The sequence below is a fragment of the Sorex araneus genome, chromosome 5, assembly GCF_027595985.1.
Source record: "Sorex araneus isolate mSorAra2 chromosome 5, mSorAra2.pri, whole genome shotgun sequence".
NCBI lineage: Eukaryota > Metazoa > Chordata > Mammalia > Eulipotyphla > Soricidae > Sorex > Sorex araneus.
In genome coordinates this window covers 209,372,119-209,638,197 of record NC_073306.1, presented here as the reverse complement: position 1 = coordinate 209,638,197, position 266,079 = coordinate 209,372,119, and the positions used below count along the sequence as shown (strand labels likewise).

The 266,079-nt window shown below is 57.4% G+C and overlaps 4 protein-coding genes and 1 pseudogene across 7 annotated transcripts in view; 2 read left to right on the top strand and 3 right to left on the bottom strand.

Annotated features, from left to right (window-relative positions):
• Positions 1-38,135: 38,135 nt before the first annotated feature.
• PPM1K (protein phosphatase, Mg2+/Mn2+ dependent 1K) lies at positions 38,136-65,047 on the top strand. The gene is made up of 7 exons (XM_055138418.1): positions 38,136-38,303; positions 42,524-42,981; positions 47,229-47,329; positions 56,153-56,318; positions 57,701-57,845; positions 58,908-59,042; positions 61,449-65,047. The coding sequence occupies exons 2-7, from the start codon at positions 42,545-42,547 to the stop codon at positions 61,578-61,580; spliced, it is 1,116 nt and encodes a 371-aa protein (XP_054994393.1). The 5' UTR covers positions 38,136-38,303; positions 42,524-42,544; the 3' UTR covers positions 61,581-65,047.
• Positions 65,048-69,956: 4,909 nt separating this feature from the next.
• Positions 69,957-194,343, top strand: ABCG2 (ATP binding cassette subfamily G member 2 (Junior blood group)). Of its 3 annotated transcripts, none has more exons than XM_055140298.1 (16): positions 69,957-70,186; positions 159,013-159,237; positions 166,418-166,477; positions 167,202-167,316; positions 168,360-168,512; positions 169,732-169,889; positions 174,419-174,570; positions 177,183-177,287; positions 178,811-179,064; positions 184,512-184,594; positions 189,908-189,997; positions 190,075-190,199; positions 191,304-191,458; positions 192,364-192,453; positions 193,629-193,711; positions 194,140-194,343. In XM_055140298.1, exons 1-16 carry the CDS (start codon positions 69,963-69,965, stop codon positions 194,285-194,287), a joined length of 2,220 nt encoding a protein of 739 aa, XP_054996273.1. In that variant the 5' UTR covers positions 69,957-69,962; the 3' UTR covers positions 194,288-194,343. The 3 variants fall into 3 exon arrangements, with proteins under 3 accessions (XP_054996273.1, XP_054996271.1, XP_054996274.1); XM_055140296.1 differs by lacking the exon at positions 69,957-70,186 and adding an exon at positions 87,911-88,044; XM_055140299.1 differs by lacking the exon at positions 69,957-70,186 and adding an exon at positions 138,512-138,651.
• A 15,845-nt stretch (positions 194,344-210,188) lies between these two features.
• On the bottom strand, positions 210,189-243,337 carry PKD2 (polycystin 2, transient receptor potential cation channel). Its single transcript, XM_055138143.1, has 15 exons — positions 242,808-243,337; positions 235,386-235,496; positions 229,673-229,806; positions 227,963-228,213; positions 227,420-227,644; positions 226,658-226,886; positions 224,155-224,322; positions 221,741-221,922; positions 220,687-220,807; positions 218,532-218,630; positions 215,301-215,422; positions 214,918-215,029; positions 214,039-214,202; positions 212,599-212,746; positions 210,189-212,171 (listed from the first exon to the last, which is right to left on the bottom strand). The coding sequence occupies exons 1-15, from the start codon at positions 243,289-243,291 to the stop codon at positions 211,971-211,973; spliced, it is 2,751 nt and encodes a 916-aa protein (XP_054994118.1). The 5' UTR covers positions 243,292-243,337; the 3' UTR covers positions 210,189-211,970.
• A 9,932-nt stretch (positions 243,338-253,269) lies between these two features.
• Positions 253,270-253,372, bottom strand: LOC129405168 (U2 spliceosomal RNA; annotated as a pseudogene).
• A 12,643-nt stretch (positions 253,373-266,015) lies between these two features.
• The window catches only part of SPP1 (secreted phosphoprotein 1), an 8,918-nt gene continuing 8,854 nt past the window's right edge, over positions 266,016-266,079 (bottom strand). For both annotated transcript variants that reach the window (XM_055138144.1, XM_055138145.1), the window contains exon 6: positions 266,016-266,079. This exon is cut by the window's right edge and continues 576 nt beyond it. The gene's annotated coding sequence lies outside the window, so the exon portion shown is untranslated.

The following is a 266,079-nucleotide window of genomic DNA, read 5'->3' as shown; positions in this document are numbered from 1 at the left end:
GGGGTGTGGCCCTGAGAACAGAAGAAAAGGAAAGGGAGAGAAGAGAAGGAAGAAACGAAATAAAGTAAAAAAGAGAGGGAAGAAAAGAAAGAGAAAGAAAGAAAGAAAGAAAGAAAGAAAGAAAGAAAGAAAGAAAGAAAGAAAGAAAGAAAGAAAGAAAGGAGAGGGAGAAAGGAGAGGAAAAGAGGAGAGAAAAGAGGAAGAAAAAAGAAAGAGAAAGAAAGAAAGAAAGAAAGAAAGAAAGAAAAAGAAAGAAAGAAAGAGAGAGAGAGAAAGAAAGAGAGAGAGAAAGAAAGGAAGGAGGAAGGGAGAGGAGGAAAGGGGAGAAAAGAGAAAGAAAAGTGCGGGTTAAGGAGGGGTGTAGGATTGGGAGTGGGACACTGGATGCCTGGAACAATTTTGCACAGTTCCTTAAATCCTGCTGCCTTAATAAAGATAACATATATAGAGAGATAGTATAGTACTGGGGGGGGCTTGCTTTCCACAGGGATAACCCCAGTTTCACCCTGGCACCCCAGATGGTCCCGTAAGGCCTTAGGGATGATCTCTGAGCACAGCTGCGTGTGGCCCCAAAACAAAACAAAAACTGTGTGTGCCTGTGTGTGTGTATGCGTTTGCTTATGTGTACGTGTGTGTATTCCCAACACCCCATATGGTCCCCTGAGCCCCACCAAGAGTGACCCCTGACGCAGAGCCAGGAGTAAGCCCTGAGCATCACCAGGTGTGGCCCCATATTCCCCCCAGAATAAAAGTAAGAAACCAAAGCAGTTACTCAGAAGTAGTTCAGATCTCTCAAAACTTTTAAAACACGGATGTGGGGAGCAAGAAGAGGAAGTGTGGGAGTGACGCGGGGCCGGGCCTCATCTGGAGGTGGAGACGAGGCACCTGTCTGCCTCTACACCACCAGGGCCAGCACCACTGCCGGCACGGGACCCAGACCCGAGCCACTGAGCCCAGGGATGTATCTGTTCGGCCGGAAGGGTGCTTGTCTTGCGTGCGGCCGACCCAGGTTTGATCCCCGACCCCCCATGTGGTTGCCCGGAGCACCGCCAGGTGTGGCCCAAAAAACAAACAAACCAAATTTTGATGTGTCCATCAAGAGCTGGAGGGTTGGGGTCACAAGGGTGGTGGGATTGGAGGTGGGAATATTCTAGGCATGAAATCCTAATGTAAACAACTTCATAAATCATGGTGTCTGCGAAAGTCAGATCCAGATGGTTTAAAGACCTCAGTCCCGGACCTGAATCCGTAGGGTACATGGAGGAAAACATAGGCAGGACCCTCCGTGACATTGAAGCTGAAGGCATCTTCAAAGATGAGACGCCACTGACCAAGCAAGTGGAAGCAAAGATAAACAAATTGGGCTATACTGAAATTAGAAGCTTCTGCACCTCAAAAAGAAATGGTGACTAAAACAGAGAGTGAGAAATGAATCACTGTTACTCCTGGCTCTGCACTCAGGAATCAGCCCTGGCGGTGCTCAGGGGACCATATGGGATGTTGGGAATTGAACCCGGGTCAGCCCTGTGCAAGGCAAACGCCCTCCCCGCTGTGCTATCGCTCCAGCCCCCCAGTGAGATGACATCTTATTGTTGTTTCGATTTGCATCTCCCTGATGATGTAGAACATCTTTTCATGTGCCTTTTGGCCATTTGTATTTTGAAATTTGAGGAAGTTTTTGCTCATTTCTTCTCCCCCCCCCTTTTTTAATGGGGTTGGCTGTCACACAGGTGGGGCCTGGGTTTGCTCCCCAGTGAACGGAAGAGGCGGCCCAGCGTGGGGGAGCCTTAAGGCCCTACCGGGTGTGGTCTCCGGGGCTGAGTGACAGCGGCCACCCGGGAAGCCAGGCTGGAGGCCCCCAGGTGGCGCTGGCGGAGTCAGGTGGGCAGGAAGCAGGACTGTGTGTCTGCCCTTGTGCGAGTCTCCCTGTGCTGGTATGTGCTGAGGGGCCCGCAGTCCCTCTCTCTGCGGCACTCAAACCCGCCTGGCCTATGCCGCCACTCGCCGCCACTCCGGCTTCGTCCGAGCTAGTCCCTGGTTCCTCACCAGTGGACACGCTGACCCGGGAAGCCAGTTCAGGGGAGCAAAAGCGCCTTTCACGGCCCCCGCTGGGCACAAGCAAGGTGTCTTTGAATTCTTGGGGTTGGGTTTTGATTGGGGGGCCACACTCATTGATGCTCAGGGGTCCTCCTGGTTCTGCACGGACGTTACTCCTTATGTGCTCAGGGGATCATAGGGGATGCCGGGGACTGCGTGCAGGTGGCTGCGTGCAAGGCAAGAGCCCTCGCCCCTCCCACCTCACCCCTACCCCCACCAGCTGTCTCCGGCCCTGCGGTTTTGAATGCGACCACAAGGTGGCAGTAGGAGTCAACAGGATCGCCTTTCTGGATGGAAACCCCTGACCCGCGTTGCACGGTTGGTGGAGCAATGGCAAGTAGTGCTTTCCTGCAGGGAACTTTGTAAGTATCCACAGAGAAGTTACCTTGTTTCCCTGCCTGTTGCAAAACAATGGCGTTTAAATACAAAGCGTCACACACACACAATTTCATCCCATGAATTGGCGTTTGTTGTGTCGTAACCACGCGCGTTGCGTTGTGGCTGTTAAGACGATGGAAGTTTCTGCCTTCCTGAATGCTGAGTTGCCAAAGATGTAACTCGCCTCTCCTCTGGGTGCAGGGCAGGAGCTGTTTGCAAGGGGAGACTGCTCGTACATGCAGTGTCTCTCGGATGAAAGGAAATGCCTGCCAAATTTGCCGAGCCTTTTCTATTCATTCATTCATTCATTCATTTATTTTTTAATCAGGGTCAGTGAGACAATAGATAGGGTAGGGCACTTGCCTCATGCACAGATGCAACTCAGGTTTGACCCCCCGATAGCCCATCTGGTCCCCCTGGCACCACCAGGAGTGACGTCTGAGCATAGAGCCGGGAGGAAGCCCTGAGCATCGCTGGATGTGGCCCCCGAACAAACAAGCAAAACAAAATATACATCTATGGCAGGCAGGGATGTGACGGAGCCTCGAGTCCTGCCCTGCAGACTGGAGACCAGAGTCTGGCCCCCGGCGCGCGCACACACATACACACACACACACACACACACACACACACACACACACTATGCTAGTGGTGTGAGCCTGGTGGTGCCCCGTGTTTGATCTCTGGTACCCACAGCCAGCTGTATGATGCCTGGATATCAACAACAAAGGGAAGAGAGGAGAAAGACGAACTGTGTGTGTGTGTGTGTGTGTGTGTGTGTTCATGCATCTATATCAGCCTCAAATATGCCAAAGAGACATATTTTGGGGTAGCAAAATTTGCTCCCCTTCAGCCCTGAGGGGGAACAGAATGTCTCCACAGGTGCTTCCGTGGCTGGCAAGGCGGTGCCAGGAAGAGCTGTCAGCAGAGAACACTCTTCTCTGAGACTGTCCGTGCGGCCCCGCACCATTCATTAATTCACTCATGTGTTCAGTGATTGGCTCATTCCATCTCCACCTGCATCATTTTCCGCCCCCTCTGAGTCCAGGTCACTGCCTGATCTGATGGTAGGACACGCCTCGGTCCCTAGCCTTTGGTTTCAGATCTTTGGGCAAGTCCCCAACACCCACCCACCTCTATATGTACAAAATTAGGTTTGTCTTTATCAATCTGCCCTTTGTGACACAGGGTGTCTCAACCAAGAACCCAGAGTTGGGGGAAATGTTATTTCCTCCCGTAAATTCCCTTCTGCCCTTGACTTCTCCCGTTCCCCCTGGGTTATAGCCCCCCCAGACAGGGCTGTCGCCTTCATGCCCTTGTCCCACCCAAATATGCTGCTTTAACAGATTTCCAACCTTTCGCAGTTAGTAGATCCTGATTCTTTGGAGCTATTGGCAACTTGAAAAGCGACTGATGCCTATCAAGGCTTTCAGCTGTCATAGGTCATTCCTCCAGGAGTTTCGCCAGCCAGGGAGATTATCTTGCATCACGGGAGAGGCTGGAAGTTGGCCCTACTCCAGACCAACCAGCTCATTCTTAACTCTCCTAATTCTCCTCTGATCTCCTGAAAGCCTAGTCACAGGGTTTTGTGGGCGTGGTTGGGTTTTTCCTGCCACACCTGTAAAGGGCACTCTGGGATACAGCTGGGCCAGGTGCTCAGGAGTTGCTTGGGGACCCATTCTCTGCAGAGGATCAAGCCTGGCATCCTTCATGCGAAGTACATGTCTCAGCACTTTCTTCATCATCATCATCATCATCATCATCATCATTATCCTGTTGATTGTCGATTTTCTCCAGCGGTCTCAGTAACGTCTCCATTTGTCCTAGCCCTGAGATTTTAGAAGCCTCTCTTTACTCGTCCTTCCCAACAGTGCTGCATTGGAGGCTCTTTCAGGGTCAGAAGAATGAGACCCAGTATTGTTACTGGTTTTGGCATATGAATACACCACGGGGAGCTTGCCAGTCTCCCCCATGTGGGCAGGTTCTCTGAAAGGGAGAATTAGGCTATAAGATGTTGCTCGGCCAACTGGTTCAGCCCTTTTGGAAAACAGTATGAACGCTTCTTAAAAAATTAGAAATTGAGCTCCCATTTGACCCAGCGATACCACTTCTGGGAATATATCCCAGAAGTATAGTAAAAGTGACATCTGCACCTATATGTTCATTGCAGCACTGTTCACAATAGCCAGAATCTGGAAAAAACCTGGGTGCCTGAGAACAGATGACTGGTTAAAGAAACTTTGGTACATCTACACAATGGAATACTATGCAGCTGTTAGAAAAGATGAAGTCATGAAATTTGCATATAGGTGGATCAACATGGAAAGTATCATGTTAAGTGAAATGAGTCAGAAAGAGAGGGACAGACATAGAAAGATTGCACTCATCTGTGGAATATAAAGTAACAGAATGGGAGACTAACATCCAAGAATAGTAGAGACAAGTATCAAGAGGAGTACTCCACAGCTTGGAAGCTGACCTCACATGCTAGGTGAAGAAGCAGCTCTGATAGAGAGGGGATCACCAAGCAAAGGGTGCTAGGCGGGCCCACCAGGGATGGGAGATACGGGCTGAAAATAGACTCTAGACCGAACATGATGCCTACTTAATACCTCTGTAGCAAACCACAGCACCCGAAAAGAGAGAGCGAGCAAATGGGAATGCCCTGCCACAGAGGCAGGGTGGGGTGAAGGGGACAGGGTGGGGGTGGTGGGAGGGATGCTGGGACTATTGGTGGTGGAAAATGAGCACTGGTGGAGGGATGAGTACTCGATCATTGTAGGACTGAAACGTAAGCATGAAATCCTGTAAGTCTGCAACTTTGTCTCACGATGATTCACTAATTTAAAAAAAAAAAAAAAGATGTTGCTCGGCCACAAAGCAGCTGCACGATTCCGGGAGCTTGGTTTTATAGTCTCTGGACGTTGGCCATTGATGAGATTACACAGCGCCGGGGGCAGTTTCTGGGTGTGACTGCCTAGCTACTGGTTAATGGGGGATCTGGGCGGAAGAGGCCCAGTCCTGATCCGAGCAGGCTTGGAGATCGCAGCCCCGGGTCCCACACACCTGAGTTCCTCTGCTGGTTCCTTCATACTAGAGGCTCGTCTGAACGTGTGGAGAGGGGCTTTGGGCATGGCTATGGCTGGGGTCTGGAGGTCTTTGGCTGCCAGGGCTCTGTTCGGGGCAGGAAGGGAAACTCAACCCACTTTCTTAGGTCCCTTAAAGCTTATTCATTGTTTCCTTCCAAAATTAGTGCCTGTAAGACGCTTGCCTGCCCTCCCCGCTGTTCCTATGGACAGACTACTTAATCTGGGATTCTTTGCCCCTTGGGGAGTTGATAACCTTCGTAGGGTTTCTCCCATGCATACATGAAAACACATGTAAATGACCTGCTTGCTGTCTTTTGGCCAGAGAGATAGTATGGCCGGTAGGGCATCTGTCTTGCACACAGCCAACCTGCGTTCAATTTCTGACACCCCATAAGGTCCCCTGAGCATGGCCAGGATTGATACCAGAGCACAAATCCAGGAGTAAGCCCTGAGCACAGACAGCTGTGGCCCCAAAAACAAAACAAAACAAATCCGTCATTTATGATGGATAACTCAGCCGAGAACGCAGAGAAGTTACGTTTGGTTCTTTGCCACCAGAGTGAATATCATGGAACTTCAGGGCCCAGTGTCACAGCTCCAAAGTGTATATCTTCCACCAAAGATCCAGTCCCACCTCCCCACTCCATTCTCCTCCCCAAATCCCCTTCCCTCTCTACCTATTGGGGTTCGTTTTTTGATTTGGGTCCGAAGGTTTGCTTTAGTTACTCATTTCCCATGCCTGAAAGAACCATTCGGTGATTGTCTTGCTCTCTTCCTTATTTTAGTTCTCATAGTCACCTCAAGACCCATCTTACTCCATGGACAGGTGAGGCCTTGCACGCAGGCTACCAGGATTCCATCCCCTGAACTACATGTGGTCCCCGGGTCCCTCCAGGGGTGATCCCAGAGGTCAGAGCCAGGAGTAAGCCCTGAACACAGCCAGGTGGGACTCAAAGCAAAACAACAAAATTAATTTTATTCTGAAAGGTGTGACTGCATCTGTTTTAATGGCAGGACAGGGTCCAACTCAGTAAACACACCTCAGCTTCTTCATGCAGTCGCCTCTTGATACCTGGATAGGTTAATAACAATCCTTTGGAGCTTTACATGAGAAATTTTTTTTTGGCTTTTTGGGTCACACCTGGCAATGCACAGGGGTTACTCCTGGATTATGCACTCAAGAATTACTCCTGGTTGGGGCTGGAGCAATAGCACAGCGGGCAGGGCATTTGCCTTGCACACGGCCAGCCCGGGTTCGATTCCCAGCATCCCATATGGTCCCCTGAGGACAGCCAGGGGTGGTTCCTGAGTGCAGAGCCAGGAGTAACCCCTGTGCAACGCCAGGTGTGACCCAAAAAGAAAAAAAAAAAGAATTACTCCTGGCAGTGCTCAGGAGACCATATGGGATGCTGGGAATTAAACCTGGGTCGGCTGCATGCAAGGCAAACACCCTACCTGCTGTGCTATCACTCCAGTCCCTACATGAGAGATTTTTTTGAATCATTGTTTGGTTTCTTGCTGTTTATCAAAATTCTTTATTTTTTCTTTTTTCTTTTTTTTTAGTGAGTCCCAGTGAGGGTACAGTTACAGATTCACACCTTTTCGTGCTTGTTTTTTCCCTCATGCAATGTTCAAGAGCTTATCCCTCCACCAGTGTCCATTCTCCACCACCAATGAACCCAATATTCCTCCAAGGCCCCCATCCCCCCACCCCACCCTGCCTCTGTGGCAGGGCATTCCAATTTGTTCTCTACATTAGAGATATTTAAATGATACAATAGATATATTTTCATCATAAGTGAAAAGAACCATTAATTTTCCTCAAATTAAGAAGTTAGTGAAAAAAAAAAAAGAAGTTAGTGGAATCATTAGAGAGTGACTAGCATGGTATTGGGGCACAATAGAAATCCATACCATTCCTGGCCTGGGGGGGTTTGTTGGTGGGGGGCTTCACCCAGCAGTGTTCAGGGGACCAAACAGGGTACAGGGGATCAAACCTGGTGGGCTTAGGAACCAAACAGGGTACGGGGGATCAAACCTGGATGAGTGCCCTAGTCATCGTTCTATCTCTCCTGCCTCCACCGTTCTGGGTTTGGGTTTTTTGGGTTTTGTGTTGTTTTGTTTTTTGATAACTAAACATACACTCATTAGACAGACAAGAAAATAATTAGTGAAAATGTAAGAAGGAATTTATAGTAACGTGTGTGTCTCCCATGTACACGAGAGATCAGGAAGAAGGCGCGCCTGGCCCACGGGCCTCTTAACTTAGCTGAGACAGAGAGGGCCTTGGCAAGGAGCAGAAAGGGAAGCTGAGTCAGGGAGGCCAGCAGGGAGAGGCCTAGACGCGGGGCCCCGCAAGCAGTAGCTCACCTTCCCGTGGAGGACAGGAGAGCTGGGGTCTCCGGGAGAGGCCCAGAGGCCCACGATTCTAAGGAAATGTCTCTCTCAAGGCATTCTCCACTTGCTCTTCAGAGCCCCTGCCGGAAAATCAACCTTTCTGCCAGACCTAGTGGAGGGCTGGGGCAGAGTTCTGCTCCCCGGCACTGACGAGCACAGACACCAGCAGCGGAGGGCACTGTTTTAACCGAGTGCAGCATTCCCCGGGAGCAAGCGATGGGCCAGGCCCCCTGGCTGGAGGATGCGCTCTGCAGGCAGGAGGCCCAGGTCGAGCAGCTCCCTCACACGGCCTGGCCAACCTCCGAGCACTGGGCTGAGTAATCTCTGCACCTCGCCTGGTACACCCCAGAACAGACACAGGAGCAAGTTCACGCACGAACGCCAATGTGTACCACCAATGGCTCACACTTGAACCAGGCTGAATTAAAGTAGAGCTGCGATGAGGTCGGAGCAAGAGAGTAAACAGGTAAGGAGCTTGCCTCACACACGGCCGACCCGGGTTCAATTCCCAGCACCCCGTATGTCCCCCGAGCCCCGGTAGGAGGGACCCCTGAGCACAGAGCCAGGAGAAAAGCCTGAGCACCTCCAGGTGTGGTCCAAAAATGGAAACAAAAATAATAATAAAATGGAACTGTGGTAGGTATTATTAAAGAAAGGAAACATTGTTACGGAGCAGTCTCGTGATGAAGAGAATTGAGCCTGTCAGTGCGATCATGAAGATCCCTGAGGGGACTGAGCCATGACACCTTCAGGGGAACTTTAAACTGTCAGAGCAACTGAAGAGGACTAAGATAATACAGTGCAGGGACTAGGGCACTCGCCTTACACATGGCCTTCCCGAGTCTGATCCCTCTCACCATGTAGGGTCCCCACCAGGGAAACAGAGCCAGGAATAACCCCACATACCACTGGGCTGGCCCAAACTCCCTAAATGTAATGGTAAAATAAAAAGGGTTAAGATGCTTTCATTAGAAACAACATGTGTTGGGGGCTGGAGCGACAGCACAGCGGGTAGGGTGTTTGCCTTGCACTCGGCTGACCTGGGTTCAAATCCCAGCATCCCATATGGTCCCCTGAGCACCACCAGGAGTAATTCCTGAGTGCAGAGCCAGGAGTAACCCCTGTGCATCGCCCGGCGTGACGAAGAAAGAAAGAAAGAAAGAAAGAAAGAAAGAAAGAAAGAAAGAAAGAAAGAAAGAAAGAAAGAAAGAAAGAAAGAAAGAAAGAAAGAAAGAAAGAAAGAAAGAAAGAAAGAAAGAAAGAAAGAAAGAAAGAAAGAAAGAAAGAAAGAAGAATAAATAGACAATAAGAAAGAAAGAAAGAAAGAAAGAAAGAAAGAAAGAAAGAAAGAAAGAAAGAAAGAAAGAAAGAAAGAAAGAAAGAAAGAAAGAAAGAAAGAAAGAAAGAAAGAAAGAACATGTGTTAGTTACATAGGCGGGGTGGGGGGCTGGGGAGGTGGGGGGAGTGGGGAGCTATACTGTGATTCTTGGTGGTGGAATATGTGCACTGGTGAAGGGATGGGTGTTCGAGCACTGTATAACTGAGACTTAAGCCTGAAAGCTTTGTAACTTTCCACATGGTGATTCAATAAAAGAATAAATTAATTAAAAAAAGAAAATTAAAAACAAATAAATAATAACAATAAATAAATTTAAATTAAAAACAAAACCAGAAAAATAACATGTGTTAAGTTGTAGCACTTTATCTGAATCTTCTCAGCAACCCTTAGTCAAAGATATTACTCCCACACTAACTATGAAGAAACCGAAAACAAAAGAAGGTTAGTAACTTATCCAAGGTATTAGTATTAGGAAGTGATAGAGTAGAAATGACATTAATTTGTAGAAATAGGCAAAAAACACACTCATGTCAAAAAGTTTGCATTTGTAGGAGTAAAAGCAAGTCGCTGGAGAGTTAATGAAGGAGGAAAGACACGCGCGCGCGCGTGTGTGTGTGTGTGTGTGTGTGTGTGTGTGTGTGTGTGTGTGTGATGCTGTATTTGTATTTCAAAGCACTTGCTGGAGCTGCATCCTGAGGAGGTGAAGGGATGTGAAAGTCTGGTGCTAGGACTCTGGGTGGAGGCCACTGAGCTTTCTGGAAAGAGCTGGTAAGCGCAGCAGTGGGACTGGCCTGGAGCACGGCACGCAGGGGGCAGGTATGTGTGCGCTCTGCTTCGGAGAGAGGGCGTCTGAGGGAGGAGGTGCAGAGACCCACCCGAGGTCTGGGTGCCTGGGCTCAGAAGGTGATCAAGTGTGGGACAGGGAACCCGGTGTGAGCCCCAGGGCTTTGGGACTCGGGACTCAGCAACGTCGCCAAGACGGCTGTCTTTGTGGGTCCGGAGTTGGGGACAGCTGTACTGGAGATATGAGGTGACGCCTGTACCCTCGTCAGCGGGACGGTCTCTGGGGAAAGTGCCCCGCGAGATGGGACGGTCGCCTCACAGACTGAGGAGCGCAGGGTTGCAGTTTGGTTGTTGTTGCTTTGCTTCCAGCCCGTCTTCCCCATCTTCTTTGACTTTCTGACCCACGCCGACTCCTTTCTAGAAGAAAAACAAAATTTCCAACAGGAAATTAAGAGCCACGTTCTCCAAAGCGCTGTAATAGGGTTGAAGAAACCATGGAGGCACCTTGTTCTCTTGATCACATTTGAAGCGTTTCTTCTGAAAGGAATAAATTAACCTAATAATTTTGGCACATCTCAATCCATTTAGCATCTCCCTCAGACCCAAAAAAAAAAAAAAAGCTTTTTCCTATAAGATGAACACTTAGATTAAGCACACTTTGATACTTGCCAAGTAATGTTCCCTACCGCTTGGAAGGGTCGTGTCCCTCTCTGCATGGCTTGATTTATGAATGTGGAGTTACCTGCGAAGAGACCACCTCTAATCCACGCGGTGCTCAGTCACGGAACATTCTCCACGGAGAACTACCTGGCTCTGATAACACCGACCCCTGCCATCGGTAAAGGGGCTCTGACAGATAATGAGATTCAAAATGCCAGCCTTCAAGGAGAGCAACACACAACCCTTTTTAGCTCATCCACCGAGGATGAGCTTCATCCCCTGGGTGTGTTAATGGTGCTTCTTGCCCATGTGTGAGGGAGTTGAAAATAACTGAGCAATATATAAACACTTTTGCAGAAATCCCCCCAAAAAGCAGCGGAAAGCCAAGAAGCACGCCTCAGATTCCACTGGCGGACCCGACTGAGCTTGTGCCCCAGAACTAGGTCGGAACCAAGGAAGTGGCCCGAAGGGGGTGGGGCACCTGCAGCTGCTGGCAGGCGAGACAGAAGCAGGAAAACCAGAGCACGTTCCTTTGCAGCGCAGCGCCGGGCCCACGTCAGGAACACGGGCATGGCTGGCGTGCGTCCCCAGGTCACCAAGGCCACGCCGCGAGACTGACCGTCCCCAGCAGCCGGTGATCCCGTGGCTGTGTGGTGATCCCCTGGCTCCCGGCCGGGTGACCCTGGGCAGCGCCTGCCTGAGGCGTGAGCCTGCTTGAGGCGGCCTGTCTGAGTGTGGGCAGCCGCCTTGCCCATCAAGGCCAGACGCAAGGCCGGTGACGCACTGGCCTGACAGAAGGGAGGCCTGCCCCTGGCACTGCAAATAAAAGGGGTGTGTGTGTGTGTGTGTGTGTGTGTGTGTGTGTGTGTGTGTGTGCGCGCATGTGTGCGTGTGCACGCGTGTGTGTGCATATGCGTGCATGTGTGTGTCTGTGCACATATGTGCATATGTGTGGGTGGGTGTGTGCGTGTGCACAAGCATGTGTGCTTGTGTGTGCATATGCATGCAAGCATGTGTGTGTGCGTGTGTGCATGTGTGCGTGTGTGTGCATGTGTGTGTATGTATGTTCGTGTATGTGTGTGCGTGCGTGTGCATGTGTGTGTGCGTGCGTGTGTGTGTGTGTGTGTGTATGTGTACACTAGAGATAATAAGGAGACCCTGCAGGTGTTTTCTGGAGCATTTGACAATCAGCAACAGCAAGGCAAATCCTTTTGCCTGCAGCGTTGGGCCAGCCGGGCTCCGTTCACCGAGAGTGTCGGGGTGAGTCAGATGCAGCCTGGCAGGAGGCAGGAGACAGAGCACCAGAGGGACCAGAATAGAGTCATTAAAGGGTCACTACAGAAGGGGCCGGCGCAGAGGACGGCGGGCGCTGCAGAGCCTGAGCCATCCCCAGGCTGCGGGGCTCAGCAGCTCTGCCCGGGGAGGCCGGAGACCACCTCCAGCCCCCTTCCGGCGACCCCCTGAGCACTGAGCCCGAGGGACCACTGGGCACCCCCAAATAAACCAAACTTTGTTTTTTCAATTTAACGCCGGGATGAGGGGCTCGAGAAGTGTTGCGGCGGGGAGGAGTGGCCCGAGCCCCTGCTCTGCAGGGCCGCCCTGGGGCAGGCACAGGGCGCAGCGGCGACGCGGATGCGCGGAGGGACAGGGAGCGAGGTGCGGAGAATTCTCTTAGCAGCTCAGCGAAGACTCACCTGGACGGAGCCAAGTCACTGATAAGGACCCAGGGGGGTGCGAGGCACCGGGCTGGGGCCACAGGATGGTCGCCCCCAGCCCCGCCTCCTTCCCGGCCCGCATGCCTCGGAGCCAGCCTTCGGGGCAGACAGACAGACTCTGGCAGGCGGACAGACAGACGGAGGCGGGTGGAAGGAGTGGAGAGCGGCGCAGCAGCCAGCCGGTGGGCACCGCGGGCGGGACTGGCGGGGCCGGCCGGGGCGTCGCTGCTGTTCGGCCTGAGGAAGACGACGTCTCTCCAGCGAGCACCTCAGCAGGAGTCCAGACGCCCGCGGAAGAGAGGGGCTGGGTTGTTCTCTCTGTCTTGGTTTGGGGCTTGTTTCACATGGGTGATGCTCAAGGGCTAGTACCTGCTCTGCGCTCAGAAACTGTGCGGGCACTGTTGGGGGGGGCACGGGGATGCCAGGGCTGGGCTCGGCCTGCTGTGTGCCAGGCGAAGGTCCTGCCTGCTGTATTCTCTCCCCAGGCCCAGGGAGGGGCCTGAGGTGTGCAGGAAGACGAGGGGAGGGGCCACTTTTTAAGTGGGGTCTGGGAACCATGACGGGGACATGGCGTTGCCCGTCTCACGAGAGTCGGGCCAGAGACCTCCAGACGAGGCCCAGAGCACTGGCCTCCAGCCAGCCAACTGCTTGGGCAATCACCTGAGTCGAGGGAACTGAGAGTTTCGTACTTTATCCCAGCGGATATAATCGCTAACCAACAGTGGACCCAGCCAAGAATGCTCCGACCTTGTAAACACCGGCTACCTCTCGGCAGCAGTTTACTTCATCGTCCTCTTTTTCCCTTTAGAAAAATCTCCCCGCTTTTGAGCTCAAGAGAGAGAGTGACAGAGACAGAGACAGAGACAGAGACAGAGAGACAGAGACAGAGACAGAGAGACAGAGACAGAGAGACAGAGACAAAGAGACAGAGACAGAGAGACAGAGAGAGACACAGAGACAGAGACACAGAGAGAGAGAGAGAGAGACAGACAGAGAGAGAGCTCTACAGGCTCCAACACGTGCTCTGCACGGGGGAGGCTGAGTCCAAACCCCTGTGCCACACGGTCCCCCTGGACTTCCAGGAGCCACCCCGAAGCAGAGAGCAGCCCGTGAACAAGATGGCATACCTTTGGGTGGGGTCCGAAAAGGAATGAATGCATCAATCAATCAGTCAGTCAAAATCTCCAGTGTTCCTCCTTCCTCCATACATGAATTGGGTTTTCTTTCTTTTTTCAATTTTTTTTTCAATTTTATTTTCCCCTTACACTTTACGTAAACACTGCAGTTTATAAAGTCATCCATGACGGTTTGTTACAGACATTCAGTGCCCCAACCCCAATCCCACCACCACTGCACCTTCCCACCGCCTTATCTCCAGTTTCCCCAGCTCCCCTTAAGCCGGCCCCGGAGCAGGCCCTCAGTAACTTATTTTATATTGCTTGTTATAATCTGCTAAAAAATATTATCAAAAATGTTTGCTAATGATCTCATAGGTGATCTCATTGCTTGTTATAATTTGCTAAAAAATATTATCAAAAAATGTCTCCTCAGAAGAAAGTTAGTGAAGGCTGTTGAATCTCACCGTGGAGCCCTTAAGCCCTTGTGTAAGAGATTGCTAAGACGTTGTTACAGGTTAAGGCTTCTGTGTTGGTGTCTTGTTAGTGGAGATTGGATGCCTCCTACAGTACATCCCTTCCCATCCGTGTGCTACTCCTGGTTTATCAGTGTTGGAGAGTTTCAGGTGTCCAGAATTGTTAATGGAGTGAAACAGACAGAGATAAATTTTTAACTGGGTGGGCAGATTTGGGGCATGTGTTTGACTGCCAGGGCTTTGAAAGTGCAGGGAGGGGGCTGGAGCGACAGCACAGCGGGTAGGGCGTTTGCCTTGCTCTTGGCCCACCCAGGTTCGACTCCCAGCATCCCATATGGTCCCTTGAACACCTCCAGGAGTTAATTCCTGAGTGCAGAGTCAGGAGTAACCCCTGTGCATCACCAGGTGTGGCCCAAAAAGCCAAAAAAAAATTAAGAAAGAAAGAAAGAAAGAAAGAAAGAAAGAAAGAAAGAAAGAAAGAAAGAAAGAAAGAAAGAAAGAAAGAAAGAAAGAAAGAAAGAAAGAAAGAAAGAAAGAAAGAAAGAAAGAAAGAAAGTGCAGGGAGATGGGGGGAGGTAGCCCATCCCCAACTCCATGAAAATCTGGAGATTTCAGTCACAATACCCACCTACCTGAGTTTTTCAACAGATGAGGCTCATCCAGGTGGTCCGGCTGGGAGCTTGGTGGCAGTTGTGGAGTGTGGAAGTTTTCAGCTCCGGGGGCTCTGTCTGGGCGGGTGTTGGGCTCACATATCCTATTCCAGGGTGCACAGGCCGGCCCAGACTTTTGAAGGGTCCAGAATACTCTCTGCAACTTATTGAACACTTTGGAGATTTGTTTATGAGTCTCTAGATCAAGGCGGGTGGATTACTTGGTGCCAGAGGTGGTTCGTGGACTGATTTGGGTTTTCAACTTGGATATGTGTCCCCAAATTGAGTTTATTTTTATCTCAAAGGTTTTTTTTAGTCCCTTTTAATTGTTTCCTGAGTCTGGAGGCTGTTAGTTGGGTGACTAACTCTTGGAATTTGACAGAAATCCAGTAAAACTGAATTACTTCCAAGGTCCCTTTCAGACTTGAATGTTTGATTCTAATTTTGCTGGATAGAAAGTTAAATAGAAGTAATGTCTTCACAAAGACACTTAAAAGAAAGATATGTTTCTTTTGTCTGTTTGCTCTCGGTCAATGAATATTTGAAACTCCACTACAAAGCAGAGAGATCCCTACATACAAAGTCTTCATCACAACAGAAAGAAAAATGCTGTAACAAGAGTGATTTCTAACAGGGAATGGCTAGGAAAACTATAACTAAATCAGTGCAGTGTCATGAGGCTCAAACAACCAGAAACCCAAAGAGTTTGAGGCAGAGAGATAGGTCAAAGGTCAGGACACTTGCTTTGCATCCCTACAACTCTGGTTCAGTAACTGGAACCACGTACGGTCCCTCCACCACTGCCGAGGGTGACGCTTGGGCGCAGAACCAGGAGTAAGACCTGAGCACCGCCAGGTGTGACTCCAACTAACCCCCCAAATCCGGGGGATTATGGACCAACATATAGAACTGGCCTGATAAAATGTGAGGTGATGGGGGCTGGAGCGATAGCACAGCGGGGAGGGCGTTTGCCTTGTGCGCGGCCAACCTGGGTTCGATTCCCAGCACCCCATATGGTCTCCCGAGCACTGCCAGGAGTAATTCCTGAGTGCAAAGCCAGGAGAAACCCCTGAGCATCGCCGGGTGTGACCCAAAAACCAAAAAAAAAATCAAAATCAAAAAGACCAGAGTCATAATTCCGTTCCAATACTGTGGTGCTAGTCCCGTGGGCAGCCACTTGCCTGTGCACAGCTAACGTGGGTTCAATCCCCGGCACCCCTGGGCCTACCAGCAGTGGCCTCTGAGCTCAGGGCCAGGACTAAGCCCCAAGCACGGCCGAGTGTGGCCCCGAATCAAAACAAAATCAAAATCAACAAAGCCTGGCTCTGGCTGCGTGCGTCTCTGCGCCAGGCGGGAAGGTCGTGGGCGCCAAGCACGAGCCCCTGGCAGGAAGCCGGGAAGGCAGGGCTTGAGGAGGACCCGAAGCACGCTCGCTGCCGAGACAACGGTTGAATAAAAAAAAAAAAACTTAAAAAGTTTTAAAAGTACGTTTGCTCTCAGGAAATGGGGTTGTGGTAAGGTGCACCCCCTTTTCCTGGGGGGGAGGCATTTTGGGCCCCACCCATCGACGTGTGCAAAGGAAGTGCCCTCCCCCCACTGGCTCCGGCACCACCAAGAAGGAGTGTGGAAGCAAGACCCGGGCCTTGAGTTAGTGACGAACAATGGAATTAAAGCGCCTGTTCGTTTACGTTCTATTTTATGCTTGAGTTTCCTTTTTGTTCCGTCTTTCCCTTTGTGTGCTGCTGTTTCAAGGACTGGGGGTCCCCCGTGATGGCTCGTCACAGAGCTACTGGCGGTGCCGTCAGAGCTGCGAGGCTCCTGTGCAGTCTGGGGGCTACACTCCCGTGTTGACCCTTCCCTGTGGGCGGGGGGGCTGGCACTGAGCAGCCGGGCACAGGCTATGCACACAGCAGCTACTGCAGGGCTCGGAAGCCCAAAGGGCTGGGGAGGAGAGCAGCAGAAACCGAGAGAGAGAGCAGAAACGGGAGTGTAGGCTTAGCTTTCATTTTCGTTTCTCTGGTCATGACTCGGAGATTTATGAATGCCCTTTGGAGTTTGCTGATAGCGGCCCACTTCTCACGGGGTTTGCTGCGTTTTTTTTTCCTGATAAATGAGAGTTTTTATATTCGCTCCACAAATGCATTTAGAGCAGTTAAGTCTCCAGTTGCTGGAGAGAATCCAATTTATCTTATTCTTATTTTGTTTTGTTGCAGGGTCACACCGGGTGGTGCTCAGGGGACCCTCTGCAGCCGGGGACCAATCTGAGTACGCCACGTCAACGGAAACACAACAACCCCTACCCTGCCTCCCCACCCCCAGGGATAAGCCGATGAAAAGAATTGGTGGAGGGGTTTGGCGCAAGGGACGGAATCCATAGCTTCTTATCTGTGAAACTTCACGTAATCACTGAGATAATCCCTGACCGAGATATTATCATTTATAAAGCGAAAGTCAGTCTTCTGCAGCAGAGAGAACTCGAGGAGGAAGGCACCTGCCGGCACGCCAGCCCACCCCAGTTTTTTTAAATTTATTTTTAAAAATTGTTATTGAACCACCGTGAGACAGAGCATTACAAACTGTTCATGGTTGCTTTTCAGTCCCGCGGTGTTCCAGCACCCGTCCCTCCGCCGGTGTGATTCCCGGCACCGATGGCCCAGGTTCCCTCCCGCCCCTGCAAGCCACCCCCCGCCCCACCTGCCTCCATGGCAGGCACCTCACTTCTCTCTCTCCCTCTCCCTCTCTCTCCCTCTCCCTCTCTCTCCCTCTCTCTCCCTCTCCCTCTCTCCCTCTCCCTCTCTCTCTCCCCCCTCTCTCCCTCTCTCCCTCTCTCTCCCTCTCCCTCTCTCTCCCTCTCCCTCTCTCCCTCTCCCTCTCTCTCTCCCTCTCCCCCCTCTCTCTCCCTCTCTCTCTCCCCCCATCTCTCTCTCCCTCTCCCTCTCTCTCCCTCTCCCTCTCCCCCTCTCCCTCTCTCTCTCCCCCTCCCTCTCTCCTCTCCCTCTCTCTCTCTCCCTCTCTCTCTCCCTCTCCCTCTCTCTCTCTCCCCCTCCCCCCGTCTCTCTCCCTCTCCCCCTCTCTCTCCCCCCCCTCTCCCTCCCTCTCTTCCTCTCCCTCTCTCTTCCCCCTCTCCCTCCCCCTCTCTCTCCCCCCTCTCCCTCTCTCTCCCCCCTCTCCCCCTCTCCCTCTCTCCCTCTCTCCCTCTCCCTCTCCCCCTCTCCCTCTCCCCCTCTCCCTCTCTCCTTCTCCCTCTTTCCCTTTGCCTCTCCCTCTCTCTCCTCTCCCCCTCTCCCTCTCTCTCCGCCTCTCCCTCTCTCTCTCCCCCCTCTCTCTCCCCCTCTCCCTCTCTCCCTCTCCCTCTTTGCCCTCTCCCTCTTGTCTCTCTCCCTCCCTCTCTCCCTCTCTCTCTCTCCCTCCCTCTCTCCCTCTCTCTCTCTCTCTCTCCCTCTCCCCCCCCTCTCTCACTTTAGGCATTATGGTTCACGATACAGAGCCTGAAAGGTTATCACCTGTAGCCCTTCAGCTGCTTTCACGCTCAGCTCTTGTCCAGAGTGCTCATTTCCGACTAGGGTTGGCACAGTGAACCCTCCTCTACCTTAACTCCCTCCACCTCCCACACCATTGACAGCCATCGACCCAACTCTCCTGGCCCGTTTTCCTGGCCTTGGATATTAGTTTCATACTTTTTTTTTTTATATCCCACAAATGAATGCAGTCATTCTCTATCTCTCCCTCTTTTTCTGACTCATTTCACTCGCAGGATACTCCAAGTCTATCCACTGATAGGCAAATTTTATGACCTCATTTTCCCTAACAGCTGTGCAGTGTCTACTGTGTGCACGTATCGAAGTTTCCTTATCCATATCTGTTCTCGGGATCAGGTTGTTCCAGAGTCTAGCTATTGTGACTAATGCTGCAATGAACAGGGAGGTGCAGATGGTGTTCCTGCTGCATGTTTTTGGGCCCCCAGGGAATATGCCCAGAAGTGGTATGGCTGGCCATACGGAAACGCAAATTTCTAGTTTTTTGAGGAATGCCCATTTTGTGTTTTAAAGGCTGGCTCGGCCCACATTCCCACCAGCAGTGAAGGCGAGCCTCTTTCTCCCTGCGTCCCGGCCGGCACTGGCTGCTCTTGTTGTTTATGATGTGTGCCAGTCTCCGGGGTGGGAGATGATATCTCACTGTTGTTCTGAGTTGCACCTCCCTGATGCAAATCAAAACAATGGTGGTTAGTGGGGCAGAACATCTTTCCACGTGCCTGTTGGCCATTCTTCTGTGAGGGGAGTTTCTGCTCCCACTCCAGTTTGATCTGGGCTCCCCCGAGCACTGCCAGGGCTCACTCTGGGAGCGGCGGGGTCAGGAGTAGACCTGGACACCACCAGCTGTGGCCCCACATTACAGAAGAAAAAGCGAGAAGAAGTTAACAGGCACCTTTGGAGGTGCTGGTGGATATTCGGGAGACGGGACTGGGCAAGGCAGTACAGGGCAAGGGAGAGCTAGATTGGGGGGTCCCTGGGGATCTGCTAGACCCCCGCTGAGTGCTCAGAGACACAGAAGGGTCAGAGTGCACCCCGGGTGGGGCCCCCAAGGCCGAGGGGTGAGAGAGGGTGTCTGATGGAGGGGACAGTAGATGTGGGGGAGCCAGTGGAGAGGCCAGAGCGGACCCCCCGGTGGTCGGAGGAGCAGACTGAGTCCCTGGGGGAGGGGTACAGTGTGGACCCTCTGGTGGATGGAACCAGAGTGAATCTTGGGGGGGTCATAGAGGATCCTGTGAAGGGGTGAGGTAGACAGGGTTCGAGGGGATCCTGCGGTAGAGGGCCAGAGTGGATCCTGGAAGGGGGTCAAAGTAGGCCCTCTGGCAGAGGGCACAGGTGAAGCAGCGTCGGTCGGGGTAGGAGAGGGGAGCGCTTGCTCACGTCAGCTGGTGCCCAGTGCTCTCCTCCCCACCTTGCTTCACAGCCCAGATGCCACCTTGAGCTTTCCTGTCGTCTCGGGTCCCTCTGTCTCCTAAGAGCCACCGCGCGTTTCCTACCCAGCAGTCTTCCTCCACTCTCCCTCACAGGCCGAGACTGAAACAAATTGTTGGTGAGAGGAAGCGGTGTGGCGTCCGCCATGTTATGGGACTTTTAAGCAGGTATGAACTTGGTGGCACAGGAGGAGAATAAAAAAAGAAAATGTGTTTTGAACTTGAAACAGCGGGACGCTTGGGTAGCCTCGGGCCGGGGCCGGTACTGGCTCGTGCTCCGCCGGGACTCAACCCAGGTGGCCATGCCTTTGCACGGCCACTTTGCTGCTGAATGACCAAGATCCAGAGCCAGCTACACGACTTCTGGTCCCAGCAAGTGCTTGCAGCCATGTCTCCAGACTGTGAACTAAGCCTCTGCCCCATGCTGCCCCAGGAAGGGAAATGATGTAATTTCCAGCATAAATCTCCCTGGGCCTAATTACTAAAACACAGAAATCCTAAACTTCATATCTCTTCATTCTCATCAATGGAAAACTAATTATCAAATGCTTCCTTGTCAGTAGGGCTATATTTTTGGGGGGTAAAGTCCAACAACAATAGTGAGTTGTGTGTTGAAACTCCAACAGCAATAGTGAGTTTTGTGTTGAAATATGGAATATAATCAAGGTAAAGAGAAAATGAAGTGAAATTTATCAGTTATGCAGGCAGGGGGGTGGGGGGTGGGGGTGGGAGGTATACTGGGTTTTTTTTTGTGGTGGAATATGGGCACTGGTGAAGGGACGGGTTTTTGAGCGTTGTATAACGAGACATAAACCTGAGAACTTTGTAACTTTCCACATGGTGATTCAATAAAATAAATCAAAAAAAATTGTTTGGGAGTCAGAGACATAGACGACCACATGGCCAACCCCAGTTGGATCAACGGCACCCCATACGGTCCCCTGAAAGGGCAACCCAAGAGCACCGCTGGGTGTGGCCCAAACACCTAAAGCAAGTGATTCAATAACTAGTTTTAATGACAATTGAATAAAGGGGTGAGGGACTTGTCTTGCCCGTAGTTCAATCCCCTGCTCCACATACATGCCCCCCAGCCTTACCAGGGTGACCCCCTGAGCACAGAGCCCGGAGTCAGCCCTGAGCACAGCCCGGTGTAGCCCAAGAAGCAAAACTAAATTGAAAATACAAATAAAACGTGATAAAACATAGGTTTAAGGCAGTGGTGCCCGAAGCTTCCTACGTCTCCCTTTTCAGGAAAAAATACACATCCCTTGGCACCCTGGGAAATCTACCTTCCCTAGGTGCAATAACGTTTCCTCCCCCAGCCCCGTCTCACCCAGTGCTCCTCAGAGCACCCCTTTGGGGACGGCGGCTGGGAGAGCCCAGGGACAGCGGCAGGAGGACAGGCCTGGTCTTCCCAGAGCTGCGGCTCCCCGAGGGGCCAGACGGGGCTCGTCTCCGAGGACAGCCGCCTGCTCCCTGCGTTCTCCTGGCCAGGACAGAGCCCGCAAAGCCCGACTCGGGGTCACCCAGCACACACAGCCTCTGCTCAGGGCGACGCCACTCCCCGTCGGGGGAGAAACAGCCTCCGGATTAGCCCTCGACCCCCGAGAGAACAGACGAGAACGAAGAAATCAGATTTAACCAGAGTGACGGTGGGGTGGGTAAGTGTTTGCCTCGCACACGCTGGCTTGGGTTCGATTCCCGGCACCGGGGCTGGGGCGATAGCACAGCGGGGGGGGGGGCATTTGCCTTGCACGAGGCCAACCTGGGTTCGATTCCCAGCATCCCCTACGGCCTCCCGAGCACCGCCAGGAGTAATTCCTGAGCGCAGGACCAGGAGGAACCAACCCCTGAACATCGCCGGGTGTGACCAAAAAAAGAAAAAAATACATCAGTGCCCAGCACCACATATGGTCCCTTGAGCATCACCGGAAGTAACTCCTGAGCACAGAGTGAGGAGTAACCCCTGAGCACCACTGGATATTTTCCAAAATAAATAAATGAAAATAAAAAGTGAGAACCACTCACAGCTTGAGACCAGCCTGCCCTTGACGCGTGGCTGTTCTTATTCACACACTGATCGTCATCCTTCGGGGCTCGGGGCACAGCCGACAGTGCTCAGGAGCAGCTGGCCGAGCTGGGAGACCGGGTCCCACGCTCCCACGAGCAGAGCCGGTTCTCTGGGCTGGCTCCCAAGGCTGGCGGCACGGGAGTGAGTTCAGATCTGTGTACACTGGCAGACGGCCTGTGACCCTCCCCCTTCTCTGCAGGAAGCCCCGCGGCTGCATCCAGCCAGTATGTTCTCCTGAGCACTGGGCCAGGGGCACCTCAAAGCGCCAGAGAAGGGTGAGAAAGGCACACAAGCTGGCTTGTCTCTCCTTGTGCAGTGCCCCGGGTCTCAGCGGCCGTCACGCCCGCAAGCGTCCTGGGCACAGTCAGGAGGGCCTCGAGCTGCTTCCCAAGGCCCTCCCCAGGCCTTCACAATGGGCCAGACAAAACCCCTCTCTCTCCGTCGGACTGGACTGCCCCAGGGGCCTGCCTTCTCTCTCCCTCAGTGGGCTGGATCTGGCTGAGTTCTAGGTGAGAGTCCGCTGGCTTCCCTGCCAAGGCACCTGCCACAGGGCCTTGGTGCCTGCTCTGCCGGAGCTCAGCCCTCCCACTGCACGCACCAGCTGTTTCCTCTGTGCGCTGCGGTGTCTGCCCTGCTCACCCGAACCCAGACAGGGCTCTGAGAAGGAATGGTCTGTTTCTGGTTTTCAACTACAGCTGGTGATGCGCAGGGCTTACTCCCAGCTCTGCGCTCAGGACTCACTCCTGGTGGTGTTTGGGGGACCACATGGAATGTCAGGGATCGAACCCGGGTCAGCCGTGTGCAAAGCCAGTGCCCTCCCCGCTGTACTAACGCTCTGGCCGCTCAGAGAGACTGTCACTGTTGATTTGCAAGTACCTAGCCCAGCACTGTCCACCAACCATCAGTACTTCCTAGCCCGCTCGTGGTCACAGCCGCTAAGGAAATGTGTGTCTGGTTTATTTCCTACTGGGCCCTCAGCTCCTAGAGCAATTTCCTTTTTTTTTTTTTTTTTCTTTTTGGGTCACACCCAGCGATGCACAGGAGTTACTCCTGGCGGTGCTCGGGGGACCCTATGGGATGCTGGGAATCGAACCCGGGTTGGTCGCGAGCAAGGCTAAACGCCCTCCCCGCTGTGCTATGGCTCCAGCCCCATCCTAGAGCAGTCTCTGGCACGCAGGGGCCGGTGCGTTGTCCCTGTACCCTATGAGAGACTTGGGGAGAGGAGGAGCGGAGAGTGATGGCATGGCGACAGTGACCGGGAAAGCCAGCCCAGAGGAAGGTGGACGGGACAGAGAGTGACCACACGGACCAGGTCGTGGGGAGCCGGGGACGCGTGTGGACTCTGCACGGTGAGCTTAGTCAGCACCCCAGCGCCGGCTCTGGGGAGGGCTGGCCTCGCCGTCCGTGCAGGAGACGCGGGGGCACAGGGAGGCCACGGTCTGCCCCGGGGACGCAGGGCGGGACTGTGGGTCACACGCCGTCCTCCCCCCGCAGCGCCTGCTCGGCGAGGCCGCCCAGCACCCGCCCCCCAGCTCCCTGCAGGGGCCTGTCCCGGTGCCCGCTGCCCTCGCTGGGCCGCCTCCGGGCTCCTGAGGTCCGGTCGGGTCCGGCTCCCCGCGGTGGGTGGCCTGTGGGCCAGGGTCACTGCTGCCCAGTGTGGAGTGGACGCAGCCGCGGCCCCTGACCCCGGCCTTCAGCCTCTGCAGCAGGAAGGGGGGCGCGGACCGGAGTCAGTCCCAGGGTCGCGCGGCCCTGAAACAGCAGCGCCCCAGGGTCGCGCATGCGTCACGGGGGCTCTGGCCGAGCTGGGCCCCAGGGCCCCTGCCTGCTCCCGCAGAGTGGGGTGGGGTGAGCACATGAGCACGACCTAGACAGGCCGGCGGGCTTCGCACACAAGGGCCCGGGTGGGCTCTGGGAGTCCAGGGTCTTTGAAACTCCGCCAGGGAGGGACCCCCGCGCGCCCAGCCAGGGACAGCCCCTGCGCTGGCGAGTGTGACCGCTCACAAGCCATCAGCCAGAGCTCGAAGCTGTCCCCTCTGGGGGCTGAGGAGGACCACTGCACGGTTCACCAGGTGGGCTGGGAGGGGGAGGGAAGGAAAGACAGACAGACCGGGAAGACACAGGGACTGTGGCACTTCGGTGGGTGTGATACAATGACATTTGCAAACCTAAACAGGGAAAGGAAGGAAGGAAGGATGGAAGGGAGGGAGGAAGGAAGGAAGGAAGGAAGGAAGGAAGGAAGGAAGGAAGGAAGGAAGGAAGGAAGGAAGGAAGGAAGGAAGGAAGGAAGGAAGGAAGGAAGGAAGGAGGGAGGAAGGGAGGAAGGAAGGGAGGAAGGAAGGAAGGAGGGAGGGAGGGAGGGAGGGAGGGAGGGGGGAAGGAAGGAAGGGAGGGAGGGAGGAAAGAAGGAAGGGAGGGAGGACGGAGGGATAGAGGGAGGGAGGGAGTGAGGGAGGGAAGGAAGGGAGGGAGGGAGGGAGGTGGGAGGGAAGAGGAAGGGAGAGAAGGAAGGAGGGAAGGGGGAGGGGAGGGGAGAGGAGAGGAGGGGTAGGGAAAGGCGTGACATCTGTAAACGTCAGACTCCATAGTCCGCCTTCTTGCAGCCCTAGGAACCAGCTCCCTGGACTCAGGTGGTCTCCGTCCATCACGGAGAGGGGTGGGGGCCGGGCAGAGGTCAGCTGAGCCCAGGCGGGCGCAGGGAGCTCGGTGTTCCCGTCTCACTGCTCCAGCCTTGGGGGGTCTCAGGCAGACCCCTGCTCAGGTGGCACTGGGCACTGAGAGCCTCGGGAGAAAGGGCTGCTCTGGCCTGGCGACCTCCCTGGCCCGTCCCGCCTGGGCTGCCACAGCAGGGAGGGCTCTGCCCCCCCAGCCAAGAGGTAGTTAGTGACCACCATGAATTAAGGGCACAGGAGCCCACAGTCGGCCTCGGAGCACTTCCTACCGGCAGGCCGGGGCTCGCTCTCTCCTCTCTCTGTCTCTGTCTCTGTCTCCCTCCGTCTCGCTGTCTCTCTCTTTGTCTCTCCTCTCTCCCTCCCTCCTTCTCTCTCTCTCTCCATCTGCCTCTCTGTCTCTCTGTCTCTGTTTCACTGTCTCTTTCTCTCTATGTCTCTCTCTCCCTCTCCTCCTCTCTCTGTCTCTTTGTCTCTGTCTCTCTGTATCTGTTTTTCTGTCTCTGTTTCTCCCTCCCTCTTTCTCTCTCTCTGCATCTGCCTCTCTGTCTCTGTCTCTGTTTCACTGTCTCTTTCTCTCTGTCTCTCTCTCATTCTCCTCCTCTCTCTGTCTCTTTGTCTCTGTCTCTCTGTGTCCGTTTTTCTGTCTGTCTCTCTCTCCCTCCTTCTCTCTCCCCCTGTCTCTCCTCTCTCCCTCCTTCCATCTCTCTCTCTGTTTCTGTCTCTCTTTGTCTCTCTCTCCCTCCCTCCCTTTCTCTCCCCATCTCTCTGTCTCTGTCTCTCTCCCTCCCTGTCTCTCTCTGGCCCCTCCCCCCCGACACCTTCCTTCCTTTCCTTTGCTGGACTGGGCCGCCCACTCGCTCCCTCTAGCCGGTGTCCTACGCAGTGAGGGCTGAGGCTGGTCAACACTGTCTTTGTCCGTGACCGGGGAAGTATCCGCTGGCTTCAGACTATGCCGCAGTCCAGGCCGGACCCTTCTCCCCTCCTGGAGGGCGAGCAGGCAGCAGGCCTCTGCCTTGCTTCTCTCAGGGCAAAACCACGCCCGGCTCTGAGTTCACTTGGACTCTAAAAACCCTTTCTGAAGCCTTTTTGTAGAGGAAAGTCTGGGTCCCCCAGAGGCAAACCCACTTCTGAATGGTGAGTTCTAAGTTCCGTTCTAAGACCTATTATCAACACTTCCCAGGAAAGACAAACTTTTGGGCCTTTTCCCAGAGTGTGTTCTCGAAAATAAATACTTTCTCTTCCGTCACTGGAACAGAAACTGACCAATGGGAGAGCAGCTCAACACCTACACCCACTCCGTGTACAAAATAAGAAGCGTCTCTCCGTGCCAAAAAGTCGTGCTTTTGGTTGCCTGACAACCAGTGACAGACGTGCCTTTCCTCATGGCTTGGCCTCACCTTGACGCTCCGTGCTCTAGTCGGGACGGGCCCCGGCCAGGCGGAGGGGTGAGAAAGATCAGGTTATTTCGCAAGAGATTTGGAATTTAAGTGCCCTGGCACTACAGATTTTGAAGACAGTGACACTATTCCTGAATATTGCCAGCAAGTTCTTTGCAGGTTTTTTATTGTGTGTGGGGGGGTGGGGGGCGTTCATACCTGGAGCTGCTCAAGGCTTAGTGCTCATGAGTGCTGGAACCAAACCAGGGCTCCTACACGCAAAGTATGTGTGCAGCCGTTTGAGTTCTCTCTCCAGCCCCCACTGTAAGTGACCGTGTGTGTGTGTGTGTGTGTGTGTGTGTGTGTGTGTGTATGTGTGTGTGTGTGTGGTGTCAGGGATCAAACCCAGGGCCTCCCACGTGCAAGGCAAGTGCCCCACCAGTAAGCTGCATCCTCCACCCTGCATACATATTTTTTTTACCCACTAATAGAAAAGTAACTAGAGACGTCCTCACTCAGCTGGAGAGACAGCCCAGTGAGGCACTTGTTATGGTTGAGGCCGACCCTGGCTCAGTCCCCAGCACCCAGCACAGACGGTCCCTGCGCACCAGCAGGAGGGATCCCTGAGCACAGGGCCAGGAGTGGCCCCTGGGCCCTGCTGAAGACAGGTCCCCAAGCTGTAGAAAACAAATGCATGCATGTATGCACTTGATTCCTTGCATATATTCATACATATAATTGTGAAAATAAATATATTTTATGAAATATATATTTTATGAACACATGTTTTATGTATATGTGAATATATACCTAAATATATGAATATATCTTATGAATATATTTTTTCATAAAACATACATATGATGAAGATAAATGCATGCATATATTCACTTTTTTCAGCTCATCCCCGGCACTTAAAATTTTGCAGTGCTGGAGATGAACTCAGGGCCTCCCACTTAAAAAGCAGTACTGAAAAAAAAAACAAAACTAAGATCAAAGGAGTCCGTCCAGTGCTGAGCTATGGCCCGGCCTAAAGCATTGACTACTCTTCACAGAGTGTGATCAGAGGGTCTCTGTCGTCTGTGTCAGTCATATTCCAGCAGCATTAGTTCGCAGCGTGTTCTTTGACAGCACCCTCCGGGTACTCACTTCTTGGGTATAACCTCCACCCTCCGTTCTGCAGCTGTTTCCCACGGCGAGAAGGGCGCCCTGCTAATGTGCTTACATGTTGTTTTATGGGTACATCTATTAAAAGGTTTTTTTGAAAGATGGCTATTTATAGGGTGCTCCAGTGCACTATAAAATCTTCAAGGAAGAGTAGCGCTGCTTATTTTCAGGGGATGTTTACGTCCTCTGCCTAATTTAATTGCCACAGCAACTCTGGGAGCTGGGCAAGAGCAGCTCTGCTTGGTACAATAGTGTGCAGTAACACTCGTGCCTGGTTGAGGGCCGGAGCCCTATTACAGCGGGGAGGGCATTTGCCTTGCACATGGCTGACCCAGGTTCGATCCCCGGCGTCCCATGTGGTCCCCCACCAGGAGTGACGCCTGAGTGCAGAGTCAGGAGTAGCCCCTGAGCATCGCCGGGTGTGACCCAACACACCAAGATCAGTGACCGTCTGAAACCACGGCTTCGTCCAAACATGCTGGAGCCGGGCCCGGGCTCAGCAGGGCATTGCCAAGGGCATTGCCTGTGGTTCCAAGGGGCCGGAGGTGGCGGGGCAGTGCCCCCAGCAGTGCCCAGTCCGGGGAACGCTCCTCAGCATCGCCCACTGGCTGCGCTGTGCTGGTCACCCTGCAGGGCTCAGGGACGGGGCTGTGATCTGCCACAGGCACCCTGAGTCCCAGGCCCGGACCCCAACAACCTTGTGTCCCGTTCTGTTCTGTCTTGTTCCGGGGCGTGGGGACCCTACCCAGTGTTTGCTCGGGGCCCCTCCTGGCTGGTACAGAGGACAAACCGGGTTGGACCACACGTGAGGCAAGAGCCTCACGTGCTAGACTGTATCTCGGGACCGCCCGCCCCCCTTTAGTTTTCTAATTGGAGCCACATCCTGATTGCTCAGGGCTACTCCTGCCTCTGTGCTCGGGGTCACTCCTAACAGAGCTTAGGGAAGCTCATGACCCAGGGCGGGCCCTGGGAAAGCCGCTGTCAGCCCCCGTGCGCCACCCCCCAGCCGCCTAAGACTGTGCTTGAGGACAGGGCTATTCAGATCCCGCCTGACTGTCCAGGGCTCATTCTTGGCCTTGTGCTCAGGGATCACTGCGGAGAGCGTTTGCGGGACCATATTCAGTGCCGTGAACTGAATCACGCTCTGCCACATGCAAGGCAACACCTTAACCTCGGTACTATCTCACTGCCTGCTGTCACTGTCACTGTCACTGTCATCCCCGTTGATCATCGATTTGCTCGAGTGAGCACCAGTAATGTTTCCATTGTGAGATTTGTTGTTACTGGTTTTGGCATATCCAATACACACGGGTAGCTTGCCAGGCTCTGCCGTGCGGGCTAGATACTCTCGGTAGCTTGCCAGGCTCTCCGAGAGGGGCAGAGGAATGGAACCCGGGTCGGCGGCGTGCAAGGCAAGCGCCCTACCTGCTGTGCTAGGCTCCAGCCCCACTGCCCTGCTAAGACATGTATTAAAAATTAGAGGGCCGGAGCAATAATCCAGCGGGGAGGGCATTTGCCCTGCACACAGCTGACCAGGGTTTGATGCCCAGCATCCTGCATGGTCCCCTGAGCAAGGCCCGCTGTGGCCCCCAAAACAACAACCATAATAAAGTGTTGGAAACATTTTTTTTCTGTTATTTCTAGGCAATCTAGATATAATACTCTGCAACAAAATACTTCCTGAGTTCAGAGAGAGACAGGGGCGTCGGTGAGCTGGCACAGCTGGTAGGGCAAGTGCCTTGCATAAGGTTGACCAGGGTTTAATCCCCGACGCCACACATGGTTCCCTAGGCACCCTCGGGATCAAACCTGAGCACAGAGCCAGGAGTAAGTCCTGAGCATAGCCCAAACAAAACAAAGCAAGAGAAAATGTAGGACAACCAAGTCTTGAGTAAACCACTGGCTTTAGGCCGATGAAGCACCAACATCACACTTTCAAGGGATGAACAGAGACGCAAACCCTGTAAGAGTGAGCGGGAACGGGGGCGGGGCAGCTCTGGCAGGAGGTGAGGCACTTCTTTGGCAGCCGTGGGGGCTGTGACCCTTGTTTGAATCCCCGGTGCTAGCCATGGTCCCCTGAGCACTGCCAGGAATGACCCCTGACCACAGAGTCAGGAGTAAGCTCTGTGGTGTGGCCCTAAACAATCAGACAATGAAACAATGAGAAAATACTGTTTTGAATCAGGAATAACCAAACCAGGTGTGGTTAGAAACGCTACTGACCGTTGGGAATAAAACTTTAGCATGGCGAGGCCTATGCATGATCCCTGCTGGAACTCTACGTGTGATTCCTGATGGACACCGCCGGCTGTTTCGCAGGATTCGGACAGAATGGCGTCGGCGGTGTATGGAGAAACTGTGTTGGCGGCCACAGTGTCGCCGCTTGCCCCAGCCGGGTGAATCTCAGCACCATCGTACACAGAGCCGTGGTGGCACTGCGCGCAGTGGCTCATCCACTGAGGGGTGCTGTCAGCCAACTACCAGGCGACCTGGGACTCGGTGCGGGTGTCCGACCTGGGACAGACCCTCCGCGGTAGGGTCCTGCTCTGCCAGCTGCTCAGCAACCCCCTGGGTGCACTCCATCAGCCTCAAGGAGATCAACCTGAGGCCGCAGATGTCCCAGGTGCTGCCAGAGACAGACACTGCGTGTTTGTCAGTGTGCAGATCGGTACAACATGCCAGTCGACCAAAAGCTTACACTCGGTAGACTGGGAACACCTGTGAAGGCGATTAGAGGAAGCCCCAAAAGCCTCTGTCCCTCTCGGAGAGCCCAGCAAGCTACCAAGAGTATCCCGCCTGCACAGCAGAGCCTGGCAAGCTACCCGTGGTGTACTTGATATGCCAAAAGCAGTAACAACGACGGTCCTCATTCCCCTGACCCTGAAAGAGCCCCCAGTACACCATCGAGCATTACCAGCACATGACAGGGACGAATGGAGACGTTCCTGGCGCCTGCTCGAGCAAATCGATGAATAAGGGGATGACAGTGATACAGGGATAGTGAGGTCTGGAACGATAGCACAGTGGGTAGGGCCCTTGCCCTGCACACAGCTAACCGGTGTGATCCCGGCACTGCATTTTGTCTCCTCAGCCCCACCAGGAGTGAGGCCTGAGCACAGAGCCAGGAGGAAGCCCTGAAGTCGGTCGGTGTGGCCCCCAAACCAAAAACAACCTCAAACTTCCACACATCGGAAGAATGGGAGCTCTCCTGCCCCTTCCCCCACTCCTCCCCCATCTGTAAACAAACTAAGATCTTATTTTAGATGCAATCTTCTGAACTTAAGCAAAAAGAGAAGAATTGGGTGTGGCCCGAGGGATTACCTTACTGGGATCTCTGGGGCCCTGGGGCTCGCTCGTGGGGGCTTGACTTTCTGACGGGAAGGCAGCCATGCGTGGTGCAGGCCTGCCAGCGACAGCACCAGCTTATAGCCTCTTCCGTTTCTTCACTCCCATTAAGTCACTCAACAAGCATCATTTTCCTGACGGGTTACTCACACTCCTGGGAACCGACAGCAATTGAGTGAATGAAAAACTCTCCCTTTCCACTTTCCACTTTCACTGATGAGCAAAGTGTTCCCTGCTATGAAGTTAGCACCAGGCATTTTTGAATAATCAGTGACGCATACCACAAGGTCACCCCATATATGCCCCTTCGGTAAATGGATTGGAGGGCGGGGTACCTGGTGGGGATCAGGGGCTATTCTCAAGCTCAGTGCTCTGGCGTCACTTCTGGCTGTAGTCGGGGAACCATGTCATGCTGTGGATTACACCTGGGTCCCCACACACAGAGCACTGAGCTATTTCTCAGGCCTGGAGTATGGAGTTTTTATGCGGGAAAACTCTTTACTTCCCTGTGCTCAGAGGGGGCTATAAATTTTCCCCTTTGAAAATGAAAGAGGAAATTTATTTCATACGAGAAATTGCAATCACGTCTCCAGGTCCAGACTACAGAGAGCTGCTCCCAAACAGTGAACGAGAAAATGTGCACTGGTGAAGGGATGGGTGTTTGAGCATTGTATGACCGAAACTCAAACATGAAAGCTTTGTAACTATATCTCACGATGATTCAATCAAAAAACAAACAAACAGGGGCTGGAGCGATAGCACAGCGGGTAGGGCGTTTGCCTTGCACACGGCCGACCCAGATTCAAGTCCCAGCATCCCATAGGGTCCCCCGAGCCCCGCCAGGAGTAATTCCTGAGTGCATGAGCCAGGAGTAACCCCTGTGCATCGCCGGGTGTGACCCAAAAACCAAAAACCAAACAAACAAACAAAAAAACACTGAATGAGTATGGATCACACTCATTTGCCTGTTAGAGTGGAAGAATGTGGCTAAATCAGGATGTTTCCAGAGGCAGCTTACAAATGCTTACAAGGCAGGTCAAGGCAGCAAGCATGATTCACGACGTCACAGACATTCAAGCCAAAGTTCAGAACGTGAACCAAAATTTCCTGTTCGCTGTTCCTTGTTGTTGCCAATGTTTTCGTGTTTGTGAGAGCAGAAGTCGCCGAGATCTGTACCAAAGGTTGATGGCAGATGTGTGGGCCATTGGAGTGATGGGTCCTACACAATGAACAAATTCAAAAACAATTTGAGGGTACCAGGAACAGCTCAGGGCCAGGACACCCTCTGGGCTGGCCCAGGCCCCACGTCCACCTGCTACAATCTCAGTCCTGGTGTGCTGTCTGGGACTCCGCAACACACCTTGTGAGTGTGCAAGCACCATCGCCGAAACTCGGGCCGGTCCCCGGCCAGCCCAGTGACAGAGAGTGAGAATACCTAGACAAGTATGTGACTACGGAGCCAAGGGTGAACACTAGGAGCCAAGGGTGTGAGCAGTGGGAGCCAAAGTGTGAATAATGCAGCCAAGTGTGCAAATAGTGGAATAAAGTGTACAAGTACTGCGTCCAAGTGTGCAAATAGTGGAATAAAGTGTACAAGTACTGCGTCCAAGTGTGCAAATACTGGAATAAAGTGTACAAGTACTGCATCCAAGTGTGCAAATACTGGAACCGAATGTGTGAGTACTGGCTCGAGAATGTGAATCCTGGACCCGAGGTGGGATTACTGGGCCCAGAGTGTGAATACTAAGTCTGGAGCATGAATCCTGGGCCCGAGGTGGGAATCCTAGATCTGGAAAGTGTGTGATCCCCATTGGTTGCAATGGTAGCACCGACAATGGAAGAAAAGGGAGTGAATGAATACACAATAGAATTTTTTGTAAAATTATTTTGCTCTTTTGGTCACCCCTAGCAGTGGCTGTCACTGCCAGGGATGAAATCCCAAATCTCAGTGCTCAAGAGTCACCCCGAGTGGTGCTCGAGGAACCAGCCAGGACCTCCTGCAGGCAAGGCAGGTGCTCCGATACTTTGCGCTAACACAGCCACCACGATGCTCCACCAAAGAAACGTCCTCCAGGGGCCGGAGCGACACTCTAAGTGGGGAGGGCATTTGTCTTGCCCGTGGCCAACCCGGGCTCGATCCCCAGCATCCCAGATAGTCTCCACCAAGAGCTGGTACTAAAAGACCCTCTACAACTATCTTCGGGGGTGGGGTGGGAGGTGGCGACACCCGGCAATGCTCACAGGCTGTTCCCAACTTGGTGCTCAGGGTCACTCCCTGGGGGTGTTTAGAAGAACCTAAAGGCCTGGAACTGAATTTGGGCGTCCCACATGCCAGGCACAAGCCCCAGCCCTCAGCTCTCCCCCGGGCCCCGGGGGGCGCTGTCTGACTGCGATAGCTCCAAAGGGGCAACTCTGGTGTTCAAGAGTGAACTCATGGGTTTCGAACTCCCACACGCAATAACTAATGAGCGGCAGTTACGCGTGACAAAACGGAAGTCTCACGGGTGTAAGGTCGACGAAAGCAGCCAACCACAGAAGACGGCACCCTCCGTGTTCCACAGATTTATTAAATACAACCACACAAAACAGACCCATGTTGCTGAAAGCCAGGAGGGTAAAGCTGATGCACTCCCTGTGTCGTTAATGTTCCCTGGGCCTCGGCACGCGGCTGAGAGGCGGAGCACGTCTCTGCGTGTATGTTTTGAGCGGGCACTTTGGATCTGGGTGCTGGGGACACTGGCGAGCTTGGTTAGGAAGATTCACTGAGTTGCAGACTCTGTGTCCGTGCAGTTTTCTGTGCATATGTATGATGCTTCCATCAGAACTTTTTTTGACATGCTGAGACTACAATTTGTGCTCATGAAACCACATTCAAGTGTGGGACATGGGACGTCAATATGTTAAAAAAGAAAGTTTCCCCCCACCCTGGCGTCGGTGTAGGAAGCCACGGGAGGGTGGGACGGAGATCCCCGATCCAGTCACGGGGACACTGGCCACTCGGCCAGCCTGAGCCGGCCCCTGATGGTGCACCCACGGCAGGTGCCTGTGGGTGCCTAGGACTGGGAGAAGGGGTGTTGGGGGCCCTCCTGGGTCTCCCCTCATCTCTCCAGCTGTCCCAGTACTTCCCAGTGCTCAGGCCCAGCTTCCCTGCCTGCACGGCAGGTTTTTGGCCCTGGCTTTGGGGGTCCACCACCACTCTGGATCAAACTGGTTTCTTGACGGGGGCTGTTGGGGGATGTATTTTGCTCACCACGCTCAGCTCTGCGAGTGGATCTGCTTCGAGCAAGGCCTGGGTGACCCCGGGCCCACCCACTGCAGCCCGAAGTCATGCCGTCCCCTTGACCCAGGTGGGCCCTCCATTCTCACACCCCCCCACCTCAAAGGGGGCAGTGCTGAAGTAAAGGAGCTGAGTCCCCCAGAGAGAGAGGAGCTGCACCCTGGCACGCCCGCACGACTAGACCTTGGTTGCAGGGGAGCGTCCACCCGCACGCTCGGTCAGGAGCGCTGAGCGGAAGCGACCAGTCCCCACAGACATCAGCAGCTGGTGTCCCTCCCCGAGCACCATCAGGGGTCACTCCCGAGGACAGAGCCAGAATAGCCCCTGAGCACTGCCAGGGAGGCTCTGAGAGGGCCAATAGCGCCCCCCACCCACCCAGAGTGGTATGTGCACATAATGGAACATTACTCAGCTAGGAGAAAAGTTGAAATCTTGCAGTTTGCTGCGACTTGGAGGAATTAAAGGGGGTTGTGAAATGAGTTCAAGAAAAAAAAAGCACCAGATGGTCTTGCCCTTATGTAGAGTATGAAGAAACAAAGCCAGAGAGTAAATAATCAGCCACGGAAAGAAAGCTTGAGATAACATCAATCACTGTGACCGTGACTTAGGCCCCGGGGAGGGAATGTGAGGATGCACTTCATCTCTGCGGGCTGGTTGCTGGTGTGCTACAGTGACACTGAAATTCTGAAATTGTTAATACTGGTTTCATTGGAAAAAAATTAATGAAAAAGAATTTTTTCCTTTTTTTTTTTTTCCTTTTTGGGTCACCCAGCGATACACAGGGTCACTCCTGGCTCATGCACTCAGGAATTACTCCTGGCAGTGCTTGGGGACCATATGGGATGCTGGGAATCGAACCCGAGTCAGCTGTGTGCAAGGCAAATGCACTACCCGCTGTGCTATTGCTCCAGCCCCTGAAAAAAGAATTTTAAAACAGAAAAGAACTCCAAGAAGCCCACCCGTTAAAGTTAAATCCCAATCCAGCACTGAAATCCTGTGTCTTTCCCAGGATTCATGAGCTCGTGAGCCGTCGGTGGGGTAATTCCAGTCTATGAGAATATTTAATGAACTGGCTTCATAACAGCTATCCGAGGACCAGCCTCCCGAAGTGCTGGCTTGAGACAACATCCACCCTTTAAAATCTTCCATTTAGTGGTTTCCCTTTAAAATCTTCAACTCTCTTTCTTCATGAGGTCACCGGTGTCAGCCAGGCTCTCTCCCACTTTATCATCGGATAAAGTCTCCGCCCGGCCTTCCCATTGCCCAATACACCCGTCTCTGCACAGTAACCAAAGCGACAGAACCTCCGAGCCAGACCTTAGACCTTTCACTCGTCTGCTTGAAGTGCCTCCGCAGAATCCCCTTCCGTGTGTAAGACAAGGCAGGCACAGAGGAGGAGCAGTCACCCAGGTGCATGGTCGCATCCTTGGTGTCCACATGCAACACGCATGATCCCACAGCGGAGCTGCCTGGTCCAATCCCCTCTGCTGGTCAGTCCTGGGCAAAGCCCCCCCCACCAGAAAGGTGTGTCAGGACTCCAGTCAGCAAACGTCACCTCTGGTGAGCAACACAACCATAACTGTGCACCTCAAACAGAGTGCACGTGCACACACACACACACACACACGCACACACACACACACACACACAGAAAACTCATATGTAGCACAACTAAAGGGCAAACCTCAGGGAGTACTGTGGCTCAGTATGTGAGCACTTTGACTAATAATATATGAGAACCATAGCCAAATATGTGTGTGTGTGTGTGTGTGTGAGAGAGAGAAAGAGAGAGAGAGAGAGAGAGAGAGAGAGAGAGAGAGAGAGAGAGAGAGAGAGAGAGAGAGAGAGAGCTTCAGCCAAACTGATGGCTTCAGCAAAAGCAACAAGGAAGGAAGAGGGGAAGAATGTGAAAAACAAAAGTAAAAATGCTACCAGGTCTGTTTTCAATATCAGATAATACAAAGGCGACAGCATGGTCTGCTGTCTGCCCACCTGCCCATCTGAGCCGTGCGCTGTCCCCAGCTCTGTGCTGACAGGCTCTTGGGTCTCCCAGAATGCCATCTGGGACGGCTTTATCCCACCTCAGGTAACTGCCCGGCTTTTACCGCCACCCCGAATTGCCATCACTCCAGGGCATGGCTGGCGGACTCGTCTCCTTCACACTCTTCTACTCTCAACTTAAAAGTTCTCTTAAAAATTCCTAAAAAAAAAGGGGGGGGAGGTGGCGCTGGAGCGACAGCACAGCGGGTAGGGCGTTCTGCCTTGCATGTGGCCGACCCGGGTTCGATTCCCAGCATCCCATATGGTCCCCTGAGCACCGCCAGGAGTCATTCCTGAGTGCAAAGCCAGGAGGTAACTCCTGTGCATTGCCGGACGTGACCCAAAAAGAAAAAAAAAAACACCTAGAAATTGAGCTCCCATATGACCCAGCAATGCCATGGGAATATACCCTGGAGGCCCAAAACACACAACAAAAACGCCATCTGCACGTTCATGTTCATTGCAGCACTGTCCACAATAGCCAGAATCTGGAAACAACCCGAGAGCCAGGCACCTGGATAGAGAAACTGTGGCACAGCTACGTGATGGTATACTCCGTAGCCACCAGGAAAAATGAAACTTGCCTTAAAAAGACGGACAGTTTAACAACCTTCTCTACTACAATAAGGAAACAAAAATACGTCCCCCCAGATGTTTCTGGCAAAACATTCATTTCAGGGAGGTTACCTTGTGCTTTACTATATTTTTGTTTGGGTTTTGTGATTTTGGGGTCACACCCTGTGGTATCAAGAAGCATAAACTCAGCCCCTCTGTCTCCCTGAGCCCAGGGGACTGCCTGTAAAAAACACATTTACAGGGGCCTGGAGCAATAGCACAGCGGGTAGGGCGTTTGCCTTGCACGTGGCCGACCCGGGTTCGATTCCCAGCATCCCAGATGGTCCGCTGAGCACCGCCAGGAGTAATTCCTGAGTGCATGAGCCAGGAATAACCCCTGTGCATCGCCAGGGTTAAAAAAAAAAAAAAAAGAAGAAAAAAAAACATTTACATGTACACAAGGAGAGTTCCTTGCCGGAAGGAGGCTTAGCACCTGAGGGACTGCATGCAGTGTGTTTGCTTCTTCTTCTTCTCCACCAACCCTCCTCCTCCTCAGTACAGCACAGTGGCCCTTCCCCTTCTTATGGCAGTCTCTGTCCAGGTGGCATTCCTGGGCCAGGAGAGAGTGCAGGGGTGTGGAGGACAGTCCTTGCGCTGAGTTGGACCTCAGCCCGGGCACTACGTCCTGCCTACCCCCAAGCCAGTGGAGCGGAATCTCTAGTCCGAATTTCCCCGAGCCTCACAACGGGGGTAAAGCACACTCTGGGATATGTAATGGTTCTCTGGTGTGTACATAAGAAACAGTGGCCGCTGGCACCACTAGGGGCATTGCTCAGCTTCGCTGGCTTCCAAGTTTACAGGAGGTCATCAACAAACTCCTTTAAAGGAACTCCAAGGTTATCAGTAGATAACTTTTATTTTATTTGTTTGTTTTTTGGGTCACACCCGGCGATGCACAGGGGTTACTCCTGGCTCTGCACTCAGGAATTACTCCCGGCGGTGCTCAGGGGACCATATGGGATGCTTGGATTCGAACCCGGGTTGGACGCGTGCAAGGCAAACGCCCTCCCCGCTATGCCATCGCTCCAGCCCCAACCCCTGTTATTTTTCCTCTTGCCCATCCAGCTGATAATTATTTGTCCAAGCCCTGAAGAACCGAGAGGACCGCCAGCAATTTTCTCAAGTCTCCTCCGCCCTCTCCCCTCCCCCGTCCAGCGTCCGGGCATCGCACCCAGGGCCTCACACCTGCGTGGCCAGTGCCCAACCCGCCGCAGAGCGACACCCAGCCCAGGGCTCTGCATTTCGTGTCTCCGAAAATCACCCTGTGCGCTGTCAGCCTCCGATTCGCTTTCACGGTCACACCTTGTCTCTTTCCTTCCTTGATATGATTCATCCTTCTGCCTTCCCGGTCTTCTTCCTTCCTCCCTTCGTCCCCACCACCCCCACCCCACCCCCATCTCCCGCTCCCCGCCCCGGGATCCCAGCACGGGGCAGCTCGGTCTACACAGAGCGCGAGCCCTCGACCCAGCCCGGGTGAGAGCGGGTTTTCAAGGAACAGCGCCGGAACCCAGATGCCTTTCAAGCGCTTCGCCCGGGTCAGTTTGCGGGCGATGAGCTCTAGGTTGTCGCAACTACCGCCCCCTCGGCCCGAGTGACACACCCTTCCCCATCCCACTGGCCGGGTACCAAATCTCCTGACCCCGCCCCACCGCGGGCGCGCCCTCTCATTGGCCGGTGCGCCAAGGCCTTCTCGGGGGCGGGGTGTCAGGGCCGGCCGCCATTGGCCCACCGCGACGTCGCTCTGCCGCGCGCGGCTGGAAGTCAGCCCAGTCCGACAGCCGTCGCCGGGAGGCTCGTTCCAGGCGCAGGCGGCGATTGGCTCTCGGGGCGCCCGCGGCACCGCCCAGCCCAGCGCCGATTGGCTGGAGCCGGCGTCCGTCGGCGGGCGCTGACTTCCCCTCTCCATCTGGCCTACGGCGAGAGGCACATTCCCGAGCAGTGGCCGCGGCGGCGCGGGTGGCCGAGCCCGGTGCCCGCTCGGAGGCCAGGCGCTCCGGCGGGGGCAGTGTCGCCGACCGGCCGAGGGGCCCCTCCCCCGCCCTGCATGAGCTAGGGCAGAGCTTCCCCGGGGACGCCAGGAGGTAAGAGCCCGGAGGAGATGCGCTCCGCTGCCGCCTGCAGACCGCTCCCCGGGTCATTTCGAGGCGGGGGTCGCGGCGCGCAGACCTGGTCACCCCCGAGGGGGCCGTCTGCGCAGGAGGGCGCCCCGGGGCGGCGCCCGCAGCTGGGATCTTCTCCTCCTGCTGGCCCGGAGTCGGGATCTGGTCCGACCCGAGTCCGCGGCGCTTTGGATCCCCCCCTTGCGGTGGGGGCGGGTGGGGGCGCTGCCCATCGCGGTGGGGCTCGGGGGTCCGCGAGGTGCCGCCCCGCCGGCGGTGGGCGCCTGTCCCCGGAGGCTGAGCCCGGTGGGCCGCGGCCCGCGGCTCGGAGACGTGGCGACGGCGGAGCCCGGGAGCCGCCGGGGCGGAAGGTGCGGGGCGAGCCGCGCTCCTGCTGCGCCTCTGCGCGCGCCGCGGGGCCCCGGACCCGGGCCGGGCCGGGCGGGAGCTGCCCCCGGGGCTGGCCTGCGGCGCGGGGACGCGGGGTGTGGGGGCCACCGCCCTGCGATTGCAGCCGGGGAGCGCGGCGAGCGGGCGGGCTGCTCGCAGGAGGCGACAAAGAAGGGGCGCGACGCGCACGACGCCGGGCTAGTCAGCGGCGGGCGCTCCCTTCGCGCCTTCGCGCGGCCCCTCTGGGGCCCGGGGCGCCGGGGCACGGCCGGAGGCGATGCGCGAGCCGGGACGGAGCAGTGCGCACCTAGGGGGGCCTCGGGGGCCACCGCCGCCAGCCCCCCCGCCCCCCGCCAGGGCCCCGCACTCCAGCCGGCAGCACCCGGAGCGCGCGCGCCAAGCGGAGGTGGCCCGATGGTTTGGGGCAACAGCAGCGGTTCCTTCCTGGTGTCCCAGTTTCATTGCAACTGCAGGAAGGATGAAAACCAAACAGAAAAACAAGTGTCGAGGGCAGCGATGCCAACCGCGGTCAAGACCCAGAACCGGGCCCGCGAGCACCCAGCCAGGCCCCCGGGGTCCCGGGCGAGAAGAGACGGGCGCGGCGGGCCTCCCCGGGCGCGGCGGGGGCGCAGGGCGAGGCTGCCCCCGCGCTGGCGGTGCCAGCAGCCCGCTCGCTGTCCTTTCGACCCGCTTTCCGCCGGGCAGCGCGCGCGCCCCGCGAGCCGCCGCCCGCGCCTGCCAGCGGCCGCGCGCCTCCCTCTTTCCAAAAATAAAGTCGGACATCTCCGAGGTGCTGGAGGCACGGGGGGGGGGGGGGGGACTAGAAAATGGTCGTCACGGGGAGCAGGATGGACAGGCGGTGGTGGCGGCCACCCGTCAGCATCTCTCCTTTTATTTTGGAATCAGGCGTCTGGGGCCCAAGAGCCAGCGCGTCCCTTGCACGCTTGCTCCATCTCCGGCACCCCCACCTGGTCCCTGGAGCCCGGGCAGGAGTGATGATCGCTGAGCACCGCCGGGTGTGGCCACCCCCCCAGCCAAAATAAAACGAAATCAAGTGGGTGCTTTTGAAGGCTCCCAGCAAGCCCGGCGCGCTTCCTGCCTACTGCCGGCGCTCGAGACCGACGCTGGCCTGGGTTTCGCTTCCTTCCCTTGCACTGGCTCGAGGCCTACTCTTTCTTGGTCCTCACCTTCTGTCCGTTGTACCTCTGAAGGTTTTGCTCAGATCCCTTCCCCTGCTGGTCAGATTTGTTCATCTGGAGCGGCCAGAGTGCTAGGACCTTCCCGGGTTCAATCCAGGAGCAATTACTGAGTGCAGAGCCAGGAGGATCCCCCGAACAGCCCTGGGTGTGACCCGCAAAGCAAAAATGCACAAATAAAGAAAGAATTGTTAATCAGGGTCCAATTCTCTCCCCCACCCCACCAGCCCCAATATCTTTGTTTTACAGGTAGTTTCAGTGTCAGGTTAGTCAATTAAAATATTGAGGGAAAGGAACAGGAAACGAATAATGCACAAAAGCATTCAGACGTGATGAGAAAGGGAGTATTTTCAGGTGCTTATTTTCTTCACAATAAATACATCAGACATGTATGCATTTGCATTTGAATATCACGGGTTTTCCACTCAAGATTCCCTCTCACACTGAGAATGTCCTATTTTCCGATAAAAGCTTCTTGGGTTCAACCAAAAAAAAGTGGGGGGAGAAAACTATACGGGATTAAAGTAACTTTGTGAGCAACAGTGGGGCGGGGTTGCAGGTCCTGCCTGCACCAGGTGCTTGGGAATTAGGCTGCGCCCGGCTGGAACCTGGGCCTCAGCTGTGCAAGCCTGTGCCCCGGCCCTTTGAGTTCTCTTTCTCAACCCACCTTTTGTTTTGTTTTGAATTGGGAAATAGAAAAAAAAAACTGTTAACAATTGGGCCTCAGGAGACTTTATTCCCCCTTTTGATCAGTGGAGTTTAGATTGCTTATGTAAACTCACTGAGGATTCCAATACAGGTTCTATTATTTCTCTTTGTGGGGGGGTCCATACCCAGGGGTACTCAGGAGTCACTCCTGGCAGGGCTTGGGGGACCCTGTGGAGTGCTATGTCACTGTATGTGCTTTCTGTGGAAGAGGAGAGCCACAGGTGTTAGTGCACGTGTGTGGGGTGCAGGCTCAGGACTGCTGGTCACTGGTGCAGTTGCCCCTTAATTCTTTTTTTTTTCTTTTTGGGTTACACCCAGCAATGCACAGGGGTTTCTCCTTGCTCTGCCTCAGGAATTACTCCTGGCGGTGCTCAGGGGACCATATGGGATGCTGGGATTTGAACCCAGGTTGGCCACATGCAAGGCAAATGCCCTACCCTCTGTGCTTCCGCTCCAGCCCCGCCCCTTAATTCCTGAGGTCACACACATCAGAACTGGCTTACCCTTCTGCCTCCAGAAACATGTGCATGAACCTGGTCCCATCACCCACAGTAATGTAGTATGTCATACTGAGTAAGTTGGGAATTTTGTTTCATTTTTGTTTGGGGGGGTGGGGTCGGAGGAGGATGAGGTAGCCCTGAGCAGCACCGGGCAGTCCTCAGGGGCCAAATACAGTGCCCAGGGATCGAACCAGTCTGCTGCGTGCTGTATCTCTGGCCTGTAAATTAAGAAATCTTAGCAAGGGGCCGGAGCGATAGTACAGCAAGTAGGGCATTTGCCTTGCACACAGCCGACCCAGGTTCGATTCTTGGCATCCCATATAGTCCCCCAAGCACCGCCAGGAGTAATTCCGTAGTGCAGAGCCAGGAATAACCCCTGAGCATCGCTGGGTGTGACCCAAAAACAAAAACAAACCAAAACAAGAAATCTTAGCAAGTTATTTTTCTTCTTTCAGTCTCGCCTAAGAGATTTTATTATTGTTAAAGAACTTTTCTTCAGAGCAATGGTTTAGTGGAAGGAAGGAAATAAACTGGTGCTGGGGTCCGAGACAGTATAGTGCAGGGTTCAGATGCGTGTCTTGCACACAGTCCGCCCTGGTTCTGTCCCTGGCATCCCATTTGGTCTCCAAGCCGGCTGGGAATGATCCTTGAGCCCAGAGCCAGGAGGAAGCGCTAAGCACCGTGTTCTTTCCTATTGTTTGTTGTGTTGGCGCCTGCACCTGGCGGTGCTCAGGCCTTACTCAGGACTAAGCACTCAGGGATCATTCCTGGCAGTGCTAGGGGGACCATACCAGGGAGGGGGTTTTACACTAGCTTTGCTACACTAATAGTTTAGGCTACACTAATAGTTTAGGCCTCTCCAGAAGCAGGTTAAAAAAAAATAATCTAGAGGGCTGGAGAGATAGCACAGCGGGGAGGGCGTTTGCCTTGCACGCGGTCGACCCGGGTTCAAATTCCAGCATCCCATATGGTTCCCCGAGCACGGCCAGGGGTAATACCTGAGTGCAGAGCCAGGAGTAACCCCTGTGCATTGCCAGGTGTGACCCAAAAAGCAAAAAAAAAAAAAAAAAAAAAAAATCTAGAATCTGGGGCCGGAGTGATAGTCCAGTAGGTGGGGTGTTTGCCCTGCTGGAGTAACCCCTGAGCATTGATAGGTGTGATCCCACCCAGCCCCCACAAAAGAGAAAAACAATGCAGAGTCTGAGGGTCCACCCCAGCATGCCGACCCCGCGGGGTTATAGGTAGGTGGGGATCGCTGACCCCATCTTCACCTTCGCTGTCACAGAATCGAATCAGGTGGTGAGACTTTCCCTGTCGGCCCCAGTGCGCCGCTGGGCTACTGGGAAAAGGTGGCCGAGGGTCCCTGTCCTTGCAGTGACTGACGCCCCTGCCCTCTCTCCTCCCCCAGCTGCACCACCCGCCCCGAGGGATGTCCACGGCGGCCTTGCTGACCTTGGTCAGGGGTGGCGGGCCGCGGGTGCGCCCGAGGGCGCTGCTGAGCCGCCGCCTGCTGCGGCCCGCCGGGCACGCGCCCCGCGCCGGGCTCCGCGCCACCCCCGCGCGCCGCTCGCGCTTCGACCCCGACGGCAGCGGGCGCCCCGCCACCTGGGACAGCTTCGGCATCTGGGACAACCGCATCGACGAGCCCATCCTGCTGCCGCCCAGCATCAAGTATGGCAAGCCCATCCCCAAGGTGAGCCTGGCCCGCGTGGGCTGCGCCTCGCAGATCGGGAAGCGCCGGGAGAACGAGGACCGCTTCGACTTCGCGCAGCTCACCGACGACGTGCTCTACTTCGCCGTGTTCGACGGGCACGGGGGCCCCGGCGCCGCCGACTTCTGCCACACGCACATGGAGGCGCGCATCCTGTGGGTACCGGGGCGGGGAGGTGGCGCAGCGCATCCTTGGGTACCCAGCGGGGCGGGGAGGTGGGGGAGAGCATCCTTGAGTACCCAAGGGGGCGGGGAGGTGGGGGAGGGCATCCTATGGTATACAGCGGGGGCGGGGAAGTGGGGCATTGCATTCCAGGTACCCAGTGGGTTGGGGAGGTGGGCGGGGGCCCATCCTGCGGGTACCACGCACAAGTTCCTTGCGGGGACGGCTGGGGGTGGTGGGGCCTTCAGCTCACCATGGCAGAAACGGACTCCCTGTGCCAAGTCCACACTGCTGGGCCGCAGCCACAGTGGGGAGGGTGCTTGCCTTTCGCGTGGTTGATTGGTGTTCAAACCCCAGCGTCCCCTGAGCACGCCCCGGAGCAAGCCCTGAGCACAGAGTCAGGACCAAAACAACAGCCACAGAAAGAGTCCACCCTGCTTAACCGGCACCACTTCAGTGGGCAAACAGCACAGTGTGAGAGATAATCAGAAGCTGTAAGAGCAGGGGAGAGCTAGGACCGGGCATAAGGGCCTTGCAGACTGATCCCAGCACTCCTCAGTCCCTCTGAGCCCCGTCAGGGGTGGGCCCCAAACCAAAACAAACAAGCAAGCGAGAAACCTTTGCTCCTGTGAGAACCCTCCACATACCCCTCTGGGGCTTTTGTAGGGTGGGTTCAATAGTCACGTTAACATCGTTAACATCAGACGGATTAGGGAGATGAAAACTTAATTACAGTCCTCTGCCCTGTCACAGCACCGGAGAAGCTCTGGGAACTGAACCGCAGGCTCGGGGCATTTTGCCTGACCCTTGCAGGGTGTAACTTCACACCCTGGGTGTCAACCACTGCTCACAGACAAGCTTGTACAGTGGAAACTTTGGGGACCAGCACTAGCTTTTGTTTGGTTTTTTTTTTTTTTACATTTCGGGCCACGCCCTGTGGTGCTCAGGGCTGACTCCTGGCTCTGCTCTCAGGAGCTACTCCTGGTGGAACCTGAGGGACAAAATGTGGCGCAGGGCATTGCACCCAGGCTGCCCATGTGCCAGGCGAACGGTGTGATCTCTCCCGCCCCTGGGACCTGCGCTGCTGAGTGCCGTTCACCGATGGGTGACCACTGGGAGTGTGCAGGGACTTAAGAAGTGGGATGGGGGGCTGGAGCGATAGCACAGCGGGTAGGGTGTTTGCCTTGCATGCGGCCGACCCGGGTTCAATTCCCAGCATCCCATATGGTCCCCTGACCACCGCCAGGGGTGATTCCTGAGTGCAGAGCCAGAAGTAACCCCTGTGCATAGCCAGGTGTGACCCAAAAAGGAAAAAAAAAAAAGAAGTGGGATGGGGATGTGTTTGTAACCAAAGTCCAGCCTACTGCTGACCCAGGGGACCGGACTGTTGAGAAACAAGGTGACGGTTGAGAAAGAGTTTCATTAGCAACTCGGATGATGCCGCCTCGGTGTCCTGAGGGAAACGCCCTGCTGTGCGGTCACAGGAGCTGTTTCTACGGGAAAGGGGCCACGGCGTGGTAGCAAGGAGCGCGGGCTTGGCTTGCGGGCAGCTCCGCTTCCAGCCCTGGCCAGATTGGCCTCTGCATGTCCTTCGCCACCCCGTGTGGGAACGGCCTCAGCAGTCAGCCATGTCCCTTTGGGGCGAAAGGCGTCAGCCCACATGGCACCTTCCCCGGGACGGGCCTTTGAAGGGAAGACAAGAGAGTGGAACGTTCTTGAGATGTCAGCGGCTCTGCCAGATGAGTCCGCTCTTAATTCCACCCCTTACGTCTCTGGGGCCAGACACATCATGTCAGTCAGCCTGGTGCCTCGACTCGTCCGGCAGGGTCAGTGGCAGAGATGAAACAAACACACACATGCAGAGACAGACAAGCGACACATGGACGGTCCAAGCTTTAGCCCCCTAGGCAGCCTCCAGTGGTCGCACAGGCAGTTATTCAATGCAGTGTCGCCCCCCACGTTATTCACCGGGTCTCCCAATCGGGGAGCCATTGTTCCTTTATTGGGTTTTCGGTTTTGGGGCCACACCCAGAGATGCTCAGGGGTTCATCCTGGCTCTGCCCTTGGGACTCACTCCAGGTGGTACGGGGGACCCAAGGTGCAGCGCTAGTGCCCTACCCACTGTTCTGCATCTCTGGCCAGGTGAGCCAGTGTTGATCGACACGTTAAGGATAGTTCATAAGCACATCGATATTCAGCAGGTACCTGAAGATCGGGGGTCAGGGTATTTCATATAACCAATCGGCAGGAACCCAGAGATGTCCTGACAACTTCCTAGTCTATTTTTGCCCGTATGTCCCTGCACTTAAAAGACCCTAAATGATGGGGCTGGAGTGATAGCACAGCGGGTAGGGCGTTTGCCTTGCACGCGGCCGACCCGGTTCAAATCCCAGCATCCCATATGGTCCCCTGAGCACCGCCAGGGGTGATTCCTGAGTGCAGAGCCAGGAGTGACCCCTGTGCATTACCAGGTGTGACCCAAAAACAAAACAAAACAAAAAAAGACCCTAAATACGCTTATTCTATACTTGCCTGGCGCACTTTTGCTACTAGCAGACATTTGTTATCTGCCCTATTCTTTCCTGCTGTATTAGTCCTTCTGGGGTGCACATTCGCAAAACCTTTGTGTTTTAATACCTAAACTTGATTACCTAGGTGCCTCTGCCATCCTTGGGGTTTGTGTGTGTGTGTGTGTGTGTGTGTGTGTGTGTGTGTGTTTGGTTTATTGTGGGGCCACACTTGGCTAAGCCCCGATCTTTCTAGTTCTGTGCTCCAGCATCACTCCTGGCAGTGCTCAGGGGAGCAGGTGGGGTGCCAGGGGTCGAACCACAGTTGGCTGTGTGCAAGGCAAGCGTGTTAAACCCTGTACTATCTCTCAGGCCTGTGTATCACGTCTTGACCTGCTGAATAGGATTGGGTCCTGGTAGATGAAGGAGAGAGGAAAGAGGGTGAGTCACATGATGCTTTTTTAAGTAGGCGCTTGCCGGCCGTACAGGTGGCTTACTTAGATGGAGTGATTAGCTCCAGTAATAGCCCGCATCTGGGAAACACCTCTCATTTCACAGGCACTCCAGGGAGTGGTGCACTTTATAAGTTTGGTTTTTTGTTTTGTTTTGAGATCCCCTCTGGCAGTGCTCAGGGCGTACTCCTGGTCTGTGCTCAGGAATCCCTCCAGAAGTGCTCAGGGGACCAGATGCAGTGCCAGGGATTGAATGGGGTCAGCTGCAAGCTAGGCAAGTGTCTTCCCAGTTGGAGTATTTCTCAGGCCCCAAGAAGGCAGTACAGTTACCAGTGAACTCACAGGGCCTCCGTTGATCTCAACTTGAAACAGCTTGCTTGCTGGGGCAGGGTGCGGGTGCGGGGGGGGGGGGGGGGGGGAGGGGGCAGAGTACAGGGCTTAAGGTGCCGGCCTTGCATTTGGCCCACCCCCGTGTGCAACCAGAGTAGTCAAAAGCCAAGAATAAATGGATGGGGCTGGAGCGATAGCACAGCGGGTAGAGCATTTGCCTTGCACACGGCCAGCCCAGGTTCGATCCCCGGCATCCCATATGGTCCCCCAAGCACCGCCAGGAGTAATTCCTGAGCATTGCTGGGTACGACCCAGAAAGCAAAAAAAAAGAATAAGTGAATGAAGTAAATTCATTAAATTCTGGGTGCTAACAGTGCAAATACAGGGGTGGCCTTCCTTTCTGTCCTGGGGGCCAGTGGGGGACAGCAGATACTCATCCTTCCTCCAAGCAGTGCAGAGGCCTTTGATGATTTGTTGAAAATACCTCCATGTAATTGGCATCGGTGCGGGTGTACTGACTCTCTCGAAAGGGTTTGGTATTGACTGTAATTAGTAACATCCTTCGAGAATTGTGCTCCTGCTACAGTCAAAAGGGCCATGGGACGGGTTAGGACCAGGTGACTAATACTTGTCTCCTGGGGAGAGTTGTTCACGCTGCTCGTCTGTCCAGCTGTGAGCATTTTGCCTTATTCCGCCATCTGCCATTGGCCACCAGTGACTTCATTTAACATGAAGGGGTTTGACCTTGTGGTGGGGGTTCATCTTTGAAGGCTGGGTATTTGGGCTTGGTCACCCCCAAGGATGACTTGCCCGGTTCTGCTGGATTATTCTAGGCCTGGAAAGGCATGGAGGTCATCGTGTGCCCTGGAGGAAGATGAGAAAATTCAAAAGATTTAAAAAAAAAAAAAAAAAAACAGTAAAATGATTTTTCTTTTTCCCCCTCCCACAAAGGGATTTGCTTCCTAAGGAGAAAAACTTGGAAACTGTCTTGACCTTGGCTTTTCTAGAGATAGATAAAGCCTTTTCTCAGCACGCCCACATGTCTGCTGATGGTAAGTAAAACAAATTGCCTTCCTTACGGTTCTGGGGGGATGTCAGGCAAAATGGAAGCAAGTTAAGCCTATAAGGTGGAACTTAAAAAAAAAAAAGTGTGCTTATGTTAAATAATTATATAAAGAATCACTTTAAGTGCTGTTTGGAGGCCAAATTAATGTTAGTACTTTACTTTAAATAAAATTCATTCAAAATTTTTCAGAAATGAAAGCTCCAGTGATTCTATATCAAACATTCTTTTTAAAAAAGAGTCTAAATTGGGGCTGGAGCAATAGCATAGCGGGTAGGGCGTTTGCCTTGCACTCGGCCAACCCGGTTCGAATCCCAGCATCCCATATGGTCCCCTGAACACCGCCAGGAGTAATTCCTGAGTGCAAAGCCAGGAGTAACCCCTGTGCATCGCCGGGTGTGACCCAAAAAGCAAATAAATAAATAAATGAGTCTAAATTTTTTTAAACTGTCTGATTGCTTGTTTTATAAACATGATGTCCAAAGTACAAACAACTTAAAAGCGATAAGTTTTTGATATCTTAGATGAATCTCATGAGTCAGTACTGAAACACACCACAGAGAAACCTCATTTAGCGAGGACAGTACATACCCAGGCAAGGAAATTGCTGATGGTTCATAGATAGGAATGGACAAGACCGAATCGTGTGTGCGCCTTGGAATAATTAAAAAGATCCCCCGCTTCTGAAATCGCTCCCATCTTCAGCTTCCTAGTGGCAAGGAGAGATATTTTTGTGTGTGTGTCCTCAGCTCAAGGGCATGTCGGCTCAGTTTAAAAATGTGTGATTGTGTCTTTACTTTTGCAAGGAAAATGTTTCAGATTTTGACTCAGCTTATCAAAATCATTTCAGGAAAATGTAACTAGTGCTTTCTCGCTGTCTGCTCCCGATATTCTTTTGGTTCTGGTCCTGGTTTGGGTTTTGGGGGCCCTGACATTTCCCCGCCCACCTCCAGGCTGCTGGTTCAGTGTGAGGGATGCCACCGTGTGTGTGTGTGTGCATGCATGTGTGCCTGCGTGCGTGTGTGCATGCATGCATGCATGTGTGTGTGATATGCATGTGTGTGTGATATGCATGTGTGTGTGTGCGCGCACATGTGTGTGCATGCACATTTTGACCTCCTGGCTTGGACTCGGCCTCTTGCTGCCCTTGCACCCGTGTGGGGGTCATCCCTTTGTCCCAAGCACATGCAGAAACGTCCAGTTCGCTCTGCAGACGGGAACGGGCGTTCTCGCCCTTGCACACCAAGTGCCAGAAAGTCCCTGGCCCGGGTCCTAATGGCTTGAGGATGGCTCCATCCAGCGCGTCTTGGAAGGCGCTTTCCTCTGCTTCCTGGAGAGCCCGGCCGCCCCGAGCACGGCGCGTTCTGCTCTCGGAACGGGAGTGTGTCCTTGCCACCCCTCGGGCCCTGGGCAGCACCGCCAGCTCCTGCACCCGGAGCCCCGCCCGGGACTTCCCTGTCCTTGCGCCCGGCTCTTCATTGCTCTGACTTTTTCCTGGTTGACTTGGGTTTGGGGACCGCGTGGCGGTGCTCAGGAGTTACTCCCGATGCCCTGCTGGCGTCACTGCGGGGTGCCCGGTATCCGCCCCTGGAGCCGCTTTCTGTGGCTCCTGACGCTAGCCACGCCCGCCTGCGCTGCAGCGCAGAGTTCCGTGGTGGGCTCAGCCTTCTGTAAATGCCAGCCTGCCGGGCTGCCCAGGAGGGCATTCAGGCTCATCGCGGGAATGGGGTCAATAGCCAAAGACTTTAGCCCTTCACGGTTGCAGCCGGCCCTGTGGCAAAGGGCCTGATAAACTCAGTTGCTTAATACAGTGATAGTTTGGCTGTGAAACAAAGGACTGCTCCCATTTACTAAATAATGAACTATGGGCTGGAGAGATAGCACAGAGGTAGGGCACTTCCTTGCATGCAGCAGACCCAGATTTCCCAGATTTGATCCCCGGCATCCCCTCTGATCCCCCAAGCCTGCCAGGAGCACAGACCCAGGAGTAAGCCCTGAACTTTGTTGGTGTGACCCAAAAATTAAAGAGAGAGAGAGAGAGAGAGAGAGAAGAAAAAAGAAAAATTATGATTAGGGGGATATTTAACTTAGGAAGAGAATTGATTTAACTTTATTGCCTGTAAAGAAGCTTTCTAAAGATACTTTTATAGGTAGTTGTGGAAAAGTTATCATCAAAATGCAATTCTAATAATGTAACTTAAATGTTTATTTAATTTACTTCCTCTGTTGTATGTTCTGGGGTAGTAAGTGGGGAGTTTTTTGCTTGTTTTGTTTTGGGGCCACACCCAGCAGTGGTCTGGGGTTACTTCTGGCTTTGCACTGGGGAATCCCTCTGGGTGGGCCTCGGGACGGGTGGGATGTTGGGGGTGGAGCCTGCATAGGCTGTGTACGGCTGTGTTGTCTCTCTGACCCCTGGTTACAGAATCTTTCTATGATGGTCTCAGGTTTTTCACTTACTGGCAGTTTTTGGAAGTGACATGAGCCAGGGCAGGGAGATACAGAGTGGACAGCTAAGAGAAACGAAAGGCCTCTTTTGACTTTCCATTTTTGGCTTGGTTTTGTTTTGTTTTTTGAGCTCACTCAGTGATGCTCTGGGATTCCTCCGGCTCCCTGCGGAGGGGTCACTCCTGGCAGGCCTCAGGGGACCCTGGGGTGCCAGGGGCTGGCCGTGCTGGCCGTGTACAAGGCAAACTCCCTACTTCCTGTGCTGTTTTTCTGGCCCTGACTTTTCATCTTTCAGGAAATCTTATTTTGTCTCCTTTATTAACAGATCAACTAGCCTGCTTGTGCGTTTAACTGGCATCTTGAGAACAATCCTAAGGCTCATTTTTAAGGGGCTTCCCTAGACTTTCAAAGATGGTACAAATTGCTCTTTAACAGTTAGAACCTGTTTTATCAGATAGAGTAAAGTTCGTTTTGATATATAAAACTAAGAACGGAACACTGTGTTTTTATTTATACCTTCCAGTTTATACATAGGGAAAAAATAGAAAGTGAAACACCACTTCAGATTCCAAAGTGGTTATTTAATCGCAACATTTGGTTTTTGTTCTTAACAAGAACAGAGGCAGCGGCAGTATTCCAGGAGTGACTGACACTCCTTGGAACACAGATGTGAGTAGGGCCGTGCCAACACAACTGTAGCAAGTGGGGTTCCCTGTCCACTTTCTTCGACCTTCCCCTCAGAATCAATTCTGTCTTCCCCTCTCGGACCCTTTCTAAGTGAGCGTCGTGAGGGTCAGTCTTGAGAGAGACGCCTCAGCCGAGCCGTCCCAGGTGGGTGGGCTCCCATGCCTGCTCGGGAGGGGGGGGCCGAATATATGACTCCCCCCCCCCGAATATAAGCGCCGGGCTCCACGACTAAGGGGCGCACGAAAGCTGAGTGGCCGAGGCCCCTCCCTCCCCAAGGCTGACTTTGTCGAGCACAGAGACGGCCCGGCCTCACAGCTCCTACTCATCCTGGGTCCCAGCGCCCGCCGGAGCACCTGTGATGCTGCCAGCGGGCGCCAGTAACGTCTCCATTCACCGTCGCCCTGAGGTTTCAGCAGCCGCTCTTTACTCGTCCTTCCCAACGGTACCGCATTGGAGGCTCTTTCAAGATCCAGAGACTATAAAACAAAGCTCCCGGGAGTGCTCGGCCACGCATGCCTCCTACTGTCTAGTTCTCCCTCTTGGTTTGGGAGTATCCCGCCCGCACAGCAGAGCCTGGCATGCTCCCCGTGGCGTATTCGATATGCCAAAAGCAGTAACAACACAGTACATTAGCATTTGAAATATTTACCCCAAAGATGTCATGCCTGTATGTAGTACGTTAGTATTTAAAATATTTACTGTTTGGGGGCCGGAGCGATAGCACAGCGGGTAGGGCGTTTGCCTTGCACGCGGCCGACTCGGGTTCAATCCCCGGCATCCCATATGGTCCCCCAAGCACTGCCAGGAGTAATTCCTGAGTGCAGAACCAGGAGTAACCCCTGAGCGTCGCTGGGTGTGACCCAAAAAAAAGCAAAAAAAATAAAATAAAATATTTACTGTTTGGGGCTGGAGCAATAGCACAGCAGGTAGGGCGTTTGCCTTGCACGCGGCCAACCCGGGTTCGATTCCCAGCATCCCATATGGTCCCCAGAGCACCACCAGCAGTAATTCCTGAGTGTAGAGCCAGGAATCAACCCTGAGCATCATCAGGTGTGACCCAAAAACCCAAAAATAAATAAATAAAAATTTTAAAAAATAAATATTTACTGCTTGTTTGTTTGGGGCAAGTGTTCTAGTTGCTCATACTATTGCTCGGGCCCCTAAAACAGTTACCATTTAAAATGGTTTATAACAGTTTGTAGTTTACACTGAGCTTAGTTTGAGAATACATTTAGAATGCCACTTATCAAAAGCCCAGCAAGAACCTAGTTCTTAAAAAGCTGTTGGGGTTGGAAAGATAGCACAGTGGGCGGGCACTTGCTGCGTTAGGCCCTGGCACCCCGTATGTTCCCCTTTCACCGCCAGGAGTAACATCCAGAACATTGTCGGGCCTGGCCCAGAGCACAGGAGAAAAGTGTAGACTGTTTCCAGTACTGTCGATACTGCTACTGTGACAGTGAGCTGTTACTGTTGCGTGGCGGAGGCTGGGAACCAAACCCTGAGCTTCACTCATGCACGGCACGTGCTCGCCGCCTCCCCAGCTAGTTTGTTGTGGCACGTGTTCAGTTTGCCCTCCCGTGTTTATGGGTTCTGATTTCATCATTCACCTTTTGGGTGTGCGATTGAGAGCCAGTCCTGTGTGTTGTTACGTCAGTGAGAGCGGACAGAAATGTAGTGACCTCCAGCTAGTCTCTGGCCTGCGAATACTCTTGTTTATTTAGATAGTAGGAAACTTAGATGAACTGTCTGACAGTCTACCGGGGCTTCAACGTGGGATTAGATTGCTTTCACCTGAAAGGAGCAGCCGGAGGAGAGAGACTCCGGGCACACTGCTTCCCCGGTGCTCACCTGAGCACTGCCCCAAAACAGAAACAAAGTAGAAGGTTGGAAGGAAAGAAAGTTCCTGTAGAGACAAACGGGTCCACGAAAACTTGACTGACTGTGCGGGGGATGGCCAAGGGCTGCAGCTCGGTGGGGACATTCCTGCGTCTCCTCTTACATGTGTCCTCGTGTGCTGTCTCCTCAGGAGGAGCTAGAGGGTCCAACGCCCTCAGTCGCTGTGTGGGCGCCCTCACAGACCGACGTCCTGCGTCTGGGAGGCTGCGCCTGGGTGGCTTCCTGGTGTCTGCTTGACGCCTAGTCATTCGGTGGTGTTGTGCGGCTCACACCCAAAGGAACTGCCGTGAGGTGATTGTGGGGTGCTCATGGTGGGGTGCTCATGAGTTGCCCCTTCTGTGGTGGGAAGCTGCCCCGCCCACAGACAGTGCTTCCCCCAAGCCCATACAGACGGGGATTGGCTTTTTAAGACTGTTTGAGTGTGTGAGTGTGTATGTGTGTGTGTGTGTGTGTGTGTGTGCGTGCATGTGTGTGTATGCATTGATGAGGGGGTCTGTGTTTTGCTGTAGGTGTGTTTGTATCTGTTTTTTTTTCCTACCTTGGAAGCCGCGGAACTGAGAAAGAAATGCTGACTCTAACACTCAACTGTAAAATACCATCAACTTGGGTGCCCTGAGTTTTGGAATCGTTGTTTCGGCATCTCCTGTGATATTATGGGATTTGTGAGTGAAATTTGCAGCCCAGTAAGACCCCTCCCCCTTATTTTGCAGCTCTCCCTGTCCCCCTCCCCCATCCCTCCTATGTTGCAGGCGTGGAAAGTGGGTGAATTTCCTGTTTGCCTCTGTGCGTGTTATTTGGGGCAGAGAACTGTACCTGGCCAGCAGCCGTAGGCCTGAGCCCGTGGACACTCAGTGCTGGGCTTCGGCGGACAGAGAGACCTGCTTAATATTGTCTCAGGTGAAGGAGTCCAGCACTTCCTTGCCTGGACCAGGGAGGTTCCCATGCCCTCTTTGTCACATTATTTAACTGTCCTGCAGTAGAGAAAGGCCGGTGAGAGTTAAGGACTTATTGAAAGATGTCTTTGTTTCGTAGTTTGTTGTGAGGGGGAAAAAGAGAAACCACCAAGAGCAACAATGAGACTTTACTTCTGTGTTAAGTGAAGAGATAATGCTGGTTTAATATTTATTTTCTTAGTTGCTTGGCAAACCAGGAGCGATTGCTAAATTTGGAAAGACTGCCATCAGTCCCTGATTTTGGAACTCTTTTGGAAGTTGGGTTTGGGTGGTGAAAAAAGCAAAGTCTTAAATTTGGCAAAGCCACAGATAACAATTCTGAGTTGTTAGTTTTGACATTTTTCATGTATGAAAAATGACAATGTTTCATTCTTTTGGTGTTGCTAAGTAGAAATGCATTTTTGGAGAGGAGCACACCTGGCGATGCTCAGCGGTTCCTCCTCACTCTGCACTCAGGAATTACTCCTGGCAGTGCTCAGAGGACCACATGCAATGCCGGGGATAGAACCCGAGTCAGCTGCATGCAAGGCCAATGCCCTACCTGCCGTGCTATAGCTCCTGACTCCATTTTAGATTTTTGAGGGACAATTGTTGATAGTGACTGGGGGTATATGTGGTGCAGCGGGTTGAACGCTGTTTGCTGCGTACACGGCAAACACCTGAACCTCTGCCATCTCTACAACCCTTACCTCAAAACCCACTTTTTTTTTCTTTTTGGGTCACACCCGGCATTGCACAGGGGTTACTCCTGGCTCTGCACTCAGGAATTACTCCTGGTGGTGCTCAGAGGACCATACGGGATGCTGGGAATCGAACCCAGGTTGGCCGCGTGCAAGGCAAATGCCCTACCCGCTGTGCTATCGCTCCAGCCCCCCAAACCCAGTTTTTAAAAAAGCTGCTACAGCTGAAACAAAAAGGAAAGGAATAAATCCTTCCTTCTACAAACAAATCTCTGAGTAAATGTTTGGATTTTCTTGCCTTGCTCTTCAAATATTGGGAAGGATGATGATCATAAACTGTAAAGATTCCTCCGTACAGTTTTTTTGGTTTTGGGTTTTTTTTTTCTTTTTGGGTCACACCTTGAAATTCTCAGGGGTTGCTCCTAGCTGTGCGCTAAGGAATTATCTCCTGGCAGTGCTTGGGATGCCGTGGATTGAACCCAGGTCAGCCGTATGCAAGGCAAACACCCTCCCCGCTGGACTATCCCCCAGCCCCAAGCCTCCAGATTTTTTTGGAAACTCAGGACATTTGTAATATAAGCATCACTGATATACTAAGACATTACACAGACAAGTGTATACTATATTTCTGCATTGCCAAGCTATTATTACTTGGGCATATCGGTTCCAAAATCAAGAGATTAATGAAAAGACAGTGCAGCTAGAGATGCTATTTCTCAATAAAGCCATTCGGTATGGATATAAAAAATAGGATCCATTCATGTTTTTCTACTGGACTTTTCTGATTAAAGCAGGCATTTTAATATACTGATTGGAATATATGTATATGCATATATACTCAAAATGTATTACTGATGAAATGCTTTAAGTAGTCTCTTTTAAAAAAATCAAGAGGACTTCATTTGTCCTGAATCTATCTTTGAAGCCAAAATTACCTTTGGATGATCACCTCGACATTTTATTGAATTGTTTTAAGTAACTGCCACGATACCAAATATAATACCTGCTTTAAATACATTGTCTTTTTCCATTTCTTCCAGTTCACTTTCCTTTCTAGCCCCTAATTTCATGCTCTCCCCTATTTGGGCAAGGCTCAGTGCACCTTCAGAACTCGGAATAGCAGACAGAGCGAGCTCGGGTTAGGATAAGTCCAAGGAAGACCCACACGTGCAGTTTGGATTGGCTACGGGAAAAGGCAGCCTCAAGCCAGGGCAAACGGAGACCTATTCCAAGAAACCCTTTTCCCTAGAATGCTCAGGGGGCAGAGCTGCCCTGCATTTCCCAGGATCCTCCTGCAGGGGGCGCTAACTGCCCCAAGCTTGTGGGAAACCGGGATGGATTTCATTCCCTGTCACTCCCAATATCGCTTTGATATTATGCTGGCTAAAACTTTGTTCCATATCAGGGGAAGACAAAGAAATATGGGAAAGAATAAATATAAAGTATCGCACCTGGAGTGCAGATGTTATTCGTTGCAATAACAACGCTTTTGTAGAAATCAGCGTGGAAGAGGAGAAACTAAAGTCCCTCAGACAGACAGGCCAGCGTGTCCGAGGGTCTTAGTTGGCCCGCCTCTCTTGCTGATTAGCCAGTCTCATTAAAATGCAATTCTTCCCATCATGACACGAATACCCAAAGGCCGGCGGCATCGTGTTCAGGTCCAGCCCGTTGTAGTGGGGGTCACTGGAGGCGCTTGAAACTGAGACGCTCTTTGTCTCCTTTTTAAGAATCAGATCCTGGGGGCCAGAGCGATAGCACAGCAGGGAGGGCGTTTGCCTTGCACGCGGCCGACCCGGGTTCGATCCCAGCATCCCATATGGTCCCCCAAGCACCGCCAGGAGTAATTCCTGAGTGCAAAGCCAGGAGTCAGCCCTGAGCATCGCTGGGTGTGACCCAAAAAGCAAAAATTAAAAAAAAAAAAAGAATCAGATCCTGTTGGCAGCTTCTGGGGTTGCACGGAGCCTTGTTGCTGCGTCGGTTGCTGCTTCCTCCGAGTGCTCTTACTCGCGCGCCTCACCTGCGTCTTACTGGCCTCGCTCTCCTTGACTTAGAGCCGCGCATTCCGCATTAGCTGGACGTGGCTGTGTCACTCTGTGAGCGGACGCCTGTCACCCGGACAGCCGCTGACACGCACCTTTCGTCACCTTCCAGCGTCCCTTCTGACGTCCGGGACTACCGCCACGGTCGCCCTGTTGCGGGACGGCATCGAACTGGTGGTGGCCAGTGTTGGGGACAGCCGGGCGATTCTGTGCCGAAAAGGGAAGGCGGTGAAGCTGACCATTGACCATACGCCGGAGAGAAAGGACGAGAAGGAAAGGTACATCGGGGGCCAGCGCCGCAGTCGGGCGGGCACAGCCCTGGCCTCACGCGCCAGCCAGGACGGGAGCGACGCTCGTGCCACGCAGGGACCAGGACAGGATGCTCGTGCGCTCGGGGGGACTCGAACAGGAGGATGCTCGTAGCAGGGGGACCAGAACAGGAACGATGCTCAAGGATGCCGGGACGGACCCTGCGGGCCGGAGCCATCCCTGTGGGGTGCGCGGGGCTGCCGGCGTTGGGTGCACTAGGGATGGTCCCCCGAGCCCTCCAGGAGTGACCCCGAGCACAGAGCCAGGAGTAAGCCCTGCACCACCTGGTAGGGCCCAAAACCCAAAAAACTAAAAAGAGGGGCAGGATTGGTAGTCCAGCGGGGAGGACGTTTGCACTCGGCCCATCTGGGTTCCGTCCCGGCCCCCCACATAGTCCCCCGAGCACCGGAAAGAGTCATTCCAGAGTACAGAGCCAGGAGTGAGCCTTAACATGCCGGGTGTGGCCCCAAAAGGGGAAAATCGAAAGAATAATCCATTTCATTTCTTTCCCGGTTCTGAGGCCCCGTCGGCCGCTCCCGGGAAGCTCCCTGTGCGTTCTGGCACATGGACACATCTGCCCTCGGCACTGTCCTTCTGGCCCTCACGTGGCCTTTTCAGCTAATTCAAACCGCCTTGGGTCCTTTTTCTTTAACAAATTCATTTCTTGGGGCTGGAGCAATAGCACAGCGGGGAGGGCGTTTGCCTTGCACGCGCCCGACCCGGGTTCGATTCCCAGTATCCCATATGGTCCCCCGAGCACCGCCAGGAGTAATTCCTGAGTGCAAAGCCAGGAGTGACCCCTGTGCATCGCTGGGTGTGACCCAAAAAGCAAAAAAAAAAAAAAAAAAATTCCTTTCTTCTCCCTGTCGTCTGCTGGGTGTTGTCGCGGGCGACCGTACTCAGTGCCCAGATGGGGCCCGCCTCTGCCATGCGGGCCGGCCCCTTCCGCCTCGCCTGTTGCTCCTTCGCTCTCCCGCCTTTCTCTCCCCCTTCCCTGTGCGTGTTCCTGGCCGCGGTGAGCTGGGCTTGCGCCGAGGCTGCTGCTGGGGCTCTCCGGGGACCCGTGGCTTGCGGGGCAGACGCGTGTCCGGGCGAGGGTCCTCCTCCGTGAGCGCCCTTCCCCGTTTCCTTTAACAAGCAAACACGCACTCTTGTCATCTCGTTGTGGAACTGTGTCGTTAGAGGACGACACAGGGAGAGGGAACGGTCCAGCAGCCCCGGCCCCTGGGGGACCCGCGGGTCCTCCCCCCGCCCAGCCCCCCGCCGCCGCCCTCCGGAGACCTTAGTTCTGTAAGTGGACGGGCCTGTGTTCCCGTCTCGCATCACCCTCCTTGCGCTCGTGCCCGCGCAGGATCAAGAAGCACGGCGGCTTCGTGGCCTGGAACAGCCTGGGGCAGCCGCACGTCAACGGGCGACTCGCCATGACCAGGAGCCTCGGAGACCTGGACCTGAAGGCCAGCGGCGTCATCGCCGAGCCCGAGACCAAGCGGATCAAGGTGGGCGGCCGGCGGGGGGGCAAACACCCAGGGGCCGGGCCACCGCGGGGATTGGCAGGGCAGTGCCGCCCGCTGCTCCTCCGCCTCCCTGGGAAGCCGCCTCTGACCTCCCCTTCGCACCAGCCCCCAAGGTCACCCCTGAGACAGCCACAGCGCGTGGACCCCATTGCCCGACACCCCCCAACACACATGCACAGTTGTGACACGGCCCCGTCTGCAGCCTCCCCTCGCACCCACTGCCAGGCCGTCACTAATGACAGCGACCAGTGAACGGCAGTGACATCCTTCCTGCTCAGAGACCGCAGGGCTGGAGCCCTAGCACAGCGGGGAGGGCGCTTGCCTGTGACGCAGCCGGCCCAGGTTCCGATTCCCAGCATCCCAGGTGGTCCCCTGAGCACCGCCAGGAGTGATTCCTGAGTGCAGAGCCAGGAGGAGCCCGTGAGTGTGGCCCAAAAGCCAGAAACTAAGTGAAAGATCACATCTCACCTAGTAAGTATCCCCGGGGGGTCTACGCTGCACCGGACTCAGTTCCGGAAAGGCGCCCTGCCCCACTTTCCCAGGGAACACAAAATCTGGAGCCCCAGTACAGCGGGGAGGGCGCTGGCCTTGTCTCTGGCCGACCTGGGTTCCATCCCCGGCATCCTGTACGCTCCCTCGAGACCACCAGGAGTGATTCTTGAGTGCCGAGTCAGGAGTAACCCCTGAGCACTACCGGGTGTGACCCAAGCCCCACCCCCCTCTGCCTCCCCCGAAAAAAAAGAAAGAAAGAAAAAGAGATCTCAGGCACACGGGGGCTCCTTCCCTGTGCTCGCACTGCTGGGAAATGGAGGCAGGAGCCCCCCAAGCCCGTCCGGACAGCCTGCCGCCCCCTCCCGCCGCCCTGCTCCCACCGTCCAGCCTCTCTCGTGTGTTGGTCACTGAGGACGCAGCAGGTTGGGCCCGCAGGGTGCTGGTACTTTAGCCTAGGTCTGGCCTTCCCGGTGTCTCGCTGCCCGCCGCCTCCTGACCCAGAGGCGGTGTCGGGGTGCCCGGGTGTGACCCGCGTGGTGGGTGTCATTGCAGCTCCACCACGCTGACGACAGCTTCCTGGTCCTCACCACCGACGGGATCAACTTCATGGTGAACAGCCAGGAGATCTGCGACTTCGTCAACCAGTGCCACGACCCCAACGAGGCAGCGCGGGCGGTCACTGAGCAGGTAGGCGCCCAGGCGCCCGTGCCGGGCGAGGGGCCCGGGTGGGGAGGGGAGAGAGCGCAGAGCCAGGCGCGCGTCTCCGCCGGGGGACCCCCAGGGGTCACTCCTGGCTCTGCACTAAGGAATTACCCCTGGCAGTGCTTGGGGAACCATATGGGATGCCGGGGATTGAACCCGGGTCGGCCGCGTGCAAGGCAAACGCCCTACCCGCTGTGCTATCGCTCCAGCCCCTTTCTCAGAGAATCTTGTCGTTGAACTTCCCCGTCGGAGTGAAAGTTTCCCCTGATTCCACAGTGATTCTGGTTTCAAGATCTTTCTGCAGTTCCCCCAAGCGGTTAAGTGAAACGAGTCGGCCGCAGAAGTGGGCTGTTGATTCCTTGGTTTGTCTCTCCTGGAGATGCTCACGCCAATGACAGTGAATTGCACTAGGCAACATGGAAGGGCTGAAAGGATGAAGGGCTCGGGCACGGGTCCATCCCGGCACCACACAGGCTCCCTGAGCACCTCTCGGTCAGTCCTAAGCACAGAGCCTAGGAAAGCCCGTGGGCACCGCCAGGGGTCACCCAAACCACCCCTCCCCGAGATACGCATATGATGTGTCACACATGCTCCGACTCACCTGTCCCACCTCAAGGGGATCTTCCACGATCCTCTGTGCTTGGCGTTCCCATTAGCCCCTTTTCACAGATGAGGGAAACTGAGGCACAAAAGGCCAAGAAAGGGAGGTGATTCATTCAGGATCGCAAAGCTGGACTTCAGACGGACAGGAGAGCTCCCAAGTCTGACCACTGGACTGAGAAACTCTTGCTGTCCCAGGAAATAGCACAGATTGTAGCACTATGGGGTCGACTTTTGATTTTGAGAAATAGGTTTGGGGGGAATAAACACACACACACACGATTATGTGCCAGTGTCTCTGACTGTTAAAACTAGATGGCTGGACAGTCCAAGAAAATGTAAACGTCTCAGTGTTTCTCAAGTTACAGCCATCATTGATCATTAGAGACTTGTTCTATTTCAAGTTATATTTGCGTTCCCCAGTTTTTATGTTTGGGAGCCAAATGTTGCCCATGCCTTTAGGGGCTGATATTCGTGATTAAGGCAGCAGATCTCACAGCAAAGAGCATTCCTTGCTCAGGGCCGGAGAGATGGCACAGTGAGCAGGGCATCGGCCTGTGTGCCAGCCCGGGCCCCGTCCCCAGTGCCCGTGCAGTGCCCTGGGCTGGCCGGAAGCGGTCGTTGAGTGCAGAGCCAGGACTAAGCCCTGAGCACTGCCCGGTGTGGCCCAAACCCAAGCACTAGTTGCTGCCAGTTGATAGGCAAGCGTGAAGTATTCACTGGACTAATATTAAGCTCTGGACATTAAAAATTCTACCCAATCCTGGGGGACTGGAGTGATAGCACAGCGGGTAGGGCGTTTGCCTTGCACGCGGCCGACCGGGGTTCAAATCCCAGCAACCCATATGGTCCCCTGAGCACCGCCAGGGGTGATTCCTGAGTGCATGAGCCAGGAGTGACCCCTGTGCATCGCCGGGTGTGACCCAAAAAGCAAAAAAAAAAAAAAAAAAAATTCTACCCAATCCAATGAATGCTTCTTTCAAATTTTAATTCCTCCTATCTTAAATGTTCTCTAATTTGTGCGAGCACTGACATGGGTAATGAGAGCGTAGTAACCTGCTATGTTTGCACATTGTATTTCATTGACTAGTTCCCCTCAGCAAATTTAGATAATTGGGGTGGGCTGTAACAAACTTTCAGGGGTCAATTTCTACACTCACAATTCCTCTGGATATGTAGGTTTTATTTGTGGGTATTATTTTCTTAGATTAAAAAATTTCAAGGAGGCCCGGAGCGAATAGCACAGCGGGGAGGGCGTTTATTTATTTTTTTTTCTTTTTGGGTCACAGCTGGTGATGCACAGGGGTTACTCCTGGCTCTGCACTCAGGAATCACCCCTGGCCGTGCTCAGGGGACCATATGGGATGCTGGGATTAGAACCCGGGTCGGCTGCGTGCAAGGCAAACGCCCTCCCCGCTGTGCTATCTCTCCAGCCCCGGGAGGGCGTTTATTTTGCAGGCGGCCGACCCAGGTTCGATCCCTGGCATCCCATGTGATCCCTCGAGCCCTGCCAGGATTAACCCCTGAGCATCACTGGGTGTGACCCAAAAAAACCAACATCTCTTCCCCTGCGGGCATGGGTCGGGCACATAAATGCCATTTTAGGGCGTCCCGCTGCTAGAAGACTCCCGTGACGGTATTAGACCCGGATAAATTTGCGTCCCCCACAGAAGAAAACATGTATCGACTTTCACTTCGCTTCCCAGCCTATGATTTGAAGCTTCTCGCGCCGGCTCCTCTGGCGCGCCCTTCCGCTCACCTGCCGTGCTCTGCCCTCTCCCCGCCCCCCAGGCCATCCAGTACGGCACTGAGGACAACAGCACGGCCGTGGTGGTGCCCTTTGGCGCGTGGGGCAAGTACAGGAACTCCGAGGTCAACTTCTCCTTCAGCAGAAGCTTCGCCTCCAGCGGCCGGTGGGCCTGACGGCGGCTGCCCCCCGCTGGAGCTTGCAGCTGCTGCCACCGGCGAGTCACTGATTAGTCCCACTGTCGGCTGCGCCAGCGCGACCTCACGACGCACTTGATCAAGCCCAAGTCAGTGCCACCTCAGTAGCGACGTCACTCTCGGCTTTCACCCTCCGTATCCGTGCTCCCCTCTGCGCGCTCGGCGTGAGCGTCCGATGCTAGTCGAGGACACTCGTGAGGAAACGGTTTTGATGCGGCTGCTGAGTGTCCAGTTTCTCCTTTTCAAGACTCTTAGGCAGCTCTGGGTTACTTCTGGTCATTTTTTTTTCCTTCACTCATATGAACAGTCCTGCCTTCAGATTTGTCAAAACTTGGGGCTGGAGCGATAGCACAGCGGGGAGGGCGTTTGCCTTGCACGCGGCCGAACCGGGTTCGATTCCCAGCATCCCATGTGGTCCCCTGAGCACCGCCAGGGATAATTCCTGAGCGCAGAGCCAGGAGTAACCCCTGTGCATCGCCAGGTGTGACCCAAAAAAAGCAAAAAAAAAAAAACAAAAAAAAAAACTCATCAATATGTTGGTGGCTACTCAGTGTGTTAGCTGCAAAGGTTTGCTTTTTTTAATAACTGTGCCTCGGAGTAAACGTAAAAACCAGATTCTCTTTATTGTGGATTCTGGACTATTCAGTGGTAAACATAATGGTGATAAAGAAATGAATACAGATAATAGGTCATGACCTAGTCGTAAGCTACTTTAGGAAAATGCACTGTTGGGATGTACGGAACTATAGTACAGCAGGGAGGGCGTTTGCTTTGCACGCAGCCGACCCGGGTTCGGTCCTCAGCATCCCATAAGGTCCCCAGAGCACTTCTAGGAGGGATTCCTGAGCACAGAGCCAGGACTAAGCCCTGAGCATCACTGGATGTCGCCCCCACAGAAAAAGCCGAAGGAGAAAAAAAGCCAAATGCACTGTGTATTTCAGCTGTCACAATCTTATTCTCTGTCCCAAATTTATTCCTTTCTGTAGCTAAGAAACTATAGAGATGTGCCTGTTCCTTTATGTCAGAAAAAGTGCTGAGCCTAAGGCTCAGTGCTGGACAAAGTTAAGTGCTGATGTTGCCAAGTGCTTTGTACACAGTTTCTTCCATGATGGCTAACTCTATTTTTTTGTTCTGTGTATGATATGTCGTGTCACTCTGTATAGCATCAGCAAGGTGGGTTGTTTGTACAGTAGTATCACAGAGATGAAGCCACAGATATCATTTTCATCTTTTTACTGTTCCTGAGTCTCACAACAAAGAATAAATCTAGAACAAATTCTATATTTCACCCTCCTGTGAAGTAGGAGTGTAAATTGTGCATTTCATCTGCCTGTATGTTGGGTGTTAAACTGTGAATCCCTAGCCGTGTGCTTGGAATTATAAATGCAGTTTGTTTCTGTAGACGGTATGAACTTGCTGTGTGTGTGGGTGTATATGCACAAGTATTTTAGAGTAACAGAAAATCAAAGGGAACGGCACTGATAGCTCCTTCGACCCGTTAACTTGAAATTATTGATGCTTCTCCCAAAAGACTCTTGACAAAAATAAGGCTTTCCGTGTGTTTGGTTTTTTTGAAGTGCCCGAAACCTAATGCAGGTCTCAAGAAGCCTGTCCTCTACCCGTGAGGCAGTTTTCTAAGTGAGAAGAACCTGTGGCTACTGGCAGGTGAGGAGATAGGTGGGAAATGACCGGGAGGAAGAGTCTGACGTCATCAAACCCAGAAACCGGAGGAGCGTGTTGGCGCTACACTGTTGCTTCGTAGTGATGCGCATCTAGAATAACAGGACGGGAGAAAAATGCCAGTGAGAATGTTATGCAGTTTTGTTGTAGAAAACAAGAAAAACAAAAATGGTATGGTGTACCTTAAAACTCTGTTCTCGGGAGTTGACTATTTTCTTTAAGTTTTATTTAAAGGCTTATTAGAAAGAAATGGGACCAATATAAACAATGCATATTTTCTCCTTGCCTATTTGGGGAGTGGAAGAAAAGAAACGTTGAGTTTTCCTGCCTGTACTAATAAAGAGTTATCCTTTGGGAGGAAAAAAGGAAACTGTTTCAGGTTCTCCTTTTTTTTTCTTCCACGAAGTTTGGTGAAAGAGAAATATAACAAGAGAGAATATAAATACATAGAATACTGAACCTGGGGGTGAAGACATACGGCAGGGATTCCCAAAAACACCCCACCATCATTGCCGAGAGAGAGAGAGAGAGAGAGAGAGAGAGAGAGAGAGAGAGAGAAGAGAGAAGAGAGAGAGGGAGGGAGAGAGAGACAGATACAGATAACCTACATTTAGGAGCTTAGAGATTTCCCAAGTGGGGACAGAATGATCGTACAGCAGACGGGGCTCTTGCCTTGCACACAGCCAACCGGATTGTATCCCCAGCGCCATATAGCACCCCCCCCCCGAGCCCCACTAGAGTAATTTCTGAGTCCTGAGTCAGGAGTAAGCCCTGAGTACCATCAGGTGGGCCCCAAAACAAAAGCAAAAAAATTCTCAAGCTACAAGCAGGTAAATCTAAAGTATAAAATGACCGTCTATAGACAGAGGTTTCCTCTTGGTTTTATTTTCCTAGCACTGTTCCTCTTTTGCTTTAAAAATGGAGGGTGGGCAGTGACGAGTGATGTCCTGGAGTTCAGGGTCTGAAGGACCACTGAAGGAGGCCAGGGTGAGGGCAAGGTAGGGCTCACATGCATCTGACCTCAGTTCGAATCCCTGACACCGTCCGTCGTCCCCTGAGCCCTGCCAGGTGTGATCCCTGAGCATAGAGCCAGGAATCAGCCCTGAGCACTGCCAGGTGGGACCCCAGATCCCTCCCCGCCCCCGTGAAAAGATCACTGAAGCAGGAATCAGGAATGCAGCTCAGGTGGAGCAACTTGCCTTGCATTTGTGAGCTCCTGGGGTCAATCCCCAGCACTGCAAAATCAAGGATTTTTTTTTTCTTTTAAACCCCAGGAATATTGCTCAAAGGATGAAAACCTGACGGGTTCAATCTCTACCACCAATGGTCCCCTGAGCATGGGGTAATGGTTGCCTCTGATCGCTGTGATTTGTCACCCTGTGGTTTGGGGGTGGGGGTGGCAAGTGAATTGACATGGGTTGGCGGGTTTAACAAAAGAATTGGTAGAGTGTGTAGCCTACAGTCTGAAGAGGACTCTTTCACCCGAAAACCCCTAAACTATCACCGCTGACAAAAAAACAGAAAAAAAAGCGGTATTATTTTTTGAACCACTGTGTTGAAGTAATCTGTGTTTTACTATAATTTATTAAAGGAGCATGCATTTGTTAGACTTCTAAATCTTCCCGGGAGTTATGCAAATAGTAATGAAGAACGGACTGTTCTAAGTAAACTTAGTGCAACGACTGTGAATTTGCCATATGGTTATTACCATGTGGGTATTGTTATGGTAAATTATATTAATGTAAATAAACTTCTCTCAACTCTGATTTCTGTTTGCCTTTCATTTATATGTAGCCTGTACATCTAAAACATGTTGGTAGACTTTGCCAGTGTTTATTCGGTAAGATATTCTTACACCGAATGCAGTTGTTTCTAAATTTCTAAGTCCCTTCTAGATTAGAGAAGATGCCGGGTCAGAGGGTGCTACAGGGGGTGAGGTCCTGCCTTGCATGCAGCCAGTCCCACTCTCTGTTGTGAACTTTTTCCACATTCCAATACTTTAAAGAATTACTTGAATAATTATTAGCATGTAATCTAGAGAAAAGGTTTTCGTAAGTGTAATTTGATTTTTTAAAATTTATTTATTTTTGCTTTTTGGCTCACACCTGGCAATCCACAGGGGTTACTCCTGGCTCTGCACTCAGGAATTACCCCCTGGCAGTGCTCAGGGGAACATATGGGATGCTGGAAATTGAACCTGGGTCAGCCACATGCAAGGCAAATGCCCTACCCGGTGTACTATTGCTCCAGCCCCGTAATTTGATTTTTTTTTTCGTAATTTGATTTTTTAAAGGAACCTTGGCAGAGAATGAATAGGGCTAAAAGAACTCTTCGGTATCAGACCTGACATTTAATTTTCTTTAAGAACAAGCAAATCTTTTCTTTCATGCTAATGGTGAAAAAGTATTCTTCAAGGAAATTTTGGTGGAAGATTTGCTTAAAATTCAGCACTAAATATCTCAACATGAATTTTTCTTGAGCTCCTTCTTTCCTCCCATACCGGCATCTGAAAAGTGACAGAATTTTGGTTGGATTACATTTAATTTGTTGAGTCACTTGTCTGGATGGCTTAAGCCAAACTAAGTCCTGCCTTTGCAGATCAACTCTGAGGATGCCAATCAACAGTCTGTTGTCTCGGCCTCCTGACTCCACAGCTCTCATTGGCTGTCCGGTGGGTGAATTAGTCCAGTGATGGTCACAAAAACTGAGTGTTCCCACTCCAACAATGACTCATTGGCCATTAGATTCCAGCACAGAGTCTGGGTGTGTCTCAACTTGTAATCTAATTTCTACCAAAGTGCTCTAGTGTCCAGATGTTTCACAAGTCAGCAGAGTGCTACTTAGGTAGGGAGCACTTCCTGGAGTAAATTGATAAAATTGCTTCTTCGGCCATTGTTTAAAGTGTCTGTTAAAGAACAGTGGACTAAAATGATATCTTAGTGCTCATAAAATTTCTTTAATAAAGTAATGGGTTAAACTCTTACTTTTATATCGCTGTCTTGTCCTCTTCCCTCCACTCACTTCCTAGGGAGACTGACTGCTGATTTTTTAAAATTTCAAGTGTGTGTTTGGTATCTGGACTTTCCAATTTGTAGGTGACATGGGAAACACTGAGATAAAGAGTCAATGAACTATAGACAACTTTTCCTAGAAGCCAAATTTGAACTATTGGCCAATGTGAAAATACTTTGTAAAAACTGTACATACTTGGGACTGGAGTGATAGCATAGTAGGGCATTTGCCTTGCACGCGGCTGACCCGGGTTCGATTCCCAGCGTCCCATGTGGTCCCCTGAGCACCGCCAGCCAGCGTTAATTCCTGAGTGCAGAGCCAGGAGTAACCCGTGAGCATCACTGGGTGTGACCTAAAAAGAAAAAAAAAACCTGTACATACTTATCCCAGTCTTTTTTGCTTTGTTGTAAAGTGAAATTTACCTTATTTCCCTCTTCCATCTGATAGCCTAGTTCTCCCTCTCAGAGAACCTGGCAAGCTACCGAGAGTTTACTGCCTGCGTGGGAGAGCCTGGCAAGCTCCCCGTGGCCTATTCATATGCCCAAACCAGTAACAATGATGGGTCTCATTCCCCTGACCCTGAAGAGCCTCTAATGCAGCACCGGCACCGTTGGGAAGGACGAGTAAAGAGAGGCTGTTAAAAATCTCAGGGCAGGGCTGGAGCAATAGCACAGCGGGTAGGGCGTTTGCCTTGCACGCGGCTGACCTGGGTTCAATTCCCAGCATCCCATATGGTCCCCTGAGCACCACCAGGGGTAGTTCCTGAGTGCAGAGTCAGGAGTAACCCCTGAGCATCACCAGGTGTGACCCAAAAAAGAAAAAATAAGTAATTAAAAAAAAATCTTAGGGCTAGGATGAATGGAGACATTACTGGGCCCACTTGAGCAAATCGTTGATCAATGGGATGACAATATATACTGTCGTTGGAGAGCCCGGCAAGCTACCGAATGTATCCTGCCTGCACGGGCAGAGCCTGGCAAGCTACCCGTGGCATATTCGATATGCTAAAAACAGTAACGATAGGTCTCATTTCCCTGACCCTGAAAGAGCCTCCAATCATTGGGAATGATGAGTAAGGAGAGGCTGCTAAAATCTCAGGGCTTAGAAGAATAGAGACATTACTGATGCCCGCTCAAGTAAATGGACGAACAACATGATGACAGTGATACAGTGATTCCCTCTTCCAAAGTACTTCATTATTCAGTATTTTTTCACCTGGGGAATATTTAATTGCTATGTGTGCATATGTCAAAATGAATAAAAAGTATTTGGCAATGATATTGCAAAATTCAACCTTATGCATTTAACACAATGTAATTTAGGGGGTGAGTGGAGTGCAGGGAATTGAACCCAGTTATTATGCATGTCAGGCATGTGCCGTAACAATGAGATTCGCATTCAGATGCCGTGTCAGAGAGATGGTACCGGGGTAAGGCACTGGTGTTGCCTGAAGCCGAAAGTTTCCATCCCTGGCCTGACATCAGGGGCACCCACCAGGAGTAACCCCCGAGCCAGGAACAAGCAGGTGTGGCCCAAGACCAAACAAGCTAATTTAATTTAAAAATAAAAATGCAACGATTCATGAACCAGGCAACATTTTACCTAGCCAGTATGAAGGTGCCCTGAAGAACTGTGAAGAATGAAGGGTTTTTATTATTGGCGGGAAGAAAACCAACAGAGATACAGGAGATAGCTCTGGGCGTAGAAAACATGAGAACCCTTGGAAATGGGAAATTTGTGGGTCACTTGCGTCCCAAGTCTGGGTGTCTGTTTCGAGAGAGGATAGTTGCTACGAGAAAAAAAACAGGCCGAGGGCTGGAGGGGAGGGCGTTTGCCTGGCACGCGGCCAACCTGGGTTTGATCCCAGCATCCCAAATGGTCCCTTGAGCACTGTCAGGAGTGATTCCTGAGTGCACAGCTAGGAGTAACCCCTGAGCACTGCTGGGTGTCCCCTCCTCCTCCAGTAAACCCAAACCAGGCTGAGTTAGGTACTAGCAGCCTAGGACCGGGTAGCCCTGGTCACCAAATTGATGTGAGGCGGGAGGCCCTGGGGCAGCGGTGTGGGGACAACCCCAGGGTTTGGAGTTTCCGGAGCTCCTGCCGGATTCCACCCAAAGCACGCAGAGCGCACCCGCCTGGGACGGTCTGAGCACAGGCCCCCGGGGCTAGTCCTGCTGCTTACTCTGGCCTCACACTGGCCACTGCTCTGTAGGTCAGCACTGACCACTCGGGCCGCAGGACATTCTCTATCACTCTCTCTTCTTCCTTTCTTCCTTCCTGTCTTTATTTTCTTTCCCTCACTCTCTCACTCTTTTTTCTTCCTTTCTGTCTTCTTTCCCTCACTCTTTTTTTTTTTCTTTTTGGGTCATACCCGGCGATGCACAGAGGTTGCTCCTGGCTCATGCACTCAGGAATGACTCCTGGCGGTGCTCAGGGGATCATATGGGATGCTGGGATTAGAACCCGGGTTGGCCGCGTGCAAGGCAAATGCCCTACCCGCTGTGCTATCGCTCCAGCCCTCCTTTCCCTCTCTTTCTCGCTCTTTTTTCTTCCTTTCTGGGAGTGGTTCTCAGGGGTTCCTCCTGGCTCTGCACTCAGTGACCACTCCTGGCCGTGTCGGGGACCATATATGGTGGTGGTGGGGGGGTGTGATCGGGGTCGGTGGGGTGTAAGGCAAGCACTATACCCACTGTGCTATTGTTGCGACTCCTTAGGGACATTTCTTAACACGAGGAGCCAGGCAGCAGCAAAGGGTGAGAAAAACCTCCAGACCCTTGGGAGAAAGGAAGGGGGAGTCCAGTGCTGGCGGCTAGCGGCCTCTTCTTCAACACTGCAAAAAGTGACTTCAGGGGTGCGCCTCGGGCGGCTGCAGCATCAGGAGGGTGGGGCAGCCGGTCTGCCTGCAGGGCCTTGAGCTCTGAAACGCCGCCGGCCGCCGGCCTCTGCTTAGCGGATTGTGTGTCTGAGCGCGGCAGAGCTCTTGCGCCCACCCTGGAACTTTCTGCACGGGGAGGGGCCTTCTGGGGCTCGGCCCCGCGCGGCGCGGCGCCGCAGACGCCTTTCTCGGGTTTGCGGGGCTCCCGTGCCTGCCTCGGGACCGTGACTGTCCGTGACTGCGGTTCCTCGCGGCCGGAGCGGGGCGTTCCCACACCCGCTAAGCGCACGGGCCCCTTCCCCGCCGGGAACTGCGGGACCGCTCGGGCCCACCCCGACATGTGCTGCACTTCCCAAGGCTTTCGGGGCGGCCCGGAGTCGGACGCAGCTGCAGCAGTGGGCGCAGACCGCTGCACACGCCGCTGTTTGCAGAAGGCCTTTGTGCAGAGTGGCCTTTCCGACGCCCACAGAGGTTCAGCCCGGGAGCAAAGGCTTTCCCGCAGCCGCGGCGCCCGCTGGCCTCTCCCGGGGCGGCTGCGGCTCAGTCGGACCCACCGCCTCGGGCCTGGGCTCGCGCGCAGCATCAGCACCGCGGGCGGCCTGCGGCGGCGGCCCCGCACTGTCCGGGATGAGGATGCTGACGGGAGCCTGCGCCGAGGCCCCGCCCTCCCCTCGGTGGCCCCGCCCACATCCCCGCCCACGGGCCGCCACATCCTATCGCTGCCCTTGGACACGCCCCCAGAGCGTGCCACGCCCACCGGCCACGCCCCTCCGCCGCTCGAGGAGGCCCGCTGGATGCTGGGCCGCTGCGCTGCGCTGAGCCCGCCCGCAGGACCCCGTCGGCGTCGCTCGCGTGCCCAGTGCGGGCCGGCTGGCCGTGCCCACCTCCCCTCCCCTCCCGGCGCCCCTGGTTGTCGCGGCCGTGCGGCCAGGCCAGCGCCCCCCGCGGCCGGGGAGGAGGACTTGGCCGTGGGCAGGGAGCCCCTCTCCGCCCCGGACGCCCCCAAGGAGGATGAGAGGTGAGCGCGGGCCCCCACGTGTGCATCCCACGCAAGGGACACGTTTGTCCCGCGGCGCGTGTCGCCCGGCCGGGGCGGGCGGGCAGAGGGCAGCCGGGTTGGTTGGCTTTGTGGGCGATTCCTGGACCGGCCAGCAGCCCAGCCAGGGTGGGGTTGAGGGGGGTGAGGGACCGGGGAAAGAGGGGAGGGGAGACCCGGGACCGGGTAAGGGAAGGGGCAGCCCCGGGCTTGGCTTGCGGAAGCGCGTCTGCTCCTCCCGTGGCCAAGGGAAGGACCTACTCGTGGGTGCGGATGGAAGATCCCAACCTGGGCTAGGCCAGGGTAAGGTGCTGGGTCTATGGGGGGGTTGATCCCTGGCACCCCAGATGGTCTCCCACCACCAGGAGCGAGTCCTGAGCTCAGAGCACCCCCCTCTCCCAGCAAACAACCCCCCACTAACCCTTGGCGAGCTAACAAGGCCAGGCTGAAATTGCCTTTCGCTGGGGTGGGCTTTGCACCAGTGTCCCCGTCTTTGAAAAAGGAGTTTTCAGGGCTGGAGTGATAACACAGCGGGTGGGGCGTTTGCCTTGCACGTGGCCGACCTGGGTTCGAATCCCAGCATCCCATATGGTCCCCTGAGCACCGCCAGGGGTGATTCCTGAGTGCACGAGCCAGGAGTGACCCCTGTGCATCACTGGGTGTGACGCGGCCAACCGGGTTCGAATCCCAACCTTGCACGCGGCCAACCCGGGTTTGAATCCCAGCATCCCATAGGGTCCCCTGAGCACCGCCAGGGGTGATTCCTGAGTGCATGAACCAGGAGTAACCCCTGTGCATCGCCGGGTGTGACCCAAATAAAAGGAAAAGAAAAAGGCATTTTCTTTGACATGGTATCAGAGAACACTCTCTGCTGTTTGAGTGGCAGCATTCTGGACCGAATCCATCCAATTTTCTCTTGAACGCCTACGCTGAGTAATAGACCCCCATTTCTGGCTCTCCCATCCCGCCCGGGGCCTGTTTCAGATGCTGTGAACAGTCTTGAGGTGGCAAAGAGAAAGACTCCTGCAAAGAGGCGTGCAAGGGAGGGGAGCAGAGCCACCTCCCGCCTTGCAGCCTCAGTTCCAACCTAGGAGCAATTGGAGAGGATCCCTGAACAGACCCCAACACTGTCCCAGGGCACTGGCCAAGGGACGTAAGCCCCGTTCTGTTTTATCCCCAAGTAATCGCTTTCTACTATGAAATCTGTCATCATTAATGATTAGCTGGAAAGAAGTGCGGGAGGGATTGGGAATGACGGCTGCAGCAAGTTTGGGCAGCCAGGACAAAGCACAGAAACTGTGTCGGGGCGTGGAGGAGAGGGACATCCCTCGGGACCGAGACAAACCCTGGCCAAGCTCTCAGACCTCCTTCCCGATCCCCGTCTCTCCTCGGAGCTCGCAGCGTTCCACCATGCCAGTGAGACTCCATCTCACCCTCAAGTCCTGCGCCTCGACGTTCTCCCCTGCCCTGGTCTCACCTCTCCAGAGTCCTGCTCTGGTGGGTACAGCCTCACATCAGTGTGGTCACCGGGTTCCTGGGCTCCTTTGGCGCTGTCCAGCTCTCGCTCTCCCAGCACCTCCCATTGGTGGCTAGAGCCCAAGTCCACCCTCAGCCTCCCTTGGGCAGCCCCAACTTCACCTCCTACCCGAGGGCTGGTGACTTCCCGTGACACTCCTGGCTCACGCTTCTCTCCTGACTACTAAACTCCAGGGTCTAGGGGCTGGAGCAATAGCACAGCGGGGAGGGCGTTTGCCTTGCACGCGGCCGACCCGGGTTCGATTCCCAGCATCCCATATGGTCCCCTGAGCACTGCCAGGGGTAATTCCTGAGTGCAGAGCCAGGAGTAATACCTGTGGGTTGCCAGGTGTGACCGCCCCCCACCGGGGCCTAGGCAAGGACTGGACCTTGGCTCTGAGATGTGTGTCCTGAGATCTCTCCAGCGTCTGCAGTGTAACTTTCTGTTTATTGCTGTCACAGGCCTGTGTCAGAGAGACGGCGCAGGGGATAGGGTGCTTGCTTTGTACATGGCTGACCTGGGTTCCCCGAGCCCCACCAAGACTGACCCCGGAATGCAGAACCAGGGCTAAGCCCTGAGCACAGCAGGCCCCAAACCCAAAACCAAAACTCACAGCGAAAAGACCCATCCTGCGCTTGGTCCTAGCGTAACGCTCTTTTCCTCTCTTCCGCTCTGGACTTCAGATGGCCCCACAGAGGCTCTCAGCTCGTCTGGCCTCCAGCCCGCCTCTAGGGGAAACAGGATTTCTCAGTGTTCCCTGTGCAATCTGCCTTCTCTACGTGAGCAGTGTCCCTGGTCGCCGCACAGGTCATCATCTGTCCTCAAGTGTGAGTTGACGGAGCAGCCTTCAGGTGCTGTGGTGACGCGTGTGTGTTCGGTGGCCGAGAGCCGCCTCCCGCCCTCCCTGGCAGAGAGACAGAGAGAGGGAACCACACCTGATGGCGAAAATGGCCCGTTTAATGCAGGGCTGCTAGCATCCCTATAGCGCATCTGGAGGGGTCAGAGGCGTAGGACTCATGTCTGTGTGATTTAGAGGGAGAACATTCCGGCAGAGGCGATTCTGGGGTGGTGGGGGAGATAAACTCAAGGAGACCTCTGTCTCCCAGGGATATCTGTATGGCTTTTCTCTTTCCTTCTAGCTCTATATATCAAACAATTAAGTCAAACAGTTAGTCGAACAATTAAGTCTAGTTCTTACCAATACTTACAGTTGTTTGGATAAACACAGTAAGAGATAAAGATCCCAAAACTTGGTTTTCTGGGCTCTGAGAACAAGCGAGACTTTTACCGTAAATCCCAGACTAAATCCTCAAGTCGGTTCAGCTTGTCCTTCCCCATGGGGGTCCTGTCTCTTAGGCTGTGATAGCGTGCATCAAGACCGTGCATTTATGCTTTCTAGACTCTCATTTTGATGCCAGGTAGCTTTGCCACTCGCCCCAGGTTCATCCCAGTCCCACGGCGGGACCTCCCTTTTGGGGTGTTAGGAACTACGGCAACTGAAGCCTGAGTCAAGTAAGTATGACCAAGTAACTATGCGCAGGAGTAGATATATTTCAGGGTTCCAAATATTAGGAGCATGGCATTAATGGTCTTTTTGTGTTTAACCACAGAACGTTGCTCTATAGTAAAATATGAAAAGGCTATAGGGGACATGGAAAAGCAAGTAATTCACTGCAAATACAAAATCCAGAACTACCAGAAAGTTTTGCCTTATATATACAGTAACCAAGATTGGCTTGGGGAACTGTGACAGTGAGGTGTAAAACACAAAGGGAAAATTAAAGATAAACTCAACGGGTTGGGGGTCTCACAGGAGCACTGTGAGCTTCTCTGGGAGGAGGAAGAGAGGTGATTCACTGATGAAGCCTAACATTCTTAGGGTTAATATTCAGCACTCGAGGACTGTAACTGCATCCTGGGGTGACGGGTACCCCCCCACACACACGGGGCTGTCCAAGAGCACGGGCTCCTCCGTTCTTCTGTTCAGCCCTAACTTCACAGCAAGCTCTGACACACAGCAGGAATTCAAAAACAGAGCTTGGAGTAGCTGAACATCATACTTAAGATAAAGGATGATTTTCTCTCTCTCTTTTTTTTCTTTTTGGGTCACACCCAGCGATGCTTAGGCATTCCTCCTGGCTCTGCACTCAGGAATTACTCCTGGCGATGCTCAGGGGACCATATGGGATGCTGGGAATCAAACCCGGGTCGGCTGTGTGCAAGGCAAACTCCCTACCCATTGTGTTATCATTCCAGCCCCAGGGCCACTGTTTCTTGTGCAGTCTGAAAGCTTCTTAATTTGATGTGGTCCCATTTGTTGACCTTTGTGTCCATTTGGTTGGCCAATGGCACTGAATCATTGAAGATGCCTCTGGATTCAATGTCATGAAATGCTCCTAATTTACAGAGTCGAATCTGACATTTAGGTCTTAAATCCCATGCAGGAGGGAAGGATGGAGGGGCAGGAGGGAAGGAAAGAAGATTCTAGTGGGCCTTCCTTCAGCGGACAGAAACTTCCCTTCTGAAAAGCCGGCAGGCCTGTCCAGGATGTGCCATTGCTGAATGCTCGTGGCGTCTCACAGCAGCTGAGTAGCTGAGTGATGTATTTATCCCAGGCTCTGATGGGGTCTGCCGTTGTAAAGTGGGGAATAAAGTCATATGGTTATGATACGATTATGAGACATACAGTCAGTACAGAAACCACATAGTACTAGAACCTTTTCCTGCCACCAGCTCTTGTCTCGAAGCATTAGTTTTGCCTCTTAGTAAATATCTGTCTCTTGTTTGTTTCTTTTTGGGCCATAGCTGGCAGTGCTCAGGAGTCACTCAGAGTGGTGCCAGGGGGACCAGATGTGGTACCGGGGACTGAACCAGAGCCGGCCGCATTGCATGCAAGGCCAACATCTACCCCTGTGCTGTCTCCCCGGTTCCAATGTTTGTCTCTCTCTCTCTCTGTTTCTCTCTCTCTCTCTCTCTCTCTCTCTCTCTCTCTCTCTCTCTCTCTCTCTCCCTCTGTCTCTCTGTCTCTCTGTCTCCGTCTCTCTCTCTCTCCCTCTGTCTATCTCTGTCTCTGTCTCTGTCTCTCTGTGTCTTTCTCTGTCTCTCTCATTGGGGGGGCTCTCAAGTGGACCTCAGGGGACTGGGTCCGTGGCCCTCTGTAGCAGAGGGCTGCCTGCTGGGCCATTGATGGGCACTGCCCAGCCCAGAGATTCTGAGACCACCGTGGCTATTCCCGGTGGTGCCCAGGGAACCTGGGATGGGACCCGGGGCTCAGCCCTCAGCACGCTGCGTCACAGGCGCCTCTGTCTTCCTCCTCTACTTTTCTTTCCGTCCTCTACCTTCTCCCTCTTTCCTCCACACCCTCCCTGACTCACTGAATCTCTAACATTCTCAAACCAAGGCTGGAGCCAGATGGCCCAGCGGGGAGGGCGCCAACACGGATTCCATCCCCGGCATCCCATGTGGTTCCCTGAGCACTGTGGGGAGTAATTCCTGTGTGCAGAGCCAGGAGTAACCCCTGAGCATCACCGGGTGTGGCCCCAAAACAAAAGAAGCAAAAAGAAGATTTTAAACCTCTTCCTTAATCCTTTAAGAAATTCACTGGTGTGGGCTGGAGCCATAGCACAGCGGGTAGTGCGTTTGCCTTGCACGTGGCCGACCTGGGTTCGAATCCCAGCATCCCATATGGTCCCCTGAGCACCACCAGGGGTGATTCCTGAGTGCATGAGTGACCCCTGTGCATTGCTGGGTGTGACCCAAAAGCAAAAAAAAAAAAGAAAGAAATGCAGTGGTGTGAGGAACTTTGGTAGACACACAGAACCCCAAACCGAAGAGTAACTCCCAAGGGCTGGGAAGACAGTGCAGCAGGTGGGGCGCCTGCCTTGCACGCCCCCTGCATTCCCCGGGACCCCCTGGAGCCCACCAGGAACCATCCCTAAGTGCAGAGCCAGGGGTAAGACCTGAGACCTGCTGGGAAAAAAAAAAAAAAAGAGGAGGTTGAGGACAAAGGAAGAAAGGAAGAGGCGAGGAGGAGGAGGAGGAAGAGGAGGAGGAAGAGGAGGAGGGGGAGGAGGGGGGAGGAGGAAGGAGAGAGAACTCCAAAGTGCTCTTTGTTTGTTCTACTCCACTTTCCAGTCTCTGCCTTTTATTTTTTACCTTTTTACATTTCAAAATCAGATTCCGCTCATGTTACACCACTTTTGGTTTTCGGCACGGAAGGCGGCGGCCGGCCGCCCCGAGGAGCAGCGTCCGGCCCGGCCTGGCCTGACTGGCCCACAGTGCCGAGGAGCACTCCTGTCAGAGTCCCCGGCCCCCGCTTCCCTCGGACAAGGAGCAGAGACCTTTGCCCCCCCTGGCCAGCGCTGATGGCCCCCGTCCTGCTCCCAGCCCCCCACCTTCCGTTCCCGTGTGTGTGTGTGTGTGTGTGTGTGTGTGTGTGTGTGTGTGGCTATGGCGGCCGTTTGCCCGGACGGACAGAGCACTTGGCCGGGAGGAGCTTGCACACACAGTGGCTGCCGGGCGCGGGCCCCTCCGGGGGGCTGGGGCGCAGCTCAGCGTCTCTCCCTGGCAAGCCTCACCGCCGGGGCTGGCCCACTCCCCAGACTCATCCCCCATCCTAAGGGAGCTTCGCACCTGCCCCGAGACTCGAACCCGAGCCACCCGCTGCTTCTAGAAGAATAAACCTCCTCCCCGCCCCCTGCCCTACCAGTAGCTAATAATTCTGCCTTGTCTGCTTAACTTGCTGACCCAGGAGCCAGACTCAGGAGCCCAGGAAGGTGTTTCCCCCCCACCCCGAGAGCCGTCTGCCGAGTGCGGATGTAGAGGCTGTGCTGGCTCGTTCTCGAGCAGCGGCCACAGCGGCGGTGCCGAGCCTTCGGGGTCCTGAGGGGACGGGGACTGAGTCCTGGTTGGCTGCGTGCGAGACGCGTGCCTCGCCCCCTGTGCTCTCTCCCCGGGCCCCTGGTTATGGTGTGCGATACCCGCGTTTATCTCGCACTGGTGCCTTCTAAGGCACGTGGGTTGTTTCTGATTTATTCTGAAAAGCCACTGTAAAATCTGCTCCTTTTTATTTTTGCCTTTATTTATTTTTCACTTATTTATCGGAACACACCTGGCAGTGTGCTCGGGGTTCATTCCCGCAGGCGCTCAAGGGCAGATGGGTTCGTAGGGATCGAGCCTGGGTCAGCCACCTGCAAGGCAAGTGCCTCTTCTGTCCGGCCCCTGATTTCCGCCTTCCTTCCGGCCACTTTCCTCGCCGTCCCTGGCCCAGGGGCTCCCGCTGCCTCGGCAGCCGCTGCGTGTGCGTCTGTGAAATGCGCTGCTATGGGCACAGTCTCTTCTCTCTGCAGCCCCTCGCGTCCCAGGCTTGTTGGAGCTTCCCGGGCCCGGATTCCGAGGACCAAGCATTTGTCACCAGCCACCGAGGTCCTCAGGGTGGAGGGAGGGTGGGCTCCACCCCCCAGTAACACGGTGGCTTTGGCCTGAACTTCCCCGGGGAGGCGCCCAGTTCTGTCCTGACCCAGTTCAGAGAGTTAACAGGGAAAATCTGATACTCGCTGATTCTCTGGTCAGAATCGGGACTTTTGAAATTTGGAAGAAGCCACTGAGGCAGATTCAGCGTTTCAGAATCCTGCCCCCAGGGCGCCTGGTTTCTCAGGAACGTCTCCGGGCTCACTTTGTAGTGGCCCTGGCCCCAGGAAGCCCTCGGGGAGGAATCGCGGGTATGACGTGCCAGAGCAGGGGTGACCCGGCCTTGCTGGCTGCTGACCCAGGTGTGATCCCCTGCATCCCAGGGGGTCCCCCGAGCCCGCCTGGAGTAAAGCCCTGAGCACCACCAGGTGTGACCCCAAACAGAACAAACAAGAAATAATCGCTGTGTAAACAGCAGCATGTGGGGAAGCCTAGCACACGGCACTGGGCCTGTCGTCACAGGCAGGACACCCCCAAACTGCAGGCGGAGGGACTTGGTGATTTTAAGATGCAGCACAGAAAAGTGTTTTTTTGTTTTTTGCTTTTTTTTTTTTTTTTTTTTGCTTTTTGGGTCACACCCAGCGATGCTCAGGGGTTACTCCTGGCTCTGCACTCAGGAATTACTCCTGGCGGTACTCGGGGGACCATATGGGATGCCGGGGACCGAACCCGGGTCGGGCGCGTGCAAGGCAAACGCCCTACCCGCTGTGCTATCGCTCCGGCCCCAGTTTTGGTCCTAGGAAATAATTCCTAAGCCTTGGGGTGTCTGCCTCGCCTGAAAGAACAGTTGGAGGGTCTTTTCCACGCCCTGGAATGTAGGGAGAGAGAGCATAGTTCGTATGGATTCGATTCTAGAACAGTAATTTTCGGCCTTTAGAAAAAAAAATTTTTTTTTAACCTTTGTGGCCTGTCCACAGACCGGCCTTCCAAAGCAGTGGTTCAGGGGCAGGAACTCCTTCACACGCGGGCAGGACATGTCCGCAGCCCTGCTCCGTGTGTGGCTTCGTGCTTGGTCACTGCCATCCCAGGCTAGAGGATGTGACTCAGCGGCAGAGTATCTGCCTTGCATGCGTGAGGCGGGGGTTCCACTCCCATGTGACCCGAGATAATAAATAAATAAACCAGAACCAAACCAAAACAGAACAAAACGCTCTTCTGGAAAATTCTAAAATCACCATCATAAACCCACACCAGCTGGCCGGCACAGATTAGAGGAGATGTGGAAACACCCTGACAAAAAAGGAAGTCGAGAAATCGGCCTGTTCGTGGACGGACGTGGGGAGTAGCGTGCAGAGCAAGATGAGTCAGAAGGGGAGGGACAGGCGCAGAGTGACCGCATTTGCCTGTGGGCTATAAATACACATCTGCATAATATATAGAGTAGGAGACTAATATCCATGGCCCGGGAAAATGGGACTAGAAGGACTGGCCAGTGGTTGGGACCAACCCTGAGTGTGTGTAGGCCGGGGGCAGGTAAGAGAGAGGTGTGACAGCAGTAGCTGGGAATGATCACACCGGACAAGATCTGAGGGTTAAAAGTAGGCAAAGGGACATTCTTGACAGCCTTTCAGTCTCAGTATTTCAAACCACAGTGCCCCACAGAGAGAGACACACAGACAGAGAAGGAAAGCGTCTGCCAAGGGATGGCGGGTGGGGGTGATGGTTGTGTAAACACACACAAAAGAGGAGAGGGGGCACCACACCGGGCACAGGGCAGCGGCGCTCTATCTCTCCCGCTGCCCACGTTCAGTAGTCTCCAGCCGCTTCCCCCACCCCGGGGAGGTTGATGGCGATGATGAGGCAGGCGAAGGAAGGAACAGGGCCAGGCTGGTTGGTCTCAGTTGCAGTTTATTCCAATCCCATCTCCATTCTCCTCTGATTCTCCTCCTGCTCCTTCCTCCCCCAGGCTACTTCATTCTCCTTCTCCTCTGGATCTGGATCTCGATCTGGCTTCTCCAGATCTGGCACTAGGACCGGCCCCCAGCCCACTCTCACAGCCTAGTTAAATCCCCCAGCATCAGGGGTCGGGGCTTACACATAGGTGTGGTCACAATCAATAGGGGTCAAGTTCTTTCCCTCAGAGGATGCTGCTTCCAGAACAGATTCTCTTTCAGCAGGACACCCACCCAAGAGCCGAATTCCATAGGTGTGTTTCTCCTCTCCTTGTCCAACTAACATATAAGCATTCATAATATCAATCATTTTGTATGGAGAAAGAAAGAGGTGCATTAAACTTATAGAATTGCTCTCCTGGGGCCATCTCAATCTCAGACTACAGTGCTCAGGCCAGATTAGTCTTTCCTATCCCTAGCAGGGCCCTAGTCTCGTTGTTGCTTTTGGATCATGACAGCATTTATCCATGACCAAGCTCTTAACTTATAGCTAAGCACTAGGCTCTTTGGCCAGGCCCATCTTGATGCCAGGGTAGCACATAACTCACTGCTTGCCCTGGGTCCATCCTGTCCCTCGTCGGGACCCTGCTTTTGGGGGTGCTAGGAACTGAGGGCAGCTGAGGCTTAAGTCGAGAAAGCAGATGCCCGGGAGTGAATAATATTTGAAGCCAATTAAATCCCATGTTACCAAAGCATATTAACCACTGTCTCTCTTTGTCCATGCAAAAAAGGACATTGCTTTAAAGTAAACTATTCAAAAGACACAAGGAGAGGAGCAAGGCAATATTAACTTACAATACAAGTTCGTGTCCTAGAAAGGTCAGACCTTACAAATTAACAGAGTCTGATTAGGGGGGAAAGCTGACTAACTGGTTGGGGAAGAGAGCATAGAGAAGTGGTTACAGATAGACAAAGGAATGGGAGTGACTCGGGAACAATTTGATGGGTGTGACCCGATATACCTAAGCTGGACAAACCAACGATATCCTACAATGGTGACGGGAGAGACCCTGGGGACGCTGGTGGTGGGCAATGTGCTGGTGGAGGGAGGGGTGTGGGAACACTGTGTGACTGAAACCCAACCATGCACAGCTCTGTAAGGGCCTGTCTCACAGTGATTCAATAAAAATTAAAAAATAAAAAGGAAGGCACAGACCTCATCAGAGGAAAGTGAAAAGACAAACCAGCTCTTAACATTAAAAAAGAAAAGAAAGAAATGCCCTGGGGCTGGAGTGATAGCACAGCGGGGAGGGCATTTGCCTGGCATGCAGCCAACCCGGGTTCGATTCCCAGCATCCCATATGGTCCCCTGAGCACCGCCAGGGGAAATTCCTGAGTGCAAAGCCAGGAGTGAGCCCTGTGCATCGCCAGGTGTGACCCAAAAAGAAAAAAAAAAAAAAGACTGACCCTCACGACGCTCACTTAGAAAGGGTCCGAGAGGGGAAGACAGAACTGATTCCCGAGGAAGGTCAAAGAAAGTGGACAGGGAACCCCACTTGCTACAGTTGTGTTGGCACCAGCGCAACAAGAAACAGTGGCCCTGGGGCTGGAGTGATAACACAATGGGTAGGGAGTTTGCCTTGCATGCGGCCAACCCGGGTTTGATTCCCAGCATCCCATATGGTCCCCTGAGCACCGCCAGGAGTAATTCCTGAGTGCAGAGCCAGGAGTAACCCCTGTGCATCGCCGGGTGTGACCCAAAAAGAAAAAAAAGAAAGCAGGGAGAAGGGAGGAAAGAAAGAAGGAAAGAAAAGAAAGAAAGGAAGGAAGGAAGGAAGGAAGGAAGGAAGGAAGGAAGGAAGGAAGGAAGGAAAGAAGGAAGAGAAAGAGAGAGAGAAGGAAAGAAAGAAAGAAAGAAAGAAAGAAAGAAAGAAAGAAAGAAAGAAAGAAAGAAAGAAAGAAAGAAAGAAAGAAAGAAAGAAAGAAAGAGAGAAAGAGAGAGAAAGAAAGGATGGAAGGGAGGAAGGAAGAAGGAAGGAAAGAAAGAAGGAAAGAAAAGAAAAAGAAAGAAAGGAAAGAAAGAAAGAAAGAAAGAAAGAAAGAAAGAAAGAAAGAAAGAAAGAAAGAAAGAAAGAAAGAGGAAGGAAGGAAGGAAAAGAAAGAAAGGATGGAAGGGAGGAAGGAAGAAGGAAGGAAAGAAAGAAGGAAAGAAAAGAAAGAGAAAGAAAGGAAAGAAAGAAAGAAAGAAGGAAGGAAAGAAAGGAAGAAAGAAAGAGAGAAAGAAAGAAAGGAAGGAAGGAAGAGAAAGAGAGAAAGAAAGAAAGAAAGAAAGAAAGAAAGAAAGAAAGAAAGAAAGAAAGAAAGAAAGAAAGAAAGAAAGAAAGAGGAAGGAAGGAAGGAAAAGAAAGAAAGGATGGAAGGGAGGAAGGAAGAAGGAAGGAAAGAAAGAAGGAAAGAAAAGAAAGAGAAAGAAAGAAAGAGGAAGGAAGGAAGGAAAAGAAAGAAAGGATGGAAGGGAGGAAGAAGGAAGGAAAGAAAGAAGGAAAGAAAAGAAAGAGAAAGAAAGGAAAGAAAGAAAGAAAGAAAGAAAGAAAGAAAGAAAGAAAGAAAGAAAGAAAGAAAGAAAGAAAGAAAGAAAGAAAGAAAGAAAGAAAGAAAGAAAGAAAGAAAGAAGAAAGAGATGCCCTGCCAAGCTCTCAAAGGCCGCAGCTGAGGCGCTTCCCGCCCTAGAGGGCAGACCCTGGGGCTGGCGGATGTGGCGGCTCGGGGCCTGCAGGCGCCCCCATTGGTGCTTGTGGATTTGGGATTGTTCCCTCTCCCCGCTGCCTGTGAGGGTTCTCACTGCTGCAGACGCGTGTATAGATGCACACGCATACATGTATGTATTCATATGTTAGAATAGGGGCCAGTCCCGTGCCCCGTGGAGGCACGTGCTGTGCCAGGGGCTGAACTCGAGTTGAACTCTTGGCTGAACTCTCAGCCAAGCGGGGCTCGGGCTGTTGGATGGGATTCCAAGGCCAGCCCGGGGCTACACTACTTTTGTTTTTGTTTTCTTTTTGGGTCACACCTGGCGATGCACAGGGGTCACTCCTGGCTCTGCACTCAGGAATCACCCCTGGCGGTGCTCAGGGGCCCCTATGGGATGCTGGGAATCGAACCCGGGTCAGCCGCGTGCACGGCAGACGCCCTCCCTGCTGTGCCCCAGCCCCGCGGCACTACTTTTTGAAGCAGGAATGATCCTATTTGTTCAGGCTTTGGGGGGCCACACCTGGCGGGGCTCGGGGCGGGCCTGGCTTAGGGCTGGGGGCCACTCATGGTCCAGTCATCCGGAACGGGACACAGGCCTCTGGGGTGTTACACAGGTGACCCAGGGGCAGGAGCCGTGCATGTGGCTGACCGGGGTTCGATCCCCAGCAGCACCTATGGTCCTGGAGCCAAATCTAATCCCTGGGTGCAGGGCCAGGAGGAAGCCTTGAGCACCGCCAGGTGTGACCCAAAAACCAGAAGGAAAAGAAGAAAAGTAAAATAAAGAACACGTGACCAGCCCTTTGCACTGTCTACCCGACCGCTGAAACTGGCACGCCAGACTCTGACCGGGTAGCAGTTGAGTGCTTTGCTTTTAGGGCCCTGGATTGGACCCCAGCACAACACACACACACACACACACACACACACACGCAAACACACACACACACACACACACACACATACACATGGATGAGCCGTAGATAAATAGGAGGTCTGATAGATACTAGAAACACAGAACCATAAAGACAATAGTATTTAATGGCTTGTACATTTTTAAAAAATACCAGTTCTTGGGGGCTGGAGCGATAGCAAATGGGTAGGGCATTTGCCTTGCATGCGGCCGACCCGGGTTCAATTCCCAGCATCCCATATGGTCCCCTGAGCACGACCAGGAGTAATTCCTGAGTGCAGAGCCAGGAGTAACCCCTGTGCATCGCCGGGTGTGACCCAAAAAGCAAAAAAAAAAAAAAAAAAAAAATTCTCCCTCCCTGCCTACCCTCCTTTTTAAAAACTAGAGTTTCCAGGAGGTAATAAACTTGCTTTTTGTTTGTTTTTGATTATTGGGCCACACCTGGCAGTGCTCAGAGATTGCACCTGGCTCTGCACTCAAGAATCACTCCTGGCAGGCTCGGGGGCATAGGGCACAGGAGGATCGAACCCAGGTCAGCTGGCCACTTGTCGAGGCGCGCCCTCCCCTCTACACCGTCTCCCCAGCCCGGGGGTTACTGCTGACGTGCGGGCCCCGGGCTCACCACTGCGTGAGGTACCCGGGTCAGCGACACGCAAGACAGGTGCCCTCCGGGCTGTGCTGCTTCCTCGTCCCTGACCTTGCTGTTCAGTCCGGTTCTTCCCTCTGACCCAAGCCTGCCTCACACGGAAGAGGCGCCTGGCGCTCTGCAGAGGAGCGGCGGGAACTTCGCGCCGGTTCCAGGAACGGCTCCTTCCCGAGAGTCTGGCCAGCGGGACTCGCGGGTTAGCTCCGGGCGTTGTGAGGACCGAGGTCAGCGGAGGGTCCCTTGACGTCAGTCTCCTCCCCTCGGTGCGGTGCTCTGCAGCGAGCAGAGGCGGCACACACACGGCCCGGGACTGCCGCCCACCCACATTTGTGTTTCGTCGTTTATCTCCGTGGCGGAGCCGGGAACCGGGCCGGGGCTGATGCAGGCGCTTCCCGTGGCATCACGCCTGGGCCCGCGCGGGCGTTTCCCCCAGCTCTCCCTTGTCGACACCCCAACACAGGCACCTACTCTTGTGAAGGCTGTGACTCCAAGGGCGCGCTCCACCACGCAGCCGGCCGGCCCCCCGGGCCAGTCCTGGGGACGGGGTCTCCCAGTGGACAGTGTCCGTCTGTGTCCTCACGCGGCTGTCGCCCTGCCCCAAACAGGGAGGGCTTGGGAAAGTAAAAGCTTGTGAGTTACCTTCTTCTTTATTTTTTTTTTCTTTTTGGGTCACACCTGGCGATGCACAGGGGTCACTCCTGGCTCTGCACTCAGGAATTACCCCTGGCGGTGCTCAGGGGACCATATGGGATGCTGGGAATCGAACCCGGGTCGGCCGCCTGCAAGGCAAACGCCCTCCCCGCTGTGCTATCGCTCCAGCCCCTTGTGTGTTACCTTCTGACAGAAAAATGATCTGTGTGTTGGGCTGGAGCGATAGCACAGCGGGGAGGGCGTCTGCCTTGCACGGGGCCGACCCGGGTTCAAATCCCAGCATCCCATAGGGTCCCCTGAGCACCGCCAGGGGTGATTCCTGAGTGCAGAGCCAGGAGTGACCCCTGTGCATCGCCAGGTGTGACCCAAAAAGAAAAAAAAAATCTGTGTGAACGGGAGTGAGCAGGTGGAGGGGGGAGTGGTGTATGGGGAGGTCACTGTGAGCGTTGCGTGTTGCGTGTGCATCTGATGACGCCACGTGCCAGCCTCGTAGCCACACCAGTGCCAGCCCCCGGGTGTGCAGACCCCGCTCGAGAGGGCAGTGGTCGCTGCAGCACCGCGGGCACGGAGGGCAGGGCAGTCGTGGCGTTGCTGAGAAAGCCACTCACTCCCTGGGTTTGCTCCGGGCTCGGGGCCGGGCCGTCCGGGCCCTGGGGTGGCGGTGTGGCTCTCGGTGGTGCCGGGGCAGACCCTGGCCCTGGCCACAGTCCTGGTGTGGGACCCCGCAGGCTTGGCCCCCCTGCAGGCCACCGAGACACGCCGCACGGGTGCTTTGCTGGGGTCATGCTCCCCCTGCCCCAGGACACTGGGACAGGCCCCCCGGGCAGTGACGGGCGGTTGCCAGTGGGTCACAGCAGTGTCATATCCATGACCCGTCTTTCCTTGTGCTTGTGATAGAGATAGAGATGTGCTGGGGTCTTTCAAATAAACACAGAGGAATGGGAGCACTGTGACGGGAGTAACCCAATAAACCTAAACTACCTGAAGCTATGTAATCCTATACTGGGGTCCTCCCTGCGGCCCCGTGGGGGGCCGTCGAGGTTGATTTCTCTCCTCCCGCCAGCAGGGCATCACTAGCCTTATCAATTTATTCTGTTTTAAAGTTTTTTTTGTTTGGTTTGGTTTTTGAGCCGAAAACAAAAAATAATTGTTTTTTGGTTTTTTTTTTTTTTTGGTCCCCAGCTGTGCTCAGGACTCAGGAGTCAGTCCTGGCAGGCCCCTGGGGACCGTCTGGGGTGCCGGAGACCGCCCTGGTCACCCCACACAGGGCCAGCACCCTGCCGGTGCCCTGTCTCTCTGGCCCCACGCCATAGCCGTCAAACAGGTAGGATCCTGTTCTCTGCTGTTGTTTCGTTTGTTTATTTCTGTTCACGTCAGTGGCTCAAGGACCACTCAAGGCTCTGCTCCCAGGAGTCCGTGTGTGATGCCGGGGATTGAACCCTGGTCGGCCACGTGCAAGGCAGGTGCTCTGCCCACTGTGCTCTCTCCGGCCCAGGATACATTTTCAAAAAGACCAGAGGTGCTAGAAAGATGACTCAATGGGGAGGGCATTTGCCTTGCACGCGGCCAACCCAGGTTCGATTCCCAGCATCCCGTGTGGTCCCCGAGGACCGCCAGGAGTAATTCCTGAGTGCAGAGCCAGGAGTAACCACTGTGCATCACTGGGTGTGACCCAAAAAGCAGGAAAAAAAAAAAAAGATGGCACTGTAGCACTGTTGTCCTGTTGTTCATCGATTAGCTCAAGCGGGCACCAGTAACGTCTCCATTGTGAGACTTTTTGGCATATCGAATACGCCACGGGTAGTTTGCCAGCCTCTGCCGTGCTTGCGGGATACTCTCGGTAGCTCGCCGGGATCTATGAGGGGGGCAGAGGAATAGAACCCGGGTCGGCCCGTGCAAGGCAAACGCCCTACCGCTGTGCTATCACTTCCAAAAATAAACAAAGAAAAAAACTGAGCAACGTTTGAAATGATAATAGATGGAATTGCCCCCGTCTTTCCCTTTGGAGGGGATGTCTTGGGGCCCCACCGGGCCGTTCTCGGGGGCCTCCCTAGTCTGTGCTCAGGTCCTGGCAGTGCTCAGGGCACCCTCAGGGGTGGCCGACACGGCCATGCACAGGCAAGTTTGAACATGTGTGTCATTCCCTCAAGAACCTACCCGGCACGTTACTGGCTATGGGGACGCCCAGGAGGGGCGAGTGCCCGGGACAGCGAGCGGGCGTCTCCGTGGCCCACCTCCCACAGCGCTGGGGATGTAGCGGCTCTGCCGTCTGCCAGGGAAGAGAAGGCCTGAGCAGAGAGACCGTGCGGGTGTGCAGGGCCCAAGCGGGAGGTGACGGCCTGGCCAGGCCCCTTCCTGCCGTCCCCAAAGGCTCTGGTAGCTCGTCCGTCTGCACTGCCCGAGGGTACTGCAGGGTCAGGCTGCGAGGCTGGCTCAGGGCTCAGGGCTGAACCCTTGCACACAGCCACTCCGCTGACCCCCAGCAGGGCCGAGTGTGGCCCGGACACCCCCCTCTGATCCTCCCTCCTGGCCTGGAGAAGAAACCCCAGGAGAGCACCTCCAGTCAGAGATCCCCTCCCCTCCCCTCCCACCCCTGCAGTAGGAGAGCACCTCAAACACAGCTCCCGTCCCCTCCCACCCCTGCAGTAGGAGAGCACCTCAAACACAGCTCCCCTCCCCTCTCACCCCTGCAGTGGGAGAGCACCTCCAAACACAGCTCCCCTCCCCTCTCAGCCCTGCAGTAGAACACTTCAATCAGAGCTCCCCTCCCCTCTCACCCCTACAGTAGGAGAGCACCTCAAACACAGCTCCCCTCTCCTCTCACCCCTGCAGTAGGAGAGCACCTCAAATGCAGCTCCTGTCCCCTCTCACCCCTGCAGTGGGAGAGCACCTCAAACACAGCTCCCCTCCCCTCTCACCCCTGCAGTAGGAGAGCACCTCAAACACAGCTCCCCTGCCCTCTCACCCCTGCAGTAGGAGAGCACCTCAAATGCAGCTCCCCTGCCCTCTCACCCCTGCAGTAGGAGAGCACCTCAAACGCAGCTCCCCTCCCCTCTCACCCCTGCAGTAGGTGAGCACCTCCAAACACAGCTCCCCTCCCCTCTCACCCCTGCAGTAGGAGAGCACCTCAAACACAGCTCCCCTCCCCTCTCACCCCTGCAGTGGGAGAGCAGCTCCAAAAGCAGCTGCCGCCCCCTCTCACCCCTGCAGTGGGAGAGCACCTCAAACGCAGCTCCCCTCCCCTCTCACCCCTGCAGTAGGAGAGCACCTCAAATGCAGCTCCCGTCCCCTCTCACCCCTGCAGTGGGAGAGCACTTCAAACGCAGCTCCCCTCCCCTCTCACCCCTGCAGTGGGAGAGCAGCTCCAAAAGCAGCTGCCACCCCCTCTCAGCCCCGCAGGGCCTTTGCCCTGTGAGCTAACCCCGACGTTGCTCGCTTTCCCGGAGGTGCTCTCCACGCCGGCGGCCCTGCCCGACTGTTTCTGGAAGGCAGGGCCGCTGGCGTCTGCGTCAGCGTCCAGGCAGGAAGTTTACACAGAGCGAGAGCTGTTTGCCAGGATCGATCTGGTTCCTCCCTACGACCCGCCGCTCGCACGGGAGATGCTGCCCCGGGACCCTCTCGCAGAGATAAACACACCCCTGCCGCGTCAGTCTCCCCTCTCCCCCTTGCCAGGAGAGCCACAAACACGCACACACCACCCCGGGGCCTCGGGCCGCTAGCAGCCCTGGTCCGGCCCCCCGGGGGCCCAGCCGCACGCGGGCGGGCGCCGTGATGCGCGGGGGAAGGCAGCCAGGGCCCCGAGACCAGTTCTTCTCCCCCGACTCGATCCCGAGCCCAGTTCCTTGGCAGAGCCAGGCCCTGCTGGAAGCAGGAGCGGACGCCTGAGGCCGGGAACCGCCGCCCACTCCCCTCTGTCGGGACGAGGGCAGGAAGCGCAGCGCCTGCTCTCCTGGGACTCTGCGCGGAGGGACAAGCACCCGCGGGGCCCTCGGTCCTCCCAGCCTGCCCGCGCCTCACGCCATCGCTGCGGTCGTCCACGCGGAGGAGAGGATCCGGGTTCCTCCGGCGGTACGTGCTTTCGCCCATCGTTCGCGTGTGTCCGTGGATTCCCTCCCGCGCGCATTGTGGGTGTGGGGGGCACCCTGTGGTGCTCAGGGAGCACTGGTGGGGCTCTGGGGCCTTCCCGGGCTGGCCCTGCTCCCCGCGCCGTCCCTCGGGGCCTCTCCGTGTCACTGGGGCTGTGCGTGAGGGCGGCCCAGGGGACTCTTCCTTTGCAATCCTGCCGCGTCTGGGCGTCTGCCTTTCCCGCCCGCGCCCGGGTCAGCGCGGGGCCTGACGTCGCGGGGTGGTGCCCAGGCCGGGCCGGGCAGCAGAGCAGACCAGGCTGCCGGGGCCAGGACGAGGGTCCATCCCCGCCTGCGGGGGGCGGGGGTTTTGCCCAGCCGAACCCACTCGCGTGAGCACCAGTTCCGAGCTGTCCCTGCGTGTTCGCACAGACTCAGGGGTCTCGGGCCCCTCGGGGACTCGGCACTTGTCCCCTGCCAGCGCCTGGGCCACCCGACGTGCCGGCTGCTGCCGCTGGAAGTTTTTTCATACTAGGAAAAGAAAAAAAAAAACTGCCGGTGGCGTCCTCGTGCTGTGTGGATGTCAGGGTGCGAGGGCCGAGGGCGGGAGTCGTGTGAAGGCGGCCCTCTCGGGAGGGGATCTGGCCGGGAGGCCGGCGGCTTCTCCGAGAGGCGGGAGGGTCCTCCCGTCCTGGACGACAGACGCTTTCCTTTGAAAGTCACGCTCTGTCCTGTCCTGTTTGGGAACGACCCTGGGAGGTGCTCGGGGCTTAGTCCTGGCTTTGCGCGCTCTCGGGAGACCGAGTCGGGTGCCAGGGATCACACTGGCGTCAGCGGGGCCCAGGCAAGCACCCTCTCTACCTGCCGCCCCGTCTCTCTGCTGGGAAAGGCACCCCCCCCCCGCCCCAGGCAAAAGTCCAGAGGAAGGAACGCGGCCCGAGGGACACCCGTGTGCCCTTCGGTTGACGGGGAAGTCACAGTAGCAGAAAATGAGGAAACTGGGGTGGGGCCAGGGAGAGCGCCCCGGGGTGGCACCCTGCCCCCGCCTGCCCCTGCCCCGCCAAGAAACCCCAGCTAGAAGTCGGGGTTACACCGGGGGGCGCTCAGGGCTGGGGAGCAGAGGCAGTGCTGGGGCTTGGAGCTGGGTCGACCAGGTCTAAGGAAAGCGCCCGCCCTCCTCCCGTCCCTCCCGCCCTAAAGGACTAGGACACACACACACACACACACACACACACACACACACACACACACACACTTGTGAGTTTTCCTAGACTCGAGTGAGCAAGATACAGAAGTGTGGAGGGACCGTGTCTGAGATAAGGGCAGAGACACCGAGTGCTGGGAACTGAGTCCTTTCACTCAGCCCGTGGAGACGAGTCCCGGTTTCGGCAGTGGAGTCGGCGTCAGAGGCACAGAGAGGCTCCCTGTGGCCCAGTGCGACTCCCGAAACCAGCCGCCTTCTCCCTGCCTGCCTGCCCCACCCCTGCAGCCCGCCGTCCAGGGGCCAGGCGGCCACTCAGCCACGGCAGGCTCCGGGCGGCATCCCTCTGCAGCCCAGGGCGACGGCACGGAGGTCAGCAGCATGCGCCGGGGGCAGTGGCACAGCGGGGAGGGCGTCTGCCGTGCACGCAGCCGGACTGGGTTCGATCCCCGGCATCCCATAGGGTCCCCCGAGCACCTCCAGGAGGGATTCCTGAGCGCAGAGCCAGGAGTGACCCCTGAGCGTCGCCGGCTGTGGCCCCCCCCCAAAACAGAAATAAACAAATAAATATACAGGGGCTGGAGTGACAGCACAGCAGGGAGGGCGTTTGCCTGGCACGTGGTTGACCGGGTTCGATTCCCAGCATCCCATAGGGTCCCCTGAGCACTGTCAGGAGTGATCCCTGAGTGCAGAGCCAGGAGTGACCCCTGAGCATCGCCGGGTGTGACCCAGGAAGAAAAAAATAAGTGAACAGATAAAAATGCAATTTAAGCACCGGTGTGTGACAAGGCTAGAGAAGTCAGCAGGAGCTGCCGTGCCCCCTGCTTGAGGCGGCGGGGGCGGGGGCGGGAGGCCCGGCCCTCACCCCACAGCCCAGCTGCCCGGGCCCCGGCCCTGCTGGACGCTGCCCAGCGCCCACAACCAAACCACAGAATCTGAATAGCAGTTGGTTCTGAGGCAAGAGCAGTGTCCTGGGCCAGCAGCCTGAGCCGTGCCACATTCTAATGACGCTTTCCCCGGGGCAGCGGCCCAGAGCCCGAGACAGGGAGCTGCAGCCTGGGAGCCCGTTGGCGGTTCCTTCCTCCCAACTAGAGCGGGGGCTTCTCTGGCGGGGCTTCTCCGGAGGGGCCTGCCGGACCCTTCGTTCCTGTGCTCTGTCCCGGCAGCCTGTGCCCCCGGGAGAGGTGAGGGACTTCTCTGAAGCCGCTGCGAGACCCCCCGGGGCCCCTTTCCCGAGCGGAAGGGGAACGGCATCGACCGCTCTGTCAGGAGTAGAAGCAGAACCCGAGGCTGAGCCTCGAGCCACGCGGCCTCCCCGAGACCCGGCCGTGTGGGACCGTAGCTCCCACAGCACCTCGCAAACGCGCGGGAGGGTCAGCACTCCAACCTGCACTGGAGAAACTGAGGCTCGGGAGAAGCACGGGGCGAGCTGGGGGGTGGGCATGCAGCCAGGCCCGTAGGCCGCTCAGCCGAGCTCCCCCCACACCCTGCACCGGCCCGGCCTCTCAGGACCATCCTGTTCCATACGGGCGTTGCTTCCTTTCCTTTTTTTTTTTTTTTTTTTGCTTTTTGGGTCACACCTGGCGATGCACAGGGGTTCCTCCTGGCTCTGCACTCAGGAATTACTCCTGGTGGTGCTCAGGGGGCCCCATGGGATGCTGGGAATCGAACCCGGGTCGGCCGCGTGCGAGGCAAGTTCCCTACCTGCTGTGCTAAAATGTCTCTGTCCTCAAAGAACGCACTATTATTTGCTTATTTATTTACCTTTTTCTTTTTGGGTCACACCCAGCGATGCTCAGGGGTCACTCCTGGCTCTGCACTCAGGAATCACTCCTGGCAGTGCTCGAGGGATGCCGACCATGTGGGATGCCAAGGATCGAACCCGCGTCGGCCGTGTGCAAGGCAAACGCCTTACTCGCCGCTGTGCTACCGCTCCCACCCCTGCTTTCCTTTTTTGGTTTGGGACCACATAGAGAGGTTCTCGGGGGCAGATGCAGGGCTCAGTCTCGGTAGAGCTCCACAGCTGGGGCCACGTGGAGTGGGGGGGGGGGGCTGAACCTGGGCCTCCCACCTGCCTCCAGCCCCCGGGGCTCTCTGCTGCCTCCCCTCCCGTCCTCCTCCCTCCCTCCCTCCCTGTGCCGGGGTTTGCATGGCCTCTGGCCACAGCCCTAGAGGGGTCTGTCCGCTTTCCCGGCACCCTTCCCGGCACCCTCTGAAGCCTGGTGTGCCCGGAGCGATTCTGCCTCTCTGAGTTCCGGGACCTTTGTCCAGTAAGACCTTCACCCGCAGGAAGAAGCCTTCGGGAGAGAGCTTCTCCCGCCTTATCAGCCCGGGGCGCCTGGTGCGCTGCCTGGAGGAGGAGGACGGGAATGGTAGGCCAAGTCCTAAAGCACACGGAGCCCTCGCAGGGCGTAGCCCCCCCTCACCCTGGGGTGTGTGCGCCCAGGGGACCCAGAGCAGGCGGCCGAGCCCACCCTCCACACCCCCCACATTCACAGTGGCCGTGAACTCAGGAGCCCCCCCCATCATTTCCTGGCGACTAGCACCAACATGCAGCGTCACGTATGACGCCTCGCCAGGGACGGCCCAGTGGCGTGTGTCACTCCCTCCCATGAAGACAGTGAAGATGCGGAGGCAGGAAGTGGGCCCGGGCTGGGTCTGGAGCCAGCCGCCGGGAGTGATTCCTGAGGGCAGAGCCGGGAGTAAGCCCCCAGCACCGCAGGGTGGGGCCCCACAAACTTAAGACACAGAGAGCAACCGAGACAGAGAGCTGACGGGCGTCTGCGGCGGGGCGGGCGGCGTGAGGGGTCTCTCGGGAGCCCCCAGAGTTCGGGGGGTCGGCACTGGTGACCGGCGGAGTCACCCGCCGAGGGAACGCCACAGAACTGTCCCTGAACAGGACTGGGGTGGCAGCTTTTAGGTCCTGAATCATTCCCCACGGTAACCCCCTGCCCCCCGCCCCGGGTGGAGCCCCCTCGCCCAAAGGGCACCGCGTAACTGTTTTTCTTACCTAGTTTTGAGTAGGAGAACTGAGTATATAGCACTTACGCACGAGGCGGGGCTCATGTGTTCCGGGGGGCCGAACCCTGAGCCGTGCACGTTTTTTTTTTTTTTTTTTTTTGCTTTTTGGGTCACACCTGGCTATGCACAGGGGTTACTCCTGGCTCTGCACTCAGGAATTACCCCTGGCGGTGCTCAGGGGACCATATGGGGTGCTGGGATTAGAACCCGGGTCGGCCGCATGCAAGGCAAACGCCCTACTCGATGTTCTATTGCTCCAGCCCCGCCGTGCACGTTTTTGAGCCAGATTCTGGTCCATATTTCCCATGGGGCGGGGGAAAGGGAGTGGGGCCACACCTGCCGGGGCCCAGGGGACCCTTATGGGGTGCCCGGAAACAGATCCAGGTCAGCTGCACGGAGGCAAGCGCCTGGCCCGCTCACCTGCCTCTCTGCCTCCTTATTTCCAATTTCAAGCTCAGACGGTGTCTCAGGAGACCCCGAGGTGCTGAAAGGGACCTGCCACTGGCTGAACGTATCTTACACGTGTGTGTGTGTGTGTGTGTGTGTGTGTCTGTGTGTGTGGTGTACACGTATGCACATGAAGCTTGTGCTCCATTTCTACATACTCATCCTCTGTATATCACTTCTCAAGGATAGGGTGTTGGTCAGCGCTGTACTCGAGCACTCAGTTCTTGGCATGTACTTGTGGCTTCACAGATGTTTCTGGAATAAACGGGTGAGAACCCTTTAGAGGGAGACTAAAGGGGAGGGCTCCCCCTGGAGGCCGTGTCGGGAAGTGCAGGAAGTCAAGGCTGACACTGGGTCCGTTAGGGTAGATATCGGACCTGTCTGCAAGTAATCAAGGCTGATGCTCCATCAATGACAGCAAAGACGAGACATGCCTGCAAGCACGGCCGTGTGGTGGCTCCCGCCCCCTCGGGTGCCCGCTGAGACCCTGCCATGTTACAGGCACCGTGGAGTGGGTGAGCCAGACCCTTGTTCTTACCTTCTGGTGGGAAAAGACAGACCAGGAACAGGAAGGAGTAGGGGCCGGAGCCATAGCCTTGCACGCGGCCGACCCGGGTTCGATTCCCAGCATCCCATATGGTCCCCCAAACACCCCCAGGAGTAATTCCTGAGTGCAGAGTCAGGAGTAACCCCTGTGCATCGCCGGGTGTGACCCAAAAAGCAAAAAAAAAAAAAGTAGTAGGGGCTGGAAAGATGCTGCAGGGGTTAAGGTTCTTGCCAACCCGGGAGCGATCCCCGGCACCCCACAGGGCCCCCGAGCACCACCAGGAGTGGCTCCCGAGAGCAGAGCCAGGAGTGACCGCTGAGCCAGGAGTGACCGCTGAGCATCACCCTTGTGCCCCCAGACAGTGAGTGAATAAGTACAAGTGAGCAGGGAGTGGAAGCAGTGTGTCCGTGGGCAGGAGGGGACGGGCTGGAAGGGGCAAGGGTGCCCGCGAGCAGGGCCCAGGAGGGGGCGGGGGTGCCCGAGAGCAGGGCCCAGGAGGGCAGCGATGCTGGCCGCTGCCCCGGGGAGCCCCAGCTGCTTGGCTGCTCCATGGACGAGGGGTCCTGTGGTCAGTGGGTGCCGGGCGGCCGCCCCTCCCCGAGCCTGCAGCCCCAGCTCCACAGTTTCCTCCATTTCTGTTGGTTGTTTTGTTTGTTTTGAGCCCACGCCGGCAGTGCTCAGGGCTGGCTCCCGGCTAAGTGCTCAGGGTCACCCCTGGTAGGGCTTGGGGGGCCTCTCTGCGGTGCTGGGGCCAAACCCAAGTGCCTTACTGCCCCAGCACAATCCCGCACGGGGCAGTTCTCGGGCCGAGGGGCCGCCGGGTCCAGGTGCCCGGGCTCGCAGTATCACTGGCCTCTCGCTGCCAGGCCCTGCCGGGGCTCCTGCCCGCCCTCCCCTGCCCTGCGCCCCCCGCCAAGGCTGCGTCCGCCTGCCCATGCCGGCCCGGCCTGGTGCTGCTTTGTGTCCTGAGGGAAAGGTTTCAGGGGGTTGTTGTTGGGTTTAGTTGGGGCCACACACCCGGCTGTGTGCTCGGGAATCACTCCCGACAGTGCTCGGGGACGACCCTGGCTGAGCCACACGCGTGATGGGCTCTCGCTCTGGCCGGAGAAGCATTTCAGCTTCTTTTGCTTATTTAACTTTCATTTGTGGGCCACACCCGGCAACGCTCGGGGTAACTCAGGAGCCGTGTGGGGTGGGGATGGACCCGCCAGCCAGCTGCCCGCAAGGCCAGGCCCCCCCCCGCCCCCCTCCACTTCCCCTCCCCCGCCCCCGCCGACCAGAGCTCCAGCCCCGCTGGAAAAGCACCTTAGGGCAGAAATGAATCGTCCTTGGGGGCATGGGGTATTTCCCCTTTTCCCCCAAACAATATTTTCTTTTCATTTATTGGAGGTGGAGGAGGAGGAGGGCCCCCCCCCCCGCCGTCCCTGGGACTACTCCTGGCTCTGTGCTCAGGGGGCTCTATGTGGTGTCGGGGATTCAACCCGAGTCCGGGGGACACAAGGCAAGGCCTTCACCCCTGACTGTCTACATGTGCCCTCCCTGCCGTTCCCGTGTCCCCTCGTGCAGCACGCTTAAGGACTCGCCCCTGGCCAGACCAGCACATGCACACATGCACACACGCACACACACATGCACACACACATGCACACTCACATGCATGCACACACATGCACACTCACATGCATGCACACACATGCACACTCACATGCATGCACACACATGCACATACATGTGCACACGTACACATATGCACACGCGCGCACACACACTTGCCTTGGGTTCCTGCACCACGCCTGGTCCCCCAAGGCTGCCAGGAGCCAGCCCCAGGCGCAGGGAGGAATCATCTCCGGGTCCCCCACAAACCAAACAAAGACAAAAACAAACTTAGGCAGGAGGCACAGCACCGTGGCAGAGAAGAGCAGTTACCGTGCATGCGCGGTGCAAAAACAGACAAACACAACCCCAAGAACCCACAAATAATGGTAACGGCGGTAACAGCTGCTCTGAGGCCTGTGCTTTGGCAGGGAGGCCGGGCTCTGAACAGCCTCTAGGGCAGCCCACAAGCCAGGGGAGTGGGGGCTCCGCTGGGCCCTCAGCAGGCGGGGAGTGGGGGGGCCTCAGGACAGCAGAAACCAGCGGCTGGAGGCAGGGGGTTTCCGCAGACCACCCAGAGACAGGGGTCACTCCTGGGGCGCTCAGGGGATCAGGTGCGTGTGGGTTGGCCACGTGCAGAGGAAGTGCCTTACCCCTGTACCACACACACACACATGCACACACACACACACACACACACACAGAGCCAGAACATTCTTCAGTGATTTTCTCCCCCGTCGGGCCGCAGAGGCGAGGGGTGGACCCGGAGCGGGCGCTGTGGACGGTCAGGGAAGGGGCCACGCGCCCTGCGGGGCCCTGGGCTGGCGGGGCCGGGCCAGGAGGAGCGGGGAGAGCTGGCCGGGGAGTGGCCGTGGCCGTGGGGCTGTGCTCGCGGCGCCCACAGCGCAGCCGCAAGGGCAGAGCCGGGGCGGGAGGGGGAGGAGCCGCGAGGCCCGCGCCGAGGGACGGACGGACGGACACACGGACGCGCGGAGGGCAGCTGGCGTGGAGGGCCTGGCGCAGAGGCGCGGCGGGCCGGCCGCTTCCCCGCACGTGCTGACCCGCCCTCCATCCCGGCCCCCGGGTGTGCAGAGCACAGAGCCGGGAGCACCCAGAAGGGGGAGGGGAGGGGGAGACTGTCCTGGGGCGGGGCTGACCTGGGGAGGGCTGCGCGGACTCCGGAGCCGCTGCCCGCTGCCCGCTGCCCCTGGGCTGGGCCCTCCCGGGGAACCGCGGCGGCGGGCAGCTCCGGGGGCTCAGGGGCCTGTCGGGAGGGGTGGGCGCCCCGGCCAGAGACGGGCACGCTGCGGCCCTCTCGGCCAGACCGCGGGGCCTGGGGGGAGCGTCCACTCCCCGGTCAAGACTGGCGGGGGCGGCCGCCTCCCTGCAGGGCCTCTCCCGGCCAGAGGGGGGCGCTGGCCTGCACGCGGCCCGCCCGGCTTGCTCGCGAGCACCCCTCGGGGCCCCTGAGCACGGCGGGGAGGGCGTCCCGTGAGCCCTGAGCACGGCGGGGAGGGCGTCCCGTGAGCCCTGAGCACGGCGGGGAGGGCGTCCCGTGAGCCCTGAGCACGGCGGGGAGGGCGTCCCGTGAGCCCTGAGCACCTTGGGGAGGGCGTCCCGTGAGCCCTGAGCACGGCGGGGAGGGCGTCCCGTGAGCCCTGAGCACGGCGGGGAGGGCGTCCCGTGAGCCCTGAGCACCTTGGGGAGGGCGTCCCGTGAGCCCTGAGCACCACTGGCTGTGGCCTCAAAAGCCAAGTCACTGTCACTGTGATCCCGTTGCTCATTGATTTCTCGAGTGGGCATCTCATTGTGAGACTTGTTGTTACTGTTTTTGGCATGTCAAATACGCCACGGGTAGCTTGCCAGGCTCTGCCGTGCGGGCTCGATACTCTCAGTAGCTTGCCGGCCTCTCTGAGAGGGGCGGAGGAATCGAACCCAGGTCGGCCGTGTGCAAGGCAAATGCCCTACCGCTGTGCTATCGCTCCAGACCCTACATAAATAACTGAAGCATTAAAACGATCTTTACAGTCCCGACAAATGTTCAGATTAATACGTGTGTACATGTGCGTGTGTGTGCACATAAGTGCGTGCGTGTGCTTGTGTTTGTGTGTGTGTGTGTGCCTGTGTGTGCATCTGTGCACGTGCGTGCGTGTATGTGCGTGCGTGTGTTGGCCAGCAGAGGGCGCCGAGGTCCCAGAGGTGGCTGTGCCTTGGGGTGCCCTGGAGGGGAGGCTTGTTTCCCGGATCCTGCCCGTGGGCTCCCCTGGACAGGGCAGGGGGGGCTTAGGACTGGCGCCCCCCCCACTGCCCACCGCCAAACACTATACAGAGACCACAAGGCAGTAGGGACCAAGCCCGTCTTCCCGAGAGGACCAGGAAACGCTTCCCCCTCCCCGCCCCTGCATGCCCCATCAGACCATCCCCCTCCCCACCCCTCCATGCTCCCGTCACCATCCCCCCTCCCTGCCCCTGCATGCCCCATCAGACCATCCCCCTCCCCGCCCCTTCATGCTCCCATCACTGTCCCCCCCTCCCCGCCCCTGCGTGCCCCCATCCACAGGGTCCTCCTGTCTTTGTTTTCAGAGAAAGCGGGAGCACTCTGTCACTTGGAAAGGGATGGAAATCGTTGCCCAAACCCACCTTTTCTTCTGTGTTCTTCACGTCCCGAGACCGTGTGCTACGTGTTTCCTGTGCTGCTTCTCCTTGGCTTTTGTGTCCAACACTGGTGTTTTGGGGGCCACACCGGGAGCTTCTTTCCAGCTCTGTGTTCAAGGGTCCTTCCTGGTGGGGCAGGGGCCGGCTGGGGTGCCGGGGTCTAGCCTGGGTCTTCCCGGAAGAGGCAAGTGCCCTGTCCCTCTGGACATTGAGGAAAAGCTGGTGTTGAGGACGGCTCTCCTTCAGAGTCTCTCCTCTCTTTTTTTTTTTTTTTTTTTGCTTTTTGGGTCACACCCGGCGATGCACAGGGGTTACTCCTGGCTCTGCACTCAGGAATTACTCCTGGCGGAGCTCAGGGGACCCTATGGGATGCTGGGAATTGAACCCGGGTCAGCTGCCTGCAAGGCAAACGCCCTCCCCGCTGAGCTATCACTCCAGCCCCCAGAGTCTCTCCTTTCTTAACAAGCCAACATCTTTCACCTTCATTGTTTGGTCTGGGGCCACTCCCGGGAGGGCTCTGGGCCCCGGCGTTGGACCTGGGTCAGCCGCGTGCAAGGCCAGTGCCCCACCCCTCCTCAGACGCTGCTTCTGAGTTCTTCTGACTTACTCTCCTGCCTTCAGCCCGGGGGCCAGAGAGATGGCACAGCCGCTCGGGCCCTTGCTTTGCCCGCAGCTGACCCGGGTTCGACCCCCGGCACCCCAGCGGGTCCCCTGAGCACCGCCATGGGTGGTCCCCGAGTGCAGGGCCAGGAGTAGCCCCTGAGCATCACCGGGTGTGCCCTGCCCCCCCCGTCCCAAAATAAAAGAAACCAAAAGAAAAATATGGTTTAAGCCCAAATACTTTATTTTAGGGGCTTTGGGGCCACACTCAGCAGTGCTCAGGGGCCATTCTGGAGCGAGCCCTGGTGCTGCGGGTGGGCCTGGGGTCACTACTGAAGTGGCCATGTGCCAGGCAAGTGCCCTGCACCAGCCAGCCAGAGTCCCTTAGTTTTATCTGTTATTTGATTCCATTAAATAAATTTGTCGTTACATTTAGTTCACTAAAAAAATTTTTTTTGGGGGGGGCCGGAGCGATAGCACAGCGAGTAGGGCATTTGCCTTGCACGCGGCCGACCCGGGTTCGATTCCCAGCATTCCATATCCCAAGCACCACCAGGAGTAATTCCTGAGTGCAAAGCCAGGAGTAACCCCTGAGCATTGCTGGGTGTGACCCAAAAAGCAAAAAAAAAAAAATTTTTTTGTGGAGTTCATGCCCACTGCAGTCAGCTTAATCAGTGGCTGAATAAATAGCAGAACTCCCACATAAAAAAAAAAAAAAAGATGGGGCCGGAGCGATAGCACAGCGGGTAGGGCGTTTGCCTTGCAAGCGGCCGACCCGGGTTCGATCCCCGGCATCCCATATGGTCCCCCAAGCACTGCCAGGAGTGATTCCTGAGTGCAAAAGCCAGGAGTAACCCCTGAGCATCGCTGGGTGTGACCCAAAAAGCAAAAAAAAAAAAAAAAGATTCACCAATTTTTTTTAGGAACTTTTACCTTTATGCACCTCAATGGTACTGGGCCGTAGTTCTCTCTCTCTCTCTCTCTCTCTCTGTGTGTGTGTGTGTGTGTGTGTGTGTGTGTGTGTGTGTGTGTGTGTGATGCCCCTGTCTTCTTTCGGTGGCAGGGAGATATTGATCTAAGAATGGTTTTTTTAAGAAAAGTCCTTTTACTCAGGGAGGTTGAGGCGAGGGCTGGGCTGTTCGGGAGCTGGGGGGAGCTCAGGGGGAGCCCACCTGGCCTGGGCTTGCGCCTGGGGGAGCGTGTTGGTGGCGGTTTCCATGTCTTTGCTTGTTCTAGGTGTTTCAGCATCTTTAGCTCCTCCTGACTCAGGGTCAAGAGGTCAGCAGAGGGGGCTGGAGCAATAGCACAGCAGGGAGGGCGTTTGCCTTGCACGTGGCCCACCTGGGCTCGATTCCCAGCATCCCATAGGGTCCCCTGAGCTCCGTCAGGGGTAATTCCTGAGTGCAGAGCCAGGAGTGCAAGCAAAAAAAAAAAAAGAGAGAGAGAGAGAGAGGTCAGTGGAGTCTCGGATCTGAACCACTCTTCCAGGTTGTCTAACGGCTTAAAGTTGTTTAATATATTCTTAGAATCTCCCCCCCACCCATGATCTCTGTCGCAATTTACCCTCTCTTGTTTATAGTTATATTTATGAGGATTTTCTCTTTTTCCTCGTGAGCTTAAGTAAGAGTTTGCCACTGTTGTTTATCCCGGCAGAGAACCAATTCTCGGTTTCATCAGTCTTTTTCATTTCTATCTGGTTTATCTCCATTTCAGTGTTTCTTATCTTCTTCCTTCTGCTGACCTAGAGTTTCGTTTGTTCTTCCTTTCCTCCTTCCTTCAGGCGAGAGGTTAGATCGGTTGAGATTTTTGCTTCCTGGTGTAAGTCTGCTCGCTTGGGAACCTCCTTCTTGGAACTGCTTTGGCTGTGACCCGTAGTTTCTAATAACTTGTATCTTCATTTCCGGGAATTTTCCGTTTCCTCTTTGATTTTTTTCCCACTGACCTTACCCGCTACCGAGTATCTCTCCAACCCCCAAAATAGCTCAAAGGATGAGCAGGCGATCTGTGTCCTGGAGACCAGATTCAGCCCCGTGCCCCGTGCTATGGCCCGAGCTGCCCCTCCCCGCCCCCTACCCCCTTACCCCTGGCCCCAGCGCCCACCCAGGTGCATCTCCATGGCTCCCCGCCCCTTGGCTGGGGGCAGGGCTGATCTTTATTCTTATCAGCTTCTCACTGCCCCTGTCCTGGAATGACTCTCGGAGGGCCAAGGGGAACGGAACAAGAGTCTGCTCTGTCCATCCACACGGCGTCCTGGCACTGCCCCCACTTTGGGATGGGGGCACCACCCCCACCCCGCCCCCAGGCACACAACCAGCAAAGCAAGAGGCTCCCGGGTGGTCCTGGGGCGATTTTATCTGCGTGTCTCTTTCCCCTGGCTCTTCCCCACCGTGCCAGGTCCTGTGTCTGTTACCAGCTCTTGCCCACGCCTCGCCACCTCGGCCCGGGTTGGGGTTTGGTGAGAGGTGCCGGCTGGCCCATCCGTGTCCACCCGCTCCCGCTCTGCGTCCTGGCTCCTGGCGGGCTACTCGGAGAAGGGACGCATGTCTCAGTGCGGTCACCGACTCAGACTGCAACTCAGCTGGGGCTTGACTCACACCCAGCAGTGCTCAGGGGGTGCTCCGGGCCTTGCTCCCTGGGGTGCCGGGGCAGTATGGGGACTGGAGCCGGTGGTCCCTCTGCCCTGGGAGTCACCTTGACTTCCTGCCCTTGCTGGGTGGGGTCACAGTGAGGACAGTGTGGGGGCCTCAGCACAGCCGTCCGGTGGGTGCTCGGTGGTTTTTTGTTTGTTTTGTGGTGCTGAGAATTAAACCCACGCCTCGCACATGCAGGGCTCGGGCTCTCCCGTGTTCCTCGCCCCGCACCTGAGTTTGAACACGGCCGACCCCGGTTCAATTCCCAGCATCCCATGGGGTCCCCGAGCACCGCCAGGAGTGATTCCTGAGTGCAGAGCCAGGAGTGACCCCTGTGCATCACTGGGTGTGACCCAAAAAGGAAAAAAGAAAGAAAGAAAGAAAGAAAGAAAGAAAGAAAGAAAGAAAGAAAGAAAGAAAGAAAGAAAGAAAGAAAGAAAGAAAGAAAGAGAGAAAGAAAGAGAAGGAAGCGGGGGCGAGAGCAGCAGTGCAGCGGCAGGATGCTTTTCCTGTACGCGGCCAACCTGGGCTCAACCCAACACCCCATCTGGTCCCCCAGCACTGCCAGGAGTGACCCCTGAGCACAGAGCCCGGAGTAAGCCCCGGGCTCCTGTGGGAGTGGTCCCCAGACAACAAACCACAGCGAAAGTTCAGTCAGTTGAGATGGAAACAGTGAAACTTTTGGTTTGCAGATGATGTGGTTGTGTACAGTCAAGAGATGTGGCCAAAATGCCTAAAGCTAATAAATGGTAGCAGACGGAAGACGGACAGAAGCCACTCTCTGAACTCAGCCACCTTCCTATCTTTCGGGTGATGAGCAGGTGGAATCTGAGATGAAAAGATGACATAATTCACATTAGCATCCCCCAGAGTGAAACACATCATTATGAATTTAACAACGTGAATGAGGGGTCTGGAGCGATAGCACAGCTGGGAGGGCGTTTGCCTTGCACTTGGCCAACCCGGGCTCAATTCCCAGCATCCCATAGGGTCCCCCAAGCACCACCAGGAGTAATTCCTGAGTGCAGGAATTACTCCTGGAGTAACCCCAGGAGTAACCCCTGTGCATCGCCGGCTGTGACCCAAAAAGAAAATTTTAAAAATCCAAAACCCCACAATGTGAAAGAAATCTAAGATTATTTAAACATATTAATTCCATGTTCTGGGACAAGAAAAGAATATTTTCAAGATGTTAGCTGTCCCCAGCTTGAGGGACAGACCCCAAGCCACCCAGTGATCCTGGGCCTACCCATACACGTCTGCTCTGGTTCATGTGCAGAGGCAAAGACCCCGACTAGCCAGCACAGTCTTGAAGAAGAAGAGTTGGAAGTTGGGGGGCCAGGAAGGAGACTTAGTCCCGGAAGTAAGGCCCTTGCCTGGTTTGAGGACGCGAGTTTGAATCCCCACAGAACCACACACCGCCAGGTGTGACCCAACCCTCCACAACCCCCATGGAGCTGAGGGTGGGTCCTTCTGACTTTGACACTATACAGCGACGCAATCAGACTGCAGTATCGCCCACAGCCAGACCTAGGAGGGTTCGGAGAGAGGTGAGGGGAGGCCCGCCTTGCAGGTGTGAGGCAGGTGGGGGTGGGGGGTGACGAGGCCCCACCCCTCCACCAGGACCTTCCCCGGGCTGCCGGTTGGGAGTCCTGCTACCCAGCAAAGCCTGCACCCTCTGGGCCTCCCTCAGGACAGCGAGCGAGCGTGGGGCCTGCGGGTCACCATCCCCGTAAAAGGGGCCGGGAGGAGGCAGGGCGGAGAGCAGACAAAGGGGTTATTCACGCAGGGGAGGGGAGCCCAGAGTCACACCCACAGAAACACTGTCAGCTGCGGGCAACGCCTGTTTGCATGTGGAAGGTCTGGGTTTGATCTCCAGCACTGCCCGGGCCGCTGAGAGCACCGGGGTGATCCCTGAGCACAGAGCCGGGAGCAGGCCCTGAGCACTGCCAGGTCTGGCCCCGAACCAGGAAACAAGCAAACACAACGACACAACCAACACAAAGCAGAAGGCAAGTTGCCGCACCACATTTGAGTTGATTCAAAGTAGGAGGCGACCAACCTTAGAGGGAAATACTACGATATTCCCGTCCTGGCTTGCGGCCAGGGGTCGGGGGTCGGGAGGGAAACTCCTGAAACGTGGTGGTGGGAAGGTGTCACGGCGGTGGGACTGGTGTCGGGATATTAAATGATCAAATGTTGTGGCCGGCGCACACAGTCCTGGAGAATGCTCCAGGGCCAACCCGAGCCCGTAACACCGGGTGCCCAGACGAGCAGGTGGAGTCTCCCGCCTGCTTAGACAGCTTCCGCCATCACGGCTCCTTCGTGCCGGGGCCAGGACTGTTTTCCAAACCACATGGGACCCTGGAACTGGGCATTTCCATCCGGGCCTCCAGTCCACCCTGAGTCCGGAAGTCACGCCTGCAAACCGCACCCGACAACAATTTGCCATATTGTATAGGGCTGGAGTGATAGCACAGCGGGTAGGGTGTTCGCCTTGCACTCGGCCAACCTGGGTTCGAGTCCTCCGCCCCTCTCGGAGAGCCCGGCAAGCTACCGAGAGTATCCCGCCCGCACGGCAGAGCCTGGCAAGCTCCCCGTGGCGTATCCGATATGCCAGAAACAGTAACAACAAATCTCACAATGGAGACGTTACTGGTGCCCGCTCGAGCAAATCGATGAGCAATGGGATTACTGTGACAAATATTGTGAATTATTTTATAAAGTTTAAAAATAACTTTAAAATAAATAAAAAATAAAATTTGAAAAAAAGAAAAGAAAGAAAGTTGATGAAAGATCATAGAAGACAGCTTTTCTGGTGTGTTTGTTTGTTTTGTTTTTTTGGCTTTTGAGGTCACACCCGGCGGTGCTCAGGGCTGACTCCTGGCTCTGCACTCAGGAATCACTCCTGGCAGTGCTTGGGGGACCCTATGGGATGCTGGGGATCAAACCCGGGTCAGATGTGTACAAGGCAGACGCCCTCCCCGCTGGACCAAGGCTCCGGCCCCTACGAGACAGCGTCTGTGTAAAGTGATACATAGACGATCAAGGGCTAATCCCAGGAAGGCCGGGGGTCCTGGGAAGAGACATTGCTGCGGCCTTGTGAAGGGGGGGTGACGGGATTGGTGCCCATGTGCCCAGGCGGGCCTAGAGCACCTCAGGAGGGGGAGTGAGGAGCGTCTCGTTTCTGAATGCAGCCTGCCATGGGGTAGGTTCTTGTCCTAGTTTGCATTTTTCTTATGCCAAGTGAGTTGACGTTAAGAGAGGATATGGGGGGCTGGAGCAATAGCACAGTGGGGAGGGCGTTTGCCTTGCACGCGGCCGACCCGGGTTCCATTCCCAGCATCCCATAGGGGCCCCTGAGCACCGCCAGGGGTGATTCCTGAGTGCATGAGCCAGGAGTAACCCCTGTGCATCGCCAGGTGTGACCCAAAAAGAAAGAGAGAGAGAGTATATAGGAAGACAGAGTGAACAGAAGGTCTGAGCTACTTTTTCCAGAGGAAAAGAACGCTCGAGACCCAAAGCATTGTTGGAACATTCACTGTAGGGCCTGTTTCTCCCTCAGTGGCGGGCAGTTGCTTTCTGTCCCGCAGGGGCCAATCCAGAATAATAAGAGCCACTTGGCCAGGACACAGGAGGTGCCCCCCCCCCCGCCCCCAGCCCCACTTGCAGAGGCAGCCGGGAAGGACGAGGAGGAAACTGGGGATATCCTGAGGATTCTGAGAAAACAGGGGCCTGGGGTTACCCGGGAATACCACGCTGCAGAGCTGGGCCCTGTGTGAGTCTCCCTCGGTTTGAAAGACGATGGCAGTTTCTCCTTCGGCTTCTGGTCTGAATGTTACCTTCTGCTTCTGATTTTCCTTGATTCTTTGCAGTGAGATCGAGGAGGCTCTCGAGAGCACTCTGGCCGAGTATTAGTGCCTGAAGCCAGCACGCAGGAGCCCACAGAACTCCACAGCTCTGTAAGCCACAGGCCTAGAGTGAAATTAAAATATGAAGAGTGATAGCACAGCGGGGAGGGCATTTGCCTTGCACAGGGCTGACCCGGGTTCGATTCCCAGCATCCCATAGGGTCCCCTGAGCACCGCCAGGAGTAATTCCTGAGTGCACGAGCCAGGAGTAACCCCTGAGCATCGCCGGGTGTGACCCAAAACGCAAAAAATTAAATAAAATTTGAAGAGCCCACGGGAAGAGGGGCTCCCCCGCCCTTGGAGGGTCCCACCCCCACTCCAACCTCGCTCCGAGTCCTGCTGGCGTGCTGGCTGCGAGGGGAGGGAACCCACGCTCTGCCCGGGGAGGGAGGGCATCGGGACGGCATCTGCGCAATCACCCTTAAGTTTGCCCGGAGAGTCCCACTGACCCGGGTTCGAGCCCCGGCACCTGCTCTGGAGGAGCCAGCCCCGAGCACCACCCGGCGTTACCCCAAACAACAACAGCCAAAATCTAAATCTCCCCAAAGGCCCGGAGTTAGCGAAGGAGACAGGGCAGGAGTGGTCACATGGGTGCGCGGGGCTGGGGCGGGAGTCCTGGGGGCGAGAACGAGGGGCCCGTCGGGCGGCTGTGACCCACCCATCTCGGGGGCTGAGAAACAGCTTCCAGCCGGCAAGCTCCTTCCCAGCGGTGCTGTCGTGGCGAGGGCCCGACGGGAACCGTCCCTCTGCGCTGGATGGTGTCGTCGCTGAGCTGAGAAGCCCCTCCATGGACAGCCACCAGGTCGGCTCCGGGGGGGGGTGCAGGTGCCCGATGGCAGCTGGGCAGCGTCAGCTCCGCTCTCGGGGGCGGGGGTAGGTGCCCTGTGATGGCCGGACAGCCCCCAGGTTGGCTCTTTTTTTTGCTTTTTGGGTCACACCCGGCGATGCTCAGGGGTCACTCCTGGCTCTGCACTCAGGAATCACCCCTGTCGGTGCTCAGGGGGCCCTATGGGATGCTGGGAATCGAACCCAGGTCGGCCGCGTGCAAGGCAAACGCCCTCCCCGCTGTGCTGTCGCTCCAGCCCCCACCAGGTCAGCTCCAGGGTGGGGTAGGAGGGGCAGGTAACCCTATGACAGCTGGGTAGCGTCAGCTCCGCTCTGGGGGGGTGAGGGGGTAGGAAGAGGCAGGTGCCCTGAGATGGCCGGACAGCCACCAGGTCAGCTCTTTTCTTTGGAGGGGGTCACACCCGGCGATGCACAGGGGTCACTCCTGGCTCTGCACTCAGGAATCACCCCTGGCGGTGCTCAGGGGACCCTATGGGATGCTGGGAATCGAACCCGGGTCAGCCGCGTGCAAGGCAAATGCCTTACCCGCTGTGCTATCGCTCCAGCCCCCACCAGGTCAGCTCTTGAGTAGGGGAGGCAGGAGGGGCAGGTGCTCTGTGATGGCCGGTGGCCGCCAGCCCTTGGGGCCCTTTTCCCGCCTCTGCAGGGCGCCCAGGACAGAGGCGCGTCTGGGGGTCGAGCTCTGGGCAGGGAACAGGCTCTCTGCTCACGGGAGCGCAGGCAGGGGCGCTGCAGGCTGTGCCGTCGGCCTTCTAAAGTGTCCTCTGGTCCCTGAGCTCCAGGAAAGGGCCAGCTGGCCAGGAAGGAAGCACTTGCCGAGGGCTGGGCCAGGGTGCAGGGTTGGCAGCGCCCGAGAGGGCTGAGTCTCATCGTCCGGCCCCTCCTGGCCTTCCTGGTCTCGGGGACTCACAGCACGGATCTCGGTGGGGGTGGCGGTCCTCCGTGGCAATGAGGCTGCACCAGCTTCCCGCTGGGTCAAACCCGGGCCAATGTGGACCGTGCGTGCGCGCTGGCCCCGGGGGCTGTGTCCAGCCTCGAAGAGTTGGTGTGTAGCCGGCAGCTGTATCGCGGGTTAGGCCTGGGACCTCGAGTCTGTCTGCACGCAGAAACCACTGCTCTAGTTTTGAACGGTGATCTTTGTTTTACGGTTGGGGTTGGGGTTAGGGTTTTTGGGCTGGAGCAATAGCACAGCAGATAGGGCGTTTGCCTTGCACGCGGCCAACCTGGGTTCGATTCCTCTGCCCCTCTCAGAGAGCCCGGCAAGCTACCGAGAGTATCCCGCCCGCACGGCAGAGCCTGGCAAGCTCCCCGTGGCGTATTGGATATGCCAAAAACAGTAACAACAAGTCTCACAATGGAGACGTTACTGGTGCCCGCTTGAGCAAATGGGACAACGGGACAACAGTGCTACAGTGCTACAGTGCCGATACTCATTTAAGTGTCCCAATCCCCGCACAGCCAGTGGCTTCAAAAGAGAACAAGACAGTGAGACAGGGTGTAACGCAGTAGAACAGTCACTTTGCAAATGTGAGAAATAGCCTCGCTTATGCTAGGTGGGATCCCTGGCACCACACACACACACACACACACACACACACACACACACACATGCACGCACACACGCACACACACACACGCACGCACACACACGCACACACATGCATGCACGCGCACGCACACACGCACACACACACGCACGCGCACACATGCACACACGCACGCACACACATGCACACACACATGCATGCACACACACGCACACACACATGCACACACACATGCACGTACACACACGCACACACATACGCACGCATGCACACACCAATCCATATTTTCTGGAGAGAACCACTTTCACCAAAAACAATCAGCCTGCAACTTCTTCAAAGAACTGTTGGGGGCTGGAGTGCTGGTATGGGGTGGAGGGCGCCTGCCTCGCCCTCCACTGGCCCGGGTTCGGTCCCCAGCACCCTGTAGGGCCCCCGGAGCCTGATGCTGGGAATCGAACCCGGGTCGGCCGCGTGCAAGGCAAACGCCCTCCCCGCTGTGCTATGGCTCCGGCCCCTTTCCCGTCTCTTCACCTCTTGATTCCGTGCCGGATTCACTTCTCACCTCTCGGACTTTGAGCGTCACCACTGGTTTCCAGGGAAACGTGGTTGTATTCTTGCTTTGCTCCACACGCACTTCATCAAGCGTCTCTGTTTCAGTGAGAGCTGCCCTCCTAGAGGGAAGGACTTGGGTGGGAATGAAAAGGTAATGGGAAACTGGAGTGTTTTGACTTGGGGCGGGGAAAGGTGGGGTTCGGGCCACACATGGTGCTCAGGGCTTGCTCCTGGCCCTGCACTCAGGCATCTCTCCTGGCGGGCTCAGGGCGCCATATGGGATGCCGGGGATCCACCCCAGGTGGGCTGTGTGCAAGGCAAGCGCCCTAGCCGCTGTGCTATTTCTTTGGTGTGTGTGTGTGTGTGTGTGTGTGTGTGTGTGTGTGTGTGTGTGTGTGTGTGTGTATGTGTATGTGTACCACTCAATTATTCTCCATGTATAATGTCCTTCCTTTTTCGCTTCCTTCCTTCCCAGGGTCACCCTCGCAGTGCCCAGGGCCTCCTCCTGGCGCTGAACTCAGGGATCAACCCTGGCAAGGTGGGGGGTGACCAAGTGTGGTACGGGGGATTGAACCGTGGCCCATCACGTGCAAGGCAAGGACCTTCATTCCTGTGCTCCCTCCAGCCCCGGGAGTCTGTTTTTGTTTGTTTGTTTTTTTACTTTTTTGGGTCACACCCGGCGATGCTCAGGGGTTACTCCTGGCTCTGCACTCAGGAATTACCCCTGGCGGTGCTCGGGGGACCGTATGGGATGCTGGGATTCGAACCCGGGTCGGCCTCATGCAAGGCAAACGCCCTACCCGCTGTGCTATCGCTCCAGCCCCCTGGAGTCTGTGTTTTTAACCAGCTCCCCTGCATGGTCCTTGAGCAGTAGACGAGAGACAGGACAGGAGGTCCACTGCGGGGCCCGTCCTCAGCCCCGTGACCCTTGCGTCCTGTCCCTGCAGCTGCCCTGTCCCCACTATCGGCTCTGTCAACGCCTTCTGAAATCCCGCAATGCAACTAAGAAAAGAAACAGCCAAACCGAAGCCCCAGGCTCTTCCCTAGTCTCACAACACACGTGTGTGTGTAAAAATTGCCCATTTGAAAAGGAGCAGGAGATAGGGCAGTGCGTCCCTCCAGCCAAGGGTCCCCTCGGCTCACACTTGCGGTGGTCTCCAGTGCCCTCTGTCCCTCGCCGGACTCCCCCCCTGCCCCGTCTGTTCCTGTGTGGTGCCGCAGCACCGCCCAAGGGTGATGCTACTTTGGCGGCCCGGGTTCGGTGTGTGGGAAGAGCTCCCTGCTCTGCGGCTCAGATTTCTCACAAGATGCCCGAGCCAATGTGTCCTTTTGCCGTATTGGGTCTGCCACACTGCACACAGAGCCTGTTGTTCGTGTCTTCCCGAAGTCGTTCCTGGTGCGTTGGGCTGGGAGCTTGGGCGCGTGTGGAGGACGAGGATGGCGTTCGATTCCTCCGCCCCTCTCGGAGAGCCCGGCAAGCTTCCGAGAGTATCCCGCCCGCATGGCAGAGCCTGGTAAGCTCCCCTTGGTGTATTCCATATGCCAAAAATAGCAACAAGTCTCACCATGGAGACGTGACTGGTGCCCGCTCCAGCAAATCGATGAGCAGTAGGACGACAGTGACAGTGATAGTTTGGAGACCATTCGCAGCCATGCCTGTGTGGGCTCGAACCCCAGCCTCCTGTTCACCAGCCCAGGGCCGACGCCCTCCCCACTGTCCCATCTGCAGCCGTTCGTATTTGAAATGTCCCTTGCTCGCGGCTTCCTTCCCTGCGCCTTCCCTGAGCCGCACTCGCGCGCGGGGTCATCGGGGCCCATGGTGGGTGCGCGTGGGCCGGGAGGCTTGGCTGTGGGCCCACCTGCCCCGGCACCCGGCACGGCGCTCTGCAGATATGCATCCTAACGGTGCCGGGATCAGACTCGGAGCCTTGGGCCCGCACCCCAGGGAGACAAACCCGGCCCAGTGCTCCGGGAGTCGGCGGTGGGCCTGCTCTGCTTCCATTCCACCGGGTTCCGGCTCCCGCGCCCTGAGGCTCTGCCCTCCTCAGCCTCTCCCTCGGGGAGCTTGCTCTGTCCCTTCATTCAGGGCAGATTCTTCTTTTCTTTTCCTTTTCCTGTTTTTTTGGTGGGGAAGGGGGGCACCCCTGGTGGTACTCAGCGCTGACTCCTCACTCTGTGCTCAGGGATCACTCCTGCAGTGCTCCCTGGGGCAGAGCTGGGTGGGCTCCATTCAGGCCAGGCGTCCTCCCGGCTGTCCTCGCTCTCCAGACCAAGATTCCTCTTTTTTATCTTTTTTCTTTCAGGGTCACACCTGGTGATGCTTAGGGGTTAACTCCAGGGGTGCTGTGCTCTGCTCTGCCGGCAGGGGGCGCTGTGGCCCTGGGGTCGCACCTGCACCCTTGCCCCCCCCACCCCCACGCCTGGAGGTGGCAGGTGTCCGCCCCGCACTGCTCAGCTCGGGGGGTCCCAGGCCTGAGCCGGGGAGGCTGCGGGGCTTGGCCAAGGGTGGCTGTGCCCCAGCCTGCAGCCAGGGCCTGGGTGGCCGCAGAGCCAGACCCTCGGGCCCGGGGCTTCTCTGCAGAGACCCCCACGCTCCGCAGGCGGGCCCCCCCCCCCCCCGCATACCCCCACCCGCCAGGCCAGGGGGCAGCTCTCCGGCATGTCCCCTGCACGGTGGTGCCCACACAGAAGAGACACACGCCGTTAACACACGTTAACACCGTTAGGACGTGGGAAGGGGTGAGCCCGGCACGGCTCCTGGCCGGCCTGCCAGAACTTTTATCTTTATTTTTTTTAATTTTTTATTAGAGAATCACGGTGATGTACAGTGACAAATTTAGGGACTTTCATGTTTGCATTTCACTCATACAGTGACCGTTTACCCATCCCTCCACCAGTGCCCATCCTCCTCCACCAATGATCCCAGTATCCCTCCCACCCCCCACCCCATCCCCCACCACCTCACCCTGCCTCTGCGGCAGGGCATTCCCTTTGGTTCTCTCTCCTGTTGGGTGTTGTAGTTTGCAATAGAGGTACTGAGTGACCATCGTGTTCAGTCTATAGTCTATTTTCAGCTGGAATCTTCCAACCCGAATGGGTCCTCCCGACATCCTCTACTTGGTGTTCCCTTCTCTATCTCAGCTGCCTTTCCCCCAGCATGTGAGGCCAGTTTCCAAGCTGTGGGGCAGCCCGCCTGGTCCTTATCTCTACGACTCTTGGGTGTTAGTCTAGGGTCCCTCGGGGAGCCCTAGAGGGTGCGAGTCACACCCGGCGATGCTCAGGGGTTCCTCCCGGCTCTGCATTTAGGGATCACTCCTGGCGGTGCTCGGGGGACTCTATGGGATGCCGGGCATCGAACCCAGGTCGGGCATCGAACCCGGGTCAGCTGCGTGCCAGGCAAACGCCCTCCCGCTGTGCTATCGCCCTGGCCCCGTGGGGCGCGTCTGCCGTGCTGTCCACCCTCTCTGCCGGTCACCCTCCCCCCCGACTCAGTGCTCACTCTGGACTCCGCTCTGGGTGTTGAGTGCTCTGTGGAGTTTGGCCCTTGTGCACACACTGTTCCGTCTCCTCCGGGTCAACGTTTCCCCCTGCTGCCCCCACCTCCGCCCGCCCGCACTCTCCTCTCCGGTCTCGTCCCCAGGGCCTGGGCCTCCCTCGCTGTTCCCTGCTCGTGGGCATCTCCCTGGCACTCGTGTTGCGTCAATGATTAATGGAGCTGCTGTAAACACCTAGGCAGGCCCTGTGAGAGGATTTCTTTTTATTGGAGTCACAGAGGATCCAGCCGGGCACCTGGCCGGGAAGGTCGGTTCGTGTGTGGCCCTGGGGCCGGGAAGGCTGGCTCAGTGCCCGGCTCAGGGGCTGCCCAGCGGTCAGGCTGCACCTGGGGGTACTGGGCTGTGGCTGATCAAGCTCTGGTTCTTTTGGGGGGGTCACACCCGGCGATGCTCAGGGGTTCCTCCTGGCTCTGCACTCAGGAGTTACTCCTGGCGGTGCTCGGGGGACCCTGTGGGATGCTGGGAATCGAACCCGGGTCGGCAAGGCAAACGCCCTCCCGGCTGTGCTATCGCCCCAGCCCCGCAAGCTCCCGGCTTTGCTGCTCCTCAGACGAGTGCTCTCTCCCGGGCGCTGTCCGCCCGGCCTGAGAACTCGGGAGCCTAGCGTGTGGCGGGGCTGGATGCTGGCTTTGTGCTCAGGGCTCACTCCTGGCAGGGATTGGAGGGTTCTCAGCGGGGCAGGGGACGGAACAAGGGGCCGGCGAGCGACAGCCTCAGCTTCCTCGCTCTCTCCGGGCCCTGGAACACGCTGGCGACTCCCTTGGGTAAATACGAAGAGTTGCTGGCCCACGCGTGCTCCTGAAACTGCCGCGCGGTTTCCCCAAGTGCCAGTTTGCAGTCCCTGCAGTGGAGACGGGAGTTTTTGTCCCTGCAGTGGGGACGGGGAGTCTTTGTTCCTCGGCGTCTTGAGCAGGATGTGTGGTGCTCCCGATGCCGGCCTTTCGAGGGGCTGGCAGTGCCTTCCCGTCCCTTGAGCGCTGGCAGCGTAACTGCCACTGTCTCGCTCACTCCTCTCTTCTCTCTCTCTCTCTCTCTTCTCTCTCTCTCTCTCTCTAGGGAGGGGGCTGGGGCCACACCCAACAGTGCTCAGGAGTTACTCCCGCTCTGCACTCAGGAATCCTCCTGGTGGGCTCAAGGGACTGTAAGAATCTGGGGCCCCGGCTGGGCCGCGTGCAAGGCAGGCGCCCCCCTGCTGTGCTCTCACCGACCCAGTCCGGCTCTGCCTCAGTTTCCTTTCAAAGATCAGTGCCGTGTGTCTTAGGGTGGTGCTCAGGGCTGGTCCCTGGTGACACGTGGGGACCCTCGCGGGCCTGGGGGTCAGGCCTGGGGGTCGGGCCTGGGGGTGCTGTGTGCAGGCTCCGCGCCTGACCCCCCTGCACCTCCCGAGCCTGCCCCACACCAGGCCAGGTTCCTTCCGAGCCCGAGTCACCCAGCCGGGCTGGGCCTGTCGTCTCTGCAGTCAGACGAGTGCCGCGGGCAGGACGGCAGCGAGGGCCGAGATGGCTGGATGCACACGCCGCAGCCAGGGGAAGCGGGCCCGTGGCACTCCGGCTCTGGAACTGCCTGGCTCCTCCCGCTGCCAGGCCGCGCTACCCACTGAGCTCTCCAGCCGTCTGGGAACGCGGCTCTTCCCCGGGCAGCTCGAGAGAGTCTCCTCTTTCCACACCTGGTGTCATCCCAGAAGGGGAAACCGTAAAAATACAAAAGAGACCCCGTGGACTTGTGTGTGTGCGTGTGTGTGTGTGTGGTGTGTGGTGTGTGTATGTGTGTGCGTGTATGTGTGTGCATGTGTGTGGTGTGTATGCATGTGTGTGCACGTGTGTATGTATGTGGTATGCGTATGTGTATGATGTGTATATTGTGTGGTGTGTGCACATGTGTGTGCATGTGCATATGTGTGGGGTGTATGTGTGTACATGTGTGTGTGGTATGTGTATGTGTGTGCATGTGTGTGTGATGTGTGTATATGTGTGGTGTGTGTGGTGTGTGTATGTGTGTGCATGTGTGTATATGTGAGGTGTGTGTATGTGTGGTGTGTGTGTAATGTGTGTATATGTGTGCATGTGTATGTGCATGTGTGTGTGTATAAGTGTGGGGTGTGTGTGTATTAAGTGTGGGGGGTGTGTGTGTGTATGTGTGTGCATGTGTACGTGCCTGTGTGTGCATGTGTATGTGCATATGTGTGTGTATAAGTGTGGTGTGTGTGTGTGTGTGTGTGTGTGAGTGGTGTCAGGGGACTCGGGGCCTCTCCCTCTGTGCTCAGGGCGTCCCCCTGGCTCTCACACGCCCGTGGAGGTCAGCTGTGTGGAGGCTGCGGCTCTGACCCCTGACCTCTCTCTCTGGCCCAGCCCTGTGTGGAATGTTCAGCTCACCTTTGGTGTGGTCACCTTTGGCCTCCAACACAACATCAGTTGCAGCTGGGCTTTCCCAAGCACAGCGGTTGTGTTTGGGAATTTCCTCTCCATTCAGTAGAGATTCTCTGCTTACCTGTATCTCTCTAATTCTGAGGCAATTAATTCTCCCTCTATTGCTCCTTCCCTGATACACCTAATACAGCTATTGGTTATTCGGGCCCTTGAGGCTTTATCTGTCCTTATGTCAGATAAACTGCACGCGAGCGACCTCCTGCCCCGCCGCCTGGCCTCTCCTGTGTCTCTGCGCTGGAATTGTCTGCGGCTGCCTGCTGTTAAGGAGCGTCAGTTCGTAGCTAAAAAGCCCTACTTTGGCCTCATCTAGGTGGGTTCAGAAACCGGATCTTTTCATTGTGCTTGTGCTGAAGTGACTCACGGTAATTTGTGATCATTAAACGCTTTTTCAGAAATCGAGGTATGAGTAAGACTGGCAATTAATTGATTTTCTTGTGGGACGTTCTTTCCTGGGCAGCCTCCCCTGCTACTGAGTCAAGTGGACACGCTTCCGAGCATTCCCGTCCACACGGCGTGAGCTGCCTCTGTGCGCTGGCCTGCCCCGGTGATGAAAGTGCGGTGAGGCACCGTTAGGCAGAGCTGGAGAGAGCTCTGGGGCCAAGGCACCTGCCTTGTGCATGGCGGGTCCGGGTTCAGTACCGGTCACCGCATAGGGTCCCCGGAGATGCACCCGGAGGGACCCCTGAGTGGAGTGGAGTAAGCCCTGAACATGACCGGATGTGGCCCCCAAACCCAACCAACCAAACGCCCAAATGCCGCTGAGCCCGGCCCTCTCCCTGGCCTCCGCCCATCTGCAGCATCTCCCCACCCTGACGCGGGGCCTTGCTCCGCCCTGGAGGCCCTGTGCCCTGCCCAGCTCAGCCTCTGCACCCCCGGGCCCTCCCCCCAGCCTTCACACCCTGACGTCAGAGCACCGACTGGCTCCGAGCTAGCTCTCAGGGGTGTGACTTCGGATGGCTGAATGACCACTGTCGTGCTCAAGAAGTGGCTGACCAGGGCCAGAGCGATAGCACAGCGAGGAGGGTGTTCGCCTTGCACGCGGCTGACCCGGGTTCGATCCCCAGCATCCCATAGGGTCCCCTGAGCACTGCCAGGAGTAATTCCTTGAGTACAGAGCCAGGAGTAACCCCCAAGCATCGCCGGGTGTGACACAAGAAGCAAAAATAAATAAATAAATAAAAGCCCGTGGCCGAGCATGTCAGTGGCAGTTCCCTGGTTCCCAGAACCACGCGCTTCTCTCTGGTCCTCATCCTCAAGACCGTGCCACAGGGCGGAGCACTAGGGCAGCGGCGAGGGCGCGTGCCTTGCATGAGGCTTGGGTTCGACCCCCCCCCCCCGCACCCCACATGATAGAAGTGATTGCTGAGCGCAGAGCCAGGAATCTACAAAAATTTAGGCCATCGGGTTTGAGTGCAGCCAGCAGGAAAGAGGAAGAGGGAACAAAGCAGTTTCCAGAAAAGGTTGGGTAAGGGAGGAAGCGGGCGCCTGGCTTCTTCAGACGTTTTCTGGAGCTGAGCCTTCGTTCCGTGCGTCTGTCTCCCTCCCAGGAGGGAGCCTCCGGGAAAATCACCAGGTATCGGCTCAAACCAAACCAGTCTCTAATCACCCTTCGCGTCCCGTGCACTTAAGCTGGACGGTACTTACACCACCTGGGGCCTGGTGATTTTTTGTGATTTTTTTTTGTTTGTTTTAGGCACAAAGTCATTTTGACCAATTAAAAATAATTGTTGGGGAGGGGGGTGCTGGAGCGATAGCACAGCGCGTAGGGCGTTTGCCTTGCACTCGGCTGACCCGGGTTCAATTCCCAGCATCCCATAGGGTTCCCTGAGCACCGCCAGGAGTGGTTTCTGAGTGCAGAGCCAGGAGTAACCCCTGAGCATTGCCAGGTGTGACCCATAAAGCAAATAAATAAATAAATAAATAAATAAAAATAACATAAAAATAGTTGCAGATGCTGGAGTCATAAGAGGTGGGCACTTACCTTTTACGCAGCCGTCCCTGAGTTTGATACCCGGCCCCCCAGGGCCCCCACCCCACGCCTCCAGGAGTGATCCCTGAGCACAAAGCCAGCAGCAAGGCCCCGAACCACCGTGTGTGGCCCCTCCACTGGCAACAGCCGAAGATACAGGCAAAAAGACGGAACATAAGACTCACGGCGGGTCTGGCCTGTGAGACGCTCTGAGCCAGAGGAGATGGCGGGATAGAGTAAAACACATCGGTGAAGTGATCTGCACCCCAGTGCTGTGCCGTCCAGAGAGAGTCTCACCCAGGGCTGCAGTCGCTGGACAGAGCTGCATGGTCAGCCAACGGTTGGGGCAATTACTTTAAAATAATAATAATGGGCTGGAGTGATAGCACAGCGGGGAGGGCGTTTGCCTTGCACACGGCCGACCTGGGTTCGATTCCCAGCATCCCATATGGTCCCCGAGCACTGCCAGGAGTAATTCCTGAATGCAGAGCCAGGAGGAACCCCTGTGCATCGCCAGGTGTGACCCAAAAAATAAAAATAAAACAAAAAGCCCTTCCTAGCTGCTTTGATCCCTTGCCCCACATGCCCCCAGTATTTTGGGGTGTCCCTGGTGGTCCCCAAGCAGCCCCTCATCCTCAGTCTTCGCCCAGGTGTCTGAGAGCATCAGCAGAGTGTTCCTGGCTGCCCCCCACGGCCTGCTTTGAAGCCCCCAGTCCCCAGACAAATGTCCCCAGACAAATGTCCCCAGATGTGGCTAGGCCGGGAGCATGAGGGTGGAGATCTCTCCTCTCCCTCTGAGCCGCTGTCTGTCTGTCCGTCCGTCTGTGTCTCTGGCTCTCCTCTATCAGGCGACTTTTCGGCCCAGATGTTATTGTTATTATTATTATTATTATTATTTTCAGTTTTTACCGGCATTCACGGTTTTGTTACCTGCCCCATCAGCGCTCACAGAGAGACCCTAAACATGCACAGCCATAGCGGAGACGCCACCGCCCTCTGACTAGCTGCTTACTCTCACGACCTCAGTCTCATCCCCTGCAAGAGAGACTTTGATAGAAGCCACCTCAAGGTGTTGTAGTAAAGTTTAAATGAGGTTTTGAGGGGCTGGAAGTGATAGCACAGCGGGGAGGGCATTTGCCTTGCACGCGGCCGACCCGGGTTCAAATCCCAGCATCCCATAGGGTCCCCTGAGCACCACCAGGGGTGATTCCTGAGTGCAGAGCCAGGAGTAACCCCTGTGCATCGCCGGGTGGGACCCAAAAAGAAAAGAAAAATGAGGTTTTGAAAGAAACCCAGAACCCGCCGTGATGGGCCGGAAGGCGGCTCCGCCGTCACGGTTCCGAGGCCCATGTCTGGGCCGGGACCGCAGACAGAAAAGCCCCAGACCTCAAAGGCGTGTAGGAACCCGGCAAGGGAAGCGTGAGCGAGAGCCGTCTCTGCGGGCAGAGGGGATCTCACATGGGTCAGCAACACGGGGTGCGTGTTTGCTCTGTTTGGGGCCACAGCCAGGGACGCTCAGGGGTTACTCCTGGCTCTGCACTCAGAAGCCGCTCCTGGCAGTGCTCGGGGGGCCATGTTGGGGTGCCGGGAGTGGAACCTGGGTCTGCTGCAAGGCAGGTGCCCTGCCCGCTGTGCTGTCTCTCCAGCACTACACATTATTATTCTTTTTTCCTTTTTGGGTCACACCCAGTGAGGCACCTGGCTCTTGCACTCAGAAATCACTCCTGGTGGTGCTTGGGGGATCCTATGGGATGCCGGGAATTGAACCCGGGTCAGCCGCGTGCAAGGCAAACGCCCTCCCTGCTGTGCTATCGCTCCGGCCCCTACACATTATTTTTATCTTTCTTCAGTTGTGGCAAGTTTATCACCTTAATTTTTTTATTTTTTGGTTTTTGGGTCACACCCGGTAATGCACAGGGGTTACTCCTGGCTCTTCACTCAGGAATTACCCCTGGTGGTGCTCAGGGGACCATATGGGATGCTGGGATTCGAACCCGGGTTGGCCGCGTGCAAGGCAAACAAACGCCTTACCTGCTGTGCTATCGCTCCAGCCCCAGTTTATCACCTTTATTTATTTATTTATTTTTTTTTGCTGAGTCATAGACTAATTCTAAGTTTATCACCTTTAATGTGAAGTAAAAGGAAAAATAGAGGCACTGGGCACAAACAAACCAAAAAAAAAAAAAACTGGTATACAGGTGGTGGCTATTGCTATTTTTCATCTGGACTTTTCCCCCTGTGTTACATGAAAGTACGTACTTGTGACAGTAGATATTCATCTTAGAAAAACAACCCAGGCACTCCAAGGTTCCATGGCGAAGCTGTGGAGATGAGATGGAACTCGGGCACATCTCCATGGCTTAGGGCCCTGTCCCCTGCAGAATGATCATTTGTTATTCTGACACGGGGGACGGCACGGAGTGGAGCTAAGATGGCATGCAGAACGAGGCTAGCAGCTCTTTGCTTGCTGATGTCACCCGTGTTCGGAAGCTGAGCGTGAGAGAACCACCTGGGACATTCCGAAACATTGTACAACGAGAAATGAAGCACGTGGCGTTACATTTTGACTTTGGCAGCTGACACAAACGGACTCTTATCTGCAGAGGCAATAAAAGGATCCCTGCAGTCAGCCCTGTATCCCAGGAGAGAGGTCAAACTGCCATGAAACCAGTTCCTAGTTTTACAGCAGAGCAGACTCAGGTGAAGGCAGGGCCCCTTGACGAGGTCCCATAAACTCAGTTTTTATTATTCTGTCCATAAACTCTGACCAGGTGTGTGTTTGGTTCAAGTCACTGGGGCAACCCTTCGGAGCCGGGGCCTGCGGCTGCCCTCCCCGCCTCTGGCCACCGCTCTCCTCGGCGTCCAGCTCCTCGGCTGGCAGTGCTCGAGTCAGCTCGGGCCGCTGTCCCTCACCGTCAGTGACGTGTATTTACTCATTCGGTTCTTCCCCAAGTTCTTTTCCTCTCAAACTGGCCCCCGTTGCTCCACCTCAGCCCTTTTCTTCTGTTTTCTTCTGGGGGTTTGGGGCCACACGTGGCGGTGCTAAGGGGGACCCTCTGAGGCTCCAGGGACCAAACCAGGACCCGCTCGGTGGGAGACGTCACCCCCTGCCACGCTCCCGCCCTCCCCCGGAGGACCCCGCCTGCTTTGTGTCGCTTTTGCTGTCTTTTCCAGAGTGAGTGTCTGCGCCTCAGCCCGTGCACTCTCTGAATAGCGGGCTCTTCCTGGGACGTGACTTTGGAAAGGTCACCTGCCACCGGGTACTCTAAATTTAGAATAGTTCTCACTCCCAAGAGGCTCCAGCTCTCGGCGCTGGCAGTCAGGGCCGCCAGGGCTTGGCACCAGGAGACTCCCCACTTCTGTTCCTGGGTTACTCCCGGGCCTCTGAGATACTGCCGGTCCACAGGTCTACAGGTACATGCATTATGTCTATTCTGCGGTGAGGGAACCCACCTAAGCAACTGTTAGTATTTTTTTTTCTTTTGTGGGTCACATCTGGTGATGCACAGGGGTTACTCCTGGCTCATGCACTCAGGAATTACCCCTGGCAGTGCTCAGGGGACCATATGGGATGCTGGGAATCGAACCTGGGTCAGCCGCATGCAAGGCAAACACCCTCCCCGCTGTGCTATCGCTCCAGCCCCTAAGTAACCATTTTTTTTTTCTTTTTTGGGTCACACCCAGCTATGCACAGGGGTCACTCCTGGCTCATGCACTCAGGAATTACTCCTGGCGGTGCTCGGGGGACCATATGGGATGCTGGGATTTGAACCCGGGTCGGCCGCGTGCAAGGCAAATGCCCTCCCCGCTGTGCTATCGCTCCAGCCCCAGTAACCATTTTTATTGTAGCATTTTCATATCTTTCCTGCCCTCAAAACCGTTCCTGTGGTTTGGACGTCGGGACAGTCTTCCCCTCCCGTTGGCTGTTCATCGCACACTAGTGAAGGCCTAGCGCACAGTCACTCCAGGCAGAGCATGCAGTGGTGGGGAGCATTTGGGGGCTGAAAATAACTATCTGGGGACCGGAGAGAAAGTCCAGCGGGCAGGTCACTTGCTTCCAGCCCAGGTTTGATCCCTGGCATCCCATCATGGTCCCCCTGAACACCACCAGGAGTGATTCCCAAGCACAGAGCCGGGAGTACCCAGCACTGCTGGGTATGGACCAAAACACGCACGTGCACATAAATAACACACACACACACACACACACACACACACCAATTAAAGAAAATACCCTTATGCTTGAGACGTAAGTGCCCACCACTGTGTGGGCCGACTCCACAGCGCAGGAGGACGGTCGAGTCCGAAGCACCCCAAGCTCACACTCGAGCCCTTAATGAGGTGAGCAAAACTCTCTTCGCCAAAGAACGGCTCCGTGAAAAACGAGCGGCAGCGTTTGATTGTAGTTGCATGCAGGAAAGCCAGGGGGCGTGGGAGAGCAAAGGTGACAGGGCCCGTGGGAGCAGGGCCTGGGAGCAGGTGCTGGCCCCGCGGTCCATCCCTGCCCTCGCCTGCCCCAGCTCCGAAGCCTCGGCCTGCCCGGGACTCGCCCCTTCTGGAGGATTCGACCCACCTCGTGCACAGTTCGCAGCACTCGCTCCATTACAAAACCATGTCACCGCCCCCGTCACACCCAGTGGCTTCTGTCACCCTCGCCATGGAGGTATGTGTTTGTTTTCTTCCCACGGGGCCCTCCCAGGGGTATTGAGGCAGCTGTGTTTGTGGGCCTGAGGCTTGGGTGCTGGGAGGAAGACATAGTGCCTCCGCCTAGGTGCTTAAGGGCACCCAGGAAGTTATTTCTACCGGGAGGCACCCACACCCATGGTGCTCGGGGGCTACTCCTGGCTCTGTGCTCAGGGATGACTCTTAGGGGCCACAGGGGACCTGTGCAGTACTGGGCATTGAGCCTGGTCGGCCGCGTGCAAGACCAGCGTCCTCCCCACTGTCCTCCTTTCCAGCTGCCAGTGTCCCGCCCTGGAAAGTTTGGCGTTTATATACATGTTGAATTCAGATGTCACCTGGGCCCAGCATCCATCACCCGAGAGACGTAATGATCCCACCCTTGACCCCCCAGGACAATCCATAGAGAGAAACATCGGCAGAACCCTCCAGGGCATTGAAGCCAACAGCATCTTCAGGCGTCAGACACCCCTGACCAAGCCAGGAGAAGCAAAGAGGAACAAATGGGACTATGTTTGGGGGCTGGAGCGATAGCACGGTGGGTCAGGCGCTTGCCTTGCACACGACCAACCCGGGTTCGAGTCCCAGCATCCCATATGGTCCCCTGAGCACCACCAGGAGTAATTCCTGAGTGCAGAGCCAGGAGGAACCCCTGAGCATTGCCAGGTGTGACCCAAAAAGAAAAACAAACAAACAAACAAACAAACCAAATGGGAATACATTAAATTAAGAAGCTTCTGCACCTCAAAGAAAATGGTGGCCAGAATACAAAACTAGCCCACAGAATGGGGAAAATTACTTACCCAACACACATCTCATAAGGGGCTAATATCAAAGATACACAAGGCACTGGTAGAGAAAGAAGAAAAATGGCCAAAGGCACCGGAAGAAATGCTCGACATCACGAATCCTCAGGGAGATGCAGATCCAAACAGCAGTGAGACACCACCCCACGCCACAGAGGCTGCACACCTCCGAAAGGACAGGAGCAACCCGTCCTGGTGTGAGTGCGGGGAGAGAGGCCTCTTGCCCACTGCTGGTGGGAATGCCGACGGGTCCAGCCTGTCTGGGAAACAGTATGGACATTCCTAAGATATCTAGGAGTCGCGCTCCCATCTGACCCAACACAGCCACTTCTCAGTACGTCCTCTAAGCCCCCCTCTGCCCCCTGTGTTCCTCGCAGCAATACCCACAGCAGCCGGAGTCTGCAAACAGCCCCAGACAGCGTCCACGGTGCTGGTCAGTTTAGCTGCTGAGCATCTCTGACCCTTTTTTTTTTTTTTTGGCTTTTTGGGTCACACCCGGCGATGCACAGGGGTCACTCCTGGCTTTGCACTCAGGAATTACTCCTGGCGGTGCTCAGGGGACCATATGGGATGCTGGGAATCGAACCCGGGTTGGCCACCTGCAAGGCAAACGCCCTCCCCGCTGTGCTATCACTCCAGCCCCTCTGACCCTTTCTTGCCGTGTTATTGCTTTTCCTCTGTGCCAGACTGGGGTCTCACCTCGGGGCAACGTGGGGGGCAGCTGGCTTCTACGGGAACAAGTGCTTGCCAGCTTGCGACAACCGTGATCTCCTTTGCGTCTTCCATCTGTCCCGAGCGTGAGCACGCGGAGCGGAGGGCGTGACCGTGAGACCCGGGGTGAAGACCAGCGGGCCAGTGAGATTCTTCTTCCTTCAGAACTGGGGCAGCCCCAAGGCCCCCCCAGTAGCCAAACGCTTCGCTGCAGTTTTTACCCCACGAAGCCGCACACAGAGATGAGCGCGATTGAGCCCCTATCGCCTTTATGGCCTGAGAACACGTGGGCTTGGAGGCCTCCCCGGGAACGCAGGGATGGGCATGGGCCAAGTCACAGGAGCAGTGTCGGCTGCAAGGAGCCGGCCCAGGGGTAACTGGCTCGTCTGCAGCTGCACGCGTGTGGCCACCCGTGGACGGAGTGACGGCGAGGCTGGAGCGGGCCGGCCTTGGGGGCGCTGGCCGTAAATTAGGAGTGTTCGCTCTGTAAATCCCCGTCAGAGTGATGGCAGCTCTGCTCTTGTGTATGTTCCAGAAAAGTTCTGCTCGAAGGCCTTACCGGCAGGGCCAGGGGCTAAGGCAGAGGCTGGTGCCCAGGCTGAGCTTGCTCTGAAGAGCCGCCCGCCATCTGCCTGCAGAGCTGGGAGCCCCCCAAGTGAGCACCCTCGGGTTTGAATAACCACCCCCCCCCCCCCGCAAACCCGGCTCATGGATATCCGAAACACTCCCAGTCATTAACCTATCGCCTGTTTTTCTCAGAGATAAATTATCTCCTCACCCCTCCTCCGCCGGTAATCAGATTGCGAGGTGAGGGCCAGAGAGTGGCCGGGGCTCAGGGTCCCTGGCACGTGGCTGACCCAGTGCGGTCCCAGCGGCCAAAGGAGCCCCCGAGCCCCTCAGGCATGGCCCCGGAGCACAGAGCCAGGGGGATGGAATCAGGCCGCTGGACACTTGCACCAGCTCTCAGTTACCTACCCCGTGCGAGCCGTCTGTCCACTGAGCACCGCAGGCAGGACCCCAGAGCACACCGGGACGGGAGGGAACGATGAGGTGGGCACTCCGGCCGCCGCCTGTCTCTCGGCCCGTCTGCCTGGCCCCACGGTGGGCTTGGAGGCCTCCCCTGGAATAGGGACCCCCCTCACACCCGCCCAGTGGGGCCTGGCGGGTCGGGCAGGACCTGGGAGGGATCCGACCCAGGTCCTTGGGCTGAGCACTCCCAGCCCTGCAGCACTAAGTCCTGATGACCCGGCCTGCCAGTGGGCCCGCGGGAGTGACCCAGGGAATGCTTCCCACTGGGCTCTTATCTGCCGTGGCGTGAGAATGGCATGGGCCAGGTCAGGCCACCCACATCTGGGCACTCAGCACACATGCCCCGCCCGGCTGCGGGCACTGATCTTGCTCTCTTAATCTCTGTCTCTCTCTCTTAATCTCTGTCTCTCTCTTAATCTCTCTGTCTGTCTCTCTCTTAATCTCTGTCTCTCTCTTAATCTCTCTGTCTGTCTCTCTCTTAATCTCTCTGTCTGTCTCTCTCTTAGTCTCTGCCTCTGCCTCTCAATCTCTGTCTCTCTCTTAATCTCTCTGTCTGTCTCTCTCTTAATCTCTGTCTCTCTCTTAATCTCTGTCTCTCTCTTAATCTCTCTGTCTGTCTCTTAATCTCTCTGTCTCTCTCAATCTCTCTGCCTCTGTCTCTCTCTTCATCTCTGTCTCTCTCTCTTCATCTCTGTCTCTCTCTCTTAATCTCTGTCTCTCTCTCAATCTCTCTGCCTCTGTCTCTCTCTCTTAATCTCTGTCTCTTTCTCTCTTACTCTCTCTGTCTGTCTCTCTCTTAATCTCTGTCTCTGTCTCTCTTAATCTGTCTCTCTCTCTTAATCTCTCTGTCTGTCTCTCTTTTAATCTCTCTGCCTCTGTCTCTCTCTTAATTTGTCTCTCTCTCTTAATCTCTCTGTCTCTCTCTTAATCTCTGTCTCTGTGTCTCTGTCTCTCTTTCTTGCTCACTCTCTCTCTTTCTCTGTTCTTGTGTGCGGGGGATTCTCGAGCTGGGGATCAAACCTGGGACCCCGCACTCAGCCAGGGGGTTGAACACGGTCGGCGGCCAGTGGGACAGGTGCCCTCCCGTCAGAACTACAGCTCCAGCCCCAGGGCTGTCCGGCTTTAACAGCTCGTCCCCCGCCCCCGGCGGCCCCCACGCGCCCACCCATGCGGCCACCGGTCATCTGACCACACTGCCATCCAGCTGCGGCTCCGAGGAACTCTGCACTCGGAATGAAAAGCCCCAAGTCAGTGGGCAGATGGCCCGCACGGGGTAGGCAACCGAGAGCTGGTGCAAGTGTCCCGCGGCCTGATTCCACCCCGCAGGCCGTGCGGAAGGCCCGCCCCGGCCAGGGGAGCTGCTGTGGACAGGGGGCAGCCCGGGAGGAGCCGTGGGGCCCTCTCTGCAGGGATGGACTCGCCGGCCGCTGACCTTGGGGGAGAGTCTCCCATCTCGCCTCAGATAAGGCCCAGCTGTTCCTGGCTTTGAGCTGGCCCCACCCCCCCCTCCAGCGCCTCCGGCAGGCCCGGCCCACCCGCTCGCCTGGATTCCTGGCTCTCCCGCAAGATAACCAGCCCAGGGTTGCGTCAGACCGAGGTGGGCTCCTCTGTCCCGGAGTGAGGGGCCTTCACCTGCCTCCGCGTGCATGACCCGGGGGGCCTCGGCACGGCCAGTCTGAGTGCCAGGGTCCTGCCGGCGGCCCCCACCCCGTGCGGTGACCCCAGTGTTCCCTGCCGAGGCTGCACTTTCTGTGCGTTACTCACCCACCCACTCGCCCCCTCGGTCCAGGCTTTACTGCCTTACCACCCAATAAAACGCGCCTGGAATTTTTTCTTAGTGGGGGAGGGGTCGGGGGCACGCCCAGTGGGGTCAGCACTTACCCCGGGCTCTGCGCTGGTCAGTCACTCTTGGTCGTGTTTGGGGGCCCCTGTGCGGTGCTGGGGCTTGAACCCGGGCCCTGAGCTCCCGCCCAGCCTCTCTCCTGCCCTCTCCGTGGCTGGGGGGCAGGAAAGCCGTGACCGGGCAGTGGTGGCTTTGGTGTCAGGACCCTTCTAGAATAGCGGGGAGGGCGTTTGCCCTGCACGCGGCCGACCTGGGTTTGTCCCAGCATCCCATAGGGTCCCCCGAGCACTGCCAGGAGTGACTCCTGAGAGCAGAGCCAGGAGCAACCCCTGAGCATCGCCGGGTGTGACCCAAAAACAAACAAACAAACAAACAAAAAGAGCTTCTAATTTGAGAGATCTTCGCAGTTACCGTGCATCTCTCCCTCTCCCCCGAGCGGGCGGGAAAGTGTCTGTGGCTCAGACGCAGGGGGAGGAGAGGGAGGAGCCGGGCCCAGAGGTCGCGGGGAGGGGAAGGCGAGACTCAGGCCCGTTTCTCACGGGAAAGCAGAGGCAGCAGAGGGGCCTGCGGGGGAACCAGACTTCCAGCAAACCGTGGGGGAACGTCTGTGGCCGTGCCTGGGTTTGCGTTTCTGCGGGCAAGCGGCCTGGCACGGGGACCGCTGCCCCCCGGCCTGGCCCCGCCGTGGCCCCCAGCCGTGATGCTTTCCCGGGCAGGGACTTGAGGCCGATTTTGTCTCCGGAGGCTTAGGCCGGGGAAGCGCCTCAGAAGGGCTCTCGGGCAGTGCAGCCCCGTGTCTTCCCCAAACGCTTCCAGGGCCCGGGACAAGCTAGGAACCGAGAAAGGGAGGTGGGGGTGACTGAGAAAAAGGGGTCTGGGGAGAGAGGGGCTGGGCAGGGCATGTGGTGCAGCAGGGGACGGGCCAGCAGGGGGCGGCTCACACGTCTCTGACTGTCTCAGGCCGGACTGCAGCTTTATTCTGCTCAGATTCTTTTTTTTTGCTTTTGATTTTTTTTTTTACTTTTTGGGTCCCACCCTCGATGCTCAGGGGTTAATCCTGGCTCTACACTCAGGAATTACTCCTGGAGGTGCTCAGGGGACCCTATGGGATGCTGGGACTCGCTCCGGCCCCCGTTCTACTGAGATTAAGGCCGTCGAGCTGTTCCGTTAGGGACCCGCAGTGCTGGTTAGCCGCAGTCCCAAGAAATGAATAGTTTGGGGCTGGAGCAAGAGCACAGCGGGGAGGGCGTCTGCCTTGCACGCAGCTGACCCAGGTTCGATTCCCAGCATCCCATATAGTCCCCTGAGCACCGCCAGGGGTGATTCCTGAGTGCAGAGCCAGAAGTAACCCCTGTGCATCACTGGGTGTGACCCAAAAAGCAAAAACAATAGTTCTCTGTTCTGGTATCCATCACTTTCTCAGGCCTCGTCTCCGAGACACCCGCAGCCTTTCCCGCACCATCAGCGGTCAGGGGGAGTGTTGGTCTCTGTGGCTCTGAGTCCAATCACAGCGCCTCCGCCCCGCCCACATGCCCAGGACCCTCCGCCAATGTCCGTGGTCACTTCCAGTGGCCTCTTCCTCCTGCCCCTCACTGCGGGCCGTCTGGCTTTGGGAAGTCGGGACCCGGGTCTCTGCACCACAGAGGAGTGAGGCCATCTGGAGTTCGTCCTTCGGACGTGTTTCACGAGCACAGTGCCCTCCCCGTCCACTCCGCTCTCAGGGGGACCTGCAAGATGTCAAGGTCCAGCAGCGTCGGAGAAAAAGACCAGCCAGGAGCCCAGTGCGCCCGGCTCCCCCTCTCCCGGCCACGCGTCAGAGGCTGTTTCCTCGTCTTCCCTCGGCTGACTGGCTCAGTTTCCCTTTCTCTGTTTCTGGGCCGTACCCAGCGTTGCTCAGGGCTTACTGCATTCGAGGGTCTCTCCTGGTGGGGCTCGCGGACGGCACGGGGTGCTGGTCAGCTTGCAAACGCCCTCCCCGCTGCGCCGTCTCGGTCAGGGCCTCCTCTGCGTCCCACTCTCCCCCGAGAGGACCGCGATGCCCTCAGCCGTGTTTTCTTCTCTGTGATGGAGCCTCTTGGCGTGCGCGTGCACACGCACAAACATGCACGCACGTGCACACACACATGCATGCGCGCACACACATGCACACACAGAAACACAAACGTGTGTACACACAGGCTCTTTGTGGGTGTGTACGCACACGGGCTCTTTGTGGGTGTGTTTTGGGGTCACAGCCCGTGTGCTCACTGCTCGGGGGTCACTCTGGTGGTGCTCAATGGCCCAGGCCGTGCCCCTGGTTAACCCCTGGCCCCATTCATCCTGACTCCAGTCTCTGATTCATTTATTACTAAAGTGCCGTCATTTACACAGTGACCCCTGGCTGGGTTCCAGGTGTCCAGTGTCCCAGCACCTACCCCACGCCCAGGGCCACCTTCCCTCCACGTGGTTCCCTCCCGCCCAGCCGGCCTCCAGAGATGCCTGTCTTACGTGGGTGGGCGTGGCTTAGAGCCCGTGCTTTCAATACCCCTGGCTCTGTGACACAGAGATTCGCCAGACCCCTGCACCACCCGTGGGCCTTAGGCCCCAACTTCCCTCCACTTACCCTGTAGCGCTGTCATCCATTGTTCACGGATTTGCTTGAGCGGGCACCAGTAACGTCTCCATTGTGAGATTTGTTGTTACTGTTTTTGGCATATCGAATACGCCACAGGCAGCTTGCCAGGCTCTGCTCTGCGGGCAGGATACTCTCGGTAGCTTGCCGGGCTCTCCGAGAGGGACGGAGGAATCGAACCCAGGTCGGCCTCGTGTAAGGCAAACGTCCTAGCAACTGTGCTATCGCTCCAGCCCACTTCTTACAACACACTTTAATTTCTTTCCCTCTTTGTCCTTCTTCCTGTGATTGCGTGGATCCCCCACTTTAATACCGTGCATTCCATCAACCAGGCTAGTCTGTATTCCACAGGCAAGTGAGATGATCCGCATTTGTCTTGTCTTCGTCTGAAGTGCTTCTCTTAACATGACCTCCCAGCTCCATGCAGGTGGCTGTGAACTGCATGCTTTTATGCTTCACAGCTGTATAGTATTCCACGGCATCTGTCTCCCTCACCTTCGTGACCCACTCACCTGTTGTTCGCTAGTGTACCGAGTGCTGCAGTAAACAGTGGTGAGCGTGTACTCATCTTGTGAACACGTGTTGTAATGTCCGGGGGACCCAGTCCCCGGAGTGGAGTTCCCGGGTCACGTGGCAGCTCAGTTCCTACCTTCTGGAGACCTTTCCGTGCCGTTTTCCGTTGGCGTGGGGCCGGCAGCACTGCCTCCGGCAGCGAGGCAAGGCAGGCGTTCTTTCTCACCGCCTCCTGCCCTCAGAGATCGTTCCCAGCATTTTTTTTTTCTTTTTGGGTCACACCCAGCGATGCACAGGGGTCACTCCTGGCTCATGCACTCAGGAATCACCCCTGGCGGTGCTCAGGGGACCATATGGGATGCTGGGAATCGAACCCGGGTCAGCTGTGTGCGAGGCAAACGCCCTCCCCGCTGTACTATCGCTCCCGCCCCCGTTCCCAGCATCTTTGACATGTGCCGTTCTGGCTTTTCTTACTTAAACCAAATAAATGTCTCCTTTGAACCCCAGAGTAGCCCATGGTGAGCCGCCTTTCTCCCCTCCTCCTTCCGTGTGGAAGCTTGGGGAAAAGCATCTTCCCTCTTCCACGCCACAGCCCGGCCCAGGCTTCGGTCCCCAGAGAGTCACCCCCAAGAGCCGTGGGCTGTGATCGGAGCCTGGGGGGATGGGCCTGCATCTGGCCTCTTCGTCCCGGCGCTTGCTTGGAAGCGCTTCCTTTGCTCTCCCTCGGGATGACCTAGGGGTGACCTTGGGAAACGTGGGTGTTAGGACCCAGCGGTGAGCTGTGCCTGACCAGCCGGGGAGAGATGGCCCTGAGAAGTCCGCCACTTGGAGTAAGAGCTGAGGAATGTCCAGCGTCCTGGGGCTGGAGCCATAGTCCAGCGGGGAGGGTGCTTGCCTTGCACACAGTTGACCCGGGTTCAATCCCCGGCATCCCCGTCGGTCCCTTGAGCACCACCAGGAGTGACCCCTGAGTGCAGAGCCAGGAGTGACCCCTGTGCATCGCCAGGTGTGACCCCAAAAGCAAAAAAGAAGAGTCGTGAGGAGAGGAAGGATGGGAGTGCGTGTTCCAGAGAGAACGCGGGCTTCTCCAGTGTGGGAGGAAGCAGGCGGGCCGAGGGGGCTTGGGGAGGGCGCGGCCTGAAGAGCGAGCCCCGAGGAGCCTCTGGGGGGCTTTCACACCGTCCCCCCAGTGTATGTGGGAGGGAAGTGTGTGTATGAAAATGCTTTCCTGGCGTCCTCGGCATACGGAGACGCCCGTCCAGGCGCGTCCCAGGGAGCCCTCGCCCTGTTGGTGGTCTCGCAGTCTCACCCCCTGCGTCTTGGCGCCGCGATCCCACCCACTCTTCCCAGCTTCTCCTGCCCAGGACACCCTCCTTGATTGGGTGGGGCCTTGGAGTTCTGCATCTGGGCGGTGCCTCAGTTTCTCTTCTCCAAAGATTTTTTGTACTTGCTATTTCAGGGGCTCCGCAATCTCTTGATTTAGAAATCTCTTAATTGGGGCTGGAGTGATAGCACAGTGGGGAGGGCGTTTGCCTTGCACGCAGCTGACCCGGGTTCGATTCCCAGCATCCCATATAGTCCCCTGAGCACCGCCAGGAGTAATTCTTGAGTGCAGAGCCAGGAGTAACCCCTGTGCATTGCCGGGTGTGACCCAAAAGGCAAAAACAAAAATCTCTTAATTTAGAAATAATAATCTCTAAATTATAATTTCCAAAATATGTTATTGGGTGAGCACAGTTGACTGTGACCCAAAGCCCAAAATACAGATTTTTTTTTTCTTTTTTGATCACACCCAGCATTGCTCAGGGGTTACTATAACTCCTGGCGGTGCTCAGGGGACCATATGGGATGCTAGGAATTGAACCCAGGTTGGCCACCTGCAAGGCAAATGCCCTCTATCATTCTGGCCCCAATACAGAATTAAAAACAAACAAACAAACAAACAAACAAATGTGTAAATACAGACGCATCAAGATCCACAGACATCTGTATTTTCCTCTACTTTCAGAGAATGTGAAATTCTGATTGAAAATCCCCTTTAGCCTGTAGCTAATGACACGGTATGTGGTTAGAATAGCATCTCCCCTGTATCTCACCTTCCCACCCGGAATAGCGTCTCCCCTGTATCTCACCTTCCCGCCCCCAACTCATAAACAGAGATAATCTGACGTGAAGGTGGTTGGCAAGTGAATTTATGTTCATCTGGATTAAGCAATAGCTTGAAGAAAGAAAATAAGAAAGAATTAGAGGGCTGGAGTGACAGCAAAGCGGGTAGGGCGTTTGCCTGGCATGTGGCTGGCCCAAGTTCGATTCCCAGCATCCCATATGTTCCCCCGAGCACTTCCAGGAGTAATTCCTGAGTGCAGAGCCAGGAGCAACCCCTGTGCATCACCAGGTGTGGCCCAAAAAGCAAAACAAACAAGCAAAAAAGAATTAGTCACTGAGCACTGAGGCTAGACACCCATACCTTTTAATTCCATGCTATGAGTTCAGTTTCCACGGCCAATGTCACATACATCTTTAAAAAGCCAAACTGTACGAAAATATATTTCGTACCAAGTTTATTATGATCATCTAACGCATCTTTGACGGTTCAGATGGCAAAACTAGGATCTTCTTATGTCCCCAGGTCAACAATCTGAGGCATGCAGGTAGGTAGGGAAGGGCCCCCATGGCAATGGAATTTCTGGGAAATAATTCCAGAAATATTTATTTCTGGGAAGTAATTGCAGAAAAAAGAGGAGAGCCCGGCAAGCTCCCGAGAGTGTCCCACCCACATGGCAGAGCCTGGCAAGCTCCCCGTGGCGTACGCAATATGCCAAAATCAGTAACAAGGACGGTCCTCATTCCCATGACCCTGAAAGAGCTTCCAGTACGCCTTCGGGCTACTCTGGCCCTCGCCAGGGACGAATGGAGACGTTACCGGCGCCCGCTCGAGCAATTCGATGAATAACGGGATGACAGCGACAGTAATACAGTTACTGGGTGTGGGGCGGGGGCTGGAGAGCTAGTGTAGCGGGGAGGGCGCTTGCCTGGCACCCGGCCGATCCACGTTCCATCCCTGGTCCCCCACGCGGTGCCCGAGCCCGTCAGCTGCTCCGGAGGCTGGAGCGAGTCCTGAGCACCCCCAGGTGTGACCAAGGAGATCAGAAAGAGCCTCCTCAGGGCAGGGTCACTTCCGCGCCCCTCCCCCTCCCCCTGCTTTCCCAGAGCCAGGGCCACACACGCTCCGCTGTGGCGCTCACACGGGGTCTCGCCTGCCGGTGCCCGCCCAGCCCTGCCCGCAGTGCCCCAGAGACGGCACGCGTCGCCCCCGGAACCCCAGACAACCAGGACCCTGGCCTGGGGCTTCAGGCCCGGCCTGTGTCTGACAGTGCTCCATCCCCGAGCTGCACCCCCAGGCCTGTTGTTGCTATTGTTGTGGTGTGTGTGTGTGTGTGTGTGTGTGTGTGTGTGTGTGTGTGTGTGTGTGTGTGTGTGCGCGCGCGTGCGCACGCCTGGGAGCAATCCCAGCACGGGCCAGCTGGGAGTAGCCTACAGTCCTGCCAGGTGTTGTCCCCAAGCAAAACAGAAGCTGGGCGAGGGGGTGGGGCTGTAAACTGCAGCAGAGATCTCTCTCCTGGGCCGTGGGCCGGAGCCCAGCTCTGCACCCAGGGCGGCCAGTGGCGGAGTCAGGGGTCACCCCAGCCCTGCAGGGTGTGGCTCAAACCCCAAACAAAGGAACAATCCAAGTATGCAGGGTCAGAGATGTGCCTCTGGGCTGTGACTGAGAGGTGTGGGGTTCGTCGGCCTGGCATGGTGGGGGGGCGCTGGGTAGGACCCCCAGCCCTGCAGGGCAAGGGGGCGGGGGAGGGAGAAAAGGACCAACCGTGCTCTGGGAAGGGACCGAAGGCGGGTGCTGGGTAGATTTCAGGTGATTTTGATTTTCTTCGTGTTCATTAGGCAGTGAGAGAAAAATAAAAACGTTGTTTGGTTAAATGAAAAAGAAAAGTGCCAGGATGAGCCAAGAAATAAAAAGAATCTGGAGAACGAAGGGCAGGTGGGGTCCTGCCTTGCCCCGGGCTCCAGGCGGCCCCTGGGCTCGTCCAGGAGTGCTCCCCTGGCCCTGAGCCAGAAGGACGTTCTGCGGCCAAACAAAGCAAGACGAAGCACAGAGGGGAGAAAGGGAACCAACTACCAAGGACGCTAAAGTGGCATTATCTGCAGGTAATACTCATGTGTGGAAAATCCTAAAGACTCGGCTGAAAAAGCTTTTAGAAATAATAAGCCTGGTGAAGGGGCTGGGAAATCTCAAAATACACAGAACTTTGTGCTCTTCTGTCCACAGATAATAAGCAAAAAAAAAAAAAAGAGGGAATCAATATGGTTTATAATTGCATTCAAAAAGATCAAAGTATTAGGGATACATTTACCAAAGGAGGTAAAAGACCTTCAGTGAAATACAACAGAGCAACAGAGCCCCCCCGCCCCGGGACAGAGGGAGGCACCAGCACCAGGCCTGACCTGGGTTCCATCCCCGGCATCCCACGTGGACCCCTGAGCACCGCCACGCATAATCCGTGTGTGCAGAGCCTTGGGTAACCCCTGAGCATGGACATGTGTGGAGTGAACACACACACACACAACAACAACAACAATAAAACCCCACATGCACCCAAAAAAGAAAGAAACAGAAAATATTGGTTTAAAAAATATTTCTTTAAAAAAGAAGAAATTTGGGGCCAGAGCGATAGCACAGCGGGGAGGGTGTTTGCCTTGCACGCGGCCGACCCGGGTTCAATCCCCGGCATCCCATATGGTCCCCCAAGCACTGCCAGGAGTAATTCCTGAGTGCAAAGCCAGGAGGAACCCCGGAGCATCGCTGGGTGTGACCCAAAAAGCAAAAAAAAGAAGAAATTTTGAAACATTAATTAATTAAAAAATAATAATAAAAAAGAAACAAACCAAAAGTTCCCTGCATCTCCGCCTAAAGCTAAGGAGCAGGCGGTGAGGTCGGGGTGTGGCTCGGCCTTGCGCGCAGCAGCCCTGGTTGGCCGCCAGCTCTGCAGGGGTGCCCGAGCCAGCGGGAGCAGCGTCTGGGCACGGCGACGTGCGCAGCCCTTGGCTCCCCTGCCCAGATCAGAAGAGACCCAGTGAAGCTGAGAGTCCCCTGCCTGAGGTCTTAAAGCACAGGCCTTGGGGCCGGAGCAATAGCACACTAGGGAAGGCACTGGCCTTGCACGCGGCCAACCCGGGTTCGACTCCCAGCATCCCTGAGCACCGCCAGGGGGAATTCCTGAGTGCAGAGCCAGGACGAACCCCTGTGCATCGCCGGGTGTGACCCAAAAAATGAATAATTCAATAAAATGTTAAAAAATTATACAAAGAAATACAAACCAGCAAGCATGTGGCCACAGGCTCATAAGGAGCGAGAGAGTTAGTGAAAGCAACATTGTTTCTAATTGGCTCCCAGGGCCTGAGCTGCCAGGAGGCCCGTAGCAGAGGAGGTAAAAGACAGAGCCGAGCGCTGGGATTCACACCCGTGGCAGCTGCAGTGACATGCGTCGTGCAGGGCGGCCACCTGGGCGCGGAGCCTGCAGCCGTGGGCTACCCCCGTGCCGGGCAACCATCACGGCTGAAGTGCGCAGCCCCCAGCAAGGGCCACCACTGAGCCCCCCGCCGAGGAGCTGGGTCCCGGCAACATGTGTGTGGCCACCGGGGGCGTGTGTGGGAGTGCTCCCTATGGCGAGCGGCCACGGAGAGGAGAGTGACCCTCAGCACGAAGACCCCCGCTGAGACCCCATCCCATGCCTCTGCCACAGCGTCGGCAACAACGACAGAAGTGGGGTGAGGGGAAGAAAGTACATTTGAAAAAAAAATTATTATCTCTGGGATTTTATCTCCAGAGCGATAGGAGGGGGGGGAGGGGCTTCTGCCTGGCATGCAGCCAACTCGCGTTCGATTCCCAGCAACCCATATGGTCCCGGAGCACTGCCAGGAGTAACCCCTGAGCATCGCTGGCCTTGACACAAAAAGCAAAAAAAAAAAAAAAAAAACACACACACAAGAGTGAAGGAGGGGGCTAGAGCGATAGCACAGCGGGGAGGGTGTTTGCCTTGCACGCGGCTGACCTGGGTTCGATTCCCAGCATCCCATAGGGTCCCCTGAGCACCGCCAGGAGTGAGCCAGGAGGAACCCCCGTGCATCTCTAGGTGTGACCCCAAAAGCAAAAAAAAAAAAACCAAACAAAAACCAAGTATCTCTTCAGGAGTAACTTCCCAGTGGGAAAAGAAAAAGTGGCAGGTTGAGAAGGACCTTTCTGGGCAGGGCCAGCGGCAGTTGCTGAGCCACCCAGCAGTGACTCAGGAAAGCAGAAGTGGGGTCAGGGAGAGGAGGGCAGAGGCCACGGAGGCTAACCCCGGCCCCCCCACTGGTGCTGACTTTGGACTTTGCAGGTTTGCTTCCTTTGGACTGGGTGGCGCGGCTCGTGTTAAAATTAGGAGGAAGGTCATCTTCGGGCCCCTCCCTGGCAGCCGGGGCGCTAGGGTGCCCACAGCTCAAGGGGGAAGCGGCCTAGGAAAAAGGACTCAGCACCCCTCAAGAATAAGAGTGACTCAGTTCTTCACCACTAATCCACTGGGGAAGGGCTGGATTTAATCTGAAATTGTGCCAGAGGATTTGCCCCGGGTGAGGCGTTTGAGGACATCGGGGTGAGATCAGGAAGTAGTACCTGGAGCTTCCCAGGTTTGCTTTAGCAGCTCTGGCTGCCCGCGCAGGGGGGAGGCCGGGGGAGGCCGGGCTCTCCTTTGTGGCTGTTAATCTACATAACACCCGTCTGGGAAGCATCCTGTTAGAGCACAAATCTCTGTCTCTCCGTGGATCTCTGTCTCTGTCTCTGCCCTCACCCCGCCCCCAGACTCCCCCAAGTGAATCTCTAAATACAACCACCTACTAAAAGCGGCCAAGAGGGGCTGGAGTGATAGCACAGCGGGGAGGGCATTTGCCTTGCACGCGGTCAACCCGGGTTCGATTCCCAGCATCCCATAGGGTCCCTTGAGCACCGCCAGGGGTAATTCCTGAGTGTAGAGCCGGGAGTGACCCCTGTATATCGCCGGGTGTGACCCAAAAATGAAAAAAAAAAGTGGCCATGAAAAAATAAAATTAAAGTGGCCACGAGAGAGAGTCCCTCAGTGTCTCCTGCTGCAGGATGTGGGTGCACCCCGCCCCCCATGGAGGAACCCGGGGCTCCCCCACTGCCTCTACACCACCCAGTGCCGCTGTGTCCTCGGGGCTGCAAGCAAGTCCAGCCACCGGGTTGTATTTCCCACAGGGTGCTGTGAATAAGCCCTTTCGTGTCTGAGCAACTCTTTTTTTGTTGCTGAGGGAATAACTGCTCACTTTTGGCTTGAGGTCAACATATTACTGTCTTTTTTATTGGGGGGGCAGGGGGAGGGGATACCTGGAGGTGCCAAGGATCTTATAGCTCAGGAGGTGCTCCTTGGCAGTGCTCTGGGAGCCATCCAGGGCACTGGGATTGAACCCAGGCCTCCTGCATGCAAAGCTTGTGCTCAGCCTGCCGGGAATCTTTGTGTTTTATTGGTGAACCAGGGCAGATATTTTATCGACTGGTTTTTACATTTGAAGAAAGATCACCTTTCCCATTTGGACGCTACATCATCTAAAGTAAGTGGATCCTGGGCTGGAGCGATAGTACAGCGGGGAGGGCATTTGCCTTGCATGCGGCCGACCCGGGTTTGAATCCCAGCATCCCATATGGTCCCCTGAGCACGGCCAGGGGTAATTCCTGAGTGCAGAGCCAGGAGTAACCCCTGTGCATCGCCAGGTGTGACCCAAAAAGCAAAAAAAATAAATAAAAAATAAAAATAAAGTAAGTGGATCTTAGAACAGTCCTTAACATGGAAGGCGAAGGGGCGGGGGGCCGCACTCTGCCTGCTGGGCCCAGGCTTGGGACCCCCACACTCCCAGAGCACTGCCGGCAGCGACTCCCACGCGGCCTGGAAGCAACACCGATGTGACCCCCAAACCAAAACATGAATGAAGGGCCGGAGTCTCGGGGTGGACAGCGAGGAGGGCACTTACCTTGCATGCGGCCAACCCAGGTCCAGTTCCCAGCACCCCATATGGTCTTTTTTTTTTTTTCTTTTTGGGTCACACCTGGCTCTGCACGGGGGTTACTCCTGGCTCTGCATTCAGGAATTATCCCTGGCGGTGCTCAGGGGACCCTATGGGATGCTGGGAATCGAACCCGGGTCGGCCGTGTGCAAGGCAAACGCCCTACCCGCTGTGCTACCGCTCCAGCCCCTCCCCATATGGTCTTTGAGTACTGCGAGGAATGATCCCTGAGTGCAGAGCCCTGAGCACTGCCAGGGGTGGACCAAGAATCCCCAAACCAAGCAACCAACCAGAACACAAATGAAATAATACACAAAAGACAGAATGAAATGGTAAATAAGATAATAAAAAGGCGGAATAAAACGTTTGTGACACCCTCTAGAAAAGTGTCAGCTGCTTTTGTTTTATTTTGCTTTGGGGCCACACCTGGTGGTACTCACGGTTACCTCCTGCGTGCTCCGAGATCACCCCTTGCAGGGCTCAGGGGTGCTGCGTGCAATGCAGTTGCCCTGCCCACTGTACTCTCCAGCCCCTATGCATGGCTTTTGTTTTATTTATTTATTTTGCAGAATGACAGGATGCTACATCCAATCAAACATTTTTGTGCATTGTTTATGATTGTTTTTCCACCTGTCTTCTCCATTTTTATTAGTCCCCTCTGGGAAATCCCTCCAGACTCTGAGTAATTATTTTTACCTTCGTTGACATTAATAGTTTTATTTATTTTGAGTGCAATAGTTTTTGTTTGTTTGGGGGTTACACCTGGTTGTGCTCAGGGCTTGTTCCCGGGTCTGTGCTGGGCTCAGGGGACCCTGTGGAGTGCCGGGGATCAAACCTGGGCAGGGTGTGAGCAAGCTGAGCTTCTTACCTGCTGTGCTATTGCTCTGGCCCAGGTAGCGCTGTATCACTGTCATCCCATTGCTCGAGCGGGCACCAGTAACGTCTCCATTGTGAGACTTGCTGTTACTGTTTTTGGCATATCAAATATGCACGGGGAGATTGCCAGGCTCTTCCACGTGGGTGGGATACTTCTTGGTAGCTTGCCAGGCTCTCCGAGAGAGGGACGGAGGAATCGAACCCGGGTCGGCTGCGTGCAAGGCAAATGCCCTACCTGCTGTGCTATCGCTCCCTATATCAATAGTTTTATTCCTGTGAGGCTTTCAGTTTTGCTAGGTTATGAAAAGCCTGTTCCTAAGACTTTTCCCCATCCTTAGCTCATCATAAAGGACGAGAGGCTTGTTTACGTGTCTTTACCTGATTTAAGTATCTTCGACCTGATTCAGAAGTTAGTGCAAGAAGACAAGCCCAAGTGTCTGCATTCATCTGGGTTCACCACGCGCATATACACACATCTATGTATACTGATGTTCCTCCGTAGTGTAATAACATGGCACAGGGGGGTGGGGGGAAGGTTATTTTGTTCTGGGGCCATGCTTGTTATTTTGTTCAGGGGGTTCTCCTGGCAGTGCTTGGGGGACAATATGGGATGCCGGGGATTGAACCCAGGTGGGCTGCGTGCACGGCAAACGCCCTCCCCACTGTACTGTCGCTCCAGTCACTGGTATAATTAATTAAAAAAAAAATTCTTTTTGTTCTGGCAGCACACCTGAAACTTCACATCTAGTCCTAGCCAAGATCCAATTTGGCTTCCGCATCCTGTTGCTCTATCTCTTAGGCTTCCCTACCCAGGTTTCTTCCTGAAACTCACTTGCACTGGATGATAACAGTAATCCTTGTGTCCTCTTCAAGGACTTACCTTTTGCAACTTTCCTTTGCAAATGCAAACCAGAAAATCTCTAAATAGCAGCTGCTAAGAGGAAGGCTGTGGTGTCATCCTGAACCCGCACCTTCCAGCTCTTCCACACACTCGGTGTATTGCCAGAAATGCTTACTACCCGAGTGTGAACAAGCCATTAAAAACCTTAAAACGGTTTACAGGATTTGCCTTTTAAAAAAATGGGCTTGGAGGGCACACTCTGCAGTGCTCAGGGCTGACTCCTGGCAGGGCTGGGGGGCGCTGGGGGTGTCCCATGGGGTATCAGGAGTTGAGCAGGTGTGAGGTGTGCGCAAGGTAAACGTCTGCGCAATTTCCCTGGCGTGCAGGCGGGGGCGGGGTGGGGGGTCAGGGGGCACAGGCTCTGCGACCTCCCGGGAATATTCCCCTTCAAGGAGCTGTGTGACCTGGGCCCGCGACCCGACGGCGGGGAGGGGGCCTGCCTTGCGCGCAGCCCGCCCAGGTTGGGTCCCAGCAGCTCCTATGGGCCCCCGGCCCCGCCAGGAGCACGCGCTGGGCATCACTCATGGGATACCCCCCTTTTCGGCCCCCCCCCAAAAAAACCCAAACAAAGCTGTCACACCCTCCACTTCCCCTTATTTCCAGACCTCGGTTTCTATCGCTCCCTCTCCGGCCCGGGGCCCCCAGCTCCCCGACACGGCGTCCCGGGACCCTCGCTCGCCCGTGGGGTGGGCGCGGGGTCGGGCCGGTGTCCGCCGGGTCTCCGCGTGCAGCCCGGGGCTTATCGGCCGCCGCAGCCGCGCCCCGCCCGGGAGGGGCCCGCGGCCCCGAGCGCCGATAGCGGGACGGCGGGTCCGGGCGGGCCGGGGCGCGCGGCCGTGGGGGGCAGCCGAGCCCGGAGCCCCCAGCCCGGCGGCGCCCGAGACGCGCGGCCCGAGTCACGCCGGCGGCGCCGCTTCCTCTGGGAGGTCCGCCGGGCGCGCTGGCTCCTCCCGCCGCCTATAAAGGCCGCGGGCTCCTCGCCGGCCCCGCGCGCACCCGGCACCCGGCCCCGCCGCCCGCACCGAGCCCGGTAAGTGGCGGGGACGCGGGGCGCCGGGGGCGCGCGGGGCGTGGGGGGCGCGGGGGGCCCGGGCGCGGAGATTGTGGGCGAGGGACTGACACGGGACGGGCGCGGGGTGCACGGGGGACTCCGGGGGGGCGCGGGGTGCGCGGGGTCTCGGGACTGGCGCGGGGGGCGCGTGGGTCTCGGGACTGGCGCGGGGGGCTCAGGACTGGCGCGGGGGGCTCCGGGCTGGCGCGGGGGGCGCGGAGCGCGCGGGGGGCTCGGGCCGCAGGGTGCCGGGTGCGCGCGGGGCTCGGGCCGGGCGCAGGGGGCACGGGGGTCTCGGGACTGGCGCACGGGACGGGCGCGGGTCGAGGGGCGCTGGGGGCCCGCGCGGTGTCCGGGGCAGGGGCGGGTGAGGAGGGGAGGGTGCCCGGGAGAGGTAGGCACGGGGCGTCCTGGACCACACGAGGCCGTGCCGGAGCCGGCGAGCGCGCCAGGCGCGGGCCAGTGCCGGCCCGGTGCTTCCGAGGGGGTCGCCGCTGCCTTTCTGCTGTCCTAATTCCCAGCAGTCAGAGTTTGCCTGCAGTTTGGCGGCGGTTTGCCGAAGCTGAGCTTGGGGTGGTTGTCGTGTGGCTGCTGAGCGTCCCCGCTTGGGGGTGGGCACCCAAAGGGGCTCAGGGCTTCCCCCGCCCCTGCAGGGATCGGGCGCCGGGGATGGGACTGGGCTTCGTTGCGTGCCAGGCGAGCGCGCGCCTTCATCAACCCCACTACTATCTCTCTCCCCGGCCTTCGATTGTTTACTTGTAATCATTAACTTTCGAAGTTGTAATTTCATCTTAGGGCCAGCAGATAGCTAGTTCCGAAGTTTGGAGCTGGGTCCCGGGCACACCTGGGTCCGCCTGCGCTGCCAGGAAACTCGTGCGAGCGTCTGGCCGGGAGAGACCCCGCAGCACCAGATGAAGCCCCCAAACCAAAGAAAATCATGTGATCACTGTCGTCCAGTTGTTCATCGATTTGCTCTATTTGAGCGGGCACCAGTAAGGTCCCCATTGTGAGACTTGTTACTGTTTTTGGCATATTGAATACTCCACGGGTAGCTTGCCAGGCTCTGCCCTGCGGGTGAGATACTCTGGGTAGCTTGCTGGGCTCTCTGAGAGGGACGGAGGAATCAAACCGGGGTCTTCGGTGTGCAAGGCAAACACCCTGCCGCTGTGCTATCCCTCCAGTCCCATGTGATCACAATATTAGTTAAAGGGAATACTGAAAATATTAGAACCCTGCAGAACGGGGCCAGAGCGGTAGGACAGCGAGGAGGGCGTTTGCCTTGCACGCAGCCAGCTTCTGTCTCCGGCATCCCATCTGGTCCAACGAGCACCCCCAGGAGTGATCCCTAAGGGCAGAGCCAGGAGTAACCCATCCCCCCCAACAAAACAAAGAATCTGAACCATGATAAGATTCCAAAATAGAGAATAAAATCTAGCAGTCAGGGGCCGGAGCGATAGCACAGCGGGTAGGGCATTTGACTTGCACACAGCCGACCCGGGTTCGATCCTTGGCATCCCATATGGTCCCCCAAGCACCTCCAGGAGTAATTCCTGAGTACAAAGCCAGGAGTAACCCCTGAGCATCTCTGGGTGTGACCCAAAAAGCAAAAAAATAAAATAAAATAAAATCTAGCAGTCAAATTACCCAAAATATTGTCTTTCTTTTTTGTTGATTTTGAGTCACACCCGCGGTGCTCAGGAATGACTCCTGGCCGGCTGGGGGAGCCACCTGGGGTGCCAGGGGCTGACCCCGGGGCCCTGGCGTGCAAGGCCTATGCTTTCTGCCTGTGCCACCTCTCCGGCTGCGTTTATGTGCGTCTAGTGAATGTGCAGGAAGCATCTGCAGAGAGAGACCTTAGGAACTGCAGCCGGGAGGTACAGGAGCCGAGAACAGGAGTCCTGGGCAGCTGCAGGCACGGGCCTCGGAGGGAGCAGGGACCAGCAGCCACAGACTGTGCGTCCAGGGAGGCAGAGGGACTCCCGGGACTCCCGGGAGCAGGTCTGGAGCCTTGCCCCTCCTGCCTGTCACTGTCATCGCCCCGCCCTCAAGTCTCAGGTCACCTGTTGGACGCTGGGGACGTGTGTGCGCAGATGTCCTGCTCATGCTTGGAGATTTGTTTCCATGCTCGGGGCCACCTGTGTCGCTGCTCAGGGATCTCGGGAGGGACTCGGGCACCCTGGAGCCGGGGACGGAACCTGGGTCCTAGCTGCTGTCTGGCCCCTAAGCTTGGAGACTGAGTTTCAGAGGGCACGGTGGCCCTCCGATTTTTTTTTTTTTTTTGCTTTTTGGGTCACACCCGGCGATGCACAGGGGTTACTCCTGGCTCTGCACTCAGGAATTAACTCCTGGTGGTGCTCAGGGGACCCTATGGGATGCTGGGAATCAAACCCGGGTTGGCCGTGTGCAAGGCAAACGCCCTACCCACTGTGCTATCGCTCCGGCCCCATCCTTTTTTTTTTTTTTTCCTCTTTGTGGTGCTGGGAATTGAGCCTGGCCTCCTGACCGCAGGACAGCTAGCTCAGCTTGAGCTGCGCCTGCAGCGGCATTTTCCCACTCAGCTGGGATGACGCCCTCCAAGGCCAGAAGCCCCTGGACCCCTGCTCAGCTTCTTGCGCTTTGGGATTTCACTAGTTCCGTCTCTGGACTTGCTGCCCGAAAGAGCTCGGTACGTGCTGGGAGTGGGGCTGGCGGGGAACCGGGTCCAGACTATGGTGCCGTTCTATAACGCCTTGTCGTTTCCCCTTCACTAAATTGAAAGTTAAAAAAAAGTCTAGGATTAAGTCAGACTAAATTATCTGGGTTTTTGTTTGTTTATTTTTTGGTCTTTTTGGGTCACACCCGGCGATGCTCAGGGGTTACTCCTGGTTCTGCACTCAGGAATTACCCCTGGTGGTGCTCTGGGGACCCTATGGGATGCTGGGAATCGAACCCGGGTCAGCCGCGTGCAAGGCAAACACCCTACCTGCTGTATTATGGCTCTAGCCCCCACAGACTAAATTAATCATGCTGTTTAATTAAGAAACAAGTGGGGGGGGTGGAGCGATAGCACAGCGGGTAGGGCGTTTGCCATGCAGGTGGCTGACCTGGGTTCGATCCCCAGCATCCCATATAGTCCTCTGAGCACCACCAGGAGTCATTCCTGAGTGCAGAGCCAGGAGTAACCCCTGAGCATAGCCGGGTGTGACCCCCCCTCCAAAATACAAAGAAACCAGTTATCAGAAAGGTGAACGTGGGTCTCTAGGAAGCAGCAAACAAAGTAGAGCTCTCCCTTTGCGGACCTTTGGGGTGTCTGCCAGGGAGGAAACAGCGGGAGGCTGCTGGGGGGGCCGGGACAGTGGCCCCCCAGGGCAGGGGCTGGAGGGCAGCTTCAAGGAAAACACTGCGAGATCCTGCAAGGAAGGAAGGACCTTGAAGCGTTTGTTTGCTTTGCTGTGGGGCCACACCCTGGAATGATCAGGGTTTGTTCCCGGTGGGCTCCGACGACCTTCTGGGTCGCGGGGGATGGAGGCCGGCCACTGCCCTCCCGACCCACCGGCCTCCTGCTGCAGCCCGGCCAGCTTTTCCTCTTCCTCCCACTCCTGTCCTCAGTGCTCCGGATTCCTCTGGGATCCCTTAGGGCAAGACCATTCGCGTTTCAGAGTGATGGAAGGAAGTGTGTGTGTGTGTGTGTGTGAGTGTGTGTGTGTGAGTGTGAGTGTGTGTGAGTGAGTGAGTGAGTGTGTGTGAGAGTGTGTGTGTGAGTGTGAGTGTGTGTGTGTGAGTGTGAGTGTGTGTGTGAGTGTGAGTGTGAGTGTGTGTGAGTGTGTGAGTGTGTGTGAGTGTGTGTGTGAGTGTGTGAGTGTGTGTGAGTGTGAGTGTGACACTGTATGGCGTGAGCTGGCGTGTGTTGGTCTGAATGTGTGAGTTCACGGGTATTGGTGCGGGTGAGTGTTAATGTGTGTGGCGTGTATGAATGGGTTTGTTTCAGTGCTCGTTTGTGTGCTTGTGTGTTGCGGTGTGTGTGAAGTCTTGCTGCATGCCGTGTGCATGAGAAACAGCCCCTCTCATTTCACGCACACCGCGAGCCCGCCAGGAATCCTTTTAGCCACATTTTCTCGGGGAGGTAGTTGTGAGGGCGATTGATTAACAACTGACTCTGTTCCCTCCCCTGGCGTTTTGCGTTTTGCTCCTGGCTGGCTCATTGCTCAGGGGGTCGCCTCTGACAGTGCTCGGGAGCATGTGGTGGCAGGGAACAAGTCCAAGTCCTCCAGAGGCCGAGTCTGCACCGCAGCCTGCTGAGCTGTCTCCTGGCAGCTCTGCCGCCCCTCAGGCACCTCATGAAAAAGAAATGGTGGAGGGTCCGAGGAGTTCCCCTGAGGCGCCAGCGGCTGCTCCCCGGGGAGCCTGGGATCCCTGTGGTTGGGGACTGTGGCCAGGGTTGGCCGAGCGCCAGCTAGTACCTTGTTTCCTCCTGTCTCTCGGCCCCTCCCCTTGCATTTTATCTATTTATTTATTTATTTATTTATTTATTTATTTATTTATTTATTTATTGCTTTTTGGGTCACACCCAGTAATGCTCAGGGGTTACTCCTGGCTTTGTACTCAGGAATTGCTCCTGGCAGTGCTTGGGGGACCATATGGGATGCCGGGGGTGAACCCGGGTCCCGGGTGGGTCGGCCGCGTGCAAAGCAAACGCCCTCCCCGCCGTGCTATCGCTCCAGCCCCTCCCCTTCCATTTTAAACAATAGGCCTGATAGTTGGCCAGAGGGGTGTCGGGATTACGTGCGTGAGACGCCATCACTAGCAGTATTGGGAATCACAGAAGCCACGTCAGTGACAATCATTTAAAGTGCGAGTCTGCAATTTGGTTGCACATTTTTCTAACAAGTACATGTAGCAGCTCATAAGTGCACTGAGGGGCCGCGGAGCATGAGTTGAAGGGAGCAGCGGCGGCCGGACCAGACTTGGGCCTAATTGTGGTTCCCAGACCCCGAGAGAGAGGGCAGGAGGCAGGGGGTGCCTGCGTGCGGCCGACCCGGGTGTCATCCTGGCACTGCCTGCTGAACTTCCTCCACCCTCCCCCCGAGCCCTCAGGAGACCCCCAGAACCAACCCCAAGCCCAGCACTCTGACACTCTGCTTTGATTAATGGCTTTGGGGATGAAATCCCTTCATCTCTCTGGACTCGTTTGTTGAGGGGGCAGGAGAGGAGTTGGGATAAGCGCCATCCGTGTTTGATTTTATCATCTGGGTTATGAAGCACCTAGAGGTCAAGGGCGGACCCGTGCCAGGTTAGGAGTGGCGGGAAGGCCCAGAGTTCTCTGGCTCTCGGCGCCCCAGGAGGTGTAAGACTCTGGTTGTTAACAGCGTCCAGGTCACTGACGGCCACTGACGGCCACTGACGGCCACTGACGGCCACTGACGGCCACTGATGGCCACTGACGGCCACTGACGGCCACTGACGGCCACTGACGGCCACTGATGGCCACTGACGGCCACTGACGGCCACTGACGGCCACTGACGGCCAATGACGGCCAATGACGGCCACTGACGGCCACTGACGGCCAATGACGGCCAATGACGGCCACTGACGGCCAATGACGGCCACTGACGGCCACTGACGGCCACTGACGGCCACTGATGGCCAATGACGGCCACTGACGGCCACTGATGGCCAATGACGGCCACTGATGGCCAATGACGGCCACTGATGGCCAATGACGGCCACTGACGGCCACTGACGGCCACTGACGGCCAATGACGGCCACTGACGGCCACTGACGGCCACTGATGGCCAATGACGGCCACTGACAGCCACTGATGGCCAATGATGGCCACTGATGGCCAATGACGACCATTGATGGCCACTGATGGCCACTGATGGCCACTGATGTGAGGCTGTCAGCCAGTGCGTCAAAGGGTGACAGTGAACTAGCCTCGAGGTCTGTCTAGCTCAGCCTCGAGCTTTTGTCAAAAGGAAATAATTCTGCCTAAGTGTGTGGTGATAGCACAGCGGGGAGGGCGTTTGCCTTGCACGCAACCGACCCGGGTTCGATTCCCAGCATCTCATATGGTCCCCCGATCACCACCAGGAGTAATTCCTGAGTGCATGAGCCAGGAGTAACCCCTGAACGTCACCAGGTGTGACCCCAAAAGAAAAAAAATGTGTGGGCCAGAGAAGACCGTCTTCCTCACTGTTGGAAACAAACACACACGCTGATCGCCCTCTGCAACACAACCTTTCTCACAACTGACGTGCCGTCATTTCTCTTTCCCCTCCCCCCGATGGCTGGCGGCAGCACACGTGTGCTGGGGGCGTTTGCTCAGGAGCACCCTGGCCCCCTCACACTCTGGCTCTGGGGGTCCCGAGTGGCACCACGGCCCAGCTGGCAGCCAGCATCCCCACCCCGCCCGCCCAGGCTCCGTCTCTGGGACCCACAACCTATAGTCATGGATGAAATCTCTTTCTTTTGAATCTCCTTATTTGAGCTCCATGAGCTTCGCACTCTGGCGTGTTTCTCTGTGCCCAGCACCTTGCTTTTGACCCCCCAGTTTCAGCGTAGGTGCTGGTCCAGGCCTGGGCCGTCCCGTCTCTGGTCGCTTTGAGGGAGGTCTGCTGTGGCCTGCACGATGATTGGTCGATGTGCCTCTCGCTGTTGGTGAGCCACGACTGGTTTCTGACTCCTCCCTGTGGCTCCTAAGCACGGAAGTAGGGGTGCAGGGGGCCCTCCCAGGGACCGGCATGCACGCTTTTCAGGCCGACTGTGTCCCCAGCACCTTGAGCATGGCTAGGACCTGCCCCTGGCAACTGCTGGGAATGTCACAACAAAGGGGGGGGGGAATACAGAAGAGTAAAACGGCGAGAAATGAGAAATGCCAAACTTCAGTTGATAGTACTTGTCCATTCCTCGGGTACATACGTTTGGTGAGCAGGGAGGCCCAGGGTCCGAGTCCTGGTTCTGTGATGCTGTTTGATCCGTTCCCCGGAGGGCACCGGGTACAGCGTGTGCCTGGAAACTGGGCAGCAGCGGCCAAGGCCAGCCAGAGTGTGCCCCAGGGATGTCTTTTTTTTTTTTTTTTTTGGCTTTGCTTTTTTGGTCACACCCAGCGATGCTCAGAGCTTACTCCTGGCTCTGCACTCAGGAATCACCCCTGGCGGTGCTCAGGGGACCCTATGGGATGCCAGGGATTGAACCCGGATCGGCCGCGTGCAAGGCAAATGCCCTCCCCACTGTGCCATGGCTCCGGCCCCCTGTCATTTCCCTTATACCTAAATCGTTGCCATGCCCAGTCACTCGCCCACCCCTCCAGCTGGCCTCGGGGTCCATCCCACACTCGCACCCTTAGCCGGCTGCCCTTCACCCCTCCCCTTTGTATCCAGCTCCACAGCAGCTGTGCCCACTGTCCCCGCCTGCTCCAGCCTGCAGATGCGGCCAAGGGGTTGGAGTTTTTCTCTTTTATTTATTTATTTTTTTTTGGTTTTTGGGTCACATCTGGCGATGCACAGGGGTTACTCCTGGCTCTTCACTCAGGAATTACTCCTGGCGGTGCTCAGGGGACCCTATGGGATGCTGGGAATCGAACCCGGGTCGGCCGAGTGCAAGGCAAACGCCCTACCCGTTGTGCTATCGCTCCAGCCCCCAGTTTTTCTTCTTAAAACTGGTTTTGGGGACATCCCTGGCCTAGCCGAGGGCTTACTTCCGGCCCTGCTTAGGGGTCCCTTCTGGCGAGGTGTGGGGGACCGTGCAGGAGGGTGGGGGAGTGTCCCGCCAGGAGGTGACTCCTGCTGCCAGCTCAGACAAGTGTCAGCTTCCTGTGGCCACCAGGGAGGCAGAGACCCTCAGGTGTGGCTTTCCCAGGGTCCCTCTGCTAGCGTTATTCATTCCAGCTCATTCCAAGCCCGCCCAGCCCCCGGGGAAGGTGCCTTTGGAGCTGCTCCGCAGAACCACTTCCCAGAGAGCTGGGTCGTGGAGGCCTGGCTGAGGAAACGGATTCTAACACGCTGCCTGCCTTAGAAACCCTGAGGCGTATTGGAGATATTTCCTTTGCTTATTCTAATTTTTTAAATTTTGAAGTAACTTTCAGACTTACTGAGAGTTGCCCACCACCACAGAAAGCAGCCCCTTCTGAAACGCAACCGACCGGGACCCGAGAGGCCAGCCCACGCCTCGGGATGAGAGAACAGTGAAAAGGGGAAAAAATTCTGTTTTCAGTCTCCTAGTTCTGTTAGAATTCCGGAACACCTTGCATCGCTCTGACACTTGTCAGGATTGGTTCTCTCTGTGTTTTTGGGGGTGGCGGTGCTCAGGGCTTCCTCCTAGCTCTGTGGCCAGGGGTCACTCCTGGTGGCTTCTGGGGGGGGACGGACTAGATGCCATGCTGGGGGGTGAGTCTGGGTCCCCTCTGTGCGAGGCAAACGCCCCACTACCTGCTGCGTTGTTACTCTGGCTCCAAATCAACACCCTCATGCGGAGACAGTGCTGCTGGTGGGGGGATTCTGTGAAGCGGGGCGGAGAGGCGGTCTCTGCCCCCCCCCTTCCCCTCCTACTCTCCGGAGAAGGGCCCTGACGTTTCGGGAGTCCCTGCTCTGCACGGCGCCCGTCCGGGGTCTCAGGGGCCGGGACACAGGCTGGAGCCAGGAACTGCTCTTTGCGGGAAGGCAGGTCCTGCTCGAGCCCAGGGAAGGGCTTCAGGCGGGGGACGGGGAGGTCTGTGCGACGAGTCTGTGGTGGGATAAAGGGGAACAAGAGTTAGTGACGGTCGGAGGGAACACGGCCCATCCGGAGCAGGAGCCCAGGACGCACACCCCAGGGGCCACGCAGTGCTCCCCCCTTCCCCCCCCCTCCCCCCCCCCCCCCCCCCGCCAAGGTCACATTCCCCCCAGCCACGGCCCCGCCCCACCTGGCTGTCTCGCCTTTTTCTCTCCCCACGGGGCCTGGTGCTGCCCCCTCACCCCAGGGGTACAGCCCCTGACCCCCTGGCTTCCGTCGGGATTCTGCATCTCCCCAGGGCTGGCTGGGGTCTGAGTCTCCATGCCCGCGGGCTGGCTCGGGTTCCCTGTTTGGGCTGGTGAGTTACTTGCGCATTTTTCTGCCTGGGGGGCCAGCAGTGCTGGGGCCCCCTTTGCCCGTTCCTGAGACTGAACCTCGCAGCTTGGGCATCTGCCCCTGGCAAGTGCTGTGTAGACAGTCCCTGGATGACTGTTTGTTGTTTTCAGGTGGTGAGACTGAACTTGAGCTATTTTGGGGGGTGGGGAGGGAATACAAGAAGCCGTTCCAGAGTATTTAGGGCCCGAGGCTCCTGGGGTTAGCTGCCTCCGGAGGGTTGAGAGTGTGGCTCAGCGGAAGGGCACTCGGTCCCCAACAACGCAGTTCCTGCATCAACAGCAGCGTTCCAGGGCTGCATCGATACCACAGCAGGGAGGGCGTTTGCCTTGCACCCTGGGTCCAATCCCCAGCATCCCATATGCGCCGTTCCCCCAGGAGTAATTCCTGAGTCCAGAGCCAGGAGTAGCCCCTGAGCATCGCCAGGTGTGGCCCAGATGAAACCGTGTCCCAGGGGCTGGAGCGATAGCACAGCGGGGAGGGCGTTTGCCTTGCACGCAGCCTACTCGGGTTTGAACCCCAGCATCCCATAGGGTCCCCTGAGCACCGCCAGGAGTCATTCCTGAGTGCAGAGCCAGGAGGAACCCCTGTGCATCGCCGGGTATGACCCAAAAATCAAAAAAAAAAAAAAAAGAAAAAGAAAAAGAAAAAGGAAAAAAGAAACTGTGTCCCGGGAAGAGCTGCAGGGCTCCCTCCTGCGTCCTGAGCGGGTGTGGGAGAGAAACCTGCGCTCTGGAGTCTCCGTTCCTGGGCCGCGGACGAGCCAATGGCCCCGTGAGGAGGCAGATGTGCCCGGTACGGAGGCCCTGCCCGCCGCCCCAGTCTGGGCTCCGTTGTTTTTCGGGAAAGAATGAATGCAAGTGGGCCCTGGGGGCCGGCGGGGCGGGCCGGGCCCTCCCCGCCCATGCAGACCTAGCGGATAGGCCCCGGGCGTGGCCCACACACAAGCAAAAGAAATGGGGTGACCAGTAAGTTCCAGGGCCGGTCACCGGACACCAGGTGACCCAGGAGAGGAGGCGGGAGCCCAGAGCTAGACTCAGGCTGTCTCAGCTGGGGGTGGGGTCCCTTGGGTGCCGGCCAGCCTGCAGGGGGGAGCCGGGAGGCGGGGCTCGCCCGGGAGATGTGGGGTCTCTCCGCTGTCCCTGCCGGCTTTTCCGTGTTCCCATCAAGACCTTTTGTTTCTCCGGAGCCTCCCGCTTCCCTAGGATGGCTTTTCCCTCCCAGCTGCTAAGTGCTCACTCAGGATTTGCATCTTAAAGGCCAGTTTTCCTGCTCTGGGCACCCTCGGGGCTAATGACAAGGCAGTTTCTTGAAATCACCTCTTGGTTTTATTACTAAAGGGAAAACTCAGGCTCCCTGCCCCCAGCCTCCTGCCTCAGTTACCAAACTCACAGCGATTCCCAAACTGCCAGGAACAATAAAACCTAGCCTGGGGGCTGGAGGAATAGCACAGCGGGGAGGGCGTTTGCCTTGCACATGGCCGACCCAGGTTCGATTCCCCCGCATCCCATATGGTACACTGAGCACCGCCAGGGGTGATTCCTGAGTGCAGAGCCAGGAGTAACCCCTGTGCATCTCCAGGTGTGACCCAAAAAGCAAAAAAATAAATAAATAAATAAATAAATAAAATAAGACCCAGCTTACAGACCCACACCTGACGTGAAATGTCTATGTGGTTGTTTTAGTAACATATCTTCGTCGATGAGGACTGTGCAAATCTGAAAAAAACACGGCAGTTTTAGGAGTCCTTCGGTCCTTAACAAAATTAAAATCTACATTTGTGCAAGTCAGATATCCTATAGATATCAAAAGTTGAATTTTAAAATCCCGCGGCATGGGGGCTGGAGCGACAGCACAGCGGGGAGGGCGTTTGCCTTGCATGCGGCCGACCCAGGTTCGATTCCCAGCATCCCATAGGGTCCCCCGAGCACTGCCAGGAGTGATTCCTGAGTGCAGAGCCAGGAGTCAGCCCTGTGTGTGACCCAGGTGTGACCCAAAAAAGCCAAATAAATAAATAAATAAAATCCCGCGGCAATTCATGAGGTCCCTGTCATTGGCTGCCTCTTGTCCTTGCTCGGGGGCCTGTCCTGGTGGGGCCGCCGCCTTCAAGACATGCATCAAGGCTCTTGGAACTGCCCCTGGAGGACGATGCTGTTCAGATCACTGTGAGGTTTACGTCCCTCAGATTCCTTCTGTACATCCACTGTCTGGCCTTTGGCTTTCCTTCATTCTGCTTCACAAACAGCCAGTTTCACTCCCAGACAAAATCCTTTCCCCTCAACACCAATAGCGCCATTGATTCTAGCTTTCCTGTTTTACAGAGGCCCCTGACTCACTTTATATTCAGAATCGTCCTCATTTCCACAGACCCTACTAGAATTCTTTGCAGGCGTCACTTTTAAAACCAGAGTTTCTTTCTCCCTTCAGAATCACAAACAGTTGTGAAAACTGTTTTCATAATTTGCATGATTAGGAGACTTACAAATAAACTCTTCCTTAAAGCACAGTTTTCCGAGCAGCTCCGCTGTTTTAGGCCCAAAGTCTGAAAATGAATTTTTTTTTTCTTTTTTTGGGGGGGGGTCACGCCCGGCGATGCACAGGGGTTACTCCTGGCTCTGCACTCAGGAATCACCCCTGTCAGTGCTCAGGGGACCCTATGGGATGCTGGGATTTGAACCTGGGTTGGCCGTGTGCAAGGCAAACGCTCTACCCGCTGTGCTATCGCTCCAGCCCCTGATAATGAATATTTTCATAAGGTGATCTTGATCGTCTGCAAGTGCTCATCAGTATTGTTTTTCCCGCCCCCTGGGTTCCTCTTCAGGATGTGAGACTCTTTCCAGCAGTGCTCAGTAACCCGTGAGAGGGATGGGGGGCGGTGAGCTGGGCCTGGGGGTACAGCCTGTCGGGACCACCCCCCATCTGGCAGTGCCCCGGCTCTTGGCCTGGAACTAAACCATGACATTTCGACCCCTTTTCGTTGGCCGTTTATTTCAGATTATTAGGATTTGGGGCCAGAGACTCTGATAACTGCACCCGGGAGGGGAACACGAGGGGCCGCAGATCTGCGTGCAGCCCCCAAAGGAAGCGCCCCGTTTTCCGGCGGTATTGGGGTTCTCTCCGGCACCATGAATCATCGTCATTTTGAATCCTGCCAGCCAGAGGCCGGAGACCCAGCACAGGGAAGGTGCAAACATGAAAAATGATCCTTTCGTGGGGCACAGACAGGCGCCCGGGTTTCAGGGAAATATTTGGATTTCCAGTATTTGTGGAGACGCGAGAACCTCCTTTGATTTCATTTCAAAACAGTTCTCTACTTCTGTTTCAAGAGGGTTTTTCTGATGTTTCTGAAACAATTCGTTCATTTCTAAGACAAAAAACATTCCAGTGCCTGCAAGAGCTCGGGCTGTGGCCGCGGGATCAGCGCCCCGGGTCCTTTGGGCGTCCTGGGGTCCGGCCCTGTTCTCGATGGCAGCAAGAGCACCAAAGTCCAGGGCCTGGGTCTTTCCGCTCCCCAAGGACGCGGGTCCGAGGGCGGAGGCTGGAGGCTTCCTTCCTCCCGGGCTCCCCTTGGGTGGGTTTCGGCATTGTTTTCTGTTTTCTTGCTTTTACTCTCATCCTTCAGGCTGCTTGGGGGAGCTGCAGCTGTTTCTGGCGGGGGTGGGGGGGGGCTGCTGTTCCCAGGGCTCTGGGGGTCCGTGCGGCACAAGGGATTGCAGCCGTGGTCCCCCGTAGCTGACGCCTGGGCTCCAGCCCTCTGAGCCACCTCCCTGTCCACAGGCGGGACAAGTAATTTCTTTTTTTTGTTTTTTTTTTGGGGGTCACACCCAGTGATGCTCAGGGGCCACTCCTGGCTCTGGACTCAGGAATTACTCCTGGTGGTGCTCAGGGGACCATATGGGATGCTGGGAATCAAACCCGGGTCGGCCGCATGCAAGGCAAACGCCCTCCCCGCTGTGCTATCGCTCCGGCCCCAACAGACAGGGACAAATAAACGCCTTCCCCTCTGGGTTCTCTCTCCCGCCCCAGAGAGAGGGGCCCCCTCGGGGGAGGGTCCCGTTTGCTGCAGCACCAGAGTCTGGTCTTAGAATCAGTTTGTCTCATTTACCTGGTCTTGGATAACACAGTTCTTGTCGTTTTTGGTTTGGGGGGGGGTCCCCACCCAGCAGTGCTCGGGGCCACTTCTGGCCCTGGGCCAGGGGTTTCTGGCGATGCAGCTGGACCTCTCGTGTGTGACCACGTGTGCCCAGCCCGTTGCATTGTTTCTCTGTTCCTGCTTTTTTGCCTCCCCCCCCGCCCCCCATCTTGGATGGCGCTCAAGGGCGGCCCCCGGCCGAGCTGTCGGGGACCAGGCCCACAGGCCCAGGCCTCCTGCATGCGAGGCATGTGCTCTGGCCGGCCGCGCTATCTCTGCGGCCCAGACAAAACAAGTCCGATTCGAAGATAGCCCAGCAACGCAGGGGCCTCTTTCTCGGCCGGCTGCGTCCGACTTCTAGCAGGTACCATGACTCAGCAGTGTCGCAGCAGAAAACCATTCTATTTATTTATTTATTTATTTATTTTTTGTTCCTAAACGTGGGCCAGGCCTGCTAAGAGCCGGGTTAGGGGGCTTCCATTGTGACGGAATTCCCCAGAGAGAAGTATGAAACAACCAAGCGAGAAACACCAGCAAACAAAACAAATCTGAAACAAAGATGCAAACCAAACAAGTCTTGGGGGGCACCTCCGGGGGCGGGAAGTGCGTCCCGGGCCTGTCAGAGCTCAGTGGCAAGAACAAAGGACTCGGGGTGTGCACAATATTTACCTTAGCTTTTCTGGAGCCGGGCAGGGCTGGGGCTGAGGTGGTGGTGGGATTCTTTCGCATGACATTTAACTGGGGAAATTTATGTATTTATTAATTGCTTTTTTGGGGTCACACCCGGCGATGCACAGGGGTCACTCCTGGCTCATGCACTCAGGAATTACTCCTGGCGGTGCTCCGGGGACCCTGTGGGATGCTGGGAATCGAACCCAGGTCGGCTGTGTGCTAGGCTAACGCCCTCCCTGCTGTGCGATCGCTCCAGCCCCTTAGCTGGGAAGTTTTGATAACCCTGCACCTGGCTGTGGTCCTGCTGTGAGTCCCAAATATTTGGCCAATCCCTCCTCCTCCTCCTCCCCCTCCCCCTTGGGCCCAAAGCCACCGTGGGTGCCCAGAGCTCAGCTCCTTAGGACCCAGAGGGTGTTTCCGCTCTCTCAGGTTGGGGCCGAAGCACACGGGTGCGAGTCAGATGTCAAGACTTGGGTCTGGGAGAGGAAGGCAGGACTCTGTGTGGGGGGTGCTGGCTGGTCTCCCTGCGTCCCCACACGCACCCCCGGTTAAGCCGGCCTTTCCTCCCCACACACATTCTTCCTGACGTCCCTCCCCTGAGAACGTGGAGGGCTTCCCGGCGTCGTCCGGGTCCTCGGGTGTCCAGCTGGCCGGAACCCGCCTCGCCCAGCCTGCCACACGGCGTTAGCGGCAGGCAGAGTGTTTGCTGGGGAATGAGGGCTGAGTACTGTCTTCACTTGGGGAGTGCTCCCACGCAGTGCTCTCCGGGGGGCTGAGGCTCACTCCTGGAGACTCTCAGGCACCTGGGCCAGAGTCTCCGTGCCCAGGTGTGTGGTGCTGGGGGCTCCGGCACTGCGTGTTCGTGCCCATGGGTCCGAGTGGTGCCAGGACTGAGCCCTGCCCCTACTCCTACCCCCAGCCCTGTCTTTGGGGCTCTTTTCACTGCATCTGGGGGCTTTAAGCTTTGTCACTGGCCTTGTCACATAAGAATTTGTCGCATAAGAATTTATTTTTTCTTAGTAGCTAAAACGCCTTTAAATTTAAAAGATAGAATTTTTTTTTTCTTTTTTGGTTTTTGGGTCACACCCGGCGATGAACAGGGGTCACTCCTGGCTCTGCACTCAGGAATTACCCCTGGCAGTGCTCAGGGGACCCTATGGGATGCTGGGAATCGAACCCGGGTCGGCCGAGTGCAAGGCAAACGCCCTCCCCGCTGTGCTATCGCTCCAGCCCCATTTGGCCAGTCAGAAAAAGACGTTCAATGCCATCGAAACTAAAACATGAACAAACGCTCTGTACGGCCCCGTGTGTGACTGACTTCACTTCCGCGCAGCCGGCCCAGAGCCGGGAGCACCACCGCCCGTGGCCCCACCGCAAAGACACCCCAGAGCGACACTGCACAGCCTTGAACTGTGTATTTGAGCAGAGGGCGTTGGGCACACCCGCGGGCTCCTGGGATGCTCCTGGCTCTCAGTGCAGGGGTCACTCTCGGTGGTGCTCAGGGGACCCTGGGGGGCGTCAGGCCTGGCCTCTCGCATGAAGGACACTGTGCTCCGGCCCACAGAGCCACTTCCTTCAAACGCAGTTCAAAGTTGTGGGTGAACAATCACGCGTCACCGAGGGAAGGGAGCAGCCGGAATTCTCACGTCGTTGGAGCTGGGAAGCAGGGCAGCCACCCCAGGCACCACCCAGTGGGATAAGAATTTTAAAAACATTTTTAAGCATGCATGTGGCCTGGGGTTTCCTTCACTGTGCCCTTGCAGTGACCTGTCTCTGTAGTTAGACCCCAGCAACCCAAGTCATGCAGTTACTGGCTTGATTTTTGTCACATGAAGGCAAAGTTTAGGATGCGTGTGACTCTAGAACTGTCTGTGTCTGGGTATGGGATGGTCTATCTTGGGTGCTTTATTTTAGTTCCAGTTGGTGCTTCATTTCCAGGGTGTCTCACCGAGTTCTCTTACCAATTTCCATCATTGATCAATAGCCAATGACCATTTATTTACATTCATGCCATGGAATTGATTATCTTAGACTTTTAAAAAAATTATTCTTCTTTTTGGGTCACACCTGACGATGCTTAGGGGGTATTCCTGGCTCTGCACTCAGGAATCACTCCTGCGTGTCTATAGAGGACCCTATGGGATGCCGGGAGTTAACCCGGGTCAGCTGCATGCAAGGCAGATGCCCTCCACGCTGTGCTATTGCTCCAGCCCCAAGATTCTCTCAGAACTGGGAGAAAGCAGCCTTAGGAGGTAATGTCAAATGCAGAAGTGGCTGGAAGTCGCATCTTTTTTTTTTTTTTTTTTTGGCATCTTTTGGGCTGGAGCGATAGCACAGCGGTTGGGCGTTCGCCTTTCACGTGGCCGATCCATGTTCGATTCCTCCGCCCCTCTTGGAGAGCCCGGCAAGCTACCGAGAAGAGCCTGGCAAACTCCCTGTGCATGTTGGATATGCCAAAAACAGTAACAATAAGTCTCTCAATGAGAGACGTTACTGGTGCCCGCTTGAACAAATCGATGAGCAACAGGATGACAGTGACATCTTTTGGTTTATTTTTTTTCCAGGGGTGGGGGGGTGGGGTAGGGCCCACCCTGAGGGGCCATGCTGGTGCCCAGGCATTGTTCCTGGCTCTGCTCTGGGGTGACTCCTGGTGGTCGGGTTGGGGGGTGACCGCTGTCCCTCACACTGGGGCTGGGCCCCTGTCAGGCTGCAGGGACCCTCCGTGCGGCGTGAGCTCTCCAAGCCTGCTTTGCTTTTGGCTTTTTGGGTCACACCCGGCGATGCTTAAGGGTTCCTCCTGGCCCTGCACTCAGGAATTACCCCTGGCGGTGCTCCGGGGACCCGATGGGATGCTGGGAATTGAACCCGGGTCGGATGCATGCAAGGCAAACGCCCTCCCTGCTGTGCTATTGCTCCAGCCCCCTTGCTTTTCTTTTCTTTCTTTCTTTTTTTTTTTTTTTTTAAGTAAAACAGATTTTATTTGGAGGGTTCGAGGGTGTGGAGGGGGAGAGAGTAAGAGAGTCACATTCTCTCTCATGAGCGGGGACTTCTCCAAGGGCGCAGAGAGCCCCTGCTTTGCTTTTCAAAGGCAGCGGGAGATAGGTTAAGGGGCTGATCGAGTCCAGGGCACCCCCGACCCCCGCCCCCCCCCCCCCCCGCGCGGCAGGAGAGCAGACCTTGGGCTCACTGCCACTCATTGTGTCCAGGATTAGACTCAGCCCAGCACCTCTAATTGTGGTGCCAACCGTGAAATCATTTTCTCTTCCCGTCTCCCATTATTAAGCTAGTAACGATCATAATATTCAGAGGTTACTTTGCTCTTTGGGGTGGGGGGCAGTTTTATCATAATAAACCATGAAATGGTTTTCTTGTATTTATACCCTGCTGTGTCGCTTTGAGCTTCTTTCTCAGCAACTTGCTACCTGTGTTGCTTCTGGAAGCGCCTTGGCCGGCAGCGTCCCTTCCCCCGGGGTCTCCTGGCCAGCACCCCTCCATACTCAGGTCCCGGGGTCGGGGTGTTGTTCCTTGTCGTGGTAACGGTCTGGGTGTTTCCTGCACAGCTGTCTCCCGGTTCACCGGTTCACCACCGGTGCTCTTTGCCAAGTAGATCCGGGATTTTTGGTGGTAATGTGCCTCCTAGTTTGTTTCCTTAAACATTTTTTTGGGGGTGGGGCACATCATTCTGTAAGCAAGCCTGCGTTTGCGCCCTCGCTCCAGCCCCACATAATTGATTCTTGTGTTTTATCTCCAGGTACTGTTAGTTGTTCTTCACAGGATGGTTGGTTTGGAACAACTGTTCCCTCGGAGCAGAGCCAGAGTTCTCCTGGGGCTACTCTGACTTTTTTTTTTTCCTTTTTGGGTCACACCCAGCGATGCACTGGGGTTACTCCTGGCTCTGCACTCGGGAATTACTCCTGGCGGTGCTGGGGGACCACTTGGGATGCTGGGAATTGAACCCCGGCCTGCCGCATGCAAGGCAAACACCCTCCCCGCTGTGCTATCGCTCCAGCCCCCTACTCTGACTTTTGAAAATGAGGGTTTGGAGCAATAGTACAGCGGGGAGGGCGCTTGCCTTGCGTGCAGCAGGCCCGGGTTCAACCCCCGGCATTCCATGTGGTCCTCTGATCCCTGATTGCAGAGCCAGGACTGAGCCCTGAGCACCTCCAGGTGTGGCCCAGGAAAGAAATGAAAACAAAGCTAGGTATGTGGACGTCTCATGTTTCGAACCCAGCCGCAGCTGGTGGGGTTGAACGTGGGTTCTTACTCTTCCGTTGGCTGCCGTGGGTGGCTCACAGGCTCGGGTGCTGATGTGCCAGGGGCTGGGCCCTTGGGTGCCCTCAGCCTCCCCCCAGTTCAGTGTTTGAAAGGGAATCTTGTGTCGCTGGTGAGGGGGTCTGGGGCTGCCCCAGCTGTCTGGGCCGCGCCGGCGTCGGGCTGGACCTGGGCTCCCACCGGCAAGACCCTTCCCGAGTCGGCCTGGCCCTTAACGCCGATGCTGGGAATAAGTTGTTCCATGAAATACTGGGAGTTGCCCTGTTGTTGTTGTTGTTTTAGCCACACCCAGTGATGATACTCAGGGGTTACTCCAGGCTCTGCACTCGAAATTACTCGTGGCAGTGCTCAGGGGACCCTATGGGATGCCCAAGACAAAACCCGGCCCGCTGCACGCGAGGGAAATGCCTCCCCACTGCACTCTCTCTCCAGTCTTTCTCCTGTTTACTGATGACTAGGATATAACATGGCTTGAGAATCACACACACACACACACACACACACACACACACACTGCAAGTTGGTGACTGTAATCAGTTGAATAACTTTCATCATCTCAAAAGCTGTTAAACATTAAAATAACTGTCACTGTCATCCCGTTGCTCATCGATTTGCTCGAGCGGGCACCAGTAACATCTCTCATTGTGAGACTTGTTGTTACTGTTTTTGGCATATCGAATACGCCACGGGGAGCTTGCCAGGCTCTGCCCTGCGGGCGCGATATTCTCAGTAGCTTGCCAGGCTTTCCGAGAGGGGCGGAGGAATCGAACACAAACGCCCTACCGCTGTGCTATCGCTCCAGCCCATTAAAATAACATTAAAATAAATTAGATGATGGGGCTGGATTGTATTCCCAGCATCCCCAAGCACCGCCGGGAGTAATTCCTGAGTGCAGAGCCAGGAGTAACCCCTGTGCATCGCCGGGTGTGACCCAAAAAGCATGGTAAATAAATAAATAAATTAGATGTCAAGCCAGAGAGATAGCTCCACAGGCTGTAGCTCCTGAGGGAGTCCGGGCTCTGCCCACAGGCTCCTGAGCACCACCAGGGTCAACCCCAAGCGTCCACCGTGCCAGGAATAGCCCCGAGCACCAGCAGGTGTGGCCACTTCCATCTGTCATCTTTGTTTTACAGATATGATGACATTATCGCTTTTGGGAGTACATCCTATTTATTTAATATTCATATCTATTATAAAATGATCACAGTCTCATTAACGTGCAACACAATGACAAAGTTTTTTCTGTGGTGGCAACTTTTTGTGTGTCTTTGGGGGCTGCACCCCGTGTTTCTCGGGGGCTGCTCCTGGCTCTGCACTCAGGACTTTCTCCTGGCGGTTCTCAGGGACCATCCGGGAGCCTGGGGCTCGAACCCGGGGATCGGGCAGGTACAAGGCAAGCGCCAGACCTGCTAGGTCTCTCAAGCCCCAACTTTCAAGAAGCTCCTGGCAGCTTTCAAATATGTGAGCAGTATTCTCTTCTTTTCCTCCGCCTCTGCTTCCTCCTCCTCCTCCTCCTATTCCTCCTCCTCCTCCTGCCCTTCCTCCTCCTCTTCCTCTTTCTACTTCTCTTCTTCCGCTCCTCCTCCTCTTCCTCCTCCTCTCCCTCCTCCTCCTCCTCTTCCTCTTCCTACTCTTCTTCTTGCTCCTCCTTGTCCTCCTCTTCCTCCTTCTCCTCCTCTTCCTCCTCTTCCTGCTCCTCCTCCTCCTCCTCTTCCTCCTCCTCCTCTTCTTCCTCCTCTTCCTCCTCTTCCTTCTCCTCCTCTTCTTCCTCCTCCTCTTCCTCTTCCTACTCCTCTTCTTGTTCCTCCTCCTCCTCCTCTTCCTCCTCTTCCTCCTCCTCTTCCTCTTCCTCCTCTTCCTGCTCCTCCTCCTCCTCGTTCTCCTCCTCCTCCTCCTTGTGGTGCCAGGGATCAGGCCCAGGACCTCATGCTCATAAGACACAAGCTTCCTCCCGGTGCCCCGTCCCTGGTCCCGTCACAGTCCTGGGGCCCGTAGCCTCCACCCGGCCCGTCCCTCACCCCCAGCCCTACGTCTTTCGTACCCGGAGTCTGTGCCCAAGTGGAGTCCAGAAAGACTCTTTACAATTTCATCGAAACCGAGCACTGCAAAATCGCCGTCCTCGGGTGCGCGGGGGCGCGGGTGGGCGTGTGCCCGCGCGCTCACGGGGGTCTCCCTCCACAGCACGGCAGCAGCGGCCCCCGGGATGTCTGTCCGGAGCGACCACGTCAGCATCGCCATGTCGCAGAGGAACAACAACGGGCTCCCCCAGCCCGGCGCCAATGACACGAAGGCGGCGCCCGAGGGCGACGTGCTGAGCTTCCACAACATCCACTACCGGGTGAAGGTCAAGAGCGGCTTCCTGTGCGGCCGGAAGACGGTGGAGAAGGAGATCCTCAAGAACGTCAAGTACGCCGGCCCGCACGCGTGTCTCGTGCCTGTGTGCGCGCGCGTGTGTGTGTGTGTGTGTGTGCGCCTGTGTGTGTGTGCGCCTGTGTGTGTGTGCGTGTGTGTGTGTGTGTGCGTGTGTGTGTGCTTGTGTGTGTGCTGTGTATGTGTGTGTGCGTGTATGTGCCTGTGTGTGTGCCTGTGTGCCTCTGTGTGTGCCTGTGTATGTGTGTGTGCGTGTGTGTGCGTGTATGTGCCTGTCTGTGTGTGCCTGTGTGTGCGTGTGTGTGTGTGTGTGTGTGTGGCGGGGGGGCACGCCTGGTGTGCAGGAGCCCTGCCCGTGTCAGGGGTCAGCCCATCCTGATTCCGTTCTAGAAGGATTTTGGGGTAGAAATATCTGACGGGAAAGAGGATTTTATAAAACCAAAGTGTCCGTCTGGTTTTGGCCCAAACTGCATCTCAGAATTTTACTCGTTTCTATTTTCTTGGTTTTGGGGCCAGACCTGGCGATCCTCAGGGGGCTGCCCCACCCGCTTCTGCACGGAGGGACCCTCCCGGCGGGGCCCAGAGGCCCAGGTGGACACGGGGGCTGAACTGGGCTCGGCACGTGCAGGGCCGCAGCCCAAGGGTTTCAGTGCTGTTTTGGAGGCGTGGGGTTCGGGCCTTGGGGCTTGGGGTGCCCAGGACTGGCTTCTGGCTGTGCCCCAGGGTCACGGCAGGGGGCCGTGGGGGCCGTGGGGGGACGCGGGCTAGCCAGACGCGCAGGCAGACGTGCTCCCTGCTGTGCTCCCTCCGGCTGTGCGTGGGGGTTCGTGGCCTCCTCTTTCCTGTGTCCTCCCGTCCTGCCAGTCACTCCAGGACTCGGGGTCTTCAGAGCCCCCCGGGCTGCTGTTGGGCCAAGGTCTCGTCACATGAATCTGTCCCGAGGTTCCTGCTTGGAGATCGCTGTCCACTGTCGCGGCCCTGGTCGCGTTCTAGTCTCGGCGTCTGCTGGGTCACTTGGGGCGGGGTCTTTGGTGTCGCTTGGCTTCTGAGTCTTCTCGCTACTACTGTCATCCTCGAATCCTCTTTCTTTTTTTTTTTTTTTTTTTTTTTTCTTTTTGGGTCACACCCGGCGATGCTCAGGGGTTACTCCTGGCTCTGCACTCAGGAATTACTCCTGGCGGTGCTTGGGGGACCATATGGGATGCCGGGGATCGAACCCGGGTCGGCCGCGTGTAAGGCAAACGCCCTACCCGCTGTGCTATCGCTCCGGCCCCTCGAATCCTCTTTCTTCTGTAATCACTCGAGAAAAGTCAAGACAGGTCTGCTAGACGGATAACACACGTGTGCTGTTTTTACACTGCTAAGTTTTCTTTCTTTTTTTTTTTTTTTTTTGCTTTTTGGGTCACACCCGGTGATGCTCAGGGGTTGCTCCTGGCTTTGCACTCAGGAATCACTCCTGGCGGTGCTCAGGGGACCATATGGGATGCCGGGGATCGAACCCGGGTCGGTCGCGTGCAAGGCAAACGCCCTACCCGCTGTGCTATCGCTCCGGCCCCTTTTCATTTTTTTTTTTTTTACTGCTAAGCTTTCTAGGAATAATTTGAAAGTTCTCCACAAGTATACTATAAATAATGAACTATATTATATTATATAGTATAATATTATATACTATATACCATAAAGTTTATGGTATATGTATATAGTATATATTATATGCTATAATATATACTATATATTACATACTGTATATACTATAATTATGTACTATATATCATATGCTGTAATTATATACTATAATTGTATGCTATATATTATATGCTATAATTATGGCATCGTGTATATAGCATATATTTGTGTGTTATAGTATAGTACATACTATCCTATACTATTGCCTGAGCCGGGGGTGACCGCAGGCGAGCAGGTGCCTTCCCCACCGTCCTGCCGTTCTGTCTCTGGCCTGACCTTTCACCCACGCAGCCTTATTGACGCGTGGCAAAGTCCGCGGGGTGCGCCTGTCAGTCCGAAGGTGCGAGCACTTGGCGTCAGCCTGCACAGCCGCAGACGCGGCCGTGGCTGCCTTCGGTGCTTCCGGCAGAGCTAGGGTGATGCTGGGTGTCGTGATCCAGCAGCGGGTGGGCGGGGGGCGGCCATGGGACACCTGGTCTTCGGGCTGTGTCTTGGCCTCCCTCGTCACTGATGGCCACTGAGGGGAAGGGGCTTCCCCCCTCCCCCTTTTATTTATTTATTTATTTATTTATTATTATTATTTTTTTTCATTTTGAGTCACCTGGCAATGCACAGGGGTTCCTCCTGGCTCTGCATTCAGGAATGACTCTTGGCAGTGCTCAGTGCTATGGGATGCCGGGGATCAACCCAGGTCGGCCGGGTGCAAGGCAAACGCCCTCCCTACCTGCTGTGCTATCGCTCTAGCCCTCCCCTGTTTTGATTTTTCAAGAATGGGGCTTGTGGAAAGTAAGCCTAGCTGTGCGCATTTGTCTGGTTCTGCTGGTTGGGGCATCTCCCTTCCCTGAGCCATGCCTGGTTGGGGCATCTCCCTTCCCTGAGCCATGCCTGGTTGGGGCATCTCCCTCCCATGGGCCATGCCCGGTTGGGGCATCTCCCTTCCCTGAGCCGAGCCCGGTTGGGGCATCTCCCTCCCATGGGCCGTGCCCGGTTGGGGCATCTCCCTCCCATGGGCCGTGCACGGTTGGGGCATCTCCCTCCCATGAGCCGAGCCCGGTTGGGGCATCTCCCTCCCATGGGCCGTGCCCGGTTGGGGCATCTCCCTTCCCTGAGCCGTGCCCGGTTGGGGCATCTCCCTCCCATGGGCCGTGCCCGGTTGGGGCATCTCCCTCCCATGGGCCGTGCACGGTTGGGGCATCTCCCTCCCATGAGCCATGCCTGATGGGGCATCTCCCTTCCCTGAGCCGTGCCTGATGGGGCATCTCCCTCCCATGGGCCGTGCCCGGTTGGGGCATCTCCCTCCCATGGGCCGTGCCCGGTTGGGGCATCTCCCTCCCATGGGCCGTGCCTGATGGGGCATCTCCCTCCCATGGGCCGTGCCCGGTTGGGGCATCTCCCTTCCCTGAGCCATGCCTGATGGGGCATCTCCCTCCCATGGGCCGTGCCCGGCTCTCTGAGGCTGGGACGGCCTCCACACGGCTGTCAGTCTATTTACAGTCAGGTGTTTTGCTGTTTGCTTGCTACATTGCCTCGGACTCTGGACCTTTCTGCTGCTCGTAGCCAAGAGCAGCCCTTGGGCTCAGGAAATGGGCACTGGGCCCGGGCGTTTCTGCCAAGTGGGTGAGGGAGAAGCAGCGGGGTTCAGCGCCGTCGCTGAGGGGCTCGGGGGGTGGCTGGACTTTCTCTGCAGAAACGCTCCCGCCCTCTTGGCCAGGGAACCCTGAGGAAGGGGCAGAGAGGAAGGAGAGGTGCAAAGCTCTTATCTTGGGCCTCGTGCTGGAACTAGAAGGGACTGACCTTTCCTTTCTGAAACAAAGGCAAGGGTTTTTTTTTAGAGTGTGCAGGGTAATGATCAAGATGTTAGTCTTAGATTTTGTGCTGATACGTGGACGATAAGCAGGATCTGGGCAGGTGGCTTGGATGGAAACCGCGTCAACTGCTCTTGCTCCTATTTTACAGCTGGTAGATGAGTAACTGAGAGCGGGCCCAGCCGTCTGGCCGGGGCCCTGGCAGCGTGCGTGGCTCAGCGGGACGTCTCCACAGACCCAACTTTGCGACTCTTGCCGAGACCCCACCGAGCTGGACAGTGGAGGGTTGGGTGGGCTCCTTGCTCCCTACGTGCTTCTCGCCCGGGCGTCTGTGGGAAAGGTGCAGTTCAGAGAAGCTCCCTCCAGAGGCCGGAGCTGACAGAGGAGGGATCGTGCAGTGGGGAGGGCGGCTCTTACACACACAAGGCTGCCCGGGGGTGATCACGGGGCCACAAAGGGCCCCCTGAGCACTGCCAGGTGTGTGCACTGAGCACTTCGGGGTGTAGACCAAAAAGCAAAAACAAGAGGAAAAGAAGGGAGAGGGAGAGCGAGAGGGAGAGTGTGGGAGAGAGGGAGGGAGAGAGAGAGAGGGAGGGGAGAGGGAGAGAGAGAGGGAGGGGAGAGGGAGAGAGGGAGGGGAGAGGGAGAGAGAGAAAGAGAGAGGGAGGGGAGAGGGAGAGAGGGAGGGGAGAGGGAGAGAGGAAGAGGAGAAGGAGAGAGAGAGGGAGGGGAGAGGGAGAGAGAGAAAGAGAGAGGGAGGGGAGAGGGAGAGAGGGAGGGGAGAGGGAGAGAGGGAGGGGAGAGGGAGAGAGGGAGGGGAGAGGGAGAGAGGGAGGGGAGAGGGAGAGAGAAAGAGAGAGGGAGGGGAGAGGGAGAGAGGGAGGGGAGAGGGACAGAGGGAGGGGAGAGGGACAGAGGGAGGGGAGAGGGAGAGAGAAAGAGAGGGAGGGGAGAGGGAGAGAGAGAAAGAGAGAGGGAGGGGAGAGGGAGAGAGGGAGAAGAGGGAGGGGAGAGGGAGAGAGGGAGGGGAGAGGGAGAGAGGGAGGGGAGAGGGAGAGAGGGAGGAGAGAGGGAGGGATAGAGGGAGGAGAGAGGGAGGGGAGAGGGAGAGAGAGAGAGAGCCAGAAGAGTGGGAGACGGGGGTAGTGTGGGGGGTGGAGAGAGTTTCTCCTGAGTCCCTTCAGTGGTCTATGGGGAGGGGACCTTTCTCTCCTCCTCGTCCCTCGGGGACTGGTGGTCCCCCCACCTTTAAGGTAATCATCACACTCCCCCGGAGCCGTGCAGAATCTCGTGCAGAATCTCGGCGTTTGTATTTCACGAGGACGTTTTACAGCCCCACTTGTTTAACGACAGGACCTTGGCTTCTGCCGGGGAAGGTTCTAGCTCCATCCCCTCCTCGGGCCAGGCCGGGAGGACGCGCAGGAGGGTTCGAGCCTTGGCCAGTTGGCTTTCCTGCTTGGGGACCCAGTGGGGGGCTTGTGGGGGTCGGAGCCGCGGCTCTTGGGGAAGCTCCAGCCCGCAGAGAGCGACCCCGGCCAGGGTCTCCAGCAGGCCGCGCCTCTCTCCCGTGGGTTTTGCCCTACTTTTGACACTTGTGGGCTTTGTTTGGTGTGAGGGTTCAGGAGTTCTGAGATCAGGGATCACCCCTGGTGTTGCTTAGGGACCCCCCGGGGTGCCAGGGACTTGAACCCAGGTCAGGCGCACGCTAAGCAACTGCTTTGCCAGTCTCCGTCATGACTTTTGTTTTGTTTTGGGGCCACCCTTGGCGGTGCTCAGGCCTGACTCCTGACGCTGTGCTCACAGCTCACCCTTGGCGGTGCTCAGGGCTGACTCCTGACTCTGTGCTCAGAGGTCACCCTTGGCGGTGCTCAGGGCTGACTCCTGACTCTGTGCTCAGAGGTCATTACCCGTGGCGGTGCTCAGGGCTGACTCCTGACTCTGTGCTCGGAGGTCACCCTTGGCGGTGCTCAGGCCTGACTCCTGACTCTGTGCTCGGAGGTCACCCCTGGTGGGGCCCTGGGGGCCGTGAGGTGCCTTCTGCAGCTTTTCCCCAGACGGCGTGGATGCGGCCTGCTTTGCTGGAGGGTCTGGCCCTAGGGCCGCGGTGTGGCTCCCCCGAGGCGCCTGCTGACGCCCTTCTCTAGGGTGCCGGCCACTGCAGGCCCGAGCACGGGGGTGGCGGCAGCTTGGCGTGGGCTAGCAGGACGCCTGGCGGGCTAAGTGTGTCACTCAGGGAAGCGCGGACGCCCTTTTTGCCGGTGGTGGTGGTGGTTTGGGGCCACCCCTGGCGGTGCCCTCGGGAATCACCCCTGGCGTGCTGCAGGTTACCGGGCGGGACGACGGGGACAGAACCCAGGTCGGCTGCGTGCAGGCGCCCCGCTGTGCTGCTCTGGCCTGCTCTCTCTGCTGCCGTGTGTCTGTCCATCCGTCCAGAGAGAGGCGGCCCACGCAGAGAGCAAAGAGCGAAGCTGTCTGAGCAGGGCCGGCAGGCAGAGCACCCGGTGTGTGTGTGTGTGTGTGTGTGTGTGTGTGTGTGTGTGTGTGTGTGTGTGGTGTGGAGCTCTGTGATGGGCCTGTGAGGCCTGTCCTCAGATGTGTGTGTGTGTGTCTATGTGTGTGTGTGTGTGTGTGTATGTATGTGTGTGTGTGTGGTGTGGAGCTCTGTGATGGGCCTGTGAGGCCTGTCCTCGGATGTGTGTGTCTATGTGTGTGTCTATGTGTGTGTGTGTGTGTGTGTGTGTGTGTGTGTGTGTGTGCACCTGTCCTCGGGAGTGCTGGGCGCTCCCTCACTCTGGATGTTTCAGGCGGGGACTGTTCCTCTGTGGAACAGATGTTGGTCGGCCCTCCCCGCCCCCGTGACCTTCAGGGTACAGTTCCGAGGGTTTCCCTGAGCCTCACCGCCAGCGTTATTCTGCAGTTTTCATGGTCTGATTTTCTTATCTCCCCAAATAACCCCACTCCCCGGCCCCCTCCTACGCGGAGTTTCCCGCTGTGCTGACCCAGCCTGTCCGCAGGGCACATGTTTTCTGGCTGGAGTGAGAATCCTATGGGGTCCAGAGCTGGGGCTGGCCGGTGGCCCCGAGGCCTGCCCGTGCCCGGTGCCCGCCCCGCGGCTCAGGGGATGGCGTATTCCAGGGCTTTCTTGGATGTGAGCCGTGCGGAGCACGCGTGTCTTCCTAGATCCCTTCACCGGCCTGACGCTAAGGATGCAGTCTTATCAAGGCCTGCACTTGACTCCGTGCTCAGAGGAGCACGTGAAGGCCACGGTCCCACCGTATCGCCATGTTCCCTTTCCCAACCATTAAAGTGGCTTTGGGAGAAAGTGGCAGGAATTCTTTTTTTTTTTTTTTTTTGCTTTTTGGGTCACCCCCAGAGATGCTCTGGGGTTCCTCCTGGCTCTGTGCTCAGGAATCACTCCTGGCTGTGCTCGGGGAACCACAGGAGGTGATGCTGGGGATCGAAGCTGGGTCGGCCACATGCAAGACAAATACCCTCCCCGCTGTGCTGTCACTCTGGCTCCACGGCAGGAAGTTAGGGCTGTTTCCCTTCTGGTCCTCACTGGGTGATCGGTGACCCACGTTGCAGCTACTGCATGGTACGGGTTCGAGGGGTGGAAGTTCGGTTTCTCTCATGCCCCTTTGGAGTCGGGCTTGTTGTTGGTTCGCCTCATGGAGCCCACTGGCTTGGCGGTGGCCGTGTCAGCGGGTGTGTTTGTGTGTTCGCAGTGGCATCATGAGACCGGGCCTCAATGCTATCCTGGGACCCACCGGCGGAGGCAAATCTTCGTGAGTATGGCCTGGAGCGGGAGGGCTGCGTTTCCCTGTCCAGCTCTCCCGGGCCTCGGGGGGTCTTGTCTCGAGCTGCTGTTGGGTGGGCTTTGTGCATGTCGGCTTCTGTGAGGAAACGATATACTTGGACTCGCTGGGGTTTGCTCCGAGGCTCAGGGGTCTGACTAGAGCAGCTTGGCTAAGCGCACGGCGGGTGGTATGTAACCGTCAGGAGTGGTTGGAGCCGCCTGGAGGAACAGGATGGGTGGGATGGAAGGAGAGGAGACAGTGAGGGCTGGAGTCTCGGGTGGGGGGGGGGGCGTGCAGAGCTGCTTTGGGACGCCCTCCGACGGCCACCACGCACCTGGCTTTCAGCTTTCGCCACGCGTGGGACTGAGTTCAGGGCTTCACATGTCTCGGCCCTTGGAACTTTTTTTTTTTTTTTTGCTTTCGCCGGTCATACCCGGCGATGCTCAGGGGTCACTCCTGGCTCTGCACTCAGGAACTACTCCTGGTAGTGCTCGGGGGAACATATGGGATGCTGGGAATCAAACCCGGGTCGGCCGCGTGCAAGGCAAACGCCCTCCCCACTGTGCCACTGTGCTATTGCTCCAGCCCCACGTGGAACTTTTTTTGACGAGCTTCAACCTTCTTCTAAAACTCGGAATGAATTTGGGAATGCTGTCATTGGGAGGTCCAGCTGATTCGGAGAAATGAGACAACAGCCTCTGTCCTTCTGCAGGCTGTTGGATGTCTTAGCTGCACGGAAAGATCCACACGGCTTATCTGGAGATGTTCTGATAAACGGAGGCCCTCGGCCTGCCAATTTCAAGTGTAATTCGGGTTATGTGGTACAAGTGAGTATCCTTGGGCTTGCAACTTTCTTTTTCTATCTTTCTTTCTTTCTTTCTTTCTTTCTTTCTTTCTTTCTTTCTTTCTTTCTTTCTTTCTTTCTTTCTTTCTTTCTTTCTTTCTTTCTTTCTTTCTTTCTTTCTCTCTTTTCCTTCCTTCCTTCCTTCCTTCCTTCCTTCCTTCCTTCCTTCCTTCCTTCCTTCCTTCCTTCCTTCCTTTCTTTCTTCCTTCTTCTTTCTTTCCCTTCCTTCTTTCCTTCCTTCTTTCCTTCCTTCCTTCCTTCCTTCCTTCCTTCCTTCCTTCCTTCCTTCCTTCCTTCCTTCCTTCCTTCCTTCTTCTTTCTTTCCCTTCCTTCTTTCCTTCCTTCTTTCCTTCCTTCCTTCCTTCCTTCCTTCCTTCCTTCCTTCCTTCCTTCCTTCCTTCCTTCCTTCCTTCCTTTTTCCTTCTTGACAAGTGGGACATGATATGCTCATGTAACCATCTTTCTTAGTCCCAGTTTGCTTTTTGTTTTGTTTTGAAGCCACACCCAGTCATGCTCAGGGCTTACTCCTGGATCTGCACTCAGGAATCACTCCTGGTGGTGCTCAGGAGACCATATGGGATGCCGGGGATCAGGGATCCAATGTGGGTTAGGCGCGTGCGCAAAGCAAGAGTCCTACCCACCTACCTACTGTACTATTGCTCCAGTCCTGGAACCAGATTCTAGCTTTCCACTTCCAAAAGATTATTTTCCTACTTTTTTTTTTTTTTTTTTGAGGGGGCACGCACATTTACCCCTCTCCTTCCCTTAGGCGTTTGGCAAGTCCCTATATAAGTTAGGATAGTACTGGATAGTACTCCTAATTCCCTGGTCTCTGCCATTCTACAGATGGGGAATGGGAATTCGGTGTTGAGCAGCCCGTTTGCGGGGTCACTGTACTTTGTGTAATTTCCAGTTCATCATTAGCTGCAACTCCCTCTTGGGCTCATTGTTTCTGTGCCGTGTGCCGCGTACTAAGTCGATGGCAGACATGCCTGACGTACTCGTTGCGTCTCTGCTTGCCTCGAGGATGACGTCGTCATGGGGACGCTGACCGTGCGGGAGAACCTGCAGTTCTCGGCGGCCCTCCGGCTCCCGACCACGATGAAGAATCATGAAAAAAACGAACGCATTGACAAGGTTATTCAAGAGTTAGGACTCGACAAGGTGGCGAATTCTAAGGTAAGGGAGGAGAGCAGAGGTGCGGCCGGGCCAGCGGATAGTCACTGTCTTCCCGTTGCTCATCGATGTGCTCGAGCGGGCATCAGTAACGTCTCTCACGGAGAGACTTACTGTACTTGATCGAAAAATGGCATGAGCCCACTGGGAATTTCCCCCCCGTGGCGGCGTCGCCGGACGCCCGCTCTCCGCAGTAACGAGGAGCGTGCCCGTTCCTCCCGCTCCTCGTCATTCTTAGACGGGTCCCCTCCCTTCTTTCCGTGCCCTTTCAGCCTCCTTCCTCCAGGGACCCTTGTCGCCCTGCTTTTGAGGTGTGTTTCTGGAAACCCCAGGCTTCCGGCCGTCTTCACTTCACTGTGATTTGGCTTCCACAATCAAACTCAACCACATGAGAGTTTTTTCCTAATTTAGGTTGGTTTTCTCCTGCCTTTTCATGCTTTTTCTTTTTTTTTTTTTTTTTTGCTTTTTGGGTCACACCCAGCGATGCTCAGGGGTTGCTCCCAGCTCTGCACTCAGGAATCACTCCTGGCGGTGCTCAGGGGACCCTATGGGATGCCGGGGACCGAACCCAGGTTGGCCGTGTGCAAGGCAGATGCCCTCCCTGCTGTGCTGTTGCTCCGGCCCCATCTTGGAAGGCTCCTATAATACAAGCATTGTCTCCCTGGGTCAGAGAGAGGCCAACGGGCTCTGCGTGCTCGAGGCCTGGGTGTGAACCACAGCCCCACACCAGGAGTGAACCCAACCCCTGAGCGTTGCTGGGTGTGTGCTCCTCTGACCCCCGGAAAAACAAGAAGAGAAATCAGAGGCTCACGGTCTCCCTGACCGCCCCCCTGACCCCCTCTTCCTGTGCTCCGCAGAGCTGTCGGGAGGACGGCGCCCGTTGCCTGCAGATATGGTCTGGGAGGGGACAGTGAGTGACGCCCACGGTGCCCGCCGTCGCGGGCAGCTCTGCGGGGGGTGGAGGAGCGCAGACAGGAATAACCCGCGCTGCGAGCTTCTCCCCCTCCGTCCCGTCACTCGCCCACTCTCAGACGGGCTGCGCCGTGGCGGGCCTGTCGTCCAGCGTCCCCCCGCCCGACCCTCTCCGCACCGGGCCCCCGAGGCAGACTGTGGGAAACTGAGGCACCAGCAGGGCGGGACGTGCTTCTCTCCGAGCTGGCGCCGTGTGGCATCCGGCCCGCTCAGGGGGGGTGCTGGCGACTCAGGGGTCTCTGGGTTCCAGGTCGGCACCCAGTTCATCCGCGGGGTGTCTGGGGGCGAGAGGAAGAGGACCAGCATCGGCATGGAGCTCATCACCGACCCGTCCATCCTCTTCCTGGACGAGCCCACCACTGGCCTGGACTCCAGCACGGCCAACGCTGTGCTCTTGCTCCTCAAGAGGTGAGTCGGCGCTGGCCCCCTCCCGGCCCCCACGCACACACGCACGGCACGCACATGTGCACACGCACAAACACACGTCCACACACACGTGCGCACACAAACACACGCACAGGCACACACACGTGCACACGCACAAACACACATGCCCACAACACATGTACAACAAACACATATGCTCACACTCACACGTGCACACACACATACACATACACACATGCACATGCACACGCACACATGCCCACACACATGTGCGCACACACACATACATGCACAGGCACGCACGCACATGTACATACACATACATATGCACAAATACACATGCCCACACGCATGTGCACACAAGCCCCCCCACGCACACGCACGAATACACACTTGCACACACGCATGCACACACGCACATGCCCATACGCACATGCCCCCACACACACCCACACACATGCCCCCACACGTGCACATGTGCACACACACATGCCTACACATGCATACCACCCCCCCCCCCCCCGCCACACACACACTTGCAGCACTTGGTGCAAGGATGAAGGTGTCTCCTGGCTGCGGGGAAAGGCCGTCCCTGAGCAGGAGGACTCGGGAGGCTGGTCAGGGCCGGTGTGGGGTGCCCTGTGTGAGGTGGGCGAGGTGGCGGCTACCTCTTGGGGCCCATGAGCGTTGGCCGTGCTCGAGTCCAGCCGGTGCTCGGCACTGCCCCCTGCCCCATCCCACTCCTGGGTCTTGGCTTCCTTCGTCCCTCTGGGTTTCCTCTGACCAGGACCCGGGTCTGTTTGGGTCAAGGCCCGCTGCCCCAGGGCCTCTTCAGTGGGGCCGCCCTGAGGCTGCCGGGCTGCAGCCTGGGGGCACGGGCAGGCCCCTCCCTCAGCTCCTGGGCAGCGCTGGGCTGGGCGGAGCGGCCAGGGGCTGCCCTCGGGACTGCGGGGGGCCGCGGGAGAAGTTCCTGGTGGAGGGGCCGAGGGCCGGGGGAGCAGGGGGCAGTCGGCCAGTCCCCATCCGTGGGGAGAAATGGCGGCGAGCGCAGCACCGGGGGCCCAGCCGGCACCCTGGGGCGCGACCCGACAGGGCCCCGGGAGGGGAGGGAGAGAGGGGGAGGAGCCGAAGGAGCACCGGGAAGGAGCAGCGCGTCCCTGTGGATTCCTGGGTGCAGCCCAGCGTCTGTACAGTCTGAGTTAATGCCGCGTTTCAGCTTTGGGTGTTGCAGGAGTAGCCACCAGACTCTGTGCTGCTGCCCCCGCCTCCCCCTGCCCTCCCCCTGCACCCCTGCCGCAGCCCTGCCCAGCACTCAGGCCCGAGGCGGGCCCCACAGCAAGGGTGTTCCCCCGAGCCCAGCCGCACGCGCCCCCGGCCGCCAGCACATCTGTCTCCTTCCTTCTCGGCGTGGCCCTTCCCCACCCCGAGCCCCCCACCCCCCACACCACGTGGCACCTGCTCCCCCGGGCAGCGGGGGTGGTGCTGGGTTCCTGGCTCCCGGGCCCGGCTGTGGGGGGCTCTGAGAAGGCCTCTGCCCTCTGCCGCTGGGTGTTGGGACAGCGAGGGCTCAGGCTTCCCCGCGGCCTGGGACCCAGCCCCCGGCAGCCCCGTGTCACGGAGCCCCGACAGTCCCGACTCCACCAGCAGCCGGCACGGTGCTCGGCACGCCGACCCCGAACCCACCGTCGTCTCCCCCCCGCCCCCCGCCAGGCTCCTTCGAAGTGACGAATCCTCTCGGCTCTCGGACCCACCGTCCGTCGGTTCTAGTTTGCGTGACCGAGTTTGCCGGTGGTTCCCTGCGTCCTGATGTCCTTTCCTTTTGGCAGGAGCCCCCCATCTCTCTCGGGCCTTTCTCGGGCGTTTCTCTCTCTGCTCCACGGGTGCCTCGGGTCCGTTTTGGACTTTCCCTCTGTCGGGCGTTTCTTCGGGAAGCTCAGTGCTCTGGTGGGAGGTGACTCAGCAGCCAAGAGGCGGGGACTCTCTGTCTGCCACTCCTCACCTCCGGAGCCGACTCCGGAAACGTGTGTGTGTGTGTGTGTGTGAGTGTGTGTGTGTGTGTATGTGTGTGGTGGGGGGGGTGGTATGTGTCAAAGTGTATCATAAAACTTGGGGCTGGAGTGACAGCACAGCGGGGAGGGCGTTTGCCTTGCACGCAGCCGACCCGGGTTCAAATCCCAGCATCCCATAGGGTCCCCTGAGCACCGCCAGGAGTAATTCCTGAGTGCAAAGTCAGGAGTAACCCCTGTGCATCACCGGGTGTGACCCCCCCCAAAAAACAACAACAACAACAAAGCGTAGCATAAAACCATGAAAACATGTGTATGGAACAGAAGCATGTCCGGCACGTGTCTCATTTTCGGCGGGTAGCGTGTGGACATGTGTCTGCAGCTGCTGCAGGCCGGGCTGTACTATCTTCTCACACAGGCGTGGTCTGGGGAGGCGGCTGAGGGGCTGGGCTCCCTCCCCCGCAGCCCAGGGCCCCAGGTTTCGGCCCCACACCCAGTCCCTCGAAGCACCACCGGATATAGCCCCGATCTGCCCAGCGCGAGAGAGAGTGCTCCAAAGAAAACACCCACGTCTGTGCTCTTCGCAGCTCGGGCTGGCGGGCGGCTCAGTGGGCCGAGGGCTGGGGTCAGCCGCGGCATCTCGGTACTGCTGGGATGGCCCCTCAACCGCACAGAAACATTTCCCGTTCCAGTATAAAACTGTCATTCTTGGGGCTGGAGCGATAGCACAGCGGGGAGGGCGTTTGCCTTGTACGTGGCTGACCTGGGTTCGATCCCAGCATCCATAATGGTCCCCTGAGCACCGCCAGGAGTAATTCCTGAGTGCAGAGCCAGGAATAACCCCTGTGCATCGCCGGGTGTGACCCAAAAAGAAAAAAAAAAAAAACCAACCTCATTCTTTATAGTCCTTGCCTTTGCTGTGTGTTTGGTCAGATACTGCTCAGTCAACAGACAGTTTCTTTCTTTTTTTCCCCCCTTTTAAAAAAATGTTCAGTTTGGGGCCACACCTGGCAGGGCTGGGGCGCAGGGGACAGCTCTGAGGCTGGGGGCTGGAACAACAGTGCCTCGCACGTCGCTGACCCACGTGGTCTCCCGGGAGTCCACCTTGAGGTGGCCACAGCAAGGCCAGCACTCCGGACCCTCGTGGATGCCGCCTCCACGGTCGCCCGCAAGCTTCGCTTTCAAAGACTAATTTTCCAGTTTCCCTGGGGAAACCCTTGACCCTGACCACGGTTGAAGGTGAAGACATCAAGTGTGGGGTCGGGGATGGGGTCTAACCACTCGCACTCGTTTTCTTGCCTGTCCCCTGGGAACTTTGGATTCCTTCCCTCTGCCTCGTCTTCCCCTTTTCTCTCTCTCGGCTCCGGACTCCACCTCCCAGTGGGCAGCCTTGGCTCCGGCCATTGGGGGGGCGGGCACGTGTGCTGGGGGTGAGGCGGGGTCTCCCACCATCCCACCAAGCGGACGGTCTTTCCTGGGTCTCTGCGTCACGGGTCACCTTCCCTGACCCTTGCTGCCCGTCACCCGCAGGCCCCTGCGAGGGGGAGCGGAGAGGAGAGGCGGGGGGCGGGGGGACATTGAGGCCCGGCTGCCCACCCCATGCAGAGGGACAACGGCGGGTGGCCAGTTCGTGCGTCCACCTGAAGCTGCGCCTGACCAGTCAAGGCTGACCGTCTGGGCGGGCAGGGAGCGCCCGGAGCTCCCGTCTCCCTCCTCTTGGCCGGGGCTCCTGGCCCAGCTCCAAGCAGGGCCTTCCCGGGCCTCTGTCTCCGGGCGGCTGCTGGTCTCTCCCTGCTCCTTCCGGCCCCCGGGCCTTGACTCCCCCGCTGCGCTGATCCCTCACCTCCCTCTTGAGGCCGAGCCTGCCCGTCCTAGCAGGCAGCAGGGTCCCGTCCCCTCCTCTCACCCTGCGGAAGTCCATCTTCTCTCGTGGACATGCTTCCTCCGCCCCTCGCCTGTTTGCTTTCCTCCCCTTTGCGTGAGAGTCTTCACTCACAAAGGAAAGAAATATCGCGGTGGGAGCTGTGACCCTAGAAGTCGGGTCCCGCCAGGATTATACTCAGTGGTGCTGGGGGGGTGGTTTCATGTGTCCCCAAGACTCAGATTTGGGGCCTTGTGCAATCCCGGCAGGCATCCTGACCTCTGAGAAAGTGTTTCCTGTCCCCGTTTCAATGCTCGGTCCCTTCTCCTTCCCAAACTCGAGTGCACTTCCTAGACACCAGGATGCCGCTGGGAGTGAGGGTCCCCGAGACCTGGCACGTCTGTCTCCAGAGTCTTTGACTCTCCCCTTCCGCTTCTGGCTGGCCCTTGACTCCCCGCTGTGCCCACAGTGAGAAACCCCCATCCTTGGGAATCCGCGTCACTGAGCTTGGTCTCCCGTCAGCTGGAAGGGGGGCAAGGCCGGGGGGCAAGGCCGGCGAGCAGAAAGCCAAGCTCAGCTCGGGACCCATCGCTCGGAGGCAGGAAGCGAGTATTGAGCCGAGAAGCTCCGAGTCTCCGCGGTTTAATGATCTGTCATTTTTTTCCCCCCCGCTTTAAATATAGGATGTCTAAACAGGGACGAACCATCATCTTCTCCATCCATCAGCCTCGTTATTCCATCTTCAAGTTGTTTGATAGCCTCACCCTTCTGGCCGCGGGAAGACTCATGTTCCATGGGCCCGCGCACGAGGCCTTGGGGTACTTTGAATCAGCTGGTACGATTGACTTTCTCCTGCAGTAAGCCCGCGGCCGCTAGGACCCCGAGAGAACCAGGAGGGGTGGTCTGTGGGGGTGCTGGTCTCTGGGCTGTGACCCCCCGGCGTCAGTGTGGGGCCTGCGTTTCCTTATCTCTGCAGTGCTGCGCCTTTCCTGTCTTCTCTCTGAGTGTGTGTGTGTGTGTGTGTGTGTGTGTGTGTGTGTGTGTGTGTGTGTGTGTGTGTGTGGGTGTGTGTGTCGAGTGAGTCCTTCTCTGCTCTGCTTCTGAATTCGGATTCTCACAGCTTCGTGCACATGTCGGCCTGCTGGCCCCGTTGTCTGTTAGCGGGACACCGGGGAAGGACCCAGACACCCCAGCTTGGTTTGTGTCCCCTTGGCCACGCACCATGCTAGGCCTTATTCTTGTCCCCTCACGCCCCCTCGTGTGACAGAGTTTATCAGAATCACTGCTTTATATTTTAGTTAAATTAGGAGGCTGGTTTGGGGCTCAGGAGAATGGCTTAGCAGGAGAGCGAGTGGCTAGCCGTGGAGAGTAACAGGCCGAGCGTGAGGGGGTCTGGGACCCCCAGAGCCGACACACAGAGTAGGATGCTCGGTGTCAGTCTGCCTTCGGCGGGCACACGTGTCGGGCGCAGCTCGGGACCGAGCGTGCGTAGGTCTGCTCTGCACGCAGGAGGCCTCAGCCCCGTCCCCGGCACCGTGCGGGCCCGAGCACCAGGGCGCACCCCGCCCCTGAGGAGAGAGGTGCGGCTTTCTTTCTGCAGTGACGCATGCGGGTGATTCACCCTGGAGGTATTTGGGTCTCCTGTGGGTGGTAATCCATGATCCCGATTGTAGTCTCCACGACTCACGGTGTCTCCTGTCGTTTCCATCATGTCAGTTTCTCTCGTGGGGCAAGAGAGTCATTTTTAATTTTTATTTATTTATTTATTTATTTATTTATTTATTTTGCTTTTTGGGTCACACCTGGCGATGCACAGGGGTCACTCCTGGCCTATGCACTCAGGAATCACCCCTGGCGGTGCTCAGGGGACCCTATGGGATGCTGGGATTTGAACCCGGGTCGGCCGCGTGCAAGGCAAATGCCCTCCCCGCTGTGCTATCACTCCAGCCCCAAGAGAGTCATTTTCATGGGATGACGTTTGTGAGGGGCGAGAGAGGCCGAGAGATGGTGTGTGTTGGAGGAGGAACCCACACTCGGGAGAGCGGCCCCGGTCCTGGCGCTGAAGCATGAGCGGGCAGGGAGCAGAGGCAGAGTCCAGGCATGTGAGGCTACTTGCCATGCACGCGGCCGGCCTGGGGCCAGTCCCCAGCTCCCGATTCGGTCCCCTGACACCTCGGGGCGGTGATTCCTGAGCGCAGAGCCAGGAGTGAGCCCTGACCACTGCTGGCCAGGACCCACAAACCTTAGTTAGATGAATGGACGTGCTCGGGTGCCCGGCGTCTGGGGAGCGAGCACAGGAGCCTGCCCGAGCCCGGCGAGGTTTCCTGCAGGGGAAGCACGGCGGGGAGCAGCCGGTACACGGGCAGCGATCTGGACAAGAACAGACGCACACGCGGGCTCTGGCCTCGCTGCCCCGGCACACGCAGGGTGCAGGACGCCTCCCCCCTCCCCCGTGCCTGTCCCTGGTGCCGTGCCGCTGGCCTCGGCCCCACCTGCTCTGCCCGTGCCCCTGCCTGAGGAGCGGAGCCCTCGTCTGGGCTGCAGCTTGCTTGGTATTCCAGCTCCATAGTGCTGCTTGCTTGGTATTCCAGCTCCATAGTGCTGCTTGCTTGGTATTCCAGCTCCATAGTGCTGCTTGCTTGGTATTCCAGCTCCGTAGTGCCGCTTGGACCCATATTTACAGTTTTGTTGTTGTTGTTTGTTTTGGAGCCACACCCAGCAGTGCTCAGAGCTCCGAATCTAGGCTCTGCACCCGGACATCACCCTTGATGGTGCCCAGGGAACTGTACGGCATGCCGGGGCTCAAGCCTGGGTTGGCTGTTTTTTTTTTTTTTTTGCTTTTTGGGTCACACCCAGCGATGCACAGGGGTTACTCCTGGCTCTGCACTCAGGAATCACCCCTGGCGGTGCTCAGGGGACCATATGGGACTCTGGGACTCGAACCCGGGTCTGCTGCGTGCAAGGCAAACGCCCTACCTGCTGTGCTATCGCTCCAGCCCTATAGTTAGATATTTTTTTTCCCCTTTTTGGGTCACACCTGGTGATGCTCAGGGGTTCCTCCTGGCTCTGCACTCAGGAATCACTCCTGGTGGTGCTCGGGGAACCATAGGGGATGCTGGGAATCGAACCCAGGTCGGCCGCGTGCAAGGCAAAGCCCTCCCCGCTGTGCTTCCGCTCCAGCCCCTCCTTAGATGCGTGAGAAAGCCACCTGCCCTGCCGGGTCGTGTGCGCTGTGGCAGCAGACACGGGGCTAGCGTAGGGCCGTGAGGGGCTGTGGGTCGCGTCTCCCCCCGGCTGGAACGTCGGCGGCAATGGTCCGAGGGAGACGAGGCAGGGTGGGTCAGCGAGGCGGGAAGGGGAGGAAGTGCAGGCCTAGTGGCCGCTCTGTCCCCCGGCCCCGAGGCCCGAGAGTGAGCCCCTGTCTCTCCCGCCGGCCCCCTCCCGCAGGCTACCACTGCGAGTCCTACAATAACCCCGCGGACTTCTTCCTGGACGTCATCAACGGGGACTCATCCGCCGTGGTGCTCAACAGGGACGAGGACGGCGGCCCAGGTGCGTGGACGCGGAGAGCCCAGGGGAGAGCACTGGTCTCGGAGCGCCGGCCGTGGTCTGCTCCAGAGGTCAGGGCCAGACGCCAGCAGGCGTCGTGTCTGTCCAGGCCCCGCTTGCTGGACCTGCCCCGTGGCCACCCTCCCTCGGTGCCGCTGCAGTGGACAGCGGGGTTGAGCCCGTCCCTGGGGCAGGGGTACATGAACGTTCCATCCGGAGCACCCGTCCTCAGATTGTGTTGCCTGCGGTGCTTCCGATTTAATTTATAAACGAGCACTGATTATCGAGCAGTCACAGTTCTCGGCGTCCACTGTATGTCTTTTAGTTTTTGTTTGTTCTGAGTACCAGAAGGTTTGGGGATGCTCAGGGCTAACTTCTGTCTCTGCGCTTAAGTGTTACTCCTGGTGGCCCTCGGGACCCTGTCGGGTGCCAGGGATCGAACCCAGGTCGGCCGTGTGCAAAGCAAGTGGTACCCCGCCCGCTGTACTATCGCTCTGGCTCTCAGTGTCCATTTAATTTAATTTATTTATTTATTGCTTTTTGGGTCACACTCGGCAATGCACAGGGGTTAGTCCTGCCTCTGCACTCAGGAATTACTCCTGGTGGTGCTCAGGGGACCCTGTGGGATGCTGGGAATCGAACCCGGGTCAGCCGCGTGCCAGGCAAATGCCCTCCCCGCTGTGCTATCGCTCCAGCCCCATCGGTGTCCATTTTGACTCGCGTTCGGGGACCTGAGCTATAGCCCAGTGGGTAGGACTTTGCCTTGTGTGTGGCCGACCCAGGTTTGATCCCTGGCACCCCATGTGGTCCCCGAGCCCGCCAGGAGTTAGCCCTGAGCACTGCTGTGGGGCTGGAGCATTAGCACAGTGGTAGGGCATTTGCCTTGCATGCAGCCGACCCGGGTTCGATTCCTCTGCCCTCTCGGAGAGCCTGGCAGGCTACCGAGAGTATCCCGCCCGCACGGCAGAGCCTGGCAAGCTCCCCGTGGAGTACTGGATAGGCCCAAAACAGTCACAGCAAGTCCCACCAGTCTCCGGAAACAACAAATAAAACAAAAAAAATCAAATGTGCTCATTGTTCCTCGGAGATTCTGAAAAAGGAAACCTGGCAGTTGGCACAGGGGCACGGGCAGACTGTCCTGCCGGGGCGGTGACTCTCTCTGGTAAGGAGCCGGGTCAGGGCCCCCGGCCCCCCCCCGCCCGCCCGCCCGCCCCGCACGGCTGGACGTGGTGCTGGAAGGTAGCAGCAGGGACGGGAGGGGTGGGTCGGCCGTGAGTGCTCGGCCCGCCTGCTCAGGGCAACCCGGGCAGGCCCGAGTCCCGTCCGGGCCCTGCGCACAGCTGAGCACAAAGGCCGAACCCGCAGAGACAAAGCAGAGAGAGTCCCAGTCGACCGCGGGGAAGGGCCCGGTGCTCTCGAGTCAGGGGGGCGGGCCGGGGGCCTCGTGCCGGGGGCCGCGGTGGACGGTTCTTTACGCGGGGTCTCTGGTCGGGGGGCACGGTGCAAACCCCTCTCTGCCCCCCCAGCCGAGGCCGCGGACGAGCCCCCCGAGAAGGACGCCCCCCGCATCGAGAAGCTGGCCGCCTTCTACACCGGCTCCGGCTTCTTCAGGCAGACGCAGGCCGAGCTGCAGCAGCTGGCCGGGGGCCAGCAGAGGAGGAAGAAGGGCGCGGAGCACAGGGACGCCGCCTACGCCACCTCCTTCTGCCACCAGCTCCGCTGGGTCTCCAGCCGCTCCTTCAAGAACCTGCTGGGCAACCCCCAGGCCTCCATCGCACAGGTGCCCACCCCGGCCGCCCCCCACACCACACCCTCCACGCCGTTCTCAGCACTCGCGCGTGCGCGTTCGCACACACACACACACACACACACACTCCACCACACACACACATACACACTCATACACACAATCCACCACACACACCACCACATGCACATTCACACACATACACACAAACACACTCCCACACATACCAGCACCACCACACACACACTCATATACACACAATCCACCACACACACCACTACATACACATTCACATACATACACACTCCACCATACACACCAGCACCACCACACACACTCACATACAATCCACACATGCATACACACTCATATACACACACCACACGCATAACAGCACCACCACACACACATACACACTCACACTCATATACACACAATCTACCACACACACACCACCACATACACATTCATACACATACACACAAACACACACTCCACCACACACATACGCCAGCACCACTGCACACACATACGCACTCACACACACACACTCATATATACACACTCCACCGCCAGACATATACACACACTCACACACTACCACACACACACACGACCACCACCACACACATACACACACACACTCCACCACACACACACTCACATACACATACATACACTCACACACTCAAAAATACACACACACTCCGCCACACACACACACACACACACACACACACATACACACATTCTCTCTCTCTCTCTCTCTGTCCCCCTTGGTGAGCAGAGTTCTCTGGACAGTTCTCCTCTCCTGGTTGCTCTTGCCTCCGAGGGCGGTGAGCGCATCCCAGCTGCAGATGGGGCAGGGCGAGGACGAGGGTCTGCTAGGGACCGTCCCCTTGGGGGCGCCCAGCTCCGAGTGAGCTCTGGGTGCGGGAAGCTGGCTGCCGCGGGCAGGCAAGGCCGTCCCTCTCGAGGTGGCGGCTGACTCCAGGAGTCATGGGTATTCTCCGCTGCGACTGGTTCGGGTTGTTCCTCTTCAGTCTCTGCCACGCAGATTCCCGGGTCCCCTTCCTCGCCCTGTCCTTGCCCGTGTCCCCGAAACACGCCTGACTTTCCGGGAGCAGCCGAAGGCCGGTGTGTTGCTGTGACACCCTCACGCTCAGGACCGTGACCTCTGGGGGTTGACCCTGAGCACTGTGTCCCGGGTTCAGTGGAGCTCGTTGCTCCCAACCCCTTTGGTTCTGTGGGGTGCTCCCCTCAGCCGGCGGGTGCTCCTGTGCGTGTTGATCTGTCCCAGGCCGTGTTTATTGTAGAGGACAGGCATTCAGCGAGTCAGTCGGCTTAGGCCAGTCAAGTTTGAGAGTGAGGAGACGGGCTGCCGTTGGCTCTGTCTGTCTGTCTGTCTGTTTGGGGCCACACCTGGCGTCACTCCTGGCGCTGCTCTCGGGAATCACCCCTGGCGGTGCTCGGAGAGCCATATGGGAAACACCTTGGCTGCTCTCCCACGCCTCTCCGGCCCCTGGAGTTTGGTTCTTGCGTGTCGTCGATGTAGCTTTGGTTATTTGCAGAACCCCTTCGATTTCTCTTGCCTCGGCAAGCGCCTTACCCAGGCCCAGCGCCGGTCCAGGTTACATGCGTGGCTCTCCGGGGCGGGGCGTGACTGGGGAGAGGTGCTTGACGGACACGATTCGTTCTGCTGGGAGGCCTGTTCCTGAGGCAGGTGTCCGGCCTGGCACTCCTCGGTGGACTCAGTTGCCCAGGAAGAAGCTTCCGGGTCACACAGCACGGAGGCGGAGCCTTGCACATGCCCGGGTGCCTGCTTCGGGATGGCTTCTGTTCAGATTTACCAGGACTGGCGTGTCGGCTGAGGTCAGGTGGTCTCGTGCCATGTAGCTGGGAGAGCTGTTCACGAGTGCATAAATAACTGCATCTCAGTGACATGTAATCCTCAGGCTCTACTCCTGAGCTTCCTATAAATCTGCTGGGATTCATAGAAATGGTCTTCTGTGCGTTTTTGGTTTTTCTCTAGTATTAAAAAGATGGGCTAGGGGCTGGAGCGATAGCACAGTGGGGAGGGCCTTTGTCTTGCACGCGGCCAACCCGGGTTCGAATCCCAGCATCCCATATGGTCCCCTGAGCACCGCCAGGAGTAATTCCTGAGTGTAGAACCAGGAGTAACCCCTGTGCATCGCCGGGTGTGACCCAAAAGGAAAAAAAAAAAGATGGGCTAGAGAGATAGTGCGACAGGTATGGTGTTGATCCGGCATTGACCACCCTGGGTTTTGAATCCCCGGCATCCCTGATGGTCCCCCAAGCACCGCCAAGACCAATGCCTGAGGGCAGAGCCAGGAGTAACCGCTGAACACCACTGGGTGTGACCCAAAACCAACCAAACAAAAACGATAAAAACTATTCTTAGCTCTTGGAAAAAGAAAAAACAAATCCATGAAAAAGGGCAGTCGTACATAACAACTGTGGGAACTCGACCACTGGCTTGGGGTCTTTGATCTTCTGGGTATGGCATTTATTTCTCTCTCAGTATCTGAATGTGGCACGACTGTTATGTTTTGTTACTTCCTGCTGAGGGCTGGAGCAGGAGTACAGTAGGTTGGACACTTGCCTTGCATGCTACCGACCTGGGTTAGGTCCCTGGCATCCCATATGGTTCGTAATTCCTGTGTGAGGGTCAGGAGTAACCCTGATCATCCCTGGGTATGGCACAAACGCAAACAAAAGGAAAAACGATTATTTTCTGCTGCTAAGTCTTTTCTCTACAGTCCGTAGAGGTGCGTAGGTTTGAGCTGGTCGTCTGCACGCTTACACTTGACTTCTGCCGTTAACCAAAGGTTGCACTTGGTAGACTTGCCATGAGAATTTGCGTTCATTTAATGTGCCAAAGGGTTTTGGAGTATGGCAATTTGGAAAACCCTATCTTTGGGCTTTCTCATTTCCATGATGATATTTAGCATCTGGCCATGGGTCATTTTTCTTAGTGCTACGTACACCTCTTGGAACTGACCTTGAGAAAATGTTGGCAAGTGCATTTGAGCAAAACCAGAATAATATATTCAGACTTTTTTTCCTTTCTCCTCTCCCCTTTTATTCAAAACAGTTTAGGTATGGAGAACTTTTGCTCTGTTGTGCCACATGTAGTTTAATTGTTTTTAAACAATCTTCCTTAGTACCGAAGAGCATCACATAGGTGTCCATTGAGTTGTGATACGAGACCGTCAGAGTCACAGAGTAGATTCTTTCTTTTTTTTTTTCCTTCTTTTTGTCACACCTGGCAATGCTCAGGGGTTACTCAGGGGTTACTCCTGGCTCTGCACTCAGGAATTACTCCTGGTGGTGCTCGGGGGACCCTATGGGATGCTGGGAATCGAGCCCAGGTCAGCTGTGTTCAAGACAAGCTGTTGTACTATGGCTCCAGCCCCCAGAGTAGATTATTTCGTTGGTGTGTTTGACTTTCCTTAGCCATTCACAGTTTGGGGGAGCCCTGGGGAGCCCCCTCATGATCATACCGACAGTCTCTTTGAGTTAGATATCAAGTTTGAAAACAAACATGTGAAGTTTCCAGTTCAGAAAGTCAAAATATTTCTTTAAACTTGGTTTGGGGCCACGCCCTGTGCCCCCCCCCCCCCCCGGGCGGCTCCTGACAGGGCCGGGAAGGTGTCGAGGGCCGGGAGGGTGTGCTGAGCCCTGTCCACCCGCCCCAGGCCACGCGCTCTGCCCTGTCGAGTTCTTTCTCTGGCCCCCAAACATCCTCCGAGTGGTGAGAGAGCAGACCCGCGTCTGTGCGCCTGCGTGCGTGTTTGTGGGGTGGTCACTTACTGTGGCCGCTGGTCTGCTGAGTACAGCGTGTCCCAGGAGTCACCCAGACACCCTGGCAGCGCATTTCTGTCTTGTGGCAAGATGATTTGGGGGTTATTTGGGTGGGGTTTGCACTGGGCTCTTGCCTGGCTCTGTGCTGGGCCCTGTGATGGCAGGAACTGGACCTCGGTCAGCCACGTCGGGCAGTTACAAGTCACCTTAACCCAGTTCTGTATCTCTGGCCCCAGCCAGGCAAGCTTTCGGGGCCTCGGGCCCTCGTGTGCCAGACGCCAGTGCTCACAAGCTTACCTTTCACCAAAGATGACCCCACTTTCCACTTTGGTTTCTTTCTGGCCCAAAGCGTCCTCAAGCGTGTCACGTGGTTTTGATGGCCTGGACCTGCTGCCTGGACCAAAACAATTTTATTTTGGTCTGTCATGTTCCTTAGCCTTTGTTCCTTTTTTTTTTTTTTTTTTTTATTTGGGGCCACACTCTGCAGTGCTCAGGGCTGAATCATGGCTCTGTGCTTAGGGATCACCCCTGGCGGGGCTTAGGGGACCATATGGGATGCCAGGGATCGAACCTAGGTCAGGAGCATGCAAGGCAAGCGCCCTCCCTGCTGGACGAGGGCAAGCGCCCTCCCTGGCCCTTCCTTTTTTTTTTTTTTTTTTTTGCTTTTTGGGTCACACCTGGCAATGCACAGGGGTTACCCCTGACTCTACACTCAGGAATTACCCCTGGCGGTGCTCGGAGGACCATATGGGATCCTGGGAATTGAATCCGGGTCGGCTGCATGCAAGGCAAACGCCCTCCCCGCTGTGCTATCGCTCCAGCTCCTCCTTTCTTCTCTTTGGATGACCGATTCTTGTCTTTGTTTAATACGGCACGAAAGAAGCGTACGCAGAGTTCCCCCAGGTAAGCGTTAGCGTCTGATGACCCCTAGTCCCAAAGCTGTGTCCGCAAGTGAACCGTAGCGACGTCTGATCCTCTTTTCAGGGACCCTAAAGTAGGCGGGGCAGGCTGAGGCAGGCCAGCCCTGTGGACACGGGCAGCTCCGTGCTATGGCGGCTGAGGCGGGAACTGCAGGGAGGGGGTGTGCGGGGCCTCTGGACAGAGTCTCAGCCCCGGATTTGGGCGGCAGTGACAGAGCGCTTTTGCCGCGCCTCGCCCCTGCTTCCTCTGCGTGTGAAATCCCATTGTTGTGACTTTTCTCTGTGTGCTCTTCAAGACTTATTTGTTTTTACGCGCGGTGAATGCTGAGAGCAAAGATATCCTGTTTTCCCGCGAGCTCCGGCGTAGGGTTCGCAGCCCCGAGGCGGGGCCACCTCGCTTTCATGGCCCGAGCTGCTTTGCCGGACGCGTGCCCGGCCCTGCCCTTTGAGACGCGTCCCCCAGTCCCGGGACCCCCAGCTGGATGGAGGGGGCCGGGCCCGCGTCCTGGGCAGGAAGCTCAGCTGTGCTCTGTTTTCCTAAGACACAACCCAATTGTCCTTTCCACCGGCTTTGGGAACGGGATGGAGTCACTGTGTGGATCCTGGCGCTGTTCTACGTCCTGGCGGGCACTCGGCAGGGGCGTTGGGTCTGGTGGAGACACTGAGCAGCCAGACAGAAGTGGGTGATGCTCCTCACCACTAACAGAAATTCTCGTCTCTCTTTTGTTTGGAAAGATCATCGTGACCATCATCCTGGGGCTGGTCGTCGGGGCCATTTTCTATGATCTGAAGAACGACCAGGCGGGAATCCAGAATAGGTGAGTGCCTGGTGCCTGGGTCCAGCGGGCGTGCGCGCCTTCTCCTCAAGCCTGGGAGACTCCGTTGAGAACTTGCCTCCTGCTGGTGCCGGAGGGAGAGTCCAGCGGGGAGGGCATTGCCCCGCACAGGTTTGATCTTCAGCATCCCATGGGGTCCCCGAGCACCACGGGAGGGGTCCTGAGTGCAAAGCCAGGAGTAAATAAACCCTGAGCATCCCTGGGTGTGGCCCAAAAGCCAAAAAAAAAAAAAACCTGAAGCTTCCGGTGTCCTTCCCTGAGCACAGCTCCACAGCAATGGGACCCACAGGCGAAATACAGCAAGTCCTGAGGGGCTGGAGTGATAGCACAGCGGGGCGGGCGTTAGCCTTGCACGCGGCCGACCCGGATTCGATTCCCAGCATCCCATAGGGTCCCCCGAGCACCGCCAAGAGTAAATCCTGAGTGCATGAGCCAGGAGTAACCCCTGAGCATCTCTGGGTGTGACCCAAAAAGGAAAAAAAATAAAAATAAAAAGCAAGTCCTGAACCCTGTACAGAGGCATTTGAGCAGGTGCTACGTGGATCATAACCAATAGGAGTCAGTGAAGAATTCGAGCAGTACAGGAAAAATTGAGTGGTGAACTGAGAGTTGAATGGAAGTGTTAATTTTCACACACACACACACACACACACACACACACACACACACACACACCAGCTTGGAACTGAGAGCTGAATGGAAGTGTTAATTTTCACACACACACACACACACACATACTCACACACTCACACTCACACTCACACACACACTCACACACACACACACCCCAGCTTGAAGCAGCTTCCTGTCCCCAGGTCAGGGCATTATGGGGAATCATGCTGTCTGGTCACTAGCGTCCAAACCCAGAGCTCTGCCCAGACCCGTGTCCTGTGCCCAGTGGAGCGCATTCCTCCTCTCCTTGGCCCCCCGGGAGCCCCGATTCTGCCGTTTGAGTGTTCCCAGGGTGCCGGTCGCTGAGCTTCGGTCACTGATTTGTTCCCTTTTCACCAGACCCTCAGGACCGGCTCTGTTAAGGCAAGTCGGAATCCCTTTCGTTTCAGGAAGGGCCAGTGTAGGGCCAGGGCGTGTCTCTCCGTCCTGGGCCCGCCCACGGGGTCTCCCCGGGCTCCCAGCGTGGCTGCTCTGAATACGGGTTTCCGCATAGAGATGTTTGGAGCCTCTGCCTTGAGCTCTTTGGGCGTCAGAGAGATAGTACGGGGGGTGAGCGCTTGCCTGGCGGTGCCTGCCCCGGTCCACACGGGTACCACTGACAGTGCCCCGGCACCATCAGGCTTGCTCCTGAGCAGGGGGCCGGGAATAGCCCCCAAAGACTACTAGGCGTCTCTCAGCCCCCTTCTCAAATAATACAATCAAATCTCACCCTTGGTTCCTCGCCCCCAGTTATTAAAAATAAACAGACAGGTAAATTCTCTCGGGCATGTCACCAGGAGTGGAATTATGGGATCACTTGATCATTCTTTTGAGTTTTAAGACATTGTTGTTTGTTTGGGGGAGCTGGGCAGATAGTACAGTGGGGAGGGTGTTTGCTTTGCATGTGGCCCACCTGGGTTCGCTCCCGGCACTCCAGAGGGTGCCCCGGGCCCGCTAGGAGGGATCCCTGAGCACAGAGTCAGCGTAACCCCTGAGCATCACCAGAGGTGGCCCCTAATGACAAACACAAAAAAATTTTTTGGGGGGAGGAGCACACCCTGCAATGCTCAGGGATCACTCCTGGTGGTGCTCAGGGGACTCTTTGCCAGGGACTGAACCCAGGGGAGACTGGTGAAAGGCCGGTGCCCCCCTGCCATTCTGTCTCTACCGCCTTTCTTTCATTTTACTTACTTTGTGTTGCACTTAGCTTAGTTTTTGTATTGATCCCCCCCAGAAATGCTCCCTGTGACACTGGGCCAGCCAGGGCGAAAGGCCCCCCCTCAGCCCAGACTGCAGGGCTGCTCAGACCCCACCCGGCCTCAGGCAAGCCCCAGAGCCCCCGGTGACCATCTGCCTACTCCGGCATCACCGTCAGACCTGAATGCACGGTTTCTCTGCAACTCTGCCAGCACTGGTTTTTTTACTAGGTTTTATTTTTCCTTTATGGCCGCCACCTTGATTAGCATGGTGTAGTTTCTGTTTCTGGTCTTATCGGCAACTTATTTATAGTCTTTGGAGAAATGTCTATTCAAGCCCTTAATGTGTTTGTAATTGGGTCCTTTTTTTTTTTTTTTTAAAGAGCAGCTACTTTATTTATTTTGCTTTTTGGGTCACGCCTGGCGATGCTCAGGGCTTAACTCCTGGCTCTGAACTCAGGAATTACTCCTGGCGGTGTTGGGTGGGCGGGCGGGGTGGGGGGGTTGCCCTATGGGATGCTGGAGATTGAACCCGGGTCTGTTGCGTGCAAGGCCAACGCCCCAACGCCCTCCCCGCTGCACTATTGCTCCGGTCCCAGGATCTTCTTTTTTTTTTTGCTTTTTGGGTCACACCGGTGATGCACAGGGGTTACTCCTGGCTCTGCACTCAGGAATTACCCCTGGCGGTGCTCAGGGGACCATATGGGATGCTGGGAATCGAACCCGGGTCGGCCGTGTGCAAGGCAAACGCCCTACCCGCTGTGCTATCACTCCAGCCCCCCCAGGATCTTCTTAAATTGTTGAGCTGTAAGACTTCTTTATGTGTTCTGGAAATCATGCCATTATATAGATGATATTTGTAATTTTTTCTGCTATTTCTTTTTCTCGCTCTTGATAATTGAAAGTTTAAAAGTAATTAAAAAAAAATGGAGTTGGGCACACCTAGCAGTGCTCAAGGCTTCCTCCTGGCTCTCTCTGCACTTGGGAATCACACCCGGGGTGCTCAGGGGACCCTCTGGGGTGCCAGGCTTTGATCCTGGGTCGGCCGCGTCGAGGCAAGTACCCTCCCCACTGTACTATCGCTCCAGCCCCAGAAAGTTTTAAAATGTGTGCTGGGGCAGGAGATGGGACCGAGTGCCTGTTGTATAACCTGCGCTTGTTTCACTTTACCTGGATCAGGTCATGATTTGCCCCGAGAGATGTTTGCCATCAGATGAAAGAGCAAAATTAAGCAAAAGCAAGGCTTTCCGGCTGTAGGAGCAGATTAATGATTGGCAGGATGGCCGAGGGAGCCCGGACGTCAAGGCCCCTCGCGAGCGTGGCCTCGGGTTCTGGCGGGGAGCGTGATCTATACGGACACACCCCTGCAATGCTCACGACGTTGTGCAATGGTGCTCCCGTTAGTCAACAGCCCGCAGATCACTGTCGATGGTGACCGTCGGGGCACGAGCGCTCGCACTGCTGGGCTCTCAGGGTGGCCGTGGGCTGGCCCCGAGCCCTTCCTCACGGTGCCCCGTGAAGGCTCCCTGCCCGAGCCAGGGCCCCGACGCCACCCCGTCGGGCAGCCTGAGGTGGCGCCACTTGGGTTGGATCGATCCTGGCGTCTGGACACTGAGGCCAGCAGGAAGTGTGCATGCCTGTTCCCCTGCGGACCCGCATTCCCCTGCCCTGGCGGGTCCCCCGGCTCCTTTCCCCGAGCCTCGAGACTGTCCAGGCAGCTGGGAGACGAGGGTGTGAGCCTTTGAGGGGCCATGCGCGTCCCCCCAGCCTGGGCCGTGGTGGGAGCCCCCTCTGTACCCCCCAGGGGAGCCTGTGCTCAGCGGGGAGAGGAGCAGCTGCACACGGGGGCTCCTGTGCTCTTGGTAGAACTCTCTAGAAGAGAGACTGGAGTACGGGGCCAGAGCAGCCGCACAGCGGGTAGGCTGTGTACCAGCCCACGGCCAACCCGGGCCCACTCTCCGGCACGGCCGGGTGCGGCCCCAGAACAAGACAGAGAAGAGGGCTTCCGCCGTTTCACCTGTGGAGCTCGTGCGTTGGGTTTTAAACTTCGGGTTTTGTCCTTAAAAATATTCATGTGTGTGTGAGGCTGGAGCGATAGCACAGCGGGTAGGGCATTTGCCTTGCACACGACTGACCCGGGTTCGATTCCCAGCATCCCATATGGTCCCCTGAGCACCGCCAGGAGTGATTCCTGAGTGCAGAGCCAGGAGTAACCCCTGTGCATCACCGGGTGTGACCCAGAAACAACAACAACAGAATATTCATGTGTGTGTGTTTAGTTTGGGGCCCAAACCCCCTTTCATAAAATCCATCTTTCCACCTAAGTGTAAATGAACTGAGCGCTATTCCTCCTTAACTCGCAGCTGTTGGGTCCGAGAGATGTTTCCAGGGCTAGGGGCCAGACTCTGTGTTGAGGGCGGGGCGGGGGCTCAGGGTTACAGCCCCGGGAACACCCACTTCAACCCCTCCCCCAAATAACCTCAGTTGTCTTACTGACGGAAACAGGGTCAATGGTTCTCTTACTGCCTAAAAGTAAGTACCATTTTGCCCTCTTAAATTTTTTATTTCTCGTTTGTGGGGCACACCTGGCAGTGCTCGGGGTTACTCCTGGCTCTGTGCTCAGGCATCACTCCTGACGGGGCTTGAAGGACCATGTGGGATGCTGGGGATCAAACCCTGATCAGCTGCGTGGAAGGGAAACACCCTACCTGCCTTGCTATTGCTCCAGCCTCTCATTTTGTCCTTTTTAAAAATACCTTTAATTATATTCTTGAGCTTCTTTTTTTTTTTTTCTGTTGGGTTACACCTGGTGATGCTCAGGGGTTACTCCTGGCACTGTGCTCAGGAATCACTCCTGGCGGTGCTCAGGGGATCCTATGGGATGCTGGGAATCGAACCCGGGTCGGCCGTGTGCAAGGCAAACGCCCTCCCCGCTGTGCTATTGCTCCGGCCCCTCGTGGAGCTTCTTTCACCTCCACAGGCTCTGCTCGGCCACTTTCTCTGGTCACAGTCAGGACCGTCACTCAGGAATTGTCGGTTAACTTCGAAGGCGACCAGTACCGTCTCGGCCCGAGTCCTGTCCGGGTTCTTGAGCGGAACCCCAGCCCGGCGACGGTGCAGAGATGCACCCGCATTCCGGAGCCGGGCTCTGTCCTGCACGGCGACAGAGTCTGGGCTTTCCTGGGGCCCGGCGGTCACTCAGCGGGGCGGACGCCTGCCCTCGGTTCCCCCCCCCGAGACCTCACTCGGTCCCCGCGTGCCTCTTGCCCCGGCAGGGAGAGATCCCTGAGCGCAGAGGGAGCACCCAGGGGTGGTCCAGAAACAAAGCCTGACCCGGCGTCAGCGTCCCTGGCTCGAGGGCTCTGACCCCGTGGCCCGGCCGCACAGCCAGCGCCCCCCTCCTAGCCCAGCCCTGCCCTGACGGCAGCCGCTCTCCGTCCTCCCGCAGGGCCGGGGTGCTCTTCTTCCTCACCACCAACCAGTGCTTCAGCAGCGTGTCCGCCGTGGAGCTCTTCGTGGTGGAGAAGAAGCTCTTCATGTGAGTGAGTGTCTCTCCTGGGGGCGCGGGCGGGCGGGCGGGCGGGGGCCGGGGCTGACTCGGGCCTGGCCTTGCAGACACGAGTACATCAGCGGCTACTACCGCGTCTCGTCCTACTTCTTCGGGAAGCTGCTGTCGGACCTGCTGCCCATGCGCATGCTGCCCAGCATCATCTTCACCTGCATCACCTACTTCCTGCTGGGTGAGCGGCGGGGGAGGGGCGGGGGGCAAGGGGTGAGGGGTGGGGGACGGGGAGGAGCCAGGGCTGCTGCTTTAAAAAAATACCTGTATATATCTTAATATATACAGGTATTTTTTATAAATATAAAATTTAGAATATAAATATAAATATAAAATTTAGAATATAAATATAGAATTATAGATAAATATATTTATATTTGTGTTTATAAATATATATTTATATAGAATATAATAAATATTTATATATAAAAATATATACTTTTTTTCTTTTTGGGTCACACCTGGCAATGCACAGGGGTTACTCCTGGCTCTGCACTCAGGAGTCACCCCTGGTGGTGCTCAGGGGACCATATGGGATGCTGGGAATCGAACCCGGGTTGGCCGCATACAAGGCAAATGCCCTACCCACTGTGCTATCGCTCCAGCCCAGCCCCTAACTACATTTTTTAATGAATTGCTGTGAGATGCAGTTACAGACTTACTGGAGCGATAGCACAGTGGGGAGGGCGTTTGCCTTGCACGCGGCCGACCCGGGTTCGGTTCTTCCGTCCCTTTCAGAGAGCCCGGCGAGCTCCCGAGAGTCTCCCGCCCGCATGGCAGGGCCTGTGCCCAAGCAGCACACGGGGCCACGCAGTGTCCTTTGTGTACTTACAGGCGCACAAGGGGGTGGGCAGAGGGTCCCCGTGAGGCTGTGATCTGGGGGTGTTGGGTCATCAGCAACACACGAGGGGCCGGAGGGACAGTCCAGCGGGGCGTGCGCTTGCCTTGCTCGCCGCTGACCTGGGTTCTGCCCTTGGCACCCCGTCGGGTTCCCTGACCCCCACCAGGAGTGAGCCCTGAGCACTGCCCGGTGTGGCCCCCAGACAGCAGCCCTGGCCACTCGGCCCGGGGTGTGCTGTGCTGACCGCAGCCTCCGCCGTGGCTCTAGGGACCCTTGGACGTCACAGCCGAGGGAGCAGGGCCCTCGCCTGGCCAGTGTGTGTGCCCTGGACTCCGCCCGGGGTGGGAGGGGGCCACGCGGGTGGTGGCCGGACCCGGACCTCCCGTCTGTCCCCTGTGCGTGCCTGGCCAGTGCCTGCTGACCCTCCCCCTCCCGTTGACTCAGGGCTGAAGCCGGTGGCCGCGTCCTTCTTCATCATGATGTTCACCCTGATAATGGTGGCCTACGCGGCCAGCTCCATGGCGCTGGCCATCGCGGCCGGCCAGAGCGTCGTGTCCATCGCCACGCTGCTCATGACCATCTCCTTCGTCTTCATGATGGTGAGTGGGGCGCTCTGCCCTGAGGTGCTCGACGCCGCCGCCCTCACCAGGGCGGCGTCCACTGCCGGGGAGCCGGAGCGCCGAGGAGGCCGGTCCTGCTGGCCCGGGCGCCCCCCAGCTCCCCTGCTGTTCTTGCTCACAGCCTTTGGATTTTATTTTATGTTAACTTGAGTTTCATCAGAAACACCGTTATTGCCAAAGTGGCTCATGATATAATTGTGACAGGGACCGGAGCGATAGCACAGTGGGGAGGGCATTTGCCTTGCACGCGGCCGACCCGGGTTCGATTCCCAGCATCCCATAGGGTCCCCCAGCACCGCCAGGGGTAATTCCTGGGTGCAGAGTCAGAAGGAACCCCTGAGCATCGCCAGGTGGGACCCAAAAAAGCAAAACAACCCCCCGCCGTTTCCCTCCCCTCCCCAGCTGCCCCCTAGGGCCCTTGACCCAGCTCCTTCCCACCCCTTGTGGCCGTGCTCTGGCCTCACTCCCGGCCACCCCAGAGCCCTGCGTGCTTCTGCCACCAGACCGGGGTCCTTGGGTGCAGGACGAGTGTCCCCCTGCTGCCCCCTGCTCTGGTCCCTCACACGCCAACTCCAGGGGCTGTTTCTCCGGGGACACAGAGCAAACCTTGGGCAGACTGCAGTTTCCAAAACCAGACCTTTGCTTACCCCCACACTCCACCTTTTTTTTTTAAAGTTTTAACTTTCAGACATTTCTGAGGTCAGGAACGCAGTAAAAGGCTGTGAGAGACTGCGCCCAGCAACCCGCCCGGAGAGCCGGGCCCCAGCCTGGGAGGGGCCTTAGAGAATCCCGGGGGGGTCTCCGGGAATCCCGGGGGGTCTCCTTGGTGCCGGCTGCCGCCGGGCTCTGACTCACGCCATCGCTGCTCTCGTGGCTCCTTTCAGATCTTCTCCGGGCTCCTGGTGAACCTCAGGACCGTGGTGCCGTGGCTGTCATGGATTCAGTACTTGAGCATCCCTCGCTATGGCTACGCGGTGAGTTTCCCGCCCTCGCCTCCGACCACCCAGGGCGTCTCTGCTGGGAAACAGTCGAAACCGGCTCCTCAGCGCGCGCACGTTCCTGGCCCCTGGTGGAGAGAATTTCCCACGGGTCCTGGCAGCGCCCAGAGAATCGCCTCCTGGGGCTGGTCTGAGGGAGGTGAAGGGTCACCTTTGAAGGAGGTGAAGGGTCACATTTGAGGGAGTTGAGGGTGACCCTTGGGGGCGTGCAGGGTTGGGAGGAGGAAGGCTGCCGAGGTGATGAAAGCGCTAGCGTGTGTTTGGGCCTTGGAGAGATCAGCGCGAGGCTTAGGGTGCGTACGTTCCAAAAGGGAAGTTGGGAGAGAGGCGTGACCACGAGACACAGCGCTGTCCACTTTGTAAAGAGAACAAATCCCGAGTCCCAGAGAAAACTCGAGTTACCGAATATCTGGCCCGCCAGGAATTATTGCTAGTTTGGGTAGAAACAAGAACAATACAAGGCATTGCTACTTTTTTAGTTTTATTTATTTATTCTTAGTTGTGGGCCACACCTGGCAGTGCTCAGGTGTCACTCTTGGCTCTGCGCTCGGGGTCATCCCTGGCGGTGCTCAGGAGACCCTATGGGATGCTGGGGAGCGAAGTGGGGTCAAGGCCAACACCCTACCTGCGGCACTATTGCTCCGGCCCACAGCTGCTACTTTTAATGAGTAAGGTTGATTGAAGGCACTTGTCCGCTGAAGGGCGTGTGGCCAGGGCTGTGGCCAGGGCTGTGGCCAGGCCTGAGGCGCCCTCCTGGCTAACGACTTGCTTTGTATGAGGAGCCCGAGGGCAGCATCTCTCTTGCTTTGGTGTGACTCTGTGGGCCTGAACCTTAGTTTGCTTTCAGGAATCCTAAGGAAGGCGAAAGCTCGGGGTGCGGTCCTGCAAATTATTTCGCCTTTTTTTTTTTTTTTCCTTTTTGGGTCCCACCCGGCGATGCTCAGGGGTCCCTCCTGGCTCTGCACTCAGGAATTACCCCTGGTGGTGCTCGGGGGACCCTGTGGGGTGCTGGGAATCGAGCCCGGGTCGGCTGCGTGCGAGGCAGACGCCCTCCCCGCCGTGCTATGGCTCCAGCCCCGGGCGTGCGGGTTCCCGGGGCAGTTTCTGACCTTGCGGGCGAGTAGTGACGCGTCCCCTCTCGTGTCTCACAGGCGCTGCAGCATAACGAGTTCCTGGGACAGGACTTCTGCCCGGGCCTGAACAGCACCGTCAACGAAACGTGCGGCTTCGCGACGTGAGTGCGGGGCGGGCCGGCCCCTCTGGCTGTTTCTGGCCCATCTGTCCGTTCTTAGGGAACGTTCCTCCCCACTTGCCCTGAAGCTGGACAGATGCTTCTTCTCTGTTCATTGCTCGCCGAGCCCCTTCAAGGGGACTTCTGGCGTGTGGGTTGGGTTGGGGAGCCTCACCCGGCAGTGCTCAGGACTCAGTGCTCAGACCACTTCTGGCTGACTCAGGTTGGGCCTGGATCGGCCGCCTGCACACGCCGACGGCCTCCCCGTTGCCGGTTGCTTCCACAGTGTCTGCAGGGGCGTGGGGACCTGCCCGCTGTTTGCTCTCCTTGTCAGGGGGCACCCACGACAGGCCGGGTGGCGTGGCATCCTAAGCTCGGGAGCCGGGGGGTGTGCTGGGCAGAGTCCGTGACCCCCCTCTGCTGCGTTTCAGATGCACGGGCGAGGACTTTCTGGAGAAACAGGGCATCGACATCTCCCCCTGGGGCCTGTGGCAGAACCACGTGGCCTTGGCCTGCATGATCGTCATCTTCCTCACCATCGCCTACCTGAAGTTGTTATTCCTTAAGAAGTATTTTTAGATTCCCCTTGGATTTACACGACATCTGCACATTAAAAGGCAGCACTTTGACCTAAACAGCGGGCGAAGTTTCTTTGTTTCAGAGTTTTCGTGCATTCTTTTCTTTTTAATCAAGAATTCTTCCCAACAAATACCTCTGTAGAAATCACAGTGAAACAATCACACGTGTGAGCGATTAGAAGAGTGTTAAAGGCTAGTGAGAATAGCGGCTGGAGCAATAGCACAGAGGGTAGGGCGTTTGCCTTGCACGCGGCCGACCAGGGTTCGGTTCCCAGCATCCCTGAGCACTGCCAGGATTAATTTCTGAGTGCATGCACCAGGAGTAACCCCTGTGCATCGCTAGGTGTGACCCAAAAAGCAAAAAAATAATAATAATAAAAACTAGTAAGAATATAAACTGCATCTTCGCTTATCGAGTCAGACAATAACCAAAGGGGGGAATCTTGACTAAGGCATTGACCTAAACTGTCACTGTCACTGCCATCCCGTTGCTCATCGATTTGTTCGAGCGGGAAGGCACCAGCAATGTCTCTCAATGTGAGACTTGTTGTTACTGCTTTTGGCATATCGAATACACCACGGGGAGCTTGCCAGGCTCTGCCGTGCGGGCGGGATACTCTCGGTAGCTTGCCAGGCTCTCCGAGAGGGGTGGAAGAATCGAACACGGGTCAGCCGCGTAGAAGGCAAACGCCCTACTGCTGTGCTATCGCTCCAGCCCCTTGACATAAACAAAAAGAACTGAATTCTTTATTTTTCATGAACGATTATGTTGCTGAGTGGACCCTTATGTTATGATTCGGTGATCTGCCTTTATTTTAATAACTATTAAATAACAAATACTTCATGCTGTAGTGAAAATAGATCTAAAATAAGTTGGAAAAACCTCAGCTATTTATTTATTTTTTATTTTTTTGTTTTTTTGAATGTTTCTTTATTTTTTTTTTATTTTTAATTAGTGAATCACCGTGAGGGTACAGTTACAGATTTATACATTTTTGTGATCATGTTTCCCCCATACAAAGTTCGAGAACCCATCCCTTCACCAGTGCCCATTCTGCACCACCAGTAAACCCAGCATCCCTCCCCCGCTCCCCAGTCCCGTCTCCCCCCCCCCCCCCACCCTGCCACTATGGCAGGGTCTTCCCTTTTGTTCTCTCTCTCTGATTAGGTGTTGTGGTTTGCAATAAAGGAGCTATTTGTTTTTTAGAAGTCTGTATGCCAGGTTAGACTCTGATGGCTGTTCCCGATTGGAAGACTGTTCCCTGGGATTTCTCTGTAGCGGACTCCTGCCATCTCCAAGTCCCTGGTGGACCTTTGAACTTTAGGTGACCAGGGGGTCAGTGCCTGGGAGCAAGCAAGGGGCTGGTGCCGTTTCTTGGTGCTCATCTAATGAAGCCAACCAGATCTTTAATTCTGTTTTTTTTTTCTATAGTTAACACCATCGTTTACAAAGTTGTTCATAATCCAGTAGTTTCAGACACCCAATGTCCCAGCACCAATCCCACCACCAATGGCACCTGCTTCCCACCATCGCCCCCAACTCCCACCACCTGCCCAAGCTCCTTAGAGGGCACAAACTTACTTATTTGATTTAGTTTTGGTTTTGTGCCGTATTTGGCAGTGCTTAGGGCTTATTCCTCTTCTCTGTGCTCGGGGGACCATATGGGATGCTGGGATCCAACCCTGGTTGGCCTTGTGCCAGGCAAATACCCTACCTGCTGTACTCTCACCCCGCCCCCACTCCAACTAGGTGATGTTGCTTGTTTTAACAAAATGGTAAATGAAATCATCACAAAATAGTTCAGTAGAGGCTGGAGCAATAGTCTATTGGGGAGGGTGTTTGCCTTGCACGTGGTCAACCCGGGTTCTATCTCCCGTATCCCATATGGTCCTCCAAGCACAGCCAGGAGTAATCCCTGAGCATCGCTGGGTGTGACCAAAACGAAGGAAAAAAAAAATAGTTCCGTAAAAGAAAATCTGCGAAAATTATATATGACAGTGGCATTCCTAAGGCCACTGAGGATGGACTGAGCTGTGTGTTGTCACTGTTGCTTTTGCTTTTGCTTTTCCAATTGAGCGCGGTGGTCTTCTGCTTTCCCACAGAATCTGTGCTCCCCCCGTCTAGCTTGCGGTGCTCCTCCTGGGCTGTCAGTTTTGTGGCATTTGGAGGTGTGGAGCTGGGACGATTCTTTGGCTTGGCGTCCCTGAAGGTTAGCTCTGGCTCTGGGCCCTAGGAGGGGGCCCCTGAGGGTGGGGGTGGCTGCCCCCGCCCCAAGGAGGCCCAGAGGCTGGCCGAAGACAGGGGTGCCGGGAGCTCCATGGGCTTGGCGTCTCTTTCGGGATTAGTCCCGGACTCTTCGTTTTGGTCCATCAGACTTTGTTCATGCGGCAGTAGGTTGACGGGTGCCTGGGAGGGCGCCCGTACTCCCCTCTACCTGCTGGCCAGGGGTGGGGCAGTGTGGGGCCAGAGCCACTCCCCGTGACGCCCCCCCTCTGGACTGCCCCCATGTTGGAGGGGCCACCAGGGCCACCTCGGGCGCTGTGGGGCCCGTGTAGGGATTGGAGGGTGGCCAGCTGCAGGCACGAGCCGTGACCCGTATCCTGGCTTTCCAGCGTGTCCCCGTCTGTCGTCCCCGCTCCGTGGCCTTAGGACGCCTGCTGGATGTTTATTTAGCTTCTGAGCCAGCAGAGATGGGGCAGCTCCTGGCTCATGCTCCAGCCCGCGGCCGTGACCCCAGCTGTGCTCCTGAGCACGGGCTGCAGATGGCGTGTGGGGTCTCAGCAGCCGTGTCAGGCGCTCGAGCTCTGACGGTCACCAGGGGTGCCCGTGCAGGCCGGGCACTGCTGAGTGGACTGTGGGTGCTGGCCCTCCAGGATGCCAGCCAGAGCCCGGAGATGGGCCCCCACTGCATGCAAAGGGGGGGGGCACTGCGGCTGTGAGGTCTGTGCTTATGTCACCTAGAGAACCCGGAACTGTGTCACCCTAGAGAACCTGGAAATGTCACCTAGAAAACCCAGAACTATGTCACCCTAGAGAACCCAGAACTGTGTCACCCTAGAAAACCCGGAAATTGTCACCCTAGAGAACCTAGAGCTTGTCACCCTAGAGAATCCGGAGCTTGTCGCCTGTAGAACCCGGAGCTGCGTCACCCTCGAGAACCCGAGCTTGTCACCCTGGAAATACTGGAGCTGTGTCACCCTAGAGAATCCAGAGCTTGTCGCCTGTAGAACCCGGAGCTGCGTCACCCTCGAGAACCCGAGCTTGTGACCCTGCGGCAGCCGTGCCCTTGTTGGGTCCGGACTGTGCCCTAACGTCTTCCTCTGCGAGGAGCAGACCAGAGCGACTATGGAAGACGCTCGGCTTTGGGGCATCTCCAGGTGGCTGGCGGCTGGAGCTTTGGACGGGCACTCGTGGCGGGGACAGTTCATTCTCAGACCCGTCTTCGGTGAGCAAATGAACCAAGCAGCTCTCACGAGGTTTGTGTTTGGGGGTTACCCACCGCCAGTGCTCCCGGCTTACTCCCGGCTCTACGCTCGGTGATTACTCCTGGCCATGCTTGGGGGCCGTGTGGGATGCGCGGGGTCGAAATCCTGTCAGTTGTCTGCAAGGCATGTGCCCTACCCACTGCGCTACCCACTGTCCTATCCCCTACCCATGACAGCTCTTCCTGAACACTCACATGTCCACCAACATGCTAGTGAATATTCAGTCAGTGACCATTTCCCAGAGGTTCCTGATTGCACATCGCTTTCAGTTTTAGTATCTTAATTTGATGAAAAACAAGTGATTATGCTAGTGTTGCTGTTCTGTTCACCTCTTCAGAAATTAGAAAGGTGGAATTTATTTTTTTTGCTTTTTGGGTCACACCTGGCGATGCTCAGGGGTCACTCCTGGCTCTGCACTCAGGAATGACTCCTGGCGGTGCTCAGGGGACCCTATGGGATGCTGGGAATAGAGCCTGGGTTGGCCACGTGCAAGGCAAACGCCCTCCCTGCTGTGCGATTGCTCCAGCCCTGAAAGGTGGAATTCTTAATTCTTTAAAAAAAATTTTATTGAATATGCATGAGATAGATCATTAAAAAACTGTTCATGATTGTGTTTCAATCATGCAATGATCCAATACCCATCCCTCAACCCGTGTACATTTCCCAGCACCCGGGTCCCCCGTTTCCTCCCACCATCCCCAACATCCCTCCGCCTACCTCAGGCTACCTGCCTCTATGGAGGCGCTTTCCTTCTTTCTCCCATCTTTGCTTTTGTGCATTGTGGCTTCAGTACAGGTGCTAAGAGGTCCCAGTGTTTGTTCAGGGCGTTCCGTGTTTTTATCAGGATGATCAGGCTGGAGTAGCTTTTTAACTGCGGGGCAGCTTGGGGTGAGGACGTGACTGCCGAGGCTCCAGAAGTACAGGGAGGTGGGGGGAGGTAGCCCATACCGACCCAGAGAAAGCCTGGAGGTTTCAGTCACAAAACCCGCACGTCAGCTTTCAGCAGATTATCTCGGTGAGGTTGTCCTGAGATGGTGGAGTCCAGCCGGGGGCATGGTGGCAATTTTGGATTGTGGAAGCAAGTGGCTACCAGGGACTCTATTTGGGTGGGCACCAGTTTGACCCGCCCCCTCCAGTTTACCCCGGACTGTTCAGCCTTGTGCTGGGTCCGAGATGAACCCAGGTTTTGATGTCTTTTGAGATATTTATGGGTCTCTGAAGCGAGGCCAGTGAACGAGCTTGTATGGCTGAGCGGGAGGTGGTTTGTGGGCATGAGTCTCACATACCTCCCTTTCGGCTGTTTCTCAGGAAACCTGGTCCTGAGTTGTTGGGTCTGGCCAGAGGCGATTTTGGGGTATCAGGAGGCCTGAAGGCAGCATCAGGCTGCTGATGCACTTGCCCCATGGGTACAGGTTGACCTGCTGGTGGCACTATGCCCCCCATTTCTTAAGAATTCTTAATTCTGGGGGCTGGAGCAATAGCACAGCGGGGAAGGCGTTTGCCTTGCACGTGGCTGACCCAGGTTCGATTCCCAGCATCCTAGATGGTCCCCTGAGCACCGCCAGGGGTGATTCCTGAGAGCAGAGCCAGGAGTGACCCTCGAGCATCGCCGGGTGTGACCCAAAAAGCAAAATAAAATAAAATAAAATAAAGAATTCTTAATTCTTAGTTTGCATCATGTGTCCTGACATTCTCTAAATTTTTTCTTCCATGTGTAAAATTAGAATATGTCTCTTAGTTTGTTATTTCATGTTGTTCATATTGAATTGTCCATTTTTTTCCCCCCAGCTAACCAAGTGGCCACCCACGCTGACTTTTTTTTAAAAGCTTCCACTACATTCCACAGTGTAACCCTGTGATTTAATTTGCATTCCTGCCCATGGGTTTTTGTTTTTCCTTCTTCATTTTTTTGGTTTTGTAGCCACACCCGGCTTTGCTCAAGGCTCACTCCTGGCTCTACACTCAGGGATCACTCCTGGCGGGGCTCAGGGGACCCGAGGGCCTGTCAGGGATCAAACCCAGGTGGGCTGCACGGAAAATCAGAGCCTGCTGTGCTGTCCCTGGCCCTCTGCACAGCTGTTTTGGATTTTCTCAGTTTCTCTTTTTTTCTTTTCTTTTTTTTTCTTTTTTCTTTTGGTGGGGAGAGGTCACACCCAGCAATACTCAGGGGTTACTTCTGGCTCTGCACTCGGGAATTCCTCCTGGTGATTCTCCGTCTAACACCAGGAGAGGCCTTCTCTTGGTCAGGCCAGATGTTCACCTCCCCATCTGGCTACTTTTGTGCATTTGACTGTTTCGGTCGGTGGGGGAAAGAACCGAGCATCTTATTTCTGGTAGACAGAGTCGACAAACTTTTTCTATGAAGAAGACCATTTCATAAATGCTTTGTAATATTTACCTGGGCCGGAACGGTTGGGCTTTTGCCTTTCACGCGGCCAACCTGTGTTTGATTCCTCCGCCCCTCTCGGAGAGCCCGGCAAGCTACCAAGAGTATGGAGCCCACACGGCAGAGCCTGGCAAGCTACCCGTGTGTATTGGATATGCCAAAAACAGTAACAGTAAGTATCTCAATGAGAGACGTTACTGGTGTCCGTTCGAGCAAATCGATGAGCAACGGGATGACAGTGATTGCTATTGATTGACTGAATATTTACCTAAAAAAAAAAAAAAACAAACCACAAGTTTTGAAAAACTCTTCAAATGCTGTTATCAGTTCTTTCACCTTCTTGGAAAATGGAGAAACACTTGGCTCTTGGCTCCCGTGCTGTGAGGCCGAGTTATCAGAGACCTCGTCTGTACGTTGTGTCTCTCCTGCTTCCTGGGAAACGGGGATGAAAATGCCGATTCGGAGAACCCGCGTTCTCCGAATTTGCTGGTGCCTTTATTAAGGCATGTGATGTTCCAGATTGCATACTGAACCCCGCGTTGCTCTAGCAGAAGGACCGTGCCACTTCCTGCATCTCACCCTTTGCAAAGCTCATTGCAAAGCCTGTCGCTCCAGCCCAGATTTTAACCTGTCCCCGGGAGAACCCGAAGGCAGGTTCATCAGGAGCAAATTTTGTTTGTTTGTTCCTGTTTGGGGGCCACACCTCGCAGTGCTCAGAACTCACTCCTGGCGGGGTCTCGGGGACTGTCGGGGACGCCAGGGACCAAGTCTGGGTTGGCCGTCTGCAAGGCAAGGCCTGCCGCTGTGCCCTGGTAGGTGGCTGCAATTCATTCTGGCCCCAGGAATGAGCCTGGCAGTGGCACCGATGGGGCTGGCCAGCAGGGCCGGCCCCCACCTGCCCTCAGCGCCTCTGGGCAGCGCAAGCCAGGCTGGTTTGGGGACTGGACTTCGTTCCAGCGCTGGAGGGACCCCCTGGCAGCCTTTCCCAGGGCCCTCCTCAAGCCCGAGCCTGGCTGGGCCTTCTCTCCAGGGCGAAGAGGACAGAGAAGGCTGCCTCTTCGAAGATGACTTTTTTTTCCCTTAATGTAGGAACACTGGTATTGATTCAGCCATTGATTCAGCTGATTGAGTTGGGCATGAACTCCACAGTATACTTTTTTTCTTATACTCAGAATTTTAGTTTTATTCTACTATTTTATTATTACTTTTTTTTTTTCTTTTTGGGTCACACCCGGCGATGCACAGGGGTCAATCCTGGCTCTGCACTCAGGAATTACTCCTGGCGGTGCTCGGGGAACCATATGGGATGCTGGGAATCGAACCCGGGTCGGCAAGGCAAATGCCCTCCCCGTTGTGCTACCGCTCCAACTCCTATTACTATCTTTTTAAAGGTGAAGATAACTTAAGACAAATTCGGTCATTTTTGGGCGGAGCGAGAGTCCAGCAGAGCGGGCGTTTGCTTTGCATGTAGCCAGCCTGGGTTTGATCCCTTAGCGTGGCCAGATGTGTCCCCCGTCCCCCCCCCGCCCCCACAAACAGACTCACCCCCACTAGCCACAGGGTCCTGCTTGTCGGGCCCACCTGAGCAGCCCCTCGACGGCACAGAGGCTTCCGGAGACTCAGGGTTCCCGGGGGTCTCCCCTCAGTGGAGCCCCGGTCCCTGCCCCGCCGCTGCCGTCTCCGGCAGGCCGGAAACACGGCGGCTCCCGCGGCACCCGGGCCTGCTCCCCTCCCCTGGGCAGGACGGCACCGACCGGAGCGAGGACGTGACACTGCGTGAGGCCACGTGGCGCATTTTCTCCGTCTCCTGCGGTTGCCCGGGCTGCCTCTTTCCATGCCGCCTCAAGGTCCCCTGAGCTTTGGCGGAGCGACAGTCCGGCGAGCAGGGCGTTTGCAGGCACGCGCCTGGCCTGGATTGGGCCCCTGAGCACTGCCAGGAGTGACCCCTGAGCACCATCGGGTGTGGCCCCTAAACAAAGCCCTAGCAAACCCACCCCTGGTTTCGGAGGCAGGGGGGAGGCAGGGAGGAGGCAGGGGGGACTCGCTCGCCCTCTGCTCACTTAGAACCTCCGGTGGCGGCTCGGAGACTTCAGGCGGATCCTCCGGAAACACTGGTTTGCGATCGGGAGAGGCCGCTGAGGGCTGACGCACGCCCCTCCTCCGGGACCTCGCGCTGACGGGCCCTGACAGTGCTCCGGGCCCCGGGCAGGCGCACGGCTGCCACTGACTGAGACGCTGCTCGTGCCAGGGTGGCACCCGTGCAGGCGTGTGCGCTCCCGTGAGCTCCCCCGGGGCCTCATTCTCGTCTTGGGAGTTGGCTGGCTGCACAGGCGGGCGGGCGGGCGAGGCGTTGCCGGGGCCACACCTGGTGAGGGGTAGGGGTGTGGGTGATGCCGGGTTCCGACTCCGGCTCCTGTGCGTGCACTTGGGACGGCTGAGCCACCCAGCAGCCCCAGAGTCACAGCTAGAAGTTGTCGTTGCTGGGGCTGCAGTGATAGCACAGCGGGGAGGGCGTTTGCCTTGCACACGGCTGACCTGGGTTCGGTTCCCAGCATCCCATATGGTCCCCTGAGCACCCCCAGGGGTAATTCCTGAGTCCATGAGCCATGAGTAACCCCTGAGCATCACCGGGTGTGACCCAAAAAGAAAAAGAAAAAGTTGCCGCTGCTGATCAGAGTTCAGGGTTAGGCTACGGGCGCCCCTCCAGCTGACAGCAGGCCTGGCAGTGCTCAGGGTCAGGCCTCAGGGGCCGGGAGGCTGTCGTGCACGAGGCCAAAGGTACAGCTCCTGGAGGAAAAGCGTCACCCTAGCACTCTTGCTTTCTAACCGGGGAGGGGGGGCGGGAATTGTCCACAGCCTCCATGTGCTCAGTGCAGCATTCTACGAGCCTGGCGTGGCGTGAGCTCCCGCTCGCACACGGAGACGTGGTTCCCTCCCTTGTGTCATGCTTCTCCCGTGAGGCATTATGCATCCTGGAATAGTGTATGATTCGGTTTGACATGAATCCATACAGTGGCCATAGTTAAATGACACTGTGATGACGTCCCCCAAACCTTGGCATTCCAGGAGCCATTTAAGTCGGTGGCCCGGACTACGCCCTGGAGAAGGCTCTCCCACACCCCCTTCTTAGACTCGGTCCCTGGCCTGGGGAAACGCCCGGTACGTGGGAAACTCAGCAGGAGCAGGACTAGCCCTCTGGAAGGGAGCTCGGACCACTCCCGGCCGCGCGCGCTGACCCTCTAGGCTCGCGGCTGCCTCTCCCACACCCGGCGTCTTCATGAGCAGCCCTTCCCCGCCCCGGGAGACCCGTGTCAGCGCACATCTCCGCCTCTGTCTGTGCCCCTGAGCTGGGGCCTCTGCTCACCCACACGGACACGGAGCCAGGCCGAGAGGGACGAGCGAGCTCGGGGGCGTCACCAGATCACCAGGGGCGTCGGACCCCAGGACTCCACCCAGCAGGCCACGGCACCTCCTGACTGGCTGCGGGCGGTGCCCCTTCCCCCGAGGGCTGGCTGGGCCTCTCGTCTGCCCGCTTTGCCGGTCAGCAATTTCTCAATTAAAGATCGTGGCAGGGGGCTGGAGCAATAGCACAGCGGGGAGGGCGTTTGCCTTGCACGCGGCCGACCCGGGTTCCATTCCCAGCATCCCATAGTTCCCCCTGAGCACCGCCAGGAGTGATTCCTGAGTGCAGAGCCAGGAGTGACCCCTGAGCATCGCCGGGTGTGACCCAAAAAACAAGAAAATAATAATAACAGAAATAAAGATTGTGGCAGAGCTCAGAAGCTCCAACTCTTATCCTTTCTCTCTGCACATCAGGAAACTCGCTGGGGCCAGAACAATAGGACAGTGGGGAGGGGGAGGAGGGCATCTGCTTTGCACACGGCCCACCCAGGTTCGGCCCCTCGGGGTCCCCTGAGCCCCACCGGTATGGCCAATAGGAAAAGGACACGAGTGCGTTTGAGCGGCCGTGAGCCACCCAAGTCTCTGCTTCTGTCCTGGCATCCCGATCCCATGGGGTGACCCCCTCTCCGTCTCACCAACTCACCGGGGCCAGACGGGGGGCCACGGGCAGAGTCGGGCACGGCAGCCCCCGCCATGCTGTCCTGCAGGCCTATATGAGCCTCGGACCCGGGCCCCTCCTAAGCCAGAGCCAGGAGTGCAGGCGAGACTGGCTCCACACGGCACGGCTGGCGCATGCTCTGGCTCAGGTGATGAGCACTGGGCACGGGGCCGCATTCCCCCACAGCCTCGGGTCACGGCTGACCCACGCAGCAGGGCTGGCAGAGCGCCCTGTGCGGGCGGTGTCCTGCGCTTCCGCCGGGAGTCGGCGCCCCGAGGGGGCACCCGCTGGGGAGACCACACAGAGTGTGGCTGAGCGGCAGGGTCGGGTGCGCGGCCAGCAGCCACGTCGGGCCTGGGGCGGATGAACTGAGCGGCTGAGTACAGGCCTGGTGTGGCCTCACCTGCGGCGGCCCAGGGAGGCGCTTAGGCAATCCCGGTGGGAATGAAGGGGGAGTAGGGCCCCCTCCCCACGGTCCTGTCGCGCCAGCCCCGATTTTAAGATTTTTTTTTTCTTTTTGGGTCACACCCGGCGATGCACAGGGGTTACTCCTGGCTTTGCACTCAGGAATTAACTCCTGGCGGTACTCAGGGGACCCTATGGGATGCTGGGAATCGAACCCGGGTCAGCCACGTGCAAGGCAAATGCCCTCCCCGCTGTGCTGTCGCTCCAGCCCCAATTTTAAGGTGTCTTAAGAAGCGAAGGCCATTCAGGAGGTTCTGAGTGCGTGGAGATCACCGACAGGAATGGCACAGGTGCTCATTCTTTCAAGCCGATCAATAAATTCAATACGATTCCAATAAGGTCTGCAAAAAAGGTTTCTCTCCGTGTCTTTTCCTTCAGAACCCACCAAACTCGTTCTTCTGTTTTGCTCTTGGGTCACACCCAGCAGTGCTCAGCGGTTACTCCTGCGCTCAGGAATTACTCCTGGCAGGGCTGCACTATCGCTCCAGCCTCGACTTGTTCCATTAGTTGTATCAAAAAGCCCCAAATAGCTTTTTTTTTTTTCTTCTGTTTTTTGGGTCACACCCGGCGATGCACAGGGGTTACTCCTGGCTCTGCACTCAGAAATTGCTCCTGGCGGTGCTCAGGGGATCCTCGGAGATGCTGGGAATCGAACCCGGGTCGAAGGCAAACGCCCTCCCCGCTGTGCTGTTGCTCCAAGCCCCAGCTTTGTTGGTTTTGAAAAAAAAAAAAATTAAAATTAAGTCAAAGAGGATTTGAAGGGTCCACGTGGAGACTAGGATAGAGTCACAGCAGGAAGGGCCATGCGGACCAGGCAGGATGTGTAAGCATCACGCGTTCAGGGGCTGGACTCAGACAGACACTATATACATGCGTGAGCCTGCCCAGGAGGTAGAAAGGAAAGGGGACACAGAGAGTCTTTTAGGCCGGCCTGTTAAGTGAGAAAAATTCCTGCTGATCTTAGGAACGGTTGGACTTACGCAACATCAAACATGGAAGGTCCAACACCAAGTTTCAGAGGCATCTTAGGACCACGAGGAGATCTTCTCAGAGCCCCCAACGCTAGCAACAAGGAAAGAATGGCCGTGTCTCACCCTGTGGGCCTGAGGAGATGGGCAGGGCCAGGGGGCCGCGAGCAGCAGGGCTCGCACAGATAAGGGGTTAATACCCACGCGCCCGCCTGCCCAAGGAATTGGTGCCAGTCAGGAGGACCAGAGCTTGGCCTGGTGCAAGGACAAGCAAACGCTGCTGGTCTCATTGAAGCGAAACGTCGCACAGCTTTGGGGAGGCGCCTTAGGAAAGGGAAACTCGGGGCTGGAACCACAGGACAGCGGGGAGGGCGAGTGCCTTGCTGCCCCCGACCTGGGTTTGATCCCCGGCCCCCCCTGTATGGCCCCTGGAGCCCTGAACACGGGGAGGGAGTCGGTGCTGAGCATCACGGGCTGTGCCACCTCCGAAAGAAAAGAAAACTGAGGACCCCATGGGGACCAGTTCCTGGCAGCTCCCTGCCATCTCGTCAGGCATTCAAGGGGAGCGAAGTCAAACAAGACCTGTGCTTCCAGGGATGTCTCTCACAGCGTGGGGAGTGGCGGGGGTGGGACGGGGTGGGACGGGGTCTCCGAAGAGAGGGCAGGGGACTGGGTGCCTGCCTCTGTTTCTGGGGGGAGCCAGGGAGTGTCGCGGGGCATGAGGCCGGGTGGACCTCACTCGTGTGGTGTATAAAATGAGGCTGGAGGGGAGGGAGTGATAGCACAGTGGGGAGGGTGTTTGCCTTGCACACGGCTGACCCGGGTTCAAATCCCGGCATCCCATATGGTCCCCTGAGCACCGCCAGGAGTAATTCCTGAGTGCAGAGCCAGGAGTAACCCCTGAGCATCGCTGGGAGTGACCCAAAAAGCAAAAAAAAAAAAAAAAAATGAGGCTGGAGGACAAAGTCCAGCCAAAGGAACCCTCAGCCTGGGGGGACAGTTGAGGTCACCTAGAGGGCTGGGCTGGAAGGGAAGGGGCCCAGAGACGGGCGAGGGGGGATATAGCTGCACTTCACTGGGTAGCATCGTGCCCCGAAAACATGAACTCTGTTGTAAACCCACGTCAGCTCGATTCATTTTTGTTTTTGGTGTTTGTTGTTTTGATTTTAGTTCTGGGGCCACATCTGGCAGTGCTCAGGGTCTGTGCTCAGAGGTCTCTCCTGGTGGGGCTCAGGGGACCATATGCTGGGGGCTGAAGCTGGGCGGGCCACATGCAAGCAAGATCCCTGCCCCTGTACTCTCTGGCTCAGTAAACACATTTTCAAGTCCCCACGCTTTGGGGGGGTACACACCTGGCGATGCCCAGGGGTTACTCCCGGCTCAGCACCGAGGAATCACTCGTGGCGGTGGCCGGGTGCCGGGGGTCAGGCCTGCGCCAGCCATGTGCAGGGCAAACGGCCCCCCACCATCACGCTGCCCCTAGACGGTTTTTTATTTAATTATTATTATTATTTTTTGCTTTTTGGGTCACACCCAGCGATACTCAGGGCTTCCTCCTGACTCTGCACTCGGGAATTACTCCTGGCGGTGCTGGGGGGACCCTACGGGATGCCGGGGATGGGGATTAAACCTGGGTTGGCTGCGTGCAAGGCAAACGCCCTCCCCGCTGTACTATCGCTCAGGCCCATTGTGTGTGTGTGTGTGTGTGTGTGTGTGTGTGTGTGTGTGCATGTGCGTGTGTGTGTGTTAATAACCAGGTGGGCACTCTGTCTGGCGTGGGACTGCGGGCAGATCAGCTGTCCTGCAGGGCGCCAACAGCTCTGGGTGAAATAAAGGAGATTCTGGCGTCCCTGGGGCCCAGTTCCTGACTCTCGTTACACACCACAGAGGCGCTCGCAAAGGCCAGCAAGGAATTACTCGCAAAGATTTCATTGTGTTCCCGCCTGCCCCGCGCCAAGGGCAGGGCATCTGCAGCCTGAGGGTGCCTCCAGGCGTCCGGACACCCCCAAACTGCCGCCGTGCCCCTCGCTGGACCCCAACAACTAGGCACCAAGTTTCCCGAGAAATCAAATGGCCAAAAGTCAGGCACACCTAGTTCGGAAGCCGCACCCACAGCCCACCTCCGCCTCAGCCACACAAGCCCCCTCACCAGTCCTGCTTCACAGACCCCTGAGCAAGTCTCGAAAGAGATCAAAAGCCGCAGTTAATCTCAGAGCCGCGCGTGGCTGAGCAGACCGGCATACACTGGAGGGGGCGGGTCAGCCTGGGGCCCACCCGGGCAGAGCCCCTGGCAGCCACCTGCTCCCACGGTCCAACCTTGCTGCGTACCCTCGGCCTGACTCCAGGACGGACCTTGCCAAGATAGAAGCTGCTGAAAATTCGGGTGTGAGGGTTTTGTGACTGAAATCTCCAGGCTTTCTCGGGGTGGGGATGGGCTACCTCCCCCCACCTCCCTGTACTTCTGGAAGCCCCGGCAGTGGCGTCCACACCCCAAAGCTGCCACCCAGTCAAAAAGCCACTCCAGGGGCTGGAGCCATAGCACAGAGGGTAGGGCGTCTGCCTTGCACACGGCCGACCCGGGTTCAATTCCCAGCATCCCATGTGGTCCCCCAAGCACTATAATTCCTGAGTGCATGAGCCAGGAGTAACCCCTGTGCATTGCCGGGTGTGACCCAAAAAGGGAATAAATAAATAAATAAAATCAAGAGGCTGCAGCTGCTCCTCGTATGCGCAAGCTCCCCCACCCACCCCTCCGCCAGTGTTTCTCCAGGCCGGGGTTTGCTCCTGCAGGAACAGCCCTGCGTGCCTGGGTCAGCGGTGCAGACCTTCCCACAGCCCCGCCCCGTGCCTGCAGCTGTGTGTGTGTGTGTGTGTGTGTTTGTGTGTGTGTATGTTTGTGTGTGTGTGTGAGTGTGTGTGTGTGTGGGGGGGGGGTTGTCCCGAGCCAGCTCCCCTCCCCTTTCTGAAGCCCCCTGTCCCGGGGTTGGTGCCTGCTGGGTCCGGGGGATTCCCTCCGCGTAGGGTCCTCGATTATGCTGGGGGCTCCCGCCCAGCCCAGCCGTCTCCTGCTCTCGCACACACCGGGAAGAGGATTCTGGGAAAGCATGGATAGCACAACTGTCCCCGGGAAGGGGAGGGGGCCGGCCCATCTCCCCGCTTTGCAGGGAGGAGCTGAGTCCTCAGAGACGGGGTGGGGGCGGGTCCTGCACAGTCACCGTGAACACTGAGGGCGGCCCCGGCAGTGGGTGCCCCAGGGTCACTGCCCCAGGTGTGGACTCTCCGTTTCGTGGCGGCCTTTCTGCTCTTTTTTCCCCTTCAGGGTCCCACCCGGCGATGCTCAGGGGTCACTCCTGGCTCTGCACCCGGACGTTACCCCTGCTTGGGGACCATATAGGAAGCCGGGGATCGAACCCCAGCCGGCCGCGTGCCGGGCAGGCGCCCTCCCCGCTGTGCTGAGGCTCCGACCTTGGGAGAGTGACAGACCAGGACTCGCAGGACTGTCCGCCCGGGCCAGAAGGGAGGGGCAGCGCCCCGGTGAGCACGCGTGTGTGGACCGGATCCTGGCTGTGCCGGCCCCGGGTCCTTGTGGACATCACCTCAGTGGGCGCCAGCTGGACTCCCAGCAGCCCCAGGGCTGCTCACCCAGAGGTGGCCGGTGGCTCAGCCCTCGGGTGCGTGCCCGCAGCTCCTGTCACAGCTTCACCCAGCCAGGGTGCTCAAGGCCCGGGAGGACCCTTTCCCCTGCCCGCCTCCCGCCTCCTCCCTGCACTCACCTCCCCTCTACAAGCCCTCCCTCCTCCCTGCACACCCTCCCTCCTCCTCCTCCTCCCTGCACTCGCCTCCCCCCCTACACACCCCTCCTGATTCCTCCAGCACTCACCTCCTCCTCCTCCCAGCGCCCCCCCTCCGTCCCTCCATCACCCTTGCTGCAGCAGCCGCCCCCACACACCTCTGCCTGGGGATCCTCTTACTGAGTTTTATTTCTGACCGGGGCTAAGTGGAGACCACTGGGCATCAGGGCAGCGCCCTGCTGGACTGGTCACCTGACACGGGCATTTGGTGTGAAAACACAGAAGAATGTGTCAGTCATGTTCTGGGGCCACCGAGAAGACGGCCCTCCAGGGAGGCAGCACGGGGCGAGGGAGGGCACTTGCCTTGGACACCCCCAGCACCCCATGTGGTTGCCCGAGACCACAAGTGACCCCTGAGCACTGCCGGGTGTGGCAGGAAAAAACCAATGCTGGATCAAAGAGATAATACAACGGGGAATGGGGGGGGCACTTGCCTTGCACGCAGTAACCTGGGCCCAACCCCAGCACCCCATCCCGTCCCCAAAGCCCCGGCAGGGCGGAATCAACGCAGAGCCGGGGGAAGCATTGCTGGGGTGTGCTCTCAAATGAGAGACAGACAGACAGACAGACAGACAGACAGACAGGAGACAGAGGCTTTTCAAGATGAGGTTTTCCTACTCTCTCCCAGCTCAGGGCAAACCCTCTTCGATTCTTTGAGTAGACAAGGTTAGAGCACAGCAACGCCATCAGCTTTTATACCAAGTCTTTATTAAAAAGTAAAGTGCTCAATATTACACATGAATGAAATCCTCGATTATCAAGAAACATTTTGCATATGTAACATCTTAATGTAGATGGTAAGATGATAGGGAGGGAATTTTCCTGACAGAAAAAAAAAAAAAGAAAAATATAACTCATGGTTAAAAAGAAATAGTTTCGCATAATTTTACAGATGACACAAAAATCAGTCTAACAGTAAATATTATAGAACGGCTTTGTAGTGACCATAACTGACACATGGTCCACGGTCGGCATATATGGATTCCACATAACGATGCACTTCAAATCGAAGTTTGTTTCAGTAGGAGGACGTGGCGTACACATACATATAAATACATACGCTGAAAGTCCCGCACCAGAGACGGAACTTGGGTACCGGCTAATAAAGCACTTTGTGTAGCGTATTCGGAAGGAAGGAAGGGACAGAGAAGGGGTGTGGGAGGGCTGTGGGGGCACCCCTGGGCGCTGACCTCGGGCTCCCACTGGGACCCTGAAGCAGCCCCGAGCCCCCGTGAGTCTCCGGACACTTGGAAACAGCATCTCACAACTGACAGCCGCTTCTTCCCCCAAGCTTGGTCGACCCCCTTAGCTCGGCCCGGCCCCCTCCTGGTGGGCCCCCGGAGCCGGGCTCGCCCCCTTCTGATGGAATGTCGAACCATGGGACGACACCGCAGCTGCCCCCAGCCTTGGCGGCCACCTGGCGGGAGGTGATGCTGCTCCAGGCGCACGCTCTGGCTTCCTGCTGATCTTCCGTGGGTTTCAGGCTCCCATAACATAATTCTTTCCCCCTCGATGGACCTATCTGCTGAGTTGAAACTTTCAGCGCGCTCCAAGCATCGCAGTAAAGGCCTTCCTAAGCCGACCGTCACGTGACGGCGAGGAGACGCCTACGGAGATAATCCACGAGTGAACGCGACACCGAGCGGGAAGGCCACCGGGTGGCAGCCCCCCCTGCTCCGGTGCTCCGGTGAGAACCGGGACTGACCCAGACCCGGTCGCGGGGGTTTCACGGGGCTCACTGTAGAGAAGAGCGAAAACCGCGCAACAGTCACGGCGACGAGAGGAGCCACCCGCCCTGCGCCCCGGCTCCCGGCTCCCGAGTCCTCCCGGGTGGGCCTCTGACGACGGCGGAGCCCGGCAGCTGTGCCGGGCGCGTGGGGACACACGGGGGGGGGGGGGGCCGGGGACACAAAGCCCACGGTGGGCTCGGTGGGAAGGTGAACTGCAGGGCCAGCAGGTCTAGCTGGGCTCTCCATGTGGGCCTGTGGGTGCCCCAGCACAGAGCAGGAGCTCAGGAGCACTGCTGGGTGCCCCCAGCACAGAGTGGGAGACCTTGGGAGCACTGTCCAGTGCCCACTGCAGGAGGAGCTCAGGAGCACTGTCAGGTGCCCACTGCAGGAGGAGCTCAGGAGCACTGTCGGGTGCCCACTGCAGGAGGAGCTCAGGAGCACTGCCGGGTGCCCACTGCAGGAGGAGCTTGGGAGCACTGTCTGGTGCCCACTACAGGAGGAGCTCGGGAGCACTGTCCAGTGCCCACTGCAGGAGCTCGGGAGCACTGTCCGGTGCCTACTACAGGAGGAGCTCGGGAGCACTGCCGGGTGCCCACTGCAGGAGGAGCTCGGGAGCACTGTCGGGTGCCCGGCGGGAGGGGCGGGAGCACTGCCGGCCCAAGAGCCACCCCGGAGCGAGGCGTCGTGCGGGCGGGCATCTCTGTCTAGAATAAATTAAGGTGGGGGCTGCGCGGGGCCCTAGCCGTGGGGGTCGGCGCCGGCGCCCTCTGCGGCCGGGGAGGCCGCGGGCTGCGGCGGGCCGGCGGGGGCCGCGGGGGCGCCCGGGCCAGGGCCCAGGGGCGCGGGCGCGTCCTCGCAGTCCCAGCGGCCCAGCTCCTCCCGCACCAGCCGCTCCATCTGCTCGCGGGGGATCTCGCCGTCGCGGCCCAGGCGCTCGTCCTGGCGGGGGGGGGGGGGGGGAAACGGCGTGTGAGGGGCCGGGGCTCGCCCGGGGTCAGCGTCCCGGGCCGGAGTCTCTGCTCCCTGGCTCCGGCGTCGGCGTGGGGGCGGGAGAGCGCGAGCCCCCCGCCCCCAGTTCCCGCCCGGGCTCTGCCGGGAGGAGCCCACTGGGATGTGGCCCGCCCGGGTTCGAGCCCCCAGCACCCCCGGGGGCGCTACTGAGCACAGAGCCCGGAGTCAGCCCTGAGCACCGCCAGGAGGGACCCTGGCCCCCGAACAACAGAAAGGCAGAGCCAGGGCCTGCGGGCTCAGCCTGGGGCCAGCGCAACCCTGGCCGCGGGGAAGGCGCATCTCCCCCCTCCCCCCCGCCCCTGCAGACCGACAGACAGACAGACAGACACAGCCGGGTGGACTCCGCCCGCCTCACCTCGGCCACGCCGTCCAGCAGCCGGCCCAGCACCTCCCTCCTCTTGAGCCGGGTCCGCTCCATGATCTCCAGCTTCACGATCACGGCGTCGATCTTGGACACGATGCTCCCTATGGAGTGCTCCACCCGGTCCACACGCCGCACCAGACTGCGGGACAGGGGACGGAGTGGAGGGTCGGGGGTGGCACCAGAGCTGCGGGGCTGGCGTGGGGGAACTTGGGGGGTCTACTTTGGGCACATCCAGCTGAGACACTCACTCCTGGCGGTGCTCAGGGACCGCAGGGATGCCGAGGATCGAACCCAGGTCGGCCGCGTGCAGGGCAAGCACCCCACTTGCTTATGGCGGCTCCCGCACCCCCCTCCCAAATGTTTTGGTTTTGCTTTTCTGGCCACACCGCAGTGCTCGGGGCTTCCTCCGGGCTCAGTGCTCCGCTGGGCCAGCCGCATGGGAGGGGCGACGGGAACTGCCTCTGACAGGGCCATACGGAGGGCGTCCGAGAGGGGGGCCGGGACGGGCGAGAGCAGAGAGGCCACGACGTGGACGCGTCCCCCGGGCGCCCCAGCACTGGCCCCTGACCCGCAGGGGCACAGACCCGCCCCAAACAGAGGGGACAGAGGGAGCACAGAGTCCAGGACACCTGGCCACCACCAAGACCCTCAGGACCCGGCTGCAGGGGCGGGGCAGGGCGGGGCGGGGTGGGAGGGAGGGTCTGTCACAGGAAGATCTGAGGACCCCGGCTGCAGAGCTCCCCGCCTGGTGGGAATGTGACGGATGCGAGGGGCCTGAGGAACCCCTCAGGAGAGCCCGGGGCCCCTGGCCCGATGCCGACACGCCACACGGCGAACTCGGGGACACGGACAGGGATCCCAGCCAGAGCGAGGGACTCGCGCACGGACACGTGAGAGCAGAGGCCGGGACAGAGAACCGGGAGGGTGCAGGGACCGAGAACGGGCTGAGGGGCGTGTCTGCCTCGCACACGGCTGGCCCAGGGTTCCTTCCCGGGCCGGACTGACCCCTGAGCACTGCCGCCGGAGGCCCGGGGAACAAAACCAGAAGAACAGAACCACGACCGGCGGCCGCTCTGCAGCGGGTACAGCCAGGTGTGTGAGCAAGAGCAGGAAGGAAGTAAAGGAAAGAAGAAAACGGCGGTGGGTGAAGACAGACAGACAGACAAACAGACACACATACACACACACACAGACACACACACACACACACTCGAGAGGCCTCCAAAGCCCAGGTTCCGACACACACACACACACACACACACACACACACACACACACACACACACACACACACACTCGACAGGCCTCCTGGTCCAAAAGCCCTGGTTCCGTCTCACGTCTCTCTCTCTCTCTCTCTCACACACACACACACACACACACACACACACACACACACACACACACACACACGAGCGCCGAGGCCGCACGTACACCTGGAACTCCTCGTAGGAGACGCCGCTGCAGATGCTGGCCCGGCGCCGGGAGCTGTGGCCGCTGTCCTCGTCCTCCTCCTCCTCCGAGTCGTCCAGGCTGCGCGGGAAGCTGCGGCTGCTCAGCGCGCGGGGCAGGGAGCCGGGACCCAGGTCCAGGTCCTCCTGGGGGCACGGGCGCAGTCAGGGCCCGGGCACTGCCCTCGGCCCGCAGGGGGGACAGCGTGGAGAGCACAGCATGGCAGGGTGCAAGGGGGCGACCGGCCCGGTGGCCAGGGGACGGGCAGGACGGCTCAGGGCCCCGAGGGCCAGCTGGCACACGGCCTGCGTCCAGGGGCCCGAGGGCCGGCTCGGCACACGCCCTGCATCTCTGGGCCCTGTCCATGGGCAGAGGACGGGCTCAGCACACGCCCTGCGTCCAGGGGCCCGAGGGCCGGCTGGCACACGGCCTGCGTCCAGGGGCCCGGCTTCCCTCCGGCACCCAGGGAGAATGTTGGCTCGCAGGAGCCTGGTGCAGATCTCGCCCTTGTCCTCTGCTCACGGTCGGGGACGGGTGGATCCCCTCGTGCAGGAGCCCTGGGGAAAGGCCCTTCCCAGCCCGGCCGACATTCTCGCCCTCCTTAGCTCCGCCCCGTGGGTGTGCCTGGGTGCGTGCACAATCAATCAATCAATCAAACCACTCACTGACTGACTGACTGACTGACTTTCTGGCCGACAGGGGCTGCCCCGCGTACTCTGGCGGGCTCGGGGACGGAACGTGGGCTGGCCGGAGCGGGCAAGCCCCCACCCGCTGCACGACGGCCCCGGCCCTTAGGAGCACGCAGGGAGGACGCGCGGACGGGAGGGACAGACGGAGGCGCAGGGCCCGGCGGGGACCCACCCTCTCCTTCTCCAGGTCCTCCCTCATCTGCGGGTGCTCCGCCAGCTCCTGGTCCCCGTCCCGGTCGTACTTGGTGAAGATGGCTTCGATCTCCGCGTCCGTGTGGCCCTTCCTGGAGGCAGGGAGGGAGCGGCGCTGAGTGGCCGAGTGGCCGAGCCCAGGGCCCGGGGGCAGCCCGGACGCGGGCAGGAAGACAATGAGCGAACTGGGGGGAGGAGGGTCCCAGGAGCACCAAGTTTATCGTCACTCGAGGGTCCCAGGAAATGAAGGGTCTTTGTTTCTCTTTGGGGGGCCCCAGCCGGCAATGCTCAGGAGTCCCTCCTGGGGGTGCCAGGGGCCGAGGCTGCCCCGTCCACACCCAGCCGCCCGCGCCCGCTCCTCACCCTTTGAGGTCCTGCCGCAGCTCGTCGAAGTTGAGCTTGCCGCCGCCTGGCCGTGGGCTCTCGGAGAGGTCGTCCACGGGGTTCCTCCGCAGCCTCAGCTTGACCAAGGCCCTGTGGCAGCCCTGCAGCCCGCAGAGAGGGGGCTTGCTTGGCGGCACTGTGGCCACACAGGGACACTCTCCACGTGCCCGGGCAGGGACGGGCAATGACTCTCGGCTTGCTCTGGTCCCACACCCGGGGGGGTGGGGGGGGGTTCAGGGCTGACTCCGGGCTCTGTGCTCCTCCTGCTGGTGCGTGGGGCACCATGGGCGGACCCAGGGCGGACCCGGGGTGGGCTGCCCGCTAGGAGGGCAAGGGCCTGCACCCCGAGCGGTGGCCCCAGCCCTGAGCAAGGGGCCCTCAGAAGGCGCCTCCTCAACCTCGCCTCACTGCAGGGACTCCCGGAGACGCTCTGAGGCGCGTGTCCTCTGCAGGACGCGGCAGGCCTGGTCCCAACGACGCAAGGAGGCGGAACAACCAACGGGGCAGCTGTGGCCGCCCCGGGACCTTCTGGACACAGCACAGGCCCCCTTGGTGTCAGTGACGATTTTATATGAAAATAAAAACCGGGGCCGGAGCGATATCACAGCGGGTAGGGCATTTGCTTTGCACGCGGCCGACCCGGGTTCTAATCCCAGCATCCCATAGGGTCCCCCGAGCACTGCCAGGAGTAATTCCTGAGTGCAGAGCCAGGAGTGACCCCTGTGCATCGCCGGGTGTGACCCAAAAAGCAAAAAAAAAAAAAAAAGAAAAGAAAAACCGCAGGGGTCAGGCATCTCGTGCTGAAACGTTCAGCAATAGAAACTTCGAATACTGGGGCTGGATGATGGCACTGTGGGGAGGGCGTTGGCCCTGCACGTAACAGCTATCCTCTGAATGGCGGGGCTTAAGGCCACACCATTCTCTAGCTCTCCGGGTCGGGCGGGCTTGGTCAGCCGAGAGCTTTGCACTTCGGCCCGCGGAGCCACGGGCGTGCGGGGTCCTGGCTCGGGGCTCGGGGCCCGCCCGGGCGGGTGGACGGCAGCGGGCGCTGTCCAGCGTCCAGCCGGTGCCGCCGAGGACAAGCCGCCTTTGATGCGTGTGTGCGCGTCACGCTGCCGCCCAAACAATGAGCTCCGGGCAGGCAGGACACAGGGCGCTTTCCTGCCCCGCCCGGGGACAATCGGGCGCTTCCTGGGAAGGGACAAAGTCGGGGCGCGCGGGCCTGGACGCTGTGGCCCTAAGCCACGAACCCGGCCCTCGGGTCATTTTTTTTTTTTTTTTAAAGAAAAATTCCATTGAAGGTCAAGGGGTTTTTGCACCAACCACAATTACCTGCTTTCAAGCGTCCCCTGGGCCCCAGGGCCAGGCGGGCCGAGCACTGGGGGGGGGGGGGCACGACCCCGAGCACTGGGGGTGCCCGAAACAGAACCAGAGAAACCCCAACTCTCCCTTGCCTTGAGAATTCTCTACTGACGCGTGGGCAGGGGCTTGGCCCATGCCCAGGGGCGCCAGGGATGACTCCGGGCGGGGCTCGGGGGGCCCTGGCGGGGCTGCACGGAGACGAGGGTCTCCTAGCCACTCCTCGCACGCAAGGCGGGGCCTTACCCCCGCGCCATCTCTCTGACCCCACGGGAGCCTGGAGAATTAAAGCCATGTCGGTCTTCCGCTTCTTTTTTTTTGCTTTTTGGGTCACACCCGGCGATGCACAGGGGTTCCTCCTGGCTCTGCACTCAAGAATGACTCCTGGTGGTGCTCAGGGGACCATATGGGATGCTGGGAATCGAACCCGGGTCGGCTACATGCAAGGCAAACGCCCTCCCTGCTGTGCTATCGCTCCGGCCCCGGGTCTTTCATTTCTAAGACGAACAGTGCAGGAGGAGGGAGAGACAAATCCGTGTGATTTTCCCCACCGGCTGTCGTGAACTTGGGACGGGGAAGTGGGGGATGAGAGACGAGGTGTGGGGACGAAAGGGACAAAGGCCACCGCTGTGCCCTGGTGCCCAGCCCTAGCAGCGCCGGACACAGAGCCTGTGAGGAGCTGGGGGTGCACGTGGACAGAGCCCAGGGGGCCGCTGAGCTGGGGCGGGAGCTCACGGGGCTGCCGGGGCGGGGGACAGCCCAGCCCCCAGATGGACAGGGATCAGCCCCCGAATGTGGCGGGTACGGCCCCCACCCAACAAACTAGTGTTCCTGGCGGAAACCACCTGTCTCAGGTCACGGCCTTCCTCCCCCCAACAGGACCCACCGCGCAATGCTGAGTCGGAAACCGGCCGCAGGCAGCGGTCACTCACGTATGAAACAAAACCGCTCGGAAAAGACGCTCTGCCGGAGCGTCCGGCCGAGACCCCGGGGCGTCCTGGGATGGGGGTTTCCTCTCCGCCCCAGGGTACGGCAGCCCCCAGCAGAGACGCGAGTCCCCGACCCACCCCCAGCTCCCGGACCAGCACCTCCGGACCCCACGGCGCTGACAACCCTGCTGGCCGCAAACGTGACGGGAAGGCCGTGAAGAGGCCCACCGGGCTCGGGGGCCAGAACGGTGACACAGAGGGTTTGACCAGAACCAGCCAGACCCGCAGAGCCTCGTGACTTACCATCGTGAGGTAGAATAACTTTTTTCTGTTCTTTTTGGGTCACACCCGGCAATGCTCGGGGGTTACTCCTGGTCCTGCATTCAGGATTACTCCTGGCAGTGCTTGGGGGACTATTTGGGATGCCAGGGGTCGAACCCGGGTCAGCCGTGTGCAAAGAAAATGCCCTCCCTGCTGTGCTATCGCTCCGGCCCCCTACTGGATCCATTTTTATTTACAGTTTTGGGGCCACCCCTGGCAGTGCTCAGGGCTGACCCCTGACTGCACTCGGGAGTCACCCCTGGTGCGTTAGGGACCCTACGGGACACTGGGGATGGAATCGGGGCCGGCTGCGTGCAAGGCCAGCGCCCTTCTGGCTGCATTACTGGGCCGGCCTCTTTATTGTTGTTTGGTAATTAATTCCATTTACCATTTTGGTGATTTCGTTTGCCACGCAATATGAATGAGCATTTTTACGTGCCTCCTAAGGGGACGAGGCAGAGGGGATGTGGCAGAGGGAGGTGACACTGGTGGTGGGACTGGGGTTGGAACACGGACTGCCTCAAACAACTGTGTCACGAACAGCCCTAAATCGTGGCGTTTACACAAATTAAAACCGTTGGCCAGTTAGGGTTCACCGTACCTTCCGAATAAGATCAGAGAGCTCCATTTCAGCTTTCTGCTGGGCCAGATCCGACTTAACTTCGGAGTAAGTATCGTTGATGATGGCCAGAAACATGTTCTGTTTGCACAGGAGAGAAAGGGAGTGACTGAAGGAGAGACCCACATACGACGCGTATTTTATAAACATCCACCCCAAAAATTCAACTCCTGCCTTTCTGTTCATTGTTACAAACAATCTTGGTGTTTGAAGAAGTCACAAATTGTTTTGCTACCACATGGAGTGGGGAAATTATTTTTTCCATTAAGATGAGCCAAAGCAAATGCAATTAATTTTTCTTACAAAATTATACACTATGACTTTTTCTGTTGCAAGGGGCAATAATTAAGTACAGTAAGATTTAATGTGTCGGTCAGTGAACGGTGGGACAGTTTCCCTGACTTGGCTCTCGTGTGTCCTCTACACTTTGTCTGATGGGACTTGAGAGAAACTCTGGGGTTCGGAGGACTCTGACTAAGCTGCTCTCCAAACGTGAGCAGCCGGAATGGAGTCCTACGCCGCCAACGCTGCTATGACGAGGCAGGGGCGGGGGGCAGGGAGGCGAGAAGCTTCCGGAGAGACGGACGACGCCGGGGTCCAGCCAAGTTGGTTTCCAAGCCGGTACTGCCCGAGCCCGTGCCTCAGAGCTCCCCTCCTCACGCGGGAGATGAACGACTCGAAGGCTGTGTGTTCTGTACACAGGGGAAGCTAAGTACCCCCCCTCGTGCTCTAAGCCCTGCCCGGGGCGGTGCTCCTACTCACAGTGCTCCCTCTGCATCAGGAGCGGCACCTAGGTGTGGTAAAAGGCCTCAGAGGTCCTGAAGCAGCCCCGCCCCAGCCCCTCCAAAATGTGTTAAAAACAAAACAAAACAAAAAAATCTAAGGGGGTGCTGGAACACGGCAGGACTGGAACCCAACCATAAACAACGCTGTGAAATAAACAAAAAGATAACGGAACTAAAACACACAAAAAGAATCAGCGTGGGGGCAAATGTCAGAAAAGAAAAAAAAAGACAATGTGTATATGGCAAAGGGAACCAAAACACACAGTTTTTGGAAAACAGATCAAAAGCAATTTCTGGCCACCGCAGGTCAGTCTGGAAGGCCAGGTGAGACCACTCCGCGGAGGGAAGCTGCCAAAACTCAACCACGAGCATCTCTGCAAATGGTGGCGCTTTAATTAAGAATCACAAGGTGACTATTCAGGGCCGGGGATTGACACATTCCTCCGCGTCTGAGGTCAGGGCGCCAAACTCAGTCTCCAGCTACGTCCAACAGGCTGACGTGGGTTGTTTTTTTTGGGGGGGTGTCACACCCAGCGATGCACAGGGGTTACTCCTGGCTCATGCACTCAGGAATTACTCCTGGCGGTGCTCGGGGGACCATATGGGATGCTGGGAATCGAACCCGGGTCGGCCGCGTGCAAGGCAAATGCCCTACCCGCTGTGCTATCGCTCCAGCCCCTGAAGTGGGTTTTTTTTTGGGGGGAGTGGGTAGGGCACAACTCAGTCATTCCGAGGGCCGTGGCAGGCGGGAGCACCCTGAGACCCAAACCTGTTCCGTGGTGGGGCGAGATGAGCAGAGAAGCCGGCAGCAGGCCCGGATGACGACACTCTGCCCTCGACCCCCTCACCGGTCAGTTCCCACCTTTGTGGGGGGGGGGCAGCGGGGAGGAGGAGGAGGAGGAGGAGGAGGAAGGGCCGGCGGGCAGCGTTCGAGCGGCTCCTGGGGAAGGCCGTCCTGCAGGTGACTGCGAGCCTGCCCTCGATTCGTGATTTTTTTCCCCTCTGAATTGATACATACACTTACGCTGGATGTGTGTGTGTGTGCGCACGTGTGTATGTGTGTACACGTGTGTGTATGTGTGTGTGTACATGAAGGTCTAAGAGAACATTTGGCGAAAGCTATAAATCAATGAGAAATAAAACATATATATATATGTATACACACACACACACACACACACACACACACACACACACACACACACAGTTAACTCTCTCCATTCCCCACGGCCCCTCTGCCAGGGTCTTTGGTGAAACACGAAGGGGAATGGGTGTGACAGGAAAGGAAAGATGGCAACATATGGTGGCGATCTGTGAAATTCAAAATCGCCTCTAAACAAAAATATACATACCAAAAGAATGAAGAACATAAAGAACACAAACGTGGTGAAATAAAGCGGTCCCAAAACTCGGTTAGCCTCCTCGATCTCTGCGAAGTTGACATCCCCCAAAATGATACGGAACTGAGTGAAGCTACGGAAACAAAAGGGGACAGGCACACACAGCGCCATGATGCAGACCGAGGAGGCGGGGCCTTGCTGGCCCTGCGCCCCCGAGGGGATGAGGACAGACTCGGGCCCCCCGGCGGGCGGAAGGACGGGCCCCACTGGCTGCACGGTGACCACCCTGGCCGACACAGCGGCTCCATCCCCGGGGGCCCAGACTCTCCAAGACGGCTCTGGGGGGGGGGCGCTGGCCGCCACGTCACGCTGCCCACCTGGCCTTGACCCCCGAGTCCCAGGTGGTCTCTGGAGCCCACCAGGAGCCCCCTGGAAAGCCCTTCTCTACCCCGGTGCAGCCGAGAGCACTGGCAGGAGTCCCTAGGCACGAGTCCCCGTCATGTCCTTCTCCCTCCCCTCCTGACCACGACTCGGGCCCCCGGGCCCCACACAGGGGAGCCAGTTCTGCTGCCGTCTTTATCCTCACCCTTGAGAATTTCGAAAAGACAAAGAATCCATAGACCGTTGCTCTCAGTGCTGAGAAAACCCCACTGAGAACACAGTCGGCTTCTACACCGAGGGCAAGGGTGCCCCACGGGAACAAGCAGACGGGCCAGCGGGCTGGACTTTCTTTCGGGTTTCCGGGCCGTACCCGGAGGTGCTGAGGACTTGGTTCCCAACTCTCTGCTCGGGGGACCATCTGGGAAGTCGGGGGTCAGACCCAGGCTGGCCATGGGCAAGGCAACTGCCGCTCCCTGGCCGTGCCGTTTGTCCAGCCCCTGGAGAGCTGCCCCCCTGCTCTCGGTGTCCGGCAGCGCTGCCCGTTCCCCGCCGAGTGCTGCCCCCCGCATCTCCGGCCCGGCGGGGAGACGCCCCCTGCCCTGAGCTCAGCCGCAGCCACGGCTCCGTCCCCCGCAGCTTGGGCTGCTTCCTCCCCGGGGTCCCGCCTCGGTTCCCAGACACTCACATGCACTCCTGGAAGGTGCTGAAGTCGCCCACCTGCGTGCCGAAGACCAGGTAGGCCAGCTGGGCGTAGGCCAGGAAGATGACGAGGAACATGATGGCGAAGCCGCAGAGCTCCCTGGCGCAGCGCGACAGCGTGGTGGACAGCTGGCTCATGGTGCGGTTGAAGCTGATGAACCTGAAGAGCTGCGGCAGGGGGGGCAGCGTTGGCGACGACGGACGGGGCTGGGGGGCCCCCGGGGCCCGCCCCTCACGCAGCCGGGGCCACGACACGGGCTCTGCGACAGGCAGGAGTCGGGCCCGGGAAGGCCAGGCTGCTGTCCGTGCAGCTCCCGGGGCCGAGAACGGCCTTCAGGGGGCGCGCAGAGACCCCAGCTCCGGCCTGCGCCGCGCCCATGGCTGACCGCCCAGTCCCTGGGGGCCAGTTTGAATGACCATTCGAATGACCGCGTTCTCTTTCCCTTACTAAAGACTGGAGCGAGGGGCCGGAGCCATAGCACCAGTGGGGAGGGCGTTCGCCTCGCACGTGGTCGACCCGGGTTCGAGTCCCAGCATCCCATAGGGTCCCCTGAGCACCGCCAGGGGTAACCCCTGAGTATTGCTGGGTGTGACCCCAAAGAGCAAAACCAAAAATCTAAAAAAAATGTTAAAAGGGCTGACGTTGGGGGCTGGAGCGATAGCACAGCAGGTAGGGCGTTTGCCTTGCACGTGTCCGACCCGGGTTCGATTCCCAGCATCCCATATGGTCCCCTGAGCACCGCCAGGGGTAATTCCTGAGTGCAGAGCCAGGAGTGACCCCTGTGCATCACCAGGTGTGACCCAAAAAGCAAAAAAAAAAAAAAAAAAGGGCTGACGTGAGCAAAGGGGACAAACCAAAGACCCGCCACTGAAAGCCGCAATCACAGCCACACTCCAGGCCCCGCCCGTGCGCTCGCCCTCCGAGGGGGGCTCGGCGCAGACCCAGGCCACAGGCGGGCTGCCCGCCAGCGCCCGGCCCCGCCCGCACCCACCTACTCCGTCACCACGAGGCGGGCCCGGGTCCCGCTGTGCCAGAGGCCACCCGGCTGGCAGGATCCGGGGCGCCCTCCGTGCCTGGCGTCGGCACGTGCCCCGCAGAGGCAGCGCCTGCCAGCGGGGCCGCGGGCGGGCGCTGACCACTGAGCCCGGGACGAGCGCGGGCGGGCGGGAGGGAGGTCGCGGCCACGTCACCCCAGTGCCTCTCGGGGAGAGCTTCCGGCCACCCCGCACTTTTGCTTCGTCTTGTTTGGGGGCGACGCCCCATGCTCAGGGGACGAGGGGGTGGCGGGACGGAGCCCGGGTGGGCCGCGTGCGGGGCGGGCGCCCACCTGCTGCCCCACACGATACAATCTCCTGTCGCTCCTTCTCCCCCCAGTGCTCCCCGCGGTGACCTCTCCTCCCGAGGACAGCTGGACGCTGACGGCCGGGCAGGGGCCGGGTGGGACCCTCTGCTGCACCTGGCTCGAGCCCTGCCGGGTCTTCATGATCCCGGCGGAGAAGCGGCCGCGGGTGGCGGGGCAGGAACGCTGTTCCCAGGACCCGGTACAGGCGCACACGCGTGCGCACGCACAGGACCAGGACAGGCCAGAGGCCCTGAGCGCCGTGGCCGTGGCCAGCCCCGCGGACAGACGTGCGGGGTGCAGGGCTACTGTCGGGCAAGTGCGGGTCAGCGGGTTCCCTCTGCCCCCGTGACCCAACGCCCCGACCTTTCACAGGCGTGGACCCGGGGACCGGGGTCGGGGCGGTGCCGGGTCTACCTGGAAAAGGCGCACGCTGCGCCCTCGGTTCCCGCGAACGCCGGAACGCTTCCTCGGGGCTCTCCCTGGCACGGCCGGGGCCCTCCTCTTCCAACAAGCCCTGGCCCCGCCCCGGCCCCGCCCCAGCCACCCCAGGCCCCGCCCCGTCACTCAGGCCCCGCCCCGGCCCCATCACCCAGGCCCCGCCCCCCGCCCCCCCTCACCCAGGCCCTGCCCCACCCCGCCCCGTCACCCAGGCCCCGCCCCGGCCCCATCACCCAGGCCCCGCCCCCGCCCCGCCCCCGCCACCCCAGGCCCCGCCCCGGCCCGCCTCCCCGGTCACCCCAGGCCAGCCACGACTCAGAGCACCCGGCGTCCCTGGGCCCACGGGGACTCGCAGCCGGCGGAGACGCCTGCCCCGGGGAAACGGATCCACCTTCCCCTCGGAAACGGCCGTGGATTCGGCCCCAACAGCAAACCCGCGAGGCGGGCCGGGGTGCGAGTGGCTGGTCCCCTCTGACCCCAGAGCCCTGCCGGGAGGACCCCGAGGGGGCCCCCTGTCGACAAACTGACCCCCACCCCGCACGCACGCCCCGAGAGCCCCGCGTGACCCCCGCCAGCAGGAGGGAGGGCTGAGGGCCAGACGCGCCCGGGACCCGCTCACCTTGATCCAGACGAAGAAGACGATGACGGCGGCCAGGCTGCTGAGCTGGGCCTGCCAGTAGGCCAGCTGCTCCAGGCAGGGCCGCGCGCCCGCCTCCTCCAGCCGCGACGGCAGCCCCTCCGCGCCCGACGCCCGGTGCACGCCGACCCCGATGGCGACCACCGACAGCTGCAACACAGGCCGGCCTCGCTGTGGGGGTCTCCCGGCACCCCGGCCGCGCCTCGGCCACGCCTGGTGTCCCCCCCAGCCGGCCTCAGACCCCCCCCCATGGCCATTCCTCCGTCCGACACACACAGAGGCCTGGCCTGAAGTCAGACGCCCCACCCGAGGGGCTGGAGCGAGAGCACATTGGGGAGGGTGTTGGTTGGCCTTGCACGCGGCCAACATGGGTTCGATTCCCAGCATCCCATGGGGTGCCCTGAGCACCATCAGGAGTGATTCCTGAGTGCAGAGCCAGGAGTAACACTGCCAGATGGGACCCAAAAAAGCAAAAAAAAAAAAAAAAGAATGTACTATTTGGGAGTAAGTCCCAGCCATGAGTGTCACAATGATGCTAGTTACTGATTTCAGGGAATAAAAAAGCCCTAAGCTACAGGCAAAAATAAATAAATAAATAAAATAATAAAACCCGTCCCACCAGAGCCCTGGGGCCCCGTCCCCGCTCAGGCCAGAGAAACAGGCCGAGACAGACCCGACGGGGCCCCGGGACACGGGGCTGGCCTCCGCCCAGGGCGCCCGTCAGCAGCGGGGACGGGGCTGGGGGGGCTGAGAAGGAGCGATGGGGGCTCGGGGGCGCCCGCCGGGCTCCCTCCTGTTCAGGCCCGCCCAGGGCCGCTGTGCCGGGGGCCGGGCCCAGCCAGGTCCGAGCGTGGGGACGTCTCCGCGTGGCCTTCCGGGCTGTGACACCCCTGTCCTGGCTCAGTGCTTGGCCCGTGGGCTGCCCTCCCGACAGCGCTGTGACCGGCCCTGGGCCCGGGCCCTACCGAGTCCCCGTCTGTGGGAGGGAAGCAGCACCCCCGCCCTGCCCCCCCTCCCCGCCCTTCCCCCCCCGCCTGCCCTGCAGCCTCCAGCGCTGACGCGGTGCCCGGGGAAGCTGCCAGGCTCACTTCCTCCGAGGGCCTTAAAATAGAACTGGGGGAAAAACGTCTCCACTCGGGCTGGCTGGAGGCAAGGCTTCGGCCGGGGGTCCCCAGACTCTACCACCACAGTGGCTGCTCTGCTCAGGACAGGGTTAATCCCACGCAGGGCACCTAGACGGGGCCGCACGGCCCAACGTCCTCCCTCCTCCTCCTCTTTCTAACACTGAAACAGGGGCGGCGAGAGTCGGGCTGTGGCCACGCCGTGCCCAGGGCCCAGAGCGGGGCTGGGGGCAGCGTCGGGAGGGGCTCGGATAGGCGAGAGGGGGGACACTGGCCAGGGACACCCCCGCCACCCCGACCTGCGGCTGGGCCAAGAGTCTCCTGCGATTCCGAGCGGCCGGCAGCAACGGTTGGCTACAGGGCGCAGACGGGCCAGAGAGGGACCCGGAGTGCCGGTGAGGGGAGGCTGCGGCACGGGGCACCCCGCGGTGGGCGGGGACACGAGGGCCAACCACAAAGGACCCAGAACCCCGAGGGGGACCGGCGGCCACCGGGGGAGGGCGCCCTGCTCCTTCCCGGGGGGCTCAGCTCCCTCGCCCCGCGGCTGCCAGGAGGGTTTGCCGGGGCAGGCAGCGAGGAATCCTCGGGACTCGGCCCCCGCCGACTCAGACCCCGCCGGCCCCCGCCTGATGCTGCGCCCACACTCCCCGCAGCACACGGTTCAAAGCCAGAGCGTGCGACCAGCCCCGCCGGGCGGGCGGAGTGAAGAACAGCGGAGGCCGGAGCGATAGCACAGCGGGGAGGGCGTTTGCCTTGCACGCAGCGACCCGGGTTCGATTCCCAGCATCCCACAGGGTCCCCTGAGCACCGCTAGGGGTGATCCCTGAGTGCGGAGCCAGGAGCGAGCCCTGAGCATCGCCGGGTGTGGCGCAAACCGCTTCCGGAAAGCTGAGCTCCCCGAGGGGCTGTTCAGGGCGGCGACCCCCTCTGCGTGCTGAGGAGCTGCAGAGACCCTTCCTGGGCGAGGCCCCAACGTCGGCGAGGATGGGGCAGAGGCTGCTGGGGCGGGCAGTGTGGCTCCGACTGGGGAAGGGCACGGGGGTCTCTGTGCCGCCCGACAGCAGCGCCTCCTTCTGGAAGCCCCTTCCCGCCCGAGCCTGACGCGTGTGCAGAGAAAGGAGAATCCGCCCTCGCCGGCCATTGCTCAAAGCAGCACCAGACTCTGTTTCCCCTCCCTGCCCCGTGCGGCGGGCCGAGCCCCCTGTACGCGAACTACCCTCTCCGTGCCGAGCACAACAGGCTGCACGATGCCCGCGGGGAAACGGTGAGCGTCGCTGGACCCCCCCCGCACTGCAGTGCTCGGGCGGGCCCAGGCGAGCACTGGCGGGGAGCACTGCGGCCTGCGGGCACCCCCGGGGACCTACCGCCACGATCACCACGTCCAGGCAGTTCCAGAAGCTCCGGAAGTAGTGCAGCCGGTGGATGCGGATCTCCAGGGCCTCCTCCACCGCGTAGTAGAGGACGAAGAGGCAGAAGACGAGCTCGCAGGCGGCCAGGAAGAAGTCGAAGGTGCTGGCGTAGCGCAGCAGCTTCACGGGCTGGAACTGCCACGACGGGACCACGCCGCCCGTGGCCGGGAACTCGGCCAGCAGCCTGCGCGCAGACCACGGTCACACGGCGCTCCCCGGCGACGAGCCCCCCCGCCCCCGAGCCAGCCCGGGAGGGGGTGGCGCTCAGACTTGGCCTCCGCTCCCTGCAGGCCTGACCCCAGTGACGCTGCGCCCTCCGCCCCTGAGGAGGGCACCCGAGGAACGCGCCCCGGGGCCTGGCACGTACGGCCCGGGGAAGGACGGGCCTGCAGTTGGCTGGGGCTGAGCCGGGCCGGCTCCCTGGAGGCGGTGTCCCTGGGGCCTGGCTCTGCGGGGTCCTGAGCAGGCCCTGGAGGCTGCTGGCTGCAGTCGCCCCACCCAGTGGGTGCTGCCTGCCGTGGCGAGGGTCCTGGGGCTGCAGCGACAGCACGGCGGGGAGGGCGTGTGCCTTGCACGCGGCTGGCTGACCCGGGTTCGATCCCCGGCATCCCATATGGTCCCCCCGAGCACCCCGGGGAGATTCCTGAGTGCAGAGCCGGGAGGGACCCAAAGAGAGAACAATAAAGCTCTTCCCGACGCCCAGAGCCCGGCACGCACCTGACCACGCAGAACAGGTTGATGTTGGCGTTGTACACGGAGAAGTCCACGAAGACGGCCCTGGTGCCCCGGTCCAGCCAGCCTAGGCGCCTGAGCGCGGCCACCTGGGCGGCCGCCTCCGCCCGCCCGCGCGGCAGGTCCAGGTAGTAGCCGGCGCCGCTGTAGGTGCCCATCAGGCCCCAGTGGCTGCTCCCGTTCAGGGCCTTCTCGCTCGTGTAGGTCCAGCTGGCGGGACACACCGGGACAGACGTGGGGCCTCGAGGGTCTCGCGGGGGGGTGGGGGGCGAGCTCGGCCGGGGCCCCCCACGAGGGTCTTCCCGCCCTCCCGCTGTTGGGTGGCCTCGCCCGGGGCCCCATGGGGTGATGGCACTTCGGGGACCTTACGAGGGTCCTCGTGCGATGGGACCCCGAGACCCCAGGGATGGCTTGGCCTGGCCCCGGGTGCGAGACGGCAGAGCAGGAGGAGCCCCGGGAGGGTGGAGAGGCCCCGCCCGGGGCCCCGCCCCAGCCGTCCGCCCGGGAGGCGTTCCCGCGGCCACTCACGCGGTGCCGTTGCGGGGCCCGAAGGGCGCCCGGTCCTCGCTGGCGGGCGAGTAGACGTCGTAGCACTCGGTGACCTCCTCGCGCAGGTCCTGGGGCACGGAGCAGGAGCCGTTGCGCACGCGGAGCTGCCGCAGGCGGGGCTGCCCCAGCAGCAGGTTCTCGGCGAAGACGAAGCTGTGGTTGTCGGCGTCCGGCCCGGGGCCCGGCTGCGGCTCCCAGTACAGCCCGTCCAGCAGCGCGCCCTCTGCGAACTGGGCCAAACGGGCACTCAGGGCGGCCGCCGGGGGGAGGGGGCGGGGGGACACAGGGCCGGGGGAACATGGGGGCGGGGGGGACACGGAGGCTGGGGGACACGGGGTCGGGGGGGCTGGGGGGACACAGAGGCTGGGGGACACGGGGCCGGGCCCTGTGGCTCCACCACACCTCCAGGCCAGGGCCTGGCCACAAGAAACGGCCAGTGCAACGTCCACTCTCGGTCAGGGGCAGCTCTGCGGCCACCATGCACTCAGGCCCCCCACAGTGACACGGCGCCCCGGGCCCGCGGGCTGGCACAGGGCGAGGGCACTTGCCTGGGTCGTGCCGGCCCTGGTCTGAGCCCCTGGCCCTGCATGGTGACCCCGAGGACCACAGCTGGGGTGATCCCTGAGCACGGAGCCGGGAATAAGGCCCGAGCGTGGCTGGCCGTGGCCTTGAGCAAAAATGAATCCAACAGCCGAGGCGGCCACGGACACACAGCGCAGGGCCCTGGCGGGGGGGGGGTGAGGGGCCCTCATGGGTGCACGCTCAGTCGCCCTGCAGGGCCTCCCGGGAAGAGCCGCTGGCCCAGGCCCGACTCTCCCAGCTCCCGTGAACGTTACCCAGGAAGGCCCCTTCCCCGCGCGGGGGGGGGAGAGCCTTTCTCGCCGTCTCGGCAGCCTGTGGCAGCCACGCAGTGGGCACCCGGTTTCCGAGCGGGACATGGGGCCCGGGCCCTGCAGGCCCCACTCTCAGGCCCAGCTCTCCACCCTGATCGCCAGGACTCTGAGCGCAGGCTCTGAGACGTCTAGAGGGGGCCGGAGCGAGGGCCCAGCGGGGAGGCGCTGACCGTGCACGCGGCTGGCCCGGGACTGACCCTCCGCCCCCACCCCCGCACGGTCCCCCGAGCCCTGCCAGGACGAGCCCGGAGCACCGCCAGGTGTGGCCCCAAAGCCACATAAAATACAAAACAAAAGAGAATTTTAGAGAGCGGCTGCCGGGAGAACAATGACCTCCTGCCCACGTTCCCGCGGGGCCGGCAGCGTCCACACCCGCCCCTGCCCGGCCCGCTGGACTCGGCCGCCAGGGGAACAGGGCCCGGGGCTGCTTCCCAAACTCGGGATCCTGGAAGTCAACGTGCCTACCGGGAGGCAGCACGGGGAGACGAGACAGGAAGACGGGGACCGCACCTGCCCCGGGGCCTCGCGACTGTCCCTGGATGGCCACTGTCCCCCTCTCTCCCCCGCCCTCAGCACCAGGCGTTTGTTTTGTTCTTCTTGTTTGGGGGCCGGGCCTGGCCACGCCCAGGGGTCACTCCTGCTCTCTGCTCAGGGGGCCGGTGGGGTGCCGGGGACGGGTCCCGGGTCGGCCCTCGCCGCTGGGCTACTGGCCGGGCCAGTTGCTTCTTCCCCCTGAGCTGCCCGCAGGCGGTGGCGCGGGTCAGGGAGCCTCCCCCAGGGCGCCCCCCGGCCATACCTTCCAGAAGTCCTCCATGGACGAGAGGGTCCTGAAGGTGGCTTTGTCCGCCCTGGACACCGGCGTGTCCAGGAAGAGCTGCGACATCAGGCGGGTGTAGTAGTAGCCGCCGGAGCTCATCATCCCGTAGGTCACTGCGGAGAGGGCGGGGGTCACCGGGCGGACGACACCCCCGCGGCCGGCTCTGCGGGGCCCGAGGGGCGACAACACTGTGTCCGCGCTCCCGCACAGCCCGGGGGCCAGCACGGGGTGGGGGTCCTCAAGGCACTGGGCATCCACCCAGCGCCGGACTCACTGAAAGCACGCCTGGATCTCCCCTCCCCCCCTCTCTCTCTCTCACACACACACACACACACACACACACACACACACACACACCACCATCTCTCTCTCTCACACACACACGCACACAAACCACCATCTCTCTCTCTCTCTCTCACACACACACACACAACACACACCCCACCATCTCTCTCTCTCACACACACACGCACACAAACCACCATCTCTCTCTCTCTCTCACACACACACACAACACACACCCCACCATCTCTCTCTCACACACACACACGCACACAAACCACCATCTCTCTCTCTCTCTCTCACACACACACACACATGCACACACACACACACGCACACACACACCCCACACGCTGATTTAAAAGCATCTCTGTCTTCCTGTGCCCTCCCTTCTCATCACCAATGACGACGGCTTGAGAAATTTCCCAGACTGGGTCTGAAGAGTCGCAAGCCTGCAGCTTGTGGCGCCCCCTGCTGGACGGCCTCAGAAACGCCTCCACCTGCGGCCACACGTTCAAAGGAGGGGCAGCTGACACTGACCCCCCCTCCAGCCCTCTTGGCTCACCCGTCAAGCCCCAACTAGGCAACACACTTTAAAGATGCAAATGCAGGAAATTAGAAAGTAAAGGAGGCACAAAAGATAAAATTAAGTGTGTGTGTGTGTGTGTGTGGTGGGCTTGCACACAGCCAACCTGGGTTCAATCCCCAGAGGCACACACAGGTAAAATTAAGGGTGTGTGTGTGTGTGTGTGTGTGTGTGTGTGTGTGTGGTGGGCTTGCACACAGCCAACCTGGGTTCAACCCCCGGTACCCCATACGGCCATCCTGAGCACACCAGGGGTGGTTCCTGAGTGAGAAGTCAGGTATAAGATCTGAGCATCGCTGGGTGTGATCCAAAAAACAACAACAAAACAAAACACCCACAAAAACACCCCCTAACCAACCAACCAACCAACCAAAGCCGCCCCTTCACAGGAGAAGACAAAGTGTCCCCAGTGACGGTCGAGAACAGAAGCCCTCGGAGGGTCGTCTCCCAGGCCGTGTGCAGTTTTTCTGCGAAACGTCACACTTCCCGTTCAGGTAAATGTCTGCTAAAGTCAGTACTGTTCTTGGGGGTATGTTTAGTGTTCAATGTGTTAAGATACAGGGCTGGGGAGATAACCGTGGGTAAGGCACCTGCCCGGTGCAGAGCCAACTCGGGTTCAATCCCTGGGACCCCGTCTGGTCCCCTGAGTTGGAATAAGCTCTGAGCACAGCTACGTATAATCCGCACCCTTTCAAAAAGAACCTATAACATAAAAGAAAAAGGGCCTCGCGTGTAGTTCTGACAAATATGTTAAAATGAAATGGTTTGTGATAGTTTTATAATTTTTTGGGGGGGCACAACAGCCAATGATGCTCGGGGGTTACCCTGGCTCTGTAGTCAGGAAGCCCCCCTGGTGGGACCCGGGGGACCATACTGGACACCAGGAATTGAATCCGGGTCGGCTGCACGCAAGGCCTTCCCACTGCACTGTCTCTCTGGACCCATTTACAAGTGCTTTCTGCCTCTTAACTTGAGCTATTTCTCTCACATACGGAAAATAACTAATATCAATGATATTGCGACACTTGTTTTTATTGAAAGAAACCTAGAAAAACGTGAAGGGAGCGATCACGTGCCCGAGAGAGAACTCGGGCCCGTCCACAGCGGGGAGGCCTCAATGCCCACCGTCGCTTCAGGGTCTGAACAGGGAACTTGACCACTTTTCTGGAATCCGTAGAAAGAACATATACGAGAAGACGCTCTGTTGTCTTTGGCCCAACTTCCCTAACGCTGCCCACGGCTCGGGTTAAACTCAGGACCCAGCACGTGTCAGAAACGCCATCACGCGTCCTATCAGCAACACACCGGTAAGTAAACGCTTCGAGGACGGATTCACAGCACCGCCGGGTTTCAGCCGGGAATTATCTCCAGCCACGCTTCGGAAAGGGGCTGACCAAGCGCCCCAACTCCTTCTGGCTGTGGGGACCACGTCCACTGCAGCTGGCGGGCCAGGCCAGAGTTAGGCGAGCGGGCGCAGAGCAAGCCCCCACACCCACCGGGAGGTCACTCGGGCCGGGGCCACGGAACAGCGGGGAGGGCGCTGGCCTCGCACCTGACTGACCCGGGTTCGGTTCCCGGCCCTGCAGATGGTCCCGAGCACCACCAGGAGCGGTTCCTGAGTGCAGGGCCAGGAGCCCGCCCTGAGCACTCGGGCTGCGGCTCCAGAGCCCCCCTGGCGAGCTCCCACCCTTCCCCTAGCCTGTGCGGCCCTTCCTGGTCGCTCCGACACACGCAGGGGGCGGGGGGCACGGAGACGAGGGTTCTGCACGATGGAAACGCCTCGCTGCGCCTCGCTACGTGCCCCGGGAATCCTGCTGACACGCAAGACGCTCACACCTCGGGGAGGGTGTCGGCCTTGCATGCCGCTGACCCGGGTTCGAGTCCCAGTATCCCACAGGGCCCCCCCAGCACCGCCAGGAGTGATTCCCGAGGGCAGAGGCAGGAGTGCAGGACGCCCCCGCCCTCCTGGGGGAGGGTTTGGGAGCCTGAGGAGGAGGAGCCGCCGGGATTTCCTTTCCTTCACGGTTGCGGTGCTCAGTCCCTGCGGGTGGAGGGGCCCTGTGGAGCCCGGGACCGAGGCCGGGGGTCCCGCACATGCCAGCCCCGCCCAGGCATCGGCGACACCCCGGCCTCTGCAGCTGATCTGGGGGCAAGAGGAAGGACCCAGCAGCGAGCACTGCGGGGGCTTCCCCGGGGTGCGGCCTGCTGCCCCGCGGGCCCTGGTGACCGGCCAATGCCCCCTGGGGTCTGAGCCCGAGGCGGGTGGACGCCAGCAGGCCGCGCTGGGCTCCGGGTGCTGACGGCTGCCGGGGCGAGAGTCTCCGAGTCTCCGGTGAAGGCGGAACACGGCCCCACCTTCCCCCTCTGTGACGAGGGCAGGAGAGCCGGGGGGGGGGCCCACGGGTGGCGGCAGCCACGTGCCTGACCCCGAGGGGCGGCCCAGAGACCCCAAAGGGCCGACGGGCTAACGTGGGGATGGGGACGAGGCGCCTGGGGTGACGGCCGGGCCGGGGCTGGGAGGGAGAGGGAGGGGCAGACCTTCCTTCACACGGCAAGACCTCCTGGGACACCACACCCAGAGCCCGGCCCACGGGAGCGAGCACTGGCCACTGAGCCACGTCCCCGGCCCGCACTGGACGGCGTCCAGAAGTCGGTGCTTCCGGTCTGCTCCTGCTCTGCAGAGCAAAGGGGTGGGCAGAGAGGGGGCGACCGGCACCCAGAGGAGCCTCACCCCTTGCTTCTGGGGTTTTTTTTTTTTGGGTCACACCCGGCGATCCTCAGGGCTGACTCCTGGCTCTGCACTCAGGAATCACTCCCGGCAGTGCTTGGGGGCCCTGTGGGATGCAGGAGTGGAAGATGAACAAACGGGACGTTAAGCTAAGAAGTGTCTGCGCCTCAAAAGAAAGTGACCGAAACACAGAGAGAGCCACGGAACAGGGAAAATTATTCACCAGCATCCAAGATGTAAAGCCTTGGCAGGGAAAAATACAAGGAGAGACATCCAGCCCCATCAAAAAATGGGGGGAAGAAATGAACAGAAACTGCCTCAAAGAAGAAATACAAACGGCCGAAAGACACGAAAAAATGCTCCACATCACTAGTCCTCAGGGAGATGCGAATCAAAACAACAATGAGATATCACCTCGAACCACAGAGACTGGCCCACATCCAAAAGAATAAGAACAACCAGTGCTGGCGTGGATGTGGGGAGAAAGGGACGCTCCTTCTCTGTTGGTGGGAATGCCGACTGGTCCAGCCTTTCTGGAAAGCAATATAGACAGTCCTTCCAAAACTAGAAATTGAGCTTCCATATGACCCAGCAATACCACTTCTGGGAACAGACCGGGGGGGCCAAAAACACAACAGAAAAGCCATCTGTACGTGCACTGCAGCACTACTCCCAACAGCCAGACTCTGGAAACAACCCGAGTGCCCGAGAACAGACGACTGGCTAAAGAAACTCTGGTACATCTACACAGTGGAATACTACGCAGCTATTAGGAGAGACGCTTATAAACGGGTGGATGTGGAGAGTGTCGTGCTGAGAGAAACGGGTCAGAAAGAGAGGGACAGACACAGAGGGACTGCACTCATTTGTGGGATGAAACAACACACAGTAAGAGATGAACACCCACGGAGAGTAGGAAGGAGGGCCAGGAGGACTGGCCACAGGTGCCGGGGCAGAGGGCAGTGGGGACAGAGAAGGGACCGCTACGGCAATGACAGCTGGAAGTGAGCCTCTGGGTAAGAACTGCGTGCTGACAGCAGGTAGAGGAACAGAGCCCTTAGCCTCTGCATGGCAAACCGTAAGGCCCAGGAGGAGGAGGGAGAGGGGGAGGGAGAGGGAGAGGGAGAGGGGGAGAGGGAGAGGGAGAGGGGGAGGGAGAGGGGGAGGGAGAGGGGGAGGGGGAGGGGGGAGGGGAAGAAAGGGGTAGGGGGGAGGGAACCTGGGGACACTGGTGGAGGGAAATGACCCTGGTGGAGGGACGGGTGTTGGAACACTGTATGACTGAAACTCAACCATGAACAGCTTTGTAACTGTGTATTTCATGGTTTAGCACTGCACTGTAGCACAGTCGTCCAGTCGTTCATCAATTTGCTCGAGCGGGCACCAGTAACGTCTCCATTGTGAGACTTGTTGTTACTGTTTTTGGCATATTGAATACGCCACAGGAGGCTTGCCAGACTCTGCCGTGCAGGCAGGATACTCTCGGTAGCTTGCCGGGCTCTCCAAGAGGGATGAAGGAATCGAACCCGGGTCAGCGGCATGCAAGGCAAATGCCCTACCCGCTGTGCTATCTCTCCAGTCCATATTTTATGGTGATTCAATTAAATTAAAAAAAAAAACAAACAAATCCAGTTTTGCTGCAGACTGTACAATAATCGATCTAATGAAACTGACGGAGAGTTACTGTCAAGAAATCAAATGCAACGATTCTTTTTCTTGGTCTCTTGGCCGGCTGGGGGCGGGGGGTCCCTAGCAGTGCTCAGGAGACCCTGGGGTCACTCTCGGTGGTACCAGCTGAGTCTGGCTGTGCGGCTGGAAGGTTCAATGCATGTGTGTGTGAGCACGAGTATGTGTATGTGTGTGGAGTGTGTGTGTGAGTGCGTGTATGCACGTGAGTGTGTGAGCGTGTGTGACTGTATGTGTGCGTGTCTGTGTGTGTGAGTGTGACTGCGTATGTGTGCGTGAGTGTGTGTGTGTGTGAGCGTGTGTGTTTTGTGTGTGTGAGGCAGACACCGTGGACAGAGCCCGGGGACGCCTCTCCCTGGCCACGGGGACGGGCGGGGGTGCGGGGCCCGGGCGGCGGGAGGGTCACTCACGGATGCACAGGACGACGAGGAAGGGCAGGAAGGTGAGGAGCTCGCGGAGGACGCTCTGCAGGTACTGCTCGCGGTCGCTGCTCTCCTGCATCAGGCTGGTCCCCCACAGGCCTTGCGGGTGGAGACAGGGAGAAGGCGTGTGACATCGCGGGGAAGCAGCAGCCGGCAGAGGGCCGCCGCCCCCTCTCCATCCCAAACACACGCCTCGGGTTTGGGGCCCACCCAGCAGTGCTCGGGGCTGACTCCTGGCTGTGTGCTCAGGGCTGACTCCCGGCTGTGTGCTCGGGGCTGACTCCCGGCTCTGTGCTCGGGGCTGACTCCCAGGCTCTGTGCTCAGGCTCACTCCTGGCAGTGCTTGGTGGGCCCTGTGGGATGCCGGGATTTGAACCCGGGCCGGCCGTGTGCAAGGCAAGCGCCCTGCCTGCCGTCCTACGGCTCCAGCCCGGCCCAGCACCAACACCTGAGCACAGCTGGGAGCCTGCTCTGGCCGGGGGAGGCTGGAGCGAAGGAGTCGCGTAGCTGGTTCTAGAGCCTGCCCCTGAGCTGGCAGGGGAGTGGGCAAAGCCCCGGCTATCTCAGGAGACGGGGGAGGGGGGGAGGGAGGGCAGGCCCGCCACCCGTACTCCTAGGCCCAGTCCAGTGCGCGGCTGACTACTGGCCAAGGAGCCTTTGTGGCCCCCCAAGGACAGACGGACGGACGGACGGGCGCCCAGTGTCTGAGGGACGGGGGCCTGGCATGCCCGGGTGACCGTGTGCCTGCGGGGGCTACACGGGTGGGCCTGCTCCCGCCCACACGGCTCTCAGGGACGAACCCCCAGCTCCCAGTCCTGCCCCGCCACGGCCGAGACCCCGCGGGGCACCCAGACCCCCACTGTCCTGGGCCCCGAGACAGTCGCGGGCCGGCCACGTCCTGCCTTTCCAGACGGAAAAAGTGATGGGCGGAGGCGCAGGGATGACCTCAGCCTGAGAGAGAGAGAGGGAGAGAGAGGGAGGGAGGGAGACAGGGAGGGAGGGAGAGAGAGAGAGAGAGGGAGAGAGAGAGAGAGAGGGAGAGAGAGGGAGGGAGAGAGACAGGGAGGGAGGGAGAGAGAGAGAGAGAGGGAGAGAGAGGGAGAGAGGGAGAGAGAGGGAGGGAGAGAGAGAGAGGGAGAGAGAGGGAGAGAGAGAGACAGGGAGGGAGGGAGAGAGAGAGAGGGGAGAGAGGGAGAGAGAGGGAGAGAGAGGGAGGGAGAGAGACAGGGAGGGAGGGAGAGAGAGAGAGAGGGAGAGAGAGGGAGAGAGAGAGACAGGGAGGGAGGGAGAGAGAGAAGGAGGGGGAGAGAGAGACAGGGAGGGGGAGAGAGACAGATAGGGAGAGAGAGACAGGGAGGGAGAGAGACAGGGAGGGAGAGAGACAGAGAGGGAGAGAGGGACAGGGAGGGAGAGAGAGGGAGGGAGAGAGAGACAGAGACAGGGAGAGAGAGGGAGAAGGAGGGAGGGAGAGAGAGAGGGAGAGAGACAGGGAGGGAGAGAGGGAGAGAGAGAAGGAGGGAGAAGAGAGGGACAGAGACAGGGAGAAGGAGGGAGAGAGAGAGAGAAAGAGAGGGAGAGGGAGAGAGGGAGGGAGGGAGAGAGAGGGACAGAGAGGGAAGGAGAGAGAGAGAGGGAGAGAGAGGGAAGGAGAGAGAGAGAGAAGGAGGGAGAGAGAGAGGGAGAGAGACAGAGGGAAGGAGGGAGGGAGAGAGGGAGAGAGAGGAGGGTGGGAGGGAGGGAGGGAGACAGGGAGATGGGGAGAGGGAGAGGGAGATGGGGAGAGGGAGAGGGAGAGGGAGGGGGAGGGCGGTGAGCCCTGTGGAAGAGCCTCCCGCCTCCCCGTCCTGGCCCTTGCCCCTCCCCCCCGCAGTGCTCCCCGCAGTGCTCCCGGGCGGCCCTGGCTCCCCGTCCCCGACTTCCTGCAGGACAGCAGGAGCCCCACCGTGCTACGCGGGCGCCCGTGCCAAGGCGGATTACTCACGCGCGAGCAATGCAGGGGCGGGGCGTGCGGGGCCGGGGAGGCAGACAGACTCGGGACGTGGAAAATCACAGGCGCACAGACGCGGCCGGCACGCACGGCCACGCGCCCCCGGGAGCCAGGACGACACGGCCACTGGCGGGGCAGGGCAGGGCCGACCCCGGGCCCAGCGGGACGCTCCCCCGCCCCCCACGGGAACCCCCTGCTGCTTCTCCTCAGGGGCTCCGAGGGGCGCCTCCCCCCACGGCCGGGCACTAAGCGCCTTCAAGGCTCTCCGGGCTCGGGCGCTGCTTCTCCGGGCGCCGTCCCGCCCGTGGTCAGCCCGGGGGGTACACAGCCCAGCCCTGCCGTCAGTGTCCCCTGTCCCCCTGCGCTCGGGGTGCTCCGGAAGAGGAGGGAGGACGCGGCCCCGGGGACCCGACGAGGCTCCGACCTCGTCCACAAGGGCGCAGGGCACAGCAGCGCCGAAGGGGACCGGGCGTCCACGTGCGCAGTCCCGGGGCCCTGGGGGCCGGCTGGCCCTGGGAACCGAGTGGGAGGGCCCGGCACAGCGGCGGCCCAGGCGGGAAGGAGCCTCGACAGTGGGGGGCGGCAGCCTGACCCTGGGCCCCAGTGCCAGCGCCAGGCGGGACGAGGACCCCCCCCCCCCCGCCCGCTACAGCCCCCGGGGAGGGCGTGTCTGCCCCTCCAGCCCGGGGCCCTCGGCAGGCACACCCCCGGGCACTCGTGGGCAGGGGCCGGCCCTGCGCTGCGGCCTTGGGGTCGGGCTGCCCACACGCCGCCTCTGCCACTCGGGCACCGTCTGACCCCGTGTCCCACGCTGCCATTTCCGTGCCGGAGAACGGGAGATGAGCACCCCTTGGCGGGTGTGCGTGCGTGTGTGTGTGTGTGTGTGTGTGTGTGTGTATGGTATGTGTGTGTGCAGTGCTTAGAAAGGTCCTCTGTGTGTGTACGTCTTTGTGTGTGTCCCCGGTGTGTGTGTGTGAGCGTGAGTGTGTGTGCGTGTCCCTGGAGGGTGTGTGTGAGTGTGTGAGTGTGTAGTAGTTAGAAGGGTCTTGTGTGTATGTCTCTGTGTGTCCCCCTGGTGTGTGTGTGTGTGTGTGCGTGTGTGTGTGTGTCTGTGGTGCTCAGAAGGGTCCGCTGGGCTGTCCAGAGAGAGAATGACAGAGTCTCAGTCCCGGCCCACTTCTGCAGGGCACGGGCTGGGCTGTCCAGACCCAGCCTGGACTCCAGAGGAGGACAGTCCCCCAGCCCAGAGGGCTCGGGCTGCCTGGCCCAGCTCTCCTCCAGGGCATCAGAGAGACCCCGGCTGTGTGGAGTCTGGCTTAGGAACACGAAAGCGAACGTCTGAGGGGCCAGGAGCGGCGTGGGGAGGCCCCGTGGGAGAGGAGTGCCCCTCCCTCCACCGGGCCCTCGCGGGGAGGACAGGCTCAAGCCCTGGACTCAGCCTCTCAGGCCTCCCCGACGGGCTGGCGAGACCCAGCCGGCCCAGGGGCTCGGGCGCGGGCCCTCTGCCCTCTGCCCTCCCGAGCTGTCCAGACGGCTGCGTCTCTCTGACCTGAGTCCGGCCCGCTGCTCGTCAGGGCACCTCGGGGCTCCCCGAGGCCCTCTGGGGGGCACGCGCCTTTCCCCGCCCTCACACACTGCCCTGTCCCCAACTGCCGCGCGGACTCGCCCCGGGCGTCCCGGGCAGAGCTGCCCTTCCTGGGACCCTCCCCTACTGAGTTGGTCCGGCCGCCCTGAGCGGAGGCTCCTATTACTCACGCCTGGATCCGAGCAAGGACCCCAGGGGACCCCTGCAGATGCCGACCCACAAACCCTGCTGTGCACAGGTTCGGCACAAACCCCAGGAGGAGCGACACTCCGTTAAAATAAAAAAAAAGAAGAAAGTCCCAAAGCGATGAGAATACAAATGCACGTTTGTTCGGACTCACGGCGCAAAGAGAAATGGCAGAGAGGACGGGCGAAGGTGTGGAGCACAGCACAGGGGCGGTCAGCGGGCCCGGTGCCCTGGGCGGAGGAGACACAGCACTGCGGGGTCGAGCCCTGGGAGCGAGGCAGAGCCAGACTCGAGCTGCAGGCACCGTGGCGCGGGGACACGTGTGGTGGGGAGGGCAGGCGGGGTCGCCTCTCACTGGACACCGCTTCCGGGGGAGTGACGGAGTTCTGCAAAGGGCGAGGGTCCCCCAGAGTACACGAGGGGGGCGCCCATCTCTCCGGGCTGGCTCACACGGCGGGCACCTCTGCATTTCTCCGGGAGCAGGCACGGCCCGACTGCAACGGGGACAAACACCCCCGACACACTCGAGGGGGACACTGCCACTGGCCTTGCACGCAGCCGGCCTGGGTTCGATCCCCGGCACCCCGTACGGTGCCCTGCGTCCTCCAGGAGGGATCCCCGCGCGCAGAGCCAGGAGTCGGCCCTGAGCACCGCTGGGTGTCACCCCCAAACAAAGCATCTCACACAGGAGTTTCTGCTGGCCCACCAGCGTGGCCGCGAGCAGAGCAAACACAGCTGCGGGCGCCGCGGGGTGTGGGTCTGTGTGCAGAGCACGGGGGGCCTCTGCCCCTCTTTCCTGGCGGGCCCCTGGCCTCCCTGCCTCCTGGGCAGTGCACCGGCCGCCCCTGGCCCCTCTCCCCAGCTTCTGCTGCCCGCAGACTCTCCAACGGCTTCCGTGCATTCGGGGATGTCAGGCCCCTCACGTTCCTCTACACACTCCTCACTCGCACTAAGAGTGCTCGGCCGCCCGGCCACGGGGAGGGGGCGTCTGTGCCCCAGTGCGCAGCACAGAGCACTGTGGAGCGAAAGGGAACACGGGCGGTTGGGCACCCCCTCTCCCTTCTGCACGGTGGACCAGGCCCGGGGCACGGGAGTCGCACGGACTCACCAAGGCCGCAGGGGAATCCCCAGCTGCGCCCAACTTCTGCAGCCTGACCTTCAGAGAGCGCACGACGCTGGCCTCTGACCCGGGCACTGCCCATGCGGCCCGGCACCGGCCCCGCCCTGGGAAGCTGAGAGCGCAGAGCACGACCAGCCTACGCCGTGGGCTTCGCTGTCGGCGTCTGTCCACGGCCTGGCACAGGTGCCGGGCTCACACGGGGGCAGCCACGCACCAGGGCCACTCGCTCCACTACCGCAAGATGCGATTCCGCTATTAAAGGGAGCAGGAGGGGCTGGAGTGATAGCACAGCGGGTGGGGCGTTTGCCTTGCACGCGGCCGACCCGGGTTCTAATCCCAGCATCCCATATGGTCCCCTGAGCACCGCCAGGAGTAATTCCTGAGTGCAGAGCCAGGTGTAACCCCTGTGCATCGCCGGGTGTGACCCAAAAACCAAAAAAAAAAAAAAAAAAAAAAGGGAGCAGGAGTTGATTCTACGCTATTTTTTATGATTAACGTTTTCTTGAGTCTACTTTCCAGTTAATCAGACCATGGATAAATTCTGGCCAGAGATCCCGCCCCCAGGCAGGGCCACACCCGGCGATGCCAGGGGCCACTCCTGGGCCTGCACTCAGGGGTCAGTCTTGCCCTGGGGCTCATACAGGATGCTAGGGACTGAGCCAAGGTGAGCCGCTACCTTCCGTACTACCTCTCCGGCCCCACCTAGAAATTTTAATCTAAGCTCTTCGTTGCAAATTTTCTAAAAATTTAGCTTAAATAAATTTGGATAATATCCTCAAATAAGAGCATTTATTTCATTACGATTCACTATTTAGTTTATTCAAAGAGTGAAGTATATGATCAAACGCTTAAACAGAATGAAACGATTCATGTGACTTACTATCACTTTTAAGAAACTTTTCATTTGAGGTGATGATTTTTAAAAACACAAATGAAATCATATTAAATAAAATCAGATGCCACCTAATACAGTTCTAAATTCCCCAAAAAAGTCTCTGGTATCTTACTCATCTGTATAGGTTGTCTTCCATCACACTGAATCAAATTAAGCCCTTTTTTTTGGGGGGGGGGCAAAAGAATGACCAAGATGAATATTTAGAATGTTTTAATGATTTAAATCTATGAAACTCACAACACGGCAGAAACTTGCTATAATTTACCGTATCTCATTTAATTTTCCATCAGGCGCTTACTATTATGATTTTTTTTAATTTAAAAAGTGGGGCTAAGAAACTTGTCCAGGTAGATCCAGGGCTGAACAAGGGCCCGGGGTCGGCCTTTCTTATTGTTGCTCTACCAACATCTGGATGGTTTGGGGTTTAAAATTGGCGAAAGTAACAGATTTCCTATCAACAGGGACACTCTTGGAGTTGGTCATTCAAGGAGCAAGCAGAGGGGACCGACTTTGAGGATGATGCGGGCCAAACCGTGCGGGAAAACCGGGCCCACCTGCTCTCGGAAATGCACACACTCCTGCCTGCAGCACACCCTCCTGCCACACACCCTCCTGCCACACACCCTCCTGCCTCACACCCTCCTGCCTGCACACCCTCCTGCCTGCACACCCTCCTGCCACACACCCTCCTGCCACACACCCTCCTGCCGGGAACCTCCAAGGTTCCATTCCCGCCGCCTCTGGGGGCTTCGCGCTCACGCTGGCATCCCTGAACCCCACTCCCAAGCCTCCCCGCTCTCCGACCTTCCTTTGCAAAAGACCTTCCTTTGCAACCGCGTCTGGGCCCGGCCCGCGTCTGGTAAGCTGTGTGGGCTGCGGAGGCTCCTGCAGGCGGGTGCGGGCGGTGCCCCAGCATCCCCGGGACACTGGGACCCGCGCACGGGCCTCCTCGGCGGCGCTCCCGGATGCGGGAATCCTGCTCCCCGCGTCCCGGGGAGGAAGGACCCGGTGCACGGCCCTAGCCCCGGGGTGGCGGGTGAAGTGCGGGGAGCTGCAGGTCCCAGGAATGCAGGTCCCGGGGGTGCAGTGCGGGGTGCGGGTCTCGGGGGGTGCAGTGCGGGGACTGCAGGTCCCAGGGGTGCAGTGTGGGGGCTGCAGTGCGCGGGCGGTGCACGGGTGAGCGTTCCTGGGGTTGCAGTGCAGGGTGCAGGTCCTGAAGGTGAAGTGCGGGGTGCGGGTTCCCAGGGGTGCAGTGCGGAGTGCGGGTCCCAGGGGTGCAAGTCCCGGGGGTGCAGTGCGGGGTGCGGGTCGCAGGGGTGCAGGTCCCGGGGTTGCAGTGCGGGGGCTGCAGGTCCCGGGGGTGCAGTGCGGGGTGCGGGTCCCAGGGGTGCAGGTCCCGGGGGTGCAGTGCGGGGTGCGGGTCCCAGGGGTGCAGGTCCCGGGGGTGCAGTGCGGGGTGCGGGTCCCAGGGGTGCAGGTCCCGGGGGTGCAGTGCGGGGTGCGGGTCCCAGGGTGCAGGTCCCGGGGGTGCAGTGCGTGGTGCGGGTCCCAGGGGTGCAGGTCCCGGGGGTGCAGTGCGGGGTGCGGGTCCCAGGGTGCAGGTCCCGGGCCGCGGGCTCCCGCCCGAGCGCTCTTACCTCGGAGCCCGCGTCGCAGCCTCTCGGGCCAGGCCGGCGGCGCCGGCGGCGTGTCCCGGGGCCGGTGGCGCGGCCGCAGGTCCCCGGCGGCGCCGGGGCTGCCCCCCGCGGGGCCCGGCTCGTCGCGCCGCCGCCGTCCGCCCGCGCCGGGGAAGCCCCCCAGCCCGCGGCCCCGCGCGCCCGCCGCGCTCGCCCTGCGCCCGCCGGGCCGCCACTCCACGTCCATCTCCACCACCATGCCGCCGTCCTCGCCCTCCACCTCCTCGTCCGCCTCGTCGTCCTCCTCCTCCGCCTCGAAGCCCGGGTTGTCGCGGCTCCACGCCTGGCGCGAGCACGCCGACGGCGGCGGCGACGGCGAGGCCGAGGCCCCGGCCGGGGGGTCCCGCGCCGCCTGCCGGATGCGCTCCATCTCCATGGCCAGGCCCCGCGGCCCGCGCGCCGCCGCCTCGGCCTGCTGCGGCTGCACGCGGCGGGACAGCACCATGGCTCAGCGGCGCCCGCCGCGCGCGCGCCCCGCAACGCCCGCCGCCGCCCCGCGCGCCCGCGCCGCCCGCGCCGCCGGAGCCATGTTCCCCGCGCCGCGCCTGCCCGGGCCCGGCCCCGCCCCGGGGCGGCCCCGCCCCCAGGCCCAGGCCACGCCCCCGCCGCCGGAGCCATGTTCTTCCCGCCGCGCCTGCCCCGATGCCGGGCCCCCGCAGCAGACCCCGACGGCAGGGCAGACCACGCCCCGCAGGCAGGCCACGCCCCGCCGCCGCCGGAGCCGCCCGCCCGCGCCTGCCCAAGCCCAAGCCCAAGCCCAGGCCCCGCCGCGCCGCGCAGCCCCGCCCCTGAGCCCAGACCCCGCCCCCAAACTAGGCCCCGCCCTTAAGACCGGGTCACGCCCCTCCGCCTCCGCAGCCGCCCGGGTCGCCGGAGCCATGTTCTTTCCTGGCCCGGGTCAGCCCCGCCTCTAAGATTAGGCCCCGCCCCAATCCCCGCCCCTGAGCCCAGGCCTCTCCCCCAGGGCTCCAGGCCACGCCTCGCCGCGCTGTCGCCGCCGGAACTGCTTGAACCGCCGGGGCTTCCCGAACCGCTTGAGCTGCCAGAGCTATGTTCTTCTCGGCCCAGGCCCGCGCCTGCCTGCGCCCAGGCCCCACCTCGCTCTGAAGCCCCATCCTCAAACCCTAGGCCACATCCTAAAGCCCATCCTAGCCCCTAAGTTCCAGGCCACGCCTCCGGGCCGTAGACCCCGCCCCTCAGCCCCAGGACACGCCCCAAGCTCCAGGACACGCCCCTCTTGCCGAGGCCCCGCCTTCTCCATGAGGACCAGGCCTGCGGCTAGGCCCCGCCCCTCATAGCCCCGCCTCTCCCTCTGCTCAGGCTCCGCCCTACACTTACCCCGCCCTGCCTTCTCCTCTGGAGGCCCCGCCCCCTGCCCTGGGCCCCGTCCCCTGCCCTGGGCCCGCCCAGCAAGGATTCTGGTTCCCGCACTCTCCTGCGGGGGTGCCCGGGGTGGGCCTGTCCCGCATGCCCGGAGGTCTGAGGACAGACGAAGGCTCCGACACGTGGGGCTGGGGTGTGGGGGATAGTTGTTTTGTTTGTCTTTTATTTTTGGGTCACACCCACCCACGGTGCTCAGGACCAGGAGGGGTGCGGAGGACTGAACCCGGGTGCGAGGCCAGCGTCCTCCTCGCTCTGCTGTGCCCCTGGCCCAGTACAAGTCTTTTAAGTGGGTGAACACAGGAGCAAGGAAGAAATAAGTCAGTGCATGTTGACCCCAGAGCTGGGCTCGCCGTGCTCGAGGGTGCGGAGGGGCCAGGATGCATGAAAAAAGCGACCCCCCCCCAAAAAATATAGAAGGGCCACGGGTCGGTGCTACGTGCTGAGTCCTCCAGCGACGGGCTGCAGGGAAGGCCCCTTTAAGGCCTCTGTCCAGCCTCTGCCGGAGGGACGGGGCAGCGGGCAGCAGCACCCGAGCGTGGGAGAGGCCGGCCGGCTCCCACCGGCTCTCTGCTGGCCCTTCCCCGCCCTCTGCAGAGTCCTTGGCTGTCCTCTGCCAGCTCATTTCGGAGTGCCACCGGCCCCAGGGTGCAGTGCGCCCGGGGTGCCCCTGTCCCGCACCCATCTGGAAGCTTCTGGAAGGCAGGTCGGGTGGGGCTGGGCCGTGGGCATGCCCCGCTTGCAAGGTCTGCAGTGCTCTTCCGGCCGGACGTGTGCGCTTCGCTTCTGCACCGCGCGCTCAGGCCCAGCCCTGCCTGTGTCCAGCTGCGGCCCGGCGCCGGTGTCCTCCGCTCCGGCTGCGCGGGGAGGAGCAGAGGGCCGAGGGCTGGAGCGCCCCCCTCCCTTGGGGAGCCCCGAGTGCTTGGCCCAAGGCGGGCAGTAATTAGAGCGTCCCCATCTCAGGAGACTGGTGAGCCAATGGGAGTCCCGGACTCCTGAGCACTGTGGCAGAGCTGTCGTTAGCCCTTAGGAGGAGAATAGCTCCTCTGGAAGTCTAGTGCCCATCAGCAGTGCCCTTCAGCGCTTCAAGTGCTCCAGGCGTGGCTCCAGGGCGGGGAGGGGGCAGATGCGGCCCCAGGGAACCTACCTTCCGCTTAGTTGAGCTGCAGCAATCAGCCTCTTCCGTGAGCTGACCCCTGAGGCCCAGCCTTCCCCGGGGAGGCTCCACGCAGTGGTGCTCAGGGATCACTCCTGCACGCGCTGGGGACCATGTGGGATGCCAGGGCTGGGCCCCCGGTTGGCTGTAAGCAAGGCAAGTGCCCTGCCCACTGCACTGTCTCTCTGGCCCTTGCGTGGGTGTGTGGTTTCCTTTGCAGTCAGGTCCCTTCCCTGGGGTCCCAGGTGGTGGGACTCTGTGGTGGGAAGCAGAGGGCTCACACCAGCCGGGCAAGTGTGAGCCCTCAGCCCCTGCAACATCCTCCAGCCCCCGTCAAAGTTTACTGACCAACCACCGCTTCTCTTCGGCCCCAGGGACCTTGAACAGCTCCCAGGAGATGAGGCTATCGACTGTTCTGCATATTCTTTCCCTTTGTACCGCACCTGGGCCCCAAAGGAATTAAGATTTTTCCAAAGTTGAAGGTTAAAAAGAGAGCAGATGGCTGCTGAGTTTTTTGCTTCTTGGCTCTTACTGTTTGCGGGTGCAAACAGCTTTCCTGGGGTCCCCTGGTCAGGCACAAGTGGCAGGAAACCTGGGTTTCGCCTTCTTCCCACCCCCTTCAGAGATGACCTGGTGTCATTAGCATGGCTGTGGCCTGGCCCTGTTATCACTATATTAGAAAGACTTTAGGGTTTTTTTTCTTTTCTTTCTTTCTTTTTTTTTTTTTTTTTTGCTTTTTGGGTCACACCCAGCGATGCACAGGGGTTACTCCTGGCTCTGCACTCAGGAATCACTTCTGGTGGACTCGGGGGCCCATATGGGATGCTGGGGGTCAAAGGCCGTACCCAACTTTAGGCATCATGAAAGTACTCCAGGAAATCCAAGTAAGGAGAGTTTGAGACCCTTTGGACAGAGGTAGCTCACACTCACCACTGAGAAACGGGCCCCCGAGCTTCCCGTGGAAGTTCCCAGCGTATATTTATTCATATCAACATGTTTTACTCTTTTTTGGTTTGTTTTGTGTTTTCTGAGGCATGCTTACAGTGCGGGGGGGATCGCTCATGGTAGTGCTCCGAGGGCCGTGTGTGGTGATGAGCTTCAACCAGGCTCAGCCACATGTGAAATAAGTGTCTCATTTGCTGTATAATCTCCCTGGCCCCCTTTTCACTCGGTGTTAGTGTTATTTATGATCTATGCCTTTTTTTTTGCTTTTTGGGTCACACCCAGCAGTGCACAGGGGTTACTCCTGGCTCTGCACTCAAGAATTACTCCAGGCGGTGCTGGGAGACCATATGGGATGCTGGGAATCAAACCCGGGTCGCCCACATGCAAGGCAAACGCCCTACCCGCTGTGCTATCGCTCCAGCCCCTAGGATCTGTGCTTTTTTGTCGATGTTGTTTGTGAAGGGAGGCCACGCCTGGTGGAGCCGAGGGCTTCCTTTTGGCTCTGTGCTCAGAGTTCTCTGTGGGGGACACTCAGGGGACCAGATGTGGGACTGGGGGCTGGTCCCGGGCTGGCCGCGTGCAAGGCAGAGGCTTTCCCCACTGTCCTGTCTCACCAAGCCTGGTCCTATGCGTTGCTTGAGATGACGTGGTAGATTATTCTTTGGATCTGGGAATGGAATAGCAAAGAATTTCCACAACTTGTGGTGATTGCTGTTTCTGCTTCAGACCACTTGGGCTCATGGAAGGTCTCATAGGTCTCTTTTCAGATACTAGGAGTAGCTTGTATAACAGGGACAATGTTTGGCGTTATCTCCTGAGGCCTAGCTTTCAAGAGTTTCGCTGCTGACTCCAGTCTTACTCTTCCTGATCCATCCATCAGCCATCCACTGTGCCTGCTCACAAGCCTATTTATTTTTCTTGGCTCTCTGGTGTCCTCATTGCTGCTATTACCTTGCCAAGTTTATCCCAAGCCGAGTGCTTCGTTTTTGCTGAAACAGGCCCGGAGGCTACACAGTTTCCCTCCTGCTCTCACCATTCTTCCCTGTCATAGCTATTCTAGAAGCCTGTTTCTTAGATCTTCACGGGAAGATGAAGTTTCCCGTATTAAACAAGTGCGACGTACAGCCTCATGCTTTGTTTCTCTCTGCAGTCGATGGCTATCACTTTTTTTTTTTTTTTTTGGTTTTCCAGGGGATTTACTGCCATCTGAGTGCTGTCTTCTAAAACTCAGCCATCTGTAAGACTCGAACCTGAGTCACCCCGTCAGCTCTAACCCAGTCTGGATGTGTCCTTTCCTTGTGCCTTGTCTGGGTCGTAGATCTGCACCGCGTCCCCCATCTCTAACTCTTATGCCGTAGTGGACTCAGGGCCACTTAAAAATGCTATTTTTGGGGGGGGCAGGGGTGGGGGGACACCAGTGGTGCTCCGGGCTTCCTCCTGGCCCTGCAGTCAGGGATCACTCCTTGCCGGGCTCAGAGGAGCCTACGGGATGCTGGGGAATGAACCACGTCCAAACCACATGCCGAGCAAAAGCCTTAGCGGCTATACGATCTCCCCAGCCCCCGAAAATGCCATTTAATTGACATTTTGGGTCTAATTGAATACGTGCCACCCCGCGGTTGCGCCTTGCCTGTTATTAGAGCTGTTTGGCTTTCATCTTTTGGTGGGACCCACGCGCTCACTTTCCAAGCACATCCAACAGGCGGCTCTGGCCAGGGACGCGTTGCCTAGCGCCCGGCCTCAACAAACAGCTTCCCCCGTCGAACTGTTCCCTTCCCAGTCCTTATTTATTCAAGAACAGCGCGAGGCACATTTTTAGCACTTGACATCTGAAATCATTAGAAGAAAATCTGGGGCTTGGGCCCAACTAGCCTGCAGCTCTCCTTGTCATTTCACGGCTCTGTAATCTGAGGGACTCCTTTTTGCCGGGGCTGGTGTTGGGTTTGGACAGTCCTGTCCTCGTGGGGGGTTAGTTCCCCTGCGGTGTTCTCTGCAGGGTGCTTTGACGACCTAATCTCCCTGGCTCAGATTTCTTCTCTGCATACCCAGGGTAAATATTGACCGGAATGGGGGAATGGGACTGAATAGCTAAGCGGCAGAGCAACTGCCTTGAGAGCCTGAGGCGGGGAGGCTGTGAGTTCAAGCCCAGCACCGCCCACATTCCCAAGGGAAATCCCAGCCGCTCTGCTCTTGGGGTCCCTGGAGCCACACTGAGATTTCTCCCACGCTGTACCCAAGGGTGCGCCAGCAATGCCCGCCGGGCACCGCTGCCATGTCACCTTCAGCCAGGGAAGGGAGGCAACAGGAAGGGAAGGAGGAGGACAGTAACTTATAGAGGGGAAAGTATTGACTTATAGGCAAGTGGGCACTGAGGGCCCGAGTGAGTTCAGTGGGTAGGGCGTTTGCCTTGGCCAACCTGGGTTCGATTCCAGCACACCGTCTGGTCCCCCGAGCATGAGACCACCGGCGTGATTCCTGAGTGCAAATCCAGGGGTCAGCCCTGAGCATCGCCAGATGTGGCCCCCAAACCAAAAGCACAAAAAAGAAAAACTCCAAGTTTTATTGAAGATACAAGGGATCTTATAAAATTTTATAAAATTTTTTAAAATTTAATTTATTATTACTATTATTATTATTATTTTGCTTCTTGGGTCATACCTGGTGATGCACTGTGGTTACTCCTGGCTTTGCACTCAGGAATTACTCCTGGAGGTGCTCAGGGGACCATATGGGATGCTGGGGATCAAAACTCAGGTCGGCTGCGTGCAAGGCAAACGCGCTACCCGCTGTGCTATCACTCCAGCCTGTGCATTGCCAGGTGTGATGCCTGCTTAAGTATCCGCCTTAATAACTAAAAGACTGCAATAAAAATCTCTCTGTCACTGTCATTCTGTTGCTCATCAATTTGTTCGAGCGGGCACCAGTAACGTCTCTCATTGAGAGACTTATTGTTACTGTTTTTGGCATGTCCAATACACCACGGGGACCTTGCCAGGCTCTGCCACGCGGGCTCCATACTCTCGGTAGCTTGCCGGGCTCTCCGAGAGGGGTGGAGGAATCGAACTCGGGTCGGCCGCGTGAAAAGCAAATGCCCAACCGCTGTGCTATCGACAGGACAAAGAGACAGAATTTCTGCCTTCAAGGGGACTCGCCTGCCGGGAAACCCTTCCATTGCTCCCACGTCTGGTCCGTGCGGGAAGGTGCAAGGGTCCTGCTTCGATCCTCCCCTGGTGGCTTCCTTTGCCCACCCTGCCACCCAGCGGCCTTGTCTCTTTACTCCGCAGGCCTGGTCCCAGCCCGGTGCTCACCCTGACTGTGTCAGACTGAGCTGCCCCTGAGCGTGCCTGTGAGTTCACCGTCCCCACGCCTACGCGCGGGTTCCCGGAGAGCCGCGGCCAGACCTACCCGCGTGCTGGTGCGGAGCTGGCCAGCCGCTCTCCTCCGCTCTAGTCCACAGGCTTTCCCAGGCCCTGCCTCGAACCCTCTCCGCTGTGAGTCGCACCCTCTCTCCCCTGTGGCCCCCACCTGGTGTCCCAGCGACATAGGTACTGCCCAAGGCCCCTGGGAGTGATATCCAGTTGTATATATTCTTTTATTTTTACTCTTCTTTTCTTTTCTTTTTTATTTAATTAATTAATTAATTTTTTCTTTTTGGGTCACACCTGGTGATGCACAGGGGTTACTCCTGGCTCTGCACTCAGGAATCACTCCTGGCAGTGCTCAGGGGACCCTATGGGATGCTGGGAATCGAACCCGGGTCAACTGCGTGCAAGGCAAACGCCCTACCCGCTGTGCTATTGCTCCAGCCCCACTCTTCTTTTATTTTTAATTTATTTTTTAATAAGTGAGTCACCGTGAGCGTACAGTTACAAATTTACCCATCGTTGTCCTTGTGTTTCCCTCATACAATGTTCGGAAGCCCATCCCTCCACCAGTGTCCATTCTCCACCACCAATGAACCCAGTATCCCTCCCACCCTCCACTCCCGTCCCCCCATTGTATTTAAAAATTTTTTTTTGTATTATTTTTAAACATTTTATTATTTTGGGGGGGTGGGGGCTTCACCTAGCAATGCTCACAGCTTATTCCTGGCTCTGTGCTCAAATCTCACTCCCGGCAGAGCTTAGGGGACCATATGGGGTGTCAGGGATAGAACCTGGGTCAGCCATGTGCACGGCAGGCACCCTACCTGCCCCAAGTGATATTTTATTGTTTGTTTGTTTTTCGGGGGGCCACACCACGTGATGCTGAGGGATGACTCCTCTTCAGCACTCAGGAATCACTTCCAGCAGTGCTCAGGGGCCATATGGACGCTGGGGATCAGACTCAGGTGAGCCACGTGCAAGGCAAGTGCCCTCACCACTGCACTATCTCTCTGGCCCCCAAATGGTGTTTTAGAGCAGACACAGAAACTGGTTCTGCTGCAGTGGAAATAGGAAGAGAGGTGTTTTTGTTTGTTCGTTTGTTTGGCTTTGGCTTTTTGGGTCACACTTGGCGATGCTCAGACCTTAATCCTGGCTCTGCACTCAGGTACTATTCCTGGCGGTGTTTGGGGGACCATACGGGATGCCAGGGATTGAACCCAGAATGGCTGTGTTCAAGGCAAACGCCCTGTGCGCTGTACTATTTATTGCCCCAACTCCTGGATTTTTCTTTTTTTTTTCTAGCTGGAGAAGAAAATCTCTTTCTTCCCCCTAGATCTGGAATTATTGAACTAAATCTAAATGAACTGGCAGTAAAAGTCTTGATATTCAGAGGGGGAAATGCAGGCAACACTATATATATATAAAAACATGTAATATAAGGACTGGAAGAATATCAAGTTCAAAACTTTTAAATACATAATATGTCAACCATATCTGTATCTGACATTTGAACTTAAATCAGGGTAGATATATATAAAAACATCTATCTGTATAGACGACCGAGAACAGGGCTCCATGTTGGGTACTGGATGAGGCTATTCTCCTTGTTCTATTGGGAGGTTTTTGAACTACAATTGGAACACATTTATTTTGGAATACATATTGGAATATATATTGGAACACACTGGAATACATATTGGAATATATATTGGAACACACTGGAATACATATTGGAATATATATTGGAATATATATTGGAATACGTATTGGAATACTGTGGAAGGCTTTTCTTGTCCCTGGTTCATGTTTATACCCTTTGACTGTTGTCTTTCAAAATTTCAAATCAACTTTATTTTCATTAGCACAGATTTTCAAAGAGAATATCTGAATTTTTCTTTCTTTGTTTCTGTTTGAGGCCAACCCCTGCAGTGCTTAGGGGCTATTCCTGGCTCTGTGCTCAGGGCTGCCCCCTCTGCTCTGGGGTCCTTGGGGACCATGTGTGCTGCTGGGGCTTTGGACCATGGTTGGCAGGACCCAAGCCAAGTACTTTAGCCTGTGACCCATATCTCCAACCTCAGATGTCAGAAATTTTTTTATTTTCAATTTTTGGGTGATACCTGGCAATGCTCAGGTTACTCCTGACTCGGCACTCAGGAATTTCTCCTGGCGGGGGGTTCCATACAGGATGCTGGGTCCCATTCGGGACGCTCCGGACTAAATGAGGACTAAATCCGGAGGACTATCCCTCCCCACTGTACTGTGACTCTGGCCCCGGATATCAGAATTTTTATCAAATACATTTTTTTTTTTGCTTTTTGGGTCACACCCAGCGATGCTCAGGGGTTACTCCTGGCTTTGCACTCAGGAATTACTCCTGGCGGTGCTTGGGGGACCATATGGGATGCCGGGGATCGAACCCGGGTCGGCCGCATGCAAGGCAAATGCCCTACCCGCTGTGCTATCACTCCGGCCCCACAAATACATTTTTGATGCTAACAGGAGTAAGGCTCACAGCTTTCCCAGATTTACCAGACTTTTTACAATTCTCATTAAAAAAATGTTTCTGTTTTGGGGCCACACCTACCGGTCCTCAGGGGGTACTCCTGGCTCTCCACTCTGGGATCACTCCCGGTGGGCTCGGGGCCGTAGGTGATGCCGGGGTGGAACCTGTGTCGGCTACGTGCATGCGGCTATGTGCAAGGCAAACACCTCATCCGCTGTACTATTGCTCAGGCCCAAAAATACCCATTTAAAAAATCCATCTAGTCTGGCCTTAGGCATGTGAAGATGCAAAGAAGTTATGCTGGCCCGTAAAGGGCTGTGAGTAGCCTGAGAAAATGGATTATACGCAGGCGAACAATTGCCCCGACGTACCGGACAGCACTCTTGGGGGGCGGGGATTGTTTGTAAGATTCCCACTCAGTGTGTCTCAGGAAATCAAGTCCAGGTTGTGGTGATCTCACTTTTCTCAGCACGGGCTAAAGTTCGATCAATTCCCAGACCTCATCAGCCCCATTTCCCGCTTTGATCCATATGTTTTTGATTAGGGTTAGTTGTTGTTCCTGAACTAGAAAAAAGTACTCACTAGTAAGCTTGAAGAAAAATGCAGGCAACACTACACACATTTATCAGGTCTTGCAGCCTGATGAAGCTAAGGGCATGCACGTGACCCGGTGGGCACACTCTCGGCAGCCCCTGTCTGAGTTTCAGGTCGGTGGGATGGAAGCTGGACTGGTCTCTGGTCCAGGCCTTTTGGTGGATTCTGGACACGTATTTGTTCATGGCACTAAATACATCTTTTCATTTTTCATGATATTTTTAGTAGCAGAAGTCGTAATTTTGTGAACATCCAATTAATGATTTTTTTTTTTCTGGATTGAGGTTTTAGTTTTGTCTTTAAGAAATGTTTGCTTCACCCAAAGTTGCATCTCTTATGTATTTATGTATTTATTTTTAAGTTTTGTGATGGGCACTTTACAGTGAGTTTCATAATCCAGTTTGAGCAAAAGTGTGTATGGGCTCTGATGTATGGCTCACGGCTTTCAGTGAATTACTTGACAGAGGACCTCTCCTTGTTTTCAGTTTTATCTTATAAAATGATAATTTAATGAAAATTAACCACCATGTTTAGAGGAGTTGGGATTCTACACTTGATCTTAGCCAAAAGGCCGAGAAGTGATAGAGGAGTTGGGATTAAAAATTTTTAAATAATTATAGTACATCTATAATTAGACAAGAGAGTCTCTTGCCCGCACGCCTGGCTGTCTTCCTCAGGACCCCTCGGAGGGGATGGGCTCCAGCTTCCCTCCCCACCTTGAGCAGAGCTCCTGGCGGACGAAGACCACCAGAACCTAGCTACAGCCATGCTCGAGGCCCCTCTCCACATGTTCGGACAGGCCTCACGCATGAAGGTACCCAGGTGTGTGTAATCCTATCAACGGCCAATATCCAGAGAGACACTTAAAAGCGAGCTCCCAGAAGCGATATCTTGTAGCCTACTTCTCCCTCTGGGAGAAACTGGCAATCTTCTGAGAGTTTCCTGCCCACATGGGACAGCTTTGCAAGCTTCCCATGGTGTATTTATATGCAAAATCCAGTAACAAGCTGGATCTCATTCCCCTGACCCTGAAGAGCCCCCAGTGCGACATCCTTGGGAGGGCCAAGTCCAGATGGACTTCTAAGATCTCAGGGAAAGGACAAAATGAGATGTTACTGGGCCCGCTCGAGAAATAGGTGTTTAACGGGCTATCGTGATCGTGATAGTGCATTGAAACATAGGCAGCTAAAGGACAAAAAAAAAAAAAAAAAAGATTTGGTGAGAGTTTGGAATCTAATGGAAGACCATTGTGGTTGGTGAATTATGAGTAAATGGGAGAATGGGATAGAATCAGAGATACATAGGATTTCAATTCTTATAGGCCTTATATAGAATACCGGGAATTTTTTAAAGTTAATTGAAAGTACCACATTTATGGGGGCTGGAGCAATAGCACAACAGGGAGGGTGTTTGCTTTGCACACGGCCGACCCGGGTTCGATTCCCAGTAGCACATAGGGTCCCTCGAGCACCACCAGGAGTAATTCCTGCATGCATGAGGCAGGAGTAACCCCTGTGCATCATCAGGTATAACCCAAAAAGAAAAGAAAAAGAAGAAACTACCACATTTATGGTGAAATAAGTTAATACTGCAAGAGCACTTTTCACGGGGAAGGTCGCATCCAGAGGGGAGAGGGGCTGCTTCTCCTGGTCCACTTCTTCCTCCCTGGGACCAGGAGGGGCTGCTGGGACTGATGGAGTAGCCAGCCCTCGGCCCCGTCCAGGGCTTGGGAGTTTTGTCTTTTCTCGCAGAGAAGAATTTCAGGAGGAGATGAGCAGTGAAATAGAAAAAGATTTATTTGGAGGTTTTGCGGAAGGAGTGGAGGGAGAGAAAGGAGAGAGAGAGAGAGAGAGAGAGAGAGAGAGAGAGAGAGAGAGAGAGAGACAGACAGACAGACAGACAGACAGACAGACAGACAGACAGAGTAGCAGCTCTAGAGAGAATGTGGGCTTCTCCAAAGGTGGAAAGAGCCCCCGACACATCTCAAGAGGGGAGATACGGGTGACACGTGTGCTTGGGCACCAACTGTGCTCGGTCACATAGACGCAAACAGCATGTGGGCTTCGACAGCATCCGCGCACGCTCTCTTTGTTCAAGTTGGCATCTGTAGGGCTTCCTCAAACCGCCTCAGGTGGGGCTTCTAGCTAGGGCAGAGTCGTTGCTAGGGAGGTTGCCAAGGGAGCAGAGTTAGGAGCCCTAGATGGTCCTCTTTGAAATCCCTTTCTTGGCCTTTGTTCCCGCAGCAGCTTCTCAGCTGGAGGGTCCCCACTTTCTTTGGTCTGTTGGCGCAGGTGAAGTTACAGTAAGGTGGGCTTTTTGCAGCCTTGGGCTACTGTTTCTATTCACTGTATCACTGTATCACTGTCATCCCGGTGTTCATCGACTTGCTCAAGCACCAGAAGAAATGTCTCCATTCGTCCTAGCCCTGAGATTTTAGCAGCCTCTCCTTACTTGTCCTGCCCCCACGCCTGGCTGTCTTCACCGGGGCCCCTCGGAGGGGGGCGGGTTGAGGTTCTCTCCCCGAACCCCGAGCAGAGACCTGGCAGCCGAAGACCTCGGGAACCCAGCCACAGCCAGGCTCAAGGCCTCTCTCCACACGCTTGGTTCTGTTACTTCCTAGGAATTCCACTGCCGTGGGGGCCTTTCCCGTCTGCCTCCTACATCAAGAGCACCCGGGAGGGCTCACCCAGCAGGTAGAGTGTTTGCACTTGGCAGACCCAGGTTTGATCTCCGGCACCCCATATGGTTCCCTGAGCATCAGTACGAGTGATCCCTGAGCACAGAGCCAGGAGTCAGCTCTGAGCACTGACGGGTGTTGACCCAAAAGAAAACGAAGCAAAATGAAACCAAATTAGCATCCCCGCGAAGGCCAGGAGAATGAGCACAGATGATAGCGGGATGGTTCTGCAGTGGGTGCCGCCAAGTCAAAGCTGGGACATGCTTCCCGCTGAGTCGTGTGGGCCGTGGCAGCATATTCTGTCTCCCCGCCCCTGGCCCGGGAGGCTCTGTACCTCTGGGTCTCGGGTCTGCTTCTGTGTGATTCCAGCTTTTTCTCTTTTCCTGGCTACAGATTTGCCGTGACGGGGAGGGGGGGAGTACGAACTCTTATCTGCTCCTCTCAGCCCGGCTTCCCCTTGAGACGCATAAAACACTCTTGGCAGCCGCAGGCATTTGGGAACGTTTATTCCTGGACTCTTTGTTCTACCCCTTGGCTGTTCATGTTGAACCTTTTACAAATATTCTGCGACGTTGTTTTTGGTTTTTGGACCACATGTGGGGATGCTCAGGGCTTCCGCCTGGCTCTGCACTCAGGAATAATTTTTGAAGGTGCTCATAAGGGGAACATATGGACGCTGGGGATGGACCCTGAGCCGGCCACTAGCACTGCAGCACTGTCGTCTCCTTGTTCATCGATTTGCTCGAGCGGGCACCAGCATGTCTCCGTTGTGAGACTTGTTGTTATTGTTTTTGGCATATCCAATATGCCATAGGGAGCTTGCCAGGCTCTGCCATGTGGGTGGGATACTCTCGGTAGCTTGCCAGGCTCTCCAAAAGGGACGGAGGAATCGAACCCGGGTCGGCCATGTGCAAGGCGAACGCCTTACCTGCTGTGCTATCGCTCCAGTCCGGGCAAGGCAAACATGCAAGACCAACACTGTACTATTCCCCCTGCCCCAATACCACTCTACTCTGGCTACTGTGACTCCCCCCGTAACTCTGCTTACCCTCTATATGACATAGTATAAAATTGATTTCTTAAAGGTTCAGTGTTATTTAGGGTCCTGCCGCCGCTGCCACCAGCACTCATAATCCTTAGCTCTCTCTCACTCATAAAGAGCCGAGAAACCCCGTGTGGAAAGATGAGACCCTCAGAGCAACCAGGAGAATAGCAGTCCACTAAGGGATGATATCTAGAAATTCTACACATGGACCATCAATGTTTGAAGTGGAGCAAGGAAGGGGGCTGGAGCGATAGCACAGCGGGGAGGGCATTTGCCTTGCACGCGGCCGACCCGGGTTCGAATTCCAGCATCCCATATGGTCCCCTGAGCACCTCCAGGAGTTATTCCTGAGTGTAGAACCAGGAATAACCCCTGTGCATCGCCGGGTGTGACCCAAAAAGCAAAAAAAAAAAAAAAAGCAAAAAGTAAAGTGGAGCAAGGAATTATTTTTAAATTTTGAATTATTAACACGTGTCTTTAACTCTTATTCTACAATATAAGAGCGAAAAGCTTGGGGGAGAGAGAGAGACAGAGACAGAGACAGAGACAGAGAAAGGAGAGAGAGAGACAGAGAGAGAGTACAGAGGGTAAGGGCTTGCCTTGCATGTGGCCGACCTGGTTCCATCCCCGGCATCCCATATGGTCCCCTGCACACTGCCAGGAGGAATTCCTGAGTGCAGAGCCAGGAGTAACCCCTGAGCATTGCCAGGTGTGGCCCCCAAAGAGACAAACAAAACCCAAACCCAAACAAAAAGATTGCAAAGCTTTCTCGAAGCAACCGTGTCTATTCTTATGGTTTAGCTCTTCAGAGCCGTACCCGGGGCGTCTCAGCTGGGGACTGAGCATGAGCTACCCACGTGTGAAAGCGTGTTTCAGTGCTTCGGCCAGCGCCCTGCACAACCGCGAGACTTAGATGCCTGAATTCTATAAGCTTTCCTCCCGAAAGCATTCAATACTGCTTCAGGTATTTAAATGTGCTTAGTGCTTTTTGCCCAACACTGAAAACCACGATTCTCCTTCCCCGCGTTTTTCCTTTGGACTCAGTCACTCTTTGTCAGCGACTTACTGGAGCCTCATTACTCCCTCACCCGGACCCAGTGGAGGATGCCTGCCTGTTGCCATGCACACAAGACACATGGGCCGGGCGTAATATTCTTGGCTCCGTTTTTGCCCCGTCCTTCTCAGAATTCTGGAAACATTCCTCGCTCTGGCCTCTGCCGTTAGAAGTTGCCACGAGAAGTGAAAGCTCTGATGAAACCACTCTGTGCTCTGGGCCCCGGCACTGGGCTTGGGTTTTCTGCCCCCAAACTACCTTCTTACCAACTTGATTCTTTCTTTCTTTCTTTTTCTTTTTAGTTCTCTTCCTTCAGGATACATCTTTTCTTTGCATATTCTGAAGTGAAAGAACTTTGCTTGTCTATTTTAGGAAAGTTTTTATCTTTTATAATTTAGGCACCCTGTTTCATTATTTATTTATCTATTTATTTATTTATTTATTTATTTATTTATTTATTTATTTGCTTTTTGGGTCACACCTGGCGATGCACAGGGGTTACTCCTGGCTTTGCACTCAGGAGTTACTCCTGGCGGTGCTCAGGGGACCATATGGGATGCTGGGATTCAAACCCGGGTTGGCCGCGTGCAAGGCAAATGCCCTACCCACTGTGCTATTGCTCCAGCCCCAGTTTCATTATTTTTTTAATTCAGGAGAATCCATTCAATTTAGTTTGGTTTCTGTATGGATATTATTTTTCTCCCTTTTTTCCTTTCTCCTCCCTCCCTCCCTCCGTCCCTCCCTCCCTCACTCACTCTCTTCCTTCCTTCCTTCCTTCCTTCCTTCCTTCCTTCCTTCCTTCCTTCCTTCCTTCCTTCCTTCCTTCCTTCCTTCCTTCCTTCCTTCCTTCATGGGGGTCTTGGGTCACATCCAGGGGTTACTCCTGGCTCTGCACGCAGGAATCATGGTGTGCTTGGGGGACCATATTGGATGCCAGGGATTGAACCCAGGTCATCTGTGTGCAAGGCAAGTGCCTTCCCCACTGTACTATCGCTCCAGCTCTAATTTCTCTATCATTTTCTATTTGTTGGAAACATTTTTTTCTTTGCTTTTTTTTTTGTTTGTCTGTTTTGCTTTTTGCCACTTGGCAGTGCCCGGAGCTGACCCCTGGCTCTGGGCTCAGGATGGGACTTGAGGGACCATGGTGGGTACCGGAATCGATCTGGCTGGCCGTGTGCGAGGCAGACGCCTTCCCCGCGGTGCTGTCTCCTTGGTCCTTCTGCCACATCTAACGTCCAGCCGCCCTAGTCCCTACCCACTGCCTCCTCTCCCCTCCGCGTCCTCTGCCTGTACCCACCAGCCCGCTGTCGTAGCTGAAGGGTTTGCTTTTGTCGTGATCCCTTTACTTATGTTCTTCAAACGAGAAAAAACACACACCGCTGTGTCACACGACTTAGTTCCCCGGGTCTGGTGTCCCCAACTGTGTCCATGCCCCAAGACTATTTCTGTGTCTTCCGAGTGCGTCCCCTGGGATGGCCTTGATTGAGACCGTCCGGGGATTCCCTTCAGGCCTGCTCCCTGAGCCTCCGGAGACCCTTCAAGGGACAAATTCTTTATCTTTTTGGTTACTAAATTTTTCTCCTCTCACAGTGCTAGGTGAGAGAAGTTTCCAGAATTTCTTTGCTCCTTGGGGCGATGTGTTCCTGGCGACTCGGCCCTCAGAGGTCATTTCGATCTTCATTCGGATTAAAGAGCCACTTTGGAGAGGCAGGCAGGAGCCGTCGTGGGTGTTTGCATCTGATATTTAATATTTTATCAGACATGTCGAAGAGACTCACGTTGAGTTTGCTGCGTCCCAGAGCCATGCTTTGGGAGAGGAGGTCTCAAGTGAGGAACATGGATTCGGTTTCAGCAGATGAAGCCACTAGATTGAACAAATGCTAAAAACTGACGCACGAGAAAGTCGGGAAGTAGAAAGAGTGTTTCCCCACCGCCCCACTGCACCCCACCCGGAGGGCTTCCCCTTCCTCCCTGCACAGTCCCCGGGAGAAGTGCTCAAGGCAGTGCTACCCCCACCCGGCTCAACAAGCAGGACGAACGGCCCTCCCCACCTCACATGTGTTCATCCTGTGCAGACCGTCCTCAGATAGGAAATGTGGTGACGAGGCCATGGCAGGGCCAGAGGGCCTCAGATCAAGGACCTCCCAGGAGGTTGCGTGGGGGAAAATTGCAAATAGTCTGGGGGCATGGTGGAGTGAATTCCTGCTGGCTAGAGAGGTGGGGGTCTGCAGGGCGGAGGCAGGAGAGTGTGTGCAGGGTGGAGGCAGGGGAGGTGAGTGTCTGTAGGGTGGAGGCAGGAGAGAGGTGGGTGTCCGCAGGGTGGAGGCAGGAGACGTGGGTGTCTGCAGGGTGGAGGCAGGAGAGGAGAGTGTCCGCTGGGTGGAGGCAGGAGAGGAGAGTGTCCGCAGGGTGGAGGCGGGAGAGGTAGGTGTCCGAGGGGTGGAGGCGGGAGAGGAGGGTGTCCGCGGGGTGGAGGCAGGAGAGGAGAGTGTCCGCGGGGTGGAGGCAGGAGAGGTAGGTGTCCGCAGGGTGGAGGCAGGAGAGGAGGTGTCTGCAGGGTGGAGGCAGGAGAGGAGAGTGTCCGCAGGGTGGAGGCAGGAGAGGAGTGTCCGCAGGGTGGAGGCAGGAGAGGAGAGTGTCCGCTGGGTTGAGGCAGGAGAGGAGAGTGTCCGCAGGGTGGAGGCGGGAGAGGAGGGTGTCCGCAGGGTGGAGGCGGGAGAGGTGGGTGTCCGCAGGGTGGAGGCGGGAGAGGTGAGTGTCCGCAGGGTGGAGGCGGGAGAGGTGGGTGTCCGCAGGGTGGAGGCGGGAGAGGTGAGTGTCCACAGGGTGGAGGCGGGAGAGGAGGGTGTCTGCAGGGTGGAGGCGGGAGAGGTGGGTGTCCGCAGGGTTTGGAGGATGCTTCTGTGACGGACATGCCTCAGTGCTTTACAATATTCTGTCACCGACTTATCTTTGCTTTTGCAGCTTTTGGGGCTTGTTTCTGGGCCGCCCCCGGCGATGCTCAGGGCTTGCTCCTGGCTCTGCACCCCGGGGTCACTCCTGGAGGTGCTCAGGGGGCTTTGTGGGATGCCGGGATTGGACTGGGTCAGGTGTGTAGACAAGGGCCTACGTGCTGCGCCATTGCTCTGGCCCAGGCTTTTACAGTGCTCGGTGCTTCAGGGTCATCCCTGCCCTTCGAGTGTGTGGCCGTCCCCGCCCCCACCCGAGATGCAGTGCCACCAGCCACCGGAGAGAGCGCCCTGTAAGGCGGAGACTAGGAAGGGGTCTGGCTCTCACCTCGCGATGGCTGAGCTGGGCTTGACCCCCAGCGCCCGGGCCCCACCGAGAGTGGCCCCTGAGTGCAGGACCAGGAACAGCCCGAGCTGGGTGTGGCCTCGAAACAAAAACAAAACCCAAACCAAAATAAAATCAAGGAAAAAAAAGATAAAGTCTTGTCCTTTGGGACAGAAGGGATGGTTGTGGGTGTGAAATGAGAGTGAAAGAATCGCTAGGTGGTTTCGCGGGAGTGTAGTGTGTGAATTACTAAAGCTCATGAACTGCAAGAAAAGCCAAAGCTGACCTCTAGACCGAAAACTGCTGGGCGGAGAGACAGCACAGCGGCCCACGGGGCTCTCTGAGCACGGCCAGGAGTGGTCTCCAGCTCGGAGCAGGGGTGAGTCCTGAGCAACGCGGGTGTGCACTTCCCCGAAAGGAAGGAAGAAGCAAAGGAAGGAAGGAGGGAAGGAGGGAAGGAGGGGGGGAAGGAAGGAAGGAAGGAGGAAAGGAGGGAAGGAAGGAGGAGAGGAAGGAAGGAAAGAAGGAAGGAGGAAAGGAAGGAAGAAAGGAGAGAAGGAAGGAAGGAGGGAAGGAAGGAAGGAAGGAAGGAGGAAAGGAAGGAAGAAAGGAAAGAAGGAAAGGAAGGAAGAAAGGAAAGAAGGAAGGAGGAAAGGAAGGAAGAAAGGAGAGAAGGAAGGAAGGAGGGAAGGAAGGAAGGAAACTAGTGGCCCCTGGGGGAAGGGGCGGGACTGAGCAGGGGTCGCCTAGGGTTGGCGGGAGCCTTGGGGGCCACCCCAGGGGTGCTCAGGGTCACTCCTGGAGTGGGTTAAGGCGTCACAGGCGAGCCAGGGATTGAACCCGGCTCGGCGTGTGCAAGGCACTCCTTAACGCCTGTGCTATCTCTCTGGCTCCTAAAGATCGTTTTTCCTTGGGGGGCTCGGAGATGCCCCGGAAGAGAAGGGGGGTGCCCGCGGCTGCAGAGGAGGGCGCTCTGAGCGGTACCCGGGGGCATGGGCGCGCCGGCCTGTCCTCCCGGCCGCGCCATCGCAGGACCCGCCGGTAGGGGGCGCGGGCGGGCGCCTCTGGGGCGGCCGAGGGCGCCGGCGCTGGGAGCTGCACTGCGGGCCGGGGCCGGTAGGGGGCGCGGGCGGGCCCCTCGGGGCGCCCGGCGCTGGTTGCTGCCCTGGGGCCGGTTCTTCTTTCCTGCCGCGGCCCCGCCCGCTCCCTGGTCCCGTCCTTCCCGCTCGGTGCCGGCTCCAGCTGGGCCGCGGCCTTCCAGCCGGCTCCCAGCCGCCAGCGTCCAGGGAGCGGTACAGGGCAGCTGTGTAGGGCACTCAGCGCGGCAGGGAGGGGTCTCAGAGAGCTGGGGGCCGGGAAGGAGCAACGTGCATGGGGCACAGTGCCCTGCACGCGGGGACAGCGCCGTGCACGCAGGGACAGCACTGTACACGCAGGGTGCATGCAGGATCAGCGCCGTGCACGCGGGGACAGCACAGTGCAGGCAGGGACAGCCCCATGCAGGTAGGGACAGCCACGTGCACGCAGGGACAGCCCCGTGCACGCAGGGACAGCACTGTGCACGCACGGACAGCCTCGTTCAGGCAGGGACAGCCCCGTGCAGGCAGGGACAGCACTGTGCACGCAGGGACAGCACTGTACATGCGGGGACAGCCCCGTGCATGCAGGAACAGCACTGTGCACGCAAGGACAGCCTCGTGAACGCAGGGACAGCCCCGTGCAGGCAGGAACAGCACTATGCACGCAAGGACAGCCCCGTGCATGCAGGGACAGCCTCGTGCACGCAGGGATAGCCCCGTGCACTCAGGGACAGCCCCGTGCACGCAGAGACAGCCTCGTGCACACACGGACAGCACTGTGCACGCAAGGACAGCCTCGTGAACGCAGGGACAGCCCCGTGCATGCAGGGACAGCCCCATGCAGGCAGGGACAGCACTGTGCACACAAGGACAGCACTGTGCAGGCAGGAACAGCCCCTTGCACGCAGGGGCAGCCCCGTGCACACAGAGACAGCTCCGTGCACCAGGGACAGCCCCGTGCACGCAGGGACAGCACTGTGCACGCAGGGACAGCCCCGTGCAGGTAGGGACAGCCCCCGTGCACTCAGGGACAGCCCCGTGCAGGTAGGGACAGCTCCTGTGCATGCAAGGACAGCCTCGTGCACGCAGGGACAGCCCTGTGCAGGCAGGGACAGCCCCGTGCACCAGGGACAGCCCTGTGCACGCAGGGACAGCCCTGTGCAGGCAGGGACAGCCTTGTGCAGGCAGGGACAGCCCCTGTGCACGCAAGGACAGCCTTGTGCACGCAGGGACAGCCCCGTGCACCAAGGACAGCCCTGTGCACGCAGGGACAGCCTTGTGCAGGCAGGGCCAGCCCCGTGCACGCAGAGACAGAGCCAGGCATGTAGCAACATCCTGTTCGGGTTGCAGGAGCTGTCGCCGGGGGCTGTCTCGGGGGCTGCCCGAGCAGGGAGGTGTCCTGTGCGCTCCTCCCAGCAACAGAATGGCCGCAGGCCCTTGCGCAGCGCCACTCCACGCTTCTCCCCTTCTCCCGCAGCGGGAGGCTCTGGCCGGGGTCCTGCTTCCTGGCTGGCCTCACCGGCTGTGCCCGCCCAGGTGGGAGGGCAGGAGCTCTGGGGTGGGTCCGAGAGGGTGTGAGACCCCTCAGGGACCCCTCCTGGCCACCTCCCTGGAGTCACGCCTGCAGTCACCCTCTTGGCAAAGGGATGTCAGCAAGTGCGTTTCTTTCGCCCCTTCCAATGTTTATTTATTTATGCAAAGCTGTTCACAGTGACTTATTGAGCTCCGTGTTCCGGCACCCACCCCGCCCCCGCCCCTGCCACACCTTCCCGCCACCATGTTCTGAAGTCCCCCGTCACCACCCTCGCCTGCCCCAATGTCAGGCCCTAAATAATTTATTTAGCGTTGCTTGTCGTGAGTAATCTGAGTGCCACCGTTCTGTGCCTGTCCCTCTCCTTCTGACTCACTTCACGCCGCATGACGCCCTCCCCGTGTCCATCCACGCGTAAGCAAACTTCATGCCTTCGTTTTCCTGGTGACTGTGGAGTATTCCATGTCGCATGCGGTCTTAATCAGGCACGAGTCAAAGTGACAATTAATTGTCTCATAAAAGTCTTTGGAGGGGGCTGGAGAAAAATGAAGCTGTTAGGGAGTTGGTTCAGGCAGTTGGTCCGGGTTCTCCAGCATCGCCAGGAGTGAGCCCTGAGCACTGAACCAGGAGCACAGCTGGCTATGCCCCGAAAGCCCCAAACCAAAGAAAACAAAACACTGGAAGAGCTTTCCTTCATGCCCTGATTTAAACGATATTAAGATGGTCTTGACGTTTAATAGGTTGCCCTCATGAGACAGTTTGGGTCCAGTCTTTAAGGCCCGTGCTCTGATAGCTGGTCCCTCGCTCCCCTGCAGAGAGGTTGCGATTGCCCCGTGGTGCGTGCAGCAGGATGACTTTGCAGTTCCCCGAGAGTGACCCGGTTGGTTGCTTCTGACTTGTGCAAAGGACCTTGATTGTCCTCAGCCTCAGCCTTGTGGCTTCTCGTGTGTCTTATTTCCAGGCCTTCCTCCGTGACGCGGGGGTGGGTTCCTCCCCTTGGGAGGTTGCCCTGGGGGGACTCGGGGGGTCACACAGAGCCAGAGGCCGAGCCCAGGGTGCCCGCAGGCCAAAGTGGACTCAGTCCACTGGCCTCTCTTTCTGCCCTCCATTCGCATTTTCCATTTGTTCTTTTTTTTTTCTTCTTCTTCTTGGGTCACACCCGGTGGTGCTCAGGGGTCACTCCTGGCTCTGCACTCAGGAATTCAGGAATTACCCCTGGTGGTGCTCAGGGGACGCAAACGCCCTCCCCGCTGTGCTATGGCTCCAGCCCCTATATTTGTTCTTTTATTATTAGCTAGTGGTCTATTGATTTTATTGATTTTTTAAACAAAGAACTGTTTGATAGATTATTTTCTATTTTTTTCAACTTCAATCCTTTCCCCTTTGACCTGTTACCCCTTCCTTACATTTCTCTTGCCTTTCTTTTGTTCTAGTTTTTAAATTTGTCTGCTAATTTTTTTTAAGAATTTCTTCTGGGAACAATAATGCCCAAGAGGAAAGAGAGAGAGGGAAAGAGAGGGAGGAAGAGAGAGAGAGAGACAGACAGACAGACAGACAGACAGAGACAGAGACAGACAGCGACAGAGACTGAGACAGAGATGGAGAGAGAGAGGGACGGAGACAGAGGGAGACAGGGTGGGAGAGAAAGAGTGAGGGAGAGAGGGAGGAGGGGGAGAGAGGGAGGTCTGCTAGGCAGAGTTAGGCTGGTGGCGGGTGGCAGGAGGGACACTGGAGACATTGGTGGTGGGAAATGTGCGCTGGTGAAGTGATGGGTGTGAGACTGTAGCCCATTCACGAGCAACTTTGTAACTGTGTATCTCATGGGGAATCAATAAAAAAATACATAGGAAAGAAAAAAGTTTACCAATTGCAGCCTTAAAAACAAAAACCAAGATTTTCTGCTGGGGGTGTGCTCCATGGTAGACCATATGCCCTGGGTTTGAGCCTGGCACACACACACACACACACACACACACACACACACACACACACACACACTCAGGCGCCCTAAATAAAAAGAGTTTAAGATTTTCTGTGATCACTGGTTTATCGGCAGTCTACTGTTAGTATTTATTACAGTTTTTAAAGGAAATGATACAATCGACATTCTTATGTGAGCTATTAAGAAACAAGGAGCAAGGCTTGCACAAGCTTTAGCTTTGAATCAAATGGAGTCTTTGGGTGGGTGTTTGGGCCGTCCCCAGCGGCCCAGGGCTGGCTCCTGGCGGGTGGCGAGTCCAGGGCTAAACCAAGTGAACGCTCTGCTGCCAGGTGTTTCCTCGTGCACCCTCGCCAGCCCCGAGTTTTCTTCACTACCCAAAACTGTAATTAAAAATCTCTCTCAGGAGCTGGAGTGATAGCACAGCGGGGAGGGCGTTTGCCTTGCGTGCGGCCGACCGGGATTCGATTCCCAGCATCCCACATGGTCCCCTGAGCACCGCCAGGAGTAATAATTCCTGAGTGCAGAGCCAGGAATAACCCTCATGCATCGCCCCGTGTGACCCCCCCCCAAAAAAAAAACCCTATCGGTGCAAAGAACTAAGAAAAGCAATATAACCAAACCTTCATTAATTTGAGATCTCGTTTATTCACACAAAATAATCACAACCAAATAAACACTAATTTAAAACA

Excerpts from the sequence above, each read along its gene's own strand:
- PPM1K (XM_055138418.1), top strand. The coding sequence starts at position 42,545 with ATGTCCACGGCGGCCTTGCTGACCTTGGTCAGGGGTGGCGGGCCGCGG. Across the intron at positions 57,846-58,907 it reads CCGAGACCAAGCGGATCAAG|CTCCACCACGCTGACGACAG; the intron begins GTGGGCGGCCGG and ends GTGTCATTGCAG. Across the intron at positions 59,043-61,448 it reads CGCGGGCGGTCACTGAGCAG|GCCATCCAGTACGGCACTGA; the intron begins GTAGGCGCCCAG and ends CCCGCCCCCCAG.
- ABCG2 (XM_055140298.1), top strand. The coding sequence starts at position 69,963 with ATGCTGGGCCGCTGCGCTGCGCTGAGCCCGCCCGCAGGACCCCGTCGG. Across the intron at positions 169,890-174,418 it reads GTGCTCTTGCTCCTCAAGAG|GATGTCTAAACAGGGACGAA; the intron begins GTGAGTCGGCGC and ends CTTTAAATATAG. Across the intron at positions 184,595-189,907 it reads CAGGCGGGAATCCAGAATAG|GGCCGGGGTGCTCTTCTTCC; the intron begins GTGAGTGCCTGG and ends GTCCTCCCGCAG.
- PKD2 (XM_055138143.1), bottom strand. The coding sequence starts at position 243,291 with ATGGTGCTGTCCCGCCGCGTGCAGCCGCAGCAGGCCGAGGCGGCGGCG. Across the intron at positions 218,631-220,686 it reads TTATGTTCTTCATTCTTTTG|AACATGTTTCTGGCCATCAT; the intron begins GTATGTATATTT and ends CTGTGCAAACAG. Across the intron at positions 215,423-218,531 it reads TCTCTGATCTTATTCGGAAG|GGCTGCCACAGGGCCTTGGT; the intron begins GTACGGTGAACC and ends TGCGGGCTGCAG.